Source organism: Meriones unguiculatus, chromosome 5 (genome assembly GCF_030254825.1).
Source record: "Meriones unguiculatus strain TT.TT164.6M chromosome 5, Bangor_MerUng_6.1, whole genome shotgun sequence".
Taxonomy (NCBI): Eukaryota; Metazoa; Chordata; class Mammalia; order Rodentia; family Muridae; genus Meriones; species Meriones unguiculatus.
In genome coordinates this window covers 106,292,063-106,550,606 of record NC_083353.1, presented here as the reverse complement: position 1 = coordinate 106,550,606, position 258,544 = coordinate 106,292,063, and the positions used below count along the sequence as shown (strand labels likewise).

The following is a 258,544-nucleotide window of genomic DNA, read 5'->3' as shown; positions in this document are numbered from 1 at the left end:
GCCCTTGACCTTCTCAATGTGACATGGGGTTTATTCAGTAACGAACCCTGAAGGCTACAACAGTGACCTACGAGGAAAGATGTGCCCACTGGTGCAGTAAAGGCGTGAAGGTTATGGAGGCCACCATCACTTAATGGATTTGAGGTCTGACAGGAGAGAATTCATGCCGGGTACTACTGTAAACCTGATCAAAAGCCTGCGTGTCAGGAGGTCATAGGCCTTAACGAAGAGGCCAGACTACTTCCAAATATTTTGGTTAGTGCTGCCCTCACCCCTGGCCAGAGAAGCTCCTCTCTGCAGTGGGCAGTGGTTAATATACACGCTCACTTACTGGTCAAAATGCGGAGAGGAAAGTGCTCAGCCTTCAGGAGGGTATCTATATTAACTCCTGCCTGCCCAAGCCTGAGGAAACATTAACAGGGCGGGGGGGGGGGAGGGGGGCAGGGCAGAAGAAAAGGGAGAGCCAGAGGATGGGAGGAGTGCTGTGAAATGCTGCCTTCTGGACGTGACAGAGCTCATGGCATTCTCGAACTCACGGCAGCCTTGATTACCTACATAAGCCTTGAATGAGATCAATCCTGAAAGATTGTCGGGATCAAGAACCAGCATTGGGGTGGGGGGGTGTCAGTGGTAACGGAGCCCACACAGAACCCTGGGACTCAGATTCGGGGGAACAGACTCAGAGGTGCAGATCTAACTTTATTATCCGGTGTAACAGCCTTTAAACAATTGAAAGGCCAATCAGACCATCCCACGCTAGCCTCCAGTACCAGTGACAATCAATCAGGTTGGTGCAACTGTAAAGAAATGTGGGAGGTGGAGGGGAGGGAGGGGAGTGGCCTTAGGAGACTTCCGTAAAGGAGGCAGAAGCAGTCGCTGCTCTAGCCTTAGATCCGTTTGAGCCAGCGTGCTAGGGGTCCCTAGGGGATCAACACGGTGTGCAGCGGATCAGGATCTTTCGATGAGTCGCTGTCGCTTCACTTGCCATTCCCTATTGGCCTCCGAAAGGCTTACCTCGACCTTCCCCACAAAAGACCAGTCAAGATTCTAGCAGGCAATTCTAACTGATGGATTACTAAAAAGATAAAAGGCAAGGGGTAGGAGGATGGGAAGGGATGTGTGGGCCAGGAGGAATGGGAGAGGAGAGTTGGGGGTGACTATAATCAAGATACACTGTATGAAACTGTTGAAGAAGATACAAGATATTTTTAAAAACCCAATGAAAATAAAGAATACAGATAAGCAGTAAAACAAAACAAAATAAAACAAAACAAAAAACCTCTGCCTAAAAGTCCTGGTGGTGCATGACTTTAATCCTAGCACTTGTTAAGGAGAAGCAGCCAGATCTCTACGAATTGAAGGCCAGCCTGGTCTACACAGCAAGTTCCAAGTCAGCCAAGACTACACAGTGACATCCTGTCTTAATTTTTTTTTCTCCTTAGGCTGGGGTGTGGGTTAGTGGCAGAGTACTTGCCTTAGCAGGCAAAGGCTCTGGGGTTGGTAAAAACAAAACAAAACAAACAAAAACAACTTATTTCTCAAACTTCTAACCTTTGGTATCTTGTTTCTTTCATGCTATTCACATCCCAACTTCGATTTCTTTGTTGGAGTTGTTAGTATTTTGGAACACAACCTGCTTCTGGGTTGCCCAGCAACCTATGATGATGTCATGTGTCTCCAGCCAGCCAGGTGACCACACCTGGAAGGTGTGGTTACTGTGCCCCCTTAAAAGGGCCCACCCCACACGTGGTCTCTCTCTTACACCCTCTCTTTACACTCTTCTCTCTCTCTCTCTCTCTCTCTCTCTCTCTCTCTCTCTCTCGGGGCGCCCCCCTTTTCCTCTTCCCTTTCCCCCTCTCTTCCCCCCATGTCCCACTACCCACCTCCTCTGTACCCCCCTAATAAACCTCTCGCAGAGAATATATCGGTTGTTCCCCTGCTTCTTCTTCTTTTTAGTTTTTAACAGGAGTATTTTAAAATAATCCACACCCAGACAGGGTAGTGTGTATTTATAGTTACAGTTACTAAGAAACTTGAGAGTATAGAATCCTTTGAGTCTGGGAGTTCAAAGTTGAACATGAAATGGGGGCTGTGTTGGCACACACCTTTAGTCCCAGCAATTGGTAAGCCAATTGAGTTTGAGGCTGAAAGAATCAGACTAACTTTGTAACCTATGTTTCTTTTAATTGCCTTATAACTTATATTTGCAAGTTTTAGGCCCATGTTAATTAAAGCCTCTTAGTGCTTCTCCAGAGAACCGAGGAATGTAAAAGTTCCTGACATTAGCCATCTGTGAGGGCAGAGATAAGGAAGAGAACAAGCAGAGATCTCTACTAAATGGAGAAAAAAATCACCGACTGTCCAAACTGACTTGACGATCAGATATTTACGACAGGGCAGACTGGACTTAAGGGTGACCAGAACTGACCAATTATTTTAAAAGTTAAATACTTCATCCAATCCTAAATGGCCAAGAAGGCAACCCCAGGAGATTCCCGCCTTGTGTCTTTTAAAAACCTAAGGTCTTTGTCTCCTGGTGTCACTCTTAGCTGACCAGCAAGGGTGACCCCATTGTGCAATGGTCAAGCAGAGTCTCTTGCGTTTTTGCATCGATGGATGATTAGTTTCCTGAGTTCTCTTCATACCTTCTTATATTTAGGCTCTTGCTGGGCCTAACAAGGCCAGCCTGATCTACAGAGTGAGTTGTAGGACAGCCAGGGCTACACAGAGAAACCCTGTCTCAAAAAAACCAACCAAACCAACCAACCAACCAACCAACCAACCAACCAGCCAGCCAACCAAACAAACCACAAACAAAAAACCACCACCAATGGCCAGGCACAGTAAGTAGTCCAAGCCTGTAACCCCAGCGCTCTGGGAGGCAGAGGCTCACAGAGGCGGATTTCTATGAGTTTGAGGCCAGCCTGGTCTACAAAGTGAGTCCAGGACAGCTAAGGATACACAGAGAAACCCTGTCTTGAAAAACAAAAAAAACCAAAACAAAACAAAATAAAAGGAAACAAAAACAAAAACACTACCGCTGCCACCAAGAGGTGCTAGAAAGGTGGCTCAAGGGTAAATAGCACTGGCTGCTCTTTGAAAATCTGGGCTCAATCATAGAACCTACACAGCAACTCACAACCATCTGGAACATCAGTTCCAGGAGATCTGATGCCATTTTCTGCCACCAAGCACAGACATACATGTAGGCAAAGCCCTCAAATACATAAAACAGTAAATCTATCTAAAAATAAACAAAACAAGAAAACAAGAGCCTCTAACATCACGTACAATCCCACTCATCATATTCTAACATGTGTATCTCTCAGTGTATTATACACCTGTAATACAGGCACACACGCTGGTATAAACTGTGTAGTTGTTTCCGTTTCTGGTAGTCATGTGTATTCTATAAAGTTAGCAAATATTGACCTGTTCTTCCCAGGAGAACATTGGGCTGGCTTCTGGGAGCCTCTGATCACACCTTTTTCATCCCTTGGTCAAGATAACCTTGTTTCACACCAGTGGTTCTATTTAAAGCCACTGTCTGTATTATCTACTGTTGATTCATTAACATTGACCTCCCGGCAGTAGTGAGGTAAGTGGTGCATGCCGGGCGCTTATCTGAGCCATGTTTCCTCCAGTAAATGGTCTTTTCTGGCCGAGTAACACTGCAGCAGTTCAGTACCCTGCTTGGGGGCATTTGAGACATTGAAATCATAAGCAAAAACACACAAGAGTGTAGAAATCTTGACACTAACTAACCCCGAAAGCATGCTTTTGTTGTGGTGGTTGTTCTGAAAGCTGGAAGTAGAAGGTGGGCCTTGGGCAGATGCATGGCTGACTCTGTGCAAAAGTGAGGCCTCATTTTGACATCACACCCACACCCCCATGAACCAATCTCAGAATTCCAGAGTAGTGTTAGAAGAAAACAGAAAATAATCCAGGTGTCATGTAAGGGAATACAGGAAGAAAGGGAAAGTAGCTTGGCAATGCAATTATTTTGTACAAAGGGTGTGCCAAGACCCAAAAGGAGCTAGGAAGCACCAGGGGGCAGGACCTTCACGGCAGGTCAAGACGTGTCTGTTCTCCACAGACTGGGGTCTGATCTAACAGACTTATGATACTGCTTAGTTTTAAAAGAATCCAAGGCAAAGACAATGAAGGGGAGGGGTTGGAGCTTCAGGCCATCAAGTTCTGGAAATATGTGTGTGGCAACAGGTTATCTGTGTATCCCTGGCTGTCCTTGCTCTGTAGACCAAGCTGGCCTCCAACTCAAAGATCCACCTGCCTCTGTCTCCTGAGTGCTGGGATAGAAGGTGTGAACTCTTTTTGGTAGACGAAACTAAACATTTCTAACAGTATAAATAAAGGTCATCTGTCTACTACATCATCGTAAACAGAGATGGAAATGGACATCAAGTCTTTTTTGTTTGTTCTGTTTTTTTCTGATAGGATTTCTCTGTGTAGCCCTCACTGTCCTGGAACTCACTCTGTAGAGCAGCCTGGATTTAAACTCAGAGATCCATCTACCTCTGCCTCCTGAGTACCTGGATTAAAGACATAGGCCACCAAGTCTTAATGTGAGCCATGAATAAAATCATGTAATTTTTGAAATATATATATATTTAAAGGTGTGTTGTTTTCCCCCTGCTACTTTTTGTCAAGGGGGGAGGTTCGAACTCCTCCAGGACAAGAGGTGCCTATTTAACATATCAAATTTTGTTTTTGGACTTTAACCCGCAGACAACGGGGAGCCGCCAGTGTTTCAAAGCGGACCTGGCCGCCGGGTTCTCCCAGCCTCTCTCAGTCCTGTTATGAGGCGTGGCTGGCGTACAGGTCTTCTACCTTGAACTCTCCAGGCCACGGGTTGGGCTGCCCTTCCCCCAGAGGCGTCTCCCTGTATAATCCTGACGTTTGGGTTACCCACTCCTTTCACCCCCTTTTGTACCTTTCTCTTGTACTTGGTTTCCCTCTCTCCCTTCGTTTCAGGGTCATGACCACTCTAGACTCTCCCAGATGTGTCTGCCTCTGGCTTTGTCTCCCTCATATCATAATAAACTTTCTCCTGCACCACGCCTGGGGGGCAGTCATAACCTTTTCTTTCCTTTTTATTTCTTCCTCCTCCTTCTCCTCCTCTTCTTTTTTTCATTCAGAAACAATCTGGCGCTTCTGGCTTCAAACTCTGCACGAAACAGACGATAACCCTGAACTCCTGATCTTCCTGCCTTCACCTCCCAAGTGCTATAAAGCCATGCACCTCTCCGTGTAGATGCAATAGTCTTCTAATCTGAACTTCCAGTTCAACTGGATGGCCTGTGCTTCATCTAGCCTTCTTTGCTACTATGGCCTCTGTGTGGTTGTGACAGCACGCCTGTGAGTTGGGTGCCACCACCTCCGTCTCTGTGGTGGGTGGCTGGGGTGCGCTCCCAGACTGAGTGGCCCTATGGGACTCCAGGGCTGACTCCAGCACCCAACACACAGCGTTCAGTAAACAGAAACACGAGTCTGAAAGAGTTGCTGGGAAGGCAGGAAGGGACCCTTGGTGCCTTCCAGGAAGGCTTCCTGGAAGAGCTGGCTTAGAAGCTGGGCTGATGGCTGTCTGGGGGCACCTGGGTAGCCTAGTGAGAAGCTGGACCAGCTTGGAGGTTTAGGGAGGCGCTTGGGCCTGGTCAGGGCAGGAGGTCGGAGCCGAGATAAGGCCGGGTAGGTTAAGGCGGGGCCGATGGTGGAGGCGCTTGAATTCCAGGCTTGGCTTTCGGACTTTACCCCGTAGACAATGGGGAGCCGGCTGCATTTCTGAGCAGGGCTGGGCTGCCTCTGTCGCCCCATTGTTTTCCCGAGAGGCCCGGCCCTGCGGGGTTGCACCTCGACCACCAGATGGCGGTATTTCAGCAGATTTCAACCACTCCAGGGAAGCCGCTTCCTGCTGATGAGTTGCGGCGTCCACAACCCGATTACCCAGAGCTGTGAAACAAACACCACATCTTCCCAACCCGGGACGTGGTCCAGCTTCACCCCGCCGGCGGAACAAGCCTCTGCCCTTCACAGCTTTAAGGGAGAATCTGCTGAGCCACAGGAAAGGAGAGACCAGTGCTGGACTGTGCGGCCGGAAACCTCACCACCGGCTTTTCACGGGGCCACGCGCCTATTTCACACGCTGAGAAACGGGGCGGGGGTAGGGGGTTGGTTCGCATTAACTTGTGTGCCTGTTAGGACGCGGGGGCCGGCGAGCCCTCAAGGTTCTCGTTTGCTGGGCAGGGGCCTTTGCATGGTATCCAGCCCTGCCTTCAAGTCTATTGTGGTTGCCAGAAAAACAAAAACTCAACCAAAAACAATCCTATAGTCACTTGGCCTGTTCCTGGTGGCTTATAGAGGGACCCCCGCTTATTCTCTTCAAGACCCTCCGAGTTAGAGATCTCAACACTTGTTTTACAGTTAAATGACTTGTCCAAGGTCGCACAGAGCGGACACCCAGAGGGGATGCCGGATCCCAGGATTGTTGTGCCCGCCTATCCTTTGGCTTCCTCTAACAATCAAACATATCCTAATGTGGGGTCGATTTCTTAGAGAAACTTGTATGAACACACCCGAAGAGATACAAAAATTTTCTTTTTAAAACTGCGTATACTTATGTGTCCGTGTTTGGGTTTATGCACAAGAGTGCCACAGGTTGTATCCGCGAGGACCTGGAGTTACAGGCAATCGTGAGTTGCCTGGTGTGGGTGCTTGGAACTGAACGCCAGCCCTCTGCAGGACCGAACAGTGAATGCTCTTAATCTTAACCATCTCAGCCCCAAATGATCTTTTAAAAAAAAAAAATGTGTGTGTGTGTGTGTGTGTGCAGGGGCCAAGGTGCTCGGGGAAGCCAGAATGGGTTGCTGGTGTGATAGGCGGTTGAGCCACTGGTGTGGGTGCTGGGAATGAAACTCAGGTTCTAGGAAAGAGTAGCGAGCGCTCTTACACGCTGCTGTACTTTGCCAGCCCCTGCTCCTCTTTTAAATCGAAACAGGCGGCATGTAGTTGTGTGTGTGTGTTTTGAGAGAGCCTAACTGTTCCTCCCTGTGTAGGCACAATGCACAGCATCCGTGTAGTAGAATACTGTATAACAGTGAAAAGGAACAAATTGGCTTATTAATATGCATGTGCGTAAGTGTGGCGATATGCAAATTTTCGATGCATGATGAAAGATACTGTACATCCCACTTATGAAAAGTAAAGCACGCCACACCACATATGTGATGGGCATATAGATATGTTTGTATACCAGTCATCTGTGGTACTTGGCAGTGGGTAAAGGGACTCTAACTTTGTCTCTAATGTTTCATTTCTTAAAAAACAAAACAACAACAACAGAAACCCCAAAACAAGACTATGGAAATAAATCTCCGTGGTGGATATACAATGGATTGCCACGTTATATCTTCTATTATTATGTAAACACAAAAGATGCTTCAGGGAAGTAAACACAAATGAGACGATACCAGGCCCCACTTTCCTGTTTGGGCTCAGAAGGTGATGGCAGCCAGCACCCTGAGGCCTAAGGATAGTGAGAAAGGATACCCCCCCCTCCTTCTGGTCCTACAAACGCAGGCCTGGTATTTGTAGCTGGGAGGTCCCATTCATGAGCATTTGCAGGGCCCAGGTGTCCACCCCTGCTGCTGTCAGCCCTGCAGGGAGACAGATGGGGCTGTGAGGCCTCTGGACCCCCCAGGGAGGACATAGGCCAGCCTAAACCAGGACCATATTGTTCTATGGAGGAAGCTGTGGGCTGGCAGCGGCCACACCCTGAGCCCCACTTTCCCTCTGTCCTTTGCTTTGGTAATTTTCTCTGAAGCTGTCAGCGGCCAGCCCTTGTCCTAGGCTTTCTTCTGCCTGGTGCTCCAGCCAGAAAGTAAACCCAATTTCTGCCTTTGCTTTTTATCTTCTGGGGCTGTGCTGGCCGGGATGCAAATACCACAAGTGCCGGTGTTCTTCTGATCACGACAGAGAAAGAAGCAATCGGGTGACCTCGTGTGCTGCATGATAATGCTTTGGTCAATGCCGGATAGAGGCAGGAGGCTGTACCTTGGGGTGTAGCAGGCTGTACCACAGAGCTTTGACATGCAGCAGGCTAAACCCTGTGTTCAGGCATATGTAGCAGAGTCATTCATTCATTCCATTCTTAGGTGCACGCCTGTGACCTTTTTCTCTCATGTTCCTCCCCCCCCCATCTACTTGTTACCCTCTGCGTATTGACCTGAGTGGTGCGCTCAGGGGCTCATTTTTCTGCTCATTTATTCCCCGGTACCTGCCTAGTGGCTGTTTTGGGAGACCATGGAACCTTAGGGAGTGCTTTAGCTAGCAGAAGTGGGTCATGGGGTTCCTGCCTGAGTCTCTGTCTCCCGGGCTACCACGGTGGGAGAAGCTGCAAGCACCCAGCACTGCAGACCCAACCGTAACACCTGACAGGCTGTGTTCCCTGAAACCGTGAGCCAAGATAAACCCTTCCTCCCTTAAGTTGCTTCTTTCATAGGAGTTCTTCTCTGGCAACAAGAACAGCAACGTGTCCTCACCTCACCTCTCTTAGTAAATGATGTTCCTTCCTTCCTTTCTTCCTTCCTTCCTTCCTTCCTTCCTTCCTTCCTTCCTTCCTTCCTTCCTTCCTTTTTATCCTTTTTAGCTTTAATTTGATTTATTTTACCTGTGGGTGTTTGCTTGCACGTATGCATGAGCACCACGGGGGTGTAGGGTCTGTGGAGCCAGAAGAGAGCGTTGGATCTCCCCCAGAACTGAGGTTACAGGTAGTTGTGAGCTGCCACCATGTGGGTGCCGGGAGGCAGGGTCTTCTGTCAGAGCGGTCAGGGTTTGTATCCACTAAGCTGTCTCTTCAGCCCCATCTGTCCATTGTAAAGATGAGGAAAGTGGAAGTCGGAACAGCTCTGCACTTCACCCAAGGTAACACAGAGAAGAAACAGCAGAGGCAGCGTTCAGACCCTTGTCCTCCGGTGGCAGCCTGCCCTGAGTCTGTATTGCTATCAGTTGGCGATAGCATCCCTCCTTCTAAAACGGTGCTATAGAGAGCGTTTGTCGTGTTTTCCTTCTCTCGAAACCCAAGCGTTCTTTGTTCCAAGGTTGCTTTTGCACGTGGCCCCTGAAGGATTATAATTTCCTGGGTGGCGAAGGAGCTCTGCAATCCACTCACAGAACAGAGGGCCAAACCCCAGCTTTCCTGCTAGTCTGAGCATACTCACCTCATATGTCAAAGGCCTAAATTCCAGGCAAGCCAGCCATAATGCCCCAGTCATCAGATTTGAAACCAAATTTCAGCAAAGACGCATTTGCTGCCAGAGAGCAAATTAGCCTTTTCTTTTCTCTCTCATTTTTTTTCCCACCCAAACATAACATCCTCTTATGAAATATGTCCGATCTGCAATATTTACTTTCCCTTATTTAATGACAGGAAAGGCTTTGCTGCACTTTTGTTGATTTTTGCATTTCTTATTAAAATTCTTAAGGGGGTTTTGGGGGAACTTAATCAGCAAAAAAAAAGAGAGAGAGAGAGAAAAAAAAATCCTCATGTGAGGTCCTCAGAACTAGCGAACAGAGGAAGCATGCTGTTTGTTTAAGAGCTGCTGATGGGAGAAGCAACCGGTCACGTGTTCCGGAACCTTCCTCAGACTCTTTCCCTTCTCAGCCTTTCTCAGCTGTCTACGGAGTAGGGCCAAATGGCACCCTTTCTGCCAAGAATGTGGAGCTGGTGTCCATGCCCTTTGCCAGGCCGGGACAGACATTCAAGGAACACCCAGCATGCCTGCTGCAGGAGGTCTGTTTCTCCTCTCTGCATTGGCAGATGAGGAAACGGAGGCTCAGTAGCTCTTGTCCAATCCCTCTTTCCATGCAGCTATCTTTGGAACTAAGAGCACAGGCCGTCTGTGCTCCAAAGCAACTCTCAGGAACAGGTAGATGATAACCAACTGTAACTTGATGTAGGTCACACAGCCGTAGGGTAGTCAAGCTCAGAGAGTCCGACTGTCTTCTGCCTGGTCATCGTTGTGTGTTTATCGTAGCTGATTCCACAGCCTCGTCAGGGCAGCATGCATGATGTTCTGTGTGATGCATGTCTTTGAGGTTTAGAATTCTCCCTGGAGAGGTTGTAGCCACCCCCCTAGCTTCCTGATTGGGGCTTCAAGTAGCTTCAAGATTTTAGTTTTTATATTTACGTTCTAATAGAAATGATTATGCTAACATTTTAAAGTTTCACTTATTTGCTTATGTATATGTGTGGGTAGGTGTGGGAGTGCTCATGTAGGAGGCCAGAGGTCATCTTGCAGGAGTTGGTTCTCCCCTTCCACCATTTGAGTCCAGGGTATTACACTCAGATGGTCAGGCTTGGTTGCAAGCACCTTTACCTACAGAGCCCTCTTACCAGCCCAGAAATAATTATATGTATAATTATATGTATAAGCAGCGTTATGACATCATTTCACTGTTATGATGAATGCATGGTTCTCAGGCAGAAGATCCCTTTACAATGTCAACAGCCCAGGACTAATTATATGTATAAGCACCATTATGACACCTTTGTACTGTTATAATAATGTATGCACAGTTCTCAGGCAGAAGACCCCTTTCCATAGGCAACAGCCCTGTAGACAGTAAACCCAATGCACTTCTTCTACAGAGGAGGAGACAGGATTAGACAGGCCAAAGGACCTGATCCCCAAGGCTGTGGTAGATCAGAACAGGAATCTAAGTCTCTAAGCCTGGAAGGAAAAGTTGGGGCTCATGCCATGAAGGGTTTGCCTGGTGTCCTCAGGAATTTGGATCTTTTCACAAACAGACACCTGGAAGGCTTGAGGGGGAGTGACTCAGTCCAGCTTGGACTGTGGAGGCCTGGGGTGGAGAACAAGCCAGAGGGCCCAGGGCCATGCGGAAGAGGCTATTGCAAGCTGTAGGCAAGAGGGCCGTAGGTTTGCCCACCTCACATCCTGTTTCCTTCCATCTCCCTGAAGTCTTTCCTCAACACCCACTGTCCCCCTAAAGCCCCCTTTCTGTGGTGCTGGGATGTGACCCCAGAACTTCACGATTGGTAGGCTCTTCTCTTTCTTTTCCACTCCACCCCCCATTTGCATGCTCAAAGGCCTCTGTCACAGTGAGCTTTAAGCTTCCAGAGGTCTGAGAGCTGTCTGAAGACTAAGAAAGGGAAATCACACAGGCTCTGCCTACAAATGCTCCACGCGAGGAACATGACGTGGGGTTCCACAGACCCCAGCATTACATACGATTGTGAACCCCTAGGAAGGAGGACATCCCTAAGGTATCAACTGTGCTTTGCAAGTGTCCTGGATGTGGGTGAGAAGCTGAGTTTGTCCTCTGAAAGGGGACAGGGTCAGGGGTAGGGGGTGAGGAGAAGATGGAGAGGTGGCTCAATGGTTAGAGCACTGGCCGTTCTTCTAGAGGACCTGGGCTTGATTCCCAGCACCCACACGACAGCTCACAACATCTGTAACTCCAGTTTCAGGGGATCTGATGCTCTTTTCTGGCTTTTGAGAACGCCGGGCACACGCACACAAGGCACAAACACAGATTCATGGCTTGGAGGAGGTGCTAGACTGACATGAGGTTCAGGCAGCTCAGGCTACAGAGACCTTGTCTCTAAGCAGCAAAAAAAAAAAAAAAAAAAAAAAAAAAAAAAACAAATCAGAAGGAAAAAACAAGTAAAGGGATGCTAGGCCAGAGAGAGCCCGAACTGACCACAGAGCCATCTTTTTCTTTCTTTCCTTCCTTCTCTTCCTACCTCCCTCCCTAAGTTCATCTCTCCTTCCTTCCTTTCCTCCTTCCCTCTCTCCCTCTAGGGCTCAGTTGTTTAGACCGCTCTCAAACTCTTCAGCTCAAGCCATCCTCCTGCCTCAGCCTCTTGAGCAGCTGGGATGACAGGAGCCCACTCCGAATGCGGCAGTATCCATTTATCCTCCTCTGAGAAAGAGTCTCAGACAGTAGCTCAGGATGGGGCTATTGTACACAGCTGGGACTGGGCTGATCATGAACACCTTTCTCCCCGTCTGCACCCCCCAAGTGCTGGGGTTCTAGGTATGGGGTTCTATTTCTAGTGCTCCAATGTCCATCTGGAGAAAGGTTGGATATGCAAGAAGACAGAGACAAGAGGATCCCAGAGGGAGGTCTCATCACCAGTCCCTCCCCCCTCCTGCTTACCAAGCACCTTTCAAGTTTCATTTGGTTTTCTGTGGCCTGTGCCTACAGGGAGCCTAAGTGTTGGCAGCAGTACGCATGTATCCGGTCCCTTTGGCAGGGACATTTATTGCTGTAAATTAATAAATTGGGAACAGATAGTCCACAGAAGAAGCCATGGAAATGACTAATATGCAACATAAAATTCTTCCTCTCTAGGATTCAAGGAAACATAAATTCAAACTCAAGCCCAGATTGTCTCCAAGCTACTCAGTCAGAAAAGACCTGTTCGCTTGTTTTGAGACAGGGTTTCTCTGTGTAGCCCTGGCTGGCCAGGAATTTGCTCTGTAGACCAGGCTGGCCTGGAACTCAAAAAGATCTTTCTGCCTCTGCTTCCTGAGTGCTGAGGTTAAAGGTGTGCACCACCACGGCCCGGCTTAAGAGTTTTTTAAAAATAAAAAATACAAAACAATAAAACAAATAAAAATTAAAAATAAATAAAATTAATTTAATAAAAATGTGTGGTGTGGTGTGGTGTGGTGGTGGTGGTGGTGGTGGTGGTGTGTGTGTGTGTATATGTAGATATGTCATGTGAGTGACACCTTGAGGGGGCAGAAGAGCAGAAGAGGGTGTCAGGTCCACCAGGAGTTGGAGGTATAGGCCGTCATGAATCTCCTGGTGGAACCAATTGCAGGTCCTCTGGAAAAGCAGTGTGTGCTCTTAACCCCTAAGCCATTCTTCAGCCTCAAACTTTAAAAAAAAAAAAAATGTTTGTTTGTTTTTTGAGACAGGGTTTCTCCGTGGAGTTCTGGAACTTGCTTTGTAGACCAGGCTGGCCCTGAGCAGAGAGATCTGCCTGTCTCTCCTTCCAAGTGCTTAGATTAAAGACGGGTGCCACCACACCTGGCCTCAAGACTTTTTGAAGTCAAAATGTATTGCTATAAAAGGCAGGCGCAAGGGGCACACTCATGGCCAGCCGTGAAGATCCTGCTGCCTTCATGGCCCTAGAATGTTGGGTCTCATCATATAGGTTCTTTGATTTATCTACTCAGGTGTGTTTGTAGTGCTGGCGGTGGAACTCAGGGCCTCTTGAGTGCTAGTCGGATTTTCTGACCCCGAGCTATGGCCCAGCCCCTCACAGTGCAATTCTTTTTTTTTTTTAATTAAATTTTTTTATATTAGTTACAGTTTATTCACTTTGTATCCCAGCTGTAGCCCCCTTCCTCATTCTCTCCCAATCCCACCTTCCCTCCCTCCTCTCCTCCCTGTCCCTCTCTAAGTCCACTGATGGGGGAGGTCCTCCTCCCCTTCCATCATGATCGTAGCTTATCAGGTCTCTTCAGGACTGGCTGCAATGTCCTCCTTTGTGGCCTAGCAAGGATCCTCCTCCCCAAGGGGGGTAGGGGGAGGTCAAAGAGCCAGCCGTTGAGTTCATGTCAGAGACAGTCCCTGTTCCCGTAACTAGGGAACTCACTTGGATACTGAGCTGCCAAGGGCTACATGTGTGCAGGGGTTCTAGGTTATATCCATGCATGGTCCTTGGTTGGAGAATCAGTCTCAAAAAAGACCCCTGTGCCCAGATATATTTGGTCCTTGTGGAGCTCTTGTCCTCTCCAGGTCGTACTAACTCCCCCTTCTTTCATATGATTCCCTGCACTCTGCAACTTTAAAAAGAAAACTCTGGAGATCCAAGATGGCGGCAACCAGTATGCACCATATCTGAGGGGCAAAGGATCTGAAACTCTGAAAATGGTAGGTGAAGGGGCTGCTGAAGCCAGAACAGAGATATCTAGGCTTCTAGCTCAGTGCAATTCTTTAGGTTTCCACAGGATCAACTGAGACACTGTCATCCACCAGAGACAACAGCTGAAGAGTGGCAGGGAGAAGGTTCACCAGGCAAGCTCACCAGGCTGAAGACCTGCCTGAGTTCAGGTCTCCAGAACCCACACAAAAGTGAGAGCCCCAATGGATATCCCAGAATCCACTCCCAGGAGATGGGAGGTGGAGATGGAGGGATGGCTGGAAGGCCAGCTAGCCTGGCTTGTGCAAGGACAAAGAGACCCTTTGTCATAAACAAAGTGGAAAAATGAGGGCCAACAGCCTGAGGTTTGTCCTATGGCTTCTGTACTGTAAGTGTACACCTATGACTACGCCCCCACACAAGAACACACACAGGACATGTACACTGTGGCATACCTGTGCCTACACCTCTTCATAAAAACACACAAGGACACTCACATGAGCACACACACACACACACACACACACACACACACACACTTGTGCCCACAGCCAGAGGAGCCACTTCTTGGATTTACTTCCAAATGGTTACTGAACATCTACTGTGTTCGAAGCGGGTAAGGTGGGGCCTCATGGGAGGGGGAGCAGAGACCATTTCCTGGGTGTGGTGGAAAGGAGAAGGGAAGGGAGGGAGATGAGGAGAACGCTCAGGTGAAGTCATACCCTCCCCTGGCCTTTGCTATCCCCTGCTGGTCCCCAGGCTTGTCCTACTTGGGCAAACTGAGGCTCAGATAGTCCCCAGGAGCCGCCTGCAGGTCATCTTCAGCCTGAGTCCTCCCTGCAGAGTCTGGTTTAATGGGACTGGACCCACTCACTGCATTAGGAGAGCAGCCTGGTGTTTCAGTTGCTAAGTCTGGTCAGACAAGAGAAAACTGACAAACTTGAGGCAAGGTGCCAGATAAGACAGGATGTAAGGCCACCCACAGGTGGCCCGAGAGCGGGGGGCACCCAGGGTGGGTCCATGGCTTTCGAGACTACAGCTACATGCCCTCTTGCTGAGCCCTGGTTCATCTTGAAAACTGTTTGAAGTAATTAATAAAAAATGTGTGCATGTGAGTGTTCGTGCACCACACGTGTGCCTGCTGTTGATGGACATCCGAAAAGGGCACCGGATCCCTAGAACTGGAGTTACAGAAGGCTGGCAGCTGCCATGTGTGATGGGAATTGAACCTGGGTTCTCTGCAAGAGCACCTGGGTTGGTGCTCTTCACTGCTGAGACGTCTCTCCAGGCCCCTGCATTAATTAATTTTTAAATGGACAGAAAATGATTGTTGGTACTTAAGGGAAGGGGGTGGTAGTTTGGTCTACCCTGAAATGACCACTCGGGATGGACAGGCCACCCAACCTCACCAATGTTTATTCTATTTTCTAGCTTCTCCCCCCGCCCCCCTTTCTAAGACTCATGTAGCCAAGCTGGCTCAAATTCCCTGAGTAGGTGTGGATGACCTTGAGCTTCTGATTTTCCTGCTTCTCAAGGGCTGGGATTGCAGGCGTGTGTCCCATGATTGATTTATGCAGTACTAGGGACAGAATCCAGGGCTAGGCGAATGCTCTACACACCTGAGCCACATCTCTGGCCCCGGAGTAGAGGCACACGCCCTGGATCCTGCTGGAATTGGGAGAATTCCTGTTCAGCTGACAGAGTGGACGGGAGATGACGGAAGGTCCTACCCTAGGAACTGCAGTCTATGTAGCAAAGGCTTTGATGGAAGGCCACGTAGGCCGAGCTGATTTCTCAGTGCTGCGTCTCACACTGGTAAAGACAACATTCAAGAGTGTGAAGTCGGGGGACCCTGGGTTGTTACATCTTCTGTGGCTGGTGGCACGGCTTCTTCCCAGCCAGTACCGTCCTCTCCCATAATCCCCTCATTCTCTCCTGGAGCTTCCCCCACTGCACACGGGCCGTGTGGCGTGGCTACTTGTGTGTGTTGTACCCAGGGCCCACATCACGCTCTGTAACTGCTTGGAGGACACACTGAGAACCATCAGATCCTTTTCTCCCCATGTAGATAAGAAAAGGCAAAGCTTCCAGTGAAGTTGTACTCTTATGGGGCCGCCAGGGCCCTGGTCCCCTGCTTCTAGTGGGTCACACTTCTCTAGCCCAAGAAAGCCCGTTCTGCCAGATTCCTTGGTGGTACCCGCTACCGGGTAAACTCCAGAGGAGGAGAGTCCGTGGGCATCTTAGGGACGCCACGCCTGCTGAGCTAGGTGTGCAAAGGACCAGGTGAATGGGGGGCAGGCATGGGGCTGAGCTGGTAAGATGATAACTGGTTGGCTAGGTGACTCATTTGTGCCAACAGGCTGGTGAGACATAGGGAAACTCCGGTACAGGAAGATGAGGCAGGATAACAAGCCTGGGGGTTCTTTGAAATAGTCAACTTGCTTCAGAGTTGGGCCCCTGGCTGCTCCTAGAAGAACGGAAAGCCTCCTGTGACCCTGGGGCACAGGGCCAGCCCGCTGGAGCTTCATCTGATTCATCTGACCCTTGGGCATAGGACATCTCCTCCCACAGTCCTTGGGATGGGTTTGAGACCCGAGCACCCCTTTGGTAGCACTCTATGGCCCTATGCTTGTCCTCTTGAGACTTTTAAATCTCTGTTACTTCAAATACCGGAAGGGGTGCACATGCTGTAGAGATGGACAGTCTACTGTATTTAGGGAACAGTGACATGGAAAAATATCTGTGCACGTTCAGGGCAGTTGCCCTCTTTGGCTCTGAATATTTTCAAGTCGTGTCGGATGGAGGTAAGGAAGGCCATCCGAGGCATGCTACCTCACTGGCTCACTCTGAGCAGCGTGCACAGATCCTGGCACCCACAGGAAAAACTGGTGGGCTTACTCCGGCTCATGGCATCCTCAAAGCTGCTCCCTGTTTGCCTCTGTTCCCACAGGACCCCTTCCTTCTGAAGGGTTGTGGAGGGCCCAGGAGAAGTTCAGGAACACAGAAACAGCCTGGAGCTGCTGTGGTCTTGTTATCAGAAAAGCATGCCACCTTTGCGCTGGCACTGGAGAAGCACAGAGAACAGAGGGGCTAGCACATTTATTTTCACAAGTTTAAATAGACCCTCTGCACCCTTAGGACTTAATGTAGGCTTTCTTTTAAAAAAATAGTTTTCTGTTTGTTTGTGTTCAGGCCATGATACAGATGAAATGAATGACAACCGGCATTAACGGCAGGCTGATCAACCCCCCTGGAATGTTTGCTGAAGAACAGGGTAGGGGAGGCTGCCCCGCAGAGAAGCCCTATCACCTGCCATCAGCAAAGGCCAGACCTGATGGAGACTGGGAGACCTGGTCTCTGGCAGCCCAGAGACCTTGAGAGCTTTCTGGGTGCCTTCAGGCTGCTCCTGGTGAGACAGGGAAGCCAGGTGGGCAGCGGTACTCTATAACAACCCCTACCCTAACCATGACCTTGGCGCTAATGTAAAGCTCCTTTGTGGACAAATTGCATGAACTTTAACAAGGAGCCTATATCATCAAATGGCCAGCATAGCGCTGTAGGAGGGAGCCCAGATTAATCTCTTTTGAGTGGATAAATGCTTTCATGTAAGTAGGGGGTAGATTATGTCCTGGAATTGCCCTGCCCCTCTTCCTTCTCCCTGCTCTTGCCACACCTCCTCTCTTTTCTTCGTGGTGTTGGAGGTGGGCCACAGTGCCTTTTACATGTTAGGCAGAGTGCCCCAGCATTAAGCTACGGCCCAGCCTCTGATGGAATTTTCTCAAGTGAGGAAGTCCAGGAAATACTTCAAATAGGCAACAGAACCTAAAGATTTGTTTCTATTGACAATCCCCAACCCACAAATCAACCAACAAACTAACCAACCAAATGACCCACCAATCAACCAAACAACCAATCAACCAACCAACCAACCAACCAACCAACCAACCAACCAACGAGCTGACCCACAAACCAACCACCCAAATAACTGTACAATCAATCAACCAATCAAGCAAACAACTAATGGAATAACCAACTAACCAATGAATTGAACAACCAACCAACCAACCAACCAATCAACCAACTGATCAACAGACCAACCAATGGACAGAGTAACTAACCAGCTGAACAACCAATTCTCAAACTAACTGAGCCACCGACCAACCAATTAAGAAAACAATCCACTAACCAACTGTATAGATCAGTCAATGAACCAACCAACCAATCAGCCTAGCATGCAAACAGCTAAGTAACTAATAACCAAGAAGTAAAACCACTAATCAAAATAGTCACTGAGTTGAAAAGAAACCCCGTCTTCCTGTGTGTCTGTCCATTGTCACCCCCAGCAGTGTTAACTGCTCCTCAGAAGTCCCCTTAGCTGGGCCATCCACCACGGCTGAGCAGGGCAGCTCTGTCCTTTGCCCTGTTGGCCACGGGCTCCTCATCTGTAGCCAGTGCCCAAACAGCATGGCTGGAGAATCACAGTAGGGAGGGCCAAGTCCCAGCTATATGATCCTTGGGGGAATCATAGTTTTTTTCTGGTCCCCCACTTTTCCAGATGGAGATCACCCACCTGGGTCCAGCCAGCCAGTAAATTCCCTGGGTTCTTTGCTCTGAGTTCCATCCCCACTACCACACTACCCTGCCACTGTGGTACATCCTTGTAATCCCAGGATGTGGGAGGTATAGGCAGGGAGATTAGAGGTCAGGCCCACCCTTGACTACATATTGAATTTGAGGTCTGTCTGGATTCTATGAGATCCTGTCTCATAAAAAACAAACAAACAGAAAACAAACAAACAAACAAAAAAAAAAAACAAGCAACAAAACAAAGGCCACGCCTGCATGTTACTGGGTATCAGTAGCAGAGAGTCAAGTGCGCCTGGGTTGGGGGCGGGGCAGCCTGGGGAGGGTTACTATGGCTGGCTGCCTTTGTTTTTTTTACCTGCCCGAATCTCTTGGCCACCTGTCTTTGGTTTCCTTTAAACAGTCTTTGCACCTGCCACTGCATGGCATGATCCTTAGGAAGAGTCCCAGACGCTGCCTGGACCCATTGTGGTTCCTGGAAGTCACTGCTCAGGCTTCAGGTGCCTCTTTCTTCCCCCCCCACCTGACCTGGGCTGCAAAGGAACTCCACTAGCTGTGCACTGACCTTGCCTTCCCCCCCTGCTCCTGATACTAAGTAAGTATATTATTTACAAAATATCGCTATCACCTAGAAAATATCTCCCCAGGAAGGATTAAACGGTGACACATTAAAACCTTTTAAAATGCAGGCATGCATCAGCTGGCCACACAGACCCAGTGGACAAACAAGTCAGTGGGGCTTCCGGGCAACGCTGGCTCCATTGAAAAACAGGGGGGCTGTATGTTCGTGCATATCCAAGAGCCCCGATGCTGTGCCGGGACAGCTTGCACGGTTGCTGAGAGAGGAAGGAAAGCTGCCTAAGGCAGTGAGGGCATTTTGGGAGTCTAGAGTGGGGCTGGGAAAGTAGTTCAGACAGTTAAGGGTTTGCATGGAAGAGGACCCGATTTCAACCTCCAGAACCCAAGTTTAAAAAACGAAACAGCTAGACATGGGGTGTAGGCTTGTAATCTCAGAAGGCTGAGACAGGCAGGTCTGTCCAGGCAGTCAGCCTAGCCATGGCAAGCTCCAGGCCAGTTAGAGACAATGTCAGGAAGAAGAAGAGGAGGATGAGGAGGAGGAGGAGGAGGAGGAGAAGGAGGAGGAGGAGGAGGAGGAGGAGGAGAAGAAGAAGAAGAAGAAGAAGAAGAAGAAGAAGAAGAAGAAGAAGAAGAAGAAGAAGAAGAAGAAGAAGAAGAAGAAAAGTGACCAGGTGTGGTGGTACATGACTTTAATTCCAGCACATTAGAAGCAGAGGAAGGCAGATTTCTAGGAGTTCAAGGTCAGCCATCCTGGTCTACATTGCAAGTTCTAGGTCAGAAAGAGGGACACAGAAGATGAAGGAGGAGGAATAGAAGGGGTGGGGTGGAGTGGGGAAAAGACGCTTAAAAAATGAACACACACACACACACACACAGAGAGAGAGAGAGAGAGAGAGAGAGAGAGAGAGAGAGAGAGAGTCCGTAGCAGTAAGCTTGAAACAGGTTGAAAATGACCACCGGATTCTGTGCAACCTTTGACCCCTACAATCTCACCCAACCCTGGAAAGTCAGTTGCTGCCATATTCTTACAGACTGGGAAGAAGAGGTGCAGGGTCAGCATGGACTCCAGGGAGCTGGATAGGGATTGGGTGTAGCCCAGCTGTTGCCCTGACACCGCTCACCTCTCCCCAGCTGTGAACAGCTGTTTCCCAGCTCCGCACGCCTTCCTAGCCGAGGCTTTGAGGAAAATCCCAGCCTCAGAGTAGCATGTGGTGCTAAAGGAGGGTATGAAGAAGAGATCGGAGAATATCGGTCTTTGCCACTTCCTGTAGGTAATGAGGTCAGAAGGAGGTGAGCATTAGGTCTGGGAACACGCCCTCCAGGCCTCTCTCCCTCCAGAGAAAAAGCCTGCTTGCTTGGCTAACCTGCTGCAGGCTGGGAGCCTGGTGAGAAAGCAGCTGTGGCCCTATTCTTTAAGTGCCTGGTTAGTATAAGGAAGAGTAGAAGTTGGTGGGGCCTGTGTGGAAATACAGAGGAGAGAGTAACTTTAACGGTTTAGGGCTGTCTTTCTAGAGAGGGAGACATTTGAGCTGGGCTTTGAGGGGTAAATATACTCGAATAATATTACGGAAAGAAGAATTTACCAAAGGGAGGAGCATGAGACACCAGCGTGGAAACCATGCTAGGCTGGGGAACCTGAACGGGCCTGAGTGAGCCTGGAGCATGATGGCAGGAAGCCGGTAAATGCAGTAGGGGTCAGGATTCAGGGAAACGTGTGGACTGAACTAAGGAGTCCTGGCTGCTACTTGGGAGCGCTGGGGCAGGGGAGTGGCCTGTTCAGTGGCATGGTCTTAAGAGAGCACCTGTGGCCAGAACCTATGGAGAGAGCACGGCTGGGTATTATCACACAAAGGCCGGAGCAGTGTTACGCATGGCCAGGGACGTGCTAGGAACTGGGTACTGCAAGACAGGGGACACTAAGTTCCTAGCTGTACTACTAGGAAGCAGAAGTGCAGGGTCCTCCATCCAGTGCTACCCACTCAATCCTTAGAAACCAGGAGGGACACTGACCCTCCCTCACTCTCAGCCACCCAAATTCTAGGATAGAAAAATGGCCACTGCTCAGCTTAGGGATGTCATGAGTAGGCAGTAGGCAGAAACACCATCACCTTGGTCCTCAGATTCTTCCCGGGCCATCGTCCTAAACCTGATTGACAACCCATTTCCTACAGCTGTGTCACACCCTGGGAGCCTGGCAGGCCAGGACTGCTGGGTGAAGTCAAGGCAGAGAGAGGGGCTAGCCCGAGCTCCCTGGACACAGACAGGGTAGTCACTACACCCCCAGGCTGGGCCTCCAGGCTGCTGCTCACAAAGGGCCAGGAGAAAGTGCACCAGGCCCCATGATCTGGCTTTATTCAGGTTCTGCAGATGAGGAAGCCGAGGTCCCACATAAATAAAGTGCATTTGCTGGGCACTTCAGCGCTGCACTGTGCTGCCTCCCAAGTCTGAGAATAGACTTGGATCAAGGCCACAGCAGGGCCCTCTTTGCCAAGGAGGACAGATGAAGACACAGGCCCCTGGAGAGGGCCATGTTTCTCTCCTGAATGGGGCAAATGGCTTGCAAAACCCCACGGTCTGAAGAGGGGCTTTTGCAATAGTGCTATTGAGACAAGGCATGGAGACCACAATGCTCTGGGACTCGTTCTTTTTAAGAAAATAATTTTTCCCTCTTTTGACAAATAATACAGAGCCCCAGCCAAACTCCAGGCAGTCAGGGGAAGCTGCCCTTCCTCCCCGCCACCTCCCCGGCAGCACCTACTTCCTCCTGGCTCAGGAGAGAGACTCAGGCCTGCACCCGGAGCTGGCCCAGGTACCCCAGTTGTTTTATGGATGGGTCTGTCATGAGTCAATATGATGACGTTTCCTGTAAGAACTTTATTTCCCTGCATTGTTTGTGGAGTCTGTGTGTTTGAGCACGTACTCAGATTGATTCCCAGTGTGCTGGGCAGATAGGATAGACACTACTGACAGTGGAAAGCAGGGTCTGGGGAGGCCAGGCAGGGGCTGTCCCCATCCTTTAGGTGGCAGAGAGGATGGTGACTCATGGGCTCTGCCTCATCTCCAGCCTATGGGTGAGGGGCGGCGGCTCTCTAGCTGAAGGCTCTTTAGTCAGTCATCTCCAGATGGTAAGACCACACAGGGATGCCGGGTGTAGTGGTGCATGCCTTTAATCCCAGCACTCAGGGAGGCGAAGGCAGAACTCTGTGAGTTTGAGGTCAGCCTGGTCTACAAAGAAGTCCAGTCCAGGACAGCCAAGGCTACACAGAGAAACTCTGTCTTGAAAAATAAAAAAAAAAACAAAACAAACATAAAAAAAGAACAAAAACCTACGTAGGGACCCCTGGGACATGATTGCCACCCCAAGTGTTCTTTCTCCGTCCCTTGTTGTTTGTACTGACAGAGTCTGGAGAGGTGACATGATTGAGAAAACTTGGAGAGACTAGAGCAGGGTCTTCGGAGCTAGCGAATCTCAGGTTCAAATTCTAAGTCTGTCACTTGTCAGTGGTAAGTCCCTCCAGCCTCTCCTGCTTCAACCACCACATGGGTCATGCCTGATCAGAAAACAGGCATGTAGCATGCACTATGGAGTTTTCTTTAGACTCCATCCATTCCTACTTTCTCTCTCTCTCTCTCTCTCTTTTTGAGACAGGGTTTCTCTGTGTCCTTAGGTGTCCTGGTACTAGCTTTGTAGACCGGGCTGGCCTTGAACTCAGAGAGATCTTCCTCCTGAGGGCTGGGATTAAAGACGTGTGCCACCACTGCCTGGCTCCTATTTGCTCTTAATAGAAGTTGTTGCTGGGGCTTACAGGAAAGTACTGTTAGTGTACCTGTCTCAGACTTTCATCTTGGAGACCTTTTCATCAAAGGCCCGGGTCTCCTAAAGGTTCTAGAACAGAGGAAATGGCCCCAGTACTAATATGACTGTCAGTATCAAGTCAGTGACTTAGCCATGAGGTTTAAAAGGCGGAAGAAGAAATGCTGTCACCCAGTTCTCCTCGGCTTCCTCGCCTGTCTAACAGTTCCGTCTGCCTCCTGCACCTACTGTGATCTCAGGTGTGCCCCACGCTTGGGGCCCTGAGCTTATCTGGCTTTGTGAAACCCCCTGCTCCTGACTTAGACACTCTCATCTTTTGTCGCTATGGAACTTTCCAGTGGGCAGAGGGCACGAGTGATTTTGATCTGCCCAGCATTTCTCTCCTTTTCTTGCAAAATCAGAACCCATGTTTGGCTCTGTCCTTAGCCCTGTCATTAGGTGTGGTTCCCACAGGATGGTTAGTGCAGGCACCCAATAATTTTTTTTTTTTTTTTGGCCAAGGGAGGGTCTCTGGCCCAAGTGAAGCCTGTCAGAGACTTCTTTTGGAACACAGATCTCCAGGGGCTAGCACAAGGCTGCCAAGTGTTTAGGGCTTTGTAATCCTGACTAGGGAGGGCTGGAGATATGGTTCAGTGGCTGAGGGCTTGCCTACAGGCATGAGGCCCTGAGTTTTATCTCCTGTATGGTTAGAAAACAAAACAAAAGAAGAGAGAACCAAGAGATAGGCCTCTCCTAGATCTGGGTGTTGCACTTGAGCCCTCCTCCACCCCAAGACATGCCCTTGCATCTCTCTGGTCACCTTTCCAGAGACTGTTTCGCCTTCGCCTTCCTCTCAGTTGGCCACTGCTTGCAAGTTAGGTGTTTGGAGCAACGTGAAATGCGCATGCACTTGCAGACAACCTCTCCAGCTGTCTCAGAGGAGGTACTGAACCACTCACTCACTCACTCACTCACTCACTCACTCACTCACTCACTGCTTCATACAGTCAATAGTTCATCATCCTACACCTGCTGGGGACCAATAAATAGTTCAGTGTTGGAAAGAGTGGGAGATTAATTGTGAGCACACCATCTACCTCCAGACAGTCCCAGCTCTAGGGCGGCCCTGTAAGGATTTGTAGGGAGGGCCGGGGAGTGAGTGGCTCGGTGGTCAAGAGCACCGGCTGCTCTTGTGGAAGACTTGGGTTTGGTTCCCAGAACCCACATCTGGCAGCTTACAACCTTTTCCAGAGCAGCGCACGGGAGCCCTTCCTTTGGCCTCAACAGCCTCCACCACACTCCTGGGGCTGTGAGGGAGAGGGGTTGGTGGCACAGAGGAGGGAAGGGAGTCCATGTGGAGCCCTTCCGGTCTGGGTTGAGTAGGTGTGAACAGGATCTGGAAGCGCTGAGTGTGAGGCCATCCACCATCACACAGCCACTGGGTTTCTGAGGATTCCCTGGAGCACAACGGGGTCTGAATACTGGTGTTTCACAGAACATTCTTTCTGTTCGTTATAGCATTATTGAGGTATAATTTACAGACCATAAAATTCTCTCATCATAAGTATATGGTCTATTAGAAAACACACAGAATTGCACAACTTCTGCCACAGTCCCGTCTTCGAAAGTTCTCCTCATCCCACAGACCTTCCTCCTGCTTGTCTGCAGCCAACTTTAGCTTGAAGCACTCTAGTGTTTAAGAAGCAAAGACAATACTCAGCGTGGTGGCGAACACCTTTAACCCCAGCCCTCGGGAGGCAGAGGCAGGCTGACCTCTTACGTTTGAGGCCAGCCTGGTCTACAGAGCAAGTTCCAGGTCATCCAGGGATACATAAAGAGGGGGATGTGAAGGTCTGCCCTCAGCGAGAAAGCATGGGTTCAGTGTGACAAGGCCCCGAGGTCCCACCCCCAGCAAATAAAAACACAAGGAGAAATTGAAACTTGACAACCAGTGGCCTGTTTAAGATCACACACTCTACAGATAGGAAAACTGAGTCCTGGGGAGGAGAAAGCCCCCCCCCCAGCAGGGAGCCCACAGCATGGCTGACACCATCACCACTGTAGTCTGATTTCACAGCCCTGATTACTTTCTCTCTCCTAGGAGGCAGAGCTCCACCAGTCATAAGCTATGTGACATGAATCTTCCTGGGTCTGCCTCAGTTTCTCTGAGGGCCAGTGTTGGAAAGCAGGGTACCAACTGCAGGGGAGAGTGTGTGGATTCCCCAAAGATCATCCTTGGGAGTCACAGCCTCATGCAGCTCTGATTAACCGCCCCGGAGTGTTGGCTAATAACTGTCATTTCACCACAGCCCTGTCCGGATTTGTCCTCAGAAACTTGGAAGTGAAAAAGCGGCAATTAAAGAAACCCAGCCCAGGCCCCAGATGGAAATGTGGGTACAGAGGCAGCTTTCTAAGAATGTGATGCAATGCCCCCACCCTGGGGCCTCATCGCCCCGTTCTGTGGATGGAGCAACTGCCGGCAGCTTGCTTAAGGCGCCTGCCATGGCCGGCTGCTCCCTCCTCCCTGGCCCCAGCATTTCCCAAGAGCCCACAACACATGCCGCATCTCCTCAGCAACCTGAGAGCTGCTTCCCCTCCTGCCCAGACCGGAGGGGTATGATGAGATGCAGGCCGCCCTCCCACCCGGCACCAGCCGGCTTGATGAGGCCACACCAGAAAGGAAGGAAGGGCGTTGCCACTATGCCACCTGCCTGTGTGGTGTCTTTGCCATTCTATCCAAAGGAGCTCATTCATGTGGTCGCCATGACTCCTGACAACTAGAAAATAGAATTCAGCAGAGGTGGCTTGAGTGCTTCCTCTGAAAGAGGCTCCCCCGAACACTCCCAAGTGGACTAAGTTCCCTCCTAACACCTGGAGGTCAGAGGTGGGGCTGTGTGTGGAGAATGCTGAGTGACCGACTGGCCACACACTCCCATTCCAGAGCGCTGTGTTCCATGCTCAGCAAACCTGCCTTCGAGAACCATTTGGGGGAAAGTGCTAGAGTTTGCTAGGTTGTCATCTTAAGTGGAGAAGCCGCTCCCCTGGTGCCTTTGGAACTCAGGCCACTCAGAATGTAGAGATAAAGCCACCACCACACCCCCAAGAGGGACCCAGTCAAGGGGTCAGGACAAAGTCCTATGGTAACTGAGGTTTGCTTTTGCTGAGGATGAAAGTCAAAGGGACATGGGGAAGCTGAGGAGGACTCTGGCCCTGGAGGATGAATGGGATGCAGACAGCTGGGCCAGGCTTGGTGTAGCTGGAATTTAGGGACCAGGAGGTGATCTGGGAGACAGCTGAAGTTAGATGGTGAGGGTCTTGAAGAATGGGACATTTTAATGTTATCATGGAGGACATAGAAGCCACTGAAGGTGCTTCTTCAGTGAGGCAGCTAGCTAAGGAGTAAGGCATCTAGGGATGCCAGCCTGACATTAGACATTAGATGGAAGAGGAGATGACTATAAATCAAGAGGGGAAGGTGCTTGTTGGATTGAAGATGACTTGATTAAAGTCCTGCTTTCACGGGGAGATGCCTGGTTGTCCATGCCAGGTAACATGGGAGAACGGGCAGAATTTGAGACCAGAAGGTCCTAGGCCTCCATCTTTTATGCCCAGGCTTGGGCTGCCCTGCTGCCAACTGGGCATCCATACACTGGAGCTGTGAAAAAGGAGAGCACACACCCTTGCTGGCTTCCCGTCATCCTGCTAGAGTCAGAGACATCAGCCTTTCTCCTGCTGCCAGGGCTCAGCAGGTGCATCCGAGCAGAGATTTCCTCACCCTGCTAGAGAAGGTGGGATGGTGAGTTATTCAGCCTCTACTCTGGCTTTTGGTGGAGAGCTGCTTCTGCTCAGGCAGGGACAAGGCAGGCTCAGACCTAGACCTGTGGCATGTCAATGCTCTGCTGTAATTTGCTTTCAGTTGCTTTAATGGAACACTCGAAGCTGGGTCGCTTATGGAGACAGGAAAGTTCTGAAGGCTGGAAGAGACAAGAGGGTGAACCTGATGAGTGTTCGTGCTATGTCATAACATGTCGGAGGACATCTGTCACTAGGGAGGGAGAGAGTGGGGGAGGGGAACAGAGGAGGGGAAGAGAAAGGGAAGGAGTACAGGCAAACTGATCTTTTCTTTCTTTCTTTTTTTTTTTTTTTTTCAGGAACTCCCTCCTATAGTAAATTCAATGTTTCTGTTGGGGTAGATCCCTCATGACCTAAATCACCCCTAAAAGCCCCTGTTGTCTGAACTGTCTCTGCTGAGACGGGAACAATATCCACTCACCCCAGACAGGGCACCCCGGACAGACAGACTAAAGCAATGGCTCCATTCATGTCCAGCTTGGCAAAGCAATGAGCTCCCTGGGTTTAGTTACAGAGCACAGGTGAGAGGGTCATAGGTGACCTCCCCTCCGCCCCCCCCCCCGCAAGCAGCTGTACCACTGGGAAGTCCCACCACAGCATAACTGATGATTTCCTTGTAGCTGCACAGAGGGAACACCCACCCCTTCAGTTAATCTTCAACCTTGTGTACCCTGGCAGCCCCCCCCCTTCAGTGAGGGAACGGCCGTGATTTGAAGGCCCCAAGTAGTCACAATGGCTCTGATGAAGATGCTGGTGGCTGTTTTGCTCAGGGGACAGCATTTCACGTCAGCCTCCCATCGCCACATTACTGACCTGGGATGTAGTTTGCAGTGCTGGGACCCTTGCGGATGCATTCACAACACATGCGCCGGCCCAGTGGAGACGGTGGTAGCTCAAGTTCCCCTCTGAGGACCTTAAGACCCTTTATCCTATAGCCTAAGGTCCCAAAAGGGTTGAGCAAGGCCAGCAGCAAGGGGATGACCATGGCTGGTAACTGCGAAAGATGGAGCAAGGGGAGAATTACAAAGATGTTCTTGCCAGGAGTATGTGACTACTTCTCCTCCTCCTCGTCCTCCTCCTCGTCCTCGTCCTTGTCCTCCTCCTCCTCCTCCTCCTCCTCCTCCTCCTCTTCCTCCTCCTCTTCATACCTATAAAATGGTACTAGGGATTGAACCCAGGGCCTCATGCATACCAGGTAGGCTTTCTATTACTCCCTTATATATCCCCTTCTGTGTGTGTGTTTACATGTGTGGGTATTTGTCTGTGTATGTGCCCATGCATGTAGAGAGGCCTGAGGTTGATGCTAGGTGTCTTAGTCCATCACTTCTCACCTCCTATAGCGAGACAGGATCTCTTGCTTGAACTCAGAGCTCACTGTGTCCACTAGTCTGACTAGGCAACTTGCTCTGGGGATATTGTGGATGGGGATTACAGGAGGCTACAACACCCGCTCATCTTTTCCGTGGGTTCTGAGGATCTAAACTTGTTCCTCTCACTTGGGCAGCAAGCATTTTACGCTGAGCTGTCTCTCAGCCCCCACCCCAGCCCTTTGAATGTTTTTTTAGTTTTTAAATGGTTTGAGACAGGATCTCATTAATTTGCCGTTAGGAATCGGAATGTCCCTGCCTTCAGCTCCTGGCCTATAACACCAAGCCTGGTGATTTCCAACTCCTTCTTATGAATTGTAAAAAGCTAAGTGGGAGAATTTTTCCTGAGGGGAGAATTCCAAGCATCCTCTCTGCTTCCATGGCAACAGAGGTAGGTTGCTCTAGGTGAGGCGGACTTGAGACGGATGACACAGAGAGCCTGGGGTGGGAGGGTGGGCTGGGCCTGAGGGCCACTGAGCCGCTGATGCAAACACAGACTTGAGAAAGACACTGGAGCCACAGCCCCGGACACTGGAAAAGACCTGTTACTACTCAGGTGTAACTTTCAGGGACAAAACTCTGCCACTGAGTAACCCAGTGGGAGAGATGGCCAAGCACCACAGGGGAAGGTGTGTACTGTGTCTAAAGCAATCAGGAATCATTATTATTGTTTATTATTTTTATTTTTATTATTATTCTTGTGAGACAGAGTCTGCCTATGTAGCCCAGGCTGGCACTGAACTTACAGAAACCTTTCTGCTTCTCCTTCCCAAGTATGGGGATAACAGGTGTGTGCTACACCTAGCTGAAATTATTCTTAACATAAAAAATTTTAAGCCTGGGGTGGTAGTCCACATCTCTAAGTCTAGCACTAGGAAGATGGAGGTAGGGAGAGAGAGAGAGAGAGAGAGAGAGAGAGAGAGAGAGAGAGAGAGAGAAGTTCAAGATCATTCTTGGTTGCATACCAAGTCTGAGGCTAGCCTGGGCTACATGAGACTCAAAACCAAAACAAAACAGGAAAATCAGAGTAACAACTAAAGCATCTAAGAGGATGGAGCAGGATTTCAAACAGAATCTTGGTTAAAATTATGTATCTTCTTGGAAAGGACCTAGCAGGGGTCAGGGGCATTCATGAAAGGCACCATCTCTGGGTGGTCAGGCTTCAGCTGAGTGAGCCCTATTGTTCATTTCTAGTTTTCCCTCCCCCATTTTGAAATGAGTAGCTGCAATGGATTCATTTATTCTTCCTTGACTTGTTTTCTGGGATAAGATGAACTGTAAAGAAAAGAGACAGGAACATTTTCCAAAGAAGAGGTAAGGAGCTACTTCCTCCCCTCCTCAGACAACCCAAGCAAAAAGTACTCAGAACTAAGCAAAGGCCTACAGGTGACAGAGTCATGCTAAAGCCAGTTTCAATAGGCACCCACATTTGCTGGTGTGGGCATTTGCATCAAACTTCGGATATCTGTCTACCCACAAGGGGTGCAGCTGTAAGGGCTTGGCTCCTGGATGGGGGTGTCTCAGTGTCCTTCATTCTACAGGCATCACTGCATCGCTATAGTGCCAGGCTGTAGGATGCAGAGATGAATATGATAGTATACGTGGACAGTATACAAATGAGTTTCTTCAGACAGATCTGTGTGGAGGGATTTTAATCCAGCAACATGGCTACGCTGGCTAGAATACAGACACACAAATACATACAGTCTCAAACAATGAAGGTAAAGTTAGGTTGTAGAAGAAAGCACTCATTTTTGAAAGTGATGTCTAAATGAGAGGCAGACAAAATGATGAATCAGAAAAAGATCTGACAGGATAGGAGATTCCAATCTCTCACAAGAACAGAGAGGAAAGAAAAGAGGGCAGAGGGAGCGAGAAAGGAGGCAATTTTACTGGGACAGTTTTACAGAGACAGGTTGTAGAGAGAACAAGTTAGACACAGGTGAAGACAGATGAGGCAGAGAATGAGAAGGAGAGCCAGAAGATTAGGACAGATTGCTAGAGTTAGTTTGAGGGCAAGCAGAGCAATTCAGTCAGAAGTGAGAGAAGCCAGTTTGAATCGGTCAGCTTAGAGAGGAATTTGAGCCAGAAAAGCTGAATTGAACTGGCCAGCCAGCATTCAGAAAGATCAAGAAAGGTTGTTCAGAAGTAAGCTTATTCGGAAATAAGTCTCAGAGGCTGAGAACATTCTAGGCCTAGATAAGATTGTACAGAGGCTAGAAGCTTCCAGGACTCGGCCTTGGTTAGCAGACGGAGGCAGTAAGTCTCCAAGTAGACAGTTGAATCAGGTGAATAAAAGATGTTTTTACAGATCTGGGTTGAAATCCTAGTTCATGGATTAGTGAGCTGCTAGAGATGTGATCACTTTTGCAGGGGCTGTCGCCAGCCTCAGATGGGGTCATACACAGGTGCTCCCTGTCCCCATGGAGAGCAGGCATAGATGCCCCATAGAGGCCAGGCCCTATGTCTTCCTTTGGGCCTCTTACCAATTCTGCCCAGAGGGATGACCCCTCAGAAGAGTATTCACGCAGGTAGTAAAGATGACTCCGAGTCTGTGGCGTCTCAGAGCTGAACAGCACAGCATTCCAATCACCTTGACGGAAAGGGGTCGTCACTCCTGCTTTTGTGGAGGGGCAAAGAGGATGTGGCTTCAGCCCAAGGCCACACAGCTAGAATGTGGCTAGGTCTGGCTTTCCTTGGCCACAAAGGTAGACTCTCCTCCAGCCCTATAGATGCCAGCCAGGTCAGTCCAGGATCCTAAGAGGACGCAGACGCAAGAACATGGTTATGGGAGGTGATTATCAGCTTTGGCTTCTGTGAGGGGAGACGTTTACACTGGGCTTTGACCCATCCAGTGTCATGTGCTGGGCTCCGTGTTAGGCAGGAGACAGGAGACTGATACAGTTTGGATCTGGTACGTTTTCAGAGCGTCCTTGGTATCCAGGGCAGGGCTTTTGGGAAATAATGGAATTTTTTTTTGGTGGGTTTTATTATAATATTTTATTTAAATTGAAAATTCAACAATGTATCCTGATTACAGTTTCTCCTCCCCATCTCCTCCTAGATCCTTCTCACATCCCCATCCAACTCCACATCTTCTTTCTATCTCTTTAGGAAACAGCAACAACAAGGAACACACACATACCAACAAACAAAGAAACACACACACACACAAACCAAACCCATAAAAACACAAAATTAGAAAACATAACATACAAGCAAAAGACCAATAGTACAAAAAGATGCCCAAACAAGGCCTGCCAGTACTGACACATACTTCCAGCACTTGGGGGACAGAGGCAGGTGGATCTCTGTGTTTGAGCTGGTCTATAGAGCAAATTGCAGGACAGCCAAGGATATGCAGAAAAACCCTGTCTTGAAAAACCAAACAGAAACCAAACCAAAATCAAAACCAAAACGAAAAATAAAACAAACCAACAACAACAACAAACCAAATAAACAAAGCACAAAGCAATATGTGACAAAAAAAAAAAAAAAAAAAAAAAAAAAACAACTTACAAAAACCCCAATGAGTTTGTTTTGTGGCGGCCATCCACTGCTGGGCATAGGGCCTGCCCTTGAGCATGGTTTAAATACCCAGTGAGGCTCTGCGGTGGAAAACTGATTTTCCTTTGCCAGCAGTTGTCAGCTGGTGATAGCTTCTTGATTAGGGGTGGGAGATTGCATCCATGTCCACCTCGCAGTTCTGGAGCCTCATCTGGCTGGAAGCAGTGCAGGCCCTGCTGCCGTAGTCTCTGTGAGTTCATATGTGCATCAATCCTATCGCATCTGGAAGGCTGTTTCCTTGATGTCATCCATCGCCGCTGGCTCTTACAATCTTTTCGTCTACTCTTCCACATAGCTTTCTGAGCCCTGGGGTGGGGGGTGGGGAGAACTGGTTTGATGAAGACATCCCATTTAGGACTGAGTGCTCCAAAGTCTCTGCTCATTGTCCAGCTGGGAGTCTCTGTATCTGTTCTTATCTACCATGAGAGGAAGCTTCTGCGAGGATGGCTGAGTGAGACATTGGTCTACGGATATAGCAGGATGTCACCAGAAGTCATTTTATTGATATGTTCCTTTAGGAAAACAATAGCATTTGGCTTTCCCTTTTGTCTGTGGCCTATCTAGTCTCAGGTTGCTTACTTTTGCAGTGTCAGGCATGGGTTTCATTTAATAGGGTGGGTCTTAAATCCGAGCAGATAGTGATTGGTTATTCCTACATGGTCTGTGCCATTATCGTGGCAGGGCATTGGGCAGGCAAGATACCATTACAGGGTCTCCTGGCATAGGGTTTGAGCCTGAGTTAGTGGTTACCCTTGTCCTCTGGTAGCATGCGGGGTACCTTCTGGTACCATGAACACCAGTCAGAAGGGGTGAAGGCTGTAGTTAGGCACCAGCCTGACTTCTCCATGTTGAATGAGACAAGCAACTGTTGTCTTCAGCAGTATGGCTTTGCCATCAGTGTGTGGAGAGCAATCAATTGCCTGAGTTGTTAAGGGGTTTCCGTGGGGGAACCTTTGGTCAATAGCTCAAATGGGTTAGTTATAACCCATTTCTGGCACTTGAAGTTTCACTTGGTAGCAAAAGCTGGGGAATTCTCTCCCTTGTTATTTGGGACTCCATTTAGACTGGTTTCATCTATGTCTATATTTTAAGGTGCTCCTATAGCAGTAGGTTTCTGTACGGCCCCTCATATAGCCTTAGGGTGATTCTCCCTCTCTGTATTCCCTCCCTTATCCTCCTCTTCCTTCCTCCTCTCCATTCAACCCTCCCGTTCTAGTCTTCTCCGGGTCTCTCCACAACTGTATATTCTGGGGAAATGATGGAACCTTTAAGGGATGGGGTGTAGTGCGAGAAGTTAGGTCACTGCAGATATGCCATTAGAGACCGTGAGGTTTGGCAATCGCCAACTTGACAGAATCTAGAATCATCATAGAGAGAGGTCTCTGGGCATATTGTGAGGGTTTATCTAGATTAGGTTAACCACTGTAAATGCAGGCCGGGGTCCCAGAATGAGTAAAAAGGGGAAAGGGAGTTGAGTGTCAGCATCCATGGTTGCTCGCTGACCTCAGATGCAGTGCAAGCAGCTGCCCCACACCCTGCTGCCGTGCCTTCCCCGCGTGGACTACAACCTCAGAGTGCGAGTCAAGAGAAGCCTGGATACCTCAGAGTGCGAGTCAAGAGAAACCTGCCTTAAGTTGCTTCTGTCAGGTTTTTTTTTTTTTTTTTTTTTTTTTTTGCCACAGCAATGAGTAAAATGACAAATGCTTTGGGACAGTGGGATCTCAGCCTCTCCTCCCTGCTCTTTTGCTTCCAGCCTGCTGTGAGGCAAGCACCACAGGAACCCCAGCATTCTGCTCCACCCCGCCACAGCTCAAAGGCAGTGGGGCAGCCAAACATGGACGACTTCTGAAGCTACGAGCCCAAGGGAACCTTTCCTCTTTATAAGACGATCAGCTCAGGTGTTTTGTCATAGTGACGGTAAACGCATGGACACAGTGACTGCACCCACAGGGTTGTAGACTCATTTGCACGAGCAAGACTGTAGGTCTTGCAATGGAGCCACTGGTTCCTGGTCTCTTCCGATAGCAGTCTAAGTTGATTAAAATCACCAACAGGGACCAGGCAGATAGTTTAGCTGGTACAGCACTTGCTTCACACAAGTGAGGGAAGACCGGAGTTCAACCCCCCAAACCCACATAAAAGTGCGGGGCATGGAGGATCCCTGGTGCTCTCCAGGCTAGTGAGAGAACATGTGTCAAAGGAGGTGGAAAGCATTCCTGAAGATGGAATGCTGAGGTTGTCCTCTGGGTTATGAATATACCCACACATGTACATTGCCTAACATATAAAAAACATATAACATATAAAAAAGACCTAACTGTCAGATACACACACACACACACACACACACACACACACACACACACACAACACACATACATTTACGGAGTTTCCAACAGGGTCTCCAGGGGCAGCAATGGACTGGCTGAATTCTCCTGGCAGCCTGGACCTCTGGGGCTCTTGCACCTCCTCCAGGTATGAGGAAACTCATTGAGGTCAAGGGCAGGTCAAGGAACTTGACCGAAGCCACTAGGCCTCCAAGTGGCAGGTTAGGATACGACAGGAGACTCCTAGGCTTTTGGCCCCTGGGCTAGGTTGCTAAACTAGAGGGGCTCTAATAAGGACTCTGAGGGGAATGTAAAGAAATGTTCCCGCCCCCCTCACACACCTTAGGAGACAATGGAGAAGGACTTAAGCTCTCATCTCTGCACTTAGTAGCCTGAGGTCTTGGTTTTTCACACCCTGTGCCTGACCTCAGTTTCCTTAGCTGTAAGAGGAAGCAATGACACCTCACGCATCCTGGGAATGCTGGGACTATGTGAAATCCTGCATATGTCGAATCCCGTATACCCACTTTCTTCTCCCGTGGCTGCTACTCTATGGATCAGGCTTGCCGTGTTTGTATCCGGGGAGCCCAGTTTGTTTATTGCAGCCTCTGACTGGCAAACCCTTGACCCAAACTTGTTGCTCAATGCTGGTCTTGATCATATGAGCCTTTGCGCCAGAACTTTGGGTCCCCTGAGTCCCCGTGGCCTGATCCTAAGACGCTGGGCTCTGGGCATGTGGCAAGCATTGCTTCACGTGGTGGCTGCTCTTCTCGCAACGGGTATGGAGCTGGCCTGGAGCTGGTGTCCGGGTGCCCTGTGTCCCAGGCGGGCTGCTCCACTAAAGAATTGCTAAATACTACCCGACCCTGGCACCATTCAGAGAACCCAGGCCAGGGCTGGAGATATACACACCCTCCAGGGGCTGACGTGGGTAGTAGCTCATGACCTGTGACCGTGCTCATTTGTTCTCATTCTCCACTAGGGAGGCCTGAGTTCTAGTCTAGGGTCCCCAAGACTAAGCCTGAGTCCGTGGCAGCACACTCCTCCCTTGCCTGTAGGAATGGGCTAGAGGGAAGGGTCTCCCCTAGACCCTGTCCCAACTAGGTGCTGGGCGTGTGACAGTTTCCCTGGTGACCTTGGATCAAACTGTTTCTCTCTCGAGTTCGGTTTCTTTATTTTACACAGGACACCTGATGTCCTCTAGGGGCCCTTTTCCTGCTCCAAGAATCTCGCAGCTGGTGCCAAACTGGACATTCTTGGGTGGTGTCAACCGCTGGGAGAAAAACAGAGGTGCAGAACAGGCAAAATGTCACTTGGGTACTCCCTCGAGGCTCTGGGAAAGTGATTAAATAAGCCTATGGCTTCCTACACCTGACTTCCAAGCAGTAAGAAAGTTACTCTCCCGGCAGGGGCCCTCATGGGAGCATAGTTGGGTCCTAACCCATGAGCCACTGGAACCTCTCCCACATGCCAGCTTGTCACTCACCTCTCCTTCAGTCTTTGGACTTAACTTTGAAAATGCAATTCAAGCTCTTGGGGAAGGGGCCGAGACTCAGGCATTGGCCTGTACTAGCTCCCAGCAAGTAATCACCCAAACCATCTGGGCGCCCCTCCCTACCAGCTCTATTCTACCTCTGAGAGCTGGTGGCCAGTGTGCTAGGTAGATCCTGTTTACACGGCCATGCACGGTCCCTTCACAGTAAGTAGGCTGGCCCACGGGACCAAGAAGACCTGGAGGGAGGGGTGGACTCCTACTTCCTCCAAGCCTATGCCATAAAGGTTTTGTTTATGGTTTGTTTATTTTATGGTGATGGGGACCAACCCCAGAACTTCCTGTATGCTGGGAAGGCGCTATCTACTGAGCTGCACCCCAGCCCACCTTGCTGTTTCAGATCTGGGGGAGGCCAGCGGCCAGACCAGGACACTCAGGCACCGGGTGTAGGGGAACTGTGATCCCTTGCCCTTAGCCTTGTGTCACAGTCTGGGATGGCCATCACAAAACACTCCAGCCTAGGTGGCTAAAACAGCAGACTGCACCTTTTTTCCCCCATCTTGGTTCAAGAGGCCTGAAGGCCAAGATCAAGGTGCCAGCAGGCCTGGTTCCTGGGAGGGCTTTGGCTTGAAGATGGCTGGCTGGCTTCTCTCCGTAGTCTCATATGACCTTTCTCTGTGCGCATGCTCCCGTCCTCGCCTCCTTTGGTAAGCACACATTCTTTCTGGACGGAGACCATCTTTCTGACCCCAGTTAACCTCGATCACCTCCTTGAAGCTCCTACTCCTCATGCAGTCACATGGAGGGACAGGATTTCAACACAGGAATTTTAAGAGGACCCAAGTCAGTTCATAGCATCGTGGGAGTGAGCGATCTTGGAAGCAAACACCGAAGTTCAACTCACCCTCAAATGCTGCAGTCCTGACTCCTCGACTCCTCGGCTAAGAGGCCTGCAAATATCTGGTCTCCAGACGCTGCTGGGTGAGGCTCTGTAGGAGAATTCCCAGCCTGTCTTAACACAGGACTCCTGGGATGAGAGCCGGCCAATGGAGATCGCCTGCGGAGAGCATCTACTCACCAACAGCAGCAACTCCTGCCCCAGTGCTTTTCTTTTCAGTCCCCACTTCCTCCAGCCACTCGCTCCACACACCCAGACATGTCTGCTCTCAACCCTTGCATCAGGCTCTGCTTTCTTGTGACCTCAGTAGTAGACCTACTGGAGGTCATATAATGACGACAGCAAGGTGGTCCAGTGGGTAAAAAAATGGCACTTGCTGCCAAGCCCGATGACCTGAGCTTGACCCCAGGGGGATATATAGTGGAAGGAGAGAACAAGTTGCCCTCCAGTGGTCACATATGTGCCATGGCACATCCGGAACCACCCGATCCCCTAAACAAACAAACAAACAAACAACAAAACAAAAAATAACAAAAAACAAACAAACAAACAAAAAAAACCCAACCCAAATAAATGTATTTAAATTTTTGGATTTTTTAAATTTCTTTATTTTCGTGCAATATATTTCAATCACATTTTCCCACCTCCAACTCTCCCCTACTTCCCTATCCATCTAACTTCACATTCCCTCTGTCTCAACCCCTCCCAAAGAAAATCAAAACAAACAAAATAAGATAAAAATGCCAAAGAACCCCAAGACAAAATAAAAAGACACCCTCTCACTGAAAAACCCAAAACGAAACCCAGGGTCCACTTTGTTTTGGCCAACTGCTCCTAGCCTCCCTACCCTGGAGTGTGGTTGATCTACCCAGTGACACCCCATCAGAGAAGACTGATTTTTTTCTTGGCCGGCAGGTATCAGTTTCAGATGGCTTTTTGGTTAGAAGTGGGACTGTGCACAAATCTCTAAGAGTTCACATGCGCACCTGTGCTATCGTATCTATAAGACACTGTTTCTTTGGAATTATTTATCCCCTCTGACTCTTACAATTTTTCTCCTCTTTCACTTAGCTCCCTGAGCCTGGGGGGGTGGGGGAAGGGATTAGATGAAGACATCCCATTTAGGACCGAGTGCTCCAAAGTCTCTCCCTCACTGCACATTGTTCAGCTGTGGGTCTCTGTGTTAATTCTCGCCTCCTTCAAGAAGCAGCCTTTCTGGAGTGGGTTCTGGTGAGGCACTGATCTGTGTGGATAGCAGTATGTCATTGGGAGTAATTTTGTTGTCACTTTCCTTCAGCAGAATAATAGCAGTAGGTTTCCTCCCAGGGCCATGGCCTCTGTAGTCTCAGGTTCTTGATCATGTTAGCACTGTCAGGTATGGGTTCCATATCATGAAGTGGGCCTTAGCTCTAGGAAAAATGTGGTAGTTGCTCCGATAACATTTATGCCACCGTTCTGCCAGTTTATCCTGCATACTGTTGTAGACTGCAGGGTTCGTAGCTGGGTGACATCGATGATCGCCTTTTTCCTCCAGTAGTGAGGAGGATACCTTTCAGCACCGTGAACACTAGTCAGTCGGGGTGAAGCTTTTACCTAGGCACCGGCTCGACTCTTCTATGTTTGATGATACAAGTGAGTGCTGTCCGCAGCAGTAAGGCTTTATCATTAGGTCATGGAGCACGACTAATAGCCTTGACAATAGCCTTTGTGTCTGAGGGGTTCTTTGGGATTCCTTTGGCTAACTTCTCAATAAGATGTAACCCATTCGGGGCACTGTCCATCCCCATATTTCCTATTTACCCTTCTTTCCCATCCTCCCATTTAATCCTCCTCTTCTCGTTCCCCCCTTTATTTTTCCATAACAAATTGGTTTCCCTTTCCTGGGGAGATTATCTCATCCACCCTGGTCCCTTACTAGGTACCTTCCTCTGTGGTTGGTTATTTGAATTGTAGCACACATGTGGAAGGCCTAAGGTTAACATCCACATAGAAGAGAAAACAAGCAATATTTGTCTTTTTTTGGGTCTGGGTTATTTCACTCAGGAAGTAATTGTTTTTTTAGCTCCATCCATTTTCTTGCAAATTTCACTTTATCTAACAGCTGAATAATATTCTATGTGTAACTGTATTACATATTCATTATCCATTCATCAGTTTAAGGACATTTTGGCTGCTTTCAGTTTCTGGCTATTATGAGTAGAGCAGCAACAAACACAGCTGAGCAAGCATCTCTGTAATAAGATTAGAGTTCTTTGGGTATAAGACCAAGTGTGGTATAGCTGGATCTTAGCATAGATCTATTCCCAGCTTCCTGAGAGTTTCCACACTGGCTGTAAAAGTTTGCACTTCCACCAGAAATAGATAAGTGTCCTTCTTTTCCGAAATCCTCAGCAGTACGTATGTGCTGTCATTTGTTGTACTGACCTTGGCCACTCTGACTGGGGTAAGATGAAATCTCAAAGAACTTTTAATTTGCATTTTCCGGATGGCTAAGGATATTGAACATTTCTTTGTTTCTCCACCATTTGTTTTATCTTTTGAGAACTCTCTGTTTAATTTCCTCTACCCCATTTTAAAATTTATCTGTTATCTGTTTTCTTGATGTTCAGCTTTTTGAGTTCTTTATATATTCCAGATACTAACCTCTTGTGGATGTAAATGTGTTTTTGTTTTGATCCCGGGTGTAGGATATGGGCCTGATTCAGATGGTCCATAGCACCAAACTATTTGCCTGGTGCAGGCTCTGGGAGGGCCCTTTGCCAGCTGCAGATAGCTTAAATCTGAGGACTCTGAGAGGAAATAAATGCCAGAGCTGAGAGAGAGAGAGAGAGAGAGAGAGAGAGAGAGAGAGAGAGATAAAGAGAGAAAAAGATGGGTGTGTGTGTGTGTGTGTGTGTGGGGTGCTCTGAGAAAGGAGGCTGCTGCTTTCCCCCCTGGTGCTCCTGATTGCTGTTGATACAGTTGGGTGAGAAGTTGGAGATGTCCTGAAATGAAGATTGGACTTTCTGCAAAGAACTCTACAACCCTAATCAGCAGGAAGTAGCTAAAGAGAACTCCCTCTCCCCACTAACCATTTTTCTCTTCTACCCAGTGTGGGCGTGTTGGAAGGGATTAGGGTGGAGAAGGGCGAAGGTGATAGAAGAAATGTGAGCAAAATCGTTTTGAAGAGTAGCGCCTGCACTAACCCTCCATCAGGTGTATGATTGGTAAAGATCTTTTCCCATTCTGTAGGCTGTCACCCTGCCCAGAGGATGGCATCCTTTGCTGTGCAGAAGCTTTCCCAGTACATGAGGTGCCGTTTATTGATTGTTGGTCTTCATGTCTGTGACGTCAATGTCCTGTTCATGAAGTCCTTCCTGTACCAACAAGTTGGGACCTATTCTCTCCTTTCTCTCCTGAAGGACCTGCGGGGGGTAGGGAGGGACTTACGGTATGAAGCTCTGGCAGGGAGCTTCCGTAAATCTTTCTGGGTGGTCCTGAGGAAACCCTTCACGCGGAGAACGCCGCTTCCACAAGTTTCCCAGTTTACGGGCCAAGGCCCTGTTTCTAAATTTGCTGAGCTATAAGACAAGTGAGTGGGATGCCTTTCGTGGCTTTTCCCAGCCCACGCTCGAGTATCTCCACCCAGCTGTGCCCAGGGAAGGCCTAACTCTGGCCTGTGCAGTTTTCATCAGTGCGGTCCTCTCCCGTTGCCCTGGATGGCTTTAGTCAATGGGATTCACGGGATCCCAGGAAGTGAAAGAGACCGACCTGGGACTTATTCCCTAGACGTCTTCCCTGAAGGTCCGACGGGCTGGCTACCTCTCTGGACCAAAGTCAGGCTCCTGACAAGCTTGTCTTCTTCCCACAGAGCTTCCCTTCCATGTTCTGCGACTCTGTCACTCTGTGAAGCCCAGGATTCTACCCGTCCGTAAATGCTCCTCCGGAGACCCAGCTCCGGCAGGGACTCTGGCAAGTCCCAGCACAGTTCTGTTCTCACGGTCCCTTGCCGTGGTGGAAAGAAAGACCCGTGACTGCAGTGGTTACAAGCCCTGCGATCCTTCCCAGGTCACTTCCAAGTGACACCCCCACCCCACTGTGACGTGAGGCTCCAGCCAGCCTGGGATCCAAGGCTGGAATGCGACACTTAAGAAGCCTCCCTGCAACCTCAGACACAGTGATTGGTCAGGGAGTATTAAGGGTCCCTTGGCCCGGCCAATCAGGTTGAAGTTTGACCGGTGCCTTCTGGAAATCCCTGCAGAGTCCTGGCCTGAGATTTCCAAACCCACGTTGAGTTTTGAGTGAGGTTAAAGCTTCACCTTGAGCGGGGGTGCGATGTGGTTCAATGCCTCCATCTTTTCCTCAGGCAACTTAAAAGAATGTACGTCTTTGGACAAAACTCAGTAATTCCGTGCCTCAGTTACTTTTTTAAAGGGGGCGTGGTGGGCGTGGGGTGTGGCTTAATGACTTTCCTAGCTTGGAGAGGCCCTGGGTTCCAGCAGCAGCAGGCATGGTGGCCGCGCACAGATCTTAGCAGGCGCCTTAAGTGGATTCTTCAGAGATCAGTTTGTGAAAAGAGCCTGGAGCAGAGGCTTAGCACAATCTTTGGTTTTCCTGGGCTCTGTCTGTCCTGAGATCCAGATGTAACTTAGTGATGCTAGGCCGTGCTTGACTGTACCTCTCTCTACCCAGGCTTTGCTCTCCACCTGGCTCCTGGAGCTGTGTCATCCTAACCCTTGAGGAGGCGCCGTCCTGGCTCCCAGGACAGACTCATGGGACCCTCTCTCACTGGTTCACAAGACGGACCTCTGCAGGTCCCAGTCTCCCAGAAGCTCAAACATGAGATCCGAGGAGGCCAGCAGCTGCCGGGTCAAGGGAGGTGTCACTCTGGGAGGGCTGTGAGGAGGGGGTGGGGTGAGGCTCTCATCTTCCTAGCCCAAGCTTTCCTCCGAAGCCTTGGCGATCATCATGGAGGCTGCCCCAGCACCCTTTACAAAGGGTTACGTGGCTGCGGCCAAGCCTGGAAACTTCAGGAAGCAGAACCAGAAGCTTTCCGTAGCACCACTGCTCTCTGGGAGTCTGAGGCACTCATTCCGCAGTGAGTTTCCCTGAGCTCACACTTCCCCTCTACTCACACTTCCCTTTCGAAAGTGCAAACATGTCAGTGTTGGAGAGGCTGTTTAGCATCTACACTCTGCTTCATTTCCCACTGGGATGTCATGAGTGTCTCGTGTGCCGCCCCCAGCAGACAACAGAAACAGCATTTCTAGGATCAGGCAGCGATTGCTTGTACTTTGCTGACCCCGCAATCCTGTTTCTTCCACCTACAAACCCCTCCGTACTCTCTCTATTAGAGCAAGGGCAGATGAACCTGCACGACCCAGCTGAACTGCTGCCTTGTCTGTTGGTCAGACTGGCTCAGGGATCCTCTTAGGCTCCCACAGAATCTCCTAAGTTCTGTCTTCACCCACGTTGCTCTGGCTGGGCCAGGCCTGTGACCTGTTTACTAGTAACCAGGATCTGGTATACAGTTGATGCTCTACATATGCTCACCACGTTCTTGGGTAAACACACACACTAGCCTGTATGTTGACTGCCATGAGTGCTAAGCCTGACGTCTTGTGGGTGCAACTGATTGAGAAAGCTTCGGGAGTGGACAGAAAGAATCCGGGCACTGAGGTGTCTACCCCATCCACCACTGATCTGGGTGAGGGTTGCTGGGGGAGTGTGGAGATCCTGGCAAAACCGAGTCTGTCACATGGGATATCAGAGCAAAATCCTGGCTTGAGAAGGGGGGGTGCGTTTCAGGCAGAGGGATGGGAGCTGGTGGGCTGGGGACCACAGAGCAGATGAGTAGAGCTGTGGCGGCCTCTCTGTGGCCTCTCGACCTTGAGGCGCCCCTTTCCAGCCAAAACTCTGTACTGTGCAGGATCTGTGTCACCCGTCTTTGTGTTACCACCGCTAGGCAATAGGGCCTGACCCAGAGAGGCTCAGGGAGTCTGAAGGACATAAAGGAATGTGTTAGTGGATAAGACATTGGAGTTGTGGTCACGCCAGCAAACTTTCTCTCCGGGGGAGGAGAAATTAGGAGTCTATAGACCGCTGGGAGGAAGTCTGAATGAGAAAGGAAAGGGGGGGGGAGGAGAGATAGAGCAAAAATTATATATGCACACACACATACATACTCTGTCACACACATATACATACACAAATATACACATACATATACACACACATATATACATACATACATATAAACATATATATATAGGGAGAGAGAGAAGGAGAGAGAGAAAGAGAAAGGAGGAGAGAGATGGGAGGGTGGGACAGAAGGGGTGAAGGTGGGCAGGACTGGGCAGGACTGGGGAACAGGGAAGTCAGTCATGGCTGGGGCTGCCAGGGCAGGTGGCCCTGAAGAAAGGCTCATTTTACTTGCTGTGTGGGGTGGGGAGACTCCCCAGGCCCCAAGGCCCTGCGGCTGTGGCAATAGTTTCCTCCCTGGGCCTGTGGGATTGCGTGACTCCCGGAATGCTGGGCCCAGGGTGTGGAGGCAAGCAAACGCCATTAGGCCTATCAGTGATCTTGAGGTGCAGATATGGAAGTTTGAGGAGGCCCAGCCGGCTCTGCCCAACTGTAAAGAGACGTGATTGAGGCGGGTCATGGGGAGGTGGCTGTGATTAAGGGGGGTTGAGGCCTGCTGACTTCCTGTATGGCAGGCAGAGGAAGCCAGTGGGGATTAGTCATGGCACCGGCCCTCTCATGGAGCCCATAAACTCAGGACTTCGGTACCTCCGAGGGAGAACACCTGGCCCCAGACCACAAGCCGGTCCTTTTTGGAAGTGCCTGACTCTGGCCAGGTTGAGGCTATGCAGACAGCAGCCCTAAGCAGACTTAAAGCACTCGGAGGCTCTCTGGGCCCTTTCTCTTCCTAGCATCCCCTGGGACCCCTAGATAGCCTTGTAGGACCCGGACCAAGGCCCTTATCTCCATCCCGTGTATGAGAACAGGGGCCCCAGAGTTTCAGGATAGAAAATGTTGGGCGGGAGTTTGCAGGGAGACGGCCCAGGCTGCTGGGTGTCAGCCGCTGCTGCAGACCTAGGTTTGGACCCTGGCTTAGGTCCAGGGCCACAGGTGGAGGTGCCCAAGGAGAGTTTCCTAGGCTGGGACCTGAGACGTGGGCCCATAGGGAGAAGGGGTTTACGAGTGAAAGGACTATGCCCTTGGGCCTTGCCACCATCTGGGGCCCAGCCTCACGGTTATAAAACTCTCTAGAAGGTAAGGTAGGTACTCTGGGAAGTTTGCCTTCCAGTGACCAGAGAGAATAAAGTTTTATGGAGGAGGCAGGACAAGGCATACCCTTTGTGTGGTGCATGTGTCTCTGTAGGAGTGACCCTGGACAGGATGACCTGGAGCTGGGGCGAGGACCGTCCAGGCCGCCAACCCTTCACTGCTGGGGCTCGCTGGCTCCACTAATTTGAAGGGTTGTCACTGTCCCTGATCTCAGAAGAGTTAAGTTCCAATCTTAGCTTCATCACGTCCTGGCCTTCGGAGGGCCTTGGGAGGGGAAGCGGTGCTACCTCACTGTGGGAATGGGATGATGCGCATCTTTGCCCAGGGAAGACTTAAGATCTGGTAGCTGGTGGGCAGTGACTTCTCCAGTCGCCCCAGTGCAGAAATGGCACCCAATACATATCTGGAGAATCTTTTTGGGGATAAAAAGAAAATTAGAAGAAAAAAAAAGTGTCAGGTCGCCTGTCGACTTTAGTGGGGAAACGGGGCTTGGAGAGTTGGCTCTCCTGCCCCTCTTTACTGTGGCTGTTTCGTGATTGTCCTCACTTTCTTCCATGACTCTCCCTTATCTTCCAGCTCATTGCACCCTGAAGATCCAGACACCCATTGCATCCCGAAGCCATCTAGACACCTGGCCCAGGGCCCTGCTGGTGCTCCAGATAAAGAGTGTGCCCTTGTTTTATAGTCTGTGTGACCAAGTCAAGACCTGATCAGTCTGCTCCCTCTGTCTCTGTGGCCAATGCTTTCCCCTCCCCACCACTGCTACCACCTGTGGACATGCCAGCCACAGCCTCCCCGTCACACTTGTCTCACCAGTGGCTGGCTGAGGGACCTTTAGAGGGAGGATCTGCCATGCTCCTCCCCAGCTTGGACCCCTGGATCTTGGATGTTCCCCAAAGGCCCATATGTTAAGGCCTGCTGTCTGGGGTGGTGTTGCAAGGAGGAAATGGGACTTTGAGAAGCAGGGCCTTGGAGGTCTTATGCCGTCCTGAGGAAGTGTGGCTTCCTCAGGAGAGCTAGCACACCCGCTAAAAATCTTCCATGGCTTCCCACTGTTCCTAGGACAAAGTCTAGTCTCATGATGTTTTGGCTCTCTTCTTCCAAGTACTCGAGGCTTTAGTGGATCAGAAAGACTGCTCCTTCCTACACGCCATCTACCTTTGCACACGACTCCCTCACCTAGCATTTCTTCCTTTCTTGTTTGCCCAGGTAATTCGTAAGTCCTCTTTTGAGGCTGTCTCAACCGTCACCGCTTCTGTAAAGCCACGTCTTCTCTCGGCAGCCAAGCTGACTTTCTCCTCCAGCACCACAGCAATGGAAAGCCAGTAGCTCAGACTGCTTGGGGGAACTTCAAATAATCTCTTACGATATCAGATGGCGGGTGACACCATCGGGATGAGGAGGTTATCTTTAGTTGCAACCTGTCCCCAACACTGACACTTGAGGAAGGAGCAGAGTGGGCAGTACTGGCCTGCTTTGCCCCTTCCCTCCTTACTGTGACCTCCAGGGGTGGCTTCCCTCAGGGTAGCACACCCTGAGCTATACAAAGAGAATCACAAGAAGTTTCCAGAAGTTGCCCAAGGTTATCTAGCCGCACTGGCCCTGCCTCCAGCCCTCCGGCTTCCTCTGCTTGCCAGGCTGGTCTGTGGCTGCCAGCTTCTGTGTTTATCTCCATGAAAGTGAGTTCCTTGGTGGCCTGAGTCACACCAGCCTTATCTGTGTGTCCCTAGAGGCTGAGGAGAGCCAGGGACAGGCAAGACCAATGAGCATTTACTGACATTGACATTGGACTCTAGCTTTTCCTCTTCTTGCCTCCGCTGACCTCAGGCCACCTTCCCCTCCTTTGCCTCTCCCCAAGCTCAGACTCTTTAATGGTGGCTACGCTTGGCTAGGGGAGACTTTCACCTGGGTGGCATCAGGCAAGTCAGGTCTTTCTCTAAAGGTCAGTCGGACTTGTGCTTCTTAGAGTAGGCTACACAGTCCTGTCTAGGGGCCTTATGAAGCCATAAGGAAAAAGGGAGCACCCCATCTTGGGGAGAGGTTTTCTTTTTGAAATCCTCGGGCTGAGTAGAATCAAGAGAGAAAATTTGACTTTCAGACATCTTAAGCATGATTTTAAAACTTAAAAGGTAATCAACTCTTGGTATCCATGGCTTCCACATACATGGACTCAAACAACCTTGCATATGATATTAGGGGAAAAAAAATCGTGTCTGAGCATGCACAGACTTGGCTCATTGTTTTCTAAACTGGTATGACGCCTGTTTACACAGCACTTCTGCTGTGTAATTTTAATGCAGATGTGTTCACACATTTACAGAAAGGTGTGTGAGGGTCCTATGCAAATATCTTACACATCTCTCCACAACATCCGTGGGTTTCAGGGCTGGAACCCACGCCTGTGCATTGATTCTCTTCGCAGCATGACCTGCACACTTATTCCCACTTGTCACCTCTGGGCTGTGGCCTCAGCAGACTGTTTCCTACGGGCTGTTTCTTTCTGGCCTTTTCTAGGCCCTGCCTTAGGCTTTAGCTTCTGTCCAGGAACCTCTGCAAGGCTGTGCCTTCTTGGCCACCCTTTGTCCTTCATTGTCCGGGCTGATATGGCCTCCCTAGCTTCCCCGCTAGCCTTGATCACCCTCCTCCACTGGCTTCAATGAGTCCTGTCTGCACTTTGCATGTAACCTTTACGTTAGAGGCTCCTCTGCCTTAGATGCCCTTGCCTTTTCCTCCTGGCTGGGTCCTGACCCATACAGTGCCTCGCTAAGCTTGAGCCAGGACTCAGGAGGTAGAAGGCAGTTTATGAGTAAAGTGTGTGCGTGGTGTTTGAGAGAATGGTCACCCTCATCAGGGGACAGGACAAGGAGAAAGCCTTGGCTAGCATCTTGCCAGTAGGAGGCAGCTCCTTAAAAAATGTCCCCCTTCATCAGCAGCTGTCCTTCCCCAGGAGCCCTGGGAGTCCTGGCCACAGTGCAACATTTCCAAGGCATGTTGCCCACCACTGTGGCAGCAGCGGCAGCATCGTCGATAACACAGGCTCCTCCGAGGCCTGCCTGGAGCTGGCCCATCTGGCAGGCAGGGTGGCCAGAGACCCCAGGCTGAGCTGCCAGCAACTGACTCAGCACAACGCCCTTCTCTCAGCAGCTTGGCTTCGGGTGGGAACCAACCAGCCATCCGGTGTCCCCTCCCCTGCCCTAGGAGGCAGCCAGCTCAGGCTGGAGCAGCCCCAGGCCCTTAATGAGCCCTTGCTGCAGCCAGGCCCAGGCCTGGGTGGCTCTGAGCTGAGAACACACGCTCAGGCAGCAGAGAACTCGGGTCTCTGATGGGCAGCCAGAGTTCTGTCCTCTGGCCTGCCTCCGTAGGAGGCCTGAGGTCTTGGGGTGTCAGGACTAGAAGACAGAACAGCTTTCTAGCTGTGCAGATGGAAACACTGAGGCTCAGAGAGGAATCACCATGCTTGTAGAGGCAGCAGGTACACAGCTGTGCGGATAGCAAAATTTAATTGGTTGCTGCCTCCCTAAGCTTTCAGTTCATTCTTTCACTTTCCCAAGTAACTCAGCTAAGAAAGACACCTGAATGGTGTGGGCCCCCACCTCTCATTCATAAACCTTTAGGCTCACTCCCTGGATTTACTGGGTGTCCGACTCTTTCATCTGCAATCAGTAGTGATAAGGTTTTTGTCCTTGTTCCTTTATTTGATCTTTCAGGAGACATGCAAGCTGTCTATACCACTGGTATGGACAGGGGAACAGCGGCCCATCCTTGACTCATGATGAATGGATGTTCAGAGACGTCTCCAGGCCAGATACCAGGTCTCCAGCAAGGACTTGCCCACAGCCTCAGACATGGAGCGTCTGACATGGAGCCTCTTATTCATAATCCATGGCTTGTAGTGGCGTGGAAAGTGGGCCTGGGGATCCACTTTCCAACTCTTGCAGGGAACCACTTGTGTTGTCCCTGAGACCAGCCCTTGCCTCTAAACAGATCCCAGAAATGACATTCTCCTGGGAACATTTGCCCTGGAACATATTTACAAAACTCCAGAGGGATGGAAATATCCCAACCCACTCCCTACAGACTCAAATTAGCAATTTTCTTATTCATTATAACCCCTTTGGAAATTCAAACTATGTAATATTTATCTAAAATTAGGAGCAGAAGTCGCCAGAGAAAAGCCCTGTTCCTTTTCGAGAAAATGTTCCCTCAGCCTCATCCTTTGCATTTGTTCTAAGTCAAAACACGGCACAGTTGTCTTTCAAATATTTTTTTCCCCTCCCAATACTTGTGGATTGGGGATAAAGTCTTTTGGATATATTTTCACTCTGCTCTTAAAAATGCAGACCATCAGCATGAAATATTAAAGATTAAAGGCTCACACCTTTAATCTCAGCACTTGGGGGCAGAGGCAGGTGAATCTCTGTGAGTTCAAGGCCAGCCTGATCTACAAAGCAAGTTCTAGAACAGCCAGGGCTACACAGAGAAACCCTGTCTAAAAAAAAAAAAAAAAAAAAAAAAAAAAGCCAAAACAAAAAACAACAGAACAAAACAAGTAAACAAACAAATCAAACTATGTCATGGCACTAATATACACAAACCTCCTTCATGGGCCCAGAGTATCATATGAATATTTAAAAATATATATGTTCCCGTTTTCTGTCTCTCTCTCTGTCTCTCTCTCTCTCTCTCTGTGTGTGTGCGTGGCTGGAGTATGTGTGAATGCAGTGCCTGCAGAGGCCAGAAGAGGGCATCAGATCATTTGAAGCTAGATGGTTGTGAGCCAGCAAATATGAGAGCTGGGAACCTAACTCAGGTCCTCTGCAAGAGCAGTATGTGTTCTTAACCACTGATCCACCTCTCTAGCTCTTGGATGTATTATTTTTAAATTAAATTAATTACTTTCTGTGGTGCTGGGGATAGCTCCAAGGCCCCCTGCACACTAGGCGAGGCTCTGTCTCTGGGCAGCACTCCTGGAAGGGCACATTAGTAACACCAGCAATACTGCCTGCAAGCAACTCTGACTGAGATGTGCCAAGAAGCTCTGAGAATTACTTTACGGTCATTATTACATTTAATCCGCACAATAACGCTGGAGATGGTGTTATTACCCCACTTTACATTTGAGGGCAATGTAGGCCTAAAGAGATTAAGACACTTGTCTTGGTCATTAGACTGGTGCCTTGTAGAGTTGGAATTTTAACCCCAGCCAGTATAACTATAAAGGCTGCACCAGGATGCTGTTATTTGAACGCACTGTGTATCAGGCTCTCCCCAGCCTTATGTCTCCGAAGTTTGTTCCATTTCCCTCCCCCCTTCTTTCTGCTGTTGCTCCTATTAGGTTTCCATGCATTTGGGGATCTTCTCAATAAGGTACCAGCCCTTCTGGTGGTAGTGCTGGCTGGCATTTGGAAAGACTATGTGTGTAACCAACACTTTGAATATGTTAATCTGGGCTGACGCCTGGGACTTCAGGCCTTACATAACTGCTTTGCTGTAGCATCAACTGAACCCAGTGCCTTGTGCACGCTAGGTAAGCATTTGACCACTGAACTCCTACCATAGCCCTAATTCTCAGTCAGAGGATCTTTCTGGAAAACAGATGTGGAAGGAGATTTGCAACACAGGACTAGAAATGACCCTGAGATGTTCATGAAGCCGGTGAAGCAATGGAGGTAGAACTTCTTGGAAGCAGCAGCAGACCTTTACAGTTGGGGGTATGTGAGGCCTTGTCTCCTGGGAATGAGAGGGAATGGTGAGTTAGGAAGAGGATGCCATTGTGTGGGCCAGAAGATTGTCACTAGATTAGAGGGTCAAAGTGAGTCAGAACCTCAGGGTGCATGAATAAGCATGATATGTGGGAACCAGAGGCAGAGCCAAGCCTCAAGGCTGGAAGTTCCCAAGAGGTCCATCCCTTCAGGTAGCCATCCAAAGCTGGGCCATCCCAGGGAGCCTTGGAGAAAGAATTTATTCTTTGGGCAGTGTTGACTTTTGGGAAGCTTGCTTTCCAAATTTCAAATTTGATCATATCCCTCTGCTGCTTGGCAACTTCCTCTGGATCCCCATGGTCTCCAAATACAGTCCAAGAGATCTCCTTACCATGGGGTAGACTCGTGTCCCAGTCTGACACAGGCTTGGACCCTCTGACTTTCCACCCTGACCATCTTGGAGAGCTGGGACACTCCTGATCCATCATACCCTCTGTGGATCTGCATCTCTAGGCAGCTCTAGCTGGGTTGTATCTACTCATTGACTGACTGTGATCCATTGAGGGCAGGGCTTGTCCCCTCACCATTGGTCCTGAGTAGACTGTCCTAAATATGAACTGTGGATGGGACTAGGTAATGCCTGGGTCTCTTAACTCCAAGACACTATTTTGTTTGCTTATTATCTATTTATTTTGAGGCATGGCCTCTCATTCAACACGGAGCTTGCTGTTTGGCTAGGCTGGCCGGCCACTAAGTCCTTGGGAATAGGGGTCTTCCTGTCTATGTCTCTCCACATACAGCTTCTACATGGACACTGGGGATCTGAACTCAGGAGTTCATGCTTACTGACTAAATTATTTCCTCAGTCTGTGTTTATTCATTTTTGAAGCAAGAGCATGCTTTGTTGCCCAGGCTGCCCTAAGATCTCTAGGTTCACCAATTCTCCCATGCCAGCCTCCTGACTAGCTGGGACCACCACACAGTGCTTCTTAGTATCATTTTAAAATTTATTTATTGTCTGTGTGTATATGTGTGTGTGTGTTCATCTAAGTTGCAGCCAGTCACAGACGAGGGATGGGAACCTGCAGATAATAGGGGGTAACAATGCATGCAGAGATCCCCAGGAGCCAGGCTAAGAATCAGGATGGGGTGAGAAAAGAGGAAACCAGGAAAGTATCTAGCTAGTGAAGGACAGACTCTTCAGATCTCTGATCTCATGATAGCACTGTGATGTCATAATAGAAATGAGCTATGATTCTTGCCCTCAGGATTGAGAATAGAGAGCCCTATCCCAGTCCCCACTCCAGACATCCCCCTGCTCTGTAATAGGTACCCATCATCCTCTGTGGTCTCTGCCTCCTTTCCTCAACATCCCAATTGTAGTAGACCTCACACAAATCAGGGCCCACTCATGGCAAGAATTTACTCCTTGATGGCCAAGAAAAAGTCACTGGAATGCAGTGGCAGCTGCCTTCTTCTGTGGTTATCCTGCTGGTTTCAGAGTTCAAACCCACAACTGGGAATCTGCATTGTGACCCCAGCTAACACCACTGTGCAGGGAGGGATACATTGCATAGAACCTGAGATCTCACACAGGCTAAGCACATGTTCTAGGTCTGAGCCTTCCCACCCCACCCACTGCTTCTCTTGTTGAATCCTCCTTGCTCCTCACCTGGACTTAAACATAGAAATGAAAGAAACAAAACAAAAGGCAGAACAACAAAAGCCCAGAAATGCAGGTCAGTTCAGGTTTCCCATGGCTGGAGAAAATGTTGTGGAGATCTGGTTTCTTGAGGAGTCTGCTATCCCTGGGTCCTGCCCATCGCAAAAAGATGTTTAAGGATCCTGGGCCATGGTCAGTGGAGGTGTGGGACAAGGGCTTGACTTTTCTTCCTATTTTTATTAACAGGAATCCCTAAGTGTGTTTGTGCCCAGAGAAAGTGCTATGAATAACCAATGATGCATGTGTTGATTAACTTGTGAATCATGCTTGGGGGGTGGGGCAGGGAAGGAGCAGGAGCTTTAGAGATGAATATAATGTGTTGTAAAATATTTAGCAAATGATCATCCAAGCCACAGGGAAAAATCCGAGAGATGGGAATGTGAAAGCTGCCAGGATTTAAAAGCTATTTAACGCTAAGCATTGGTGCCAAAGAGCTGAGAGCATCCCTCTCCCTACTCCATTGGCAACAGAGCTTGAAAATGTGGAAAGGGCTTGGCTGGGCTGTGGAGCACTGGTGGGAACCAAGATCAGGCAGAGAGCTGAAAGGCTTTTTGTTTGAGAACCTTGTAAACAAGGGATCGCCTCCCAGGTCCCACTGAGGGCCCCACCTTGCCTGTGGCTTGCACATTTTCTCTTGCCATCTCCCCGATAAACTCTCAATGTGGCGCCAACATTGTGAAGACACCCCAACAGTCATCTGGATGTTTCCAAATCCCCGGATGCTCTGCATCAAGGCAGAAAGAAACCACCATATGGCTGAGTGAATTTGTCACCTTCCTTCCAAATGTTTGGATGTCACTCAGACACAGCCTTGGCTCTGGTTCCAATTCGGCTTAGCTCTATCTGTCATTTTAAAGGTTTGGACTCTGAGGTTGTCTTTCTGTGGCGTGTAGGGTTTGTATATTTTTAGGGCTGGATTCAAGACTCAACTTTCATAATCTTACTCTTTGGAGATGAATTTCCTTCCAAGAGGATGGAAAGAGCTCTCTTGATGTTTTGGCTTAACAGCCCCCAACTCTAAAGTTGTATCCTCCTGGGTAGAAACGCCCCATGTTACGGTAAATGAAGGGATTAAGTTAGGGCACGGGAACAGTCATCCTCATGGTCATTCAGTCAGAAGGCTTGCTTCAAAGACACGATGTGAATCTGATGGCTTCAACCAACCCAGAAGCCTCTAATGCTAGGGAACGATTTATAATTTGCTTGTTGGCATTTGTTGCAAATATCATATGGGTCACAAACCTTTGAATTCAGTAAAATTCTAGGCAAATGTTCCATGGGAGGCTGATGGGAAGAGCCACAGCATCACTGCTGTCTATGACTAAGGCCAGGTGGCAGCAAGGCCCTCCCCACTTCTACCCTGCTGTTCTTGCCATTTTGCTCTCCTGTAATGCCTTTTGTTGTCTTTCTTGTAGAATTCTCAATTCAACACCATCCTTGAAGGCTGCCATCCTGACTTATGAGTCTTCATGAATCTTCACTTCCCTGCAAACCATCCCCTAGCATGTGACCCAGAGCCCTGACCATTCATCCAGCACACATTAGTTATTTGCATTATAATATTTTAAGAGTCATGGTTTTCTTCTCAAGTCAATGATAAGCTCATTTTGGCAGACTCCAACTCTTTAAAGTCTTAAAAACAATTATTTATCTACTATTCACTTGTGTGTGGAGGTCAGAAGACAACTTCTGTGCATGGGTTCTTGATTTGCACCCCTTTGAAGCCTGGTTTTTCTTGTTTCTGCTGCGGTGACTATTCCAGCTAACTAGCCTGACAGCTTCCAGGACATTCGCTTGCCTCTGTCTCCCATCTCAACCATATGAGTGTTGGGATTACAGATTCATACTATCAATCTGGCTTTTCGTATGTATTCCATGGTTAGAAATCAGGTGGTTAGGCTTGTATGGCTAGCACTTTTACTTTCTGAGGCATCTGCCCCTTCATTTTTCTTAATTAAAAAATATTTTATTTATGGGTATGTACATGTCATGTGTGCGTGGATACCCAAAGAAAGTTCCAGATAGCCTGTAGTTGGTAGTTACAAGTGGTTGTGAGCCCCCTGATATGGGTGCTGGGAAGTAAATGGGGCAGCCAGTACTTTTAAACACTGAGCTGTCTCTCCAGCCACCCCCTCCCTTTGCTTTTGAGTCAGGTCTCATGTATCTTAGGCTGGCCTTAGTAGGCAGTGTTGAAAGATAATCTTGATCCTACTACCTCCATTTCCTGAGTGCTAGGTTCACAGGTGTCTCCCAAGATGACTTTTCCCCCCAGTGGCAGGGGTGAACCACAGGGCTGTTTGTTTGCCAGGCAAGCACTCCCCTGACCAAGCTACATCCTCAACCTCATAGTGCTAACTCTTAAAACATCTGTGCTCTCTGGAGCTTCTAGCAGTGTTGAGACACACCTGGGGCCAATTCAGTGTCCCATTAGTAGGCTATGGAGTCAGACCCTCAAATCTGTGGGCTTGACATCCATGGGCCAAATATTTGGGGGGCGTTTTTGTGAGCAATTGAATTTTATAACTCCATCCATTCTGGTCATTATTTCCCAAACATCACTGTATTACAGTTTACAACATTTCCATTGTATTAGATATTGTAAGGCTCTAGGGATAGTTTGAATGATAGGTGAGAGTATGCATAGTGTATAAGCAACATACCATCTTATAAAAACTTGAACACCCACGAGATTTGGTACCTTCAGTAGACCATAATCATGGGAGCCAGGCCCATGATTATGGAGGGCTGACAATATGTTAAGCAGGTTGCTGGTGATGAGCAAAAATTCTATTCAAGTCATGGAAGAAGTTTGGATTCTTGTGAAGCCTAGTAAGCATGAGGGCCTGAGTTCAACCCCTTCCCCAGAATGCACGTAAAAATGATAGACAGAGTACTGCTGGGAGGTGGCAACAGGCAGCTCCTTGGGTCTCACTGACCAGCTAGTCTAGCCCAATTGGTTGGTTCCAGGCCAATGAGAAAGCCTGTCTCAAAGCAGGTACATGTTAGTCCTAAGAAAAGTGACTTAAGCTGTCTCAGGGCCTCCATATACATGCACAGAACCTCACACAGGTAAACATACGTGAGCACATACACATGTCAAAGAATGACCTAGAAAGAAGGAAAGAAAGAAAATGGCCAAATCCACCCCTGATCTGTGATGGTAGAATGGGAGACATACATTAAATCTTTAAATACTATAAACAATTTCATAATGTGGTAATTTTTAATATTAAAAGTAAATTGTAAATGTATCTTTATAAACAATATGCATAAAATAGATCATGTTCTAAAACCTTTTGTTTTAAAAATGCTTTTTCACAGTAAATTTCTTAGGTGTCAGATTTTTCCCTCAAAATAATAGTGCAATCGAAAGAAGGAACACGTTGTCAGCGGTGGGACTTTCCTGCTAATATAAATCCTTGTAGATCTCCTGGAGCAGGGGGTGAAGGCTCATGTCCGTCTCCGTCTTCTTGATCACATGCAACAGCTGCACATGCTCTGTGACGATCTGCCTGAGGTCTGTCATCTTCTGGAGCACCTTGGCAAACAGCTGCGAGGACTCCGGGTGGTTTAGCTTGAGCTGGAGCTCCAGGGCCTGCAGCAGGTTGTCTTGGATGTCCTCGATGGGCTTCACGTTCAGCAAGCCTGGGCGGTCTGGGAGAAATGAAGAGACAAAAGGAGGCTCCGTCACATGTTCTCTGGGCTGGCTCTAAGGCCTGGGCAGCTCCAGACAACCCCTTCCTCACGCTAGATATGAAACCCAATCCTTGAGTAGTTAGGCACATGCTCTACCACAGAGCAAAGGCCTCCATCCTTGCCTTATTTCTTTTCTTTTTTCATTTTTACTTATTTACCTTTATTTTATGTGCTTTGGTGTTTCACCTACATGTATGTCTATGTGAGAGTGTCAAATCATGGAGTTCAGACAGTTGTGGGTTGCCATGTGGGGGCTGTGATTTGAACCCAGTCCAGGTCCTCTGGAAGAACAGTCAGGAACTTAACCACTGAGCCATCTCTCCAGCTTTTCTGCCTTATTTCTCAAACTGGTGAGGACAAAGGCTCTGCATCTAGTGGGTGAGACGAGAGGATGGACTAAAAAACTCAAGCCCTTCCCTCCCAAGCCTGTGTGATGTGACACCATCAGGAGCATCCTGTCCTCAGCCCAAGGCCTCTTCTGCCAACATTTTTTTTTTTTTCTCTGAGAAATCACATTTCCAACCTTTGCTCCTCCTGGATGAATTATTTTATAGCTTCTACCTTCATTCTCATAACAGCTTCAAATAAGGTTTTCAAGCTAAGCCCATTTTTTTTTGGTGTTTTTGTGTAGCGCAGCACATCCCATTTCCAGCGAGATAAGACAGTGAGGAAAAACAGGGCTTCATTTTGGAGGAATACACCGTTCCCTACAGGGTAGTCGACATTCCTTCTGAGGGATGTGACTACAGGTGCTTTTCATCTACTCTTAACATATTTTTTCTTTGTTTCTTTTCTACCTTTGCATGTTGTTTTGAGGGATGATCTCACTGAGTTGCCCAGGTAGACCCCAAACTCCTGGGCTCTCTCAGCCCTCCTGGTTCAGCCTCCCAGTCTGCAGCTACTAGTAGGACACCCTCCTGTCAGCCTTAGCTAACCGGAAAGCAAATGCTGCGAATGCTTTACCACAAGTGTGACATTTGCTGCAGATTATGGTGAATGTGTTTTACTTTTGGTTTTCCAAGAATTTCAAAGTTTTAAATTTGTTTTAGTCAGGAATGTTGGTTAATTTTTATTGAAGGCTTTAAAATATTTCTATCTAAAGAGATATGATATCTGAAAATATACAATTTTATCTTAACTTAGTGTAATGAATTACATTAATAGATTTCCTTACGTCCTCGCACTCATTTGTCAAGACCTTATTCTGGGCTTTGTAATATCTGTGGGCAATGTGGTCCGGAATGTTATCTTCTGAGCCATCTGTTGGTTGTTTGGGTAGTGACTGGGAAGCAGCCTTATGAGTGGAGTTTTGTTTTCCTTCAGTTTTGACTTGCTCCTTTGCGGTGTCTTGGAATTCATTTGAAGAGCCCTCTGGCCCTGGTAACAAATCCTTCACTACCTTTAACTTTTCTTCCATAACTTTTCATCTACCTAGGCTTTCTACAACGTATAATGTAAAACAAATAAATTCTTTTAGGATGGAGCGGTACTTGATATTCTTTTATAATCTGGCATTTATGTTCATTGTATACTGTTAAAAGCTTTTATTAGACTAAATTGCTTGTACATAATAGTGAGCAGGCTCCATCATGCCATTTCCATGCACATATATAATGAACTTTGAGCATAGTCTTCTCCCTCTCACTGCTGCTGAACCCTCCCACGTCTCAGTAGTCTCTCTTGTGTTTTCTTTTTCTTTTTTATGAACTAATGGAATCTATTTTTATGTTACTTAGCCAAATGCTTTTTGTGTGTTTTCGCATTTTAAAATTTCATTTGTAAAAGACTCATCTATTTTTCTTTAATTTTTTTATTAAGCTTGTTTATTTTAGTTTATGTGTGTGTTTTGTCTGCAAGTATGTATGCACACCATGTGCACACCTGCTGTCTTTGGAGGTCAGAAGAAGGCATCAGATTCCATTGGGTATGAGCCACTGATTGGTGCTGGGAACTGAATCTGAGTCCTCTGCAAGGACAGTGTGCTAAGCCAGAGAGCCATCTCTCCAGCCCCACCCCCTATTTTTTCATTAAACTATAGCCTTTAGTTTTATTAATCAACTTAAATTCATATTTTTGTTTTAATGTTTAGTTCCTTTTTAAAACTAAATTTATTCACCTTTCTTTCTTTCTTCTTCTTCTTTGCTAATTTCTTGATTAGAATGCTTTACTCTTTTGATTTTGGGATTTCTTGAATTGTAATGAGCTCATTAAGGCTCTAAATTTTCCTTCCAGTGTCAGTTTGGTTTCATCCCACAGGCCTTCAGGAACAGTGCTCTCATTGTTCTCTTAAAATAGCCTATCTTAGAATGTTGGCTTCATTTTTTAATCCAAGAGCTATAAAGAAGTGTGTTTTAAGTTTTCTTTTCCTTTCTTTCCTTCCTCCTTTCTTTTGAGACAGAGACAGTCTTATTATGCAGTTCTGGCTAGCCTGGAACTCACTATGTAGACTAGGCTAGCCTAGAACACAGACATTTGCCTGCCTCTGCTTCCTGAGTGCTAGGATCTACCACACCCACTGCTTTAAAATTCCTGGGTAAAGGGTTTGGATTTTGGTTTTCATATTCTAAGTTTACTGCATTTATTTGAATGTAAGGATTTTCTCCTTAAGATCTACTGAAAGTAGGATGCATTTACAACATTTAGGACACTTGGCATCTTGTATTGATTTCAAAGTTTAGCCCTGCAGTCTGCTCACTCTGTCAAGCATTGCAGCTCTGCTCCTTTCAACATGAGTTTACACACATTTTTATATCCTTCTCATCTACTGCAGTCCCTCTCCTTCACTCTCAGTTTCTATAGTTATCCTTCTGCTCCAATCACACTAAGGTGCTTCTATTCCAAATTCCTACAACATCCAGATCCATCAAACTATCTCCACAGACTCAGTGCCGCCTGCCTAAAGTCTCTTCACTTCTTAGTAACTTGAGCTGCATCTTCAGATGGAATGAACACCAGTGGGATGGAATTCTCTCTCCCTATCCCTTCTCTCTTGTCCTCAACTTTTTCGCTCTGAGCCCCATAGTACCTTTTGACCACCTCTGCTCTCAGCATTTGCAGTTACATTTATTGGATGCCTATATTTTTCCAGGATTGTTTACTACTGATCCAAACACTATATACTTAAATCCTTCTTCCTTTGTGTTATCAGCACTATTCTCTTTCCTGTTGTGCCCAGGAAGTAGCAGTATCCTGATGTCTCTGAGCCACCAGTGGACAGATGCCCATTAAGCCCTCAGCTGGCTGACTTAATGAGCAAGTGGTTGTTCTGGCCAGAAGTCCCAGATGGAAGAGTATAATTTTAGTTGGTGAACAAGCCTGAAGGCAGAGTCACCACATGAAGTCACAGTGAAGACGTCTGCTGTGAATGGTGTTTTGTTTTGCTATATCTAATAAACTTTCATAATCTTTATCCATAGAGGCAAGGCTTAGGAGAACAGTGTGGTCTCAGGGTGAGACTTTGAGAATATTCTCTCAGTTCTACTTCTTTTTCATTATAGAAGGAAACATGTCTTTGGTTTCACTTTTTTTCTTCCCTAACATTGATTGGAGTAAGTACACTTTCCTTTGAAATTCCAGGATTAAAATGTGGGACCATGGGAATAATAACAACAATGAAAAGTTTAGACATCGAGAATAGAATAAACATTTAGTCCTGGCCTAAAGAATCTACCCCTGGGAGAGCTGTGTCTTTCTCAGTTGTGACACCACAATGAAATCAGTTGGGCCAGTGAGGCAGCTCAGCAGGTAAAGCTCTTTTTGCTGTGCAACCCCAATGTCCTGAGTTTGAACCCTATAGCCGTGTGAAGGAGGAGGATGGACTCTACAGAGCTACCTTATGACCTCCACATGTGTATCATGGCTCACATGTGTGTACATGGATGCTCACATACACTCAGAATAAGTTAATAAACATTTCAAAAGTTAAACCACTGAAGATTCAAGGAAAGCTGGATTCTGTATTAGGGCTCTGCTTTAAGGACTGTTGATTCTCCCCTGCCCCATCACCCCTTTAACAATATCTGAGGTTTTGAAAGCTGGAGGCTGTGTGAATGTGCTTGCCTTTGAGTGACAGTGCCCTGGGTAAAGAGGGCTGAGCAAGTCTCCTGGGCCCACACAGCCTGTTCTGGATCCTTGGCTCCAGGGCCCTCTCTCCTTCCTCCTCCTTTTTGAGCAGTACCAGTAGGAAAAAAGCTGCTGAAGAGAGTGTATGAATGAACAGAGGGTCTCTATCAAACAATGAGACCCTGGCGTGCAAATGTTGGGCTGGAACCTGGCTCAGGGAGTGAAATGCGACCGGCTGCTTCGGGAGTGGGGAAGGATCTGGTTTGGATTTTTGGACTCTTCTTTGGCAAGTTACTCTTTATGATGTGATGGATGATGTTTGGCTGAAGGGCTGAGATGCTGTGGCCACAGATTAAATATATTTTCTCCAATGACAAGTTAGATCATTTACTGATCAGCCTGGCTGTCCCTTGCCCAAGCCTCTGCTTAAGGGAACACACAGTTGGGGAAGGAAGCCACAGCATAGAAGGGGTCACATTCTTTTTTTGTCTTCACCAGCTCCATGACCTTGGGTCCGACTGATTAAATTTTGGGCTCAGTTCCCTTCTCTGTATGCTTTATCAGTGATCTCTAAATCCCTAATTCAAAAGTTCTAAGATGTATTCTCATCTGCAATTCTCTTTAGTATACAATTCAATAAGGGAAATAAACTTAAAAATTGAATTGAAAAAGTACACTCATAGGCTTACATATTAAATGTAGAACCATCTTATTTAAAAAACAAAACAAAATAAAAGCTAGCCTTTTTTGGTCGTAGGTCAAGGGCAAAGGAATCTATCAATTGCTCCTCTGCTTCTGCTCTTCATGGGCTTTGGGACCTCCTCTACTCGCTTCCCTGTTTCTTTTCCCACCTTCCTACACACAGTGCCCTGGATCTTCACTGAGTTGAGACTGTGCCACAGACAAGCCCCCAGAGCCATTCTATCCATTCCCTTCTTTCTACTCCCTAGGCTCTAGGACATTCCCTGAAGGGCTATGTGAGGTCCTTACACCTTGTTGAGGTGAGAGGCAGGTCTGGAGTAGACTCAAGGTCAAAGACTCTCTGTTGGCTAGGGCTGCCTAGAAGGCCCTTTGGGGAAGCCCTGTTGACTCATACACTCCAGGAGGCTGGAGTCAATTATTACATCCTCACTCCCAAGACTGTAAAGAATTGGGAAAGAACCTTTCTGGTCTTCATTCACACAGTCCTGGGATTGATTAGAGAACAACTGATTTGGGCAGATCTACAAAGCTTCCATCTTATCCAGATCTGATTCTGCCTAGAGTATCTGAAGTGGACTCAATGCTAGGCCCTACTAGGCCCTACCCACATGGACTGTATTTCCCTAGCACAGGTTTTCTCAGGAGGCTCAGTCAGGCCCCCACAGCACCAGGCCACAGGTCAGATTTCTTGAAGAACAGGTAGGAGAACAAAGGCCAGTCCTTCTGTCTGGTCTCTAGGAAATGTTGTCTGCACCTTTCCCACCTTCCTTGTTAGCCTGTGATGGGTTGAAATGGACTGTATGTAGGTCCTTTAGGGAAGATGTCAGTTTGTGGGGCAGCTATATATTGACCCATAAGCATGAAGGACTTCAGTTCAAGTATGAGGTGACCATTGGGGAGGAAAAAGGGCTATGGGTGACTCAGCACTCTGCAGCTTCTTTGCCAACTTACTCCACCATTTCCTTCATTGGATTACATCTTAAGTTCCAAGATGGGTTCTAAGGGGAGCTGAACTTGGAACCTGAAAACTCAAGTGCTGTCTCCCTTCCCCTTGTGTAAGTTTCCATGTGATTCTGAACACCTTAGATGATCTTTCTGGCGAAGGTTTACTTTTGAAGGCAACAATGCCACATTTCTCATAAGGTCATAGTGAATTATAGGGGTAAGAAAATAAGAAGTTCTTACTCTTTGTATTCATTCAAACCTTGCTACAGGGTGGGGTCAGGTCAGTAAGGGTGGGGTGGTAACAGCTGGGTCATGGAAGGTTTGGAGATCCTTTTGGTAAGAATGAAAATTTGGGAACAGGAGAAAATAATTTCCAATACAGACATGTTTGGGGCTTGGGCAAATTCTCACTCTCATAGTTCAAAACGCACATGCAGGATGGTTCCAGAATAGGCATAAAGCAAAACAGTCACCGTGTCCAGATATATATTCCTTCTAGAAGTGATACTAAGGGCTCTGGGGTACTTCTCTGATCTAATGTTCAAAATCATAGTGACTGTTAGACAGACTGTGAATAGAGCAAAGTAAACTACAGCACGGTCTGTTGCCATTCCTTCACATTATCTTCTCTTTAGAAAAACATACCATGCAGGAGAGCTGGATCTAGTAAAGAGATCCTCAGTTTGGGCTGCACACTCAAATAAACTAGTGATAGTAAACACAACATATGCGTGTCCCATGTACTTCACCTGGGATGGGATCTTCTAGGTTTTAAGGGCTGTTGGTGATCTGAATGGACAGCCCTTGGTGAGCAGCACCAGTTTATAGAGATATTTGATTTTCCAACCTTGCATTTCCTCACACGGTGACCTTGGACAGATTCATGACCCTCTCTATACTTCAGTTTTCTTGTTTTAAAAAAGGAAGTTGGCTCACTGGAGCACACACAAGATGCTCAGAAGCTGAGGGAGGAGACTTGCTTGAGCCCAGAAATCTGAGGCTAGCCTGAGCAATATAGCAAGAACCTATCTAGAGAAAAAAATGAACAAGTGGCCAGGGAAGTGCTTGTCTACTGTGCATGAATTCAATCCATAGCACTGTTCATGTGTGTGTGAATATGAACACATGGAAGTGACAGACAATCTCAGGTATCATTCTAAGGTACTGTCTCACCAACTTTCTTTTTCTTTCTTTCTTTCTTTCTTTCTTTCTTTCTTTCTTTCTTTCTTTCTTTCTTTCTTTCTTTCTTCCTTTCTTTCTTTCTCTCTTTCTCTCTCTCTCTTTCTCTCTCCTCTCTCTTTCTCTCTTCCTTCCTTCCTCTCTCTCTTTCTTTCGAGACAGGTTTTCTTACTGGTTTTGCCATGTAGAGCCCCAGATACCATCTGTCCCTGCTTCCCCATGTTGGGATTACAAGCACAAACACAGGTCACCATATCTGGCTTTTAAACATATTTGTATTACTTATGTATGTGGGTTGAGTACGTGCTGTGTGTGTGTGTATGTGTGTGTGTGTGTATCTGAGGAGGCCAGAAGAGGGTGTTAGATCCCTTGAAGCTGGAGTTACAGGTAGTTGTGAGTTGTGAGCCACCTGATATGGATACTGGGAAACTAACTCTGGTCCTCTGAAAGAACAACAGCAAGTGCTCTTAATCACTGAACCGTCTTCCAAGCCTCATAGCTGGCACAAACAAACAAAAGTTTAAAAAAGCAAAACAAAACCTCTAAGCTCTGGGAATCAAGTCCTGTCTTCATGCATAGAAGGCAGGTAATTTACCAACAGAGCTCTCTCCTCAGCTCACTTTGAAAGTGAATATGGTTTCAAGCAGAGCTGGAATTGTAAAGTAAGTCAGTTTTCTGAGTACTGAGTGTGTTAGCACACGCAGCAGGCTTCGTTGCTTTAACTCAGCTGTTACTCTTTCGCCTGTCTCTGGCTTTGACATGTCCCTGGGTTTCCTGGGTTCTTTCTTTGCTGCTCTTCTTCCCTTAATCATTCTCTTCTTTTCAGCTTTCCCTCACCTTCCCTGTTTCACGTTTTCCTCTTTCCAATCCTGGGCTGTACCTTGCTGAGGATTTATTAGGGATGTTAGCAGAGTCAACCTAAATTAATGAGAGGTCTGAGCAGGGGATGATTTGAGGTGCGGGTGGTTTACTGCTGCTATCAGAAAAACCAGGGTGCAGTAAAACAGAAGCCTTGCAAATGCTCCACAGACAGATACCATCTGCCTGCTGCAGGATGCACCGTGCGCATGCTGCTGGTGGGCTCTCCCTCTGGCGCACTGAAACATTCTTACACTCCCCTGTTCAAGCAATGATTTCATATCAATCAATGCTTTCTCTGTGTTGGATAACAATATAATGTAGGAGGATGGTGGAAGGGGGAAACCACAATGAAATCAAGCCTAGCCAATATTTTCCAGTATCTGCCCATCAAGTAGCAACTCCAGAGCAATACTCTTCAGTCCCCATCTCCACAGAGGCAGCTCCTGAACATAAACACATTAGGAGCAAGGCAGGTGATACTTTATGCTTGGCCAAAGCTAGTCTGTCCCAAAAACAGAGCTCCCCATGGAATACATCTTGGGTTTGATTCTATTTCATGGTCTTTGAGGATGGAAATGGGTCTAACAATTTCTGTCGTGGCCTTGAAAAGTCCTTGTGATCCTTCTAGCTCTGCCATACTGTTCGCTCAAGGTTCAGCCATGTGCTCTGCTGCAATTCTGTTCTTTCTGTGGATTGGCGGCTGTCTGGGCATCAGGGTACAGGAAGAAGGTTGAGTAGAAGGAAGTAGGAACACAACCTCTTTAGAATCCCCCTCTAGCCTAACATACTGCTACCCTCAATGCACCTAGTAGCTCTGCCAAAGGAGACAGAGGAGGCAGGGCTGAGAAAAGAGAAGCCAAGAACACTTCTTTGACTTTAGACCCACACAGCAAACCAGAGACAGCAGGCTTATCAACTTTGGATTTCCCACCCCTGCACCCTTCACCCTTCGCCCATCTTTCTTTCTTTCTTTCTTTCTTTCTTTCTTTCTTTCTTTCTTTCTTTCTTTCTTTCTTTCTTTCTTCTTTCTTTCTCTCTCTCTCTTTCTTTCCTCCTTCCCTCCCTCCTTCCTTCTCCCTTAGAACTTGTGAATGCAAAAAACATAGGTATATCCCAGCACTCAGGGAGGCAGAGGCAGGCAGATCTCTATGAGTTTGAGGCCAGTCTGGTCTACAAAGTGAGTGCAGGACAGCCAAGGCTACACAGAGAAACCCTTCTTGAAAAACCAAAAACTAAACCAAACCAACCAACCAAACAAACGAACAACAACAACAACAACAACAACAAGTAGGTATGACTTTCTGAACACCTTAGTTTCCTGCAAAGTCAAGGGAATTCTGGGAGGGGGGATCCACAGTCCTAGCTTCCCCTATCTCCTTTGGGGCCCAGGAGTAGGGGTTTTTGATCCTCCTTCTTTGGCTCCTCCTCCTCTGTATCTCTTTCCCTTTGGGTTTTGTTCTCAATCTGCAACTAATCCCCTTAAAGTGATAGCTGATAAAGGGATTAGCTGAGAGCTCCCTAGGGGTATTTATATTGTAGGAAGGGATTTTAAGGACGGTTGGCAGAATTTTAAGCCATTTGACTGGCAGGAAGAAGTGGAGCTACTTTAAATGATATCACACAGGAGAAAGGGGAAATTAGCATTCACTGTGTGCATAGCAGTGTCCTAGGCATAATGCCAGAAGCTTCATATAATGCTATTTCACTTGCTTGGGGAGCTGATAAGGAAGTTAAGGCCCAGGGAGGTAAATAATTGCTGCAACCGCACATCTAGGAAGTGGGGGAGCAGGGCTTTTCAGAGTCTTGTGTGTGACTCTGGAGCTTTCTCTCTGACCTCTCCAGAGCTGCTGTACTATATGGGAAGTTTCTTTTGGGTAGCATGGCACCTTACACCCCTGAGTCCAGCCTCCCTGTTAGGTGACCTGAGGATCCCGGGTTCACTCTTTTCCACTTGTAGCCGAATGGTGCCTATCTGGAACGCTGCCTAGGGTCACCCAGAGTTTAAACACACATTTTAAGAGTCCAAAATGATAAAGTGCTCTGAAAAGCCACCCGTGGCTGGCTAAGGAGCCTCTTCCAAGACTGCCAGTGTGGACAGGAATGACTCAGCAGTTCAACTTTCAATCCCATGTCTGTCTCAGATGCCACTGTTTGCTCAGTCCTGAGATGATGGTGGCCTACCCAGCCTGGGTGGAGGAGGAAGTTTTATTTCTGGTGCAGTTACAGATAAGGGGTCTTCTATCGTGTACAAACAAAAGCCTGTACATATACTCTCACATATATGTCTATCTGTGTGGTTGCTCTGAGATGTTTCACTGTTTCCCCCATTACCTCATCCTTGCCCCCACTTCTCTGGTTTTTAGTGTTTGGGTGCCAGTTGCAAACTCATAAATATACTTCACCCTGATCTTACCAAGTGCATGAGGTTATGAAAACAGAGAACTAGTGGGACATTTCTAGATAGCTCAAATTGAGTCATTATTCAAAGCCATTCTGCCACTCTCACACACAGGGGTTGCCTTATCCACAGAGTAGGTAGGAGCCTTTGGATATGGCAGTCCTTACTAAACCAGCTAGTTACTCTGTGACACAGCTATCACCTGATGGGGGACAGGAGACACGATGACCCTGGCTGTCAATCTTTAATAGAAATTAGATGTCCCAGTTTATTTTCAATATCTGAAGAAGAGTTGGAGAAACAACTTTCTCAATGGGGAAGGAAGTTACATATTTAGCTGGCATAGAAGAAGTAGGAAGCTGGCATAATGCGGAGGCCGTAACTCAGTGGGGAGGCCTGTGCTCAGCATGCATGAGACCGTACGTTCAATCCCCAGGACTACCAAACACGCAAAAAAGAAAAAAAAAGTTGGCCTATTGCTACTTATACTTATTTTAAATATCTAAGTTTCAAAGTAGTTTGGACTTTTTGTCTGTTTTTCACTTAATTGCCATCAGAGATGTTCACAGACTAAAGAGGATACAAAGGCCGTTGGCTGAGTAGAGTCAGAGCGTGACTATTGTGGGGCTCCTATGAGACACGTACACCCTGCTTTTCCAGAGAAATGTGCTATAGTGCCCACTGTGACTTAGAGAAATCTCTCTAGGAAAATGGAAGCATGACATATGTACTCAAGGACTCAAGGGTAACTGAGGAACAACTGAAGGGTAACAGTGGTAGAGGGACACTCCCAAACCTGGTGACCCTTCTGCCTGAAGTGATCTGCAGTGGGTCACTGGGTTCTGAGCTGCTGAATGATATTCTGAGCAAATATCTATCTGCTTGACCAATGTGGATTAACTGTCCCTCTGCTCAGTTGTTTTTCTAGAGGTTGACAAATGAAAACACTGGATAGGATGTTTGCGCCCCACCCTAGCACACCCCAGCCCCTGTGCACATCTATATGGAGGTCGAAGGCTGACACTCTGCATCTTCCGCACTCTCTGCCTTATTTTTTGAGAAAGGGTTTCTCACTGAATGTGGAGCTTGATGGTTCAGCTAGTACAGCTGGCCAGCAAGGCACAGGGATCTTCCTGCCTTTGCATCTCCAGTGCTGGTTTTATACTCACAAGCCACAGCAGGAGGCTTTTTACATGGGTGCTGGAGCACTGAACTCAGGTCCTCATGCTTGCAGAACAAGCATTTCACTGACTAAAAAAATGCCCCTCCTCCTCCCAGCCTACTCTTACAACTTTCCTTTGTAACCATTTATCTCTCTTATGACCTGGTATATAGAATGATGTCCAGTTAAGTGGAAACATATTTACTGAGCCATTTGGAGTTTACTGTCTATGTTTGTGGGAAGCTTTACAAACTATTGTGTCCATGAGCTCACTATATGATAGATGTAAGAACTATGGCACTTGCTTATCATCAGCCCTGGGCCTTTCCCTAGCACTTTCAAAGCCAAGCAAGAGGTTTGGGAAGATGGCTCACAGGGGTAAATTGCTTGCTAGCTAGTTAAAATTATACTTTAAGAAGGGCATTGGATATTAGTAGTAATGTATGAACATTCTTGATTATAATATTTGTGGGCAGTATAGAAATAGCTATTTTTGATAGCTTTGAAAGAACTCTAAGACCATCCTTATTTACCTCAATTACTCAAAAGGTAACAGACTTTCACAGGGAAGTGCATGATGATGATGATTGCAGGGCTGGGTATTAAACCCAGTTCTACTCAATGTGGGCTCTTTCACCAAGCTACACCCCTGGCACCAGCCTGGCTATACTAAAGCGTCTGAACTTTGGCCCTATCAATTAGCTCTGTGGGTATAGGCAAGTGACTTGATCTCTCTGAAATTCCATTTTCTCCATCTGCAAACTGGGTTATAGGCTGCATAGCACTTCAGAAAAGAGATAAAAGACTAGGAATTGAACACATGTTCTAGATCTTTAGGATATTCAACAAATAGGAGCTACTGTTGCCATTTTAAATATTATAAGCATCTATCAACTTATTCCAGGTGTTGTGCTTTGATTCTATTTTAAATCCAATGAATTAAAAAGTGTATCCACTGGCCATGGTCCATGATGAAGCCAAAGGGCCCCAAGCTATTGATTTGACAGAACAAGGTCAAACTGACAAAGAATATCAAGTCTTTGATGGGCAAATGTATAACTATGGGAACATAACCTCCTTCTACCCCTCCCGCAAGAAAAAGCCTGTCACACCAAAACAGTCATCCAGAGCTGCTTTAAAGAAGGAACATTGCTGGGTCTGCTGGAAAGGGCAGGGACACTCTGTAGGTGGCTGACACAAGCCAGACTCTAGATGGTCAGTGAGGAGGCTGATGACTTGCCATCTGTTGCTGCTGTAGGGAGAGTTACAGTTTCTCTGTCACTCAAGACAGTGTGGGCAATTTGCCTTGAAAAATACATTGTAAAATCCAGTGGATATCCTCCCTCATATCTTAAAAGTTTGGGACGAATCGAAATGGATTCCAAGCTGTTCTGAATTAACAAGAGCTTTTTTCCTGTTGGAGAGTTCCAGCTGGACCCTCCTAGGTTTTTCTTTACCACACAGCACACACTCAAGGAAGCAAAACATCCAGTGGAGTGTCCTGGAGTTTGCCAGATTTCCTGAGCTTCACGCTTGGCATTGGCCATGAGGCAGGGCTTGAAAGCTTGCTTACTAGCAAGGCTGGCATGGGTCTGTGGCGCCAGTTGCAAACATCTCCTTGCTGGACATAATTTTATTACTCTCGACGCCACCTACCCCAGCAGTAAGACTAGAGGGTGCAACAGAAGCTATTGCTAGAATTACAAGGAAGCGCTCCCTGGCTTCCAGGCTCAAGCCTTAAGGAAGGAAGGTGCGGGTGGGAGCGTGGGTTGCAGCTACCAGCTGCAGAGTAAACTGTAGTCCTCTAGCAAGGAAGCAGAGGGGACAGGGCTATCATGGCGAAAGGATATTTGGCTTTTAGCCCAGACCTACTACTGACTGTTCAATAGGTACCAGATTTTGTACAAATCTGATTCCATGACCCTCAGTTTTCTGTCTGTGAGGATAAAGACACGGGTGCACTGCCAGGATCCAATGGGAGTCTGACTAACTGCTGTTTAGAAGTGCTAAGCTTTGGCTCTGAAGTACTGCTGTTCTTTTTATTCCATTTCTTGCTCCAGCTCAGAGGAGACAGAGACTTTGAGAACTAGGTCATCTCTTTCAAAGAGCTGGCTGCAAGAGCTGAGTACACAAGGAGTTGTTAAACACAGTTCAAATCTAACAACCAAATCAACAGGTCAGCAGTGTTTAGTGGGTAACAACACCTATTTCCCCAGCAAATCCCCCTCCCCCCAGTTGGGTCAAATTGCTACCTCTACCTGTAATCTTTCTATTTGGGCCCTCTAAGCCCCCTCACCTCAACTATGATCCTTGCTCTTACACAAGAGCTCACCATTTCCCCAGCTTGATCAAGCTCTTAAGTGCCTTCACCAGAACAAAAGCTTCAGCATGATTCTAGAACAGCTCACAATGGGTCAGTTGGTCTTTGCCTAATGCAATTATTTCCAAAATCATTAAAAAAAAATGACAAGCTTCTGAGGGGCTGAAGAGATAATCATTCTTGTTAAGAATGGATAGGGGCAGAACTGTGTTTTCTGGATTAAAGCCTCTTATTTCTATGTTTTTCCTTTCTGGAAGGCATGTGCCTGGTTGGCCAGGAACTCTATAGATCAGACAAGCCTTGGATTCATAGAGATCTGCCTACTCTGCCCCTGTCTTTGGAGTGTTGGGATTAAAGATATGTACCATTATGCCTGGATCCCTGGCTGCATCTTACACTGGTCACATCATTGTGGGCAAGGGCACATACCTTCCAGTGCTTTGCCTTCCTCACTAAAAAAAGAAAAGAATAGAAGAAGAAGAAGAAGGAGGAGGAGGAGGAGGAGGAGGAGGAGGAGGAGGAGGAGGAGAAGAAGAAGAAGAAGAAGAAGAAGAAGGCGGCACTCACCTCATGTAGCTGTCGTGCAGATTTAATGGGTAGGAAGTACTCAGACTGCTGCCTGGCATTAGCAGTACCTACTTGGTATTGGCTTTTAGTGCCCTTTATAGTTACTATGCACCTCACTTGAAGCATCTGCTCTCAACTGCACAAAACTAACCACTGGATCATGCTCTTTATACGAAGCAGTAATATACCTTTACACTAACAGAGATTCCCCTTCCCCACAGGTGAAGTTTCACAAATAGATTGCTGCACAGTTTACACAGAAAGTACAATTAAAGTCATTTCCAATGCAAGAACTCATCATTTAAAAGGCAAAGTTTTGTTTATTTGTTTGTTTGTTTTAAGGTAAAGTAGCTCAAGCTGGCTACCAACTCAAGATCCTCTTGCCTCAGCTGGGATTCCAAGTGTGCACTATCACATCTGGCTCAAAGAAATTTTTTGTAGGTAGAGATGAAAGCAGAAAGCTGTACTTACTCGAAAACAAGAGAGAGAGAGAAGCCACTGAAAGTAACATTTGGTATAAAACATGTCTTTTGGGTTAGTTAGATCATGTATTTGCAAGGCCAAAATTTCAACAAACTGCCAAGTAGCTCAACTTCTTTCTCTGTGGTGTGCTCTTGGGTTCACACTATACTTGTAATTACAGCCAAGTGCCTTACAAAGACATAAAAAAGAAGACACCAGAAGAAACCATACAAGAGAGAAGATGGAGTTTAGCCAATGCACATTCCCTGATTCCTGATGCAGGACATCAGGAAAGGTGGGTGGGAGCATTGACTGGGCCAAGATCTCACAGCATTGCCTGCTGTATACCACAGGAGCATCATCAAGACTAAGTTACATGCGTCATTACTAAAATGAACTGAAGACCAGATTGGTCTTTTGGGAAAGAAGAGGGAAAAAGAAACATGAAAAAAGTAAAGGGCATTTGTCCTTCATGATTCGGATTTGGCTGGGAAAAAAATAGTGTGATGAATAAAAGCAAGAAGCCTGGGATCCCCATAGCCTTCACTCTGCAAGCCTATGGTATTCAGCTTGGGGAGTGACATGCTTATGGCACCGTGTCATTGGCATGTTCTACATAACAAATATAGTCAGTAAAAAGGAGCACAGAGCACTAAGGAAATGCAATCCCACCACCAATTCTACCTCCATCCTTCTTTGACAAAAATTAAAAGATGAATCTTACCTCCACTGAGAATAATGACAGCTATAAATATGGCCAAGTCACTGTCATCTAGTTCCAGTGCGTTGAACTTCACAGCAAACTCAAACTTGGGCTCCATAAAGTCACCAAAGGGCTTCCGCAGGCTTTTGAGGAACTCCCTGGTCATGAATCCTTGGCCCTCTGATATGAGAACTCCATCTTTATTCATCAGAGAGGCCAGCATTGTGTAGATGATCTCATGGACACCATACTTGAGCAAAGTCACTTGGTCATTTAAGTCAAGGTTAATGAAACCAGGGATATTTTTGGCATATTCTGTGATTTCTTGCACAGCTTCCACAGACCGAAACTGGCACCCTTGAAAAATGCGGATGGCCACCTCTTTGCTCTGCTCCTGCAGGGGGGTGATATGTTTGAACTTGATTTTATCTTCTCCCATCATTAAGGAATTCATGTCGTAGATGACAAATGGCTGCAAATGAGAAAGAGGAAAGAAGCTGAGTTGGTGAGAGCACCACCCTAGTTCCAAAGACTACTTTGTATATGTATTTGCTTTGCTGAGTAAAACTGTGAAAGATGAAGGGACTTAATAAGAAGAAAGGGCTCTCTCTATTCATCGTTATGATCTGCTGTGGCTAAACATTTCATCAGCTTTGTTCTTATTTTCTTTCAACTTATACCACAATTATGCTACCCTAGGACTGGCTAAAATGACAAAAACAAAGTCTGTTGTTTTTCTTGAATTTACGGAGAATACAAATTTAGCCTTTTTTTTTAAACAAAAAATAATTAAAGCAACTTATAATTGAAAAGACCTACTTGAACATAAACTGATCTTGCAGCCTTAGATTAAATTTACTCAGACCACAAAGGAAACACAGTGTGCATATAAAATATATTTCACTACAAAAAAAAAAAAGCACTCAAAGCAGATTAAAAAAAATGAGCCAAGAAAATGTCCTTTTCTTTCTTTCTGTTTTAATGCTCTGGGAGCCATCTGTTTTAGAAAAAGCAGCTGTAGTAGGCCTGTGGGTAAAACACTATAAAAAGTGGTAAAATAAAAATGGTTTTAGGCTTTTTATTTTTTTAGTTTTGAAGACCGAACCACAGAGTCACATGTGTGCTAAGCAGCGCTCTACACTGAGCTGCAGCCCCCAACCCTGAACTTACATTTTAATATATCTGGTTTTAAGGATCAGCTAACAAATAAATGAATGCATCAATTACTCATGTTTGCAACAGGCTGCTTTTCAAAGGCACTCTACCCCCCTCCTTTTTGTACAGTCAAGGACTATGGTCATTATGAAATTCTCAAGGCTGATGAACTAAAAGGAAGGAATACTTTGCACTTATTACATGCACTCAACCCTAGAAAGAGCTAACCTCACTCTTATTATTATATATCTGAACATTAGAATAAAAACTGAGGCTATCTGGGTCCTGGTTTTGCTTATATGGTTAAGTTTCCTGCCCACAAAGACTTACTTATTTTATCTTAGGTGTGTGGGTGTTGACCTGTATGCATGTAAGTGTACCAGACATGTGTCTAGTGCTTGCATAGGTCAGAACAGTATGTCAGATCCCCTAAAACTAGGGTTATGAGGGTTGTGGGCCTTGTTAGCTGCTGTGTGAGGGCTAGTTAATTATTTGACTTAGGGAAAGTCATTCACCCTTCCAAAGTCTCAAGATTTTTTTGTTTGTTTGTTTTTCTTTGCCTTGTTTTTATTTTTTGAGACAAGGGTTCTCCGTGTAGCCCTGGCTGTGCTGTAACTTGCATGGTAGACCAGGCTGGCCTCAAACTCAGAGATCCACCTGCCTCTGCCTCCTGAGTGCTGGGATTAAAAGCATGCAACACCACTGCTGGAGAGTTGACCAAATTGGGAGGTTTCTGTTTCATTTTTAGAGGAGATTCTACTTGTATTTCTAGTATGTGTGGTGGCAGTGTGTGTGTGTATGTGTGTGTGTGATGTATGTGACACATGATCACAAACTCCCTGATGTACTAAAAGCAATTTCTTTTGAGCTTTTCTAAATGGCAGGATGGAGGTTGCATAAGTGGCAATGGTAGCCAGCTTCAAGATGTTCTGGCCAGCGATTACTTATGGACTTCTGCAGATAAGAGTCCCTGATTTTCACCAAGTTCAGTCTGTTCCACACTAAGGACTCTTAGCCTCTCAGCGGATTTCCAAATACACACACTGTACAAATGCTTCAGAGTTGGGTGACTCTAGAAATATTGCTGCCCTCAATTCACTTCCACCATAATGCTCATCACGCCTCAGAGAAGAGAGACCTGAGGACTCAGGGACCTGAGGAGCTGCTTTTGATTCTTCAAGACAATTACGAGCAAATAATGCTCACTGTTTCTCAGACATCCTGCTTTGGTTTACCCCAAGTCTTCACAATTGGCATCATTAGTAAGAAGAGGATAAAGAAAGGCACAGTCAATTATATCAATTAAAATGTTCTGTGTTATCCATGAAGGTCAGGTTCTAACACTGAGAAAAATTTGAACAGATGAAGATGATTTTACAGAACCTAGAGGAAATGTTTTCCTTCTTCCTGTCTCTTCCTCTTCTACCGTGCTCCAAGTGGTTTATGATGTATTATAGTTTCTATTAACAAAATGTAAAAACTTAAACATTTTTAGGTCTCATGTACCTAGGCTGGCCTTAAACTTGATATGTACTAGAGGATGGTCTTGAACTTCTGATCCTCCTGCCTCCACCTCCCAAGTGCTGAGATTACACAGGCATGTACCACCACACCTGATTCATGCTTTGCCTGGGATTAAGTACAGGGTTCCATGCATGTCACATTCCTAGTCCTTTGACTTGCTTTACTATGATGAGAATATCAGTGTGGACAACAAAGAAAGTAGTTCAACCAAACACACTGGACGACAGATAACATGACCATAAAACCATCACCTCAGCCAGGCATATGGTTCCCACTACAGTACTTGCCTGGAATGCTCAAGGCTCTGAATTCCATCCCCAGGGATGGAAAATACAAGCATAGAACCAATACAGTAAAGTATGTCTTCACACTCAGGAAGACTGTACCCAGATGTGCCCCTTCAGCTTTCGGGTGAGCTTCTGCTCAGTCATGTGGGTTCTTGGCACCGAGCATATGCATCAGAGTCTTTCACCTCCAAGTAAGCGATTTAGCTGGAACTCTGCCCTGGTCCATCACCCTTGTGATTCTCCTTCACTTCCCCTGCCCCTCATAGAAAGCTCCAGGTTCCTGTTTTTGAAACTCTGGGATGGCTGAACATAGGGCACCAAATCCTGCTAATTTTTTCTCCCAATTTAACAACAATGTGACTTTAACCCCTTGGCAATCAGTGTTGGTCAGGATATCCTGGCAGTAAATACTCAAGGACAGAGAAAAGAGCCAGCACCCCCACCATCATGGCAAACCAGGACAGTTTTGCTTTTTTTGTTTGTTTGTTTAAATCCCTCCCAGCATTTATGGCATTTCTGAAAAAGTGGGGAGCTGGCAGAGAGTACTGGGTCTTGACATGCAAATGAACATCAGTGGCTATTTTCTTGTTTTTCCTAGTTATATTGTTAGCATGCTGGTTTTTTTTTTTTTTTTTTTTTTGACTTTGCCTAGATTATGCTTCTGTGTGGATCTGTCAAACTGTAAAAAAAAAAAAAAAAAATAAATAAATAAATAAAAAAATTCCCATGCCACCAGCTTACCAGTTCTGATACTGCAACTATCCACTTTGGCACAACTTGTACATTTCACCAAGACTTGCTCCTGTTCAGACCTACTAAGAAAGTCATGCCTTGCCTGATTACTGAGGCACTAACAGCCTTCCTTTGGTACAGTATTCCACATAAAACAAACTGTTCATCTTTGACCACATTTTTGTACAAAGCTCAGTGAGCCCTAGTGTTTTGGATTAGCTTATATAGCGTCTTCTGCTGACATGCCATTTGTAGGAGGAGTCAAGTTGTTTTCAAAATTTGACTCAATGATTTTTCTATTTCTAGTTTACAATGTGTTTGCCTTCAGAAACAGCATCAAGTGGCTAGATATCCTTACTTAGCAGAAAAGAAAACTACAACTAGATATGTTCAGGGGCTCATCTACTCTTTTTGGGGGGGGGCACAAAATGCATACATAGTCTAAGAAAAATATGCAAATGATGAGAGCAAATTGCTCTCTGAATAGCGGCCAAGACTCTGGGAATGTTTCTGATGCTCAAGCTTTGCTGGTCACAGAAGGACCCTTCTACCCTTGCTTCTTCTCTTCCTTTAGAACTAGGGATTGAACTTGGGGTTCATAAAGGCTAATCATAGCCTGTAATGCTGTGTGGATGTGCCTCTCAATAATCCATTTGCATGTTAATATGTAAGTCATGAAAGGTATTATACACAAAGCACTAAATTCCTTTTGACTAATAAAACAACCCATTTAAGGAGATAAATTAGATAGATCAACTAACACAGCACAGGTGATTCTGGGTGATCTCTCTAGTTAGGCACATACATATCTGCATAGTAGTTGACCTACTCACAGAAAATCACACAATGACAACAGTGCAGAATTACAGCTGAGATGGAGGCTAGGCATGGTACTGCTTGTTCATAATCACACCATTTCGGAGGTAAAGACAGGAGAATCTGGAGCTTAAGTTCATCCTTGACTACATAATGAATTCTAGGTCAGCCTGGGCTACATGAGACCCTGTTTCTAAATTAAACCAAACCAGCAACAAAAACCTGGCTTGGGAAAATATGGGCTGCATTTCATGTGCCTCTCTAGATATTTAGATTTTACAAAGAACAGCACTACATTCTTAGAGCCTATCTTTTAAGTTTTATTCCTGCCTTCTTGTGTTTCTTGGCTTTCAAAGTGTTATGCATACATCTTGTCCTCTACGAACTACATTTAGTGAATGCTAGCCCCAAAGTACATTGGTTTCCTCAACTTCCTTTCTATTCTTTTTCCTGTGTTTCAGTTTTGTTTGGTGAAAAACATGGGATTCATGGAACTGAAAAGCTCTTCTGAAAGCACACATCATTACTTTCTAAGTATGAAGAAACTGAAAGCTGAGATACTCTACAAAGTTAAAGAGTTCTCTAGTGCAAGCCCTAACTAGACTAGTACATCTTCCTGTCTCTTTTCTAATTCTTTCTCCATGGCTTAAACCCTTTTCAATAAAATCACTTTTTCTGGAAAGAATCAGGACTTTAAAACCCAAGCTCTTCTGTGCTGAGGTCCTCAGGCAGTGCCTTTTAATAATATTTCCCAGAGTCAACTGCTGTTCATGATAGAAGTTAAGTTAGAAAGACTGTCAGATGTCTCCATGTAGTTTAGTGATTTAAGACCAACAAATGAAAACTTAATAAGAATTATTCACACTCAAATGAACCAGCACATAACCACAGCTCTTAAATAAACTGTTCAATTTGAGCCAAACAGTTACTCAGTAGATAAATAGACGTACTGGCCAACTCAATCCAACAACTAAAAAATACATAAATAAAATAAAAATAAGTAAAGAAGCCCAAGTGCTTTCCTCTTAACTGTATTGAATATTATTGTTACTATTTGGTACTGGGAATGGCACCAAGAGCCTTGGATATGCTGGCAAGTCTTTTACCACTGAGTTAGACATCCAAACCTAGAATAATATTCGTTCAGATCTGTCATATCATTAGCCATTACTGATGACTCTCGATATAAAAGAATTTCATTTATTACCATTGATAGATGGATCAACCATGCCAGGAGCCTAATTTCAGCAGCCTTGGAGATTACGCAGTACTGTTTTCTGCTTTATTCTTACAGGGTTGCTGAGTCTGTCTCTGAGGGCTCCCTCAATACTTTCCTCTTCAGGGGAGGATATTCCAGTTCATTCAGTCTCCTTCGAAGATGAAGGGAGAGACTATGCTTTGTTTAGCTGTAAGTGTAGGATTTAAAAAGACCTCTTTCCCATATTTGAGTCAGTATGATGTGATAGCCTCTGTATATTTTAGAAAGCATAAATGTAAATGGGCACAGAAATGTTTCCACAGCAATATACAACTCTGCATGTGCTTTATGATTCAGTGGTTTTGTATTTCATATATTGTTTAGAATAACCACTTTTCTGATGGCACCAGTTTGCCCTTGTTGCTATAAGAACAGTGACTTTACGTGTGCCTGTCTTAAACAACATGATGCTTTGGAACCCAAAGTCCAACCCAGTACAAATAAGAAGCTTTATTTCTTATTTGTAGATAGAATGCAGCCAGGACTTCACCAGGCATCACTCAGATATGGAGTGAATAGTTGGCAGGCATACTTAGGGTTTTTCTATTTATTGTTTTATGACAAGCCATGATGCTGAGAATGGTTTCTGAAAACCAGTGTTTATTTTCATCAACAAACATGGGATCATGTGACCATTGTACCTGCGTGATAGTCAAACATCCTGAACTTCCAAAGTCCATTCAGTTATCAAACTGCCTTCAAGAAATGGGGGCCCTAGTTCCAGCACATTTGTGGGTTTCAGAGATCAGCAGGATTTCTTCAGCACGGGCTGTGGCTGAAGCAAACTACCGGAGGGAAAGCAGGTGGTGGGGAGAATGGGTTCCACCCTGTTAGAGGGTGTCAAAAAGGTATACTGCTCCTAAGATTTCTTTAGTGACTCTATCCCACACCTCCTTAACCTGGAGACTAGAATGCCTAACCCATATTCTTGGAGGCAAAATGATGAAAAATTATTGGTATCTTATCCCAAAGATACAATGTTAAAGTTTATAGAAAGGGAGCAGGAACGTTTAATTTATCTGTTTTGAAAGGTGTGAGTTGCCTCAGGGAATAAGATATAGAAGAAGGAAGTATAGCTTAGGTGGGGGAGTGGCCCCTCCTGGCCTGGAGGCAAATGCTGAGAGGGCAGCAGCTGGTGGGTTCCTAACAGGCTGTGGTTAAATTAAGCAGTGAGATAACCGTAAAGAATGGCCCCTTCAGTCTGACCATTTCCTTTTGCAAGGGTTCTGGGTAATTGGTCATCCACTACGCTGAGCAGCCTCCCCCAGGCTTGGCCTAACCGATGCTGATGACATCAGCTGCAAGCTGGGTGTATAATGAGACCTAAGCTTCTCTCCTCGTGGCCTCAGCCACTTTCTCACATCCCCCACCATCTCGAGAGGCCACACTTCAGCAAAACTTTCCCTATCAATGCAAATCTTAGCTTTCACAGTCCTGGCCAAGAGATAACATAACACCCCAGAGATAGATGCTATCAAATGAATAATAGGACCATGCTGATAAAGAACAAATCTCACTGCAAATCACATTTTGGGTTTCTCTTCCATATTCTCTACTGAACTATTTCTTTCCATTGGTGCTCAATCTGATTTCACCAGATAAGGAGAGGACAGTGCCAAACAATTTGATTTTAGTTCTGTATAATCCATGAATGGGTTGTTTATATTTGCCTGGACCTCTTTTTCTTTTTCTAGACCCTAACTGGAGGCAACTCTGTCACTATCCAATTGCTAATGATGTCTAGTTTGATGAACAAATATTGGGCTAGTGAAAAGCCCTCTGTTGAAAGTCCATAATTTCAAAGGGCATAAGCAACAGTCTTTAACTCAATTAAACAAATAGTCTGAGTAACTATTATGGGAAAAGCACAAGCCTACATAAGATAGGGAAAAATGACAACCCTTGGCCTCTGAACTTGAGAAGTCTATAATCAAGCTTTTGTAGCCCCTTCTTTAAAATAGCTTAATAGCTATTTGTTTCACAAAGGACCTCCAATTATCTTATTTTTAACTCAGTGATTTAGAGCCAAAAAGTTGGGATGAGGTTTCCAAGTGATTTCTACTGGTTTGGGTTCTGTGTCTTTCAGAACAAAGATAGGAGTACATTGGCCACCCATTATATACATTTAAATTCTTGCCTATTAGGGTAGGCAGGCTTTTAGCCTCCCTCTGTCCCTCTGTCCCTCCCTCTGTCTCCTCCCCATTCCTTTTCTTTCTCTAGTTTCTCTCACACACAGACGCACAGGCACACATACAAACACATACACACACAGACACAGACAGACAGACACACACACACACACACACACACAGACACAGTACTAAATTGGTAGGATTTCCTTCGTGGATTTCAGGTAAGGCTATAAGAACCCAGAGCCTGCAAGATGAATGGCTCTAGGTAAAATTGACCCAGCTGCTATTGGACTCCTTGCCTTTCAGCAACCCCCTCCCCAGTGCCTAATCCTGTGGATCCCAGACTCCAATCCTCCTTCCTGCACCTGCTCCTGGCAAGCTGTTGCAATTTGCCTTCAGGTGTTAACTCTCTATGGTCATGCGGCTCTGCAGTCTTCCTTTACTTTTCTACCTGTGAGTGAAGTAAGTTTCTTCTCTGTGGTCAGTTAGTGACACACAGATCTTCATTAGTGTTTCTTTTGCTCTAGCTGCTTTTTGTACTCAGTGGATAGACTCGACTCAGTGTTCTGTGGTCCTAGGAGAAGCGTGCTGAGAATGCTCCCACCTAGAAGTCAGAACCTTCAGCTTCCTATGTGGTTGTGCCTCTCCACTCAGTTCCTTCTTAAATGAAGGTAATAGTAAACAATAGCAGCCTTCAAATAGCCCTGTGGCTGGAATGTAAAGAATGTGTGAAATACTTGGGAACTGTAGTGCCCAGGCCCCGTGTATCACCGCTGTGAAGGAAGCAATCAGCTCTCCTGCAGGGAGAAACTCAACTGTTCTTACTGTCATGTGGGTTTTTCTCAACTATTAGCTGACTCCACTCTAAGTCATTTAACTAAAAAGAAAGAAAGAACCTGAGACAATCATCAAAATACATTAGGAGATAATTTTTCCCCCTAAAATCTGAATATACATCGAGTTACACATATCTAGCTAATAGTCACCTCACTCTCCTGGCCATGAAAAGTAAATGACCACACACAGGTCTTTCAAGAGCTGAATCCAGCTCTTCTGCATGGGACCTGCAGCTCTTATTTGCCTAGGGACATTCTGTAGACCATATCATCAAAGCCAGACCCTGTCTGTAAAACCTGAAGGACAGAAACAGGATCCAGATCACACTCCCAGCTGATGGTGGACTGGGTAACAGCATCTAGGTTTCATCTTAATGTACTTTGGATGTGGCTTCTCAGCTTCATGTTGGAAACTTTCTGCTTCTTAGAAAACTGGATTCAACAATAACTTTCACCTATTATGAATTTTCTAAACAATGTCATTCAGTGAACCTCCAGGCACCTAAGAAACCTTTTGAAACTGGGGGTTGTGGCTTAGCTCTAGCACACAGGTACCTAGCATGCTTGAAGCCTTGGATTCAATCCAGTATTTAGAATACCAAAATAAAATAAAATAAAAATTCCATTGGAGTAGCATAGGCAGCTTAGATCCTTGCAGAAAGTAGAATTTATGCATATAATAATGAATTATTCAATGCAGCCACTCCTGATGAGACCTAACTGACTAGGATCAGAAGGTAGGAAAAGAAGACCTCCCCTATCAGTGGACTTGGGGAGGGGCATGCGTGCAGAGGGAGGAGGAAGGGAGCAATTGGGATGGGAGGAGGGAGAGAACCACAGGGGGGATACAAAGTGAATAAAGTGTAATTAAAAAAGAATTTAAAAATAAAATAAAATAATGAATTATTATATAGGATAATGAATAATATCTATCTATATCAGTATAGATCTGTAATGTGCATTATATATCTATAAAAACCTCCAGTTTCCCAGGAATAAAGCTAAGTACTAATGTAAGGAAATAGGTCTCATGATATTCTGGAAGTACTTTTGTGCCCACTTTGAACCTGGGACAAATGACTATGGAAAATTTGAAAGGTAAACGTGGGACCCAACTTCTTTCCACACCTGCTCAGCCTCCTATGGCTACTGAGACATGTGTTGCGACCAGAGGGCTTCACATTCATTCATGAGTGTTGAGATGACCTATGAGCTCTTGTATTACTCTCAAAATTTTTTTTTTTTTTTAAATTACAGCTTGGAGGACTTACTCCTTTTTCAGAACAATGTTTACTTATCCTATTTGAAGACATTTCCTGTGTTTTGGACTAGGCCTGCCACTAGATTTTAACAGCCCGCAGCTGAACTATATTCTGCATATGCATGCGTACCAAGGCAAATCATTTAGTCAAAGGAAATAACCCCTAGCCCCAGCAATCCCCCTGTCCCCTCCCCCCCCAATAAAGAGAGCAGAAGAGAACTAACTGATTTGTCTGTTGTCTTTCCTGTCAAGATCGCCCTCGCCTTGGCTTTGGTCAGCGGGAAGGACTTTATGTATGAGTCATACAAATGCTTTGCCAGGGCCCGGAGATCAGCAGACTCTGGGTTCAGCTGGTCGATATCACTGGAGATCTCCGCCAACAGCTTCTCCTTCTCGGCCTGTGGCATCCGCCCAAACCTGATGGCTACAGAGGAAGAGGAATGACAGGATGAATCATTGGATCATTACTATGGCCCTGCATTGTGCTCTTCTTAGCCTTGTTTCCCACAGTAGGAGTCCTTCTCTCTCCACCCGCGCTGCTTCTGCTTTCTCTCTATCACTTTGCTCATGTTTTTATTTCACAACAGTAGCATAGACAAATGAAAATTAAATTATTTACTTCTTCAGTTTAAAATGGCAACATATGATCTTTTTAGGAAATTGGAAGGCTCTGTTTAGCAAACAGGAATACATATTCATTTAAACATGAAGTTATTGAGAAGCATTTCCTATCCATCCCTTAAAACCCTATCCAAAGTCTCCTTCTTTGTAAGGCTTTCAAACACAGCTATTTCTTCTCAGTATTCCACCAACTCTGAGCACTTCAATGACCGAAATGTTCACACTCTACTGTAATTGTGCTTTATATGCCTCTAATCCCTCTGCAGAACAATGTTCTACAGACAGGGACTCTGTCTTATTTATCTTGGTAACCTTTGCACATCACAAAGGTAAGGCAGGAGCATGTATGTGTTTCATGAAGCTATGTAGAAGTTCAAGTTGTACGAACATAGGCTCTGTTCCCAGACAGTTTGTGTAAGCTATTTGTTCCTGTTGTAAAGAAGCGATGGTGATTTATTTCATCTATTAGACCAGGGAACTTGGACATCTAATGGATGGAAGTTGTTCTTACCCCTAACTCTGAAGAATTATCCCTTAATGAAATTGTCAGAAAAGACAATATCTTTGTTGGCTTTCAAGGGGTGAGGAAGTGTGAATGCAAAGGAAAGAGTTAAGAGAGACTAGTAATGCCTAAGGTGGGAATTAATCTATGTGAGCTGAGCTGCCATTTAAGGACAGAACAGTTGCCTGGCATGGGTAAGGCCTGCATCCCATTTCTGGAAAAATAAAATAAAAAATAATCTGTTTATAGATTTTCAACTCAAATAAATTTGCCTGTTTCCCTTCTGATATTATTTGTAAAATGTCACTTTGAGTAAGGCTTCTTTGGAGTCACTTTGTTGTTGTTTTAAAAATATTTAAAAAAAATAAACTAAATTTAAAATGGGGGTGCTGGAGAGTTGGCTTAGCGGTTAAGAGCACTTGTTCTTGTAGAGGACCTGGATTGTCAGCACCCATTTGGTGGCTCACAACTGTCAATAACTCAAGCTCTAGGGGATCTGACCATCTCTTTTTACTTTTTTGGGCATCAGGTATGTATGTGGCACACATACACACATGTAGGAAAAGCATAAAAAATAAAATGAATTTTAAAATAAAAAATATATTTATTTATTTAGTAGTGTGTGTGCCACAGTACATGTGTAGAAGGTTCTCTCCTTCTACCAGGTGTGACTCAGGTCACTAAACTCAGGTCATCAGGCTTGGTCAGCTTTCTTGAGGGGCATTCTTTGTACACTGCTTTCCCACTGTGGAATATCTGGCTTTCATACCTAGTAGTACATCATGCACTAGCCTATGTGACACTCAACATGATGGGCTCTTTTACTTAGATGATAGGCTCCTTGTGGGGAAAGTCTGTGTCACATTCACTTATATCTCAAGCATTGGTGGTACTCAATCAGTGTTGCTGAATATGAGAACCAAAGGATTTATACTTTTTTGTTCTTTGAAGTGTTTGAACTTTTTCATAAAATCTCTCTCTCTCTCTTTCTCTCTCTCTCTGTATGAATTTGCCTGCATCTGTGCACCACAATGTGTGCCTAATGTCTGAGTTTGCCAACAGAGGGCATTGGATCCCCTAGAATTGGAGTTACAGACAGACGTTAACTGTTATGTGGGTGCTGGGAATCAAACCCAGATCCTCTGCAAGAACAGCCAGTGCTCTTAGCTGCTGAGCCATCTGTCTCTCCAGCCCAAGACAGATGGTTTTTATTCTTAGACTAAAGGTAGTGTGTCTATACAGACAAGGCATATGTGAACATTTCCCTCTGCTCAGTGACTTTATTTAATCTTCAGTGCTAGAAATTCAGTCTTGGGCCTTGTGCATGCTGAACTCATGTTCTACCACTAAGCTACAACTCAGCTCTTCTTATTTTATATTGTATTTTATATTTTTTGAGACTAGGTCTTTCTGCAAAGCACAAAGTGGCCCAGAACTTGAAACTCTCCTGCACCAGCCTCCCTAGTGATAGTATTACAGGTCACTAGCATGCCCAGCTGAATTTTGTTTTAGAGAAAAGACAATCTCAAATGTATAAATTCATCTCACATTGGACTTATACTTTATAACTAAAGAAAACTACTGCATTCCAGGGGCCTCATTGAAGATCTTGCTTGGAGTTAGAGGGAGAGGTGCTTGCCTTTCAGTTTACATTAAATCAGCATTTGTTTAGATACTTTTGATAAATATAACCTTTGCACATGACCCCTTCAAATGGAAATCTTAAAACAATTGTCATTTCTTTTTAGTCAAAATTGCAGCATTCCTCTTCATTATTTTCTTCCATTTTTGCTGCACTGGGACAGAGAATGTTTGCTTAGTGAGGGGCCCTCCCACCTGGTCCTCAGATCCCTCAGTCTGTGACCTTGACACTACTCTCTTGTTTCTTATAGCTCTGACCACAGTGGTCGACTATAATGTTTTCCTTTCTTCCCTGATCTACAGTCTACATGAAGACAGGAGTCTTGTTCATTACACTCAGCCTTTAGCATATCGCTGGGCACATATTAATACTTGTAGAACATTTTGAAATAAAGTGAAGAAAACACATGTTCATCATGAAATGGAGAATGCTTAACAGGGCCCCATGCTCCTGAGGATCTACAAATAGTTAATGCTCACTGGAGGAGGCAGAGGCATTTTCTTCAGTTTTGTGGCCACTGGTAAGTTGCCTAAGCTCCTGTAAATAACCTCTCACACATGCTTCTGTATGTTATCCTAAGTAAACTGATTAGGTCACAAAATAAAAAAAAGTGGGGGAGGGGGAAGAGGAAGAAGAAGAGGAAGAAGAAGGATGATAATGACTACAACATAAAAGTTTAAGGGGGGGGTATAGCTAGTTTGGAAGAGGAAAGGGACAAAGAAAGGTAATGGGGGTAAATATGATATGCATATATGAAAGTGCTACAATTATACCAGTTAATTAATATATGCAGAATAACAATTTAACAATATGTAGAAGATCCTTGTATAATCCTCTGCAAAGTCATTTTTAACTACCACCTCTTTCACCCAAACTAATCATTTGCTTGGTTGTCCTTTGAGCAATGTGGAGGAAAAGGGAGGAGAACACATGGGAACCACTTGCTATATACACACACACACACACACACACATATATAAACACATATATATAATTTCAACCTGGGGTTTGAAAAAAACATCCTAAATGCTAGGTTTTCTTGTATGCATACATTAGTTAATGTGTGATGTTATTATAATATTTATAATGTGTTTACATTAATTATTCTGCTAGAACAGAAGCTATATGAATATGAGGTTTTATCTTTGCTCCTGGGTGTCACAAAATACAGAGATTATACAATGAATGTGTGAAGAATTAAATTTAAAAATATCACATTTAAAAAATAGATAAAAGATGAGTCAATATGTACATTGGGAAGTTTACATGAGAGAAAATAAAAGTTATGACATATGAAAAGATGAAGAAGTTGTGGGCTGGGCATATGGATCAGTGGTAGAGTGTTTTCCTAACATGCATGATGAAGCCTTGAAGCCTTGCGTTTGCTCCCCAGCATGGTAAATAATAAAACAAAACAAAACAAAACAAAACAAAAAACACCCACAGAATTTGTGAAATAAAATTTGGAAAAAAATTTTTACATAGCTAGAATCTACTGTTTCACAGACCACCCCACACTGTCTCTTTGCCTGAATAATTATTAAGTGACTCTTATATGTTAGACACTGTCCTAAACTCTGGTTAATTAAAAAGACATTTATTTAGTTTGCATATATGTATGTAAGTTGACTGTATGGAAGGGCGGTCAGAGGACAATTTGTGGGAGCTGGTTCTTATCTTCTGCTATGTAAGTCCTGGGGATGGAACTCAAGTTGTCAGGCTTGGTGGTCAGCTCCTTTACCTGCTGAGCTGTTTCATTAACCTTCAGGTTCAATTTTATCTGTTGGTCTCCTAACCTTTTTAACTTGTTAAGGACTGGTGTTTTTAGTTAAGTAATTTTTTAAAATTTATTTTTTGAATATTAACATAATTTATTACATAAAACAATAAAAAGTTAAAATAATGTAGCTTCTCAAAACATGAAGAGAAATTATTAAGCTGAGTTCAATGTGTATAAATAACTTGAAAATAAAAACTTTTAGTAACATTACAGGAAAATCTTTCAGTTGAGAAAGCGATTCTAGGAGGCATCTGCAGGAAACATTATTTATTGTAATTTTTTGGGAGATATATTTTATTATTTAAAAACAATATTTTTAAGATTTGCTAAGGATGGAACCCAGGGCCTGGTACATGCTAGGCAAGTGTTATATCAGGGAACTAAATTACCAGCCCAGTTCCCACCTTTCGAGTAGAGAGTCAGAGGAAGTCATGGAAGTTGGAGCAGTTATTTCCTAGAAGGCTGAAGTTAAAGCTTAGGATCAAAGATGGACATTATATATTGAGGGCTAGGAAAAATATATATTATGAATATACCAACACAATTCTTTCCAGACCTTGAAAGAAAAAAAATCTCAATTTCATATGGAATAACAAGAAACCCAGAGTCACTAAAACAATCCTCTACAAGAAAAGATTTTCTGGTGGTATCTCCATCCCTGTTCTCAAGCTGTACTATAGAGCAACAGTAATAAAAACTGCATGGTACTGGCATAGAAACAGGCTGGTGGATCAATGGAATCAAATAGAAGACCCAGAAATAAACCCACACCCTTATGGACACCTGATTTTTGACAGAGCCAAAATGGAAAAAAGATAGCATCATCAACAAATGGTGCTGGTCTGACTGGATATTTACATGTAGAAAAATGCAAATAGATCCATATTTATCACCCTGCACAAAACTAAAGTCCAAGTGGATCAAAGACCTCAACATAAAACCAGACACACTATAACCTGTTAGAAGAAAAAGTAGGGAAGAGCCTTGAACTCATTGGCACAGGAGACAACTTCCTGAACAGAACACCAACAGCACAGGCTTTAAGATCAACAACCAATAAATGGACCTCATGAAACTGAAAAGCTTCTATAAAGCAAAGGACACCGTTGTCAGAACAAAATGACAGCTTACAGACTGGGAAAGGATCTTCACCAACCCTATATCTGACAGAGGGCTAATATCCAGAATATATAAAGAACTCAAGAAGTTAAACAACAACAAATCAAGCAATCCAATTAAAAAAATGGGGTACAGAGCTAAACAGAGAATTCTCAATAGAGGAATGTCGAATGGCAGAGAAACACTTAAAGAAAAGCTCAACATCCTTAGTCATCAGGGAAATGCAAATCAAAACGACCCTGAGATTTCACTTTCCACCCATCAGAATGGCTAAGATCAAAAACTCAAGTGACAACATATTCTGGAGAGGATGTGGAGAAGTGGAAATCCTCCTCCATTGCTGGTGGGAATGTAAACTTTTACAATCATGTTGGAAATCAATCTGGAGCTTTATCAGACAATCAGAAATAATGCTACCTCAAGATCCAGCTATACCACTCATAGGCATATATCCAAAATATGCTCAAGTATACAACAAGGACATTTGCTCAACCATGTTTGTAGCAGCTTTATTCATAATAGGCAGAATCTGGAAACAATCAGATGTCTCTCAGTTGAGGAATGAATACAAATATTATGTACATTTACACAATAGAATACTACTCAGCAGTTAAGAACAAGGAAATCATGAAATTTGCAGGCAAATGGTGGGAACTCATCCTGAGTGAGGTATCCCAGAAGCAGAAAAACACACATGGTATATACTCACTTTTAAGTGGATATTAGACATATAATATAGGATAATCATACTAAAATTTGTACACCTAAAGAAGCTAAACAAGAAGGAGGACCCTGAGTAAGATGCTCAATCCTCATTCAGAAAGGCAAATGGGATAGACACTGGAAGAGGTGAAAACAAGGAACAAGACAAGAACCTACTCACAGAGGGTATCTGAAAGACTTAAAGAAGATGCTTAGATTCATAGGCAAACTTTGGGCAGAGTTCAGGGAATCTTATGAAAGAAGGAGGAGATAGAAGGACCTGGAGGCAACTGGAGCTCCACAAGGAGAGTAACAGAACCAAACAATCTTGGCACAGGAGTCTTTTCTGAGACTGATACTCCAGCCAACGACCATTCATGGCGATAACTTAGAACCCCTGCACAGATGTAGACCATGGCAGCTCAGTCTCCAAGTGGGTTCCCTAGTAATGGGAACAGGGACTGTCTCTGACATGATCTCAGTGGCTGGCTCTTTGATCACCTCTCCTTGAGGGGGAAACAGCCTTACCAGGCCACAGAGGAGAAGGATGCAGCCAGTCCTGATGAGACCTGATAGACTAGGGTCAGATGGAAGGGGAAGAGGACCTTTCCTATCAGTAGACTGGGAAAGGGGCATGGGAGGAGAAGAGGGAAGGAGGGTGGGGTTGGGAGGGGCTGAGGAAGGGGGCTACAGCTGGGATACAAAGTGAATAAATTGTAATAAATAAAAAATTAAAAAAAAAACCCAAATTCTAAATATGTGTGTGTGTGTGTGTGTATGTGTGTGTGTCTGAATGTATATTCTCAATTTTACCAGGAATGATTAATTTCCAAAGACAAAAGGAAAATATTCTCTGTTACTCTGAGACACTGAGAGAATGTCTAGCTTCTTGGATGGCAGTAGAATTAACACTGCTGTCACTGTCATCAGGAAATCAACTTTCTGATTTCTTCTCTATGATAAACCAGCTATATGGTTTACAGAAAACTATGTAATATCTGTGGTCCCTGATTGCTTTATCTGCAGAAGAGGAACAAGGAAAATATGTCTCAAGATTGCTTCTTATCTCTATATTTAGCTCTAAAACACTACAAAGCTCTAACCACACTGTACTCACAGTACTTGGGAATACACTTTGCTTTCGTTTTTAAAGCGATGTTTGTCCCATATTTAAGGCTAAAAAAAAAAAAAAAACAAATTCTGCCTGTTGTAGCACTTGTCACAGGCAGCAACTTCAATTTTTATATTTAGGGTAGTCACCCACAGAGGGTAAGTTGTTACAGCCTAGTGGAAGAGCATGTCCTCAGCAGGTTTGATCTCTGGCACCAAAAAAGAAAAAAAAAATCACCTAAAGAAATGTATCTGAGTTTCAAAACAAATCATGAGAATTGGTAGGTCCCTTCAGGAAGACTAGGTCTGAGAGGAGCTCACTAATTTCTTAAAAGATATATTAGCATATACATGACAGAATTACAATATACTCATATAATATTAGCACATGACAGATTCATAACTTTAAATTTAGTGCTGATATTATTGAGCAATAAACTTTAGACATGTGGAATAATTAAATATCTTGTTTTTCAGATCTGAGTATCACGCTAAAACATAGTAAACTGACATTTTCACAATACCTACCTAACTGTAGGTGTGTTAAGGGCAGATACTACTTAATTACAAAGGCATATTAAAATAGATTTTCAAGATAATAAATCAGGCAAATAGAAGAATAAAGTCTGATCCTACAACAACATTTTTCTTTCAATTTTTAAGGAAGAGGTTTGCAGTTATAGTAGGCTTTTAACAGTTAAGATGTGTCTTCTGGTCAAGTTTTCTATTTGTACATGTTTGTTGCATGTAAATCACACAAGACACAGATGCTAGTGGTATGACCATTGAAATACATATTACTCTTTCTCTCTTCTCCCGTGTGTCTGTATCTCTCTCTGTGTGTCTGTCTGTCTCAGTAGAACATGGTGTACTGGGAAGGCACAGACTACTTTGAAGAGCAAGGAATCAGAAAAGACATGTGTCCAGGACCTTGAAGATCAAGTAGGAATCTGCTAGGGAGCAGAGGGACAGGACCCAGAGGCAACAACGTTTGCAAGTATAGAGACCATTTCCGGGAACAGCAAGACGCAGCTTTCGTGAAGTCTGAGTGGAAAGGGGACAAGAACCGAAGAGGCAGGGCCCCTGAGAAAGATCATGACCACCACAGAGCCAGTAACAGAAGTGCTTTGTGCATTAGCGCTGTCGTCACCTTTCCCTTCAGCCACAAAGATGATACTGCTTGACTGCTCTTGTTTTTTTTCTCTATGCAGTGATACACTGTGTGTCGGAAAAGGCCTGCTCGCTGCATACTGCCCAGGAAGCAAGGAGAGGCAGAATGGGGCCAGGGCCTCGCATCTCCTTCAAGGGCACACCCCAGTGACCTAACTGGGTCCTACTGCCTCCCAAGAGCACCAGGCACTGGCAAGCAAGCCTTCAACCTGGGGACTTTGGGTTCATTTCAGATTTAAACTACAGCAAAGATTTTTTTTTTTAAAGTAATAAAGCTTAAATCTGTCATTTAGACTTCCATGCTGTCTACTAGGGCCACTGCTTGCCAGGCATTGGAACAACTACCTCAGACAACGCTGAGCGCCACAAAACACTGTGAAACCCTCTTTTTCCCTTCAGATTTTTATGAAACCACTGAATACCTATTTTTAAAGTTGTCAGCTTTTTATCTTCGATAAGGAAAACCCCCACATCATCTGTATCATAGGACATCCTGATCAACAAAGCTTTCACTAACTTTTAAATGTACAAAAAAACATAATTATCAATCTTCAATGTTATAGGAAAACCTGACTGAATGACTCATTAGTAGCACAACCTAATTGTTTTCTACTTTAGATTATTTTTTTAGAAATATGTATCCTAAACCACTATTATTTAGTTTATATGTAAAAAGTAGCTCTGAGTATGAAATATTCATGCTTCAAAATGCTTTATGACTAAATGGTTTTTTATGGTAAATACTGGAGATGTGATAGCAGGTCTTTCCAACAAAAATTATGGTTTTAAAAGGTAAAGAAATATGTACAAGTATCCATTTGATTAAAGGAGCAACAAAATGTCTTCCCAGTCATTCCACAAGTTACACACTCTGAGTTCCCTAGGAGCAAGGCTTTTATATATTAACACTCCATTTTGAGCTCTAGAAGTGGTTTAGATAGGGCATCAAATTGATTGAGCTCAGTAATGCAAACAATATGTAAGCAATCTGTGGGACTAGAAACAATGATGGATCATTAAATGATCAAAATAGTTGGAACATATGTACCTCTTGGTTACTTACAGGAAAACCTGTAGTGTTTTTTTTTTTTTCTAGTTCATGCTAGTAATAGGCATTTGAGAAATAATCTAGTTTCCAGCAAGAAGTATTCTAACGGTGCATCCTTCTATAGCATCTAATCTGTGGCACAACAGAACTGAAAGTTCTACCTGAAAAGCTTCAGCTATATGCTGCCATTTGGTTCTAGAGTATCTTCCTAAGACCCAAGTGTTCAAGCGTGACTGCTCTCGGAGGTAGTAAAACCTTTCAGAGGTGGGAAGATCCTTGAGGGTGTGTCTCAGTCCTTCTCTTTCTCTTTTGTACTCCCTCAAGGATGAGTTGTTTCATTACAGGCAACAGGGCCAAATGACTATGGCTTAGAACCTCCAACACTGTAAGCTAAAAATAAACTCTCTTTTGGTTTGGTTATTTTTTGCTTGCTTGCTTGTCTTGAGACAGGGTCTTGTACTGTAGCCTAGGCTGGGTTTGAACTCATGGCAATCCTCCTGCCTCAACTTCTTGAGTCTGGAGTTACAAGTGTATACCACCACACCTGACTCAGCCTTTAATGACAGAAAGTTGAAATGGACCACGAGCACTTTTTAGGCAGACTGCTTTAGGTTTTAATCTAGCTTTGCATTATCACACAGCCATTAAACTAAGCGCCTTAAACTGATGAGCAGCTGATAACATACAGAGACTTGATTCAGGCACACAAATTATGTTTTCATGGCACCAAAACAGGTGGAAACTTTCAAATTCAGGCAATTGACATATCAGATACCTACATGTTTGGAAGACTGTAATGTTGTCTAGTAAAATGTATGGACTAGCTGGTTGGAAAGTGAAGAATTCAGTAAGTTATGTTTATCATTATAATTAGTGAGATAATTGTCAACTCTGAAAGGACTTAGTGATCACTGGCTTCAGTGATGGTTGGCATTATTCTCCGGGGCCTTTCAGTTTCTGTGAAGGCCACTGCAGAATCTCCCTTCAAAGCTGCACGGGAATTTCTGACATTGAATCTAAACATGTTAAGAGGAAAAAACAAAACAAAACAAAACAAAAAAACTCAAACAAAACAAAACAAAAAACCAAAAACAAACAAACAAACAAACAGGAAGAAAGTAACATAGAGCCTAGCACATGTCTGTAATCCCTGCATCTGAGAGGGTGAGACAGGAGGATCGTGAGATGCACGTCAAATTGAGCTACATTGTGAGACCTTGTTTCCAAATAAAACAGATAAAATAAAAATAAAAGTAAAAATAAAGCAACACTTATTTGGGCAGGTTGGCTCTGGGGAGTTCATTCTTGTATACACTGAAAACTTATATGATAGAATGCATAGAAATGCACAGGATGTCTCCTTTGGTAACTTAAAAAGTCATTTTATATGGATGGAAGCCTCATACTGATAGCTCATATAGGCTAGTGTGACTACAACCACTCAGAAAATTTTGTATTCAGAAATGTTTCCTCATCAGGACTTGATTAAAGCCCACTGCAGATTCCCTTCCTCTGTACAGACTATATGGATGTTTCCTTTCCTGTGAAGCAAACACAGTTATCTGAAAATCTCTGAGAAGGAATTTTGTTAGTCCCCTTTAAGTCCTTTAATGGTTGAGCTGCTTAGGTCTCTGACACCAAGACATTTAACTCCCAAGGACATTGGTCCTTGTCTTTGCAAGAAAAACTAACATGCTGTTCAGATCGTCCCCCTCTAGGTAGATAAGTAGACTGTGTTTTTGTTTGTTTGTTTGGTTTCATTTGTTTGCTTTTGTGACAAGATCTCACTATGTTGTCATGGCCTGGCTTAGAACTTGCTATGCAGACCAGACTGACCTTGAACTCATGGAGAACAACCTGTTCCTGCTTCCTGAGTGCAAGTTAACTTTTTTTTCAACACAGGGTTTCTCTGTGTAGCCTTGGTTGTCCTGGAGCTCTGTCTTAGGCAAACTCAGAGATCCACCTGCTTCTGTATCTCTGAGTGCTGGGATTAAAGGTGAGCACCACTACCACTGGCTGCAAGTTAACTTTTAAGTACAGTCAAATGATGACTTACTTTATTGTCAACTGCATGGTAGCTTTCTTTGACTTTTCTGGGTAGAGAAAATTATACTATCCATATTACACAGGTTAAATTTTTGAGAGGAAGGGTAACTGGGACTTTGGGGTCTTGTGCATGCTAAGCTCTGCAGTGAGCTACACTCCCAGCTTATAGCTTAAATACTATTTATTTACCTGCAAATGCTAAGAAATGGGAGATACATTTCATGTGAGGTGTGCTTGCTTGCAAACCACAGGAAATATGTTTTACATCAATGTTGTAGTGCCTGTAAGTGCTAGGAACTATATTTCATATGAATATGAATATGACAATTTTTTAAATAGGCAAAACCCAAATAGCATTAAAAGCAGTACTGGCATGTTTTCCTAGACTATCTTGATGATAATGACCTCAAAGTCAATGATTTCTTCATAAAGATGAAATAAGTTTGCTGCAACTTGATTGCATCAACTAAAATAAAGCTCTTGGCTTGAAAACTTGGTCTTATGTTTTATGAGGTTCAAAATAAAAAGGAAATTGATGGAATTAAACCAGCAAATTATTTTGCAATCAATGACTGCAGTTGTACATTGCTACAAAGCAGATGTGGTCAAATGTTGAGGAAAGTTGGACCAAATTCCCTTCCTGTCCAGTGCTGTTGATAGCTCTATTCATAATGTGCTCTTGCCTTTAAAGGAACTGGCCCATAATAACAACTACAGCTTTTACTGCTTTCAAAGGGTAGAGTATCAACCAACTGTTCATTGACAAGCATCTTGATGGTTCTCACTGTGAGAAACAAACATCTTCATGATGGGATACAAATTTAATCCTTACAGATATATTAGAGTCCACATAGATGAACACTAAGTGCAAAGATTATCTTCTTACCAGATCAGTTTTTCGAGAGATGAAAGCAAAAGAAAATAAAGATCGGAACTGGGGTGTAGCTCAGTGGTAAAGTGCATACTTAGTGTGCACAAAGCATTGATTTTGATCTCCTGCATGAGACAGAGAAAAGAGGAGAAAGGAAGGAAGGAGGGAGGGAGGGAGGGAGAAAGGGAGAAAAAATTGGATATCAAATGAAATAAAACTTGGACTTAATTTGATAGCTTTAGAATATATTAGTTCTTGAACTCATAAGAATTTTTAAAAAAATAATTAACTAAGACTTGACAAACACTAACTTACAGCTAAAATTAGTTCTGTGGGCCAGTCAACCAATCAGAACCAAATGGTAATAAAGAATTTGTTTTTAATAGGCATAGATCTTCTATGATTAATATGAGTGCCACAGCTCATGAACACATGGGTCTTCTCTATTATTTCTTTGAAGCCAAAAAAGTCGTTTTTTGAAAAAAATGCTGGGCACAGAACCCCAGGATCTTATATGTACTAAAAAAACACTCCTTTTCAGGCTATGCTCTGTAAATTTGAATTTAAATAGTCTTTAAAAATGTAAAGTTTTATCCTCTTGCATTTGTGTAGCACTGAACTTTTGTGGGAATTCCAAATATGTGTCTTTTTTCTACAAGTCTGTGTGTTCTCTGAAGTCAAGAATAGTGCTGTGCTCATCTTTGCATGGTAAAGACCAACAAGAAAATACACGAACCCAAATTCTGATGTGCTACTTAACTCTGATACTCTTAGCATCAGAGACACTCATCATACTCTTAAAGTAGGAAGAAACGACCATCACATGTCATTATAGTTCTGTTTTTAAACTGTTTTAAAAAAAGATTTCAAAGCAACCTAAATATCATGATCATCATTACATTTGTGTTAAGACATAAGTTTTTCTCAAGTCATTGCAGATGCCCAGCCAAATGGAGTATTCTATTGAAAAGCTGAAAGTTGCTGGAGAAGCTCTTATCAGGATGATTTTGAAACTTGTTTTTTAAAAGAATTGTACCAAGTCCATTACTTGTCCTAGTGCCTACTGACCTGGACCTAGCATTGGCCATGAGAGTTACAAGGTATATACATGGTTCTCAGTATCCACTTACCATTGTGAGACATCCCCACAGCAAGGCACTTCTGAAATCGGCAGTACTGACATTTATTTCTGCTTTTTTTGTGGATCCGACAGTTAAGATCACACCTATCATAAATAAGCTTCAATCGGATGGTTCTTCGGAAAAAACCCTGCAAAGGGATATGGAAAATAAACAATTCTCAGTCTCTGTGATTCATGGAAACAGTAACCTGTAGATAAAGCCACACTCACTGATCTGGCTATCAGAAAAAGTGGATTTGAGCTGGGATGATGTCTCAGTCAGTAAAGTGCTTGCCTTGCAAGCCTGAGGGCCTGAGTTCAATCCCGAGGGGCCCTGAAAAGGTACTGGGCATTCTGTGGTTTGTGCTTGGCATCCCAGGACTGGAAGGCAGAGACCACAGGAATCCTGGGGTTCATTGACCAGCCGGTTTAGTCTAATTGACAAGCTCCAGGGTAGTGGGAGAACCTGTTTTGAATGTGGTTGACAGTGTTCATGAGGATGACATGGATGTTGTCCTCTATCTTTCACATGCATGCACACACATGCACTTGCACTCTATAAATAGGCATGCTTGTGCACATATATGAACTTATGCATGCACACATGAAACAAAAGGTAGGTTTGTGACACAATTCTACCATGGGAGCCTTGTACAGGTGACTCTGTGGTTCACTGGTCCTTTCTGTAAACCAAAGAACAGGAGAATCTGCTAGGGTTCCTTTTCACCTCTTAGACACTGAGCACATCCTACTGATGTCATGCAGTGTACCTTGGCTCTACATTTGGTTTTCAGCATGCTTTAAGAAGTGCTCTGGATTTAATGTAATGCAAATAAAATACCATGTAATCAGTCCAGTCTCTCAGCAAGTCATTCCAGCAGCGTGCCCCAGCCTTCATAATTGTGCTAAGCAGCTTGGCAAAGTAATAGTCATTTCCTTCTAAAGCATGATCAGGGCCAATAAAAATCCACATGTGGATAACTTTTTGGAATTCTCCATGTTGCAATTTCCTGCAGAATTTCTTTTATTTATTTATGTAGTTGAAAGAATCCCCCACTATTGTAGCTTGCAAGCAGAAAGAGATAGCAGGAAATAATATGAGAAACAATTGGGAAATCCTCAGAAAATCTGCTACCTCAAAATCCAAATATGTCCTTCTGGGACTAACAGAGTGCTCATCTGAATTTTACTACATATTTTAGATAGAACTGCAAAAAATTGGAGGTGTCTTCTAGCTCCATTCTCTCTCTCTCTCTCTGTATGTGTCTACAGTTTTGTTTTTTTACTGTGTTTATCTTTATGAAACTCACTCCTCTCAAATTCATCTGGTCCTGTTAGGTATAAAAAACTTGCTGAATTGGTTAAGCAAGATGGCTTTGCAAGTAAAAGTACCGTGTAAACCTAACAACTCAAGTTTTATCCCTGGAGCTCATATTGGAAGAAACAAATGGACCCTTGAAGGTTGTCCTCTGACCTTTACATGAGCACTATGGCCCATGTGATATGCATACTCAAACATAATACACAGACAATAATATAAATAAAAGTAAAATTTAATTGAAAAATAAAATAAACCCCACTGAATTAATATTGGCTTTGCTTTGGCATACATTTTAACTTTCTTTAGAATCCTTCTCTCCAGAGCTTTGTGCATGTTACCAATGAGCTATCTCTCTGGCTTTAGAATTACATCTTGAATAATAAACAAATAGGCATGTTCTACTGCTTGCTTGATACCCTTACTGGAAGTTCAATAGCCCTTGAACCTAGTGTCCTGGCCCTCCCTATAAGCTCCTTTACTTATGGCTTTTTCCAGTTCAGCTGAGGCAGCTCCATGCTCTGTTTCTCAAGCCAAAATTTATGAAGTCATCTTGACTTTTTTTTTCTTCTTGAAGTTTCTTGATCTCTTTCTTTCCCTCATGTGAAACACAGGCTTAATATTCCATTATCTGAAATACTTGTGAGCATATGTACTTTGAATTTCAGATTAAAAATTACTCTCTAGAATAGTTGCAAATACAAAGTAAGGTATCTTGGTCTTGGGGGAACATATAGAGGCACAAGTCTGTAAACATGAAATCCGTATTCCACTGTATTCACATCTTCAGTACTGGGATTCAAATTCAGGGCTCTGTGCATGCTGGGAATACACTTTACCACTGATCTACACTCCCTTCCCCTTCCCCTTTTTGGAGAAAGGGTCTTACTATACAGTCCATGCTGGCTTCAAACTTATATTCTTGCCTTAGTCTTGAAAGTGCTGTGAAAGCAAGACAGGTTCTGCTTTGATATTTTATATACACAGCCTGAAGGTGGTGATAGGGATCAACCCAAGGCTTTGTACAAGCTAGGCAAGCCATGTCTGAGCTACTGAGCCTTTGGATTTTTTTTTTTTTAAGATTCTTTTTTTTTTTTATTAATTACACTTTATTCACTTTGTATCCCCCCATAAGCCCCTCCCTCCTTCCCTCCCTCCCCCTTCTTCACGCATGCCCCTCCCCTGATAGGGGAGGTCCTCTTCTCCTTCCTTCTGATCACATCAGGAGTGGCTGCATTGTCATCTTCTGCGGCCTGGTAAGGCTGTTCGCCCCTCAGGGGGAGGTGATCAAAGAGCAGGCCAATCAGATTATGTCAGAGGTAGTTCCTCTTCCCATTACTATGTAACCCACTTGGACACTGAACTGTCATGTGTTACATCTGTGCGGGGGGGTTCTAGTTTATCTCCATGAATAGTCCTTGGTGGGAGTATGGGTCTCTGGGAAGACCCCTGTGTTCAAATTTTCTGGTTCTGTTGCTCTCCTTGTGTGGTTCCTGTCCTCTCCAGCTCTTAATATTTTTCACTTCTTATATAAGATTCCATGCACTCTGCCCAACAGTTGGTCATAAGTCTCAGCATCTGCTTTGATAGTCTGCAGGGCAGAGGCTTTCAGAGGCCTTCTGTGGCAGGTTCCTAGGTTGTTTCCTGTTTTCTTCTTCTTCTGATGTCCATCCTCTTTGCCTTTCAGGATGGGGATTGAGCGTTTTAGTCAGGGTCCTCTCTCTTGATTAGTTTCTTTAGATGTACAGATTTTAGTAGGTTTATCCTATTTTTAAAGTCACATCTCATTATGTAGCCCAGGCTGACCTTGAACTTGGGTTTCTCCAGCTTTGACCTTCTAAGTCAGGGATCTTAGATGTATGGCACTGTGAGCAGAGCAGCTGAAAACACCTTTCTACAGTATTTTAGTGAACCTATGTTTTGACTGTTCAATGACATTAGCCATGGAATTTTTCATATTATAATACTCAAAAACTTCAAGGCCTTATGGATTTTGGCTTCTAGGATTAGGAATACTCAATCTGTATACATATGTCTACTTCCTTCATTGCATTTTTGTCCAGGTGGTGGTAGTGTACACCTTTAATCCCAGCACTTGGGAGGCAGGCAGATCTTTGAGAGTTCGAGGCCAGCCTGGTGTACAGAGTACATTCCAGGAAAGCTAAGGCTAAAACAGAGAAACCCTATCTCAAAAACCAAAAAAACCCCAACCCAACCCAACCCAATCCAATCCAATCCAATCCAATCCAATCCAATCCAATCCAATCCAATCCAATCCAACCCAACCCAACCCAACCCAACCCAACTCAACCCAACCCAACCCAACCCAACCCAAACCAAAACAAAAATAAAAAACCAAGGAACACCAACAAAACCTAAAATTTTGGTAACATTTTACCTTCTCAATGAGCCTTCTCTCTTATTTGATGCAGTTTTCCTGTCCCTGCATGTGCCCCACTGCTGGAACTCTTGGTCTCTTTACTCCTTACCTTGTTCTAGCACTACCTTTGACTTTCTAACATATCACAGAAATTACCTACCTAAGTGAATAGAGGCTCAGCACAGATGCCCAAGTGTTTCTTTTCTGCCTCTTCCTCACTCCTGACTTAAAACTGTGACTTTCATAGGGATAGACTTGTCTCTTTACCACTGGACACAGCCAGAACCTACAACAACATCTCATTAAAATCTCACGTGATTCCATCTCCTTCTGATCATTCTCTGAGTTTGCTACAGGTTATGAATCTACTCATATGATGACAGCTGTTTGAATCACTGATTTTTGTTACTATAAGTGCACTATTAGCATTACTGTAAAGTTTTGTTGTTTTTTTTTGAGATAAGGTCTTGCTTATATAGCCTAGGCTGGCCTTAAACTTGCAGCAATCCTCCTTCCTCAGCCATCCAAGTGCTATAATTATAAGCTAGTGTCATTATGCTCAATTCAATGTACATGTTTTATTTACATATATTCAAGGGTTATCTTTGCCAGAATATCTGTATTATAAAGTATGCAAATGATATATTTAAGATAATACAATTTTATTTTCCAAAATAGTCATATGAATTTAAAGCTCTCTAAATGTTATGAAAATTTCTATGTCTCATCACTGCTTGGTGACTTCAGACTTTCGTATATTTGTTGCCTTCCTCAGTGTCCCTTGTACCTGTGACTATAAGTACATGACATTATGCCCAATTGTCAGGTTCGTTGAGAATATATCATATATAAAATATAAATGTGATATCAGCATATATTTCCTTGGCTTCTCATTTCTATGTTTGTAATGGGCCATCTTGTCTAAAATTGAACATTAGGCATTCTTTATAAATTTTGGATGCTTATTTGATGTCTGTCATGTGTGTTGGTAAATATCTTCTCTCTGGCTTTATGTTGAAATGCAATTTTTCAGTAGTTTTAAAAAGCCCGTAAACATTTTATTTAATTTTTGTTCTTGAGAGGTGATAGGCATCACTCTCTAACACATTGAATCCTGGTGTGTTTGTGTACCCATTGTTGCTGTGGGAAGTTTCTTGTCAGCTGACTTTGGTGGTGATCTTTCCATCTCACTAATTCTTTTATATATTCTCTTTCTCCCTAGCACTCTGCAGTCTTACTATAGTGTGTGTAGGCATAGATTTTCTTTTACTTATTTTCTTGGTTGTGTTTTCTTTCGATTATGCAGTGAAAGTGTAATGAAGCTTGTAGGTTATTGCTACAGAAGCTCCTTTTGTGTTATACACTGATTCCAATGTCTTCCTATTTGCCTTTGGAAAAAAAAATCTCTCTTGCTTTTGTTTATGTCTTGTTTTTAAATGTTTTCCCAGTTTCTCTTTAATTCTATTTATTTAACTGTTACTCTTTCCACCTTTAAGTATGTTCTGGGTGTGTACTTCAGGTGATCAGGTTTGTTCAGCAAGTACCTTTACTTGCTGAGCCATGTTAATGACCCAATTATTTCTTTTTTTCTCTTTATTTTTATTTTATGTGTATCGGTGTTTTTGTCTGCACGCATACTCTTGTACATTGTGATGCAGTGCTCACAGAAAACAGAAGAGGGCGCCGGAGCCCTAGTACTATAGTTCTAGAAGGCTGTGAGTCATTAGGTGCTAGGAATTGAACCTGAGCCCTTACGAAGAACAGTCAGTGCTCTAAACTCTTCAGCCCCACAGTTCTTTTTTATTTTTAACAAAATTTCATGTACAACAAGCTGAGTCCTTAGCATGGCATTGATTTACCATGAGATTAAAAAGTTCTGTGCTGAGATTGCATGCAGCCTTCTCATGAAGTACTTCAGCCCATAGGAGCTGAGTTATTGAGCTACCTTGAATACAAGGAATGTATTCAAACCATTTACCCAAGTCAGGGCCCAACACAGAAGTAGAAGTAGGATACATTGAACTGTAGTACAGATTGTATTTACTCAGAGCTTTAGGTAAATCTTGCTTCTAACTGATCTTTTAGAAAAGATTACAAAACATGATTGCTCTGCTTTGAGTATGTCTTTCAAGGGTTCAAGTGTTAAGTTTTAATCTTTATATGAAGTAGAAGAGGGTGGAAACTTAATCTGACTGTTGGAGGCTGGAGGTGGGGCTTATGGACAGTGATTAAGATTAGATAAGGCCATTAGGGCGGAGTCCCTGTGATTGAATACTGGTTATTTTATAAGAGGAAGAGAGACCAAAACACACACACACACACACACACACACACACACACACATTCACTTACACACTTCCTGTCTCTTACCATGTGAATTCCTACACTGCTTTAGAATTCTGAATCAAGAAAGTAATTACCATTTGTGGACTCCCAACCTGGGGACAGAACCATGAGCCAAAAGTCAAAAGCCTCAGGCAGTTTATTTTACTAATGGAGAAGGGCCTAAAACAATGGAGACATTCAAGAAAACAAAAAGTATGTATTTGCTAGCAGCAAGTAATAGGTTTTTGTTTGTTTGTTTGTTTGTGTGTTTGAGCTCTAAGCCGTGTTTTATTGTGTGTAGGTCTGCCATACACAAAGAACCTGTCACTATTTCATTTTAATTAACTCCTATTACTTTGCTCCTTTTTGTTGGCTTTTGACAGGAATCACAAACATGAGCTGCCCCCACTGGCATCCTAACTGTGTTTAAGAAGATCTCATAACAGTTGTCTTATGCAATATTCCTTTTGATACATAAATGAGTCCACAAGCTTTATGGTCAACTGAATTTTAACTATGGGAGTATCCCATAACCTATGAAAATGGCAAATGTTAAATTGCCAAGGTGCATTTTAAGCTATGTACAGGTGAGATAAAAAACATTTGCTAATTTCTTTCTTTTTAGTTCTTATGGGTACTGGTGCTAAGTTAAGACGACATCTTTGCTACTGATGACCACTGCCTAATGTATAGGGAATGAAGCAGCAGTTTGGTGCTTAAGTTGTGTTTCTTCAGGCTCCATGTCCTAAAATAAGTGGGTATCAATTTTTGAGTCTCAGTACTCCTTTACTATTAAATTATTATGACAACTTTAAAGAACTTTTTATATAGGCTTAATTTACAGATATTTGTTTGACAAGAAGTTAAAACTGAGAACAACTTATTTTTGAGACAGGATCTGTGTTGCCCAAGCTGCTCCCAAACTTCTGGTTTCAACTGATCCTTTAAACTCAGCCTCTTTAGCAGCTGGAGCTATGTGTACATGTTACAGTAATGTGGTAATTTGAATAAGAATGGCTCCCACAGGTTCAGATTTGAATGGAACTGTTGGATAGGATTATAGGATTAGGAGGTGTGGCCTTGTTGGAGGATGTGTGTCATTGGAGGTGGACTTTGAGGTTTCAAAAGCCCATGCCAGACCTAGTCTTGTTCTCTCTGCCTACTGATCAGGATGTAGTGCTCAGCTACTGCTCCAGCATTTGCCTGCACCATGCCATGCTTCCTGCCATGATAATGGAGTAACTTTCTGAAGGTGTAAGTAAGCGCCACATAAATGCTTTCTTTTATAAGAGTCGCCTTGTTCAGTGACTAAGACAAGTACCAGCATCCAACAGAGAAGTCACATGGGCATATCAGCAAACATTCCACTAGCTACCAGTGTTGTCATTACCCCAAATCATGTAGTTTCTATAACTCTTTAAGTACACTTGTGAGAGTGTGAGAAGGTGAATAAAGAGTGTTAACACTCTGGAATGATTTAAAAGCCATGGCTGCCTTGAAAGAGTCTCATGAACTTCTGAGGGCCTGGGCTACACTTTGAGAACTGTGCATGTGAAGACACCAATCACATTGTTTTCTTAGCACTCTTACACTTCTGTTATTAATTTAAGGGAGCACACACATCAATGAGGCCCATTATGACATCATCATACACATGTGTCATTATGCTTTTTTCCCCCCCATTAACATTTATTTTTAATCTTTAGAATGTACAGGTGTCTTGCTAAGGGTGGTGTCCCAGGCCTACAGTCCTAGCAAGGTGGGCAGAGGCAGGAAGAATGTGAGTTTGAGGCTTGTCTCAAAAAATAAAATAAAATATGTACATGTCTATTTTCCCTTCCTAGAAAAGCACAGCTTTTTCATTTTTGTCTAGGAATTCTATTTCCTACATTTTGGGAAGCTAGTAAATTTTATAGTTATATACCACTCATCATTTTCTTGTACTGGTTTTTGGTTGGTTGGGAACTTACCTAAATTTTGATGGTTTTGTTGTTTACTTTCCATCTCTGCCTTCCACCTGTTTTTCTTGTCTGTTTGTTTTGTTTGGCATTGCAAGGGCTAGAAACTCAGCCTTGTTGATGCTAGGTAGGTGCCCTGTCACCAAGCTACACTTCCAGTCCCCTTTCTACCCTTCCTGGGTCACAACTTGAAGGCTCTTGGATTTTCTTTCTCTTTCTTTTTTGCTTGATCTGTTGTGTGAGTTTTAGTGTCTTCAGGACATAACTTATATTTATCATCAAATACTGAAAATGTTTCAGAATTTGAGTTCTCATCTGTCCTCAACAATGCTAACTTCTCTTGAATGTATGACTAGAATTAGGGTGGAGTTACTTGTTTGCAGGTTCCAATTTTCTAGGCACTCTACTACCATGTAGGAAATAAACTACTATGCAGTCTGAATGATCATACAGTTCACACTGACTAATGTATATGACCAACATGACCCGAACACTAAACAGGTTCTTCAGATAAATATGACTCAGAATTCAGCAACTCAAAAACATTGTGTAAACCTTACTCATTAAATACAATGACATGCTCTTACTTACAGAGATCTTAGTATATTGGTTGTGCACAATGATTTAATTTCATAGATATTTCAGTCACACAGTGATTTTTTTTCATTGTTTTTGTTTTTTGAAACAAGGTCTCTTGCCATCCTTCTGCCTCCACCTCCTGTGAGTAGGGACTACAGGCATGTGCCATCATGCCAGGCTCATGAATGGGCTTTAGTGTTTTAAATAAAAGCATCTCTTGCCAGGAGGACTCTTTTTGAAATTCAAACATTAGAGATGTGTAAGACCTTGGCTGCCAACTTAATCAAATCATTTTCTACATGAGGTGACTGAGGGCTAAAGTGTTTGTGTGGCTGGCAGGCTGTGACTGAGAAAGTGGCAGAGGTGACTCTGACTTCTATTTTTTTTTTTTTAAACCGTATTAGATTTCTTTTGGACTAAAAGAACTTTAGAGATCACCTAACTGAATTTCATTGTTTTATAGATGAGAAAATGTTTGTAGAATATGGTTAAATACTGGCATACCACACACACACACACACACACACACACACACCTGTACAATATCTGTACAAGTGGGGATTACAAACTTAATAAAGATTAGTTTTCCTTTATTGGTATATCATCCATCTAGAACCAAGAAGTTCTAACTCACACCTACCTGGTGTGCTTCATCTTTATTCTCCAGAAAAAGCTCAAGTGAGATAGTATTTATTTCATTTATTTATGTTTTATTTTGTTTGAGATGGGGCTGACTTGAAACTTGCTATGGAGACCAGCCTGGCCTTGAACTCAGAAAGATGCTCCTGCCTCTACTCCTGAGTGCTAACATTAAAGGCATGTACCACCACATCCACCACTATTTAAAAGGTAAATATCAATAAACATAGAATAAAATAAATATTCTACAGTTTTCAGCACATGAAATACTGTTTTATCCCTGAGTATGTTAAAGTTGTTTTAAACTGTACATAAAAGCATGAATGTCTTAATGTATTTTCCTTATAACTGGCAGCATATTACTAACTTTCTAAAATGCTTTTTAAAAAAATTTTTTTATTACAAAGGAAGAGCTTAGTTGTTGCTTTTTCCCTGTCTATTACACAAGGCTTTAGCTTTGGGCTTGGTAGGGGCACTTATCCATAATTTTGTTTTTCCTTTTGCAGGCCTGGAGATAAATGAAGGCTCCACCTCAGTGACCCTATGCCTTTGAATCAACATTTCTACAGGTCCAATATAGAAATAGGCTCAACATTACAGCATTAGTCTATGGGTCAAGTGATACACCTACACAATCTGTCAAACCTTGCTTGTATAAGGGATCACACAGCATAATGAAAAACACACCAGGGAAATCAGGAAACTTAGGTCCTTGTGCTGGCTCACCATTCACTGTCATGCTGTGACACCTTGGATAAGTTCTTTCAAAAAAATTCTGCAAGACACACTTAGATGAGTGCCTCAGAGAATCATTTTGGAGAGGGCAAGTGGGACAGAAGATCCCTATATTATTAGATTTTCTCAGGGTTTCATATATTACTTGAAGGATGAGTTCTGCCAACAAAACAAAACAAAACCCCACAACTTTATCTTAATTTCTTAGAGTCAGTTTGTAACAACAGGAAGTGGAATAGGCAAAATTTCAGAAAATTCTTCGATTATTTTTAAAGTTTATTTTTACCTTGCATCCTTCACAAGCATGAACTCCATAGTGGAAGCCTGATGCTTTATCCCCACAGACTCGGCACTCAATGGCCATAAGGGAGTTGGAAGGCTCTTCATGAGGCCTGTTGTAGAGTTGGGTCTTTTCAGAATAATAAGGTGGGGATGCAGGTTCTACTTTGATCGCACCTGTGCATCGGAAAATTTGAGAAGATGGTTATCTCATGACAAACAATCCTAAAAAGGCACTGTGGCTTCCCCATGGTGGCCTTCATATTTTCATGCCATAGCTTTACTATATCAGAGGAGAGGTGCTGGGGAACACGAACAAACATTGGTACTCAGATAGAAAAAAGTAAGACTTTATCATCTCAGGCAAGTCACAACACCCCAGAGCCTCACCTGCACAAATAAAGCAGGAAGGGAATTAAAAGCAAGGGAATTAAGTGTGCTCCCCTTTCCCCCCACAGACATTGCACAGGTTTAGAAGCAGTGCAGCTTATTTGGCAAGAGGATGGGCTGCATCTGGCATTCATTCTGCTATTATGAGTTTTATTCAAATGTTGCACTTTAAAAATAATTTTAAGCCTTCCTTGCAAAAGAAACCAATAAGGAATATGGCTGAGAAAACATCGTGGTAAGATCAGCCTGAGGTGCCAGGTTATCAACAGGGTTGAGTCAAGAGGTGAACTGTAAAGTGATCTTTGATAGAGAGCAGAAGAAACCTCTGTGAAGCAAGTACTGCATTTGCCAGTAGCTCGGCCTATTGAATTTCCGTATTAGGCTCTAACCCATAACCACACAGATAGATACAACCACGTATACTATCTATCTAAAGAAAACAACTAGAAATTACAGGAAGTTCTTACTTATTATCAAGTAATGGTTGCCAGTGACACATGGGTGACTCTGGAAAGCCAGCACATCAGCCCACAAGATAAAAATCACGGAAGCAGCATCACAGAAATGATACTTTATCTTGAAAAGTTCAGTTCTGGTTTTTCTTGAGTCTGATGTCTTATATTAATTTATTTAATGGAATGATGATCTGTCAATCAGCTACCATGTTAAAACGTAAGATTATGTCCCAAACTAGGATTCGGGGTAAATTTCACAAACTGCAAATTAGGAAAACAAAACAAAACAAAACAACTTAGTGGTGATGAGTCATATAAGTTGATCTGCAACTGTTACTTACTAACTAATAAGAGGCTGGAGGAATTCAAAGTTTACAGATGGACTCTCAGTCTAAAACAAAATTGGCACTGTAATCATGCTAGAAATTGTTCCTAAGAAGGAAACAAGAAAAGAAAAATAGGAGGGAGGGAAGAGAAGAAAAGGGGTCATTTATGTATTGTCTTCTTTTTGGCCTATCACAGATCTCTAGAGCTTCAAGGGTAATAGATAAACAAATGAGTAAAGATGCCTTCTACTTAGAGTGCTAATCTCTTAAGCATTTTTTCTAAGGTTATTTGGAGACTGTCTAATTTCAGTCTTAGTAGTTTGAAAAGAGAACATACTTTGGTATTCTTGGAGCTTCAGGTCATATTTGTAATCAGCAACCATTGGGTCAGCTCTTGCGAATGGAATGTCTTCATAGTGCGGAGCAGAAATGCTGGAGAAATCAACCGTTGTAAAGGGCTTGATGTCAAAGGAATGGGAATGGTCATCCATCACAGAGAGATCCACAGAGCTGATTCCAAAGTTGGTGGGCCAGAACGGCATCTCTGTGTCAACCATGGTAATTCCTGAAATGGAAAAAAGAACAGGCTATGAGTCAAGTTCTGGAGGGGAGAGCAGTCCTCAAGCACATAAGGGAGGGGGTTGAATGAGTTTATAAAGCGTGTCATTCAAACTACCCAATGAAGGATGAGTGTATTGCTGCCCTTCAGCACCATTCAGACGCTTTACAGAAGAAAGTCAGCCTTTATCTGAGGGTACTAGCAATACCCTAGAGTGTGTAGCTACACAGAACAAATCCATCTACAAGTCAGGCCAACAGGCCTGCTCACACTGTCCTCTACAGCAGGCCGTCAGTTGGATCTGGTAATGGCTCTTCTTTCTTTCTTTCTTTCTTTCTTTCTTTCTTTCTTTCTTTCTTTCTTTCTTTCTTTCTTTCTTTCTTTCTTTCTTCCTTCCTTCCTTCCTTCCTTCCTTCCTTCCTTCCTTCCTTCCTTCCTTTCTTTCTTTCTTTCTTTCTTTCTTTCTTTCTTTCTTTCTTCGTTGTTATTTTTCTTCAAATTTCTTCCACTTTTATTAAGACACAACTGATAAAATAAAACTGGTATATTTAAATGATCACCATATGGTGTTCTGATATATGTATGCACTATGAAATGATTACCATAATCAATTTAATTAACATACTCATGACTTTATATAATTATCTTTGTTTCTGTAGTGAGAAAACTTAAGATTTGCTCCCCTAGCAAATTTCAAGTCATCTTGCTGTTCAGAGCCTCCAGAGCCTAATGGAAACTCTGGCCACTCTTCCCATTGCCTCTATGCCCAGTCCTTGGCAACCAGTAAGCATGGATGGCATTTGCTTTCCTGCTTCTAGCTTATTTGCTTTAGCACAATGTTTGTTTGGGTCATCTATTGCTACAAGTAACAGAATTTTCTTTTTTAAAGGTCATGCAGTATTCCAGTGTATGTCTGTGTGCATGCACATGCATGTGTGTGCATTCTGCACATATATATGCATATATACCACTAAGTTTTTAGCATATACATATGTGTGCATTCTGCATATGTATGTCTATATATACCACAGAGTTTTTTGTTTACTTTTACCTATTCATATGTCTTAGACTCTATGTTGATTACATCTCTTGGCTATAGTGAATAGTGTCATAATGAATGCAGGAACATAGAGATCTTGACATACTGATTTTAATTCCTTGGCCATATTTTCAGCAGTGGGGCTACTAACCACATGGAAATTCCACTTTTGATTTTCTGAGACTATTTGTTTTCTATAATGGCTGCACAATATACAGTATGCATCACTAAAGAGGGTTCTGGTGCTCCACACCCTTTCTTCTCTTTATGTGCTAACCATTCTAGCAGCTGTGGAACAGTATATTTCATTATAGTTTTGATTCATTTACCCCAGGGATTAGTAATGTTGGAAACTTTTTCATATGCCTTTTGACCATTTCTATTTCTTTTTAGAAATAGCTATAAATAGCCTTTGTACATTGTTCTGGACTGAGATCCTCGGTGTCTTGTGATTTGCATTATTCTTGTTTGTGTGTATGTATTTATGTGTGTGCACATACACGCATGCGTGCATGTGGGGGTTTCACCCTCTGGAACATCGTTCACATACCTTGATATGAGGTCTCATGTGTCCTGAAGTGCACCAGTTAGGCTAGAATGGCTGGTGGTAAGCTCCACAGATCTTCCTTTTCCACCTTCCCAGTGCTGGGATTATATGTGTTACTATGTGTGGTATTTTTATGTGGGTTCTGGGTACTAGACTCAGTTTAGCATGCTTACAAGCACCTTACTGGCCGAGCCATCCTCCCAGCCCTGTGTGTTTGAGGTTTTCTCTCTCTCCTTTTTGACTCTGCCTTTTAGACACTTGAATTAAAAGTGTGTGTCACCATGCCTGTCTCTTTTTAAAGTTTCTTTTTATTTTATGTGTGTGAGTGTTGGCAAACATGTATGTATGTGTATCATGTGCATGCATGGTGCTTATGAAGGCCAGAAGAATGTGTCAGATTCCCGTGGACTGGAGTTACTGGCAGTTATAAACTACCATTTAGGTGCTGGGAAGTGAACCAGGGACCTCTGGAAGAGCAGCAAGTGTGCATTTTGATTTTCTGAGTATAATTTGTTATCACAGTAAGTAAAACAAAACTCCAACCTATTTGGGTGCCAAGTACTAAATATGAACAGTGAGCCAGAGGTTAGTATAGACTATAAATTTTTATGCAATTGTTAAGTCTGACTTGGTTTGCTTGAAATGAGCTCACCATTCAAAGTGGTGCCTAGAAGAGCAATCACAACTCTAAGTACTACAGAGCTATGTAAATTCGGGACTGTTAACTCTGGTGACAAAGAAATGAACTCATAAATTTTATCTTGTTTGTAGTCATATTAGCACCATTTGACAAAGGTTTGACTCACAGTAGATGCTCAATAAATATTTATCTATTGACTACTAAATGAATGAATGGCTGGAGGAAATGACTGTCAACTTTTAGCAGAGGGTGCTGGGGAAGGACAGAAACAAACAGGCCCATTGAGTGCCTCTCATGAACCAGACACATCTACCTTTTATTCCATGTATGCTAAAATATCCTCACTTTATAGATAAGTGAGGACTAGTGTCGTTACAGGACTGGCCCAAAGTCCATGGGCTAAGTAGGTGTGTGTGATTTAAATGCTGACTCAGAGACTCTATCCTTGCAAATAGTTTCTCACTGATAAAAACATTCTGGAAGATGGGCTCTTCTCATATGGATATCTGGGAATGGTTCTCTTGCTTTTGTCCAGCATGCAGAGAGCTAAGGCTTTTTTACTTTTTCTCAAAGGCTACATGAGATGAAGGAGCTCAGCTATGGTTTTCATGAGAAAACAAAGTGCCTTGAAGGTACAAATAAGGAGACTGGCTCTGTGTATGTGCTTCATGGCTGCAAGAGGACTCATTAGGCAAAGTTTGGGTTCCCATGTCAAATGTCTGCATAATAAGTACCCAAACAACCTGCAGTTATCTCTGTTACTGTGTAAACACTGCACACCAAAAGGAGGAATGTGCATTGGCGATAACTTAGAGGACGCCCTGGTCTCAGTGACATCTAGAAAGAAGTCTGTATTCCTAATTAGCAGGAGTACCCATCAACTATGGTGTTTGCTTCAAAACTCATCCTCATGGACTCAGCCTCTCTCCCTAGCACGTTTAATTTTTCTATGTCCTTAATCTTTGTTATCAGTTATTTTCATTTAAAATTTGTCCTTTCTTGTCCACATTGTAATATCCTTAAAGTTGGATGTTTCTCATGGCATCTATTGTGACTGATGAGTTAAAGGTGGTGAGTATGCCTCTGTACAGATACTGAGAAGTGAAAATAAGGTTGTAAAAATACCTAGGTTGCAGGAAAAAAATTGGTTTTTTTTTTTTTTTTGAGACCGAGTTTCTCCCTGTAATAGAGCCCTGGCTGTCCTGGACTTGCTTTGTAGACCAGATTGGCCTCGAACTCAGAGATCATCTGCCTCTGCCTCCTAAGTGGTGGCATGTACCACCACACCCAGTGGCCATTCATCAATTTATTGTTTAATTTTTTTTTCCATTTGGGGATAGAACCCAGAGCCTTGCACATGTTAGACAAATGCTCTACCATTTCCCCAGGTTTAAGGTTTTTGAGACAGGGTTTCAATAAGCAGTACAAGCAGGCCTCAAGCTTACAGTCTTCCATCTGAGTACTGGCTTGGCAAGTGTCACCATCAGGTCTGGCTTTACAGCTTTTAAAAAGACTTGTAGGTTTATATAAAATTAACTAAAAGGATAGCTCTTATATAGCACCTCACCTTCTGAGACACAGGGTGTGCCCCTGCCACTGTCTTGTGCTAATGTGGCACACCTGTGACAACTAACAAGCCAGCATGAATGTACTCTTATGAACTAAAGTCATGTCTCTGTTAGGCACTGTGTGCAAATAAGTCTATGGTTGCTAACAGGGGTGTAGTGCGATGTGTCGATCATTGCATTATCATACAGAATTATTTCTCTGTCCTAAGCAGCTCCTGTATTCCTGTATTCATTTCCCCCTTCCTTTAAGGAATGCTGTTTCACTGAGCTCTACTAGGAAGGGCATGTTGTTAGAGAGGCAGGTCAACCAGCAACTTGTATAATAAATCACCATGTCTTAGCTTGGTATTAGAAGTTCTCCATGGCATAGCCCTACTTTACCCTTTCAGTCTTCTTCTCCCTTGGTTGCTCAGGTGCCTGGCATATGCTACTGCAAGATGTGCCATGCTATCTACCTGCCCTGCATTCCCTCCTCTTGCTCTTTGTAGATGCAGATCCCTGAGGTTGCTGAATTGTTTTCTATCCTTCATTTCTCTGCACCACACTCCTCCTTGTCTTTCGCAGCTGAACACTACTTTCTCGGTGAAATCTTCTGACATGATTTCTGATCTGGTTAAGTATTTATTACATTTGCATTTGCATGTTGTGTGGAATGAAGAGACACCTTATCATCCTGCGTCCAATTAGTCCTTCTGTATGATCGTGGTGGTGTTCATATGATCGCTTGCCAGTTAAAAAAAAATAATGTTGTATAGGGAAAAGCAGAATGATTTCTCATTTCACTGAGATTTATTCTTGATGGTTTAGTTTTGCCAATATATAAGCTCCTTTAAAAATATTAAGCTTTGGCATTATAATTAAGACACAGCATGGGCTAGAACCCTGCTCTCAACTCCATATACTTAGTCTTTTGAGGACTAGCAGGAAGATTAGGATTTGGTAAATTATTATTTTTTTCTTCTTTTATCAGACTGGGCACTGAACCCAGACTTGTCCATACGACAGATAAGTGCTTTACCCTAGCCCAGGCTTCCTAATTTCTCTAAGTGGAGAGGACAAAGAAGAAAGACAAATCATTTGCCTCTTCATCTCTAGGAAGACATATTGCTGAAATTATTGCTTTCCCCTCCTTCTCTCTTTTCTGTATTCTGGGGCACCTTGACCTCAACAGCATTACTCCATGGACATGGTTACTTGGAGGCACAGGATCCAAACATGCTTTATTTTACTTTGACTTAGAGATGGTCCAGGAAAGCTGCTTCTTATTTTGTCTCTAGAAAACATAAGCTTCTGTTGCTGCCAAGCTGTTAGTCAAGTAGGTGTTTTTTGTTACTCCGTGCAATTAGCCATGAAAAAGCAAATGGACAAAATATTTGCATGAATGACAGCCCTTCTCAGGAGTAAGTTGTCTTAACTTTCCAGCTGGGCGACATGAGTCCTATTGCCTCAGGACATATCCTTCAATTTCACAACCTTTCAAGAAAGTCTTCAGACAGATTGTGTGTGCAAGGACAGCTCTGTGCTGTTTCTCATTGACCTTCAAACTTGGCTTTCAATTCTGTTATGGTTAATGAGCAGCCTTCTCACACTACTCCGAAGTATAATGCATTTCAAACAAAAGCATAATCAATTTCACGCAAGTGTAAAGTGAGTTCTCTAATCGAATAGGCTTGATTTGGGAGCATGGAAGTGGGTCAGAAAGATATCAGATTATGAAATCAAGCACTAGGACTATATGACTTGCCTTTGGAATATTACGTTGTTCTCCAGGGAAAGAAAAACTTCTACTAGAAATGCTGGGGAGGTCTGGGGTGTGATTTACTGGTAGAGCATTTGCTTGGCCTGAGTGAAGTCCCAGGTTTAATCCCCAGTACAGGGGATTAAAAAAAAAAAAAAAAAAAAAAAAAAAAGGCAAGCAACATCAAATCCATACCACAATTGTTTTAAAAGCCAGGATGTAAAGTTCTGTAGAGGTTGGGGTTGTAGCCAGGTGGTAGAGTGCTTGCTCAGTATGTACGAGATTGTGGGTTCAATTCCCAGTACCCAAAGAGAGGGAAAAAAAAAAGAACCAAAACAAAAGGACATCTGAGCTCATGTTGCATCTCTTCAATATTTATAGAGGTTGATAGTAATAGACCCCTGAGTCTTTGGTAATATTATACTAGATACTATACTGCATTGATCTCTTTTAATTCTCATAACAGCTCTGTAAAGTAGGATACTCAGATTTATATATTTATATATTTATATATTTATTTATTTCTGTTTTAGATAGGGTCTTACTGTGCAGCAGTGGCTGGCCTGGAACTCACAGAGATCCTGCTTCTGCCTCCTGAGAGTTGGGATTACAGGTGTGCACCACCTCCATTCTTCTTTAAGAATTTTGAAGAAAATAAAAAGCTGAAGATATATCTCAGTGATGTTAACAGTTGTCTAACATACATGAAGCTCTGAGCTTCAAGCCCAGCTCTGAAAGCTCTGGGAGAAATATAACCCAGATACAAAAGTAATTTGTGGACAATTATTAGGAAGAACTAGGTATTGAGTACAAACAGTCTGAAGCTCTGTGGCCACTTAACCTAAACTAAACATCTCTCTTCATGATCTTCCATGAAGATCTTCATGATCTTCTCTACACTAAACATCAACACATTTCAACAACTCATGGTGGGCCAGGCATGACACTAGTGATGAACGCTAAAGAGTAAGTCAAAAATGATTCCAATGGGTTTTGAAGCAATGTGGTAACTTTTTTTCATAGCCTCTGTAGAGCTTAGCAGCTTTGTTAGCAATGACTTTCACGAGACACTTAACCACTGATTTCAATGTCTTCTTGTTTTAGGTAAATATCATGATACTATCAAGTATGGCTCCTACTTGTTTACCCAACCAGCCCTTCTTCATTGATCTGTGTAAACCATGGTAGAGTACAAACTAACTTGGAAATTATATAGTTCTCCCATCTGTGAGCCAACATCCAGAGATAAAAATAATCCTGAAATATTACAAGGAAGAAAGCCATTTTGGAAAAATTGTCATTCCCCATTTGACAGTAAAATAAAATGGGCATAATGATCTGCTTATGAATACAGTCAGTGAGAGACTGGGTGGGCAAGAACTCATCTTTTCTGTCTCTTAGCCCAGCATCTTTTGAGCTGTATAGTGTTGTTACTATATTGATATAATATGTTGAAAAAGAGACTTTTATCCTAAGCCAATTTTCATAGATCAAGATGTATTTGGTCTTAATTAATATATACGAGTCACATCAAATTTCAAAAGGTCTCATGCAAGAAACCGTTTGCCAGATGGCAGATTGTCACAGAATAAAATGCAGAGAACCCTGCAACAGAATTGTTCTTGCTATAGTTTGAATGTGACATGTACTCCACAGAATCACATGTTGAAGCACTTGGTACCCAGCCAGTATGCACTATTTTGGGTCCTTTAAGAGGCAGGGCCTACCAGGAGAATGTGGACTATTGAGGGGTGGGTCTTGAGGGCTTTAGACCAGCACCCTTTCATCCTCCAGTCCTTTTCTGCTTCTTGTTTCCTAGAGGGATGAGGACTTGAGGAGTCTGAGCTGCCTGCTGTGATTTCTAGCCATAATGATACTTTCTCAAAACAGGATCCCCAATAAATCCTTTCTTCAGGTTTTTCTTGTCAGGCATTTGGTCCTAGAGAAAAGAGAAGTATGTACTACACTAACAAAAATAATAAATTAATGGGAGGGTTAAAGGAATGGTTAATCTACTAGAATAAATATAATTTTATTGATCTGAGTTTTCGCATAATAAATAGAGAAAACCCCATCTTATTTGTTACTTGTGTAGGTTGCTATTTGGAACATTAACAATAAAGAAGGATGGAGCAGTGTCTGATACCTGGATTAAAATTCTGCCTTGGAGGTCTTAGTTCATGATCTCTCTATAGCTAACTTTGTCATCTGTAAAATAATGTTACCTTGTTCTGTTCTAAAGAATGATGTAAAACACTAGGATACTTATTAAGCTCTAAATAAAAAATAGTTGTAATTTTTGTACATATTAGTAGCTAGAGTCTCATCATCATATAAAAGGTGGGTTAAAAGCCTACAGCATGGTCTCTGGGGAACAGGAAGAGGAAGAAACACCAGCAGAGTCCTATTGTTCAAACAGGACTATGCCTAAAACAGATGTCCTGTTTTAAAGACCTCTGGAAAAGAAGAGTGCCTGGCTTTTCAAAGTTACTCACTCCAGTGCTTAATTACTCTTTTGTGGCCTGGAAAGTCTGTCTTATCTGGCATCTCCCCAACTGTATTATACATATGCTAGTAATGTTCCTTTAAAAATCATTACACAGAAAAATATCAGGTAGTCAAATAAATTTAGGAAGTACTAGGTTAGGCAAGGTTGGACATGTTGACTGCAAGACTTAGACACATGATTCAAGCTCAGGGAAAGGAGAACATGCAGTATTACAGCTTAATGTTTGAAGGTCAACTGCTTATGAAACCACGATATACTGTTGTTGTTGGAGTTTGTCAATATTACTTTCAAAGTTATTACAATGTAACCATGGACAACTAACTTAACTGCAAATTACATGAAACTACATTGTGAAGGTGAGAGGAGTAGGAAGTGTATTTGAGAAAGGGAGTGTGGTAGTAAAAGGAGTGAATGCTTATGTTCTACAGTTAGAGGTTAACAGATGGTGAACACAGTAGAAAAAGTAGCAGCCAAGCATGTGATTCTCAAGATACAGAGTTAAATATCAGTATTTTTGAAATGGAATTATTGTGGCACTGAGGATTTCTATTTTTTTAAAATTAAAGTCTTTATATTATTTGACTTCTAAAAAGTTGATTTTTAAAGATTACATTCGATTACATTAAAAATTAAGTTGGATATCCTTTATCCAACTTTGAACTCTACCACTGAACTGTACTCCAATCCCTTAAATACCTTTTAACTGAAATATTTTCCCAGTAAGTGGTGGTAAATCTATTCCTTGCACATACTTTGTTATTAAAAAAAGGAATGATCTGGTAAAAATGTAAAAAAATAGAAAAAATAAGCTGAAATAAAAACCAGACATTTGCCCAACAGATGATCCTTCTTGTATTTCTTCACTTTTAAAAACTGTGGAGATATGTGCATATGTACCTCCATATTCACACACACATATGTGTGCAGGAGCCTGTGTGTGTGCAGAAGCCAGAGGATAGATTGGAATGCCACTGTCAGAAATATCATCCACCCTAGTTTCGAGACAGGTTCTCTCACTGGAGCTGTCTGTTTCTGTCTGCTCAGAACTGTGATTACAAATATGTGCTGGCTTTTAAAAAATATGAGTTCTGGGGGCTGAACTCAGGCCTTTGTTCTTTCTAGGCACGTACTTTTATCAGCTGAGCCATTTTCTTAGTTCCTGTACCATTTTTTCCTTATCTTTGATTAGTATCGTGGGCCTTTTTTTATTAAAAGAGGAACGACTAAATTTCATTCATAGAAGTGTAATTTAATAATGATAACTAGCAATTTTTAATCACTTAAGCAGGAGCCATTGTATCTTATGTCCATCATGCATGTACTTTGTGTATATGATACATATAACATGTAAGTCTTGTAGTTCAACATGTTTAAATTGTATTGCAGTTAAAGGTGTAATATAACATGAAGTTATAAACAATTATTACCATTTAATGGTGTTAAAAATGGGCTTGGGGTTAAGTAATTGCACAACTTTATACAGTTAATTGACTTTACAGCAATTCAGTTGTGGCTTCTCTGATTTTAGAAAGGTTTAGAAATAAATTTGGTTGTACCATTTATTTATCCAACATATTTTCATTCTGCTGCCTACTTCAGACTACTAAAAACTAAATTCAGTGTGTCTCCGGCTTGATTTCCCACTGAGGGATCCGGCAGAAGATGAAGCAGCTAATATGCATCTCTATACGCGCATTTATTTATACAAAGCCAAAATGCTCATAGTAAATGCTTTAATTCAGATCAATACAGCCCCAGAGAGCTGTAGCCCTAGCCTCTACAAGGAAAAGCACATTCAAATTTTAACTCTAGAAGTTCATTTTATCTTGAATGGGGCACATGTTGTTTAGGGAGCTTGTCATGAGTCATGGAGAGAAAGAAAAGATAACCAGACCATATTGACTATCTCCTCTGCTTCTTGACTCAAAAATTCATAACCCTTTCTACTGTGGTCAAACTAGCTCAAGCATGGCTCTTCTGTTAAACTTTCTTTCTTATGTTTTCTAATTGATTTATTATTTATTACAATTTATTCACTTTGTATCCTGGCTGTGGCCCCTCCCTCATCTCCTCCCCAATTCCACCCTCCTTCCCTCTTCTCCCCTATGCCCCTCCCCTAGTCCGCTGATAGGGGAGGTCCTCCTCCCCTGCTATCTGACCATAGCCTATCAGGTTTCATCAGAACTGACTGTATTCTCTTCCTCTGTAGTCTGACAAGGCTGCCCCCACTCCCAGGGGTCACTGAGTCCATATCAGAGACAGCCCCCGCTCTCCTTACTAAGGAACCCACATGGAATCTGAGCTGCCTATGGTCTACATCTGAGCAGGGGGTCTAGGTCCTCTCCATACATGGTCCTTGGTTTGTGCATTGGTTTCTGCAGGACCCCTGGGCCCAGATTTGTTGGCTCTGTTGGTCTCCTTATGGAGCTCCTGTCCCCTCCAGGTCTTTCTATCTCCTCCTTCTTCCATAAGATTCCCTATTAGCCATATAATATAGGATAAACATACTAAACTCTATAGTCCTAAAGAAGCTAAACAACAAGGAGGACCCTGGGGAAGATGCTTAATCCGCATTCAGAAGGGCAAGCAGTATAGACATTGACAGTGGAAGAAGATAGGGAACAGGACAGAAGCCTATTACAGAGGACCTCTGAAAGAATCTATTTAGCAAGGTATTGAAGCAGATGCTGAGACTCATAGCCAAACTTTGGGCAAAGTGCAGAGAATATTTCTTATGCTTTTAAAGAGAGATTCTAGTAATAATCTAACGGAAACTAAGGCTAACTGCTGATAGTTAGTGCAGCTGAATTGAAATCACTATTTTGTCCAGTATACGCTGGCATCAAGTTAAGAACTGCTCATCCAGAAATGAATGAGGGCACACTATTACAGGTTGCAGGGACAATAAAAAGATAATAAATAGGCTGGGGTACACCTCAGTGGTGGAGGACGTTCTTGATATGCACAAGGCCCTGGTTTAATCTTTAGCACACACACAACATACGACACAATACATCACATGTAGTTTATAAAGGAGATATTGTGAACAATTCTATCCTACAGAGTCAATAACCTAGATGAGGTGAGTCTCTTCCTTGGGCCTATTTTTTTCTTTTTAATTTTAATTTTTGTTAATTACACTTTATTCACTTTATATCCCCCCACCTTGGGCCTATTCCTTAAAACACAGTCTGCCAAAATGTAACCCCAAAGAAACAAACAATTGAATAGGCCTATATTTGTTAAAAAAATAGAATAAGTAATTAATAACCTTATAAAACAGAGGGCCAAAGTGCACCCACTGGTCAGTTTTACCAGCCATTCAAGGCAGAAATCATACCAGTTCTTTGCCAGGAGAAACAGATGTAATAATTCTTGATATTAGGAGGCCAGAATTATCCTAATATCAAAACAAGATAAAGCCATTACAAGAGATAAAACACCGTAAATGAACTTGGTCATAAATAGAGACACAAAAATCCCCAACAAAATATTAAGAAATTGAATCTAATGATGTATAAGAACTATACACAGAAGGTGTCATATCACATTCCTTTAATCTCAGAACTTGGGAGGCAGATCTCTGAGTTTGAGGCCAGCCTGGTCTACATAGAGAGCTCCAGGATATCCAGGGCTGCATAGACAGACCCTCAACTATCAAACACATGAACAAGCAAAACCCCCTACACATTATTTATCCCAACTATGCATGAACTTTCTCATTGATAACAAAAAAGAAAACCTAGGTGAGTGTGGTGGCAATTTCTTTAGATTCAGTAAAAAGGTATGGCCATGAAAGATAAATAGAGCTTTATTAAAATTTAAGTTGTCTGCTCTCCATAAAACTATATTCATAAAATATTTGCAAAAAACACATCTGATAAATGTCTTCTTCAAAATACACAAAACTCATAAGAAAACAAACAACTTGATATAAAAATAGGCCAGAGACTTGAGCAAGAAGATAAGATCTTCAACATCATAAATCATTAGGAAACCTTCAAACACTGACAACACCAGAAGCTAATGAAGCTGTAGAGCATCAGAAATACTCCCTCATTACCAGGAGAACTGCAACAGGGTCTGTGACTTTGGAAGACAGCGTAGCAGTTCTTATAAAAACAAAATGTGGTCCTCCCACACAGTCCAGTGGCCACAATCCAAGCAGACTGAAAACTTAGGTACACACACACACACACACACACACACACACACACAAACTGTACACAGATGCTTATTATAGTTCAATGATTGTCAAAATTTGAAAGCAACCAAGGAACCCTCCAGCGGATGAGTAGATAAATTGTAATACAGCCAATGAAATACTTAGTCTTGAAAAGAAATGAGTTAGCAAACCATGAGAGAACATGGAGGAAGTTTATATCACTTAAGGAAAGAAGCTAATCTGAAAGGAATAGATGTTATATAATTCCAACTATATAATATTCCAGAAAAGGTAAAAATTATGCAGACTTTTAAAAAGATTTATTTAAAAAATTTTATGTGTGTGTGTGCATGCACACATGCGCACCTGAATATGTATGTAGCATGGTGTGCAAGTGCCCTTGGAGGCCGGAAGAGGGTGTTGGAAGTACAGGAGACAAGCTTGCTTTTAATGAGTGAATAAGTTGACTATTATGTGTTAGGTATTTTGCATTCTTCCCCCGACTAGGAATAGAGATTAAACATGGATTCTTTCTCAGTGATTACATACTTTGGCTTGGAGAATACACTAAAACAGAAAAATAAGAAATGGCCATCTCTATTAAGGTCTAAGTCACATGGAGAAGACTTAGCCCTGTGAGAGGGCTTTACTCTCATGTGATTGTTATCAACGAGAATTGCTCTTTACCAAGCACTGTTCTGGGATACAGTGAATGGGACATATGAGTGGATGAGAAAGATGACCAAGATCTCTGCCTCTCTGGTGCTAATGCTCTATAGGATGGAGCAGACTATAAGCTATAAATACAACCAGCCAATAAGCTATATGGTATAGAAGAGATGAAAAGTGCTTTCAAAATAGGAAACTGGAGAACAGAAATGAGAAAGGCAGTGGGCAGGACAGGGTGGAAAGGCTTTTCTTACTGGAAGGTAAGATCTGAGCAAAGAATTGAGGGACTAAGAGAGACAGTCAGGGGTATGTCAAAGGAAGAATGTTCTGGCATGACACTCATGGAAGAATAGGGACTAGGGGAGAGACTCCAGGCAGAATTGTGCATGGAGTGTTGATTAGAGCGTATGCCAGTGATGCTGCAGCAGAGCCAAGGGGAAGAGATGGACAGGAGAAGAAAGGAACTGTAGAAGTCTCTGGGATGGGGTTGGCAGTTCAGCACCAGTTGGGGCTTTTGTTCATTATCTTTGAACTGAGAGCCACTAAAGGGTGTTGAGCTAGGTATAGTCCTGACTTTTAAACACAATGGATAAGGGGTGGGTGGAGAACAATGTTGGGAGGAAGGGCAGACACATTTAATAAACAAAACCTGTCAAGAGACTGCTCTCTAGTCCAGAGACAGTAGATTGATTAGGTTGGTGGCAGCCTAGGAGGTAGAGGACAGAGCACATTTTCAGACAGATGGAGACAAGAACCATTAGACACGGATAGTCAGAGAAAGCTTCACAAAACAGGCTGATGTTTCTTGGACCAGACCTTGAAAGACAAGGAGGATTTGAAAAGGTGGAAGACTGGGGAAGGCAATTAAGGACATACTAAACTCAGAGGCAAGAGAAAGTGTGGCTGTATTCTTGCAAAATGAGATTAGTCTGAAAAGAGTCAGGTAGGCCACTTTCTGGGATACGGTGGGAAGGAAGGTAAAATATATGAAGTGTAGTCAGGCTACCAAAAAAGCAGTGAAAGCCAGGCAAAGGTGTGGACTTTTATTTGAACTCTCTTGTTCAAATAAAAATTACATGAGTCTAAAGCACTGCACATTCAAATAGCCATGTGAGCCCAGTTGTGAGGTTGTAAGAGTAGGATTGCAGCTTCTATTAATGCAATCGCTATGTCTGTCAATTAGCTACAGGTGCAAAACTGCACACAAAGGAAAGAGTAGCACAGTAGAAAGGTACAGAAACCCAATTTATTAAAAAAAAAACCTGCAACACAAATACTCAGCATCAAGTAGACGGAGAGGAAGCATTCACTAACACCCATGCCGCTGTACTGTGTCCAAAGAAGCGAAATAATGAATTCATGGGTCAGCTCTGGTCCCCCAAGTTAGTGAAGAATTTTCTTAGCCCAGATTTCTTCTGAGCCAAGAAATGTGTACCTAACAATATACTATGATTTTAGAGTTTCTCCAGCATTACTTCTTCAGGGTAAAGGTATAACTTAGGGGGTGAACTTACAGATTCAGTAATCTCATAATATCAGAGCTATGAACGGATTTTTTGTTTAAGGTGTATTTTACCACTTTGAGAGGATAACTGCTGTCAGGTTGCTTTTAAAAACCAACTATACTGTGCCTATTATCCCAGCACTAAAGAGGAAAAGACAGAGGGTCGGTTTAAAGTTTGAAAGCAAGGCCCTGCCTTAAAAAAAATCTTGCGTTTTGTTGTAAATTACATTTCTTTCATGTTTTTTAAAAATATATTTTGTTTCACAATTTGAGGAGAATATAAGAGAACTGACTATTTTGGAGAAGCAATGAGAAGACATCGAGTCTACAAATTGACCTAGTCCAAGTCTTGGCATTTAAGAAGGAAGTTAAAACCAGATACATTAGAAGTACAGACAGAACTAGAGCCATGCTAAGGAAAAAGTTAATACCAACAACTATAAAATTATTTTTAAATGACTTGAATCGTTTTTCTTTCTTTACCTCTAGGGATAGAACCAGGGTTTTTGTGCATGCGAGGCAAATGCTCCAACTTCTCCCCTCACTTCTGTCACCTTCCAGCTCTCTGAATTGCTATTGCACGAGAGATTATGAAATTCAGAGTTGTATCAATAATTTAAATCTTTCCTGGACTTTCACTTCAACAAATAAAGACTATCATAACCTAGAGAAGTTTTTTTTTCATTTTTTAAAATGTCTCTGAGGGGGAAAAACAGAACAATCACTGCTTCAATTTAAACTCAAAAGAATGATTTCAATCTTTGGCAGTTCAGTATCTTCAGAGACAAAATGTTAATGCAGTGGGAAGTAATTTTGACAAGTTAAACAAAACAAAACAAAGCAATCCAGGGCTGGAGATGAAGCTCAGTGGTAGAGTGCTTGCCTGGCAAACACAAGCTCCTGGGATTCATCTTCAGTACTATAAAGGTTTTTGTTTGTTTGTTTTTTGCTTGCCTTTTTTTTTTTTTCTAAAGATGAGATATAAAGCTGTTTCCTTAAAGTTTGATTAGGTTCTTCTTAAAACACTCATGGGGGTTTACTAAAGCTGCCCCTTTTAGCATTAGTGGTATAGTGGTGAGCATGGCTGCTTTCCAAGAAGCTACTTTTTATTCAAATTGCTGCCACTTATTCTAGTGCAATGAAGATAACTTCAGGTTTTGTTTTTCATATTCTCTAAATTGCTTAAAATATAAGATACTTTGCTCTCAGAGCCTTCTATATGATCCTTTAGTAACCAATATGATAAGACTGAAACAATAAGCTTGATAAAGGGCTTTAGGTCTGCCTTCACAAGCACTGTGCTATGCAACCTTCACAGTAACCCTGTTAACATTCAGGGACACAGAAAAAAATTTGATTTGCTCTATTCACAAAACATGTATGTGGTCAACGCAGGACTGACTGGTCCTTTAAACTTCTGGACAGGTGAGAACTTCAGTCAATTATCTGTTTCTAGTATACCATTATCTAGAGCCCCTTAGACAGTTTAAATATTCCCCCATAAAAATGGTATGTAATCAACACTGCTCCCATCTCTGTGGGACTCTGGTTTCGAAGGGCTCTATTGCAGCATTTGTCACGTCTCTAAGACACATTTCCATTGCTCAACCAGCTCCAGAGGACAAGCGTCATCATCCTTCAAGTTCTGGTGCAACAGCCGAAAATTATAGAATCCACACAGGACTGAGTCTGGCACTCAGAGTGGGAGGCATATTGAGCATGAATCCGAGGAAGCGTCTTTTCCACTGTGCCAATTTTTATTAGTGGAAATCAGAGCCAACACAAGGTTACTTGGGGTTACCTGCAGAATTCTTGAAAAAGAAAAGGAGATGAAAGGGACACAGTGTTCATGGAGTCATGGAAAAATGTATAGATGTCCTTTTGGGCATAGCAGCTAAAGGAGTGACTTTAGCTTCTTAGATATGATCAATGCAGGTAGACCTCTTGGACCAAAATTAAACATGTGGTTTTGTGTTTTGTTTTGTTTTTTTCCTTCAGTAGCAGTACCCATGTGCTATACCATCACCTATTCTATTTTGCCTCAGATGGGGAAGAAAGAATACCTAAGCTTATGGTGTAGGCCAAAGACAGAATCTCTATACAATGTCATCAATGCTCACCTTGGATAGCTAACGATGATTGCATGCTTGATTTCTTTCCAAGTTTACCTGTTTGTTTTAGCAGCAGTGGAATAAATAATGATCATCCACAAAACACAATAGAAGTAACAAACAGGTTGTTGGACTTTAATAGCTCAAATTTTTAGTAGAAAAACATTTATAAATAAACCAGATGACCACAGAAGCCAAAGTTCAAATTATTAGTAAAAGTTGTAATATTTTATTATAATTTTATGATTAAATTATTAAAATTGTATTATTAAAATATTATCTCAATATTTTAATTACTTAAAAAATAGACACTATGTTACCCAGGCTAACCCCAACTCCTGTCAATGATCAATCCTTTCAGCCCAGTCTTCCAAGTAGCTGAGACTACAAGCCACAGCAGTACACCTAGCAAATAACTTTATTTTGTACCATTTTAACAAAGAAAGAAAGTCTTGGGTTAGTCTAGAGGAGAGATTTCAGACTCAGAGAAATTATAGTTAGGACAAAGTCATGGCATAAAAATAAGAGATTGGTACAGAATTGAATCAACTAAGCATCTCTTGATATAACCAGCATCTGCCCTCTAGTCAACCTAAAGTATTCATTGTTACATCCTAGACAAGTTCTTTTCAAATACACAAAATTACTGAAGCTGGAATCAAGAACATAGGAAGCCAGGATATTCTGCCCCAAGGCAGGCTAAAACTAAGATGGACAGTGATCATTTTCATTGCTTACAAAAAAAAATAGAATATTTTATAGAAGATAATGAAACTAAACTAAACTTCTGTATAAGAAACTCAGATGACATATATACCGAGTCAATGACAGGGGTTCAGATCAGGAATAGACAGTGCACTCAATCCTGAGTTGGATTCTTAGCATTACGCACACACACACACGCACACACACACACACACACATGCATATGCACAGTAAAATTTCAGAAAATATTTTTAACTATAAAAACTAATGTTTTTAAAATTGTGACAAATGTTTTTAAATTTTAGGCTTCCAGAAAAATTAAAAGGTTAAGCTATTCATCTTAACCAACAAATGACTTCATTTTTAATGATTTCACACTTTCACTGTAAAACATGTCACCCTATTCAATAACTTATTTTATATGCAATATATGAGATGATTGGAAAAAAAAACAAATGGAAACACTAGAATAAATAGGAAATTATACAAAATAGAAGAAGCTGTGCTTAAGAAAACCCAGTAGAAGGAGCTATAGAAATAGAGAATGTAACTTTTTGCAATGGACAAGAAAAAATGTTGGAAAAGGAGAATTTTGTTCTTGTGCAACAAGTCTGAGTAGTAGTAATGGTAAATTATTTACTCAGTATTCATCTAGTCTTAGAGAGACCTTACTTTCTTTGTATAAAGTTACTTAGAAAATATATTCGTCAATTAGGCATTCAATTAAAAATTCTAAAAAATAATCTGACATGTAAAAAAAAAGGAATCTAACATGTTCCTATACTCTAGGAGTGTACGATTCTTTGGGAAAAAGAGGATGCAGATTGCAAAGTACAATAAAAAATACTTGAAGAATAAAAATTCTATAAATGGATAAAAACTGCTATGAAAGCTAACACAATAAAAGGGGGAAACTGATTCTTCAAGAGCTCTAAAATAATCACACATGTTTTTGGGATATGTATGCAAATGCAGGTAACAAAAATGAGCAGGTCTGGTTTTGGATAGCAAAATACCTTTAACATTTATAATTCAGGAGATGGAAAGCCATGCAGAGAGATAAGCTATGGATTAAGGGTTCTATGCTGAGGGTTCTGAATACATTTGTAAGTGACCACCATACAAGTGACCAAAGGATTAAAATACTCTAATGAACACACGTGGAAGACAAACAGTTCCACCCACACATGAGTGCCCGAAGCATCCCCGGCAGCAAAATCAGGAGCGGACTTTACCTTGTGAAGTGCTCACAGGCAGTGCATCAGCAAAGGCACCATGCTCTGGGTCAACAGGAGAATCTCCTAGAGTTTCACCCATAACAGCATAAAACAGCTTTGGTGAATTGACACTGGTGCTTTGTCTATGTCTTGCAAAAGATCGATTTGTTAAAGGAAAAAGGCTTGTGGTCATACAGCTTGTGAATATGCTAATGAGCCAAGACACCGGTTTTCAAATAGTTGGGAGAGGTGGAAATAAACACAGAAAGGATCAGGCCTGAATTGGCTGGCACTGTCCTGAGTGAGAGCCAGCTGTGACAAAATGGTATGTCATAATGTTGTCTGCTGCTTTGGCAAGACTTGGTACATTACAAGGAAAACGTTGCTACACTGTCTCGCCAGTGACCCACACGTTTAGTGTCTTGTGAGGGGTGTGAACTGTACAGTATTTGGAATTATCAGAGCAGAGATTGTTCAATTTTTGATTGTTTTTTAATTGCAATAAAATACACATCAATGGCTTTTTAAATAGAAAATTTTAATCTCTAAGTTATGAAATACTGGTTAAAACTTATTTGGGCAAAGTTTTTCTTAGGTATCTATCTTTGGTTGACTCTCCTAGTCACATATCTGAAGAAAATTCTGGGATTCAAATACATTCGTATTTCAGATTTTGCTACCTCCATGCTACCTAATGATATTATTTCTAAGGTGATTTATTCAACAAGTTTACAAAAGCTCCAAAATGTTACTGCTATGCAAATTCTATAAAACTGAACAGTTGACAGAATAAAGGCCCGGCAATATTCCAATTTTTTATATCAGAGTTTGTTTTTTAAATTTGTTCATCGATAGCAACTGCAGCAATGCTCTGATGGTTGATATTTGAATGATAAGTGCTATGTCACATGAAAAAAATTGGAACTCTCTCTGAGAAAAATGCATTACCAGAAGAAGAAGAAGAAGAAGAAGAAGAAGAAGAAGAAAAAAAAAAACTACCCTGCTAGGTTGGCAATGAATTGTGGTCAGTTTTGTAATCAGGAAAATGCTGGCTTCTTGCTTAAGGCCTTTGCCCTTTTTGGCAGAAAAAACACTAGCCATGCCAAACTGCTAATGTGGGAGCAGCCCTTGTCACATAAGTGGCCTAATAGAATTCAGTGACCTGTGGAGTTTTAAAGAGCCTCTACACAAGGCAGCGTATCAGACGGCGATAATTCCCGGAATTATATTCATCCTGATACCCCCAAATGGAATAACCATAGATCTAGTTAATCTATGTTGAGTAACCATTCATTCTTCAAGGGGACTAGCAAGAGTTTCTCTGTCAATCATGAAGCAATAGCTCTATGGGAAAATGCTCACTGGGTTTAAAAAGCACATGGTAAGGTGGCAATTACATTATTTAACACCCCCCCCAAACCATTACTAAAGTAATTCAAGTTAAAATGAGTTTCTCAGCAGTCCAAACGATGAAGCTAATGGTCACTGTGTAGGGTTAGTTTTAGCTCTCTTTAATTTGAATTCTTAATAAAAGAATTACTCTTTCCTTCTCAATGCTTAGAAACTTCCTTAAATTACAAAGTAAGGATGGAATCACAGACACAAGGACACAGTACTTAAGGATGTGATTGAATCCAAAATTCTTGGTGGAACTCACAGGTCAAAATAATCACTGAATCAACCACTAAAGTCAAGAACAGAAACAAATTTTAACAGAATGGAACAAAAACTAGAATTCCATTTTATCTATAGACACTCCCTTGTATCTGTGTCTAGAAAGCAAACTTCAGCTTCCTTTGAAGGTCAATATGTTCCTTGGTTCCCTTATTCCTGTCCCCAGACCTTGATTTAACTTTTAAAAATAGTTGAGAGGGAAAGGTGTAGCATAGTGGTAGAGCTTTTGCATGGCATTTGTAGGCCCTGAGTTTGATCCTGAGTACCCTCCCCCCCAAAAAAAAGGGGGAACCTTCTTAAGATTGCATGGGTATTTGAAATGCTAACATATGGCAGAATGATGCCATTTTAGGAGTCTAAAGAGATGAGAAAGGGAGACCCCTGGGTAATAACTGTGTCTTCTAAATTAAAAAGACAGGCAATGCCAGCACTAGAACTCCAGTGCTCAGGCACCACAGGGATAGAGGAAGAGGAGGCTTATGGGCGATATTAATGAGCATCTGCAACATCCTATTTTCAATACCAATGACTATGGTGAGAGTAGCGGCTGGTCTTTCAATACCTTCTTTCCCATGTCTACACATTCCCTCAATGCTGATGTAGCTCATTCATTTCATGTGACTCAGTGTGGATATTCTCCATCTGGTTTCTAAGGTCAACAGCCTCACCTAGTTCTCAGGTTCTGTTTTAGTCTGTTATTATCTGGGCTGGGCACCACACAGATATAGTCTTTCCAACCATTCAAGGGATGGAAGTTTGGACTCTGCCTATTGCTTCCTTTTCCCAAGACAACATTCAACTGGAGTATCTACTAGTCACCTAGGCTTTCTGAGCCTCTCCTTACTGTGTGCATGTTACTGAACTTTACAAATTATTTTAGCAGGTAATTATTCCACAGCACCTGAATCTGGTAACATCTGCTCCTAGGATTATATTTTGTCATTTGTTCTTGCCCTAAGCTAGGCTGCCTTTTACTTGAAAACAAAAGCCTCTTGGTCTTTATATTTCATGTATTTGTCCAACAAATATTTATCAACAATATAAGAGATGGTAAGCCTTAAGCTTGGTGCCAGGGTGCTAATAAACAAAATGGGCATGTTCTTATGGACTTAAAAAAATAGCCAATACACCTCATTATCCATGTGGGTTCCCTATTAAGGGGAACAGGGACTGTCTCTGAGATCAACTCAGTGGCTGGCTCTTTGATCACCTCCCCCTGAGGTGGGGGCAGCCTTATCAGGCCACAGAGGAAGATGATGCAGGCCATTCATGATGAGACCTGATAGGCTAGGGTCAGATGGAAAGGGAGGAAGACCTCCCCTATCAGTGGACTTGGAGAGGGGCATGGAAGGAGATGAGGGATGGAGGGTGGGATTGGGAGGGAATGAGGAAGGGGCTACAGCTGGGATACAAAATGAATAAACTGTAATTAATATAAAAATAAAAATTAAAAAGTGCAATAAACAAAAGTCACAGTTTAAATAAATATAGAGCCTGGCATACAGCAGCTTCAAAAAATGTTGCTTACATATCTGATGGCACATTTGAACCATGCAACACACAAAACACCCAAGTTACTAACAAAATTGTTACACCGTGTGAATTGTTTAAGACAGCTGGTCTTTGTTACAATTTGTTGTCCTACCACACTGTTGCGCTCTGTCGCTTAAGAAATTATTCACTCCCATGGACTTTAGATAGGTGAAGATGAATGGAGTCAATCTCATTTTTTTGTAATTATTCATGGATTTTGTTCTGAAATATTGGAAAGACTTACAGATTTTATTTTCTATCAGTTCCAACATTAATCCATCCATTAAGCATTAAGTATTACTGTAGACAACCACAACAGACACAATAAGCCAGTTTTTAGCCTCAGTGAGTTCATATTTAATTACACCTACCAAAATGACCCAAACATAAAAGATTGAGCCTCTAGTATACTTAACTTTGAAGATCAATTAACATCCATCTATAGCAGAAAAGTAATTGCTTTAGTAAAGTTGCTATTATCAGGGGACAGTACTAACACCAGAGAATTCATAAAGTCATAAGGATTCTGACATGTAGGTGAATGTCTTCATCTTCATAACCATAATAATCCTAGTGTCTTACTATTGAAATTCATAGTGAGATTTATAAAAGAGTTTGCAGTGTTATCAGCATTTTGCTCCACAGTGGAGAAGCTGATCAGCACTGATCCTGTGGAAAGCTGCCTGAAAGGGTAATTTTACAACATCAAGAAGAGACCAGTGGGCATCAGAGAAAACTCAACTTGTGTGAAGCAAAGTAAGTTTTTTTTTTTTTTTTTTTTTTTTTTTTTTTTTGTAGTGGAGAGTGAGATGAATATCTTGCCTAAGGTTTTGGAAAGAGAAGGAGTGTGGATTTGGTTGTGGGTTCAATATTACATTCTTGATAGGAAAAAGAAAGTAGATAATGAATTATACAACAAAGAAGATGGAAAGCCTATTTTACTATTTTAATACATGTGTTGCCAAAGTAAGACTAGAAAGCTGATTTAATTCTTTTCCTGTTTGTGATACCTGAAAACATACTGATAGTTTGCTATTTGAGACTGGTTGTGTTTGGGGTTATTTTTGTTTTTAAAGACAGGCTGGTCTCAAATTCATTTTGTAGTTGAGGATGGTCTTGATCATTCTGCCTCCACCTCCCAAGTGTTCGAATTTCAGGAATGTACAACTATTCCTGGTGAGGCTACTCTTCAATATTTAATCTTGAATGTTAATTATGGAAATCTCTAATTTGCTAAAAAAAAAAACCCTAAATTTTTATACATCAAATACCCTGTAACACATTTGAAAGGTGATTAGATCCATAAAAGTTGTAAAATTTTTATGATCAAAAGACCCAAAATTAATTAGTAAAATTACAATATTAATATTGTTAGCATTACTCAGTGTTATATTGATTTATGTAAAATCTTTCCATAATATACAATTAGTCATTTAATATTTAATAATCTGGAATTTATCATGCAGATTAAATTTGGATTTTTAGAATTTCTTTGGTTGGTTTCTCTTGTATAAAATTACATGTTTGTGGCTAAGAGTGGTGGTACATGCCTTTAATCCCAACACTTGGGAGGCAGAGGCAGGTGGATCACAGTGAGTTGGAGGTCAACCTTGTCTACAAAGCAAGTCCAGGACAGCCAAAGCTATACAGAGAAACCCTGTCTTGAAAAACCAAAAAAAAAAAAAAAAAAAAAAAGTTTGTATTGTTGTAGAATAGTATTTTTTGAATATCCTCATTTATTCTGTTTTATTGGTACAGATAAACACCTATGCTGGCTCCCAAAAGTTTGGAGCAATTTGAGAGCTGATAGCTCTCTTCTCTCCAGAGCCTAGCACAAGCCTTTGGTTGGCATTCAGATAGAGTGGGATTGTTTTTGTTGATGATGAGGATGGTTAGATAACAGCTGCTTACCACATTTCTGTCTCGTGTGTCATTCAAGAAGGTTAGAGCCTAATAAATGGGTAACAGCATCATTTATTTTTCTTGTTCTTACAAGACTTCAGCTTCCTGGTGATGCCTCCAAGAAACAGGTAGACTGAATGCCCAACTCCCTCCTGTCCTTATCCAGAGCAACTGCCTTTTTCCTAGCTCAACTGAAGCTGGCTCAGAACCTTATCTTCAAGTGGCTGGTTACATCAACCCCAGGTTTCTTCACATCACAAGGAGTGATGTGCCAATGGAACACAGGCTTTGAGAAGAAACAATCCTGGTCTTAGATGCCATTCCTGTAAGCCTGATAATCCCAGAGGAAGAGAACAAGGAAGGCATTGTCCAGTACATTTATGCCATTTTGTTCACAGGCACAACCCATTCTTTCATTAAAAATTGTAATTTCATTAATATTGTTAGAATATAAAATTTTAAGACAATTAACACAATAAAATAAATTACATCACAAAATAAACTACATTATATGGTTTTAAAAAAAGTAACTCAGTGAAATGATATTAACTTGGGTCCAGCAGCTCCAGTGGATAAATATGTGTGTGTATTTCAAAAAAGTATAGACTCTGACACTGCAGCAGAGAACACAGACACTGAACCAGAAAGCCTAGGTTTCAGGCTCATGGCTCCATCACAGATTGTTGTCTCAACTCTAGGTTGCTCTTCTCTGGAGTGAGAAGAGGGCCTCTTTGCAAAGCAGAGTAATCACTTCTTAAAACAACAACAACAACAACTCAAATTTTACTTTTTTTTTTAAAAACACAAATCACAACTTGTTAAGAGGTGACAAAACACAGAAACACAAAAGTATTAATTTTTAAGTTAAAATTCCCTACAACCTTTCATTCTAAGGTAGTAACTATTAATGTTTTCTGGTAGATAATTCTAGTAGTTTGTAAAATAAAATCCAGACATAGGCTTTGGGTCCCACCCTTATATCAGCATTTAAAAAATATGCTAAGGTTTGAATTTGTTAATGTATTTTTGTTTGTTTGTTTTTAAGACAGAGCCTCACTCAGGGTCTTCATAGGCTGTCCAGACTGGACTCAAACACCCAGGTCAAGTTATCTTCCTGCCTCAAGAGAATAATTAAGGTCTTTTTAGGTTATGATGCTAAGGTACATAATCTAATGTCTATACTTATTTAAAATTTAACAGGAATTCTTTTTATTATATTCATATATAAGCCAGTATCATTTATGTCCTTTCTGCATCTAACTGGTAACAAGGTGTCTACATAAAAGGCCTTTCATACAGAGAAACAAGACTGAATAGTAAAAAGTCCTAAGAGGGGAGAAAACAGGGCACCATAGTAAATTAAATGTCTCAGGCAACTGAAAACTTCCTTTTCTCCTATTTCCTTCAAAAGTTAACTTCTGTAATATTTGAAAAAGAGCCTAACCTCTCTAACTATTTTGTAGAGTTCAGCTAAACACTTAAGTTACTATGCCTTTGAACCAAAGACATCCTACCTAAACTGTGTTAACTTGTCTTTGCATGTAATATCTAACATCTGAAATTCTGCTGTAACTGAATTTTAGCATAATAAAATACACCAGCCTATACTACCAACGTACATTGATGTAAGAAATCCTAGCTCTCCCAAGGATGTATCTTTGTCAATTTTGATTTTTACCAATAACTTTTTCAAGATCAGTTGTATGGATATTTCTTGGATAACATCCTGTCATAGGGGAACCACAATGGCAATCCACAGGTACTACAGCATTTCAGAGCTGCAGAACTAGACATAAGTTTAGTTCTGTAAAATGAGCAATTTTCTAGTACTGTGACTGCATTACAGGAAATGTATGGACTGCTGGAAACGCCAACTGACAAAACTTTGTACCAGGACAATTAACACACTCAAACTCTTAGTTTTTCCTATAAGAAAAATGAGCTTCAAAGGAATTAAATGATTCAACTAGGTCATTACAAAGATAGATAGTAGCAGAGTTTGAATTACAAATAGTTTTTTGATTCCAATTCAAAGCTACAAACTATACTCTTATCTCATTAAGATAGAACAATAAAACATTCAAATACATGTTGCAATCCATTATCCTTAATTCTACCAATCATAGCCTATCAGTCTGAATGAATCTTACTATCTGACTCACTTAATGTGGATGACTTAGCCATGGAAATCAGAGTTCAAAATAGAGTTCAGACTGGGTACTCTCCAGACAGAAAGTGCTTCACAGCACCTTGTCAACAACATGTGATAACATTCAGAAAGCAGTTTGGGAATTTATTTTGCTGACATGTCTTCTTGCCTCGTTTATAGATTTTACATGTTTTACCTAGATTCTAAGGTTTTTCTGACGCCAACAGCTCCTCCCATGACATAGCCCCCTTTTATGAAAATAAGAATATTACTATGAGAAAAATTTCTTTGTGATAATAAATTTTAAACAGAAAAGTATCTTAGAGCTACACAGAATTCTAATTTCCAATTTGAAGCTGTGAAGTTGTCTAAAGCAAAATAATATCAACTACTTGATAGAGCTTTGGTATGGAGCTCAGGAGAATAGAGGTATAGATCAGAGGTAGAGAAGTTGCCTAGCATGTGTGAAGATCTAGGTATAATCCTCACCAGTATAGAAAGATGGGAAAAGTAGTCTGCAGAAAATCAGGGTTTGAATTTCAGTGCTGGAATTCACAAATGTCTTTACTTCGTGGTGTCTGGTTAAATTTTTGTTCCCTCATCTAAAGAAGGGTTATTAGAATTCAACATGATTTAAATAAACCAGTGCCTAGAATGGAATAGGCTCCTAAAATACTATGAATTCTTATAATCAAAACCTTGATCCTCATGTTTGATTCTTGATTAATAAACAGAGCTATCACCAAGTAACACACCCACTGATCCTGTATTTTAACCACATACATATTTCAGTTAGAAACTGCACTTGTGGAACATGGAATCCTCAGGATCAAGTAGGAATTTCATAAATTCACTTAGAAAGAGACACATTCTGTTTATGATAGAAAACAGAGATCTGATAGAGAATGAGACAGAATTGTAAAACATGCCCACAAGAAATGGAATTTTGATGATAATAGAATAATAAGCAGCATAAAATGTATTTTTATATCAAATTTTCTATTTGGGTTTATTGATCAGATAATAGTGTTATTAGGTAAGCTACCTAAGGTGCATCTCTTTAATGGTCTTTATTAGACACACTATAAATTTTGTTACAGTCTAGGTCTCTAAGTTTGAATTTGTAGAATAAACTACATCAGTTTCTGAAAGCTAGTAGGCTGTGAACAACAACAACAAAACCAACAAATAGCTTTATAATCTAGATGCTGTATTTATTGAGCACCTGCTCTGACAGGTGCTGTGCTGTTCTAAGACACAAACTCTATTTAGACTTTGTAAAAACCCTGTGAGCTTGAGAGGGTACTCCACTCTGGGCCACTTGGTAGGATTAGAAATGGGAGCTCACACACCACATAGCACAGTTAAAGTATCATATAACCATAAGTAAAATCATGGGTAAGTCATTTTATAAGCATATGACAGAGGAAGAGGACTGGGCTACAGGGCAGGTGGTAAGAGCACAGTTTCTGTCCAGCTGTAGGTATAGCTGTGAACAATAGTATCCTGCCATTATTTTATAGGTAGGGAAATTAAGTGTCAGGTCTCAGAGTCAGTAAAGGACCAAGAATGGATTTAAATTAATTGAAACTGGGTACTCATGAGGTTCAGAGGATGAATAGCAGCCCTCTGAGTAGAACAGAACTGGAAGGAATCTGAAAAGAATTGAAGAACAAGGAGAAAACTTGAGATGAGCCCAGAGAAATAGAAGCTGTGGGTGGTGGAACCAAGGCAAGACTGAATGGAAAGAAAAAAACTGAGAATGAAATTAGGGTAATGATGACCCACAGCACAGGGCACCTCAAACAAGGGTCTGATATAAAACTCCAAGGAAGTGGGACAGTTCAGATGGGCTTAAGAAGCCCAACAATCAAAATAGTTTAGAACTGCTCTTTAAACAATATAACCCCCACATAGCACAGTTAAAAGAAATCTCTGTGGTATAGATATTGAGTGTCTCAAGAAAATGCAGGACAGTTTACACTGAACACGTCCTTGGTCTTGACTGCTTGCTGCTCTGAGAGGGGCTCAAGTATTTCCTAGTCTTTTTATCTTCTTCCCTCACAATAGACATGCTTTGTCAAGCCAGTACTCAGAGCTGAGATGAGAGAATCATAATTCGAGGCCAGATGGGGCGAAATATTAAGTTATCATTACAGAACTAACCCGCATTTTAGGAAATTAGAACATGCAGAGTGCTGAGTGAAGTAACCGTAGTCCCACTACTCAGAAAACATCCATCTTGAATTCTTAGTGCTCCTATGGATCTTTTCCTATACATATGTACATCAGCATATTCACATAATAGTATACACACATTTATAATCCATGTGGCATGTTGTTAAAATGAGCTTTTGTATTTACTGGCAGTAACTTCCTTTTAAAGTCAGTAATGTCCACGTTTCCCTTCTTTTCAAATAATACGCAGTCCCTATTCAAGTTTCCCAGACCTACATGTTCATAGTTGGTTTGCTCCCACCTCAGCGTTATTGATAACGATGAAATGACTGTATGACCCTTAAGCCCTTTTAACTCTAGCACAATTTTTATTTTCCCTAGCCTCATCATTTCCCTCAGTGTTAAGGCCACGAGGCCAGTGTGGACCTACAATGTCCCACTTTCTGGATTTGGCCAGTTATTTTTTTTTATAATTTATATCACTTCTGTATCTCCTGTGTTTCTGACAAATTGGATACTAATATAAGGTTTATGTGCTAAGTCATGCCATAAATGCTGGATACTTGAACATTTCACTGTGGCACAGCAGAAGACAGATGGTCACTAGGCCTGGTAGCCCAGGCCTGCAATGCCTGCTACTCAGGAAGCAGAGGCAGAAGGATTATTCATTAAAGGCCAGGCAGGGCAGATCAATGAGACCTTGTCTCAAAATAAAAAGTAAAATAATGACTGGAGATAGTGCTCAATGGTAGATCATTTGTCTATGATGATCGAGGCTTTAGGGTCCCCCCCCCCATTTTAATCTCTCATTCTCATTCTCTCTCTCTCTTACACACACACACACTCTCTCTCTCTCTCTCTCTCTCACACACACACACACACACACACAGAAAGACAGACAGATAGACAGAGACAGACACAGAGACACGTTGATGCTAAGATCAATTACTAATTTGGGAACCAAACTCTTATCTTTTGGTTGTGAGCCTATCCTTTAACGGCTACACTATTTCTTCAGCCCATCAACCATCATCACCAATTTGGAATGACACTAGTCTGACCTCTGTATTATGTAGTCACTTTTTCCCTCCTGGCAGCTAAAAGGCAATATGTGCAGTTTCTGCATTTTTTTAAAATGTATTTTTAAAAAGATTTACTTACTTACTTCCCTGTATGTATGAGCATCTCTGCACATGCATGCCACATGTACATGGATGCTGTGGAGGTCAGAAGAGGGTATCAGATCCCTTGGAGCTAGAGTTACACTTGTGAACCAGAGACACTTGTGAACCATCCATGTGTGTGCAAGGAACTGAATTCAGGTTCTCCTCAAGAGCAGCACTCCTAAGTGCTGAGCCACTTTCCCAGCCCTGGCATTTGCTTTCAATAATCATTCTGCTTAGGGTTCTTATAAACTTGATTGTCTTTTCTCCAAATCAACAGCTTGAGTTTATAAAAATGAATTTTTCCTAATTCTATCATTTATACATCACTCAGTTGACATTTCTCTGTAGGAGAAAATGTACCTTCAGTAAATTTGCATAATCACTATGAAATGCAGTTCCTACTGGGAAGACTAAATGTTTAATTTTCTCTTTTATTAAAAGCTAGATAATTTCAATGCCAACTTTCTTGATTAGGTATATCAATGTCTCCTATTCATTGAATGCTTATGTGACAAAACATATATTTTTTTCTATTTCATGCTGTTTTTAGAGAATTTTTATTTCCATTTCATTTTTCTCTTATGACAGTTACAAGTAAGACTTGTGTACCTTGGTTCCTTAAATTTCTAATCTTTTCTTTCTATCACATACTCAAAAACATTTACCAACCCCTAAACAACAGAACCCATGTTTCAGTTTTACCTAAGTTTCCATCCACAGGGATTTTCAGATTTTAGCAAGCAGTTTTCCTAAATGATAAGGGGGAGTTAGCAAATAAACTCAACTGGTTCTTCCAAAGTTATCTAGAATGTCATCACAGCTTTGCAAAGTGGGTCCAAGATTCCTGACAAGTTTGTATACTAATTAAAACATATTCCAACCGTATGCTTTATTCTTCATTCTCCAGGTTTCTGTAGATAATACCAAGATCTAGGAGGTAGGATATTTTGTTTAAATAAGTTTCATGTTACATGCAACATGAATTTCATTTTAATAAACTTCACTTTAAATATTTAGAAAAATTTTTATTAAAACACAAAAAAGAGGGGGATCAAACAGGAAAACAGACAAAAGAAACAAGTTTCTCAACTCTAAAACAGGTGTCATTCCCTTCACCTAAAACAAATATAAAATCGAGCCTTTAACTTAGTCCTCTAATTATGTTTTTGTTATCTATTGCACACAGTCAGATGAACAGCTCAAAATGCCTACAGTCACTCTGGGCAAGTTGACAAATATCCTACACATTGAAATGAGAAGTGGGAAGGAGGCCAGATTGCTTAATTGTTTGTTACTTGGGAGTCTGAAAAGGTGGACAAGCCAAAATCTTTATGGGGATCCAGAGTACAGCTCCTTCCTTAGGCAGCTGGAGAAAACAATGGGCCAGATTCTCACTCTGTAATCACAGAGGACGACTCCATTGTATAGCCCATTGTTTCTTCCATGTACTGCCTGAAGGGGAAGTGTATTGTTATCTAAGGGAGACCTTCCATAAGAGAGTTACATAGGATGAGAACATAGCCTCTGGGAGAATAATGGAGATGTGGCATTCAGTTCAGTAGGGAACTTTCAGATAAACATTTGGGGAACTGTGCACTTAAAAGACCCAAGCATTAATATCAAGAAGCTGTGGTGACCAAGAGTGAATTGGAAAATCAATATGCCAGGCTGAATTAAAGGGCTCTGAAGAGCTTATAGGTGGGTGAATAGTTGGAGCTCACAGGTGATAGAAATATCAGGATGAGCTTTTCACATGTCTAAGAAATCCCAAGCACATATACTCTAATAGCTGGGGAAACTAAGACACAAAGGGGTGCTTCATTTACAGATTGCACAGACAATGCATTTTATGTAGTGCAGGGTTAGTGATAATATCAAAGCATTCCAGCTAGGATTCTACCATGATGTTCTAATTATTAGATATGTTCTCTGATTTTACTAAGATAGTAATGTTTTTTAGGCTGGGCCTACTTCGAGGAGAATGAGTACTAACAGATTATTATGAATCCCTACAGCTCTTTATAAAAAGATTTCTTCACACAACCATACTGAGTTATATTTTGTTGTGTTGTTTTGAGACAAAGTCTCCCTTTGTAGCTCAGACTTGCTCTGAACTGATAACAGTCCTCTTGCTTCCTTTTTCCAAGTGCTAGGGTTATAAATACATACCACCAGGTCTGGCTCTGTGGTATATTTTAGATTACATATCATTTGCCATTCAATTTGCTAAGCTTTACACCATCATCGTAAGTTAGCTTTACAATATTTTCAGCGTCCAAATGCATATTGTTTCATATTTAATTCCAGTTTCTACTGCCAATCTTAAGCAACCACTAATCTGCTATTCTTCCTCTAGAGAATGATTTCTTTCATCACACAGTGTATTCAGATGAACTCATGTACTGTAGAATCCCATGTGTCTGGCTGTTATTTCCTAAGTTTTAGTATATATCAATCTTTAGTAGTCTGTGCATGGACAAAGCATATTTTCACTATCTGTGTAGCTCACAAACATTTAAGTTGCCTCTCATTTTTGAGAAAAACAAACAAACATTTTTTTTTTTATGAAACAAAATCTGTGTTTCTTGGGGTCTTGTTTGTTTCAGTGTTGGGGGTTGTACCCAGGGTCTCATGCATTCTAAATAATCATTGAACCACCAGTCCAGTTCTACAATTTTAATTTTTGCTTCATGTTGCTGACATAAACATTCATCTTTTAGATTTTCTTGCATGATTTCATAACTAAATTCTGAGAAGTTTCAGTGTTACAATTTATAAACTCTCCAGTACCCAGCATTACTACTTTCTTTACATAATAAGATTACAAAGAGGACAAAGGTAGACTTCTAATATGTAAATAATTGTTTTGCATTCACTGAAGGTCAAATGAGAGCTGGTGTTGTTATAGAAATGAATGCTTCACAGCAGAGTTCCAAAAGAGAAGAGTCCAGGGACAGTGCAATTGTATATTCAGCAATGATAGCAGAAAGATGATAAAAAGATGCATGGAGTAGAATTCCCATACTTGTACTTCTTGTGTAAATATTAAAGGACTTACAACTTGCCACTAAACCTGCTTTAGTTCTATAGATACATATATGCAGGAACTATAATAGCAGAGCTTATATTACTAGCTAAACATGTATATTTGATACATTATAATAAAAATATTGTAGATACTGAGAATCATGAAAAATTCTTCTCTTGAAATTTCTACTTGAATAAATAGTGCAATACAATGTCATAAAATCCTTGGCACCAACTTACTGCTTATGTATGTATGTATGTATGTATGTATTTATCTATTGTGTGTTTGTTTTAGTGTTTGCCATGTGTGTGCAAATGTCCTCAGAGGCCAAAAGAGGGCATTGGACCCCATAGAATTGTGTTATAGGGAGTTGTGAGCCATGTAAAATAGGTGCTGAGAACTCTCCATATTCTAACCCTCTTATTTCCTAAGTACAGAAAAGTTTGATACAATTTATGAAGAATCACATAGCAAGTTAGTGACATTTTTTTTTTAAGAGTTGCCTAAATGCCATGGTTACTAGAATTTGTTTTAAGTTGTGTTAACCTCAGTGAATCTTTCGTAGTTTTATGAACAAGATATCTCCTGGAATTGAAATGGGAAACATTCATTTTCTAAATCATATTTTTTCTCTGTTAATGGTCAAATGATGATTATAACCCAGTTAGTTTCAAGACTGAAATGCTGAGTAACTTGTGCCTGCGGTCCCAGGACTTGGAATGCTGAATCAGGAGGACTGTCTACAAGTTTGTGGCCAGCCTGGGCTGAAAAATGAGAATCCCATTTCATAAAGAAACTAAAAGAAGAGGAGGAAAAGGGGGAGTGGTGAGAGGGAAGAAGAGAAGGAGGAAAGAGGCAGAACAATATAAGGGGGAAAGTGAGAAGCTGGGCTCGACCATCGGTTACGTCACTAAATTGGTCTATGAACTGAGACAAGTTACAACAGCTTGGTTTCAATTCTTCATTTTTCAAGCAGAAGATAGGGAGAGGACAGAGACTGATGGCCTCTAACACTTTTTTTGAGCACTTCTATTTGCTGAATTTTAAATGTTCTGGGCTCTTATTCCTAAATAAAGTTAGCCTAACTTCTAGAAAAGATTATTAGTCTTTTATCATGTACACAGCCCATCCTACTCCCACACCTACTGCTACTTCTTAAGATGTGGCTTAAGTTTTATTTGAAAGAATTTATCTATTCATGCTTGTATGCCTATGGTATACAGAATATTTTCAATAAATACTGAGTAGATGCATGAGTAAATGTGTATATTCCTGTATTATATCATCACTCAGGAATAATTTCTGACTTCATGACCTCGTTTTTGCTATAATATTTAACTGCTATATGTTTTCTTGGTTGGCGTCCAGTAATGAGCATTCATTAGATCCTATCCTTTATTAATCACTCACTGTGTGGAATTGATGTCACACAACTTAAACCTAATTTATCTCATGTCTGTTTTATCTCTCCAGATACATACTGTTAACTCCTTTGAAGACAGAGAAGAAAGTGCATTTAACTGTAATGATAATTATTAATATAGTATTAGGTATTTAAGACTAGATTGCTTATTGGGACTGTTAAATCCCACACTGATGATATATTGTCTCTCAAGGTCTTAGCAAAGTTCTCTAGCCAAACTTAAACATCTCTAAGAAGCTCTGCCCTGTGTTTGCTTTCAGAAGAGGTGCTGAGAAAGATGGTTTCTTTCTTTGAAACTTCACAAATATACCTAAGGACTGTTATTCACAATATTCTTCCTCCTTAGCCTAACAAAATAACTGGTTGCTCATAACAAGTTTCTTAGTTTGGATTCTGATACTTGCAACAAAATTCTGGAGTCACACAAAGAACAGTGATAGTGAAGGGTTTAAGATTGGGTTCTCTGAGTTCCCAGTGCTGTTTGGCAAGTCACTGGGTGCTCAGGCTTTGACTTCTTCCTATTAAAAAACAGGAAGTAGGCCAGGGGTGGTGGTGGTGCATGCCTTTAATCCCAGCAGAGAAGCAGGCAGATCTTTTGTGAGTTGGAGGCCAGCCTGGTCCAGCTTGGTCTACTGATCAAGTTCAGGGCTACACAGAGAAACCCTGTATTAAAAACAACCAACCAACCAACCAAACAAACAAAAACAACACAAAACACAACCCCCACATAACAACAACAACAACAACAAAACTCAGTAAGTAACAACTGTCTTATTGTAGAGAAAACATTAGATGAAACATGTTACCATATGAAAAACTTTACAAATTTTAAAACTCCAGCTAGGTAGGGGTAATGCTGTACCCCTGTGGTTCCACACACTCTTGAGGCTAAGGTGAGAGGATCACTTGAACCCAGGAGTTTGAAGCTAACCTGGGCAACATGGAAAGGTCCTGTCTGAGAAAAACATAAACAAAAAACCAGACAACACAGTAAAACCAAACCAATAGAATATACTATTTTCTTCTGTTGTGACCAGAACACTAAAACCATTTCCCTTAATATTATAATTTTAAACCTTATTGAGTAAATATGAAAATGCGCATGCAAGACTGGGATGTACTTTAGTGGTTGAGCCTTTGCCTAGTATGCACAAAGCCCTGGTCTTCATCACCATGTGCACAAATGAGTAAGCAGATAAGCAAATAAAATGCATCTGCTCAGAGCTGGAAATAGCTGTGCTATGATGCTAACAGCAGTTACTTCTGGGTGATGGGATTCATTATGAGGGACTCTGCTCTGTGTGCTTCTGTAGACTTTGCAATAGCAGCTATTACTTTAATCACTACCTCACTTAAAATAAAGATACCGTGAAAAAATTACTAGAAAAAGTACTGCTACTGACCTGGAAGGCTATCTGAGGAAAAAACACAGACACGGTAACACAGCTGATTTGGTAAAAATAAGTTTCTGTAGATTGCTAAGATAAGTAGCAATGATGTTTGGTTAAGCTTTTTCAATGACTGGATTTACCAAGATCAGTGCGAGTCTTTGCATTTTTCTATAAAACTATTATCTCTTATTTGTTTTCTTCTCTGAAGTATTTCTATTAGATAGCAGCAGCATTGGTCCTCAGAACGTATGAAGAGGTGAAAGACATACTTGGAAAACAGACGGGAAACTTAATGTTAGCCTTCCATAAAAGATACCACAGCTCCTGAACTTATTGCTGCCATGCCTCTTACCTGCCCTCAACTCCCTAGAATGCTCCTGTTATGCTCAGAGTGTATATAAATCAGTTTCCAACTCAGCCTTCATCCGATTTCTGAGATTTTTATATTTTGTTTTTGAAACAAGATCTTGCTTTGTTGCTCAGGCTGTGCTGGAACCTGGCTCAAATGACCGTCCTGCCTTGACATCCTGAGTGGCCAGGGCTGAGAAAAGAAATGATACCACCTATGGCCTTTATTTTACCGAGAATGCTGATCTGTTTTTTGTTTCTAGCACTGTCTTAAATATCACTCTCCCTTTAATTCATTCCCATCATTCTACTTCTTAGCCTTGTTGAGTAATGTCTCTGAGATAAAGGGATTCAATTAAGATGATCAGATACTTTATCAGCTCCCAGCCAGGACACATATTAATGAAACAAGGCACTGTTAGCAATGCATATAGGACCTTGGGCATGAACTGAAACTGTCACAAGCAAACCAGGTCATCACCACTTTACGATTAAGCAAGGTGAGGAGATGAGGAGAGGATAGGTGTCCTGAAGCCTTGGTCCTTAGCAACTAGCAACTAGGTCATTGCTGTTTTAGTTGTTGTTTGTCCCTTATAACCTTCCTCTCCAGACATGTATCTCATTGATCCAAGACTTGTAGCAACACTTTTTTTTAAAGAAACCTGTATTAGAATGTAGTATTATAAAATTTCTTCTCTCTCTCTCTTTCTCTCTCTCTCTCAACACTAAAGATTCACACAGGGTTGTTTTGCAAAGGAGGGTGGGAATTGCACAGTTTTTGCCCTAGGCTCTCTTGCAGTAAGGAGTGTTGTATCTGGCCACTTCTCAAGCCACCAGATGTGAAATAATTAATGCCCACTTAGATTACGAATCTCATTTTAATATCTTTCAACATAAATAACAATAACAATAGTCAATTTGTGCATTTCAAGGCTTCTAAAAGAGGAGATACATTAACCACACAGAGACAATACTTAAAAAAAAAAACAAAACTTGACAAAGTGCTTAGTGAATACAAGAATGGATAAAATCGCCAGTTTCAATAAAGATCATAGCATAACATTGGGTTTCATGTCTACAATTAACCCAATGATCAACACCCAGGATAACTCAACTCAGTAAATTCTTAGCACTTGGGGAGTCTGAATCATAAGTTTCAACTAAGGAAATGATTGTGTTTTGGGGTTATTTCCAGCTCTGCCAAGGACTTTTAAATATGACCCAAGACAGCACTTATCTTTAAAGCACTGGTCTAATGTATTTCTAATATATTGTGCTGTTGTTGGGAGAAGGAAGGAGGGTTGCTGCCTGTAACCCAGAACCCAGAAAGCAGAGGCAGAAGGAATGCAGCAAGATTGAGGCCAGCCTGTTGTCAAGCCAAAACAAAACACAAAGACACACTCTGCACAAATGACAATAAAACTCCTCTAATACATTCCAAAGTAAATCTTAATAGCTAGATCCTAATGATACACTATATCAATCAGAAACTTCAAAACTTCAAGTGAATCCATTAAACTATCTTGAAAGAAAACCAACAATTTCTCTTCCTGCTCTTTTTTTTTTTTTTCAATGATGGACTTATACAACACGAGAGCCATCATTTCCAATTAGGTGAGTACAGTTTGTACCATTTTAATAGAATACTAAATATTCTATTAAATATTCTAGAATATTATTTAATAAATAATATTAAGAGTTGGGAAGCCAGGGCATGGTACAAACTTGTACTCTCAGAACTTAGAGGATGGGGCAGGTTCAGGGTTCAAAGCCACATAGGCTATATAGCAAGACCATCTAAAGGAAATAAAAGTTAGATTTGGTAATAAACAAAATGAAGGAGTAGAAATAAATAAAGCAGTAACAACATTCAATGTAAAGAGTTGACTGGTAGGTAAAGATTAAAGTAAGTAGACCATGTGAACAACTCAAGTAAGAAGAGATATTGAAGGTTTACTGGAGACTCATGACAAGAAGACTGACTACAAAGTTCAAAATGACTAATTGTGATAACATAATCCTTTAGCAGTAACAGAACATGTTTTATATATAGTACCTATTTAATATTGAGAAGTACAAATTATTCCCATTTTGCCAAAAGTCGAAGCTCAAAAAAGCTGAATAACTTGGCCCAGATCACTGAATCAGGAAATGAAATATATACAAAAAATATTTAACCCAAATTATCAAAGATGTGTCAGATCAACCTAAAACAAGACACACAGAAACAAAACAAAATAACAACAAAAATCCCAAGCACCAGCGGCTGAGGCAAGAGGCTTGGTGGAGCCTAGGAGTTTGAGGCTAGCTTGGGAAACACAAAGATGCCTTGTCTCAAAATAAACCAAATTAAAAACTGCTCACTACTTACAAGACACTGTGGGAAATACAAAAGAGTGTAAGTCTGCCCCTCAAGTATCTGTAATCTTGCCAGAGTAACAAGTGACAATAAAGTGTAACGTTAGGCAATGATTCATGATTTGAATAAGAATTGAGCCAACACCAGAGGAGATGTCAAAAGGTAGACCTGGCTAATTGCCAAGCTAATGGGAAGATTAAAAAATTTCACAGGGATTCAGAGGAACATGTCAAGTGGGATGGTTTCTGGAAAAGTCCCAGTGGGATTTCAGGGAGGGCTTGCATGGAGAGCAGGATCTAGATTGTGTGGGTATGGCTTCCCGAGGAATGACTGTGCATTGCTGTTGCTTCCCTATTCCTATCTTCATAATTTGATAGAGCCTTACTATTATATGAATAAAGACTGACTAATGAACTGACTAATGACAGAAGGAATGAACACATGTAGAAGAAAGATGGAATGTCTGGAAAGAAGAAGTAAAAGTATAATGAGGGTGGGAGAGACAGTGCAGGTAAACAAATTATTTTGCTTTAAAGTTCTGATAAATGATTTAGCCAAGGTGTGTGCATGAAGTAGTACAGGTTTCCAAACTTTCAGTGAGGTACACAGATAGAGATACAAGAAATGTATCACAGTTTGAGTTCCAACATTGCTTCTACAACGAGTGGTGTAACTGTGTGTAGCTCAAATTGGTTGAGAACATTTCACTTAGGCATGTACACAAGTAGTGTCCATCAACCTTGTGATGTAAGGAAATCAGAACCCTATTTCAAGGTCTGTTAATGCTGCCATGTTCTGAGCACATTTTTAGGAAAAGCTGTAAGTTCAATTACACTATCTGTTTTACCATCCTTTCACTTCCCCACATATACCCCAACCCGTCTCCTCCAGGAGGCTGGCTTGGATTTTGGGCCTTCTATCACCTCATGTTTGTCTACCTTGTGAGTGAACTATTTCCCTTCTGCAAAACTTTTCATTTCAGTGGCTGGAGACCACATAGCCTGCAGGACAGCAGCACTGGTTCAGAACTTTTTTCCACACCTTTAGAAAAAGTGGACAGATGCTAAAGGAAGAAAATGCAGGTTGAAAAGTGGCTTAATTTTTTAAAATGCAGCTACTAGCGTGTTTCCTAAAATAATACTTTATGTTTCTTATATTTACAGTCAAATGTCATTACTCAAAATAAAACTATGATAGTAAAAGTTCCAAACTTATCAATTTGGAGCTATCTAAATTTAATCTGTATTTCAGTTTGTCCCATAATATTTACCAAAATAAAAAGGTGGCTTACTATGTTGAAGAAAGATTTTACAGAACTGCAAATAAAAAGAACCTTCTAGTTCACTGAGTTAAGCAGAAATTTAATTGACCAAAATTGCGGACCTGGGGTGGAGCACAGTGGCAGAGCGAGTATTAGCATGTTGGAGGCCCTGGGTTCAATCCTAGCACCTCTCTACAAACAACAACAAAAAATAGTAGTTTTACCAAGAATAATCTATTCCTTGCATGGGTTGGTCAACCTCATCATATGATAAGACTGTCAAAAGAACTGGAAAACTGTTCAACTTGACAATCATTGACATAAAACTACCTAACTCAGCATGTAAGGTGTGAAAATAAGACAAACATCTATTTGACATCCCCATTCAAATATCTCACATGCAACTCTATTGAGCCCTACCTTCTAAATAGTTGGACCCATCTCACAGCTGGTCATCTGTAAAAGGTCATACATGTCTGTGCTACCATTCTTTGGACTCTACCTGCTAAGTATTTACATTTGGCCCCTTCTCTGCGTTCTTACCCTTATAATTCAGGCTAGCCACCTCTCACCCACACCTTCCCCTGGCTTCCTATCAGGTGTCCCATCTGCTCTTATCTCTTCCAGCCAATTCTCCTGCTACAGCCAGAGGGATCCTCTAAGAATGCCAATTAGAGAACATCACTCTCCCACCTCCAGCTTAACTTCAAGCTGACTTCTGTCTTAAACCCAAACTTCCATTTTCTCTGAAGCCTCAACTGACTCCGTTCTTTTCTTTTTTTTAATAGGCAGGGCACTTTTACTTACAGCAGGAAAGCTTCTTTTCCATTATGTTTTTTTTTTAATTTTTATTTTTTTATATTAATTACAGGTTATTTACTTTGTATCCCAGCTGTAGCCCCTCCCTCATTTCTTCCCAATCCTACCCTCCCTCCCTCATCTCCTCCCTGCTCCTCTCTAAGTCCATCGATAGGGGAGGTCTCCTCCCCTTCCATCTGACCCTAGTTTATCAGGTCTCACCAGGAATGGCTGCAATATCCTCCTCTGTGGCCTAGTAAGGCTGCTCCTACCTTGGTGGTCGGGAAGGAGGTCAAAGAGCCCGCCACTGAGTTGATCAGGACAGTCCCTGTTCCCTTTACTAGGGAAGCCCACTTGGATGCTGAGCTGAGAAGGACTTCTAGGTTATCTCCATGCATGGTCCTTGGTTGGAGAATCAGTCTTAGAAAAGACCCCTGTGCCCAGATATATTTGGCTCTTGTGGTGCTTCCATCCTTTTCAGGGCAGAGTGCAGGGGAATCATATGAAAGAAGGGGGAGTTAGTAAGATTCCTTTCTTTTTAAATCAGTAAGAAAGCAGCTTTTCCCACCTCAGAGCCTCCACATCTCACTTTGTCCATGCTGTTCTCACAACTCCCTAAGCTAACACTCCATATCAATTTGTGAGTGTATAAAAACTGCTCCTTCCAACAATGGCCAGATAAAGTCACCTCTGGTTCTAAACAATTTAGCATGTTCCTTTCCTCCCTCATGGCATCCATTATTCTATGACAAATAACTTGTCTTCTGCTTTCTCCACCACACTGTGGGCTCATTGCAGTAGCACAGCAACAAAGAACAATGGAGAGTAGAGTTTGCTGTTGGCCTCCTCAATGGCTGATGAAGACATCTACCTGTGTTGTGCTGGGCAAGTTACTTAACCAGCCCCATTTTATTTTTTTATTTGTGTGTATGTGTATATATATGACACTGTGAGCAATACCCATGGAGGCCAGAAGAGGGTTGTCAGATTCCCTGGAGCTGAAGTTATAGGCAGCTGTGAACCATCTCATGTTCTGGGAACTTAGTTAGTACCCTCTAGAAGAGCAGCCAGCAGTTTTAATCACTGAGCCATCTCTAGTCCCAAAGATATATTCTTAACTTGTAGAATTTAGTCTTTATAGTGACTTGTTCTGACACAAAGACAGTATTTTTACATTCATGTGTGGATCTACAGGAATCTGTGGATCCCCATTTGAGACATCAATGGCCTCTTTAAGATCTGAAGTTTCATCATCCTGAGAAAAACAGATATTTATCTTTCAGATTTCTTCCCAGTGAACCAGACCCACACATGGGCTTGTGAAGCTAGGTTTTAGAAAGAACACCAGCAATCCCACTGCACTGAGGAATCCATTCAAAGAGCAATAGATCCTTAGGTAATGCTTTTAGGCAACAACATGAAAGCACTCAGCTTTTTTCATTGTGTTGGCCAGTGGAGGCTGATGAAGACATCTACCTGCATTCAGAGGGGATGAGGGTTTTACCATCTGGAGAAGGATGTGAGAAAATTTAAGCATGAAAGGAGAACAAGAGAGAACAAGGGGAGAACAAAGCAATTAAAAAGTGGGCAAAGGACTTGATTGGACTTTTTCCCAAAGAAGATGCATAAACAACTAATGATACATGAGAAGACTCTAAAAAGTCATTAAACATCAACAAAAAGCAAACAAAACTATGGTGAGGTACCACTTCACATCTGACAAGATGGCTGCTATATTGCTGCAAAGAACATGGAAACTTTGAATTCAAATATATTGCTGGTTGGAATATTGACTGCTGACATGGTAGTGTAAGTCAGCTTGGCAGTTCTTTAAAAAGTAAGACACAAGCCAATCATGCCTATAAGTACAATAATTTAGAGACTGAGACAGGAGGATAACAAGTTTAAGACAAGGCTGTCATAAAACAAAACAAAACAAAACAATAACAACCTCCATGGAATCACCACATGTCATTATTTAGATATGGCTTGTTCCTTCCCAAAGGCTTATGTGTTGGAAGTCTGGTCTCCAGTGTGGTGATATTAAATGGTGGTGGGACTGTTAAGAGGTGGGGCCCCGGGTGGTGCACAACTTCAGAAGTGACTCTGGTACCTCTTCTGGGACCCTTGCTAGTTCTCCCAGAGAGTAGTTACAAAAGAGCAAGATTTGCCCTGCCCAGGCTTCAGTGCAGCCCCTGCCCCACCATCTCCTAGTATTATGTTAGTACTCTTTAAGGTCCAGTCGAAGCCAGAACTATGCTCTGCAGCTTTTAAGATTGAGAGCTAAAGCAAGTATCTTTTCTTTCCAAAGTATCCAACCTTGTCTATTTTGTTGTATCAATGAAAAATGGATTATTTTATCATGCAATTCAGTGACTCTACTCCTAAGTATCCTAAAGAACTGAAAGTAGAAACTCCAAGATACACCTGAACATCAATAGTCATTGCAGTGTAATTTGCAAAGGAAAAGGTTAAACATGAACGTTCATTCAATAGATGAATAAATAAAATGTGATCACACATAAAACAGTGTTATTCAGTCACAAAAGGGAATGTCATTCTGATACATGCTATGACACATGAATGAGCCTTAAAGACATCGTGCTAAATAAAACATACCATGAGTAAAACCACAAAAATAGTATGGATCCCATTGATATGAAATAATTGGGATAGACAAATTTTTAAAAAGGCCAAAAGCAGAAGAGATGTAACCCTAAAGCTAGGGATGAACAATGGTGGGTTATTGTTCACAGCTTGAGTTTCCATGACAGAGAAGTTTTAGAAATAGATACGAGACAGCTGTACCACACTGTGAATATCATTAATGTCCTGAGTTTAATTAAAATGATATTTTTTTCTACAATAAAAATGAAGAGCTTGTTGTTTGCTGGTTGACCATTTAAACTCTGAGTGAATCTAAGAAAATCATGAAGTACTTCAGAATCAGCAATGAGGTCAGGTGCAACTCTATGGCAGAGTATGCATCCTAGCACAAGTTGGTCCAAACCCAGCACCACAAACAGAATCAGCTCACACCAAAATCAGCTCACACTTTTACTCTGCCCAGGCAAAACATGAACCATCCTTACATCCTTACTAGTAAATCTTACAGGTCTCAAGGTAAAACTACAAGTCTGAACATTCTAATCTCTGAGGATTCTTTTACCCCTCTCTAGGGGAGGTTAACAGTCGAGACTGAATGACAATCAGAAACAATGAAAAAAAAAAAGTGACAGCAGGATTACTTCACTTGGCACACTCCAAGAGCAGTTCTCATATTTTCCACTTCACCATCACTTTTAGTTCAGTTTGCTTGCTTTGTTGGTTAATGACAATTTCAACTTTGATCTGGGATTGACAGCTCAGTTGTGATGAGACTATGTCTGAAGGACTTACCCACATCTAAGTCAACCACACCACAGGTTATTTACCATTACCTCTTTGCTGTGGAGGAGGGATGCCCCTCTCAACAGGGCAGAAAATCATTCCAACTAGCCACCCTTCTAACACTCTGTGGTCTTCCTTCTCTTTGGGTTTGGGCTTCTCACTTTAGAGTTTATGTCTCTAGTTACTGGGCTCTTCTTCCCCTCTTTCAGCTCTGAGGCTACTTGCCTAAACTGAGTGGAGAGCGGTGAAGGCGACTACTCAGAGCAAATATTCTGTTCTTTAGACTTCTTTTTACTGGAGTTCTTACCACGTGCCCAGAGGCCATGTGCTAAAATTATCTAAATATAAACAAAATGCTGGTTTCCTGAGTAAGGTCTCATCTGCCAAGATTCCACTTAGATTGCTGATTTATAGGTGTACAGACTCCTACAAGGAAGGTCACCACGGCTCTGTCTTTGGGAGGCAAATGAACTACTGAAATCCCCAGGCCAGGGAGGAAGAGGCAGCTTGGGTTAAAACAGTGAGTTTCTGTCTCTTCTGCCAGTATGATTTTTTTTTTCACTCCACCCCTCAAACTGCAAGACAGTTTCTTTCAAGGCTATTTCTATGTCTATCACAGCAAACTGGCCACTCTTCTAAAACAATGTGATAGCCCATGTTGAAAAGAGGCTAATATCTAAAACTGAACACGCCATTACCAATTACCAAGTACTTTTGCAGGCTGGCTGCCTCTACCAGCCTTCTCAGCAGCTCCCAAATGAGCCTTCAGTTTGAAGCTGCCTGGCTGTCTTGCCTGGGGTTTTAGTTTCTACCCAAGAACCAAAGAGCCATTTATGAAAATCTGCATTTTTCTTTATATAAACAAATACTTTAAATTTCTACCTGGGGGAAAGGGAGTTTCAGAGATAAACTGCCAAGCTTGAAACTCCATAATGAAAAAGAGACAAAGATGTCTTGAAATCACCAGATGGCTGGAACTGGCCTGTGAAATGTTCGACTCCATTCATTCCTGATCAGAAAAGTGGTCTCCAAGATAATGTTCTGGGACAGCAAAAGTATACAAAATGAGTTTGGACAAATATTCTTGCAGTCAGTTTTCTCATTTCCAACATTAAGCACAGGGCTCTGTGGACTTGGTTGAAACTGTAATTTTCCCACTGTGCAGAGTATTGAGGCTACAAGCTAGCTTCAAGCTGAAGTGGTCTGGAAAAGGTTACCAGGTATCACTGGGCTTTTGTAAGTTCATATGCACTGCCTCTAGCTCTCAGTTCATCTTAGCAAAATATTTCCAATACAAGTGCAATAAACTAGACTTTGGGGTTTTTATAACTCAGTCCACCACATTTGGGGGTTGGGTGGGGTTGCAAGAACCCATAGGAAGTAAAAGTATTATAGTGATGTTCGGCAACTTTTGGCTGGCTGGAGGACAACTCAAACCATGGGTTTAATGGGAAGAATTATTAAATTTGGGATGGCTTCTTGTGGTTTCAGGTTTTTGTTTTGTTTTGTTTTGTTTTGTTTTGTTGAGACAGGGTTTCTTATAGCCTTGGCTGTCTTTGTAGACCAGGCTGGCCTCAAACTTACAGAGATTTGCCTGCCTCTGCCTCCCCCAGTGCTGTGCTCAGCTTCTGTTTTTTAACCAACATTATTACTAGATTTTTTTTCAGACATACATTTTTGTTTTCTTAGATAATCTTTCCATGACATAGCTTTTATGATTCTTATAATAGAATCATTCTTGGCAAATTTTAGATTAATCAAATGTGAAAAAACTAAGAAGCAAATTAACTTTTAAGTTACTACACCCGGCATTTTTAAAAATCTTTTCCCATTAAATTCAGTAAATTCCTGAGTTTAGTTCCCTTTTAACAAAAGTTAACATGGCAACCAAATGAAAAACTCAATTTAAATCATGCAAAACCAGTTAGTCATGAAAAGCAACTATCTAGACATGATCAACAAGCCCCTAAAATTTCAGGAAAGGGAAGAGGAGAGAGCAAAGAAGAAAAAAATAACACAAAGCCTCTTTGTGGGTGGCATTTTACTTTGTAGTTCAACTTTCATTCATCTAATAAATATTTACTGGTTAGTTACTAAGTGTCATATACTATACTGAATGCTAAGTATAATAAGGACTGTTGATTTTTGCTTCCAAACACATTTTACAGTTAGGAAAATACATAGACGTTTACTAAGTGACTGTTTGCTTCTTTGTTTTTAGTTTCTCTGAGACAAAGTTTCACTATGTAACTCAGGCTAGTGTGGAATTCCCTGAGTAGCTCCTGTCTTGAACTCAATGCTGAGATTATAGGTCTATGTGCCATACCTAGCTTCTGAGTTGTGTCTTAGGGGCTCATCTTTCAATGATTTCTTCAATTGATAATGAAGACATACAGTTTAACAAGTCTTTTTTCAAGATGAAGTTCAGTCACTTATCTTCACATTGCTCTGGGCGTTTCTATCAGCGGTTCTACCTTGACTTCAGTTTCAACAAATCTAGAATTAGTCCATCTTCTTTCTCAAACACAGCTCTATTCCCATTTCCTTTCATACCTTTATCTCTGTACATCAGTCAAAAGCTGCTGAGTATGGTGCTGCACACCTTTAATTCCAGCACTCAGGAGGCAAAGGCAGGCAGATCTTTGTGAGTTCAAAACTAGTCTAGTATACATATTGAGTTCTAGGCCACCCCAGGCTATACAGTGAGACCTTGTCTTAAAAAAATCCTCTTTGCTATATATTCAGTCTTTACTCTGTGTCACTGATAGTGAGATATCTTTCACTGGTCCCTTCTGAGCACAGGTGTGAACCTGTCACTCTCCTACCCCAAGTTTTGATGCTCCCCACTGAATCCTGGAACAAGTACAAATCCTTCACTCTGGGTATACTGATACCTTAAAATCTTTACCATATCATTACAATGTCTGACTTCTTCCTTCCTGGGTATCTATGTCCTTCCTGGAGGGTTCAGAGTTAACAAGCCTAGAAAGGCAGGTGCTGAGCATCTTGGCTCTGTATGTATGCTTTCTTCTGTTGATTTTTACCACACTGTTCCCCAATCATACACCAAGCTCTATAGATTAATTCTCTCCCGTTCTAGGGGCTGTCTCTGAAACAAAACTGTAAGCAAGGAATATATCATAATTCCATTCTGTCCATCACAGCACTGTATATGTAAAAGAAGTCCACTGGGCTTTAGAAACAATATAAATAGCAACAACAACAATCTCACTAGTAACAACAAATCCGGCCCAGGCTTAGAAGCCTTGCTATAGAAAGCTGAAAGGCCATAACTGGTCTGTGAATTGACTGTTCCTTACTCCTAATTATAGAGATTTAAAAGTGCTGGTAAAGTTTCTATGTGTGCTTTTTGTGGCTTTGTTTTCAATATTTGCAACAATGAAATGTAAAGAGTAGAAAACTGTAGATTGTCAGGCCATGTGTGGTGGCATATGCCTTTAATCCCAGCATTCAAGAGACAGAGACAGTCCGGTTTCAGTAAGTTTGAGGCCAGGTTGGCCTAAATAGTGAGTTCCAGGCCAATCAGGGCTACATAGTAAGACTCTGGCCAAAAACTAAACTAAACTAAACTAAAATAATTGCAGACTAAATACAGAATAAATATATCTTATACAACAGGAGTGTTTTGAATTTTAGGTATTTGAATATTTGCATTTATATGCTGAGATATCTTAGATGACAGACTCAAGATTATGCACAAAGTTCATTTATGCTTCATGTACCCCTTAGTACCCACAGTCTGAAAATAATTTTACACAATATCTTTGGTGTACCTGTTTTTTTACAACAATCTGTCACATGAGATTAGGTGTGGAATTTTATATTGTGTGGCATTATTGTACTTTGAGGTCTGAGATTGAAAAACAAATGCAGATATATGTAAATAATCATAACAAACAGTTAGCTCTTACTCTAAACTGAGTTCCAGGAGGCAAGTGTTGGAAGTTCACTGTCTTCATGAAAGATATGGATTACAGTATGTGAAAAGACTAAGACCAAAAGGAGACAAAAGGTACACACTGTGCTTTGCTTTGTTTTGTATTAAGGAGGGACTCAGGAATGATAATGCACATTCCCCCAACTCAATAAAGAAAGAAATTTCTAAGACATTTTTCTAACACACATCATCAGGGAAAAAACTGGCATGTTCTAGAAAACAGTGCTTGCTGTAAATACAGTCTCTCTGTACTTGGTACAGAGTCTCTCTGTACTTGGTATGGTCAACTTTCAAAATTCCATCCTTTCCAGGGATGACTTGGACTTGGTGGTAGGTCAGACTGGGGTTTGTAGGAGACTATGGATGTGAGCAGGATACAGTGAATTGACTGTTTTTATTTCCTTTTTTTTTTTGGGGGGGGGAGGTGAAACTTATGGTAATACTCTAAGAACTATCCTATAATGGTTTCTAAGCTCTTTAAAAATTTGTCCTTACTTGATTCTAGAAATAAACACCTTCCCATTCAATAGATAAAGAAACTGAGGCCTGAAGTCTTTGAGAACTAACCAGTTTCCTGAAGAGACCACAGTTGTTGACTCCCTGGGCGGTGCATTTTTCTGGAAATACATAGTAGCTTCTAGAGGTCAGTTAGTAAAAAGCTGAGTATGAGGCCTATCTTCGGTATCAGGAAAGACCATTCTCACTGTCTGTAATCATACTACTTCCCAATAACAATCCTTAGAGTTCCAGTGAAAGTAGCAAGAACATATTTGTGGTTTATTAGTCATGCTAAATTTCTCTGGCTACTTACTGTAGAAAACTAGCAAGACTAGATCTTGTCAATTCTATTTAAGCTTCAGCGGTCACTTCTGGATACAAAAGTGCTTCAGTTTTACAACACTCTGGAGGAAATTCAATAACACATTGTTAATACTTGACTCCTCAAAATTATTTCAAAGCTCCATGGGAATTTAGATTTGCACAAGTTATTAGGATATGACCTTTCCCTTAGATTTCTTATTTTAGGATTGACTTAACATGGTACTTCCCCAGTGGGAGCTGCTGTACTTCCTTCGCAGATAAGCAATCACAAATTATAGTGAGTAAACTCAGGGAAATATATATTTCTGTGGTACAGATGAAAATGAAATCTTAAAAGGACACCATGTTACATGTTCTTGGATTTGAAAGGAAAAGCCATGTGGCTTGTTAACAAAAGAAAACAAAACTCATGCCATTATGGTATTTCCCTGAAATTTATTCCTGATTGTTTCTTGTCCTGGCTACTAAGTCTTGTGACTTTTAAAGATTATAAAAGATGTTTACTTCACTTAATTTCCTATGACCTGCCTACTGGGGGTATAAAAGGTTAAAAACATCAAATAATTTAAATGATTTCAGATCATAGGATCTAGAGAACAAGGAGTCCATAAACTTAAAGGAGAAAAGGCTGAAATAAAATGAAAGATCACAGCTGCTTCTCCTTTGCCCCACTGAATAACAGTAGCTCTTACTTATAACTATGTGTGATTTATATGCATTATTTGCAACATACAAATGATTGGCAGGAACCAAAAGACAGGTGCTCACAGGCACGCACACACATACACACTCATTTTTATTTTTTAAAGACAAATACAATTGAGGATATGGGATAATGAAGAGATTTAACCCCTAAAACAGTTAACAATAAAATGGAATTTCATCCATAATTTAAGATTTTTCTATTCATTTTAATACATTTTAACTATGTTTCTATTTTAATATTTCCTCATATGCTTTCTTCACTCTAAAAGTATACTTCCAAATATTTAAACTATAAAGTTAAAATAGTTGTTGTTTTAAGGTACCAGGACCCTTATCCCCTTAAAATAATTAATAGTATTTATGTACTTATTTTTTTAATTTACACATATGAGTGTTTTGCCTGCATGCTTGTATGTGCATGTGCCTGGTACCCAAAGAGGCTAAAAGAGGGCATTTGATTCCCTGGAGCTGGAGTTAGAGACTATGTGAGGTACCATGTGAGTGCTAGGAATTGAACTCAACCAGTGAGCCATATCTTTAGCCCCTCATAATAATTTTAATTAAATAATCACATAATTAATAATTATAAGTAATTAATAATTAAATTTAACAAAAATATTTCTGAGACATGATCTCCCTCTGTAGCTCAAGCTTTCCTTGAACTTGAGATCCTAACAGTCTCAGCTCCTGAGTTCTGGTATTGACAGGCCTGTATTATCATGCTTCACTAAATAAATATAATTTGAAAGTTGAGTTCTATTCTACTTTGTTAGATGTACATTTTCAGACGACGTTATTCTTTCCTCTGAGTCACAGCACGTGAATTTAGTCATTAGCACCTGTAGCAGGGTCATATTTTGTTTGAACTTGCATAGCTTTAGGAAATATTCAGCAGGAAATAATCTTTGCTCTAGAGTAGTGTAATGGAAGTTTTAGTTTCTTTAAAAACTCAGTTATGTTAAGTAAATATGTTTTTGTTTTAATCCCAAGTGTGGGATTTTAGTTTGTGCTTTAGTTTGTCCACTGCTGAAAATTGTCTCCTGCGAGGCATGATCCCAGCACAGAAAAGGGCATAGTCTAGGACTCTGAGGGATATAAATAGGAGAGCCCAGAAAGAAAAGTGTTGCAGTTTGGAAAGTCCAGAGATGGACTGAGACAGACGGAGCAAAACATTTCAGTGCAGCAGCTTGAAGAAGACAGCTTGCTGCATTTTCTGTTGATAGAGACTGGTATAGCCCCCAAAGAACCTATCAACCCTAAACAGCCCAGAGAAATAAAGAGGTCTGTGCCTCCTCTCCCTACTAATCTTCTCTCTCCTACCTAGGGTTGGTTGGAAGGCAGAGACTTTAAGAAACTCCAAGTAAAACAGAGTTTAAAAATGAGAACTAGAGAGTAGATTGTTGATTTTACTGGTTGGTAGTGGTTGTTTGTTTGTTTGACTACTTAGGATGGGTCCCAGAGCTTGTACATACTAGGAGGCAGCAACACTCTGCCACCTCAGCTATGTCTCCAAGCCTGCTTTTTTTTTTTTTTTTTTAAATAAACAGCAGCAACAACAACAACAAAAAATCCCTTGTGTTACCTCATTCCTAAATAACTGGTAAACTCTGTACTTCCCCTATCCTTCACTATCACCTAATCACAAGTAATACAGGTAAATGCTAATTCATTTAAACAAGCTGGTTATGATGACACATAGGCCTGTAATCCTAGCATTTGGGAGGTTGAGAACAAAGAAAAAAAGAAGTCATTCGAACTTGTTTTGTTCATTTGTTACTAGAGTACCCTAATGAAGCAAGAACAATATAATTGCCCTAGCACTTCCACTAACAGATTATTCTTAACTGAAGAAGACAACCTTGAAAATTAAATAAAACAGGTACCAGAAAACATTTATGACATATAATAGCAAAAGCAGTTATTTAATAAACAAGCTGAACAGCACCTCAAACCTGGCTTAGTAAATGAGGTACTGCCACTAGCCACTCCTGTTGCCATAATAATACATCGGAAAGCCAGGCGGAACCTAGAGAAAATGCCAATGTTCCAGCAACAGAGTAAGATGAGACAAGTGGAATGCATAATTGGGAAAACAAATACTTTTTAACATGAACTAGAAAAACTATGAGAGAAAAGGTTTTATGTGTCTTTCTGCTTCTGGGATACCTCACTTAGGATAATCTTTTCTAGTTCCCACCATTTGCCTGCAAATTTCATGATTTCCTTGTTTTTAATTGCTGAGTAGTATTCCATTGTGTAAATGTACCACAATTTCTGGTTCCATTCCTCAGTTGAAGGACATCTGGGTTGTTTCCAGATTCTGGCTATTATGAATAAAGAGGCTATGAACATGGTTGAGCAAATGTCTTTGTTTTATACTTGAGTATATTTTGGATATATGCCTAGGAGGGGTATAGGTGGATCTTGAGGAAGCGCTATTCCTAATTGTCTGAGAAAACACCAGATTGATTTCCAAAGTGGTTGTACAAGTTTACATTTCCACCAGTAAAATGGAGGAGGGTTCTCCTTTCTCCACACCCTTTCCAGCATATGTTGTCACTTGAGTTTTTGATCTTAGCCATTCTGATGGGTGTAAGGTGAAATCTCAGAGTCGTTTTGATTTGCATTTCCCTGATGACTAAGGACGTTGAGCATTTCTTTAAGTGTTTCTCTGCCATTTGATGGTATATACTCACTTATAAGTGGATATTAGACATAAATTATAGGATAAACATACTAAAATCTGTGCACTTAAAGAAGCTAAGCAAGAAGGAAGACCCTGGATAAGATGCTCAATCCTCATTCAGAAAGGCAAATGGGATAGAGATGAGAAGAGGGAGAAAACAGGGAACAGGACAGGAGCCTACCACAGAGGGCCTCTGAAAGACTCTATCCAGGAGGGTATTAAAGCAGATGCTAAGACTCATAGCCAAACTTTGGGCAGAGTGCAGGGAATCTTATGAAAAAAGGGGGAGATAGAAAGACCTGAGGGGACAGGAGCTCCACAAGGAGAACAATGGAAAAAAAAATCTGGGCAAAGTGGTCTTTTCTGAGACTGGTACTCCAACCAAGGACCATTCATGGAGATAACCTAGAATTCCTGCACAGATATAACCCATGGCAGCTTGGTCTCCAAGTGGATTTCCTACCTAGGGGAACAGGGGCTATCTCTGACACGAACTCAGTGGCTGGCTCTTTCATCGCCTCCCCCTGAGGGAGGAGCAGCCTTACCAGGCCACAGGGGAGACAATGCACATAGTCCTGATGAGACATAATAGACTAGGGTCAGATGGAAGGGGAGAAGAACCTCCCCTATCAGTGGACTGGGGAGGGCATGGGAGAAAATGAAGGAGAGGCATCAGAGGGGAGTAGCGAGGGGGCTACAGCTGGGATTCAAAGTGAATAAATTGTAATAAATTAAAAAAAGAAAATGTTTTGTGATTGTGGTATTTTATTTTAAAATATTTTCATAGCCTTTTAAGAATAAAAATGTTTTAGAATAAAGTGATAAGAGGGAAAAGAAAACAAATGAATGTGATAAAGGTACATTGTTTGTATGTTTGAAAACCTTGTGATGAAACTCATTCTTAGGAGAGAGGTGGGAAATGGGGGAGGGAGAGGGTGAGTGGTACACAGGCCTAAAATCCTAGCACTTGGGAGGTGAGACAAGAGGACTGCCATGAGTGTAAAGACAGTCTGAGCTATATAGAGCATTCTAGACTTGTATAGAGTACATGAAGTCCTCTCTTACAAAACGACACAGGGGCTAGAGGTATGGTTCAATGGTATGAGCATTTGGTGCTCTTCCATAACACCCAAGTTCAGTTCCCATGCCCACATCAGGCAGTTCACAACTGTTTGTAAGTCCAGCGTCCAGCTCCGGAGGACCCAACACCTCTGTTTTCCACATACACACCTACACATAATTAAAGTTAATAAAAATGAATCTTAAAAAAAAAACCCACAAAAGAAAACAGAAAAGACTGTAAGCCTTGACTACAGCTCTGGGTATACTTAAGAGTCTGGAAAGCCCTGGGTCTAATGCCCAGCACAATCAAACTAAGAAAAAGAAGGAAAACACAACAAACCCATTAGCTAAAATTCGAAGTCATTGATTTTAGCTTCACATGTCGCTGTGAGCATACCAACTGCCACCCTTTAAGATTTCAAGCCGTGTGTCACCAGTACTCCAACCCTGAGGCTCTGGATCCAGGGGCAAGCAGATCAGCGAGGCAGAGCTGTGTGAAGAGACAGGCCCCAGTACTACCTGTGTCATGTGAAGAAACCAATTAAGATTGTTGTGTCCTATTAGTAATTTACAGAATTGTGATTCACTCCACCCAGCATAACCATAGTTAAATCTCTGTCATAAAATCACTGGGAGCAAACAAGTTTAGATATCTTTAACCTATACTTTTTTTTCCCCCTCGCCATCAGTTAACATATTCCTTATGGGGGCTTTTCTTTGTTGAGTAGATTCATCTGCCTTAGTTGTAAATTAACCCACAAGTATCTCATTGGGTTTTTCTTTGAACTTCACAGTTTATGGCACAAGGGCCATTTAAACTGACAGTTGGCAAGTTATGGTCAGAAAATCACCCCTGGGTTTTAAAAAACCTTCCCAAGGGTAAAGGTACCGTAGCAAAGAAATGGAATGTAACTACTGAAGACATCTGTAATTTTTTTTATTATAGTAATATAGACATATATTTACCATTTTAACTATTTTCACTTGTTTCAAGTCACTTTGAAATGTCAGTTTAGTGGTGTTAAGTACATTCACAACGGTGAGTAGGCGTCACCAGAGCTTTTTCAGTTTGCAAAAAAGAAACTGTTCCCATTCCAAATTCATGCCTCATTCCCAGCCCCCAGCCTCACTAGTCCTCACTCTACTTTCTATGACTCTAACTGCTTTAGGTACATCTACTATTCTGCCTTTCACCTAAAAACTGTTGACTAATGTAGTTTACTAAGTTGGTTAAACATGCAAGCAAGTTAAAAAAAATTCAGGGTCAAATTCCAAATACTTAGCATTTAATTTTCATGGCAAATAACTGAATTTAGACCGTTCCTTCAGATGCCAGAGTGCATATTTGCCTCATTTTGAAGTGTTTGGGCTCTCTATTTTAAACCACTTTAGGCTTTTCTAAGGTTAAACAATTTTCAAAGCAAACAAAGTTGTTATTGATTTCCTTTAAACATTTAAGCTCTCTTATTGTTACTTGTGCACACTGCACTCCCTGACGTTCTGACCAATATCAAGTAGTCTTTCCCCATCTTACTGTTTGAATATAAGGTTCTAGGTAATAAAGGCAGGGGATCAAGAACTTATGGATGAGGTTTTAAAAAGAAATCTCAGTTCTTGTTTGAACATTTGAATCCTATCTGGTCCCCAACTGGATTAAACAATTTTCTAGAAGGTACTTCCCAGGAAAGTACACACTTGTGAAAGTTGAGACCTATTTTCCCCTATGCTCAGCTACTGGTGCTGGGTAACAGACATACTTGCTAGGTAGATGTTCTAGCCCTCTGCTGTCCTGTACACTCTTGAGGAGTTTTCAGCACCAGTTTCTAGGAGGCTGCAAGTAACTGGTTGCTACCTGAAGTAAATTTAATAGAGACAGGTTTGTAGAGAATGGGGTGGGAATGCATAGGAAGAGAGTAACTGGGGGCAGCTCAGTGGGAGAAGGCTATTTAGCCTGCATTTCCTGGGTTTAGCCTCTAGCATAATTAACAAGCCACTCTAGGGAGAGGGGAATGTACCTGCCTCATACCTCTGGCTTGTTCATGAATTACAAACAGAAACTCTACTCTTATAAATTAGTGAAAACCAAGAGGAGTAATTATTTGGTACTTTCCATGTAACTTTTTAAAGCTTCCTATTTAAATGGTTAGGGATGTAACAGTGGTAGAATACTCACCCAGAAAGTACAAGGCCCTGAGTTCAATCCCCAGAACTGTAATAAACTGAATGAATACTAAATAAAACCACAACTAAAACATTTTATAGCTGGGAACTGATTTCATTTAAGGCTTACCTAAAAGGTAAAAAGACAACAGATCTCCATCTTGTGCATCTTTCCCCACAGGTCACGTATTCAAACCCTTGCACACTCATCAAAAACAATAAACTTATAGAATAATATTTACTCCTTTATTTGGATTTCTCCAGTTTCCCCCCTAGTATTAGTTCCTCTTCAGCTCCAGTATCTAACACATTCATTTGCCATGTCGCCTTGCCTTCCAGGTGTGTGACTGTTCCATCGCTGCTTGTATTTTATGCCTCTGAGGCTATTGAAGCATGTTGCTCAGGTATTTTTAAAATGTCTCTATTCGGGTATATCTAATGCTTCCTTATGATTCAGCTGAGGTCCTGGAGGTTTGGAAAGAAGACCAAACATGTCCCTGTGTCCCTCTCAGGACACCTCACAGGGCAGACAGCTCACTGTGTCTTACTACTGTTGATATTGGCTGCTTGGCTATGGTTGGTGTCTGCCAGAATTCTGCACTGTAAGTCTCTTCGTTTGTATTTATAATTAACACACATTGGGGAAATACTTGGAAGCTGTGCAAATATCCTGTTTCTCCTTTATTTCGTACCCACCCAAACTAAAGTCAATGCTCATTGGTGGGTCCAGCCTGCAGCAGCAGTTGCTGTGGTTCTCTGACTACTTTCTGTTGCCTTCACTCCTCACTAAGTTCTTCTGAAAAGAAGTCATTCTCTCTATATCCATTTATTATTCATTTACTTTGTAATTAGTCACTCGGGGAGCTATAATACAGTCCCACAGTTAGTGGTTTTATTGCTCAGATTGTCTCAGCTTTGGCTACTGGGGGCTCTCTTTCTACCCTCCTGACTCTTATGGAGAACACCTTGGCTTCTGGCACCACATAGGTCTCCAGGATTCTGCTCGACTGTTTTTGTCTCAGCTTTGGAATCAACCCCATCTACAAAGAGCTCCAGTTTCTTCTGAGAGAAAATGGCATCTGAACATCACAGTTTGGTTTGCTACTGAAGAGGCTCTTATCTAGGTCCTCTCAAGGGAAAGAGCTAAGGAGCATGTATACCTGCACTGACACACATGCTCATGCAGTCTGTGTTAATTTATGAATGTATTTTATCTGACAATTCTTTTTCCAATGCATCTGCAGGTTTCAGAAAAATGGACCAGACTGTGACTTTCGTTATTGATTATAATCAATTGTCCTAAAACTACAGAAAGCTTCAGAGTGACTTATGTATCCAGGCAAAACAAAACAAAACACACACACACAACAACAACAACAACAAAAACCATACTTAGTGACTAAGAACTGCCTCAGCACACTAGGATCAGGTTCTGAAGGGATGATAGACTTCATGGAATTTTATCTACAGGCTCTAAAACTATACCCCATGTTAGTTAAAGTCAGCAATTTTCCTTGAAAAGAACATGTTTGGTATATATGGGCCTACTTCTGTCTGACCAGAGAGTAGGGTTGCATGGCCTCTGAGGGCCAGACAAGATATATTTATCTAACTTTAACCATAAGTATAAGCATCTGAAATAATGCACTTGCAGTCATTACATGGATATAAGAATAAGAGGGTTATTTTTAAAAGATTTGTGTAATAGCTCAACTTCTAGGCCATTTTCCTATCTTTGTTTTGTCTTAGACAAGTATGTTATTATGAACCCCACTAACTGGTAAACTATGTAAAAAAAAGTACTGAGGTAGTAAAAAAAAATTAAAAGCTTTTAAATACAAATTCAATATAAGAAATTCTGATATACATACCTGTAAAGGGTGGTCCTTGTTTTAAAAATTGGATATCAGTGGTTCAGTTAGCTTCTTTCAAATCTGAATAAATAAAAAGAAACAATATTTTAAAAATTCATTTATATTCCAAATCCTCAGAAAACCCTGGCTGCCAAAATGTAAATAAAAATATGCACATTAATTTTCATCTCTACTATTTGCTTTCCCTGAGCAGGTAAAGCTTTATGTTCTCTAGAAATGACCAACACACCATCAAATGAGTCATCATGCAGGACCAAAACAATCTTCTCAGAATGGTTGCATAAAAGAGACAAAGTATTTGTTCTGCTTCTCTTGTTTTACCAGTAGAGTCACTGACATGATGCAAAACTCCTTTATTGTATCCATTTTATGCATCAAATTAATAAAAACTATATCACTATTTAGATGTAGGAAAAACTAGATTTTTAAAGGGATTCACAATCTGAAAAGATTGGGGGCCGAGGGCTCTGGGTGTGACTTACACACCAGAAGGTCTGCTGTCCATATCCAGTTCCAAGGTGGAGGAATACAAGTTTGATAAGAGTTATACATTGCAAAGGTGATGTTTACTGAAATTTGATTTCATTTGGAAATAGGTACATAGTTGGGAAGTCTAAGGTCACAGTAGAGTGCTCAGCCTGCTTGGGCATGGGAGATGCAGCACAGGCCATGCTAAGCAGACTTTTCAGAGGAAAGTCCAGAAAGCAGACTATCTAAATAATGATTCACATCCTTGTCTCTCAAAAGGGCTCAGAGAGCTCAGAATAGGACATTCTGTAAAGACAAAACAGCATCTGGTGCCAAAAGCCTCATCAGGAGGGCGGGAGAGCCCTGGCATGCAGATCCAACATTCTGCAGTCTGACACACACAAAACTCTAACACTCACTCTTTTGACTTCTTGGGACTGACAGAAACTTTTCTGTTACTTGATGAATGGTGTAAAAATGTTACAGCATGAAGATGAATGGTTTTCTCATTCTGTTATTTCTTACATGAAAGAGCATGAACTACAGCCAGTGAGCTTTGCTTGTTGGTGCACCAAAGCAGCATGCAGCACTGCTGCTTGGAAATGGGAGTGTTTCAATGCCACCTCAATCAATACCAATAGCAAACTGCAGTTCTGTTCTCAGAACAGGACAGTCTCTACAGGAAGAGCTAATTTCTTAGCACTTTCTGCCTGTTTTTTTTTTTTGGGGGGGAAGGGAGAGTGACTTCTGACCTCTATCATATGATTTGCATAAACACTAATTTGCTAGTCAACAGTGAAGGCAGCATCTACACACAAACTGCTTATTACATATGTTTGACACATGGAAAACTACTTTATCCATAAGAGATCACTACTCTGACTTTTAAACAAGCATCTAAGATAGAAAAAGATTCAAAAATATGAAAACAAAAATATCAGTAGATAAATTAATTAATAAAATCATGACCTCAAAAAAATTTTAAGGTTCTAGGTTAAGATTAAGTGATACTAGTTTCCTTGATACTTGTTCCTGCTCCTCTTTAAATATATATGATTTCATTAAGAATTAGGCAAAAAGAAAGTAATTTTGTTATTTTTAAAAAATGTTCATGCATTGTTTTCTCTCTCTTCTGATGTCTATCCCATTTACCTTTCTGAATGAGGATTGAGCATCTTACCCAGTGTCTTCCTTCTTGTTTTGCTTCTTTAGGTGTACAAATTTTAGTATGATTATCCTATATTATATGTCTAATGTCTACTTATAAGTGAGTATATACCATATGTGTCTTTCTGCTTCTGGCATACCTCATTCAGGATGATCTTTTCTAGTTCCCACCATTTGCCTGCAAATTTCATGATTTCCTTGTTTTTAATTGCTAAGTAGCATTCCATTGTGTAAATGTACTACAATTTCTGTATCCATTTCTCAATGGAGGGACATTTGGGTTTTTTTCCAGATTCTGGCTATTACAAATAAAGCTGCTACGAACATGGTTGATCAAAAGTCCTTGTTGTATACTTGAGCATATTTTGGATATATGCCTATGAGTGGTATAGCTGGATCTTGAGGTAGCACTATTCCTAATTGTCTGAGAAAAATGTCAGATTGATTTCCATAGTGGTTGTACAGGAAACAGGACAGGGGCCTACCACAGAGGGCCTCTGAAAGACTCTACCCAGCAGGGTATTAAAGCAGATGCTAAGACTCATAGCCAAACTTTGGGCAGAGTGCAGGGAATCTTATGAAAGAAGGGGGAGATAGAAAGACCTGAGGGGACAGAAGCTCCACAAGGAGAGCAACGGAACAAAAAATCTGAGTAAAGGGGTCTTTTATGAGACTGATACTCCAACCAAGGAGCATGCATGGAGATAACCTAGAACCCCTGCACCGATGTAGCCCATGGCAGCTTAGTCTCCAAGTGGATTTCCTACTAAGGGGAACAGGGGCTATCTCTGACATGAGCTCAGTGGCTGGCTCTTTGATCACCTGAGGGAGAAACAGCCTTACCAGGCCACAGGGGAAGACAATGTACACAATCCTGATGAGACCTGATAGGCTGGAGTAAGGGAAGGGAGGAGGACCTCCCCTATCAGTGGACTGGGGAAGGAGCATGGGAGGAGATGAAGGAGGAAGGGCAGGATTGGGGGGGGGATAAGAGAGGGGGCTACAGCTGGGATTCAAAGTGAATAAATTTTAATAATAAAAAATAAATTTAAAAATGCAAAAAAGGGAAAAATTTCATGCATATATTTTGATTATGTTCCTTCCCATCCTCTATATCCTCACACATCCTTTCCCCATCCAACTTCATGGTCTTTCTCTCTTAAAAAAATACACAAAAATGTGAAAACTGCTATTTACTCAAGCTTGTGATACCAAGAGTTATAGCAAACAGAAAACAAGGCCAGCTCCTACTACCTCTGGGGGCATTCAGTATTCCAACCATCACCCATATGCTATCACAGTCTCTGTATCCACTCAGACTGCTCTGTGTCTTTAAGCCATAGTCTACAGACACGGATGTCCCAGGACAGACACAATCTAAGGACACTGTATCGAGCGCCCTCATATTTTATGTTCATTGGATGGTCAATCTATTTACAATCCCTAAAACCCAGAGATGTAGGCTGTGAAGAAACAGATCACTGCTTCACACTTACACAAAGCTCACAATTGGCCAGGCTATTTCTACCTACTCATTCAACTACTTCATATAAGAAGCCCTGAAATAGGATTTTCTACAAGATATAAATGCAGGCAAAGAGCAATTTATTCAGATTAATTTGCCCGAAATGGAATAAACAGTGAGAATTTATCCAAGAGATAGAAAAAAGGAAATTATTGAAAACTTATCCAGGAATTATATCCCCAAAGGATTTCAGGTATAACTCAGTGGTAAGCCAACTGACTACCACTAACAAGACCCTCCGTTCAGTGTCCATTGCTGCTGATAAAAACAAAACCCTCTCCCGAAAGGTAATTTTATAGGTGTTCTTTTAAAATGCTACAGAAAGATATGCCTTATACAGTCTATGATACCATAATATTGATACAAACATTTGACCCTTACCCTTCCCCCACAAAAATAAAAAACAAAAAAAAAAGAAAAATGGGGCTATTGAAGTGGTTGTAGATAAGAGAGCTTTCTCACAAGCCTGATGGCCTATGTTCAATTCTCAGATCCCCTATGGTAGGAGAGAACCAGCTTCCACAAGTTGTCCTCTAACCTGCACCATATGTACATGCCACAGATATGTATATATACATATATATACATACATATATGTATGTATATATGTGTATATGTGTTTGTGTATATATACACTATATATAAATATATGTATATATGTATACATGTGTATATATATATACACACACAAACACATAAAACAATGTTAACAAAAGCCCACTGAAAAATGTCAGTCCTATTTCTTAATATCAATCTAAAAGTATAAGTAAAACTCATTAATTGGGTCCTATTCCAAAAAATCCTACGATGACATTGAAATTATCTCAGAAAAGCTAAGGCAATTTAATATTAAAACTTAATAAATACATATAAAGATATTAGCCAAAATTTAAAACAAACTATACGATTATCTCAAAGCATACAAAAACAGTGTTCAATCCCGTTCTTCCTTTGGATTGGGGATGTAGCTCAGTGGTAGAATACTTCCCTAGCATTTTCAAGGACCTGTTCTTATAAAAACTGACAACAATATGTCTCAAACTTACAACTAATATGCTCTTAATTGTGAAACATGACAGTGCATTTCCTGAAGTGTAGTCTATAAATAGCCAGTTCCTCTTCCAACAGTGAAGGTTTCATTAGAAAATAAATGTGTGTGTGTGTGTGTGTGTGTGTGTGTGTGTGCATATGTGTGGTGTGTTTTGGAGATTTATAAAAGACATTAATATGTAAATACTCTACAAACTTCACAATTAAATAAAAACATCATCAACAGGAACCTACTTAGCAACATTATTTCCAACTTCACCCAAATACTGGATTCATCACTTGCCATTTTCCGTTCCTCCATACATTGCACTAGGGTGATGTCACACATCTTTCTACCGAAACTAGTTACAAGTTGCTTCACTGTTAACCCATTACATTTCTTGATTTCTATGGTTTTCCAGTGGTATGCTAGAAAAACTAGCCTTCCAGACATGAAGAAAATGCTCTGGAATGGGGGCTCGTGAGACAAGGATTTCAAGCTTTCAACACAATGTCTCTGAGGCAGGATGTCTACCAAACAGATACAATGACAAACAGAGATGACAAACCTCAGTAATGTAAGAGCTAGGAACTATACTTTTTTAATGTATCTATTACTTGTTTTAACATAACCTGTAAGATCCACCTGCCTCTGCCTCCTAACTACTGGCATTCATCACCATTGCCAGGCAGAGAAAGTATTTTAAAGAGTGGTTAGTTGCCCTGTCCCCAGTGATTAATTTAATTAATAGTGGAATTTCTAAATATACTGCAAAGATTTGGTGATCTTATTTGCCTTGTCACAAACAACACAACGACACATTGTATTTTCAAGTCACAGTCACACACTAAATTGATTTGCAGTGAACTAAAACAATTAGCCCACATTACACCTGAATGTGGTTACACTTGTGCACATCTAATTGTTCCACAAGGCATGGTTGTGTGTGGGTGTGTGGTTGTAGATATTTCATTCTCTGGAAACTCAGATAATGTAAAATTAGGCTCTTGTGTAGGCTTGGTGGCTGGGCTTAGGTTGCTTGGATTCAAATCCTGCTTTTCTTATTTGGCAGGTTAGTTTGTCTCTGTTCCTATTTCTTCACTGACCCGAATAATATATGAAATATACAACATGCACCCACCTTCTTTTGAGACAGGGTCTCCAATAGGTCAGACTAACCTCACATTCACTATGTATCCAAGGGTAACTTTGAATTTCTGGTTTTCCTAAGGCTGAAATACACCATCCCTAGTTTATGAAGTTCTGGAGATGGAACCCATGGTGCTTCGCATGCTAGACAAGTATTCCATTAACAGATCTACATCCCACCCCAGTATATAATTTTAGCATTGTATACAATATATGACTTTTGGAAGAATAAAATAAGATAGTATATCAATGTGCTTTAAACAGAGCCTGAAACAGAGTTGATGATCAATAAATATTAATGAAATTCTCAAAAACTAGCCTTTTTTTTTTTTTGGTGCTTGAGTTAATTAAGAAAATTGTCCTTAAGGAAGATGGTTAAGTGACATTTTGGTTAAGGATTTAAACTATGTGATAGGCTAAGCATGATAATGAATGGTTAAAAGAAAAAAAAAACAAACCTCATGCTCTAAGCAGGAAATCACACTCATTTATAAATAATTTTCAAACTAAGTTGCTCTAGTGAGTAATTCTACACAAGAAAGTTATGAGAGAGATTGAGGACTGGAAGACAGAATCAGACTGTGGGCGTGAAATATTAAAGCAATGGTTATCTGTTTAGCATCTGCTATTTATTACTGGCATTCTAGACAAGGAGCTATAGGATAAACATGACAGACTCTTGTGTAACTGCACATGTGAGGAAAAGTAACAAAAAATCAGTGGCTCAAGGATCATCTGCTCTCTGTGCTATTTGGAAAAAGAGGATGGAAATGGAAGTCGTTAGAGACAGTCAAGAGTTATCTCAACAAGCTACTGTGCTTTGTAAGCATTTACAGTTGTACTGGCTGGTTTTGTGTCAACTTGACACAAGCTAGAATCATCAGAGAGAAAGGAGCCTCCAATGAGAAAATGCCTCCATAAGATCCAACTATAAGGCATTTTCTTAATTAGTGATCAACGGAGAAGGGCCCAGCTGATAGTGGGTGGTATCTTCCCTGGGATGGTGGTCCTGGGTTCTAAAAGAAAACAGTCTGAGCAAACCAGAGAAAGCAAAGGCCCTTCATGGCCTCTGTATCAGTTCCTGCCTCTAGGAGCCTGTCCTGTTTGAGTTCCTGTTCTGATTTTCTTCAATGATGAACAGTGCTGTAGAGGTGTGAGCTGAATAAACCCTTTCCTCCCCCAGCTTGCTTTTTGGTCATGTTGTTTCATCACAGCAATAGAAACCCTAATCATAGCAATGGAAACTCTTCCTACCACTATGCCTATTCACACTATTTTTTCTTGAGATGTGTCATATACTTCATATAGCTGTATAATGTTCAATAAATGTTTAATAAATACTTGAGAGCTTACTATATATCAGGTAACGTTCTAGGTACATGTCAAAATTTTTATATACATTTTGGTGAAAAGCATTACTTGTTTTCATCATACACCATAAAAGGTGAGGAGTCAACTTTTTAACAAGGTATTTTACTAGAGATGAGATGAAATGTTTTTTTTTCCTTCTGCAGAGAACCTGTTACTTCACCTGATATTATAAGCATAATACCCATGAAAATAATACCTATGAAAATGCCCCTCATCTGGGTTAGAACATTCTAACATTTCAGAAAACATACTGATGATATCACTCTTCTATACAAGAGTCTACAACTTACCATGTTATAAAATGCAACTAATCAGTAATAAGTCTAGTAACTAGATGTTGATAGAAAAAATTTGCTGTTTATGATAACTAAGTTAAATAGGCTGAATAATAAAAGCTACCTATTTTCACAATCAAAATAGCATCACACTTCAGTTTGGAAAAGTTTCCCGCCCCTAGTTAAGGGCCTATTGGAAATTGGTAGTTGCTGGGAGAGGAAAAGTCAATTTATTTTAAGAGTATAGTCCCTGGTAGGTCTACCATGCTCCCATGGAAGGCCATACAGCCAAAAGTATATAGGCAGTACAAGCTGGACTTGATGGGTTAAAAAAAAAGACACAAAGTTCAATGGTAGTGAAGGAAGAATAGATCTGTGAAGAGTCATAGAGTGAATGTGATCAAAACACACTACATGAAATTCTCAAATAACTAATTTTTAAAATGAAAACAAAACAAAAAAAACCAGCACCCCCAAAATATTCCCATGTGTGCAGTCATACCAGGTCTTGTTTAACCATGACATTACATCACAGGAGTGAACACAAATGACTTAAAGGTCAGCAGCTTGACTTAGATTTACGTAACTCACTTCTGTAGAAATTTGCATTACTTGTGAAAAACATCACGTGAAACAGGAACTTACTATAAATATTAAAATTGGAAATAAATGAATGGCTGAGAAAGCAATGGAAAATAATAGTTTCTTTAAAAAGAATTGGAGAACTACTGAGTGTTGGGGTGTGGGCTCATGGGTATAGCATGTGCTTAGCATATAGGAGGGACTGGTTTCAGTTCCCAGCAAGACATAAAGATACACAGACACACACACAAATCCAACTGTGGAACTGAGTGTAGGATACATTTAAAAATCTAATTTGCACATGCATTTACATAAGCTTATTTACAAATACTGATGAAAAAGCTAAAAATCTAGAATATGTTAGCTAATTATGTTAGCCAATATATTAGCTAATTATGAAGGAAGTGTGTTCTACTAGCTTACTAGCACAGAAAGAAAATCTTGGCAGCTTACAAGTCTCCTCAGTCATTTCTCATTAATAGGGGAAACCATTAATGCCAAAGCATTTTCTGTACTTGAGGCACCCTTTCCCAGTGCTGGACAGCTATAGTTATTACCATTCTTTCCTCACACTAAGCTAAATTCTGACTCTCCATGTCTGGCTACCTTTTGATAAATAAAGACCATGTGACAGTTCCATAAATGGACCAGCTCTGTCTTACTTACTGTTACAGCTCCGTGTCCAACATATAAAATGATACAGAGAGAGAGAGTACCCTAAAATCTGGAAGAGTTTAAAATCTGTCTTCAAGACAGCATGGATCTAATTTAAGGTGAAAGTCCTTCTCTCTGTAGTATACCATGAATACTTTTTTGAAAGGTCAAATCATGTGTTGAATCCTATGACAACATCACCTCAAAGCTCTCCTCTCCTTTCTCCAGGTCAGTGTGCATCAGTGTCTAGACTATGCCTTTGCCTCAGAGCACAGCACAAGCAGGGCTTTGCCTTCATTCCTGCAGGTGTTCCACACATTATGTCCAGATTTTGTAATAGCTTTTTGCTGGCTTTCTCTGCACACAGCTGCCAGGTTAATCTTTGGACTAAATCACCTTTAACTTCTTCTTAAGATCTGGAATCTCCCCACTGCTAAGATAAAATCCATACTCCTCCATCTGCATTCCAGACCACTTATCATCAGTCTGAAAGATCTACATTTCCAGCCCCTTTTCTGACTGTTCATAGCCCTGTAGTCTCCACCTCAAGCTGGTTCATGCAGAGCCCCCCAGGGCTGTGTTTAGTCACTATTCCAGGCTTCGTTTTCTTACCCTGGAGATTCTTTTTTCTTTCTCTTTGACTATATCAAGCCAGGAACATTCATTTTTAAGGAAACATAAAATGACTCATTTCAGAGTATAAAATAATATTAATATATTATACATATAATACTATATAATATATTATATAATATTATATATCTAGTATATGCTTTTCTATTTTGTTTTCAGTTGACACATGATGATTGTATACAGTATAGGGCACAGAGTGATATTTCAATTCATGTATACAATGTGCAGTGGTCAGATCAGGGTCTACAATATTGGAAAAGCCATATAGCCAGGAAGTAGCCATGTGGCTTGGCAGTCAGCTGCTTGCCTAGTACATGCACATGGGCCTGGTTTTGATTGTCAGTGCTGCATTGAAAAGTAAAAAAAAAAGCAGCTCTAAGTCTCCTTCTATATAGTTCCAAAGCATCCTCATCACCAAAGGAAACCTGCATTTATTAAGCAATGACCCCACCAACTGATCTACTTATATTCTTTGTGAAATGACTTACTCTGTTTGGCTCCATTGTTGTTTCTTTCTCTGTACATTTTGTTTGTTTGGTTTTTTTTTTTTTTTTTTTTTTGGTTTTCTTCAGGCTACCCTTTTAATTCTTGAACTTGCGAACTCTTCTCTGCATGGCTTTTCCTGGCTCCTTTGAATTTCAGTCACATTCATTTTCAGCCCTGAATCATTATATGGCTATGGGTTGCTGGTTAAGCATTTCAACTGCACCCTTTTTTTTTTTAAATTTATTTAACTTTATTTTATGTGCATTGGTGTGAAGGTGTCAGATCACCTGGAACAGACAGTTGTGAGCTGCTATGTGGGTGCTGGGAATTGAACCTGGGTCCTTTGGAAGAACCGACAGTGCTCTTAACCACTGAGCCATCTCTCCAGCCCCAACTGCACCCTTTTTGACTTAGGTGGATTCAAGGCTCCTAGATAAGGCACTTTGTGTCTTTCTCTGAGTCAAGAACCTAATCAAACAGGGGTTTAATTCCTTCAGTGAAGCAAGACATGAGAGAGTACTACTAAGATGAAACTGAGGTTTGGATAATTAAATGAGAGAGCATCTCAAACCCCTTTTAGCTCTTTATCCTTCCTGTAGTGCTCTTTCTCAGGAAGAAAGGGGTCTGTGTTTGTCTAGTCAGTGTTTCTTTGCCCTAGTAGCTGAACAGGTGTAAGAACAGGAGAAAAACGGCAGGTTGCCCAAGGGTGGAGAGGGTACAGGTTCTCTGTATTCATCTGTAGCAAACAGACTCCTACCTTCATTCCATATCTACAGATGAAGGCCTACCAGGAAGAACTGGGTGTTTAGAGTCGTCACAAGGCAATATTTTAAAAAGGCTCATCTTTTGTCTTTGCTTTTACATGTAAATCAGTTTCTCAGTCTGATACTTTGAAGTTCATAAATACAGATATTCCTTGGAAGAGTTTAACCATTAAATAACCATGGTGATAGTACTTGTGGGTTATATGTGAAAAAGTGGAGCAATTAAATTACTGTTTATTAAAAACGGGGTGTGGTGGCATACACCTTTAATCCCCTTACTCAGGAGGCAGAGGCAGGCAAATCTCTGAGTTTGAAGACAGCATGGTCTACAGAGTGAGTTCTAAGCCAGGACTACACAGAGAAACCCTGTTGAAAAAAATTATAAACCAATGGATAGGTCAAATTTTGATGGTGTTTTATCTAACCTGACAAAAAGTATGAAAGGGAATCAGACTTACATGATGCATGGGTAGTAAGTCTTAGAAACATTTGTGTTGTGAATTATAAACTTTCCAGCTGTAGTACTGAACAGAATTTGTCACAGTTGCCATTGGAAATGTACAAATAGGAATGCAAAAACAGTGCTTGGGCCCCTAGGCCATTATGAAACCTGTTCTTCTGACCACGACAACAAAAAGAGCTAACGCAGAATGTTGAAGTCTATAATTAACATTTTTCCCCTTTTCTTGTCTTACTTTTCCTGGTCCAGAATATCAGGGTGAGCAGAGAGAAAGTTATTCCTGACATTAATTCCACATGTCCTAAAGAATGTGAGTTAACACTAAAAAAGATCAATTCAGGGATTTCCCTTAAAAAATGGGGTGTAGTAATATTAAGAATAATACATAAATAATACTGGAAAAGCACCTACTTGTTCTTAAAGTCAAGTTTAAAAGGATAAGTAAAATACTTAGGCTGCACCTGTCCCCTGCTGGAGGCCGGAACCAGGGAAGGTATACAGTGCACAGATAGCTAAAAAGAATGACAAGAACGATAGTGCACATCCATATACTTTAATAATTCATGACAGAAACATAAAAATGAAGAGAAATGACAACTACCCAAAAAAATCAGCAAAATGTAATCTGTGAAACAGTAGTCAGACTGTATCACAGATTACATTTCAGAGTTTCACTTAGGTGAAGATTAAGAAATGTTTGAATATCAAAAGCTGGTGATCAGGGTAAATCTTTTCCATACACTCTAGTACTTAAAGCTTTGTATTAGTATCAAAACCAAATGAGTCATCTCTACATATTTGTTAGGTTCCGAGACTGTTCTGAGAAGCACAGTGAACACGTGGAGTGGGTTGTGTGGCTGGTCATGCCAATATGCTATATGTTCAATCACTGTCATTTCTCATCTCTGGCTGAATCAGGGTCTTTAACCACCTAGTGCGGGTTTGTGATCTCTAGCTCCCCAGCTCCAGCCTCACTATGTGGCTGTGTTTTTAGAAAACAGATTTGATGTCAAGGTAAAGGTAGATGGTTCGGAAAGTCAGTGGTCACTCAATAGGGGTGGTGTTTGTGGAATACAATAAACATACTGGCAACATTTGCCAAATCTGAAAGTTTTGATTATTCCTAAATTGAGGTTCCCTCAATATTCCACAGCACTGTGCGAGGGCAAAGAATATATTCTATTTGATTTTACATAAATGCCTTTAAAATGTGTGTGTATATATATATATATATATATATATGCATGCACATATATATATGTATATGTATGTATATATATTATCTTAGCTTCAAAAGAAAGTGACAAGAATAATATATAACCTGGGGCAAAGCCAAAAGCACTTAATTTTCCACCCTGGAATTTCTAGAACAATACCTCAGAAAAAAAAAAAAAAAGGAAAAGTCCAAGGACTATTACTGTACACTGTATGCATTTATGTAAATATATGTGATCTTTGCACTGCTCACAGGGATTTAAGGAAACATACTTCTTGCTCTTTCCAAGCCATTTTCCTTTAGGATTTCTACCACATCCTATGAAGATCGCATTGATAAGGGAAGCTTACCTTAACAGGCTTCTGGGTCCGTGGGTATTTATGATAACATGTTCAACATTCTGCCAGGAGTTGGAAAGCCAAATAACTCTCTCATGAAGTCATTCAATTTTAGAGAGAGAGAGAAAACAAAGAGCATAATACCTACACATATTTTTTAAGAAAAAATTTAAAAATGAGAGCTTTAAGGGAAAGTAATTCTGGAAACTCTTTTTAAAGTTCCATTTGACAGCACAAAGTAAAGATTAAAAAGATCACGGGCCATAAGGAATCTGCAACATTATCTGGGCTTGGTGGTGCACACTTAAAATCCCAGACCCAGGAGGATCCCTGTGAGTTCCATCTCTGTGGTCTACAAAGAGAGTCCAAGACAGTCAAGGCTACACAGAGAAACTCTCGTAAACACACACACACACACACACAAAACCAAAACAGAAAAGAAATCTACAAAATTTAATCTTACTTAAGGTTATGAACATTATGAGGATTTTAAGATTTTTTTCTCCTTCCCAAATAAATAAATCATGAAAAAATTGCACAGGTAAATCTAATATGTAAAACAGAACTAAGTGTGAAATGAAATTTGAGTATAACAGTAAAAGACTCATACAGTGTTTTTACACTTACTTAGCCAGTGGGTTCTTATGCTTTGCCTTCTTTTCTGATCAGGATCACAGAGAAACTAAAACATTTAACATTTTAGTTTCTAAATGTTGTTAGATATCGGTGTCACTTCCAAGTACGGTTTTTAGATAGGATCTTACTGTGTGGTTCAGGCTGCCTTTGAACATGCAATCCTGCTGCCCAGCCTCTCAAGTGCTGGGATTGCAGGTGTATACTGTATACACTGGTTCAAATATGGGTTCTCATGACAATGCTTTTACAAAGTTCTTGTATGAGGATTTTTCTGTATCCTCTGGTGCTCTGAAAAAAGTCTCAGAAGTGGGGGTATAGAATTAGTGTGCAACACACTGCCCAATTACTTTCTAATTAGCCTGAAGTAAATTTCAGTGACATCAGGGATACGTAAATACAAATTTCTTCAGCTTCTAAATCATAGTGTGCTGTCCACAGGAACTTGCATGCTAGACATCCCCTCTAGCATTGAGCCACACCCCTGGCTGCAGTCTCCAAATCAAGAAATTTTAGAGTAAGAAACAAAACTGTTACTAAAAACTCACCAGGAAAGGCTCATTGTCAACCTTTATTAAACTAGAATTGAAATATTGCTTTATTTACTAAACATAGAGCGGTCTTCCAGGGCTAGATCCTTCTGTGCATAAAATCCTATCTTTGAGACTCAGGATTCCTACCTGCCACTCAAAGACAAGAAGAACCAATGAGACCCTGTCTAGGATATCCAGTTAGCTACAGCAACAGCAGCTATGGGCAACCAGTTGGCCTCCTTGACAGGAACTCACAGACAACAGCACTGAGATTTTCTAAGTGGTCTAGCAGGCCAACGAGGGTAATTGTTACGGGATAGTTCTCAGGGAGTCTATGAAAGAAGTGAAATATGGCAAAGAACTTTACATAGGCTACAGACAAGAGTATAGCCTTATAAATCCAGGCTAGCCCAAATTCATTGTGCAGTGTTGAGGATTATGGGAAACCCACTCTGATCTTCCAGTCTCTACCTCCTGAGTGCTAAGATTCCAAGTTGTTTGTTTGTTTTAAATGTGGTACTGGGTATAGAATCTAGAGTGTTCTGCGTGTGAGACAAGCACTCCACCAGCTGAACTACATTCCTAGCCCGCCTTACTGTTTTAGAAAAATTTACTGAGCGCCTACTAATCACTGTGCGATACGCTGGAGAGGGAAAGATGAATAAAACCCCACTAGTACCCTTCCTTCAAGAAACTTCTCATCTATTACTTTCACAATCCTAAAAGCCAGCAAATTTGAACACTGTTGAACACAAAATTTAAAATATTATATTGCCTTTAAATAAAATCAGGATGTTACTAAGTCATTCCAAATGCTTCGAGGAAGCATGTAGCAATCTTCCATTGCCAAATGCTTGCCTGGGTGCACTCTCTACTTCTCTGGATTATTCTGACATATGCAAATAATTTTTTGAAGCTTCAACTTCACTTATATTTATATCATTCACATGTTTGTTTTTTCTTTTATAAACCTTATCCAGTATATAAAGCAAGAAAAAGAACGCATATGGGTACACTTTCCCACACACTCAAAAGCTTGTTTACATGGGTAACTATCACTATAAGAAAGGGACAATATATAATAGGGTGAGGCTTTAGGTTTCTCGGTTTTAGGTTCATAAACTGGAAAAGTTATATAAAGCACCAATGACAGGTAAGTAGTATGCTTAATACTGGGTTTGAGGTTGGCCATTCTTAAGTCCCACCAACTAACTGATTTACAGAGCTGATAAGACTGATGTTAAGTTAGCCATCAAGCTTTGGTTTCTAACAGAGCCTCACTGAGTTGCTGTAATTATTTTAAGCCAAAGGAGAAGAACACAGAATATGTGTGAAGTGGATCTGCCAGAGCATTAAGCATCATTTCTCCTTCTTAGGCAAATTTTCTGCTGAAGTGATTGAAAAACTTTTTTCACTGCAATCTGTTAAGAAGGTGCGTCAAACATCTGGTAGAACTAAGTCACAGAGACCGCAGGGAATTGGTGTGACATCATGAAGGAAATAAAGGGCTTAATGACGGGGTGATAGTATAGTGCTTGATTACATTATCTGCCAGCTCACAGCTCTGAACTTTGATGACGTTTCCTAGGTAAAATGCTATTGCTCAATAACTGTTTGTTTCCTTTTGAGCTGAAAATAGTTTGAGGAACATCTGCAATCTCCCTTGATTCAATTTTTTTGATTATGTTTATTTATTGTGTTCAGAGGACAACCCTCAGGAGTCCATTCTTTCCTCACACCATGTGGGTCCCAGGGGACCAAACTCAAGTTGTCTGGCTTTTACCCACTGAACCACCTCTTAGGTCCTTGTCTTGATATTTAAGAGAAAAACACATGCATGCAAGGTGAGTAAACAAATTATCTTTTTTTTTTCACTGCTATTCCAATATAGTTGGTCTCATGTATATTTTGCTGCCAAGGACCATTTATTACCTTATTCTTCTTCCTCTCTTTTAACTCGCTTTATCCAATTCCACATGTGAGCAAATCTCCCTTCCCCAATCTTTCCACATGTGAGCAATCTCCCCTCCCCAATCCTGTCCTTCCTCCTCCTCCTAAGTGCAGTGATTATAGGCATTTGCCAAGTGTGATTTCTACTCTCCCTTTCCAACTCCACATGAATGTTACCTGTGTTTTCGGGCAACAAGAGATCAAGGAAGAAGTTTTCTTTTTGCTGATAGTGACGTGGTCAGTTAATTCTGCTTGAACACTGGCTCTTAAAAGTGGACTCCAGACCTTTGAATGACAACAGCACTTTTAGTGGTGGAGTGACAGCTGTAGGGGTGGAGTCAAGGATAAGGAGTTCTTTCCAGTTCTTTATTCCAGCACTCAGTCTCACAGTTCTGTGTTTCCTAATTGTCCTCCCTATAAAGGAGAATGTATTGCTAAAACACACAGGATGAGAGAATAACCTGTCTCTACTCCCTATGCTAGGTTCTCCACATAAGCTACTTGAAAGCCAGAAAGGGGAACAGCAGTGAGAGCCAACCTTAGAATTTCAGTGACTCTGTAAGTCTGAGATGTCATCAAGGAACAGGGTGAATTCTTTCAACCTAATCTTACATTGTAGAACATGGTAACTACACAACTGGTGCCTAAGAGCAGAGAAGACCAGGACCTGTATGTTCCACTCCTACACCCTCCTACTCAGGGTATTCCCCCTTCTCTCCACTTCCTTTATGTTGCCCTTATCCTTATCTGCCACAAACTGAGAAGGACTCCTCACTCCCAGGTCCATGCCAATCTGAACTCTTCTCAGGGGTCAGATAATTTGTTTTAATACATTTTTATCTCTATATTATAATTCCAGATAAGTCTATTGATTAAGTTTTTTAAAAAGTAGTTAAACCCAGCAGTGAACTACTTTTGAAAATAATAAGGTGGGGCTGGAACGATGACTCAGCAGTTAAGAGCACTAGCTGCTCTTTCAGAGGACCCAGGTTCAATTCCCAGCATCCACATAGTGGCTCATAGCCATCTATAACGCCAGTTCCAGGAGACTGGAAACTCTCCTTCCAGCCTCTGTAGATACCAGGCATATAAATGGCATACAGACATAAATGCATGCAAAACAGCCATACACATAAAACATATAAGCAGCAATAGCTGGAGAGTGATGAAGCACTTGCCTAGCACATACAAGACCATGGGTGTTCAATTACCAGTGCCTCAGTGCAAAATATCCAGAACAAAAACAATAAAGCAGAGCACTGCTTTGCACGTGAGGGAGACAGGGTTTGGCTTCCAATAATTAAATAAATAATGAAAAAATTATTAACTACAACAGAGCCTCATTATACTATCTAGTTTAAATCCTGCCTGAAAGGTTTAAATTTATTGTAACCAATACAACTTGCAAGGATTGATGACATCTTTCTTTTGTGTCTGGAACAATACAGTGGAGAAAATTCCATTCTGCTCATCAAAAAAGATATCTTAGTTACTGTCCTAGTCACTGGGGCGCTTGAAAGGAAAGCCAAGACTCTTAGGAAGCTCCAACAGTACTTGCTAATAAGAGGGCAGAAATCAATGAGAATCCAGGCTCCCATTCCCAAAGGAAAATACACAAAGACACTCAGTCCTACTTATAAATACCAGCTTGAGCCTCTTTTTGCCTCTATACCCCAATCTTGCCACTTCATCACTACTAGAGCCTGGTAATTCCAGGTCTTAGAAGTCTTTTTTTTTTTTTTTTTTCCAGCATGCAGTTCAAGCCCTACAGCAATTTTCCCCAGCAATCCCAGTGCAGCACACAGGCCTCTTTAGCCCCCACTCAGCAAGCATGCAGCTCACCAAGGCGCGGCTTGGGGATAGGCCCATTTAGTCTGAGTTCATTTCGTGTATCTGAAACCGTCTTACAGTAATACGTGTTAGCTAACCCGTGGAGGGCTTCAAACGCATGGTCATTTACATGCTTGTCCAGTTGTTTTCTGCCAGCTAGAGAGTGGTTTATTAGTAGGCACAAGAGACTTGTCAAGCTTTTTAGAAGGCCAATTTGGGTAATTGTTTGTTGCAAAAACAAACAGTTTTAATGACTAGCCCAAGACATCTTTGGTCTTTTAGGTGTCGGTAGTAGACAGTGGAGCTAAAGGATACTACTACGTTTGGTAAAACAAACTTTCCCTAGATAACATGTTCAACATTCTCAAAGTGTGCCATAAAAATCCATAAAGAACAGTGCTCTACCAAATAAACGCATAAGCCTGCCGCCCTGAAAACTTAGTCCTAGCACAAAGACCACTTGTCTATGAAGGACTCACAAAGACAGAAGAAAAAAAAATAGTATGCTTGTTTTCGTCCCAAATCATCAGGGAATAAGGAATATACTTTGAAGCTGAAAACAGAATATTTCTTGAGTTTGGCTATAAAAATGATAGACATTATTATCTTTCTTAACAGTTATCTCAAAAGTAGTAAGAGGGAAAACTGGTCAGATCTGTGAGTACGTTAGTGCTGACCTAGATAGCCGTTGTCTTTAGGATATCAGCTCAGTTAAATTCAGGGCCAAGCTCTTATCATTTAAGATATTCAGCCTTGCTGATAAAAGTCTCAAAACCATACCAAAAACAAACCAACAAAAACAAAGATTAACAATTTTAAAGCTTTTCCAATTTTCCAAGTATGAAAAGTTAGAAAGAACATAATAATTGAAATAGTTAAACAGCACAAACATCCACACCCTAAACAGAATATTTGAGATTAAACTATTGATGTGTATATATAATTGAAGAGAAATAGAATAAACCTAGGTCTTACGACAATGACTTAGGGATAGACTATACCAGTGGTGGATATTATCTTATCATGAATCATACATTTCACCAAAATATGGCCTATTATGCTTGAGATCTCTTAAATGCAGTTAAGTGTGGGATAAATAAAATTTAAAATATGTCAGTTTATTAAATAATAGCTTTAAAATATATATCCTGTATAGCTCTCCAAAATCTACCTCTGTATCATGAAAAAAACAAAACAAAACAAAAAAAACCCCTACAAATAGTAGACAAGAAACCCCAGGAAAAAATTTAATTGAAAATAAATTTTGAAAAACCTCATATACTACGAAACTAACTAATACATGGTATATGCGGCCTCTCTGTGGTGGCGAGATGGATATTAACTGATCTTGCTGTTTTTTGGTCAACTTAATGACCTTTGTAAGCAATCATGCCGCTGCCCTCTTTTGCTGCTTTTAGGCATTAAGAAAGTGAAGTTAAGTAAGAGATAACAGGGAAATATGCCACAGAAATAAGAAAAGCAAGAAAGAAATTCAGTTTGACAATTTGTGGGCTGAGCATATGTTTAAAATTACATACTATTGACTTAAATAAAATTGTTTTGACTAGTTTAGTATTTTTAAAAAATCTTCTACCAATATTTACTTAGTGGAATCCAATGAAAGCAAAAATTTCTTCCAATATTTGCCTCACAGAGAATATTTCCAAGTTCAGATGACAATAAATTCAGCAGAAAGACAAAAATTAGAATGACCAACACATTCTGCCATATGCACTGGGCACCTATAGACCCTATGAAAGCTTTGAAAATTTGGCAAAATTATTTTAACAAAATTTTTATGAAAGTCTCTTATTATTAGCTTTATAATCTAGAAAGGAAATGAAATACACTGCTAATACTTATATATGTGTTCACAGTGGTGCTTTTACAAAGCTTCCACTCAAGGAGGATCTTGACAAGGCCAATGACAAATACTCTTATTTTCAGAGAATTATAGGTGAAAAAAAATTATTTGTTTAAATATGTAAAACTGACTAACTGAAAACAGTTAGTTGCATACTCAGTATCCATTTCTACATCAAAAGTTTAAAGTCGCACTTTTTTCATACATAAATTTTAAATGTCAATGGGATTTTGAAACTAATGACACGATTTTTTAAGCGCAATATGCACTTTTTAAATAAAAGTGATTCTGAAATTTGTAGTGATATGAATGTTAAGAAAACCAGTCCCTTTAGATGAAACATTATATTTAATCATTAAAAATAGTTATCAAAAAATGTCAGTGTACTCTTAAGTTGAATAAAAGATATGATGCTTCTGGGTATTTTAGTTCTAATTTGTTTTGAAGAACTAATATTCTTTTAAATATAAAAGAACGAGGAAACAACATCTTAAAAAATGCTTCGGCCTGGAGTTATCCACAACTTTAGACTTCACTGGTACCATTGCTTTACAGCAGTTTTAAGAGTATGAAACTTTTACATATGAAAAAAAATTTTTCCTTAAAAATAAAACTGTCGGCAATCTTTTTCTTTCTAGTGACCTGCAAAAGATTGAGACGACCACCAGTCGCTTCTTAGATCTTCTCACTGAAGATACAATTCTCAGCAAATTAAATATGAAATGGCACTTAACTTAAAGAAGGACATTTACACAAAACTCACAGTAAGATAAAAATGGATGGCTTCAGAATATGTTTCACTCCAGCTAATATATGACACTGATGTCAATTTCTCGTATATTAAAATTTACAGTATGGACACGTATTTAACCTTCGAGCAAATTTGGTTGAAGATAGACAACAGACGACTTATTTTAAAGCTGAAACTGGATCTTCTGAAACACCGCGCTACACGCTCTTATCTTCTATGAGTGTCTCCATCAAACTTTCGAGAGAAGAACCTCTTTGAGAAGCCATAGTGAATGTCAGTGCCTGCACTAGCCAGGTTTTTAAAATCATGTAGCACCTGGAGTTCGTTACATTTTTTAGTCAGCCATTGATCACTTAGCTATGGACAGGAAGACTCCCACAGAGCACCTGATATCTTTGGGAGACCTGCCCAAGTCCAAGACTAAGTTATTCATTTAATAACTCCGGTTAACAATTTGCTTCGTGCATGATAATAAAGAGTTGACATAACAATAATGGACTTCAAAATCAAGAGGCTTCCCAACTGTTAGCTATCCTACAACTTGGCTCATCTGGTTTTGTTTTCAAACGATCCCTTAATTGTACATTCTTGTCCTTCATCCTGCAAAGAAGAGAAATTTTAGCTTCTTCCTGACAGGAGGAGACTTAGCTCTTTTTTCTTTTTTAATTTTTTTTTCTTCCTGAAACAAATGACACCACCTTCCCTACCGTTAGCTTCGAAAGCGAAGCAGATTCTGATTTGTACGACGAGAGCACAGCCAGACCATCCTGATACTCACCGCACTCGGAGCGGTCAGGGCCGCTTCCCGGCACACTCCCAACGAGACGCGGGGCTGGCGGGACCACTCACCTGAGCAACGGGAGGGAAGAGGAGTTTAGAGCCGCGGCCTTCCGATCCCCCAGCAGAGGTCCGGGCCCCCGCTTGACCTCCCCGCGTCCCTTATATAAAAGCTGCCCAGGCTACTCCCAGTCTCTGCCTCCTCACCTTAGGCTCCTCCCCGAGCCCGAGCCATAAAGCACACGGCAGCCACACACCCACCTTCCGCCCCCCGCCACGAGGGCCGCGGACTCCCGCTAGCCGGGCCCCGGGCCCGCCCCGTCGGGAGAGGTGGGGGGGCGGGGCGTGGTCCCGGGGACGCCCCCCCCCGGGGACAGCGACCCCCGCTTTCCCCACACCTGGCCCAGCCCCGGGCGGGGGCCCCGGGCGGGGTGCTCACCGGCGCAGCCTTCCCCACCCCCTGCCAGCGCCCCGGGGGCACAGGGTGGCCGCGGGCCGGTCCCCCCCCTCCGGAAACTGTCCCCCAGGGTCCCGCGCCCCCTCGCAGGTCACCTGAGGTGGCGCCCCTCGGCCCGGGGACCGTCACCCCGTCGGGCCCCCCTCCCACCCACCCCCGGCGTGTGACCCCCTCGGTCCGCACCTCGGTCCGCGCCCCCGCCCCGCTCGCTCTCCCGCTCGCTCTCCTCAGCCCGCGTCCCCTTCACGCCCAGGCTGTCCTCTGTCACATTGGGTCCCGTCCCGGCGCGGCGCGACTTCTCGGCAGGGTCCCCTCCGTCAGGGCTCTGTCACTTTGCCTGTCTGTCACGCTCGGCTCTGTCAGAGCGGTGGCTGCCCAGCCCCGCCGTCCCTGCAGCCGAGACCGGGGTTGGGCTGTCTGTCTGTCACTCGGTCCCGTCAGGCTGCTCCCCCTCGGCCGGGTCCCCTCGGGTCGCCCTGTCGGTCGGCTCCTCCGGGGCCCTCACGCCGAGACCCCGCTCTCACCTCGCCCGTCGCGCGGCGACTTATCGGCGCCGCGCGTCCCTTCAGCCAGGACCCGGTCGGGCTGTCAGCGCGCGGGGTCCTGCCGGAGTGTCACCTCTCCTCCGCGCGCTCACCTGGTCGTCGCCCTCGCTCCCCTCGGGCCGCGCGCGACCCCGGACCCCGGCGCGGCGCCCCCGGCTCTCTCCTTCCGCGTCCCTCCGGCGGGGCCGCGCGGCCCGGGGCCACTCCTGACCCGAGGCGGCGGCGGCTGGACGGGCGCTGCTGCTCCCCGCGGCCGGCCCGGCCCCGAGCGCCCCGGGCGGCTGCCGCTCTGCTCCGCTCCGAGCGTGACCCGCCCCGCCTGGCCGCGGACGAGCGGAGCCCAGCGAGCGAGAGAGCGAGCGAGCGGGCCGGGGGCGGCGCCCGGGGACAGGCCGGAGGGCCCGCGCCCGGAGCCCGGCACCCACAGGCCGGCACCCACAGGGCCGCCCACGCCCCGCGCCCCGGCTACCTGGCCGCCCTGCTCCTCGCAGCCGCTGGGAGGCGACCCAGGAAGGTCCCGGGTCCCTCACACCGATGCCCACGGCCTGGCCGGTGCCCTGACCGTCCTACGGAAGTTTGCTTTTCTCTAGTTGTGTTTCAGTAACATACGTGTGTGTGTGTGTGTGTGTGTGTGTGTGTGTGTGTGTGTGTGTGTGTGTGTGTGTTTGTGTGTGAATTAAGTGTATTTAAGACCTCTGTCTCTCTCTCTTTTAAATCTCAGAACGCTGTAAGGGCAAACGCCTTCCTAAAGTGACAACTTAAGTGTTAATCATTTAATTTCCTTTTTTTGAAAAAAAATATTGTGTGTGGCGCGCACGTGAATACAGAAGGCGTGGGCTCCCCTGGAGCTGGAGTTAACAGGTGCTGGGTGCTGGGAACCGAACAGGGGTCCTCTGGACAAACGCGAGATGTTCCTAACTGAGGGGCCATCTCTCCAGCCCTCAAACTATTTGTTAAAACGTGCTTGCTGAATTTCTTCAATTCTTTAGCAGCATTTCCTGAAAAGGGAACCTTACACACAGGGTAGGGAGGACTTGAGACTCTCTTGTTTTTAAGGTAGAATATGGGGGTTTCTTGTCCCTGAAGTACACATGACGGCCAATCCCTTTTCTTGCCCTCTTTTGTTTCTGTCATGACCGGTCCTACAGATGCACATTGAGAAAGTGTGCGATGTCTGGGACACCAGGGGCCCTTTATCTTTTCCCAATCTTATTGAATGAGAATCTTTGCTGTTTGGCTCTCCTTTGGGGGGCACTGACCTCTGGAAGTTGACAATCGTGCTTCTTGCTCAGGATGCTCTTTCCACTCTTAGCGCCTTTATTTGTTGGGAGATGTGGAATTCTTTATTCTTTATCCTCACCGGGGCTTTCCAGAAAGTGTTTGTGAGGATGACACTGTGGAGAAAGTTCAGAGCTTGAATCAACAGATTCGTGCCCTTCCACCCTGAAGCCCTAAAATAATAAGATACAGGCCTGGTTCACATAGGGATGCTTAAGACCATTTTACTATCCATATGGAAGACTCCATTTCTATGTCTTTCATTAAATGACCATGTTGACTTGGCTCAGCATTCCACACCCAGAGGGAAGTATGTATGTATGTATGTATGTATGTATGTATGTATATGTAGTAAGTACATAGGCAACTTCTTGCTCACCCAGGAGTTCCAATCTATTTTTGTTTGGTTTTCATTTGTGTTTTTTGATTTAAACTTTTTGAGAAGGTCTTGCTGTACAGTCCTGTTTGGCCCAGAACTCACTGCTGTTCTCATGAGGCTTGTACCACCCTCTGTGTCATTTTAATATTTTTATTGAGATATAATTTACATAATCTAAAATTCAAGTACCATACATTCAAACTTCCCTCACTGAGTCTTGGCCTATTTGCAAAACTGTGTCATTATCACCATAACCTAATTTTAGAACATTTGTACCACCCTATAGTGAAACTTCCTCCTCATGAACAGCCATTCTCATTGGCCCTAGGTTCACTGTCCATGTAATTTCTGTCTGGATAGCTTTTTCTATTCTAGACACTTCACATGAATGGAATCATACACATGATGTCTTGTGTGATTGCCTTCTTTCACTTAGCATAATGTTGTCAAAACCCACTTGGTTTGTAACTTGTATTATTTCCTTCCTTTGTCTGTTTATTTGAGACAGTGTCTCTTTATGTAGCTGTAGCTAGCCTTGAACTTGTAATCCTCCTGCCTTCTGTGGTTTAGAATTAGAGGCACGCCCAATAGTATTTCATTTCTTTTATTACAAAATAATATCCTATTGTATGACATAGCAAATGTTTATTAAGCCATCTATTGCTTTAGGCTGTGTTTTATTTATTTTTCTTTTTGTATGTGAGCATGTTTGTGTGTGCACATGTGGATGTGCAGGTACATGTAGAGGCCAGAGGTGGATGCCAGATGTCTTCCTCAACTGCTCTCCATCTTACATTTTTAATTTGTTTACTTTATTGTTTATGTATGTATGTGTACCACATATGTGCTTGAGTCTGCAAGTGTCAGAAGAGGGCATCCGATTCTCTGGCATTGGAGTTCTGGACAATGTGAGTTGCCATATGAGCACTAGGTACTGAGCCTGGGCCCTCTGCGAGAGCAGTAAGTGGTCTTAATGGTTGAGACATCTCTAGAGTCCTTCATCTTATTTTTTAAGACAGGGTCTCTCGCAGAACCTGGAGCTCCATGTTTAGACTATCTGGCAGCAAGCCTCTGGAATCCTCCTGTCTCTGTGTTCCCAATACTGAATGACAAACTTGTGTCGTACCCCTTCCCCCAGATTTGTATGTAGATTCTGGGGATCAAACTTTCAAAGCAAACACTTTACCATAGCCCCAGCCCTACTCCTATTTTTGGGGGTATTATGAATCATGCTACTATGAACATTAATAGGCAATATTATTTGTGTGTGTCTTTTCATTTCATTTCATAATATGGTAGCAATATGTCTTCAAGGAATTTAGACATTGTCTGTAGGAATGAGAAATCGCATTTTATTTTTGCACCAGCAATGCATAAGGGGCCTATTTTCTCTATAACCTTGTTAGTATTTAAAAATTTTTTGTGTGATCTAATAGGTATGAATGGCATTTTATTATTTTTATTTGCATTTCCCTAATGTCTAATCACATTGAACATCTTTTCATGTAGTCATTGCCCATTTGCATACCTTCTTGAAGAAAAAGCTATTCAGATATTTTGCTCATTTTGAAATCACTTTGTTTTTTTTAGTTTTATATAGAGCAGTACTATATGTATAAGTCCCCTTTTAGACAAATAATTTGCCAATATTTTTTTCCATCTATAAAGTATATTTTATAATCTTTTTTTCTTTTTGAGATATGAGCTTGCTATATAGCTAGCCTCCAACTAACTGGAGATCCTTCTGCCTCAGCTTCCTGAGTCCTGGTGATTACTTGTATGAGCCCAGCTTGTCCTTTTACTTTCTTAATAACATCATTAAAAGCACAAGCTTTAAAAAAAAATCTTTGATCTATTTTAGTTTTAATTTTCTTATTATTGATGTCATATCAATGATAAGTTCAAAGCTATACAATGCATTATATCATTTAATTCTGATAATTATATTGGTTTTGCCCTTAAATATAGGTCTGCTATCCATAAATTTTGTATGTGATGTGAGGTAAGGGACAATTGGCTTTCAGTAAAGGAAATTCCCACAGTTCACCAATAGCTATATAGGGAAATTCCACCACGGAAAATTCAAACATGGTGTAAAAGTTTAGAGTCGATCTGAATTATTTCTAAACAATTGGTCTCCTGGATCAAAAATTCTGTTATTTTCAAAGTGTCTGTGGCTAGTGAAACTTACAAATACAAGTGAGTAAACAATAGAAAAGAGATAGTCTAAACTTTCAAACCTCTGGTCTTGCCATTAGTGGGTTACGAAATCAATTTAGTGGTTTAAAGCCCATACTTTTCAAATCAAATAAAAAGAACAGAATAGAAAATACAAACTACCAGAGTGTGGATTTCGTATGAAAGAGAGTGTGGCTTTGGAGTTTTTGTGTGTGTGTTTGTGTGTACTGGAGTTGGTGTAACATGGATTTCTTAACCACAGATGACATTTTTAAAAGGTGGAAAAACACCATATAAACTACACTTGCAGAATTCTTTCATTCCACAAACATTTATTGAGCACTTATTTTGTGCCAGGCCGTCTGCTAAGTGTGTGCGTGTGGGGGGGGGGAGGGATAAAATGGCAAACAGCACATGGTCTCCACCCTGCCGCAGTGCATACTGGGAGAATGGTCCATATGGAGTTTCTTGAGACAAGAACTTATGCCTGATTCAGTTTCCCCGATCACAAGAATGCCTTCCAAATATTGCTGTTGACTCCCCAGAGCATTAAAAACAATGCTCATGTTTTCTGATTGTTTGTTTTTTTTCCCCCATTCGAAGTTTACAACATATTAACTTTTGTCTAAAGAGTGGCCTTTGTCCCCAGGTCCACACTTGCACACTGTGTTTATTATATTGGGAAGGGAGTCCAGGTGGAGCAGTGAGAGTTGACAATAAGTGACTTGATTTCCATTTACTTCAACTATATTTAAACTATATATTAAACTCGGGGACAGTCCCCAAGAATTTAAAAATAGCATTATATTACTTTTTACAGGGGGGTGGATTAAAAAAAATCACAAAATTATTTTTCTCTCCTTTCCAAGGGTCCTGTAAAGTGGCATTGGCATTAGAGAGGACAGCTTACCATTTGGAAGGTGAGGGAGGGCATCTTTCCAGAGAGGATTGTTCCACTTTTCACAGCTGCTGGGCACAACACTAACATTTGCCCCTCCTCTTTATCTCAGACAGTCCTGACCAATCTCCAACCACTCTAAGTTCCAGGGAGACTTGGAAGTTCTTCATCCAAAATTAAAAATCAAAATCAGTTTATCACAATGAACAATTACACACACACACACACACACACACACACACACTTCCACAAACATGTTTACCATTCGAATAATTCTCAACTTGTTCTCATGTGAGGTTTGTTTGGCTTTTTAATTCATCTATGACATTTTACCTGCAGCATCCCATTTTACTTAGAGTTTTATTAGGGTTCCTCGGAATCTGTTCTTCTAAATTCAGTGTGTTTTTACGACCTCCACTTAGCCCAGCACTGTATTTTTGTTTTGAGTTGTTGCCTATATGTAAATTAAGAAAGGACAAACAAAAAGAAGAAAAAAAAAAAACATTAGTCAGGAGTGTGATAAAACAGCGGCATAGTTAAAATGGCTCCCACCTGTAATCCAGCCCTCGGGACACTGAGGCAGGAGGGTTGACTTTGGGGCTAGCATGGTGTACATTGATCCTTCCCCCATCTCAAAGCAAAACAAAATAACAAAACCAAACAACCAAAACACCAAAGAGAATATAGCTAAGTTATTGTTTTTTTCTTAATATCTCAACTTCGAGCTCTTAGGTAAAAGCTGAAAGAAACACAATATTAAGGTCATTTCTTCAAAAATACTCTCTCTAATAAGGAATGAAGTTAATACCCTCTTTTCTTTCACTTGTTCACTTTTTAAAACATTCCTTTTCGGTTTTCATGATTTATAAACACCTATGATATCGATAAAGAAATTTAATTTCAAGAAAATTCCATTTGGTAATTTGAACTGTTTTGAGTTCGACTAGATTTTAAGGTTCTAATGGTTTTAAAACATGGTAACAGTTCAAGAATACTTTTGGTTTTTAGGAGATTAAAAAAGAGAGCCACTTGCCCAGCCTTTTTATTTCCTGTACTTTCCCCTATAAATGGACCCCCTGTGGTTTATCAGATTAAGTTCTCAGGGCTGTGCGAATAAAAAAACACAATGGTAAATTTTAAGGAGGAAAATCTGGTCTGGTTGGTCGGTCTGTCTGTCTGTCTGTCTGTTTCTTTGTCTCTCTTTGTCTCTTTAGCTCCCTATCTCCTGATCCACATTCTCCCCTCCCCCTCCCTGCTCTACTGTCTGTCAGCTCATGTCTGTATTCTCAGAACTCAGCAGGCTGAGGCAGGAAAACTATGAGTCCTAGATCAGGCTTTGCTACACAGTGAGACCTGGTTTTAAAACAAACACACAAGACACCCCTTCCTCTACTCTGTGTGTATGTTGTTGAAATTAACACAATAATTTTATTTTAAGTGCTTGACATTTTTGTTCACTGTGCCCCTGAAACATCTTCTTGAAGCTTAGTCTGCTCGCTTATACAATGGAATTAGAATATATTCTTAAAATTCCATCTGTGAGATGACGTGAGAAAATGCCACATCAGGCTCCCAGCAGGATCTCAAAGACTGTTCCTCATCAAGCACGCGAAAGCATTGCGAATCTTGTTCTGATAGTTACTCATGAGTGTCAGGGAACCATGTAATGGCTTTCACATGTTTCCCCTGTAGCTTTCCATCTATCTATTTTCCATTCTACTTCTGTATCTCTTTCTTTCTGATACGTAAAAAGCAAAAGAAATCCGGTCTAATAAACAAATCTTGAAAAAGCTACAAATTCAAGATTTCCCTATGAGAGTAGTTTTCTCCTGTGTGTGTGTGTGTGTGTGTGTGTGTGTGTGTGTGTGTGAGAGAGAGAGAGAGAGAGAGAGAGAGAGAGAGAGAGAGAGAATTTAAATCTTGGGCTTTATGCTATAAAACTAAGTACATACATATGCATATTTTTCTAATATATATTTCTAAAAGATAGTATATATACAATAGAAAATACTAGCCTGGACTGTAGAGATGGCTCAGCAGTTAAGAATGTTTAAAGGTCTCGCAGGGTTCGAGTCCCACATCAGGTAGCTTCCAACTGTGTGCAGCTTCAGCTCCAGGTGATCCAACGCCCTCTTCCGGCCTCCTTGGGCACTACATACACATAGTACACATAAAATTAATTCTCTCTCACACACATACACACACACGATTTTTTTTTCTTTTTTGTAAAACAGTTCAGGGCTGATGCTTACCATTGTTGTATTGCAAACTGTGCTCATTGCTTGAATTTTGCCCTCTGTGTGCTGTGCCTTCTAAAAGATGTAGGGGTGTGAACACGTCTCTGCCTGCATTGCAGTCCCTTGGTTTGATGCATATTATTTTGGTACAGGTAATCGGGAAGGGTCTCACTTTCTTACTGAGACACAGTTGTCCAGAGAGGAGAAATCAAACTTTCTTCATTTTTTCCTATACCCAGACTCACTGTACCTACTGCGACTCCAACCAAGCAAGTGGGTCATCTGGGTGTTCAATATGTAAATCTGAGGCTGGTATGCAGTTGGAGCCTAAAGGCTTGGGACATTTATCCAACTGAGCTACGCTCCTGGGACCTCCTCGCCCATTTTTAAATGATTAAAATGGTAGTAAAGTCATCAATTCAATCCCTTATGGAAGTTTAATGCTTCCAGGCCCTGCCCCTAGCTGAGGAGCTATTGGCTGCTGGGGGAGGGAGAGTGACTGTCCCCTGGGCATACACCCACTGGTAGGCAGCCCAAGCCCTGGGGGATGCCCCCACACCTGAGCACATAGGGACAGCATTTATTAGCAACAATTAAAAAAAGAGAGGGGCAGGCATAGTAGCACATGCTTCTGATCCCAGAATTTAGGAGGCAGAGTGTTGTGGATATAAATTTGTTTTGTTTTGTTTTTTTTTAAATCCCAGGTGTGGAATGTGGGACCGATTCAGATAGTTCACAGCAGCAAACTATTTGCCTCATACCTCAGGCTCTGAGGGGAGTAATTTGCCAGCTGCAGATAGCTTAAATCTGAGGACTGTGGAGAGAGAATAAATGTCAGCGCTCAGAGAGAGTCTAAGAAAGAACAAGGCTGCTGCTACCTCCCCGCCCCCCCCCCCCCCCCCGTGACTCCGGTTGCTGTTGCAGTGAGGCAAGAAGGTGGAAATCTCCTGAGATGAGGATTGGACTGGCTCTAAGGAACCTGAAGACCCCAACCAGCAGGAAGCAGCTAAGGGAACTGCACCCCCTCTCCCATTAGCCCTTTCTCTCTTCTACTTGGTGTTGGGGTGTTGGAAGGGGTTGGGGTGGAGTAGGGAGAGATATAAAAAATGTAAATAAAAGTATTAAAAAAATAAAAATACGCCAACAGCAGAGGCAGGAGGATCTCTCTGGGTTTGAGGCCAGCCTGGTCTACACAGTGAGCTCCACAGCAGCCAGGGCTACGTAAAGAGCCTATGTCTCAAACAACAGCAACAATAATGATGATAATAAAAAAGAAATGAAGATGGGAAGAAGATGGGGGAGGGCACAAGAGGGAGTTAGAAAGAGGTCTTGGTGGATGGATATGATCAAATATATTGTATAAATGTATGAAGCTTCAAAGAATGAAAATAACCTTAAAAAGACATATGCTTATTTTTCATGTCTAATAAACTTATTGCCATTTGTGTATGCAAATTCCCAGGCCCAGCTATTGATAGGAACCTTATTTAGGTAGCCGAGAATCTCTGTTTTTAGAGATATTTTCTTCTTAGGAATATTTGGACCCAACTGACCACTTTACTCTTAATGGACTCCTGACCTCAATTTTGCATGGGTCAGACCTGGGCTTTCTTAGGGCATGGCTTCAGGCTCCTTCCACTATGCTTTTAAATGACAAAATCCACTCCTCCCCTCCTTTCCAGAAGAGGGCCCCTCCTGGCCCCCCCTGCCCCCCTTGCACCTGGGTGCCTGCTTCTTACACCAGAAGCTGAGCCTGTGAGCCAGGTGGCTTCCATACCTCTTGCTGCTACAATGGCCATCAGAATGACTTCCCTTCCAAATTTTTGGGGTGTCAGCCCTGGCACCCACACCCAAAGCAGCATTTTTTTTTACACATTTAGGATGTAAAATTTGGAATTAGATTTTGGGGTGTGATGATTTGGCACAGACTAGAGCTCTGTTTTACATTTTTGCCAGATTTTTTGATGTTCGGGGGACTAGTAGGTTCGTCATGCATCACACTTATATATTTAGACAAATTTGTAGAGTAGTGTGAAGTGGAGGAGGGGATGGATGTGGAATGATGTATGGGGGGTGATACTTTGCTTATTGACAAAACATCTTGGCCGTGTCTTTTCTTGCATGGATATATTTTTCTCTTCCCCAAAATATTTTTTCTGATATTAATCCCTTATAAAATCCATTTTACTCTCTTAGTGATAATGCTTGTACAGTCCTCTAGTGTGCATAAATAAATACATTTACTTGTGTGTCTTTTTAAAATATCTATTTGTGCATTTTTATCCGTATGTGTGCATGAGTTTATATGGACCATGTGTGTTTAGGTTCTTTTGGATGCCAGAGGTTACATAAACTTCTCAACAAAAGTCAAACAGCTTCCATTGAGTGCTTACAGCAGCACCATTGTCTGTAATCATCACAGTGGAGACTCTGATGTCCGTCAGCTGGTGAACAGATAAACACAGTTAACCTGTGACGGCACCGTCCCCATCCTCCTACCTGACACCCCCCCACCTTGGAATAAAGCATTAATATGCACTGCAGTATGGATGAGCCCTGAAAACAGAGTAAGTGTAAGAAGCCAGACACAAAAGCCTGGAGAACAAGAGTTGACAGATAATGGAAAGAGTGTCTTTGAGGATGACAGAGTGCTCTAGAGCAACAGTTGAGACCCTTTTGGGGTTGAAGACCCTTTCACAGGGGTCGCCCGAGACAGTATGAATCATATTTACATTATGATTCACAACAGCAGCAAAATTATGGTTATGAAGTAGCAACAAAAATCATTTTACGGTTGTTGGACACCACGACGTGAGAAGCTGCATTTAGGAGAACCACTGCTCTATAAAGAGAAGACAGCGGTAATGTATATGAAAACCTACTTAAAGCATGCAATTGACCTGGGCATGGCAGATCACAGGCCTAGGGAGTCTAAGACAGTAGGGCTGTGAAATCAAGGCTAGCCTGGGCTACACAGTAAGATAAATATATTAACTATTTAACTAAAAGGATGATTTCATTATCTGTATTGTATCTCAACCAAAGTCTGTTTAGCAATAGAGTTGAGAAATGGCATTCCTCTGTGCCATCCCCTTACCACGGAGAAGCTTGCTGTTTTCACTGTAGCCTCACCACTTACCTGCTATGCTCCACCAACTGGTATCAGGTAGGCTGTGGCTCTGCAGGAAAGTAACCAATCAAGTACAAAAGAGGCCAACACCCTTGTTCATCCTCCTAACGAAGGCTCTGCCTCTCTTTGGTTCACAGAAAAGTGTCCGGCAGTGGCCTTGATTCTTTTCAAGAGCAGTCGGGGCAGGGAGGGTAGGTAAGTCCATGACCTTCCTCAACTCTTCCAGCTTGAATCTAAAATCAGGTGCTTCATGTCACTGTAATGATCATGTTACCATCATGATTTACACTCACAAATCATTCTCCTGAGTGGAGAAGCCCTGAGCCGCCTTTTAGCAAACGGGGTCAAAATTATCTTACTAATCTTTATTTTTCTTGTAAGACAGGGTCTCTATATATAGAACAGGCTGGACTTAGGCTCACAGAGATCTGCCTGCCATTGCTTTCCCCAATACTGGGGTTAAAGGTCACTGCCCAGCTGTCTGATTAATCCAAAGAGCAGGCCTCTGCTTTCTGGCACCTCCTTCACACTGGCTTTCTCTTTTGCTCAAAAGGCATTTGAAAACTTGTTCAGTTTTGTATTGTGGTCCCTCTTAGACAGATCTAGGGTTTGAACTCACATGCGCCCATGACCTAGTAGATTTCTAAAGTCACTGTTCTGTAAGACTTTTCTGACAGCACTCCTCTGCCGATTTCAAAAGAGCTCAGATAATTGTATTTTCTACACTAAATTGAATCAGTGATTCAGCACACATTTATTGAATTACTATTATGTTCAAAATAACACTCTCTTCCAAACAGGAAGAGCCTCAAATCCAGAACTTGACATATCAACTGCTTGTGGGCCTGGAACCTGGCAATGCTTTAGATGAATCAATAAATGGAGACCAGTGTTGTTTATTTTGTGGTGCATGAAGATTAGACAACAGCTAATAACTGCTGAACTTGATAGGTCCTTAACTCACCTCACATTAGAGAATAGATAATTTGTGAAGGAAAAAAAAAGTGATGTAGTTTGGAGCACTGAAATAAACCTAAGGGTTCTGGCGTGTCAGCAGCTACGTAGTGTTTCAAACTGATCATTTTCTTCAGGAAGTTTTGCTACCTTATCTACTTGCTTGTGAAGAATTATTCCATAACTATTGACTTTTAAGAGCCTAAAAATTTTAACGGCCTGGCATCCATATTTCAAAAATATGGCTGAGCATCCAGTGTTTTTTTTTTTTTTTTTTCTTATTGGAATATTGAAAAAAGACATGCTATATGGCTCAACAGATAAAGGCACTTGCTGCCAAGTCTGATGTCCTGAGTTCAATCCCCATGACCAGGTGGGAGGAGAGAACTAATTCAAGTGAGTTGTTCTCTGACTTCTGCATGAGTGTGCACACATATACAAACTACAAACAAATAAATAAAACATAATAACTTGTTAAACTGGAAGTGCTCTCAAGATTTATTTTTATTTTTTTAAAAGAAGGTGTATGTGTGTGCATTGCACATATGATAGCAGAGGCCAGTGGCATCAGATGCCCTCGGAGCTAGAGTTACAGGCAGTTCTAAGCCACCCTAGCAACTGCAATGAGTATTCTTAACTCCTACAGCCTTCCTGAATGGGAAGGTTTAAGTAAAGTCAGATTCTCCTCACATCTAATCCAGGGGCTGTTCCTCCTTCCACAATGAGAAAACTGGTGAATCATCTCTGTGATGGAAAAGCTGAAAACATCCTAGAGTTCAAGATACAGGCCGGACATTCAATGGTGTGTTTTATTGCATGAACTGCAGAGTCTCAGTCAAGGCAGAGAATTGCCTTTCTTATCATCTGAAAGTTGTCACTTAAGATTGCTATCTTATACAGAGAATCTTTTTTTTTCCTCATAGGAAAAAAAAAAGTGTAATCCCAATAGCTCTTGGTAAGAAAGGCAAGCTATGGAAACTGTAAATATATTCAGTGTGTGGAAGAAACAGTTGGTGTTCAGTAAACATCGAGTAATTTATTGACTTGGCAAGATTCCCTTGGACTCTAGTATATAGTTAACTCTTAATTACCTCAGAGCAGATTGACTATTTGGTAAATTCTTAGGAATGTTATTGAGCCATCATCTGGCTGAATTCTAGGATCATAGGAGTATGACTAAGACACCCATGTGGTTAATTGAGCTGAATGGTGGGCTGGACGAGGCTTTACTTTCCGACCCTACAATGTATGTCCTTCTGTCCGCATTCTGTTAGCATAAAAGACAGAAGCAACTTGGAAAGAGTCCAATGTAAGAAAAAGGCAAGCTTGAGAGAGAGAAGGGAGAAGGGAGAAGGGAAAGGCAGATGGAGAGAGGGGGAGAAGGAAGGGAGAGGGAGAAGGGGTGGAGAGGGAGAGCTAGAGTAAGAGAGCACTCTCATGGACAATACTGTCATGTGACAGTGTGAGGGACATCAGGGCAGGCCTGTTGGCTTTGGTGAGAGAGGCAAGATGGAAGCTGTCAGGACAGTTTACCGAACACCTACCACAGACACACAGTCAGATGCGCCCATTGAGTATCATTTTTAAACGTTAGCCTTTATTAGTATGAAAATCATCACCCTAAAATTACAGATGAGAAACTGAGGCACAGAGCGCTCTGGCCAAAGCCAGGAGTGTGGCAAAGGCCCTGAGGCTCATGGAGGTAAAGCCGAAGACAATGAGTAGATTCCTGTCAGCAAGCTGGGCTGCCTGGTTAAGGACATAAAGATAAAGTCCTTGGAGGAGATCTACCTATTCTCCCTGCCCATTAAGGAACACAAGATTATCAACTTTTTCCTGGGTGCATCTCTAAAGGATGAGGTTCTAAAGATCATGCCAGTGCAAAAGCAGACATGGGATAGCCAGCTAACCAGGTTCAAGGCTTTTGTCACTATTGGGGATACAATGGCCACATTGGTCTTGATGTTAAGTGTTCTAGGGAGGTAGCCACTACCATCCGAGGAGCCATCATCTTATCCAAGCTTTCTATCGTCCCTCTTGCAGAGAGGCTATTGGGACAAGATTGGCCAGCCCCACACTGTTCCGTGCAAGGTGACGGGCCGCTATGGCTCTGTTTTGGTGCATCTAATCTCTGCTCCCAGGGGCACTGGCATTGTCTCTGCCCCAAGAAGCTACTGATGATGGCCAGTACTGATGACTGCTGTACATCAGCCAGGGGCTGCCCTGCCACCCTGGGCAACTTTGCCAAGGCCACCTTTGATGCCATCTCCAAGACCTACAGCTACCTGACCCCCAACCTCTGGAAAGTGACTGTTCACCAAGTCTCCTTATCAGGAATTCACTGATCATCTTGTGAAAACCCGTACCAGAGCCACTGTTCAGAGGACCCAGGCTCCCGCTGTGGCTACCACATAAGGGTTTTTATACAAGAAAAATAAAGTGAAATAAATCTGAAAAAAAAAAAACAAACAAACAGCCCCCCCCCAAAAAAAAAAAAAAAAAAAACAGCGTCTACCAGAGGGTGACTTTATTCTTGCTCATATTTCAGAACTTTCTTGCTGTCGACTCCAGTGATAAGGCTCAGCGCCGTGAACTTCTCCCCGACACCCCTTTGCATCCTTGGCTGTCGTTGGTTCCGACAAGCGTCCTGACCTCGCCACCCCCACCCCCAAGATTATTCTTAAGATGCTCAACATAGATTCGTATCGCAAAGATGTACAAACAAATCCATGCTCAGACCTCTTGGCTGACTCCCCCGCGGCGACAGTTCTGCTCAGTTCAGGAGATTTTAACCTTTCGTGAAGGAGATTAAACTGTTCCGGAACTGACCGTGAGGCTTAAGATGTGCGGCAGCGGTAAAGTGTTCACTGCGCATGTGCGCACCTGTTCTCATTCTGTTCCCGGCACAGAAAAGCAAACAGAACCCAGAATTCACAGTACCTATGGCCAACTGTGTTGTTACCTTATTTCTTCTGCTTCAAGATACTTCTTTTCTGTGGCTTGGCTATGTTCTTGTTGAAAGGAAGACGGAAATCTCTAGGTTTCTCTCGATTACTCGTCGCCCTCTCTATTTCATTGTCCAAATAAGAGATGTTTTCCAAGTCTCTTGTCTGCACATTTTTCTATGTGCTTCCAACGCACCCATGCTTTGGCACAGGTACCCCTTAATCGATGTTTCGCATAAATAATTTGAAGTGCATCGTTCTGTGAATTTTTCATTGAAAAAGTGCCTTTTAAACATCAGAACATAACCTATTATTGGTAAATTCCGTGTACATTTAACTCCTGAAAATTTATATTTATTTATTTGAGATGTCACTTCCCTATAATGCCCACACTGGCTTAGAACTCAGAATTCTCCCATTTTGGTTTTCTAAATAGCTGGTGCCACACACATATTCAGTTGTAAATTTTTGATTGACATAAAGTAATTACATATAATTACTTCATAGATATGTATATATATATAGAATACAGTGTCAAAATTATACACACACATATCATACCAGGCTTATTCATATTTCTATTTAGTTAACTTTTTCTTGTTTCTCTGTGTTGAAAGGGTTCAACTTTCTCTGAGTTCTTTACAAATATTAAATTGGTATAGAATTGTGGCTAAATGCTACATACAGTACGTGCTTAGTATCCCCAGAACTCTGGGCTCATTTCCCAAGCTGAAATAAAAGAAAATGAAAATTAATTGTTATAAACTGCACTCCCGAACTTCAGCATTTATTCCTCCTAAGTGTACGTCAGCATTATAATCTGCTCACTCTCCGGCCTACCCCATATCCCAGGCCTCTGCTGACCACCACTCTACTTTCTTCCTAGGAGGCCAGTGTTTCCAGCTTCCGCATGAGTGAGAACATTGCTTTTCTGTGCCCAGGGCAGTACAGAATAAAGTTTAGAATTTATCCTATGTAAGAGAACAAAATAAGGATGATTTTGCTCGAAAGCCCTGGATAAGCAAGTACCAGCAATTACATCAAAATGATTTCTATGTTTAATTACTTATTTGAGAAAGTACACTCAAGTTTTTTCTTACATTGCTCTTTTAAAAACAGATTTTAATCTGTTGTGGTGATATATGAGAGGCCTTGTATAAATATTTTTGCTTAAAACCAAGTATTCTTGAAAGGAATGCTTCAATAGAAAATAGTAAAATTGTATTTAATGAGCATATATAATTTAATACTGTGGATCCCACTTGGCAGAAATAAGAAAAATATTAAATATTTTAGGATAATGGGAATTCTTACAATATCCAAGGACAATGATTATTCTTTTACAATTTATTATTGTTGTTCAACTGACAACTACAATATTTTTTTAAAAAAACAAAAACAACAAAACAAAACTTTCCCAAGGCATGGTTCCACATGTCTCTAATCCTAACAGTTGAGAGGCAGAAGCAGGCAGAGCTCTGTGAGCTTGAGGTCTTCCTGGTCTACAAATTAAGCTCCAGGCCATCTAGGGGCAAAGAGTGAGACCCTGTCTCTCAAACTAAACTAAAACTTAGTCAGCTCCCACTTAAAGACAGATTTGCCCCTGGAAAGGCTCAGGGAACCCAAGTTCCTGTATGAACAGTGGTTTTCTCTTACGGATGGCCCTCTCTCAACTCGTGTGGTCGCTCAGAGGTAGGGTAGCTGCTGATAGGTATGAAATGCTTGGTTTGAGACTTGAAAAACAGAACCCCATTATGCTGGCGTTTCCCCAAACTGCTTTTATTTAAGTAACTCTTGAGACTTATCTTTGACGTTTCTAAGAGCATAGAGCAGGATGGACACATCATTCCCTGTTCAGTGCTTGCCACACACATAAATGCAAGATCCAAGTCCAGCACCAAAAGAAAAAAACTAAACAAATTCCTTCGGTCATTTAAGAACAATGCATACAACTATAGCTTTAGGTTAAAAAAAATGAATTTTTAATAATGTAGAAAAATACAACATTTAAAGCTTTGGGCGAACACACACACACATACATTTATCTACTAATCTGTCAAATTACTACTACACTCATACATTTATTTACTAATTTGTTAAATTACCACTAATATTTTTTTTCAATTATAGTTTTTAAATGCTTATTGACATTTCAAAAAAAATTTTATATATACTTTTAAAAGGTTAAAATCAGGGAAGCTGAGCTCAGTAGGGAAGTTGCAATAGCTTGCAAGGAGTTTTTGCCTTGTTTTTTTTTTTTTGTTGTTGTTTTTTCAATGACTTCTCTTACACAAGAGCCTTGTAATCTCTCCATAGGGAGAAATAACACAGGGTCACATTATGCCTTTAATTTTTCCTCCAGATAATGTTTACAAATGAACACAGAGAAGTGACTCCATGTTTAAAGCCAGCGTCAGAGTCCACGGCCATAAAGGACAATTGGTAATTTTTAACAATCAATGAGAGTTTATTTTAGGAGAAAACCTACTGAAATTTGCAGGAAGTAACCTTTTTGTTCCAAAACAGCTGTCATTGAACGCCATTATGCCTACAACAATTAAAATGATCTCTGGCGACTTTTAGCATCTGGCGCGGCTCCATTATTGTTCAGTTAAATATTTTTCAAGTTAGTTAGGACTTTCGCCCACCGTGTCCTCTTGGCTCTTTGCTGTCAATACGTCTCTCAGATTCACCTTTGTGACATTATTTTTTTTTTTTTTTTGTATTGTGGGAGACTGTGTTAATTTCTGCCAGAGCTGCCTGAGAAACCAGAGCGATATTTATGTGGAAACAGCTCTCCACATCTACACTGCACTTATTAAAATATGATCTCTATTTACTCCCTGATATTTGGCAACAGTGTCCCTGTGTTCTTTTTCTAGACACTTGCAAAAAGAAAAAACAAAAAACAAAAAACAAAAAACCTCCCAGCTTAAAGAATTAGCTAATGTGTATGGCGCAGGGTGGGGAATAAGGAGCAAAGGGCACCTTGTGGTGTCATTTTGATAAATTTGATCGAAAATCATGAAGAAAATGTCCAAGTTGAAGGGGGTCACTTGGGCCATCCCTGCAGGCAGGGATCAAGCATAAAATACGAAGAAGAAAGAAGAAGAAAGAAGAAGAAAGAAGAAGAAAGAAGAAGAAAGAAGAAGAAAGAAGAAGAAGAAGAAGAAGAAGAAGAAGAAGAAGAAGAAGAAGAAGAAGAAGAAGAAGAAGAAGAAGAAGAAAGGCTAAAATAGATATACCAATCTCCACTTCAGTGGAGGTCGGGAATAAAATTCAGTAGCTCCACACCATAAGCTGTCTGTCTTCGAAGATTTGAGCGGACCTGCTTTCCTGGAAGGGCTGATACCGAAGCATGGAAATGGGAGAGCCTGGAAGTGGACTGCATTGTCCGAAGAGAGCCAACACAGTTGTGATCCCCACGTATTATTCCATGATTGCACTTCAAGGGGAAGACTTTCACCGAAACCAAAGGGGTACTGGAAAGCAAGAAATAGTGCTTGTGATTTAAACCCACCAGGGGACATTTCTCAACACTCTAATTCTTCTTCTGAATGCTTGCCCGTCAATAACCAACCGTTCTTTCAGATGAAAACGTAAGACTTCCCGGTGAGGACTCACAGGGGGGTGAAATGAATTCCCTTCAAAGATCTGCTAGAGCAGCTCGAGCTTGGAGTGCTGTCGGCACCACTGTCGCTCTGCACAAACTGTGGGCGCACTAACTCGCTCTATTTTTATTTCTAAAGTGGCTCCCATCCTCTAGACTTCACGGATTCAAACCCTGGGCCGCTAGCGAGTGGGAAATAGTAGTTCACAACTTCCCCTTCATCCCCCACTGCCCGGGCTAGGACAGAGGCCCCGGTAGGACTACACTCACCAGCAGCACAGGGAACTTTTGTGGATTTTCAATGGACTGAAAAGTCAAACCAAACAAGCCACACTGCTTAAAAGATCTTCACGCTGGGGCACAGAGTCTGGGTGATTTTTTTTTCCCCTTGATAGTTTTTGAATTTTGTAGAAATTCAGCTTTTAGTTCTAGAGTTTGGAAAACTGCCAAGGTCAAAAATGGGCAAGCGTGTGGAGTTGGTTCTGCAGCAGACACTGAGCGCTGTTAGGGAATTCCAAAACTCAGTACCAGTTTTTGTAAAAAAAAAAAAAAAAAAAAAAAAAATTGTCCAAGCTTTTTTTTTTTTTTTTCGTTTGTGGAACGTAAAGTATATTTTGGACCAAACCATGGAACATTCCAGACAAAGCAAAATTCAGAAAGGAACTGCACCTGTATCCCCACACACCGCCAACAAAACGCAGCCGCTGAGTAAATACTCTCCCTGAATTAGGGAAAGGGGTTGGTTGGATCAACCTTCCCACTTGTGTGTAAAAGCGAAAGTCCTGTTCTTGGCACAGATCTGCTAGAGTTTGCAGGACAGTCATCAACGAGCGGTTATCCCTCACAGTTTTTAAAAACTGCTAACTTGGAAGCATGGAGAAAGCCTTGCAGACTATGACTGAGGGCTGTGTCTGATGACATGGGGAAGAATCTTTTTCACAGGGAAGTGTGAGGTGACCTCTGAGGACAGCTGCAAAATCTGAAGTTGCAGGCAGATGGGCCAAGAGAGATTGGATGTTAAAAAAAAAAAAAAAAAACAGTCAAATTATGGGCTAATGCATTTTTAAGCAAAAGTTGTTAATGTGGGACAAACTGTGATTGTGACTTTTACAAATGTTTCAGTTGTAAAAGAATTCTGACGGGAGAAAAGGCAAGAGATAAAAAGGGAAGCTGACAGAGAATCCGGGTATGTGACAGACATGTGACTTGGCCATTATGGTTATTTTCTTCAAACCTCAGGCTAACGAGGAGGGAGAAATGGAGGGAAGGCAATCTAAAATTTAGATTCTTGTGTTTTAAATTTCTTTTTGAAAAAATTATCATTGCTTCATCGCTATGAATTACCAGTATGTGTGGGATTTGGTGAGGTAATGAACACACACCTGAACAACAAGGAATGATAAAACAAGGTGGTTAGACCTTAACATTTCTTTTTTATTAGCACATAGTCAGGAGGAGGATGGCGCTGAGGGCACACCGGGCCCCTCATTCTGTGGTGAGACCCTATCTCAAAACAACAAACAACCAAAAAACATTTGTTGTTTTCAGGGATCTTAGGAAAAAAATCCAAAGCGGGAGCAATGGCGGGAGCATGGACTGCTCTTGCAAAGGACCAGAGTTCAGTTCCCAGGACTCACATTAGGCAGCTCACAACTGCCTATAACTTCAGCTTCAGGGGATCTAGTACTTCTGGTCTCCATGAACACCTTCACTCACATCTGTATACTCACACACGTACACACAATTTAAAATAATAAAACAGAGCTAAAGAGAAGATCTGTTTATCATTATTTTATGTGTGTGCTGATGTATACATATATGTACAAACACATTATATCTGTAATATATATGTCCACTCTATGTGTGCAGTGCCTGGAGCTATATGGGTGCTGGGAACTAAACCCCCACTGTATGTAAAGGCAGCAAGTAGGGTTTTGGGCCCTTTTGCAGAGATCTTCACAAATGCCTCAGGGCCTTGTTACAACCAATTCCCATCTGGTAAGATGTCTGCATTTCTTTCTTCAACCTGCTTTATTTTCGGTCTTTCCATTTCTGTGCCCATCACTGCCCAAAACTGCCTGAGAATGTTCTCTCTCCCATCTACATGTTTGATGGTGTAACTTAGTACCTTTCTGTATACATTACAGTACATAATAACACAATTACACGCATAAGTCCAGCATCTTTCTGGATAACAAATAACTCGGAAAAGATTTTATTTGCAGGGTACTCCATGTTCTTGCCCCCCCCCAAAGTTTTTAAAGGTTCATACACAACAGTGGCATCAAAAATAAGTTTTCCTTTCTAATTTGGAAACCATGAGCCTTCAGCATTATTTCTTTCCTAGTAATTTTCCACACGCCAATCTTCCCAACTTGGAAATGCCCCTCAGTCTCAGGCCGGGCCTTTCCTGGTGTATGACTTTTCCCATGTGACCCTTTAAATAAATGCTAAGATTTTTTCCCATAATTAATTAATCTCAGGAATCAAAATGAAACATGTCACCAGGGTCTTATTTAAAGCCAAGAAACTTATTGGCTCCTTTCCAGACCTCTTTCTAAATTAAACAGCCCCACACAGGCTTCTCACCATTCTTGCTTCATAATTTGAGACATATCTCCTCAGATAACTGGGCACATGGAAGATGGAATTCGAATACATATACACCTCAATCAAGACATTTAGAATTAATTTTTATTACTATGTAAGGAATTTGTCCTCTGAAATATCTATAGTCATGTATTTAAAAATAGACACATGAGGGACTGGAGAGATAGTAAGAGCACTGACTGCTCTTGCAGAGGACTCAGGTTCAAGTCCCAGCACCCACATGGCAGCTCACAACTGTCTGTAACTCCAGTCCCAGAAGATATGATGCCATCTTCTGGCTTCTTTAGGCACTGCACACACATAACACACACACACACACACACACACACACACACACACGCAGGCAAACATATGGACAGATTTGAAAAATAGATACATGAAACAGAAATTAATCTTCCTATCCTTGATAGTAAAATGCCATTTCTATTTGCTTATTTCTTTTCTAACTTTTAAGATTTGGGGTATATGTGTTCAAGACTGAACCAATGACCCCATGTGTGCCAAGTACACACTGTGCTACTAAACTTTTCCTCCAGTCCCTTGTTTTTCATTTTTTGAATGATAAAAAAAAAAGAAAGAAATCAAAAGTTCACAAATCTTTTCTTAAGCTTTCAATTTTATGTTTGGCAAAACCTTTATGCTTCACAGATGGGAGAAGAGGATTTTGCTTTGTCTTTGGTGACTCAACTCCCCCTCACCTTTGCTACTTAACCAGGTTCAGGGATGCTGAAAATGAGCTGAACTCACAGGGATCACATGTGTAGAGATTAATCAAACCCAAGACTGTCTGTAAATTTTCAAAGTCTCTTACATAGTAAATAATTAGATATAAGTAAGGAGAAAACTAAACTCTTTCTCCCTCCCTTTCCTCCCTCCCTCTTTCCTGCCTCCCTCTCTCCTTTTCTGCCTCACTCACCCCTTCCTTTCTAATAAATGCCCCCATCTTGGCCTAAAGCAATGTGTTCTTTGCAGTAGGGAAGGTAGGACACCTACATTCAACTCTCAGTTTAATTTCACCCAGTCTTTAGGGATCCTCTGATCTGGCTCAAGATGGAGCACCCTGGTGTTGGGATAAATGACCTCTTTGTTTTCCTACAAGGCTGTCTTTGCTGTTCTAAGGTAAACTGCATTTTTCTTGAGGTGGGAGGGCCCAGCTTACTCTGGGAGGTGCCACTCCTGTGCTATAAGAAAACAGGCTGAGCAAGCCAAGAGGAGCAAGCCAGTAAGCAGCACTCCTCCATGGCCTCTGCTTCAGCTCCTGCCTCTAGGTTCCACCCCGATTCCCCCCTCCCCCCTCTTTCCCCTTCCCCTCCCCCCTCCCCACCACTTCCCCTGCTGAAGGGCTGTGATGTGGAACTGTAAGCTAAAATTAACCCTTTCCTTCCCAAGTTGCTTCTGGTCATGGTGTTTCTCATAGCTCTAGGGACTCTAAGACAGATGCACAGTTAAATTGAACTTTAAATTTCTGACAAATGGCTAGTGATGGTTGGATGTAAGTATATCCCATGAAACATTTGAAATGTCTACCTTAAAAAAAATCAAACATACTCCTTGTTTATCTAAAATTCTGATTAAATGGGATGGTCTGTGTTATAGGAGGGAGGGCTTTCAGCCACTGAGGAGATGCCCCTGCAGCGGGCACTGGAACACAGTCCTTCCCTGTTTTCTGCTCTCGTTTTCTGGCCCCAACGTGTAGAGCTTTGATCCAAAATGCCCTTTGGCTCATGAAAAACTGCCTGCTACAGTCCCTAAATATGGTGTGGACAACCAGCCTCAGACAGAGACCTCGAAGGATGTGAGCAAGAATAACTTACTCTTCATAAATTACACAAGCAACCGCTGCTTTCTCCTTCAGGGTAGTGGAAAGTTGAGCGACAGGCTGTAACTCGGCTGATGGACATGTTGGATTGTGTCCACTGTTCAACTTCTGTGAATTTGCTTGTATGAACTTTACTGTAACAGTGTTTATGTGGAGATGTGTTTTCATTTCTCTTGGCTAAATACCTAGGCGTGGACTGCTTAGGTATAATGGAGCTATTTCACAATAAGAAAAACATGTGAGCCGTTCCTGTCTTCAGTTATACACAATTGAGCTGATTGCCCTATATAAAACCATAGCATGAGTCCTACTTCTCATCTGCTGGAAGGTACCCAAACTGTAAGCACACTGACTAAACAGATTTATGAAATCTGCCTACATATCTCACCTTATAAACACTAGGCACTTAACAGTTTGTATGCACCAGAGAGAAGAACCAAAATCCCAAATATTACTAATTTGGGTTAAAGAATGCGATGAAAAGTTATGTTTCTCTAAGGTCTGCATGGTATTTAAAGAGCATGAAGAGTAAGCTATGTATAGCACATTTCTTTACTCCTCTTTTGTTGAGTTCATATCTTGGCCACTATGAATGGTGTACCAAGAGACATCAACATGTGGGTGCCCTCAACATACTGATTTCACTTCCTTTGGTATTTTTGGAATGCTTTGAATTTTCAGAGCAATTTTTACACTGCTTTCAAAAGTGGCTATCCTAAGAGTGAGCAATAGTTCCCCTTTCTTTTCACCCTCACTAACCCTGGCTCTCTGGGAACTTGCTATATAGACCAGGCTGGCTTCAGACTCATAGAGACTCACCTTCCTCTGCCTCCTGGGTGGTGGGATTAAGGCGTTTGGTACTAGTACCACTACGAGTACTTGCTTTTAAGGGAGTAATTTAAATACTATCCACAAATCACATGGTTATAATTTCTTTTTACCAAAGAGAGAAAAAGGGTCAAATATTAAAATTTTGAATGAATTTTTTTATTTACGTGTGTGTGTGTTCTGTGTGTCTTGTATTTCAGTAATAGTCAATCTAACTCATTCAGTACATATGGATAATGCTATATTATTCGGCCATTAAAAAAGAAAGAAGGCCATTTTTTGACAAGGATATAATGAGAAAGATCTGATGCCAAGCAAAATAGACACAGAGAGAAAAGTACTGCATGACCTCATGTAAGTGCATAAACGGAAAGGAAGGAATCACAGAGCAAAGGTTGGGATTATTGCCAGAGCTGGCAAGGTCATAGGGGTGTGTTGAATAAAAAAGTATTGATTATAAAAGAAGTCCAGGAACCCTAGTGTCCTTCAAGAGTCATGATGATGCACTCTGTTGTATTGGGTTTTGTTTTGTTTCTGATGAGATCTCACCAAGATGGTCAGGCTGGCCTCGAACTCTCAATTCTCTTGTCTCCAGGGGCAACGGTATTACAGATGTGTTGTCAGCTAGCTTGCTAATTACTGTGATTGGGCTGGCCATTACATAAAGCATTCCCACATAAAAACACCGTACTGTACACACTGAATGTTTTCAGTCACTGTTTGACAAATTCGTTTTGGAGCCAAAGTCCCCTTTCTGAACTGCCTCTGAGGTTGACACTCTTACTACTGGGACTATTTACAAAGAAAACAGTATCTGGAACGGCCAAAAACCGTCGCTTTCTAACGTGGCGGGGAGGGGTGGGCAGAATACATGCTTCACTTTAGGAAAGCGCTAGAGTAAAACATGAGGGGTTGGATAGTCTTTTGCACTATGTAGTGACACATGGTCGTTAGCACTAACCTGTGTACACTGGAGAAGGTGGGCACAAAAGAAAAAGGCGTCTAATGTCTACACCATCGGCTCCCGTTAACCACTCAGGATAGTTCACGAAATCAGCAAGTTTAAAGAACCAAAACATTCCCCCCCCCACTCTCTCTCTCTCACACACATACATAAATAAATAAAATTAATTAAAAATTTTAATGTTTTACCCTCTTCCTAGCTTTAGTGAAAAGAAATTAAAATCCTGTGATTTGTGGATAGCATTTAAATTACTCCCTTAAAAGCAAGTTCTAGTAGTAGGTGGTAACACACCCTTTAATCCCACCACTCAGGAGGCAGAGGAAGGTGAGTCTCTAAGAGTCTGAAGCCAGCCTGGTCTACAAAGCAAGTTTCAGGACAGCCAGGGCTACACGGGGAAACCTTATCTCACAGGAAGAGGAAAAGAGAGGAAAATATCTGGCCTCCTGCACTCATGTGGTGCACACAAACTACTGCAGACTCACAAGCAAACAAACAATATTTTAAAGCAAGAACTGGATTGTGCATCTTTGTACATAGGTTTTTTTTTTTTCATACTCTTTATTCCTTTGAAATATGATGACCAAAATCAAGCAGGCCAATTTCAGAACTAGACTTTTAGCCGAGTGAAAATGGTGGACTTTGCTCTGCCCTGAATGAGCAAACACCAGGAGGTTGTGGTGGGGGACCCTTGTTGTCCCTTCCCTCTCTTGCACGTTTGCTGCTCTGGAAGGTTCTATTGCAGCTCTCCCACCTGACCCCAACCGCCCCCACCACACATGAATACGTGCTCACACATCTACACACAGGACTAGAGGATTGCTAACTGAGCTACATTTCCAGCTAGTAGAGTTTTGCTGACTCCCAAGAGAAAGAGTCATTTACCAAGAGATCTCTGACGATGACAGCTTTGGGTGACTGCAGGTACGGTTTGTCACATGAGAATGTCACGGCTCGGAAAATGCGTCAGGAAATTGCTTCTTTTAGGAATGCAATCACAGGGCTAGGGATATAGCTCAGTGGCAGAGTGCTTGCCCTACATGCCTGAAGCCCGGGGTTCCGTGCACAGTGTTACCGAAGTAATCAAAAGACAGCCATGGCCTAAACACGTGGTTTGAAATACATGGTTCGGGCTACTGTTCTGATATTTAATGTGGAAAAGCTAAAAAGAAAATGTATCTGAGGAGGAGAGGCAAGATGCTTTGTTTCTTTTTTCCCTGAGGGCATTTGCAAGCAGACTAGATTTTCTGCTGCCTGGGACAGCACAGACCAGGTGGGCTGTGATAGTGATCGCTTCAGCCTCAAGGGAAGCCAGCCAGAGCTGGGGCCTGCAGAGATCCAAGGCTCGTCATCTTTGTCTACACAGGTCTGGGAGATAAACCCCTGGGGACCATAAAAGAAGATCATTTTTTTTTCCAGTGTGAAAAAGATTGAGAAGCTCAGATTTACAGTGGGCTTGACAGAGAGGGTACTTGGGTGCCTGGTTTCATTCAATGAGGATGGAGAACTTGACAAATTCACAGATAGACGGACATTGTAAATCATTCCTTTTGTAAAACACAGCCTTAGAATCTGGTTTTGGTTTGATTTTTTTTTTTTTTTTTTGTAGTTCCATTATCTTTAGGGAGTGGCTATAGGAGGGTATCAGTCCAGCATTAAGGAGCTCTGCCTCTCATTTCAATGTATTTCTTGGATTCTCCTAAGTGAGACTTTTCCCTTTGCTGTCCCATCAGTTCCTGCTTTGAACGATACCCCAGCTCCCTAGAACAGATGGAGGTCCCATCTTGTCTTTAGGACTCCTTCCTTTGAGAAAATCAATTTCTCTGCTCCTGATACGGAGGTGAGGGTTTCCTAGAAAGAAAAATAACTTGTGGAGAGATGCTGTGACAAGAACAAACATGACGGGTCTGGGGAGATGGTGAGTTCAGCGGGACTGAAAAGAAAGGGAAAAACCCGAGAAGAGTGATTCAACTAGGGAGCTAAGCAAGGACTACATCATAGATGCCTGTGTGTCACCAGAAGGGTGTAGAATGTGCTCTTGCCTGACTGGGAAAACAAACACCATACATCTATAACTTAAAAATAAAACAAGCTGGGTGCAGTGGTTGGCATCTTTATTCCTAGCATTCCAAAGGCAGGGGCATTAGATCTCTGTGAATTCGAGGTCTGGTCTACATACATAGAGAATTCCAGGCCAACCAGAGCCACATAATGCAATCTTGTCTATAAGGAAGTAAACAAACAAACCAATAGGATATGATATGATGAAATACTTTAAAAAAAAAAATAGAGAATCAAATGGACCTAATAGATGTCTACAGAACTTTTCACCCAAACACAAAAGAATATACTTTCTCTCAGCACCACATGAAACTTTCTCCAAAACTGACTACATAGTTGATCACAAAGCAAACCTCAATGGATATATAAAATTTGAATTAACACATTGTTCTTTTGAGATCACCATGGATTAAAGCTAGACCTCAACAACAGAAACAACAAAAAGCCTACACACTTCATGGAAACTGAACAACTACCTGCTCAATGATCACTGGGTGAGGGAAGAAATAAAGAAACAAATTAAAGACTTCCGAGAATTCAATGAAAATGAGGGTACACTTAACCAAACTTATGAGACATGATGAAAGCAGTACTAAAAGGAAAGTTCAGAGCATTAAGCACCTTCATAAAGAAATTGGAGAGATCCCATATCAGCAACTTAACAGATCCACCTGAAAGCTTTACTCAAGAGGAGTAGGCGGCAGGAAACAGCAGGAAATAATCAAACTCAGGGATAAAATCAATAAATTAGAAACAAAAAGAACAATACAAAGAATCAATGAAACCAAGAGTTGGTTTGAGAAAACCAACAAGATAGACAAACCCCTAGCCAAACTAACTAAAAGACAGAGTGACAGCACCCAAATTAACAAAATCAGAAATGAAAAGGGAAGACATAACACCAGACACCGAGTAAATCAAAAGAATCATTAGGTTTTACTTCAAAAGCCTGTATTCCACAAAATTGGAAAATCTAAAGGAAATGGACAATTTTCTTGATAGATTTCACCTACCAAAGTTAAATCAAGAGCAGGTAAAAAGATTAAACAGCCCTATAACACCTAAAGAAATAGAAGCAGTTGTAAAAAATCTCCCAACCAAAAAAAGCCCAGGGCCAGATGGTTTTAGCATGGAATTCTACTAGACTTTCAAAGAAGAGCTAACACCAATACTCCTCAAATTATTACACAAAATAGAAACAAAAGGAACATTACCAAACTCAGTATATGAAGCCACAGTCTTCCTGATACCTAAATCACACAAAGACTCAACAAAGAAAGAAAATTCCAAACCATATTCCTTATGAACATTGATGTAAAAATACTCAATAAGATACTTGCAAACCGAATTCAAGAACATATCAAACACATCTACCATGATGAAGTAGGATGGAGGGATGTTTCAACATATGAAAATCTATCAATTTAATCCACCATATAAACAAACTGAAAGAAAAAAAAATCACATGATCATCTCATTAGATGCAGAAAAAGCCTTTGACAAAATCCAACACCCCTGCATGATAAAATTCTTGGAGAAATCAGGGATCAAAGCCCATGCCTAAATATAATAAAGTCTATACACAGCAAGCTGATAGTAAACATCAAACTAAATGGAGAGAAACAAAAGCATTCCCACTAATATCAGCCACAAGACAAGGTTACCCAATCTCTTCATATCTCTTCAATATAGTACTTGAAGTTCTAACTAGAGCAATAAGATAACTAAAGGAGATCAAAAGGATACAAATCAGAAAGGAAGAAGTTAAAGTATCACTATTTGTGGAGGATATGCATAGTGTACATAAGCAACCCCAAGAATTCCACCAAAGAACTCCTGCAGCTGAAAAACTCCTTCAGCAAAGTGGCTGGATACAGGATTAGTTAAAAAAAAAAATCAGTAGCCCTTCTGTATACAAATGGCAAACAGGTTGAGAAAGAAATTAGGGAAACCACACCCTTCAGAGTAGTCTCAAATAATGTAAGTATCTAGAGGTAATTCTAACCAAGGAAGTCAAAGACCTGTATGACAAGAACTTCAAGTCTCTGAAGAAAGCAACTGAAGAAGATGGAAAGATCTCCCATGCTCCTGGATTGGTAGGATTAACATAGTAAAAATGGCTATCTTACCAAAGGGAATCTACAGATTCAATGCAATCTCCATCAAAATACCAACATAATTTTTTTTCACAGACCTTGAAAGGACAATTCTAAACTTCATATGGAAAAACAAAAAACCCAGAACAGCTAAAACAATCCTATACAATAATAGAACTTTTGGCAGTATCTCCATACTTGATCTCAAGCTGTATAACAGAGTGCTAGGAATAAAAATTGCATGGTGCTGGCATAGAAATAGGCTGGTAGATCAGTGGAATCGAATTGAAGATGCAGAAATAAACCCTCACACCTATGCACTCCTGGATTTTTACAAAGGAGCCAAAACCATACAGTGGAAAAAAAGCATCTTCAACAAATGGTGCTGGTCTAACTGGATGTCTACATGCAGAAAAGTGCAAATAGATCCATACTTATCACCCTGCACAAAACTCAAGTCCAAGCGGATCAAAGACCTCAACATAATACCAGAAACACTAAGTCTGCTAGAGGAGAAAGTGGGGAAGAGCCTTGAACTCATCAGCAAAGGAGACAACTTCCTGAACAGAACACCAACAGCTCAGGTTCTAAGATCTACAATTAACAGATGAGAAAATTGAAATTGAAAAGCTTCTGTAAAGAACAAAGAACACTATCAATAAAATGAGAAGGCAGTCTACTGATTAGGAAAAGCTCTTCACCAATCCTACATCTGACAAAGGGCTAATATCCAGAATATATTGAGTCTGAAGCACTAGCCAAGGACAATGCATGGCCTGGACCTAGGTCCTTTATTTATAAACACCCAGTAGGCATCTTAGGCTTCATGTGGGCCCAATAGTCAGGAGAGTGGGGGATAACTCTGACATGGTCTGTGTTACCTGCTTTTTGATCATTTCCCATCACTGCCCTACCAGGTCACAGGGGAGGAAGACCCACTCAGTCCTCATGTGAATAGATGATCTGGGGTGTCTGGATGGGGGGCTCTCCTATTCTGAGGAAGTAGGGAGAGGGAGGATGCGGGAGGGTGGGTGGAACTGGGAGGAGAGGAGAGAGGGACCTACGGCCAAGATGTGAATTGAATTAATTATTAGAAAAAAGTTCTGGAATAAATTACCTATTTATTGTTATAATTGGTCTGGTCGTAGGGAGGAGTCCTAGGGCCCCAGACGTGCTAGGCAAGTGTTCTACCAAAAGCCACACCACACCAGTCCTCAGACTACTTTCCGTGTCTGACAGATCATTATTCAATATGAGTAGAGAAGAATTTGCTCTGACCACGGAGCTTTTCAGTCATAATATTCTTTTCATGCCCGTACAGTTATCTCAGAACACAATGTTAACCCTGCATACTGTTTAGGCCCCAGTTGCGCAGGGTCTGTGGGTAATTCCTTTGGTACGGTGACGCTGGGTTCTTCGAAGTTTTCAAATTCTGGAAGTGCAACGAATATTCTCATGCTATTCCTCACATTCTCCTCTTACTGTCCCCTGTGGCTGGTTTCCTGACCGCAGGGTGGCGGCTCAAAGAGTGAAGCATTCTCTCTTCTCCAGCGACATGCCAAGGAACAGTGGGTCTCAACCTGAGGGTTGACAGAGTCTCGCTGTGCAGCCCTCCAACTCCCTGTGTAGACCAGGCTGCCCCCGGACTCACCAAGATGTGGCTGCCTCTGCCCCCTGAGTGCTGGGATTAAAGGTGTGTGCCATCATACACAGCACAGCCTTTTCTCCCCCTGTGGAGAGGACTGAAGAGCACTTCCAGCAATTTCAAAACACACATGCACACACACAGACACACACACACACAGACACACACACACAGACACACACACCATTAACCACAGTCACCATGCGGTGCAACAGATCACTAAAGCTTATTTCTTTACCCTGGAATCTTTCAGCCAGCATCTACCCTTCCCCCATCCAGCGCCCCTGCAGCCCCTGGAAACCACTATTCTGCCTTTCACGCCTGGGAGTTGACTGTTTAGGTTCTACACTGGAGGGTTTGTCTGGTTCTCCCCAACCCCAGTTTCTTTCTCAGGGTACTGGAGTCACCGTCAAAGTGACTGAATCCCTTCTTTGTAAGGGATGTGCAGTACTCCATGGCACCCATGTGCCTCACTGTTTCATGCACTCTTAGCCTGCTTCTTCTCTGGCTGTTGTAGCTATGAATGTGTACATGTGTCTTGGACATACTGACTTCGAACCTTTTGAATGTAGACTAGAAGCTGGATCACATGGGGCTCAAATTTTAGTCTCCTGGGGCACCTTTACATCTTCCTAAAACTGCATCCTCCCACAGTGTGCAGGTGTCCCTGTTTCTCTTCATTTGTCCTTTTTTGTCATAGCAGCTTCTCTGACAGGGATGAGGTGGCGTGGTGATTTTGATCTGTGTCTGATGACTTGTGACACTGAGCATTTTTCTCACGAACCTGACGGCTGTTTGCGCATTCTTTTGGTCTTTTTACCTGCTTTTCAGTCAGATTGTGTTTGTTTGTGTTTTGCTATGGGGTGGTCCTGGTTCCTAGCATATTTTTGAGAGTAAGCCCTCCTCAGAGCTATGATTTGAAGATGTCGCCTCCTGTTCTATTGGCTGCTTCTGTCAGCTGAAGATTCCCGCCTCTGCCGGGTAGAAGCTTGTCAGCTCTACATAAATTTTGTCAAGCGCCTCCTCTGCCACTACCGACACGCCAGTATTGACACACATGTGCGCTGTTACCTTTCATTCTGCTAAAAACAGCTTACCACATTCAGTGAGTGGCATCTGTTTTTTTTTTACTTTTTTTAAAAAAAGGTTACATTTGCTTTTATTTCATGTGTTTGAGTGTTTGCTTACACGTGCAGTGTGCCACGGGAGGCCAGAGAAGACATCAGATCCCCGAGAACTGGAGTTAGGGATGGCTGTGGGCTGCCCATGTGGGTGCTGGGAACTGAACCTGGGTCCTCCGCCACTGAGCCATCGCTCTAGATCCTGAGCTGTAGGTCTTACTTGATGGCAGCTAGAACCCGTCAGGCAAGTTTTCTACCGCAGAGCTGCATTGCCTGTAGAGCCGAACTTCTCCTCTGCTGTTTTCTGAAGGATTTGTACATCTCTCTTTCCTCTTCTCCGTTTATTGCTGTGTAAGTCAATTGCGGATGGGCTGATCTCCTTTAAGACAGTGGTTCTCATGAACCTCAGCAGCTACTTCTTGCCTCGGGAGTTACACATTACACCAGGGCCCATAAACTCTGGGAAGGGATTATCACAGGGGCTAAGCTTTCTTCCTTGATGGTGTGTATTACCTCAGATTTAGTTACGTTTTCCTGGGGCACTGGCTGATACATGGGTTCTCCCTGCTCTCATTCAATGAGTCACACAGTGGATTTGCCCTTCTCTGCTTGGCGTCACCCACTAGGAAAGTAAACACAGCCACGTACCAGCGGTGGTTTCACAAACATCAGCCAGCACTTACAAATCTGCTATTAATTCAGTCAAACTGCAGAATTTCTAGTGAGTTATGGAATCATGAAATAGACGCCTAGGTTATACTTTATGACCTAACTCTCAAGTCCTGTGAGGCAAGTCAAACTGCCCCACCTCCCCCAGGGAGTTTACTCTTCCTAATTGCTCTACAACCTAGGGCCACACACTGACTGGAGTTAGTCTGGACTCTGTCAAACACCTGCTGCAGATGTTAATGGCAACCCAGCAAGAAAAGCTCAGGAAATGAGCTGTTGCACCCATCAAATAGGAGAGGCACCAGGATGCGTTTACCTCTTTTTTTTTTTGGTAAAATTTCCTACCAGCTCTTTCCCTATGTTCTAGTTTTTGTTTTGTTTTTTTGTTTTTTGTTTTGTTTTTTTAGCTTAGTTTAGTTTGTTTGTTTTGTTTTTGTTTTCCCAGATATGAGTTCTCTATGTAGCCCTGGCTGGCCTGGAACTCACTTTGTAGACCAGGCTGGCCTCAAACTCTCAGAGATCCACCTGCCTCTGCCTCCTGGGTGTTAGGATGACAGGCCTGCGCTGCCAGCCCTCAACTCCTCCCCCAGCTTCTATGTTCTAGTTTTGTATTTGCATTATTTGGGGGGGGGGTGTTGTATGTGTGAGATACATGTAGCTGTTCATGCACAAGTCAAGGTCAGAGGTTGATACCATCCTCTATTGCACTGTACCTTATTATTTAAAAAAAAAACTTTTAAACATTTACTATTGTGTGTACGTATGTGCACACATATACAGAAACCTATACTCTAGAACCTGTGTGGAAGCTAGAGAGAAAAATTGTGGGGCTTGGTTCCTCCCTTCCATCATGTGGGTTCTGGACGTCAAACTTGGGACGTCAGACTTACCCTTACCTTACCTTAGCTGTTGAGCCATCTCTCTGGCCCTCCACCTTATTTTTTGAGACAGGGCTTCTGACTGATCCTGGAGCTTACTCACTGGCTAGACTGGCTGGCCAGCGAGTCTCAGAATCTTCCTGTCTCTGCCTTCCAGTGCTAGGCTTGCAGGTGTGCACCCCGCCCCGGGGGCATTTTACAAAATGCACTCAAGTATTCATGTGTGTTCAGCACTGTCCTTTACCCACGGGGTCATCTCCCCAGCCTCTGATTATTATTGAAAATAACGAAATATTAATCATTTATAGAACACTGACACGAAGCTCCCCCCTTTCTGGGCCTCCTGAAGTTGCTCTGTTTTTCTAGGTTTGTCTTGTAAAGTCATGTGGAGTATATAGATGAGATACATACGTATGTACACGTGTGTGTGTATGTCTTATGGAGAAACGAAACATAATCTCACATCCTCACACCCTTCCCTGAACGGCTGTATCATGTCTCACCCCAAATGAGACTTTTAGGGCTATATCTTTCCTTCTGACTACAAAACAAACAACAGCACTCCAGCTCAGGTGCTGTTTGGAGGAGTGTCGAGGCTGCCATTGCCGACATTAGCTTTCTTTGTACTTTGCATCCTTCATCTGGATCCAGGTTTGCATTCACTTGAGAAACAGAGTAGCTCAAGCACATTCCTTCCTCTCCGACCCCCTTTGAGACACCATCAAAGTGACAGAGTAGGGACTTCGTACTCGCAGAAAAGCACCAGTATAAAGATGATTTGAAAGGAGACGAGGAAGGCTTATAGAAATGAAAAGAGGGGCCTGTGGGGATTGCCAGTAGAGTACAGACGGTGAAGACTGAAGTCTTCACGTGACAGAAGGTGGCAACTCATTCTGTAGAGTCCCTGAAAAAGTAAATCAGGTGACCCTTAGGAAGGAAAGTGTGCTGGTTTGACACACCCTAGAATTATCCGACAAGAGAGTTTTAAAGAGGAATTATTGGGTCAGATTGGCCCACAGACATGACTGTGTATTGGGGGGTGGAGGCTTGATTGCTATTTGATACAGGAAGATTCGGGCCATCGTGAGTGGCTCCTGTCCTCTCTTGTACTGCTCTTCCTTACGAATGTGCTGTGACTTCCCCAAAATGATGGACCGTGACTTGGAGTGTAAGCCAAACGAGCCCTTTCCTTCCTATGTTGCTTTTGCCAGGATGTTTATTGTTTTTTGGTTTGTTTTTTTTTTTTTTTTTTTAAATGGTAACAGAAATGAAACTAGAACAAGAGAATTGAAGATTGGTTACAATTCTGTTTCTAGAACACTTAGTTCCTCTGATAACTCCCCTAGTCCACCCAACTAAGCAGGGCTCCTCACTGCCCTACAGAAAAAAGCAGACTTACTGTTTGCAGAGAATAAAACAGGCATGAGGCTGTAGGTACAGGACGATAGGCAAGATGAAGGGTATGCTTAGCAGGTGGCAAAAGCCCTCCTTTGGGTTCCGGCATCCCGGCTTATTTCCCTTAGCTATTTTTCCAACCCTTTCTCTTACCCTCCCTTCTCCCCCAAAGATAGGATCAGTTGATTCTTCCTTGGTGAAAACTACCATGTGACCAACATCTAAACATCTCGTGTTCTCCAAAGAAACTCAACAGATCCTGCCCATGCCTCATCTGAGACCTCACCAATCCTTTTGAGTAACGTGGCCAATGTGGAGGTCACACAAAGGAGCTAGGTAGGGCTTGATGGTGCACGCCTTTAATCTCAGCACTTGGGAGGCAGAAGCAGGAGGAGCTCTGTGAGTTCTAGGCCAGCCTAGTCTACGAAGTTGAGTCCAGGACAGCCAAGACTACACAGAGAAACCCTGCCTCAAAAACTAGGGGGAAAAAAAAGAGGTAGGTAGGTATATAGACAGACAGACAGGAAGGGAGGGAGGAAGAGAGAGATTGTGTGTGTGGGTGTGGGTGTGTGTGTGTAAGAGAGAGAGAGGGAGAAAGAGAGAGAGAGATTGAAAAAACAGGGTCAATAATACCTGGAAGAGAAGGGGAAACCTTCCACTTCCACTGCATCCATGAAATAAGAGGAATAAAAAATAAGAGCTCTTAAAAATTAAAAACACCATAGCTAAAGCTGAAATGGTTGATACAAGAATTGGAAGTTAAAGCTAAGGAACTGTCCCAGGAAGAACTAGAAGATCCAGGCTTAAAAAGGGGGAGAAAAGATGAGAAAATTAGCGTATCATTCAGGTGTTTGGGAAGTAAGAGTTCTAAAGGCAAAATGAAAAACCACCGAGGGAAAAAAAAATCCAAGAATCCATACCAAGGATGCACAGTAAATGCACGCTATGTAGCAGGGTAATGAGAACATGACTAGATGAATGGGCACACAGGGAAGGAAAGGGGGTTGCCAGCTTTCTGTTACAAAATATCCCAAGCAATCAACTTCCGCAGAGGAATGCTTTATTAAGGCTCCTACTTTTAGGTGTTTGGTCCATGTTTGACTGGAGCTACTGCTCTTAGGCCTCTGGTAAGGGCTAGTTACATCAGGACAGGAAAGGAGATGAGCAAACCTGCTCATCTCATGGTGGCAAAGTGAAAGATAACAAACACAGAGGGCCCACAATCCCCTTCAATGACTTAACCCCCCCTAGGAGGCCTCACTGCTTAGGTACCAGGCTGGGTACTGAGGTAGCAGGCTTTGGGGAATGTTCATGAGGCAAGCAGCAGGGCTCCTGCTTTTGACAGTGTGCAGAAGACTTACTGGTCTAGGTGAAGGGAGGGCAGCCATAAATCATTTACTGTAATAGTAAATATTGATTCTGGCAGGAATCATTAATGGATACAAAGCCAGGAGAAACTTGGATGGTTAAGAGGATATCAGCACGATTATGAAAGGTCTTCCCGTATCACCTAGTTCAAGAGGGGGAAAAATAACTATATAAAAAAAAAGTATCTTAACCAGGTGACCAAATTCAACATCACTAATGAGGGTAGGTGGCATTGAGCATTGAGCATCTCTCACTCAAGTCTGATGCCCGCAAAAGGACACAGGACCAACTGGTGCGGTGTTTTGACTAGGCAAATATTACCTGAATCTGAGAAGACATCAAAAGGGGAAGAATTCTATAAAATACAAGGGAGGGGCTTTACTTGGTTATTTTTAAACTCACAGAAGACAAAGTGAGGCTGCGGCAATGTTTCAGATGAAAGGCGATTGAAGACTCAGGATAGCTGAATATAACATGAGAGCCTAGACCTCAATGCAACATGGATCCCAAGAAACACCTACAAGAAACATTTGTGGATCAGTGAAGGTTAGAATGAGGAGGGGAAGATTTGATAAAAGTGTTGTATCACATTTACCAAATTATATTACATTTACCAAAGTTGCTGATATGTAAAATGATACTTTTAGCCATATGGACTATATAAACAGGGATAAAGAGCTCCAGAAGCCCCAACCAGCTCAGAATTCTTTCACTAAATATAAATGTATTCTCTCCCCCTCTTCTCTCATTCTCTGTCCCTCTCCTCCTCCTTCCCTCTTTTTCTTTTGCGTGTGTAAAAGCAAATAATAACAAAAGAGGCAAAGTGTCAGGAACACTAGATGAGATGAATATTTGATGTATAATTCTTCTTAAAGAGCTTTTCTTGAATTGCCTCCCACTCATCATTTCTTGAGACGCTACTGGAGGATCTGCTCTAACAAAAGAATGGCGTAGACTAATTACACAGGAGACAAGAATCCAGGAAACAGAAGAATCAGCCCTGGAGAAAGGAAGGGCTGTTGTCTGGATGACTGACAGAAGGCCAGGCTGACATTGAACAGACAGACAGCAAGAACGGCTAATCCTGCCTGGGGTGGTGTTGGAGGAGTTGCCAGAGAGATGTCTCTCCAACCCTCTAAAAGACCCCCGTAGACCAACTTCCTGATGAGTCTGTGCATGGAGGAAATTCACACTTCCTTTGGAGAAGGTGGAACATAACGCTAGTACTGAAGAAAGAGGTGGCGATCAACCCTAGGGAAAAGCAAATGTGTAGGAAAGGGGTGAGCCGTATTCACGATGGAGTCACTCGGCTCAATTGTGACCAGTGTTTACACAGTAATAATAGCGCAAATACGTGCTCATTTCCCCCTTGATAAACTTATATTGAGAGAATAAATAAAGGAGAGGGCTACGATGAGGCTGAGGTTGAGGGACGAGGAAAAAAACTGCATGGGCATATTGACTAAAACTGTCTAGGGGAACATTAGAAGAGAAGTCATGTAGAGGAGTGCAGAGGGGAGAGAGATGGCTGAGAAACAGAATTTTGGTCTGGCGGTATAGTGAAGTGAACCATGGTTTCTTAAAACAAAACAAACAAAAACAGAAAACAAAACCTCTTTGAGAGTTTCATATAATGTACTTTGAATCCATTATTCATATAATGCATTTTGATCATATTCAAATTAACTCCCCCAGATCCAACCCCACCTCCCCATTTCAATTTTTGCTGTCCGTGGAGCACAGTTGACCTACCGGGAGTCAATGCCCTTCAAGAAAACCGACTCCTCCCTCCTCCAGAAGCCATCAACTGTCTACAGATGTTCCTCAGTTAGGGGTGGGAGCTTATGAGCACCTCCTCCCTCCTCGCTGGAATGCTCACTGGCTTGATCTTACGCCGGTCTTGTGCAGGCAGCTGCAGTGAGCTCATGTGTGCCTCGGTCCTGTTGTGTTTAGTAGCCTCAGGCACCCTGGACAATGACCCCTGTCTTGTTTTGTTTTTGAGATGAGGGCCTTGCTTTGTGACCCAAAGTGGCCTCAAACATGCTTGAATGGCTTAGCTTCCAGACTCCTGGGATTACAGCAACCCCTGCTAAGTTTTTATTCTTTACCAATTACCTAGGCTCGGGTATTCTGTAGAAGTAACCAAGCAGACGTATAATTACGCAAATTTCCAAAAAAGTCTCTGTGCATCAGTGCGTGGTGAGTATTTGCCTGGGAACTGGTTTTGAGAGTGAGATGAAAAGGGAGGGTTGGGGGTTGGATACAGCTGTCATTCACAGAGCTAAAACAAGAAATTGGTATCCAGGATGTTGCTCCAAAATATACTCATGTGCAAGAATGTCATGGCCCCAGCACTGTGGGATGTCTGAAAAGAAGAAATGGGGTGTGATGGGGGAACCAAAGACAGATGTTTGCATCAAAAAAAAAAAGTTGCCATCTTTGGCCTTTGAACATAAGTATATAAAGGCAGCAGGACAGGTGCTACCAAGCAGAAGTTCTCTTTGGGCTAAGATTTCCCTGGGGAGCTAGTGACCACCAAGGACAAGAGTGTGGGTGATATACTGTACCCTGTCCTGTCGGTAGAAATCTGAAAGCTAAGAAAAACTATGCTGAATTTTCACAAAAAGCAGCCAGTTCCAAGAGTACCAATGATTTCTCAGCCTACTTTTGCAAGCACAGGGACTGAATATGATAAAAAAACAGTTTTAGCTTTCTTCATCATTCTAATAAGTCAAAGAACAAATTTTAACGTTAACAAAAGAAAACAGGCAACATTCTAAAAATGACAAACAAAGCTTCAGGGTATCAGAATTCCTCCCTGGCTTAAAGACTTTCACACCGTAATTCCTGCGAACAGAATGTGAACACCAGCTCCGCACAATGACGCAGCACTTTCCTCCATCTCCTCCACTTGGGGTAAACCAAGGCGGGTGCTTTCTTAAAGGCTTTTGGTGTCCATTATTAATTAGAAATATTTCTTGGCTATATTGGGAAACAGCTCATCAAAACAACAAACCTTAAGGCTGTCATCTGAATGTTTAAACATCTACCTGTTCAGGGGCATGTAGACAAAACAGCCACACAGCAACCCCAAACACACAGCTATTTCTACATATTCAGGACAGTTTGGCTGGATGCTCACTCAAGCTTATCTCAGGCCTCAAGAAATGGGCTGTCCAGAGCTTGGGGCTTTGTTTCAATCTGTCTCGAGGTAGGCTGGGACTCTTTGCTGACAGTGGTTATGACCGGGACTCTCTTGCCTTCATGGTCACATGCATATGTTAGTTCATTATGTTTTTCACAGACAGAAAACAGAAGGATTTGCAGCCCAGGGCTTCCAAGCCAAATCGGGAATTTGTTCGGTTTAATTTAACAGTTTTTGTCTCAGGTGAACACATAGGAGATTTTGGGTGTAATTGTTTTGTTTGTTTGTTTGTTTGTTTGTTTTTTAAATGCAGTTGAAAGCAGCCAATCTGGGTGTCCTAATTGTCATAAAAAATAAAAATAAAAATCTGAGGCCAATGTATGGTTGAGTATCCTCTGGAACCACAAGAGACAACAGCCAGAGGCAACTTTGTCTATGTGTCCAGGTGAGAGAGCCATCCTCATAGCCCACCTATTATCCTACATGTAGAATTTAGGAGGGGAAGAGATTTAACCAAATGAGTGAAGAAAGAAAAGAAGGAAGGAAGAGAAGAAGGAAGGGAAAAAAGAAAGAAAGAAAGAAGGAAAAGGTAGAAGAAGGAAGGAGGAAAAGATGGGCAGGAACTGGAGGGGAGAAGGGAAGGAAAGGGAGAAGAGAGGGGAAGGACAGAGGGAAGAGAGGTGAAGGACAGAGGAAGGGAAAAGAGAGAAGGAAGACAGAGAAAGAAAGGAGGAAGAGAAGGGAGGGAAGAGGCAGGGAGGAGGAGTCTCTTTCCAATAGCTTTATTAACATATATAATTATATACCTGTGAGTGGCCTACAGCCTAAGAGCAAAGGTTTTGCCTCCCACAGTTCTCACACAAGTGACCAGAGTCAAGAAGGCAGAGACAACTTCCTTCTTTAGGCTGCTGAGGCTTCAGCTGAGGAGCCTGTTTCTGGGCCCTTGGCTGCTACTTGACCCCGTGGGGAGCTTATTCATTCTTTCATGACACCCCAGGTTCTCCTTTAGGAACTGCCTAGCTTTTCTGTGCCGGAGGAATAGAAACAGAGCAGAGAGGAGCAGGAGGCTACAGCTAAATTCTCAGAGGAGCCAAGTGTGGAGTGCCGACATAACCAGCCTATGGTCTTAATGCCAGAGACACTGAGCAGGTTTTGGTCCCAGCACCCAGTTGCCTGCCTTCCGCCGATGTGGCTGCTTCTCTCTGGAGGCCCAACCTTGCTTCCACTGCTCCGCTTCTCTTTCTCTCCGACTTATTGTCCTCTTGTCTCTCATTTTTGTCTTCTTAAACAAATCTTTTTGTTTGTTTTTCTGAGTCAGGGTTTCTCTGTGCAGGCCTCACTGTTCCTGTAACTCACTCCTTACACCAGGCTGGCCTTGAACTCAGAGATCCGCCTGCCTCTGCCTCCCGAGTGCTGGGAGTGTCACAACCCCTTGCTTAAACAAATCTTTCAGTTGCTTAAGAAAAGTTTGGCATCCAGGGAGGCAGAGGCAGGCAGAGCTCTGTGAGTTTCAGGCCAGCCTGGTGTACAAAGCAAGTCCAGGACAGCCAAAGCTACAAAGAAAAAAACAAATGAAAAAGAAAAAAGAAAAAAGAAAGAAAGAAAAAACTTGGATCTTGGCAGAGAGAGCATCTATATACAACTTAGGGTAGTGTTTAAAAAGCATGAAGGTGAAATAGTAGGATGGGAAGAACATTGTATTCAGAATTGGGAGGGCCAGTCTGTAGCCCTGGGTGTGTCCAATTTTCAGTAACTTTGGTTTAATCTGTGGTCTGTCCAGAGTCACTCTTCTGAACTGTAAAATAAGAAGGTTAGCCTGGGCAACCCTCACAGCCTATTCTGCCTTCAGAGTTCTCTGACTGATCATCTTGTTTCCAGGTTTTTGTGGTTACTGTTTTAGGCAAGGCTTCACTATGTGGCCCTGGCTGGCCTGGTGTTCCCTATGGAGACCAGGCTGGCCTCAAACTCATAGGGATCTTTCTGCCTCTGCCTCTTGAGTGCCAGGAATAAAGGCATGGCCATAGAGCCTGGCTGATTGTTTTGTTCTTAATGAATTCATTTATGAAAACAGACACACACACACACACACACACACCCGCACGTGCCGCCAATTTCTTTTCTTTTTGGTGCTAATGCTTGAACCCTGGTGTGGGTTAAGCACCCACCCTGCCACTGAAGGACTCTCCCGCACCCTCATCCTTATGAAACCCCGAATCCCCCTCCACTGGAGCACATCTGTATTTGTCATGCTGTGGCCTTGCATCAGCTTCCCTTTGGCACCCATCGGAATGGGAATTACTTCTGTGTAGTTCTCCTTCCACACTGCTTACCACAGCACCGCCGAGACGCGCTGGCTTAATAAGGAGTTTGCAATGTGATGACAGCAACAGTAATAAAATGCACCACAGGCCAGATATCCTTGTGCCTGACCCTCGGAAATGTTTTCTCAGTATCAAGGTTAAAATGTTGGTTTTGGCAAAAGAAGATAAGTTAAATCTCATCGCGACCGATCTCTAAGTAGAAGTGTTAGTTAACGAGGTTTAAGGGAATGCTAGGAAAAGCACGTTCCTCTCCAGGCCTCTCAATATCCAGGCTATGCTTGGTCTATTCAAAAAACATTGAAATTCAGTTTCAGAAGGGGTTGAAATACAGGCCAAGGTTTCAGCCCTCCCCGCCCCTAGGAAAACTGAATATATTATTTATTTTTGATGTGTTTAAAACAATAAAACAACAACAAAACCCAAAAAGCAAGAAACAGACAATCAATGGGTCAACAAGATGGCAACAGGCAAAAGGGCTTGCTTCGAAAGCCTAGTGTTCTGAGTTTGATCCCCAGACCCTATATAAAGGTAGAAGGAGAAAACCAACTTTATGATGTTGCCTTCTGATCTTTACATGAGCAGCATAGCAGGTATGTCTCCCCCCATCTCTCTCTCTCACACACACACAAACACACACACGTACACACAAACACATACACACAAACATATACACACAAATATAAAGTTTTAAAGGGGAATAAAAGAACACTGGTTTCTAAAACTTCCTTAGGTTGACGTTGGCATGGTGATGCATGCTTGCAATCCCAACAATTTAGGAGGCAGAGGCCAGCCAGCCAGGAGTGCACAACAAGACAGTGTTTCAGAAAACAAAAATAAATCTCATGTAGGCTTATGGCTCTGGGATTTGCCACAGTGAGTTCACTAATATCCAAAATGCTCAGTATGTCTTACACTTAAAATGGAAGCTGAATGGTGGAAGGTGATTCACCCGATAACGAGTCACTTACAAGTGAAGGTAAACAAGAAGATGCCTGGGAAGGGGGGGACCCTGACACACCGTCTGATCCAGTGTTAGTTCAGCTCTTCCTCCTGTGAGTTGGATTTGCCGTTTGAAGGCACTCAGGTCACCTATCTCCGAGATAGCTGGTGTGGCCAGATAGTCCGTGGTTTTATTGGTGTTTGCATTGCTTTTACTTGCCTGATTGTAGTCCTAGATTTCTCTGTGCTGTTTTTCCTAAGACAACACATTCTCCTTTTCAACTTTCTCCTGCTACATGTCAGAGCTTCGACCCAGGCGGCTTCAAGTATGTGAAAGGAAAGAGTCTTGCTTTCCTTGGCTTGACACTTCAAGAAGAGAGCAGTAAGAAGAAAGATGGGGGTTGGCGGATCCCTTAGGCCAAGGGCAATTAAAAACAACGTATTAACAAGATCTGATCTTTTCTTCACATTATTCAAGGCGAAGGAGAACAGAAAGCACATTCATTAGGAGGAAGACTGACGCTCGGCTCTTCGACTGTCTCATTGGAGAACAATAGATGAGCTATCGTTCAAAAGGCTCATGGCGAGCTGACAAGTTTATATTCTGTATTCAGAGAGGCTACTAAATCTCCTCAGCTCTAATGCCAGCCGGGAGCTGACCCAGGGCTTGACCTCTGGCACTACAGAAGGAGCTATTCGTTGGTGATTGAAATGTTTTTTTGGTGGAAAACTGACTTCCAAAGGTTCACCTCCAGAATTCATAGTAGATATGCAAAAGGTGGTTTTGAAAGGAAGGATCTGTCTGCTAACTCGATTTCAGGGTATGAGTGTGAATGTGTATGTCTGTTTATGTAAATGGTTTCAGAGTTGGTGCATGGAGAAACAGCCATTGTTTTGAGCTCACCATATCTGCAAATAGGGACTGTAAACTATGTGCATCTCAAGTGCTCACAGAGACTGAGGCAGCTGTCTGGGAGTCCAGTCGGGGATGTACCTGACATAGCATCCTCTGTGGATCCTTAGAAACAGGAAATAGGTAAGAGGCAGAGTGGTGTCTTTGGCTGCTACCTCCCAGCCTACCGTTATTCTGGAATCACTTTCCCAAGGCCTGCCCTCCCCTCTCCACCCCACTGGCTGGGATTTTCCTGAGTCGTCACCTGCTGAAATGAAAATATTCTGAGTGGGGAACACATATCCACGGCTACAGCAGGACCCCTGCCTGCTGCTTCTAATTTTTAGCATGGCAGTTGCCTCAGAGCCAATCTGAACAGCATCTGTGAGTGACAGTGACACGCGTGGGGAAGGTGGACATCGCAAGAGGCGGATGCTGGTGCAGGGAGGATGTTCTGCAAAGTGAGGACAGAGACCAGAGAGATGGATGGAGACTCAGCTTCCAAAGCAGCGAGGGCCATTGGGCTACCAGACCTATGCCAGGATGCCTGCAGCTGCACAAGAGGAAGAAGCCTCCCGCAAGAAACTCCGTCTTCTCATTATTATTCACTTCTGGTTACATGTTACAAAACTGAAACTCTGTCCCGGTGAAGTACTAACTTCCTCTCTCGCCTTGGCCGCATCCTCAGCACCCTTGACTTTGTGCCTCTACGAGCCTGACTCGACAGTTCTAGGAAGCTCATGTGAGTGGAGCCACCCAGCACCTGCCCTCTGGTGACACTGGCACCACGTTTTCCAGGTTCACCCGTGGTGCAGAGTGTGTCAGAACCTCATTCCTTTTTACGGCTACTGCTTAATGAGTACAGAGTCTCAGCTGGGGCGGCGAGACGGCTCTAGAGCGGTGATAACTGCACCAGAGCGCACTCGCTGCCATAAAACTGACATTAGGAAAAGGATTAAGATGTAGACACGATACTTTACGCAATGAATAGTAAAGAAACCAAGAAAGGCTCTGGCTTGTGAAGCTCCTGGGAGATACACAGCCTGTGAGGGCAGTTTTAAGTGAACGTGAGGCGAGAATGCAACTGAGCTATAGATAAAGGAGACAGATGCAAATGAAGGCAAGGTGCTCCCTCCCATGCGCCCAAGTGGCTGTGACAGGAGGCTGTGTCAGGAGGAGCAAGAAAATTCATATGTTGATACCCTAACCTTAGTACTTCAGAATGTGACAGTGTTTGACAGGGTTTTTATGAGAGTGGCCACACACACACACACACACTCTCTCTCTCTCTCTCTTTCTGTCTCTCTCAGAGACACATAACCATAAATCAAAATACATCTTAAAACAATAAAAGGGGGCCATAAAGGCCAGCCTGAATCCGATCTTTTTGGTGTCCTTACATAAAGAGAAACTTTGGACGTGGACACAGGTGGAAAACCACGTGATGCTACAGAGAGAACGGGCTCCCCACGGGTTCTGAAAACAATCCTTAGCTGGACCCCCGTCTCGCCTGTATCTCTAGAGTACTAGCCTCCAGACTGGGACAATAAATTACTGCCGTTTAAGCCTACAGCATTTTGTTCCAGTAACTGTCACAAATTAATACATTGCCGTACACACAGCTATTTTACTCAACAGTTTCAAGGAAGGATGTGCATGTATCCACGCAGACAATGTGGAGGCCAGACATTTTTCTCAATTGTCTCCACCTTATTTTTTGAGACAGTGTCTCTCACTGAACTGGAGCGCACCGTTTCAGTTAGACTGGCGAGGCAGCAAGATTCTGGGAACTGCCTGACTCCGCTTCTCAGGGTTTGGGTCACATGCCTGGCTTTTTACACAGGTGCCGGGGATCCGAACTCAGGCCCTGCAGCTTGCACAGTGAGCACTTTACCCACCGAGCTGTCTCCCCAGCTCCCCAACAAACACTTCATGACGTACATTCTTCTAAATGTTTGACAAATAAGACATAATCCTTCCAGTGGCTGTGGGAGGCAGGGGTTACTACCGTTTACGCTGGACAGGATGAGGGCCGAGCACAAGGAGATCAGATAGCTTGCCCACGGGGCTTGTGCGTAATCATTCACGGAGCTGGGATTTGAACTGGGGCAGGCCTGCCTAGTGCTTCTCTGTCTCCCAAGGTTTCACAGGGGTTTTGAGATGCAGAAACAGGCTGAAACCTGTCCCCGCAGTTTTTTGTGTGCATGTGGTTTTACAACCAAATGCCACGCTATCCCCTATGCCAGAAAGATAGAAATCAGATTTCATAATGCTTTGCTGGATGTTCAAGCTTCATATCGAGGGTAACAACTCCAGATTATTGCAAAGTACCTGCTGGTCCATGAGGGGACACTGGGAACTCTAGGTTTTGGGTGGAGTTTTGGTCTCTTACCTAGCAGCATTCCATGGAGACATGAGAAGGCTAACATTGTCTTGGGCCAATACAGGAAACTTCTAGTGGCTCCGAACTTGAATTGCACTAGAGGGCAGTGCTTCAAGGTCACAGGCACACCATGGTGGGGGGTGGAGTGGTCAAAGGAACTTGCTGTATCCTTGGCCCTAAAAGCCAAGGTCAGTGCAGTGTTCAGCTGCTTCAGCTCAAAATTGTCCTTCTGTAAAACCAACTGGAGAGCCAAGGGACGCATGTTCTGGACTATGAACAACTGAGGGAAAGAGGGAGCCCTCCGTCTGGCCAGGGCATTCGAGCGCTTCCAAGCCTGGCGTTGTCTCGGAGGCATTTTCCACAAGAGCCGTCAGAAGCTGCCCGTAGTTCAGTGGGGACTTGATTCCTCTCTAATCATTAAATGGAAGGAAAGTACACATGTCTGACCTGCTGAACATGCCTCTTCAGCCTTGCCTGCCCCGTGCTGTAAAGCTTCCCACACCCTTTAGTTTCAGCGTGAAGCCTTTGTTTGCCGTCCTTCCCTGCTCACAGTCAGGTGTGCGTGTGCGAGAGCCAGAAACACGCCTCTTTCCTTTTCTCTCAGAGTGCTGACTCACCGGTAGCTTTTATGGAGGTGACCATGAGAGGCCAAGGCAGGGCATGGGCGGTCAAGATGGTGCCAGCAGAAGTTTGGACTTTCATGAATCAACAGTCTTTAGTGATTAAAAAGATAGACCAAAGGGAGGGACCTCTCCTGCTACAGGCACTCCATGGCCCTTTCACATCGCTCAAGCGCTGGACCCCAGCTATGCGGTTAAAGCCCTAAGAAGACCAGTGACAACCCGCTCCAAGCAGAACGAGGCACACAGAGCGCAGTATCCTCACCAAGAAGGGGAGCCTACCACCCCCTTAAGCCTGGCATCTTTATAAGAATCAGTGTGGTTTTCTGGCCTGTTCGGATAGGAGGCGTTGGCATTTCTTTTCCCACATTATCTCTGGTATTTCTAAACAGGCCCTGCTCCCAAGATTTCTCCTGCAGAGACATCCTAGGCAAGTTTGCTGGCAAGTCCCTCCCGTTGTTCTAGGAGCCAGCTCTGGCCCAGGTGTGCTAACAGGGACATGAGCTACAAGGAGCCATCTCAGAACAAAAGGAGAAAGACATTATGAAACGTGATTTCTGCCTGGGACGTGCCAGATAGGAAGGAAACACCTTTGTCAGGAAGCAGGTCTCGGCCTGAGTGTCTGTGCCCATCAAGGGGATGCCAGGAGCATAGCACTTGGTGGCGATGCCGGGGTAGGTGGGAGGTTGAGCACCCAAGGATTTCTCAATGAGGCTGCCTGGTTCCAGGGAAGCAGCACGGGGCCGACATGTCTGACTGACAGTTGTCAGCATTTGGCAAGCTCAGGGCAGGGTCATGGTCATTTCTGGAGCAGGCTATCCCACTTCGGGTAGATGTAAGAAGCAGGGTGCAAGGACACTCTTTAAGAAGCCAGCAAAGGTTTCATAAGAAGCTGGGGAGACATCGCTGTGATTCAGATCTTTGTACTCTGAGATATCTTTGGAGATGTGGCTAGAGAACACAGTTATAAGTCAGCTCAAGGCAAGATTTAGGTTTCTCTGGATAGTTTAACCCAAATGGTGAACTGTGGCGAATTCTAGCCTTCTGTGTCATGCTCGAGGTCAGAGGAAACATTCCCCTTCTTGCCCCTCCCCCACCCCTCTTCTCACACCAAAGTTCTTTATCACTTTCCTAGGGAGGTATCATGACTACGTAACTCGCATAACGACATTGCTAGATTATCATTTGCAGCTAAGCCAGGCCATACCTGTCCTGCAGGATTTCTAGGCAAAAATGATTTGCTCAAAGAAACTGTCTATTTCTTGTCTGCCTTGGTGACTCCAGAGAGATTGACAAAGAGCAGAGATAGGGAAGGAAAATATTTGCAAAAGCGAAGCAGAGTCCCCGCACCCTCACCTCTGCAGTACCCTTTGTCTCCCTTGAGAAATTCAAAGGCTTGGTCAAGTTGAGAGCTCAGCGCATGCCTTCCCATGGTCACTGTGTGTATCACTGCACATCTGTTTCATTCTCCATTAACAAACCAATGAGTTCAGACAGAGCCTACTTCGTAGGAAGAATACCAGCTAGCACTTTTGATCACAGGCCACCAGACAGCTGCTGGAGGAAGTGTGTTATGGCACATGCAGCTCTTTCTGAAAGGAGCACATGCATTTTCTGATAATTAGCTTAGTACACTGGGTTCAACTAGAGACCACAAAAAAAAAAAAAATCTTATCAAGCTATTCTAAAAAAAAAAAAAAAAAAGCTGATATTGATGGAAGTGTCTGCATAGTTTCTCACCCCTGGTAACTCGTGTTGGTTAAATTATGCTGATGGCTTGCATAACTGAATTAGGAACTAGGAATGCCAGAAACCCACTTGAGATTGAAAGAGCAACAGAGTTAGAATAACTGTGGTCACCAAAGAATGGAGTCAAGAAAATGCTCCGGGTTCGTGGGAGTGATTTGGAGAGAAAGCAGAAGGAATTCCGTGGTCATGTGGTAAAACAGAATATCAAGAGATCTCAGTGGGGCGGCCCAGCTCTCGTGACTGTTGTACCCACGATGTGTGTTTGTGACTCTATGGAACTCACTTCTGGGCTCTGCACGTAGAACGAGAGGCTGGGTTGGCTGGCATCCAAGACCCCTTCCGTGACTGCTAATCCGTGAAACAGGTTATAATAGTCTATGGTGTGCTGGTTTGGGGCAGTGATGCATTTTCTGTTTATATGTGATTTAACTAAATTAAAATTTGTACTGCATTAGAATGTTTGGGATGTTTTTCAGTGGCTTTTCTAATCCCTATATTCAACTTGGTTAACCAGGCTACTTAAATAGTTTCAAACTAAAAACCTCTAGTTGAAATTAATGCCAGAGGGAGGTTATCAGAGCCAACTGCCAAAACAGTGGGGGGGGGGATGCTGGAAAAAAAATGAACATTTAAGGTTCAATCTAGCTAGGGAATTGGAATACCAAGGAAAGAGAAAAATGTATATTCATAATTTCAAAACAAATCTTTAGTTTAAAAAATACAGACAGTAGGATAGTATCAATGGACATTTCTAATACTGAAGAAAGAAGCCCTGACACTTCATGTCTCTAAGCAGGCAGAACCCTCTCAGTAAAGGCAACTCTTTGTATAAACAGTAGCTGACACAGTGAACTGGTGTAGCCATGGTTTTGCTTTCTAGTCTCAGACACCTGGAGTGTCAACCATGGTCCCTAAATAGTGAATGGGGCCAGGTGTGGGGGTGCACGCCTCTAATCTCAACACACAGGGAGCTGAGGTAGAAGAATGTGGAGTCCAAGGCCAACTTGAGTGACACAGGGAGACCTTTTCTGGGAGCAAAAAGAAAGTTCCGGAAGTAAATAATTATGCGGTATAAATCGTGCTGTTCTGAGCAGCATGATGAAATCTCCAAGTCCCACCCCGTCCCACCCCAGATCTGAGTCATCTCTTTGTCCGCTGTATCCACGCTGTGTGTGCTACCCACACATTCGTCATTTAGCAGTCGCCTTGGTTATCAGCCTGAATGTTACACACTATCTCGGTGCCGGGGGCCCAAGAGGCATCAGGGCTAGCACCTCAGACACACTGTGGCGAAGCTGTAAAGTACTTCCACTGAGGAAAAGGGTGACGGTGCTGTAAGGGCCAGGTATGGGGCGACACACCAATAAACCCAGCACTTGGGAGGCTAAAGCACGAGGATCAAGAGTTCGAGGTTATCCTCAGCTACAAGGGAGTTTGAGGCCAGCCTGGCTTACACGAGACACTATGTCAAAGAGAAGATGGAAAGATAGAAAGGGAGGGACAGGGAGAGAGAGATACTGCATTCGTGTAACTCTTGTCACAGTATATAATTTTCTATTTTATTATTTATTACTATTTATTATTATTATCATGTGCTAATATCTTTATATTAATGTATAAAATAGGCTTCACTGTAGGTATGTACATGAAAAATCCTTTTTAGATAGGGTTCAGTACTAGCCAATGTTTTGGGTATTAATTGGGGTTCTTGCAGTGTATTCCCTGTTTATATATCAGGCGAGTACTATGGAAACACCAATTTTGAAAAGGTTTTATTAGCATACATTATGTATGTCAATTTATTTTATCATGACATTCTGATACATGTACATATATGTTTATATGTTATTAGAGAATGTGGAGCTCTGTACACCCTTCTTATGGATGGCAAGGGAGTCATCTCTTCACTGTGGCAAAGTAGTGAAACCTCAACTGACAACAATTCAGCTCTGAAACAACCTTACCTGTTTGGAACATATTCTCTGTCTCCCAAAGGATGTGAATAAAAAATATAGTTGAGCAGGCAATGGGTGTCATGAAGTCTGTGCTCCTAATTTAATGAACTTTATTTGCAAGAAAATCTGTACATGAAATCTGGCAATAATAGTTTCTATGTCACATTCAATTTCAATTGGATTTTTTAAAGGTTATTTCAATTTAATATCCTCTTCTAATAGGAAGATGTGACCACTTCCAATGGTTCTGTGAGGAAAGGACCAAAGAGAACGGCACGAGGGAGGAAAAACATCATAACTGCAGGGAATAGAAGTCTAGAGCTAAAACAACTAAGTGCCTTGTTATGCTTGATGGTCCCGTTGCACTGTGGCTCACTGTGACTGAGAATTTATAGTGTGTCTTCAAGAAAATGGTACCCTATATATTTTATTTATAAGGGAAAAAAAAGCCAAATGCCAGGAGCATTTCCTTCCTGGATAGTTTATGTTATGGTGCCGGGGACAGAACTCAGGGCTTCCAGCAGCTAAACACCCTCTCTGCTACCAAGCCACACCCCATCCCAGGATCTAATTTTATAAGCTTGGCTGCTTCTTCATGGCCATCCAGGAAACCAGGCTACCCAGACTGTGCTCCTCCTCTGAGGATTTTGCTGGGCCAAGTTATGCTCTGTGTGTAAACACGGACGGCAGAGGTTAATGGGCACAGCTTCAGCAAAGGCTTTTGTGTGGAGCTGCCTGCAGTGTAGTCGGCAGCAGCACCTCTATATCCTATTTCTTTCCTTCCTCATCAGGTCCCCTAGAGAGCAGGGCAGATAAGCATAGGACCAGGTATATAATCTCCCAGGTGAATTAGACAAGTTGAGGTGGGGTTTTTAAAACGTTTGTTTGTTTGTTTGTTTCATGTGAGCGTGTACAATTCATGTCTGTGCTTGCCACATTACACATGCAGAGGTCAGAGGAAAACTTCGGGGAGTCAGTGCTTTCCTTCCACCTTTCCTTCCACCATGTGGGTTTTGGGAAACAAGATCAGGATGCCAAAGCTTTAAAGCAAGTAAGTGCCTTAATTTGACAAGGAGCCTGAAGCAGCTCTCTGCCTCTGCAGCCACCCCATCTCTTTCTTGCTAAGCTCGGAACTCACAGCCAGAGGAGAGAATTCTGCCTTGGCCAAGCCAGCATCATCTCCAGTGAAAAAGCAAATATCCACTAGAAAGCCAGGAAAGCGAACCCTGCTGCAGAGAGATCTCTGAGTGGCCCTGAGAGAGAACCACTGCAGGAGTGCCTAGCTGTACCTTCCCGGTGACTCACCTCCCTGTGAGGAGAAATTATTCCTCAAAACGTATGGAGCTGGAAGCCAATGGAATTGAGCATGCTGTGAAACGCTGATTCACTGTGATGCGCGGAGCCAGAAGTTTTTGCAATTGCTCTTTTATCTCCGGAAGATCTTTAGTAATTGCGGGCACTCCCTTTATTTCAATAGCTTCAGAGAGGGACTGTTGACACCTTAGATTAAGCCAGTGGATACATGCCACCTTTTTCCATTCATAAAGTCAAACACCTAGGAGGTAACTGAAAGCAAAGGACTGGACTTCAATTTTTTAAAGCTTAAAATGTTTTTGGTCTTCTTTAAAAATACACACACAAACATACACCCCTACATGTGGTATGTGCATATGTATGCAAGTGCCCACAGAGGCCAGAGGTGTCTCATCTCTCTGGAGCTGGTTGTAAGCTAACTAAATCCCTCCAAGAGGTCCAACACAGTGCTGTCCTCAGAGCGCTGAGGAGGGCTGAGGACAGAGGGAAAGTGAAAATGGTTGCCTTCCTCACTCACCCACATCAACAGACATAGGAGAGGCAGATTCAAAGAAGTCAGCTTCATGGTTATTTTTTTTCCCCCTCAGATAAAGCATAGATGTTTGATAGACCTCAGAGAGGAAGCCATCTACCCAAAAACATAATGAAAACATGGAGACACTCAAAATGGTAACCACATCCCCATGATTAACAAAACCCAAATTCTGAATGTAAGTCAAGAGAGAGGCAAATGGCCATGATTCCCCAAGCAGACTCTTAGATTTTTATAAAGAAACCGTATCATATCTCCCCTCTGTAAAATGACAAAAAGAATGTGTCTGGCCTAAACAGCACAGTTGGCTGACTGATTTCTGATATTACTGAGCTGTGCTGTTTGTTCTTTAGTGGATAGGGCAGAAGTGGGACTCACTCCGCATTTGTAACCTTTTAAATGCTGGAAGCAATACGGCAATGCCACCGAAGGCAGCATTCCAGTGGTGTTAATGATTAATTAAAAGTCCGCCGTGAAGGGATAATTTCCGAAGTATGCCTAGCCTTGGGGAAGAATGGGTCTTCATTTAGACAACCCACATGACGTGTTTCAGGTGAGCTATTGAAGTTTCTCCAAGCTGTGGGAGACCCAGAGGCAACCTATTTGACCACATCGCGCTCACTCATTCATTCTCTTACTCACACGCCCATCCCTATTTTACCTAAAGTGGGAACAGGGCAGTAAACAATCATTGCTCACGAGACCAGGGAGTGGAGTATAGTCCTGCATCCAGGGATCATGGCATTAATGGTGCCAGATCTGACCTCCAGCTGGATGAAATCTAGGAAACAACACTGGACAGATGACAGACCCGTACAGACCACAGGACTGAGACTTCAGGAGAGAGCAGTGAGCAAAGAAATCATACAGTCACCTTGCTGCCTGGGAAGGGGGATCTCACAGGCAGTGTGCAAGTTTTACTGAGCACAGAGCCGGAGATCAGAGTTCTGAGAGGTTGGTGAGATACAGCTGGGGAATGAAATTTCCAGAACTATTGTCTGAGTTCTTTAGCTTGTGGCTGGATGGTAAACCAACCATCCACAGGATGACCCTGCTGGAGGCGAACTCCACAGGGAAGAACGTAACTCTCAGGAGTTCTGAGATAGGCAATCCCCAGAGCTCAAACACACTAGGGAGATGTCTTTGTTTGTTTGTTTGTTTAGACAGATTGATGCACAGCCAAGGCTGGTCTTGAACTCACCATGTAACTGTGAATCCTGACCCTCCTGCCTCTACTTCCCAGAGTGTTAGAATTATAGACATCTATCACCATGCCTGGCTAAATCCAGTCCTCTTCCAACATCCAGGGTATTAATTAGAGACTTCAGAAAAGCCAAGCCTTCAACTAGGGCTAATGTGGGGCTAACCAGATGGCGCACACGTTAAAGGTACCTGTTGCTAAGCACAACCCCCTGAGTCTGAGCCCCAGAACCCACAAGCTGGAATAGGAGAACCAACGCCCAGAAGTTATGTTCTGACCTCCACATGTGGCAGTGGCATGGCTGAACATGCACACAGACAGACACCCACCATCCCCACACGCACACACACACACACATATACTGGACTAAATTAACTATAGTTAAGATTGTTCTATGGCTAAATAAGAAAAAAAAAACAAACTTAAAGTCCTGTAAAGGGTCAAACCGATCATAAAATATTTTAATGGCTTCCCCCCTAACCCTCACAACACTCTTTGAAGGGAGATACACAATCTAACCACTTAAGACAACACATCATGATATCCAGTATCCCATAAAACATTACTAGACTCGAAGAAGCAGGAAGTATGACATAAAAATATAATAAAAGTCAGTAGAGACAGCCCTAAAAGTGGTGGAGGTGGTAAAATTACCAGACAAGAACTTGCCTACATTTACAAGTGATTGTAAATGTGCGTAAGGGTTTATAATGAAACCGAAGGTGTGTTAAAGAACTGAATGAGCATTTTCTAGCTGAAAAAGAGGACACACAATATGAAAAATCTACCAGATGGGGTTAAGTAACACTTTAGATGATACAGCATAAGACGAGGAAACTCAAAGCTGTAACTACAGAACTTATGGAGAATAAAGAAGAGGGCTAGGGCTTTACCTCTGTGGAATAGCACACCCCCCCCCAGCATGCATGAGCCCCTCTCTTCCAAACCACATATAATCAAACAAACAAAACAAACAAACAAACAGAAAAACAGACAAAAAGTAGGGAAAGTCTTTAGGGCTTATGTGACAATACAAAGTACTTTCAAAGTAGTCTTACATGAATATTAAGTACTCTGACACAAATTTTAAGTATTCTAACATGAATATTAAGTATTCTAACATGAATATTAATTAGTATAAGATAAATATTAGCAAGTCTAATGTTATATGGTCTAATGTCCATAAAAAGGACAGAAATAATACAAATAAAGAACACTAGATACAGTGTGTAAACCTGTAAAATCATAACACTCAGGAGATAAAGGCAGGATGATCATAAGCTCAAGGCCAACCTCAAACACAAGACAAAACAAAAAACAAAAACAAATAAACAAACAAACAAACAAAAGCCAATTTACCACATAAGTTGGAAGGGGAGAAACAACTCAAGCATCTTATACTGGTTAGTTTTTTATTGTCAATGGTGCGAATAGAGTCATCTGAGAAGAGGGAACCTCTATTCAGAAACTGCCTCCATCAGATTAGCCTGTGAGAATATCTGCGGGGAACGGTCTTGATTGATGATTGATGCTGAATGGCTCTGCCCACTGTGGGAGGCACCATCCCTAGGCAGGTGGACCTACGCTACGTAAGGAAGTGGGCTGAGCATGCCAGAGAAAACAAGTCCATGCTTTCCACCCTGCCTTCCTTCGGTGATGGATTGGGACCTGACGGTGTAAGATAAAATAAACACTTTCCTTCCCTAAGTTCTTTTTGTTCAGTGTATTTTATTATATCGATAGAAAGCAAAATAGGAAACACCTTTACAACCTGAAAACCTAAAAGGCTCCATGAATTCTCACTAAGATAAACACCAATGAAGCGACATCAAGGCATATTGTAATCGATTTGCCAAAAAGAAGTTATAAAGACAGTAGTTCAAAGCAGCCAGAGAAAAAGAGACACATTATAGTAAAAAAAAAAAAACAATGTGACTTCTGATTTGTCTTCAGAAATCATGCAAGCCAGACGAATTTTAATGCTGAAGGAAAAAAGATACCCAGCAAAAATATCTCTGAAATATAATGGTGCCATAGCAGATAAACAACAGAAAACCCGTCCCCAACAGACCAAATACTGCAAGAGGTATTTAGTTAATGATTACAGAAACATGAGTTGGGGTTACTTACTGGAGTATGGGCAACTTGCCAGTGGCTACACTGCTGAAGAATGACTTCTGCCCCTCAAGCAACCATGAACTGACAGTGGTCATGCAGGGAGAGCTGGGGCCACAAGAGCCCTCTCTCATCCACGGCAGGTTGCTGATGGGCCCTGCTTCATGGGGGTCTTGCACAGGGAACCACAGCCACTGTGGGTCAATGAGTGGCCTTTTCTTTGTTGAGGAGTTTTTCCTTAGTGATTCAGTCTTGCTTGTTATGTCTATCAGACTGTCAATTTCTTCTTGACTTACTTTGGGTAGTTTGTGTGCCTAGGTTGTCCAGTTTGCATAAAGGAATTTCTCATATTCTCTTACAACACCCCCTCACCCCAAAGAATAATGGCTTCTGGTGTTACTAATTTAATTTTTTGTTTGTTTGTTTGTTTGTTTGTTTTTATATCACCTAACTAAAGGTCTTGCCAACCTCTTTCAAGAACTGTGTTTTGGTTCTGCTAATATTCCTATTGTTTTTCACGACTGACTTATTCTGGTTCCACTTATTCCGATGTTTAGTGTTCTCTTCCTTCTGCTAGCTCGGGTTCACTCTGCTCTTCTTTTCCTAAACCCTTCAGTCATATGGTTAGGTTACTGACTGGGGTCTTTCCTCTTTTTCAGCGTCGGTTTGACCTAGAAATTCCCATCTCTGTAGTTTCTACCATATCCATAAATTCCAAGCCCCACCCCCGCGGCCCTTGGCCCTTTGGTTATTTAAGTGTATGTTAATTTCCACCAATTTTTCTGCTTCCCGTTTAGATTCATTGAGATTTGTTTTGTGGTCTTGAAAGTGTTCTATCCTTGAGAGCATTTCTTGAACACTTTGAAGAGTGTGCGCTCCGCTGTCGGTGGATGGAGTTCTATGTGCCTGTCTGTTAGGGTTAATTGGTTTATAGGGCTGTTCAAGTTCCCTGTTTCCTTATTGGCTTTTCTATCTGGTTTGACTGTTATTAAAAATGTGTTGCTGACGTCTCCAAGGACTATCACACCCCTCTGTTTGTTGCCTATCATTCTGTCCATTTTTTGCTTTATATATCTTACGTCTCTTCTATAGTCGCATATATGCCTAGAATAATTTTTTCTTTGGGTTGAGCTTTTATCAAAACTCACTGGCATGTGTTATGTCAACTTTGTTCTATACAAAATCTGCATGATGGTAATAGCAAAGCCACCAAGCTCTCTCTCTAGCTGCTCTCTGCCTGGCATACGATTTTCAGTCCATTTACTCCGATACACACTCAGGGTTTTCATCTACGATTTTCTGCAGAAACTGCAGAGATGGTCACATTTGAAAGTCATTCACCAAGCTCTGCCTTTTTACAATGAGTTTCGTCCATCTCTGGTGGTTACTCAAAGCCATCACAGACGAGGAAAGACTTCTCTTTCTTGCTGTGTCAATGTCTTGTGCTTTCTGTTCTTCTGCTATTTGTTCTAAAGATCGATTTGCTCTTGTCAGCGCAACACTGTTTGAATCCCTCATCTTTCGTTTCCATGCATCTTTAAGTCGCTCTTTCCCGTCACTAATGTGGAATCTGCTGTTAACATGTGACGCTTGTGACAACCTCATTTGCATACAGCCGATTTTTTTCCAAGGATACACGCACCTGGCCCCTACACATTTCCATTCCTCATCTCTTCTGATAGTTAGTGCACATATTATGTCCTTAGACTTGGTGTGTCTGTTGTGGATATAGCAGTGGCTACATGTATTTGCCTTTTAAACTACATAGAAAACACACACACACACACACACAGTACAACCACCGATGTTATCTTCATCTGTGAAGTTACCTTTATCCTGTTTTTCACATTGCTTTGGGTTGTGTCTGGTGTCATTTCCTCTCCACCTGAAGGAGGCTCTTGGACATTTCTTAGGGAACTAAGAAATTTAGAAAATTATTTTTTTGAGGGGTGCTACTGTCTTTTCATTTTAAAGGATGATTTTTCTAGAAAGGGGTTTTGGTTTTGTCTCCCGTCCCCTTTTTTTTCCCTTTTTCCTTTCAGGACATTAAGTCTGTCCGTCTTCCCCTTGCCTCCTGGCCTCTGGAGTTTCTGATGAGAAATCAGGTGATCTTACTGAAAGTCCCTGAGAACAAGCTGCTTCTTTCTCTCCGCCTTCCCATGGCTTTGAGTTTATTCTGCTTAGGGTTTGACAATTAGGTTCACGCCTTTCATTAAATTGGAGGAGTCTGGGCCATTCTTTCTTAATAATTTTTTTCCTCTTTCTCTTTTCCAACGTGCTTCGGATACATTTGATGTTATTCCTCACTTCCCTCCATTTTCTGTTAGTTTGTTGTTTTTAGTCATTGTTTTTATTTCTATTCTGTACACTGGGCTGTCGCGGTTGATTTGTCTTCTCAGACATTTGCTTGTTTATAGCTCGTGTCTTCTGTTCTGCTCTTCTCTCTCTCTCTTTGTGTTGGACTTAGTTCTGGAATTTTATTTTAATTTTACCAATTCTATACCTTTATTTACTTTTATTCCCTTATTATATGCCATCAGATATCTCTTAGTGTTTGGTTGATGGTTCCTCTGAGCAGATCAAGTGTAATGTGTTCCAGTATTTAGGGCAGTATCTAGACTTCCTGTTTTTATTTAGATCAACTTGTTCTGAATATCATGATGTGGTAATTTGGAAGTCAGACCTCCCCTCTCCTTAGGGATTGATAACGAAGGCATATAGATATCATTTCTTTTCTTTTCTATACAGTTAGCCCGGAATCTAATGTAGGGGTGGCCAACCCTTTGTCAGTGTAACACGACATTGCAATCTACAAATGTGTTAGGCAACGTTCATAGCTATCTTGGCACATACGCAGTCCCTGGACCACAGTCTAGAAAGGAGGAAGGTTCTGTCTCCTAAAACCTTCTGATAGACACGAAGAAGCCAATACAGCCTAGGAGGTCTGAAACAGAGTGTCTATACCCAGTCTTTCTGAGAACCACCGTGTCAGACCAAAACATACCACCAGAGATTTTTGGAGATAAACTTCTTACCACTTACACCATCTCTAAGAAGGTACCGTGGTGGTACAGATTCCAATAACAGTGTAGGGTTGAGGACAGAAGGGGAAAGCTGAATCTACAGGCTCTCTTACCAAGGTCCAGCAGCCTCTTTCCTCACTGAATGTACTCATGGCTAACCATGCTCTCATATAAACATCAGATCGGGTTCCAGAGCTCTGAAAGAGTCCATTCTGATCACTGTGGTTTTCAGCTTACTGTTTACATGGACAGCTGGGTCCTGGGGCTATCAACCTCATTTCTTTCTGTTACTAGAAAATACATTCTGTTCAGGCACCACATTCTGTGTGAGAGGTGGAACATCACGAGGCTCTGCTAACACAAATATGCATACTGAAAACTCACAAAGAAACACACAGAGTGGCAGGCCATATGCCAATCAGTTTGCCATTTGCTGGTAAAAACTAGTATTCTAAAAATGTTAAGGTAACCCAAAGGAGGCAGAAAAAGAAGAAGAAGGAAAAAAAGGAACAGAGAACAGATGGGAGAAATGAAAACAAGAAGCCGGGCGTAGTGATGTATGACTAATTTCAGCTACTCAGGAACCACAGGCAGGAGGATTGGGAGTTCAAGCTCCCTAGGCATCTTAGTGAAACCCCCATCTCTAATTGATTAAATATTAAAACAATAGCAACATCAATAAAGAAACAGGTAGCAAGGCAACAGATCTGAACTTGATCATACCTAATTACATTAAATGTAAATGGTTTAAGCAATCTAATCAAAGGGCAACAATTTTTAATCTAAAATTTTTAAAAGTACTCTAAGTAGAGAAGAGGGATAAAAAGATATTAAGATGAAACATCTATTGATTGGAACAGTGGTAGGGAAAGGGCGACCAGAGTAGGGGAATGATGGAGAAAAAGAGTGGCTGCTTGATAGATGCCTGAATGAAAATATTACATCAAATCCCACTAATCTGTGCAATTAGCATATCCAATAATGATAAAAATCCCAGCTGCATGCTCTTACAAAAATCACATTTTAAATATCAAGACACAGATGAATATAATTATGACATCACATATATATTGTATGTAACATATAATATATATATATAATAACTTGGGCTGGCAAGATGGGTCAGAGAGAAAGATGCCTACTACAAGCCTAAAGATCTTAATCAGATCTCTAGTGCCCACATGGTAAAAGGAGAAAACCAATTCTCATAAGCAGTTCTTTGACCTCCACAACTGTGCCATGGCACATGCACACACTCACACACACCCTATACAGATAAACAAATGTAACAAAAATTAAAAAGAGACACTAATAATTAAGTAATAAAAGACAAATAACCCAATTAAAAATAGGCAAGTATCTGGCTACATACTTCTCCAAAGAAAAACATAAATACTCAACGATATAGTTTAAGCTTTAACTGCCCCTCTCTCTCTTCACAAAGGTCGTTCGTTGATTCTCTGCTGATAGCACCTTTGGGAGATGCTAGGAACTTCAGGAGGTAGCATCCAATTGGAGGAAGTATATCAATGAAGATATATTAAGACTCCAGCCCACAGCCCCACTATGTGTGTGCCCTCCCCCACTATGACACACAGGCCCAAAGTGATGGCCTAAGTGACCAGGAACTTCTCAAACCATGAATCAAAACAAACATTTTCTCCTTTTGCTTTCTTGGTTATTTTGCCTCAGTGACAGAAAGCTGATCAATGTTGTCAGTAAGGGTATAAAAAGATGCTTAGACTCTTCAGCTACCAATGAAATACATATCCACTGGGATGGCTGTGAAAAAAAAAGACAGGAAATACCAAGTGATGGTGGGAATGGGCAGCAGCAACAGTTCATACGCTCCAAGATGAAATTAGCAAGTTAAGAAAGTCAGGTCACTAATGTATACTGTGGTGGTTTGAATAAGAATGGGCCCCATAAGCTTATATATTTGAATGCTTGGTTTTTAGGGAGTGGTACTGTTTGAGAAGGATTAGGAGGTGTGGCCTTGTTGGAGTGGGTGTGGCCTTGTTGGAAGAAGTATGTCACTGGCATGAGCTTTGGGGTTTCAAAAGCTAAAGTCAAGCCTAGTATCTCCTTTTTTCTGCTGCCTAATGATCCGGATGTATATAATACTCTTAGGCTACTTTTCTAGCACCATGTCTGCCTGTGTGCAATCATGCTCCCAGCCATGATGCCAACGGACTAAACCTCTGTAAGCCAGCCCCAATTAAGTGCTTTCTTTTATAAGGTGTCTCTTCACGGCAACAGGACACTGACCAAGACATATACCTAGCAGGGTATAGTTGGAAAGTACAGTTTTAAATATATTAACATCCCCAAACCATGAATTATTTAGGCAAATATATATATATATAATGTACAAATTTTACCTATACAGTAAAAACTGGAAACATGGCCAAGAGAATTAAAGGAAACATTAAATCATGTTCTTAAAGACCGCAGTCCACAGATTAAATTACAGATCTTAGCCCAAAGCAAAATCTCACCAGTCTTTTAAACAAAATGATAAGTTGATTCTAAAAGTCATACAGCAAAAAGATCTGGACCAGCTAAAGCAAACTTGAAAAAGGCGACAAATCAAAGCACTTGCATTCTCTGACTTGAAGACACACTATGAAGCTTTAACAGACAAAACTGTAGCGCTGGCCTATGGATAGAGCTGTGAGATACTGACTAACGGGGTGTCCATAAATAAACTCACCATTGGTTATGAGTGGGCGACAAAAAGCAGAGCACATTTAGGAAATTCTGTCCAAAGAGGATGTTGCGCAATTCGGGTCTTCAGAGCTAACAACAATAGATGATGAAGAATGGGTGGTGTGTGTGCCCTTCACCTTCTTACCTTCCACTCTGGAGATAAACTGACATGATGGAACAAATTTGTGGAGCTAAACCTAATAATTATAATAATAACAGCAGCCAATGGTGCTTATGGGGTCAACCAGGCTCCTGGCAACAAGACACGGAAGACTCATTTTTCCCCCCTTGTACTGTCGGCCCTTCACAGTGAGTCAGTGAGATGCGTACTGTTTCTCTTATCAACCACTACAGATGAGGATACTGAAGACTTGGAAGGGTGAAAACAACAACCAGGCTTATACAGTTTATAATCTAAAAAAATACAGGACTTAAGCTCAAGTTTACTGATCCCGGAGCCCTGCTTCTGAACTATTTTCCTGCTTCAAATTACAGTTGGGTTATTTTTTCAGCTGCGTGTCCTTGGGCAAGTAACAAGATCTCAGAGCCTCTAGCAAAAGACTTGAAGGCAAGAATAATTTAAAGAGGGCTATAATAAAGATGAAATGAGATAATTTAAGCTAAAATGACCGAGCACGGCATTTAGAAATAATAAGATAAATACTAGGTTTCTTTTCCCTTTTTATTTTAGACTTACCTAACAATGTGTACACAATGCAGGACTTTGTGTGGATCAGATGAGAGCATTACATCCATGTCCCCACCACCCCAAACAAGAAAGCTTGATTCTGACGGCTATGATAAATACAGGCAAGCATGAAATAAAGCTAGCGAGAGCTTTTATATAAACTTGCCTGGGACTGAGGATGCAGCTCAGAGGCCGTGTGCCCCCCTAGCGTGTATGCAGCCTGAGTCCCATCCGCAGGACTGCAAATGAAATGAATTCATTAATGAGAAAAGCAAACTGGCAGGACTGCTTTCAATTACTAGTTTCCAGCTAGTATTTTAGGGTGTGGTGGTACATGGTTTTAATTCCAATATTTAGGAGGCAGGCATGTCTCTGTAAGTTTGAGGTCAACCTGGTTGTCTACATAGTGAGTTCTAGGTCAGCCAAGGCTACAGAGGGAGATCCTATATTTAAAAAAAAAAAAAAGGCTAGTTTCCAGACACAAATCTTCAGGAGAGTTACCTGTAAAACAAAGGTTTCTGGGTCACGGATAGAGCTTACCGTGTCTAAAATCTCTGGCTGGCGCCACAGCCCTGGGATCTAGATCATTCTAGCACAGCCACAGTGTCTGGGAATGACTTCCGTAGGAACACTTCTTTGTCTTTATCACTCTTTAGCAGCCATTTAAGGTAACCCATTTAAGGTAACCCATGTGGTTACCTAACAGTCAGACAAACATCATTTGACAAACTCCATTCGCAGTTTAAAATTAGGGACACTTCCTTAATCTGATAAAGGGTGTACTGAAGAAGAAAAGAAAAAAACTCACCAGATTGTATTCAATAGTGAAATATTGAAAGTTTTCTATTTGCGAGGGTATCTGCTATATCCACCTCAGGTAGAATTATACTAGAAGTTTCAGCCACTATAAAAAGTCCAGAGAGAGAAGATAAAAAAAAGCATACAAACAAGAAAAAAGGAAATGGAAATGTCATTGCCCACATATGACAAGATTGAAACATGCAGCTAATCTAACTACAAAAGTATGTGAGCTTGGATTATTGGGTATAGGTCAAGCCACAAAGGCACCTATTATATTCCTATATATCACACATAAATAAGAGAATACAATTTATTTTTTATCAGCACTGCAGACTGAACCTAAGGTTTCATGTCTGATAGTCAATTCCCCTACCACTGAGCTGAATCCCAGGTCTCTTCTTATTTTCAGGTTTAAGACAGAGTTCTGCTAAGTTACCCAGACTGGCCTTCAACTGTCTCTGGAGCCAGAAAGGCCCTGAAGTTGCAATCTTCCTGCCTCAGCCTCTCAAGTAGCTGAGGACACAGGCTGGTGTAGACAGGCTCTGCTAAGAGAGTACAAATTTTAAGTTTACACCTGCACAATAGGAAAGAAACAAATCTCCAAGAAAAGAAAGCTGGCAGAAGATGTCCTTAGCTGCCCAGAGAAAAATCACGGAATGTCGCTTAGAAAATTCAACACCTGGATAAACGGGACATACCATATCCACAGACTAGTAAACTCAGCATTGTAAACGAGCCAGTTTTCCCAAATTGATCTTAAGACCTCATGCAGCTCCTAATTAACATGATAGATGGTTTTTAATTCTCCAGTTTACTATCGTTCACAGGAACCATTCGTGGATACAACCTATAGAGCCTGTGTGTGCTGCGCTCTCCCTTCGCCACTGTGCCACAATACAGGCCCCATCGTAACATCCAGGAGCCTCCGGAAGTTTGAGAATCACTATTCTACCAAATTAGCATATAAGCTCCAGATATTGTTTCTTCTGACCTTCAGGTTACCTACCGTTTCTTATTTGGTGTCTTTGTGCTTTCCCTTTTTAAAAAAAAGTTAGCTAATTCTTTCAGTTGAACCAGCCTTTTAAATGTATTAATTTCAGTCTTTAATCCTATTAACTTTTGCTTTTATCCTTACTGATTTTCCTCTTGTTTTCTTCCCATTGATGATGCTCCTACTTCTTAGTCACACACACAGTTTATTTTAAGTTTCATCAATACAGATATTTTCTATTATCAGTTTCCTTTTGGCCCTGCTTAATGGTACTGCTGAGAGTCTAAAATATGTTTTCTAGAAAATTTAAGGAATCATTTTGCTTCTCCTTTGATCCCAGAGCTCTTTGATAATATATTTTCAAGAACAGAAGCTTTTCATTTTCTTTTATCTTTCTCCATCCCTTTTGCAATATTGCAAAATTGGAAATAACAGGATTTGAAAGCATGAAGTTTTACGGCTGATCTGCGGGCACTTGCAAACCTGATTCGCACAGCTTTGTGCCAAGTTTGGGATGGGTACGTTGGGGCTTGATGTCCTCCGACATCCCTTCCACTTCTAAGTGTCTTATTATCTTAACGCTCATGCAGATCAGGGGGAAAAATCTGTTTTTAATGATTGCTTCTCTCTTTAGAAAGATTTTACGCTTGCTGAGGAACCCAATGCTTTCATACCCTGACTCACACCTAGCTTGGCTTCAGGGAAGACTGGAGTGACTTCAATTGAGTTTGAAACATTTTTTTGGGCCGGGGGGCTTTCTGAGACAAGGTTTCTCTGTGTAACCTTGGCTGTCCTAGACTCACTTAGTAGACCAGGCTGGCCTCAAACTCACAGAGATCCGCCCACCCCCACCTCCCTGAGTGCTGGGACTAGAGGGTGAGTGCCACCAGACCTGGTGGGTTTGAAACGTCTTAAAGTAGGTGAGTTTAGGACAAAAATACAGGTGGCGAAAGTGGGGGAGCCCAATCCCAACTGTGGCCACCACCAGGCATAGCCACGTGGTTCAGGGCAAATGCCTGGTGTTACGCTGTGGTCTGTTAGGAGTTCGGATCAGTTACTCTTTCTACCTGATGGTGAAGCAAAGACTGTCTCACTCCCACACGGGTACCGCGGAGGTGCCCACCAGTGCCTTGTTGGTCTGTAGCTGGGCACTGCTTACTATTTTCACCAGAAAACACGAGGTCATTTGATGTAGAAAGGTGTCTGTCCTGCTTCCTCATGACTGCTTGAACTCTGTGTTCAGAGGATCTGCAAGCTTATTCTTCCCCTCAGAAACATTGTTTTGTTCATGTTTGCTCATATCCATGTTCCCACCTGGCTCTTAGTGCTGTTTGACCCACGGGCTAGTGCATACTTACAAAAATCTAACGTTGGCCCATAATTTGGCTCCAATAGCCATTCCTTTACTCTTCATTGAGTGTACTGTCAGGGCACAGATGCTCAAGTCCCCTCTACAAAATGGTGTTGTGTTTGTATAGGATCTGGCACACCCTCCGGTCATGCCTGATGCCATGGGAGCACCGCAGGACTCGGTGCTCTGCCTTGTTTAGGAAGCAGTGACAGAGAGATGGCGTGTACATGCTCAGGACTGATGTCACCATCCCAGGCTAACAGGAGATGCCATCCAGAGCCCAGTGTAGGTCCGATCCACTGATGTGAAGCCCAGAGGAAGGATAAACAGAGCCAATTGGATTTTTAGACGAGTCACTTCCTGCATGTAAAGCTGTGCCTCCTCTTTCCCTCTATCTCCAAGCCCTCAGGCCTCTCAGAGCCCTGGGCTCCTTGGAAGGCAATTACACCTACCTACGTCAGGGCTGAGAGGGGCTCTGGTTTTGCCCTGCCTGGGGTTATACTGAGAGGCTCTGGAAAACCAGCAGTAGGGAGCTCAGTTCCCCACTGTGCTATATGTCAAAGCAGAACTCAGCACAGGGAACTCAGTCTGAAGATCCCCTCCCTTCCCATAATGCCTTTCACATGAGCATCTGTTCCAAACTCCATCATCTTCTTTTTGTTGTTTGCTTGTTTTTGTTTTTTTTTTTTTCCAAGACCGAGTTTCTCTGGGCAGCCCTGGTTGTCCTGGAACTTGCTCTGTAGACCAGGCTGGCCTCAGACTCACAGATCCCCCTGCTCCTGCCTCTCACATGCTGAGATTAAAGCAGGCGCAGTGATACCTGTCTGTCCAAACTGCATCAACTCAGTAAGAACGAATGTATTTTCTGATCGTGGATCTCTAACCCAGTTTGTTTTAGATTTATGTGTTTTGTGTGTGTTGGTGTTTTGCCAGTGTGTCTGCGTGTGCACCACACGCGTTCAGGAGCCCATGGAGGCCAGAGGAGGGTGTCAGGTCCCCTAGAACTGGAGTTACAGGCAGTTGTGAGTTGTCATGTGGGTTCTGGGAATCAAACCTGGGGCCTTTGTGAGAACAGCCAGAGCTGTTCACCACGAAGCCCCTGATCTAATCTACTGGAATCTTGGCCTTCTTACAGAAGGGAGGACTAACGTGACAAAACAGCAGCGCACGGACACATTTTTAATACGGTGCTTAGCCTTGGTGATTTTTCATTAGGTTGTTCCTGTCACTTAGCATAATCGTTTTAATTAAAATGATATTTCAATCAGCCAGCAGCCCCAGGCTTGAAGCGGTGGTAAGGATAAGATACTGCCAGCGAGCCCAATCCTATTTTCCAAGGTGCCTGCTCCCTGTGGATCACCTCCTGCAGCTGGCCTGCATTCTCTGGGCTGCAGGCTGTGGGCGCTGGTCCAGGTGTGATGCAGCCTCTCCCAGCACTGAGATGCAGCTCTGGGCACACACCCAGGGCACCTGTTACAGGGTCAGGCCCTGTGCATCCCAGTAGGGTCTGTATTGAGGAGCATCTGCCTCTTCCTGTTGATAATGGCGCTGTGCGTAGCTGCAGCTCCAGTGGGGTGCTAACTGGTATTTGAACGCAGGCTGGGGAGCAATCATGTGCCATGTTTGCTGGGTGGCAGGGATGGCTCTAGTGGGGCTAGACTGGTCATATACTGTGTTAAAGCCTCAGCCTCCCATGGCAGGGAACAAGGACCACCTTAGGGCATGGTATGGGGACTGTGGAGAAACCAGCCACCACTCGTGGGTTTGTTTGATCCACACTGTTGAATAATCAGAATACATTCATTACAGATTGTTCTGAACATTGAGGTCCCATGTCAAAACCTTTTTAGGAAATAGTATTTAAGAACTGGAAAAGGATAGTTTAACATCTCCTGGATTAAAACTGGTGTTTATGCTTTACGGATTTCCTAGCACATGCCCTGTCTTACAGGACTTAACCTCCGCATGTCCTCAGGACTTTGAATGGGGCTCCAGGTTCTAAAAGGATTGCTTGCTTGAGCAGAGGTCAGTGCTTTAAAAAGGTAATTTGGATGTTTGTATTTGTCCCTGATTCTAAATAAATGAATGGCATCTTAGCACTTTGGGAGTGGAATGCAGCCCTATAGAAAAGGCTGGAAGGGCATGAATAGCCTCTTACATTGGGATCAAGCTATTTATCCACCTAAGGAATTAAACACACAGACTACAGGGGTTTTGTTTGTTTTTATGTTTGTTTTTTTACTTCTTTTAGATTTGAGTCTAGCTTTTCACAGCTGGGCCCTCTCTCCAGCTCCTCTTTGATTTTTTTCCCAGCAGATAATAATGTGCTCCAAAAGGTCTCTGCAGACCCATGTTCACTGGAGCAGAGATAAGGCTCGCCACTGGGTCATCAGAGATGGCTTCATGGTAAACTGTGAGAGGGGGCTCTAAAGGTAGGAGCTACATGGTGAGCAGAATGGAAAGAGAGCCCGACTCCTCACCCCGAGGAGCAGTTGTGAGCGGCCAGGAGAGCACAAGTTGTAGGGGGGACAGCTGGGAGGGCATCAGTGTGGATCTGGGGACTTTCGGGGCAGCAAGCTCAGGGTGGGTTTGGCTTCTCTTTGCTGAAGGCCTTGATGATAAGCTGCAGATTGGAGTTTGTGCTCTAGGCAGTGGGGAATTATTCTGGGTATGTGAGTCAGGGCTACATGATGACGAAAGTGGCGCTCCAGGCTTTATCTGGCCTAGCATTTTAGAAAGGATGGGGGAAGCTGATTCTGGGAGTAGAAAGCACACCACGAGGCTGTAGTTTGGGGTTTTGAACAAAGACAGTGTTTGCTTTTGAAAACTCGAACATCAAAGTCCAAAATGGTGGCCTAATTAATGAGTAGTTAGAGATGCAGGTTGGCTGGTTTGGCAGGACTATACTCATTCCATTCCTGGTGCCTGGCTACCCCTCCAGATCCGGGAGATATTCTAGAAGACATGGCTGGGTTATACTGTCCTCCAGATCAAAGTTTCTCTGTGTTTGCTCCATGTTCAGTTTTGTCAGCGTTTTCAGACAAAAACCGAGAAAACCCAGGTTGGGGTGTAGCTCAGTGGTAGAGCACGTGCCGAGCATGGCCAAGCTCTGGGCTGGATCACCAGCACAAAACAAACCAAAACCAGCTAAGCAAGAAAGCCTGATGGTGTCTGTGGCACTGGGCAGTTCGGAGAAGGTTTATCTCAGGGTAGGGCCTTTGAAAGAACATCAAACGTGAAAAACACTCCCCCCTTCCAATAATTCTCTGCTATTTCAAAAGCCCACAATCTTCTGAGGGAAGCCAAGCTCGAAGGTTAAAAATAAGACTACAAACTAACGCAAAGATGTTAAATGTCCACAAATGCCATTGCCCTGAGTATCAGCCTCACGGCTCTAAGACTACCCCACTACTCCTTAATCTTTGACTTCCAAGCCATCTGCTCAAAACATCATGCTGCCATAACCAGCTCAAAAGTTAGCTTTTTTTCTCACCCACTTAAGGCAAAACTCTGGGAGAGGGCTGTTCTTAATACATTTTTTTTGTTGTTGTTGTTGATATTTATCACTCAGCTGTGGTATGAAATACTGATTTCTTACAACATTGGTATGTATTTATCAGCAGATGCCGGCAGCCGTGAACTGGCTCTGGCTGTGTGAGACCTGCCCATCCATTTTAAGGTCCAGGGTCCAGTGGGACTCTGTGTGTGTGTGGCACTGGGAGATCTCAGTGAGTTGTTGCACGTGTGGAGTGATTGTGCTGCCTTCCAAGACATTGGCTGACGAAGGTCCTATCCCACAACCCCATGCCAGGGACAATATCATTTGGCAGTGGTGGGAATGTCAACAGTTTCCAAGGAAGGACAGTGAAAAAGCCAAGACAAGGCCCTGCCACTCGGTCTTCCTGTCTGTCACATGTATTCATTAGGCAAACTTTGAGAACTATCTAAACTGGTCTAGTTAGTAAACACAAAATAACTAAAAGAGGAAAGAAACAAAGCTTGCCTGTCTAGCTACACCAGTGCCTTTACCAGTGGCAACTTGAGGAGAAAGGATCCCAATAAAGAACAGCTTTAGAGTTCTGACAGTCTCTGACCTCTTGCTTCTCTGGTGCTGGGGGAGGAGCTGAACCCGAGGCTTCATACATGCTAGACAAGCGCTCTGCCACTGAGCCACAGCCCTGGGTCTGACTTCTTCGAAACCGTGTCTTTACCTTACCGAGGGTAAAGAAAACGCAGGAGTAGAAACTTGAAAGAAATACCACAAATTGCCAAACAAGTCACCAGGAGGGAAACCTGCAGACAGTTATAAGGAAAAGCCATGTTTCCTTCATATTCTCAGAATGTTGGGAAACGAAAGCCCAGCTCTGGGGCCCCTCGGAAATAAATCCTTGTCTCTGCAAGTCTTTGCTCCTGCCCTGGTCATACTCCCTGAGCCTGAGGCCTCTTTTGCTTGAGAGCTCCCAGTCCTCCTGGCATGGAGCTCAGCCTCCCTTCTCTGGTTCCCCACGGTTCCCCACGGTTCCCCACGGTTCCCCACAGGCTGGGGTTTCCAGTCACTGCTGTAGCTGCTGAGCACAGGACAGGCCCACGGCTTCCTGACCAGGCTGCACTTTCCTGTCCACATCGGAGCACGTGCTCTTCTCTGCAGGGATGTGTGAGGCATGTGTTGTGATTACAGCAACTCTGCAGCCTCATCACCGAGTCTTGTGGAAGATAAAGAGATGACCGACACATGAAAGTATTTGGAGATTAGCACGAAAAGGCCCTGCCCTTTTTGGGATGTCTTTGTATTTTTTTTTTAACAACTCCTTTCTAGAGTCCTTTTCTAACCCCAAACTCGGTTGGTTGGATCCTTCATTATTATTTTCCTCTTTATAATGATCCGCCCAACATCGGTCTTCCCCACTAAGGTGCGTGTTCCACAGGGACAGAGCCTTTGCTTGTTTTGTTTCTGGGACCTGGCAGAATGGCAGATAATTAGTGCAATAAATAGTTAAGCAATGTTCAAGTGATTGCTTGATGCCTTAGGATGTTAGGGGGGTTGGTTGGTTTGTTTGTTTAATGTGTACAGCTGGATGGATCAGGTTTTATTCAAAGTTCTTAGAGGATCTAACTGCTTTGTAACGAATGATTCCTGACTGATACCTGCAATTGACGACACAATGCATTCAAGTAAGATAGACCATCAGATGCAGTGTGAAGCTTACATGTGGGAGGAGCGTCGATAAAGACATACTAGTTGTACATATAGGCAGTGGGTACGAGATGTTCACCGTTCATTTCTGTGAAAACCTTTGCAGTAAAAATCTGTGGACAACACAGGGGTTTCAGAACAGCCTAAAACACAGCCTTTGGTTGAAAAGCTGAAGAGACGATTTAACCTTAAAAATCAGTAGCGGAGCTGGGGCTCAGGTGGGAAAGAGTGTGCCGGGCAAGCATGAGGGCCTGGACTTGATCCCCAGATCAAGTGACTGTAATCCCAGTGCAAGAGACTGCCAGATCCACGGGGCTTCGGACACTCTGTGCCTGACCAGGTCCTGCTGAGAGACCCTGTCTCAAAGAAAACAGGTGGACAGTAGCCGGGGAACAATGCCCAAGGTTGACCTCCGGCCTATAGGCTCACTGGCACAAGCACACATATCCACCTACAGTCATATAAACACACACGTGCGCTCGCGCACACACACACCTTCAAAAGGGATGACAACAGGGCAGAGTGGTGGCCTGAGCCTGCCGGTGGAGCATCAAGACACCAACAAGGACCTTGAAGTTTCTATCCATGTAGTCATAACTGGAGGAAGAAGATGAAAGTTGTAAAGCAGCCCTGATGAGGGTCAGATGTCTCTAAGCTCTCCCTCCTTTGTGTGTGATCAGCCTGTGCTGCTTGGAATATACCCTCTCATTTAATCTTTACAACAACCACAGGAGGTAGGTGGTATAACTACCACGGGCTAAGGAGGAAACAGGTTTAGACTGCAGTCATCTGCCGAGGTTGAGTGGTAGACCCAGAGCCAACAACCAACTCACAGCCCGTAGACTTAACCGCCTGACCTGCTGTCTCCCAGGGAAATAGACATTACTCTCCAGAGGGCCTTCAAGACCAAGTTCAGGAGTTCGAACTCTACTTCTTAAGCCTGGGAATTCACTGAAAAGATTCTGATCAGGAAAATGACAAGGTCAGATATATTAAAGTGTGTCTGGTAGAAGTGGATAGAGGGGTTCAGCAGGAAGCCCAGTGGAGAGGCTGTCACAGTGGAGCTGTGGATTGAGGCCCTCATACAGAAGCAGAGAGTGCTACTTAAGAAGAAATAACTGACTGTCCTCCTCCTGACAATACGGGGAGTGTGTTGAACAATTATTTGCAGTGATGTTAGGTTTTTTTGTTTGCTTGCTTGCCTGCTTGCTTCAGAGACAGGGCCTCATGAAGCCCAGGATGCCCTCAATCTTTGTAGCTAAAGATGACCTCGAGCTTACCTTCATCTCCCGAGAGCCGTGTGCGAGCTTGAGACACACAGCCATGCACAGTGCTGGGATGGAACCCAGGGCAACTCAGGCTTCAGATGCAAAGGATTATGTGGTATGTCAGCCTAGTGAAGCTCCGAACACAAAAGCAGCCTAAATTTATTCCAGTCCAGCGTCCAAGCTAACCGGGGCCCAGGGCGCTTTGAGATCTTCAAGTTGGTAGTTCATCTCTTTGGATGTTTATTGACCTAATCATATGATTTCCTGTTATTACTGTGGAACTCTAGAGAGAATCGGAAGTCAAATCTTTGGTATCCCGGGACTAATCCTACAGGGCCAGCCTTCCTCCGAAACTAGACTTAGAACTAGAAGTTTCTTTCTTTTCTTTCCTTTTTTTTAAGAGTTGGGGACCTTAGCCTGATCTGCTGGAGAAGCTTCAGCTTTCTGCTGAGAGCTGCCTGGAGATGCTGGAAATTCTTATTGGAAGAGATGGATACAAGGTGGCTGAAAGTGACCAGAGGGGTGCTCCTCGCGGAGCATTAATTTACAAATGGGGTGAGGTTCCTGTACTAGGTCCCCCGTGGTCTCTTCCACCCTGTCCATTAGGTTATCACTCTGAAAAAAGTGGAGGGAGAGTAGGGTCCACAAAGTAAGAGTAGGAAAGAGACATGAAAATACAACCCAGTACACATGTGTGTGTGTGACTATAAGAGAAATTAAAAATTCTCAAGCTGATGGGGTGTTGAATAAGAGGAGGGTAAACTGGCAGGAATGACTAATTGCATTATTCTTCTACATGTTTACAGTAGACAGGCTTGAAGGCCATGGGGACTTAGGAGAGGAAACAGAATGTTCCATTATGAGACCCTGTCTTAACAAAAATTCTTGCTTGTTTATAGTCTCATCGTGATTTAGAACTCACATATAATGTAGATCAATCCTTCAGTTTGATTCCCAAAGAAAACGTTTCCTTTAAATCCCAACTTACTCCCCGAAAACGACAATTCTTAATTATTCTCCGTGTATGTCAAAACTCTGCTAAAACAAACAGAATGCACAGAGCCGTTTGTGTGGGAATCTCTGGGTTCCTACGTTTAAAAATTCCTGACCATCCTAAAGTCACAGAAATTTAAGTAATGTACTTACAACCGATGTGCCTAAGCAGCAGTCTGGCTAGAGTACATGTTCAGTCTCCCAGAGGGCTGCTTCGGAAGACTCCGGACCGCAGTGTGTGTGTGTGTATGTGGGGGTGCTGGAGTAAGAGGTGTGTTTAAGGATGGTCTGAGGTAGGGTGGAGAGGTGGCTCAGATGCAGAGCACCTGCTTTGCTCTCGAGGAGAACCTGAGTACAATTCCCAGTTTGGCTAGAAATTTGGCTCTCAACCACTCCAGCTGCAGGGTGGAGGTTGGGGTGGAGGTTGGGGGGAAATCTCAAGCTTCTGGCTTCTCTGGGCACCTGCACTCACACCCCACACACCCAGTAAAAATAAAAAATAAATCTTAAAAAAAAATACTGGACTGGGGAGGTAGAAGCAGGTGAATCTCCGTGAGTTGAGGCTAGCCTGGTCTACATAGTGAGTTCTAGGCCAACCGAGGCTATGTAGGGAGACATTCTCTTAATAAAATAAAATTAAAAGTCCATGAGAATCTAATGGGAGTTTTCATTTCTATACCTGCAAAGCTTAGTCTCTGTCTGTGCGCACACGCACACACACACACACACACACACACTCTATCATTACCAGTGGGAAGCCTGGCAGCTGCATCTGCTTCTCCAGGTGTCCACCCTCAAGAGCTCCAGCCTCAGGTCATTTCAGTGGGGTTTAAACTGCCCTAGAGGCCCATGAGGCTGGGAGCTGGAGAAAAGGGCTTGGCTGCTTTGGGAGGAGTCATGTGGGTTTTCTTTGAGATAGACAGGGGTAGAATTTATTGTTCTCAGAAACAGCCATTGTTAGGAGTGGGCATTTAGCTCATTTAATCCTAAAGCCACCCAGAAAAGGGAAACTTGAGGCAGAAAAGCCAATCGTTCGAAAGGTCAAATCAATTAGCCAATAATTGGCGGAGCCTGGACACTGAGTCGGGTTTGACTCAGGCCCTTTCCTCTGGTGGACAGTATCTTCCCACTTCCTCCTGGCCCATCACCTGCTTCTACACGCCTCCCCGTGGAAACGAAACCCAGTCCACCTGTCTCAGGAAGGACAAGTCCTGGATCCTGAATGACCCTGCAGACAGGATTAGGGCTCATATCTTTGTCTATGTTGCTAACTCCCTTCGTGACTGTAAATGCCCTAGGTTCCCTGGGCCTCAATTTTCTCAGGTGCTACTTTCAACTGCAGTAAGTTAATTCTTTGCTCCTATCCCTCCCCCAGCCCACAGGCCTCCCCCTCTTGTAGACTCATCCTGGCTCTCCCCTACTTACGATGTAGGCCTTTCTGCCCCCGAGCAAGAGGTGCGCTCCCCTGCGACACGCAGCTTGTCCATCTTCCGCTCGCCTCGCTCCTCTTACTCATTCTCTTTCCGTACCTTATCAGACCTCATCTGAATTCCTCACATATTTTAACTCATAGGGTATTCCTATTTATGAACGAGTCATAACATATGGTTTATGATATATGACATATGATATATATGTCCCATGAGGGACAACTGTTAGTTTTCATGTTTGTTTTTTGGTTTTTTGTTTTTCCATGTTTGGTTGTTCCCATGTTGGTTTTCCGCCCCCCCCCCCCCGTGTTGCAATCAATATTCTTTTGCTTGCTTGTGTCCATGAAGTTTCTAGAAGTGTCCAGAAGTGAGATTCCCGAGGCACAAGCGGGGCACTGCTGCATCGTGTTGGAAAGGATCCCCCACAAAGGTAATGCCCACACACGCTGCCACCAGCAATGTGTTAAGTGTAGAGTTGCCCATACGCTCGAGCCAAATTGTCCAAGCTGACACGGTTCGTTGCGGCGTTCAGAGGCTAAGCACACTCGCTTTCTCTGTGTAGGTCATCTCCACTATAGGCTGTGGATTTTGTGAGGTCAGAAACCGTGGTTAGCTCAGCTTTATACTCTTCCCAGGACATTTGTTGAGCTCAGCAAACGCACGTAAAGAATTGCCAGCGAATTCATAATGAATGGGATTTATTCACCTTGATCCAGGAGATGGGGAGCCCCGAGAAGACAGGTGTGCATTCTTCTGTTTACTTATCTGGGCTGTGAATGTTGGAGGGAAGACCACAGGTGCAGAGAGGTGACCCGACCTGCACGGTAGGCAGAGTTGGCCTACAGACCAAAAGGTTTTGGCCCAACTTTTGAATCGGATGCTATTCACCGGATGTTTGACTACTGAACTGTTTTTCAAGCCTCTGGAGCCATTTTAATTGAGTGCCAACAGGTCTGTTTCTCTTTGGAATGCCCCACCCCTGGACCAGGGGTAGGTGCAATCCCTGGGGTCCCTTGGACTAGGGTACTGCATGACTCTGCTAAATGCCTCCCCTTTCTGTCACCCCAACAGTCCCTCCAGGGTGACTCATTTTCTAAATAAGCTACTTGTGGTTTTGGTTTGACATCACATGTGGAAGAATGAGTCATTTTTTAAGAACCAGTCCTATATTTGATCAGAATAAGACACATAGTGCATGTTACTCACGGTTTTCAGGCCAAGGCGTCAACACTGGCGACAAGCCCACCAACCTCTTAGCCCTCCTACCCCTCGGCCAGGTTCGTATATACCTTATTATGTGGTCACACCATGAAGATTTAGTAAAATTATCCCTTATTGACCCTGCCAGATTAAAGAAAATATAGCAAAGTGATTAAGGCCACATGCCCTGCTGTGCTATTGCTTAGCTTTCTCTTTGTAGTGTGTATTTGCATATGTGAGCACATGTGTGTGTGTGTATGTGTGTGGACACATGTGGAAGTCTGAGGTTCACTCTGGATCTCTCTTCCTTGGTTGCTCTCCACCTTAAATATTGAGATGGGGTCTCTAGCAGAATCTAGAGCTCACTGTTTCAGCTAGCAGTTTGCCCTGGGGATTCCCCATCTCCACATCCCACACACTAGGATTAAAGGCACCACACCCACCTGGTTTTTTTTTTTTTTTCCTCCCATGGATTCTAAGCATTCATACTTTGGTCTTTATGTTTGTGTAGCAGCATTTTACCTGAGGAGTCATATTCTGTGCCCCTATTGTTTGGGTTTAATTCTTAATTCTCCCACTTGACCAACTGGACAACTTCAAACAAGTTACCGAACTTTGATGTGCTGTCATTTCTTCATGTGTAAAATTATAATAGTACTTATCCCACAGGAAGATCAGTAAGTTGCTATAAGCGCTTAGGATTGTGCTGGGAACTTAGTAAGCTCTGGGTATGTTAACAAGCATGTCTTTGACGCCATCACAATGTCTATACTTAGGGCAAATGCTCAATCTATGCTACCAAAGAAGCATACTGCATTGCAGTGTATTCAGAGGGAGAGAAGCACAGATAAGCAGAAGACTCTTGTCTGTAAAAAGCTTCAGGGCAGGCCGCCTCAAAATATGCCCCCTTGGGACACTGGTTATTTTGAGCTGAAGACGGTGGGCATCAAGGGGTACAGGGATGGTTCTCTTACCTCCCTTTGTGCCTGAAGAAGGACCTAAAACTCTCACGAAGAAGGTGTTCCCTCACCAGCCCATACAATAAGAACATTTTTACTGCCAGGAATTAACATGGGGATGCTTTTATAAAAACAAAAACAACAAACACCCTTAAGATTTGTGACCCATTTCCTTCA

General features: G+C 42.5%; 1 protein-coding gene across 7 annotated transcripts; it reads right to left on the bottom strand.

Moving 5' to 3' along the window:
• Positions 1-54,269: 54,269 nt before the first annotated feature.
• On the bottom strand, positions 54,270-184,112 carry Pparg (peroxisome proliferator activated receptor gamma). 7 transcript variants are annotated; one of them, XM_060383968.1, is made up of 9 exons: positions 184,004-184,112; positions 182,534-182,604; positions 162,074-162,136; positions 105,576-105,803; positions 104,075-104,244; positions 93,865-94,003; positions 80,348-80,547; positions 70,144-70,594; positions 54,270-54,719 (listed from the first exon to the last, which is right to left on the bottom strand). In XM_060383968.1, the coding sequence occupies exons 4-9, from the start codon at positions 105,793-105,795 to the stop codon at positions 54,472-54,474; spliced, it is 1,428 nt and encodes a 475-aa protein (XP_060239951.1). In that variant the 5' UTR covers positions 105,796-105,803; positions 162,074-162,136; positions 182,534-182,604; positions 184,004-184,112; the 3' UTR covers positions 54,270-54,471. The 7 variants fall into 7 exon arrangements, with proteins under 7 accessions (XP_060239951.1, XP_060239950.1, XP_060239952.1 ...); XM_060383967.1 differs by lacking the exon at positions 184,004-184,112 and adding an exon at positions 183,514-183,731; XM_060383969.1 differs by lacking the exon at positions 184,004-184,112 and adding an exon at positions 183,627-183,683.
• Positions 184,113-258,544: the final 74,432 nt, after the last annotated feature.

Bases quoted from the DNA above. Each gene is read 5' to 3' on its own strand.
- Pparg (XM_021641035.2), bottom strand. From the start codon at position 124,309: ATGGGTGAAACTCTAGGAGATTCTCCTGTTGACCCAGAGCATGGTGCC. The intron at 105,804-124,227 runs GTAAAGTCCGCT...TTTCCATTTCAG, and splicing joins GCCTGTGAGCACTTCACAAG to GAATTACCATGGTTGACACA. The intron at 104,245-105,575 runs GTATGTTCTCTT...TCCGATGCACAG, and splicing joins GAAGCTCCAAGAATACCAAA to GTGCGATCAAAGTAGAACCT.